This window comes from Mastigoproctus giganteus, chromosome 10, assembly GCF_048544385.1.
Source record: "Mastigoproctus giganteus isolate SK-2022 chromosome 10, ASM4854438v1, whole genome shotgun sequence".
In the NCBI taxonomy this organism is placed as follows: Eukaryota; Metazoa; Arthropoda; class Arachnida; order Uropygi; family Thelyphonidae; genus Mastigoproctus; species Mastigoproctus giganteus.
This window is the reverse complement of record NC_143584.1, coordinates 162559215-162847572: the sequence shown is the minus strand read 5'-3', so window position 1 is coordinate 162847572 and position 288358 is coordinate 162559215. Positions and strand designations below refer to the sequence as shown.

Sequence of the window (288358 nt, the reverse complement as noted above, 5' to 3'; positions counted from 1 at the left end):
AATGATTTTTGAACCTGATTATTTCCGTGTTGCCAAAATTGTTTGAGCAGTTCATTTTTTTTCTTTAGGATGTCGCTTACCTGCGTCTTCCCGATTTTGAATTTTGCAGCGAGATTGCGAACACTATTTTTTTGCCGATCATACGCATTAATGAGTTCGACTTTATCTTTTAAAGTTAAATGTTTACGAGAAGACATTGTGCACTTCACACGACACTGAACAAAACTGAAACTGAAAAGACGAAAGGCCGACCATATTCTCCCCCCCTGCACACACCGAATTCATCAGAAGTTTTACATGTGCCTTAAAATTCTTGAAAAAGGGTTTAGAACCGCGACGTAAACCTTGATAAAATTAATTGGAAATAGAAAATAAACACACGATTGAGGCAATACGTGGAAGAAACGTTCCTAGAAAAAGGGCCGTGAACTCGCCCGCTGTCCGTTATGGGGAGATCAAATTAAGTGCTGATCTAAACGAAACAGTGCAGATTGCCTGTCCGCGTCCGTTACAGAGAATGTCCGCTAGACAGAAGCTGAAAACACGTTAAAACCAATGGAGGTGAGTTGGGGAATTTGAAAATGTCCGTTGTAGAGAGATGTCCGTTAACGAGAGGTGTCCGTTAGGAGAAGTTTCACTGTATGAGGTGATTGCAGTCTTCGTTATCACCGCAAGGGCAGAGAGGGCATTTAGTGAAACCCAGGGCCTGCAGCTTGGCTCGGAACGATCCATGACCAGTAAGGACAAATGAGACATGAAGGTCTGGTGAGTACCACGGCGGAGGTTTAGGTGCAGTGATTATAACTTGTGGAAAAAATCTTTTCGCTGTCTCGCCTTTGGGTGTTTGCTCCCGAGCTCGTTGCCAAGGTTGGAAGAGCTTGGAAGAAATCAGTTTCATTCCTTTTTCTGGATCAGTAAAATCACGCATTATATCCAAAATGGTGACCGGAACTTCTCTCTTTATGCGGTATTAAACTATTACATTAGGGTCACCTGGAAAGTAACTTTCAACTATCCATTGCGTATGTGCTCTGGTAGATTTCCCTGCTTTTCTGGAAGAAAAACCCCAGTTTTTCCCGGGAAAATCCTTGCTATCGACTCCTGAGACCGAATAACTCAGCTACGGAGTGAAAAACGCCCATAAAAGTTCCTCGCGTCATCGACGGATGCGAACCCAGACCTTTTCCACCCGGAGGACTGTGACAATACCACTTTGCTACCCGCGCAGAGTCTTTTATGTGGTATGCAAGGCCGCCTCCAAGTCCAGAAGGAGAGTACCTACTAAGATACGGAGAAAACGATTACTGACTGTGCGGCATGCTCTGGTCACAGTGAGTAAGATATTGTGTTGAACTGTATGCTGCTTTGCTTTATTACGGAACAATGACAGCCCAAGGGAACCATATGCCTGCACCACAGCACACAGCTGGTGAAAAGATGGTTTTATATAGCAACATGAGGGTCCTTCTCTTCAATCCCCAGTCTCCCCTGCTTATTATGACGATCATGGCCGTGTAATTAGGTATTTTCTTGGAAATGTAGTACAGTGGATGTGAGGTATTTGGGCATTGACATAGAAGAGATATCTAATTATTTGTTGTAGGATTTTAGGAGCATCAGCGACTTAGCGCCTTGTATATTATATTTGTAAATTGCATGTATTCTCAGGTCGATCTTCTCATTTGCTGGACGAGAAACCCAAGTTCCCGAAGAAAAAAATCATGCTACCCTCGCATGAGGCAGCTTCATTCAGCCATGTAGTGAAAGAGCACAAAAAACTCCTCGCGTCAATGACACCATTCAAAGTCAAGGTCTTTTCCATTCGGTGTGGGGAAGACGGTGATAATATCGACTGGGCAATCGCATGATCATAATCGTTTGTTAAATTTATGTCATAAAGTCATATCCATGCATTCGCTCAGATCGGTGTGTCCTTGTAGGACACACTATGCTGGTGTGTTTGTGCGCTATGTGACTTTAATAGCGCATAAGCTGCAGTGGCAGTAGTACACCTCAACTATGCTAGTCAAAAGGCTTTAGAAGTCGCTTTTTTGATGTTTCCCATATTCTCCTCACACTACAAATTAATGCAGCCCGCTAATTTTAACGAATGTTCTTGAAACCAGCAATGTACGTATGATCACTACCATAGCAATACGATAGGAGGGAGTATATGATGAGAGTCTTGTCAATCAATTCGGCCCTGGAGAGGTTGTGCAGGGCTCGTGGGGAAGAATTTTTCTCAGCGTGGTCTGTGCTTGTTAATAGGAGAGAATGCTTCAACACGGGTGGGATACACTTAAATAAAAATGCGCAAGAATATTTGCTGATGCTATCGGAGCACTGTTAGGTAGGTCAGAAAACTGCTAGCTTGGGGGGATTCACAGACTAATAGGTTAACAGTAGCTGCAGGCAGAGGTGGAAATGATTCTTGCACTGCTTCTATTGGAATGAGCAGCAGCCTGGAAAGCAAGTTGCTGGGGATTTCGGGAACTTCTGGGAGTCACGAAACAAGTAAATACATGGGCTGTGTTAGAGTAACTAGGAGTAAGAACAGGAGCATGTATATCTGCATGTACACCAATGCAAAGAGTATAGTAAATAAATTTGATGAATTTGAAGTTCTGGTTAAGATATCCAACACGGATATTGTTGGAATATCAGAGACGTGGTGTCACACATATAAAGAATGCAGAAATGGAATTTGTGGAATACAATGTGTACAGGAAGGATAGGCAGGATAGGAAGGGAGGACGGATTATGTTGTTAATTAAGAAATACATAAAATCTAAAGAAGTGCATCCAGTTGGCATAGATGGACAGTGCAATGATGAGTCAATTTGGTGTGACGTAAGCACTGGGAAAGCAAAAATTAGAGTAGGAGTTTGTTATCAGCCTAATGACTTGAATGGAGGAAAAGAATTCAGGACGAAAATGCCGACCACATATAAACGTGGGAAGAAGGCGAAGATAAAGAAGAAAAAGACCCCTGCTTGCAAAATTCCTGTATATCATTGACAACCCCCCCCCTAAGCTGACCTGGAAGCCTGTCTTCATTGCTAGAGAACTTCATATCTAACTGCACAATTACCCCAAGTCTCTTTCATTTTCCTCTACCTTGAATATAGTACCACACAGTTCATAAGTTACTCTAGGATTACTGCTGCCCATATGCAGTACCTTGCATTTGTCAATGTTAAACTTCAACTACCATTTCTCAGTCCAACTGCCCAATTTTCCTATATCATGTTGGAGTAGCTCTCCCTAATTACTGTCGTTAACCAACCTGCCAACTTTTCTATCGTCTGCAAATTAGAAATTAAGTATGATGTGCTTTCATCAATATCATTGATAAATAAAGAATACAACAATGGACCCAATACTGAAACCTGCGGAACTCCACTAATAACATTGTCCATTGATTACCACTCTCTGTCTTCTCCCACTCAACCATCCCTTTATGCATGCATAGCAGAAACTTGCTCTTAATTCCACACTGCTCCAATTTGTACAGCTGTCTTTTATGTGCAACAATTTCGAAAGCTTTCCTGAAATCCAAGAATATGATATCAAAATTATTTTTTTCATCCAGTTCCTTTGTGACCACATTCTGGAATCCAAACAAATTGGTCAAGAAAGATTTCCTCTTAACAAAGTCATGCTGTGTCCGAAGTATAACTGCAGCCATATCTAGATGATTCTGCATTTCTTCTTTTACCAGTGACTCCATTATTTTCCCTGGAACAGAAATTAAAATAACAAGTCTGTAATTACTGGTGTCACCCTTTGATCCCCCTTTGCGAATTGGGGATACATTTACACATCTGCAGTCTGCGGGGACCTCCCCTGAATCCAAGAATGCTAACATAATTATAGCTAAGGGTTTGCGTACTTCTTTGCTCCCCACTTAATATAAATAGTTACATCCCATCCATCCGAGTTGCTTTTTTTTATGTTTAACTTCCACAATTTCTCTTTCACCACCTTCCTCTCAGTTATTACAAAATAATTTAGATCCCTGTTAGGGTTTAATAAACTTCTAGCATCCCATACCCTAAAGAATCCCTTATGTGTGACTGTTGATGCAAAATACTCATTCAGTTTGTCAGCAACTTGAGCTGGATCATCAACAATAGAAACACCAATAACGAGTGTACAAAATTGATTCATCCTCTTCCTTCCAGAGTTTACATAAGTAAAGAAGTCTTTGCTGTGATCATTGACTGTAAAGAAAAACATCACGTTCAGGCATCGTGGGTAGCATCGTTTGTAAAATTACCGTCTTTCCCAGAGCGGTGGAAAGACCTATAGAGTCTCCTCAATGACACCAGCATGTTACTTTTTACGGGCCTTTATATATATATATACTGTGTATACAGGGTGATTTAGGAGGAACAGTAATATTTTGAGAGGTTATAGTATCGATTATTCTGAGTAAAAATGTTCATATAAACATGTGTCCAATTCTCAATGGAACGGAGATATAGCTGTTTGAAACTGGCGCACACAAAGCCATTATGAGAGGTATTAAAGAACAATTAATGACTTATTTTTGTATTTATAAGCCGGTTACAAGCCAATGATACAAAACACAAATAATTGACAGATTTTTTACAGTTCACGATAAATTCAAAAATCCCACCGCCAACCTCAATGCACTTTGCAACTCTTGTAGTAATATGCCGTGTTTTTCTTCTCAGGTCGTGTTGGCGTTCCTTTATGAGGGCAGCAGTATCCAAAATAAGAGCGAGTAATTCGTCTCTTGTACTCACCTTTTCTTTGTATACTGCGCTTTTCATCCACCCCCACAAACAAAAATCTAACGAAGTGAGGTCTGGAGACCTTGGTGAGCGATGAACGGGACCACCGCGGCAGATCCATCGTTCAGGGAAAGTTCGATTTAGATATTGTATCACCAGACGGGTACAATGTGCAGGAGCTCCGTCATGCTGAAAGTACATACCAATCCTTGTAGCGAAGAGAACATCCTCCAATTGTAGTGGAAGTTCGTTTTGCAGAAAGTCTAGGTAAATCGGCCCTGTAAGACGATTTTATAACACAACAGGCCCAATCAACTGATTGTCGATGATACCGCACCACAGAGAAGCGACGTTGAAAATTTGTTTCTACAGTGGCATGTGGATTTTCGTCTGACCACCTATGGGAGTTACGGGTGTTGTTGATACCGTCACTGGTGAAAGTAGCTTCATCGATCAGAATAATCACTTTTCTTGCTCAGAATAATCACCTGAGAGGGCATAAATTCAGATTGAGGAAAGACTGATGTAGGATAGATATGCGGAAATTTGCCTTTAGCCAGCGGGTAGTTGGTTGGTGGAACAGACTTCCATCCCTTGTTGTGGAAGTTGATAGCCTAAATAAATTTAAGATTCAGCTGGACAGGTATTTCGAACGAACGGAGAGGTGAAATGGAAGGTGTTCATTTTTTTTTTTTTTGGCTGATGCTGCATAAGCTTGCTTTCTTGCATCATATGCCTTTACTAATGCTAATGTTAATGCTAATCGCTGAACAGAATTAATCGGCGATTAGCATATACCCACTGACAAAATTTCAATCGCTGGGCGTCGTCTCCTGGTTGAAGGTATTGCAACCGCTGTATGTGAAATAGATACAAGCCGTGCTCAAGTAATGCTCGCCATACTCTTGTCTGTGGAACACCGATAGAAATTCTTCGTGTGCTAATAGAAGGACTATGTTCTATCGACTGAAGAATGTGTTGAATTTCATCCACATTTTTTCATTTGCACGTTTAGCAGAAATTTGAGCTCTGGGAACTGTACCAGTCTCACGCAGTTTGATGTAAACGTTCTTGAATCCTGTATTCTGCGGTTAGAAAACCGTCGACGGTATTCTCTACAAGCAGCAGTACCACTTCCACCACAAAAACCCGTAGACAAACACCATATTGGCATATCGAGCATGTGTGAAGATGTTCTTAGCAACACTTCTAACACCAAACAGCGTCAGGTTATAACTGCTTCTTGGTCACATCTGATTCAGGGAGCTGTGCGCCCCAGTTTCAAACAGCTCTACCTCCATATCCATTGAGAATTGGACACATGTTTATATGAACTTTTTTACTCAGAATAATCGATACTATAACCCAAAATATTTACTGTTCCTCCTGAATCACCCTGTGTATATGTAAGCAAATATGTGCCTAAAGTATAGGAATTAGAAACTCGAATTAGAAACTCACTAATGAACATTCAGTGAAATACACACTATTTTGTTCGTAGGGAACTAGAAAGTAATTGAAATGGCATCAATTTAATTATATCTTCACTAATATAGAAGGCAATTGTTACTTATTGTCGGTGGATACCACCACCACCCAGACGGCACCGTTTCAAGGCCTGTTGGTCTATCATCGGTGGGCCGGTAAGTACCCTATCGATGCATTTCAACTACTTTCGAGTTCACTACGAACAAAATATTGTGTATCTACATTGAACATTCATTAGTTCATTTCTAATTCTAATCCTATGCTTTACCCACATATTTACTTAAGTATATACTTATGCACTCCATTAGGCATCTCTCATATTGTGGAAATACTTCGCAACTGGATTGTCATGATTGCAATACCCAGCCACCGATGATAGGTCAACAAGCCTTGAAACGGTGCTGTCTGGGTGGTGGTATCCACCGAGAATAAGTAACAACAGTCTTCTCTATTAGGGAAGCGTTATGCGGCCTAACCATTGTCTTTCTAAAATATTTAGAAAGAGTTAATTAACTGCCTAAATTGTGAATATTCATGTGTATTTAAGGAGTGTATGCGTAACTTTTTGAGACTAATATATATTATAATAATATGTTTTTTATTTATATTATGTTTCCTTTCAATTGTTTTGAAAGCATTTAACAAAAAAATTATGTTCTTGGCCAATTAATTAGATGCCAACATTTTAACATGGTTCTCTAAATGATTATCTGTGTCATGAATTCATTAAAACACGAAAAACTGTAACTAATGGATTTTTAATTATATTACGATCTTAATTATATCACATTTTCAAAAATTCCGGCTGCCAATACCTCCTTCTCTAAGTTACTAAAAATATTACAGACTTCTCTATCGATTAGTAAGATAGTTGTAACAAAGACTAAAATTTAGCTATAATGTTGGTCATATTCTTAGGATTAAAATTACAGTATATTAGTCTTGAAACTATATGACCTTGAACATTATAAAGATATCGTATACACGTGATATGTCTTTGTGTTATACTAAGTAATGAGTTTTTGAGAAATCTAATTCAGGATAACTTCAGTAAATGCTTTCCATCATGGTTATTGAATGTGTTCAGTGAATCTAATGATTGGTATCACTAATTAGGCTGCCAGAAGCGCGCTCTCTCGCTTCATTACTTCATCAATATATTTTGAAACGTTCTCCATAACAGAAGTCCACAAGCCAATTATCTAACCCGTTCTTTTAAAGCCTGACTGAACAACACTGTACAGTTCTAGGAATAATTACTTTATAAACTGTAAATCCCTTAGATGTTGCTTGAGAGGCATGGTATGTCGGTAACATAAAACTTGTGAAAAGAGGAATAAAATACTTCGATCAACGTTAGAATATCTGTTTATTATATGTTAGAATATCAGATGTTTCGTGGTATATTCTTACCAATTCATCAGTGATTGTTGTCGTTACTACTTTACCGTTGCATTTTACATTTATGTTTATTGTGATTAGTAGGTGCCAGCCAATATTTGATGTCCCGTTATTATCCATACAGATCAATTACTAAGGTAGCGCAAAGAACCATCACCTAAACATCACCTGATGATATTGCAAAGACAGCTGTTACTGAAAATACCACGAAACGTTTGCCTCCATTATGCACAAATTTCCAATTCGGAAATAAGCATAGACCAAAGGTTGGACTATAGCTATTTACTCCCTCCCACTAATAAGACATTTCCCAATACTGTTAGTATAAAGCTCTAGACCCCAACGTACACAATAAATCCATCCATACGTCGATTTTCTAGTTTAATGCGCCCACCGGGCTAGCCGGGTGGGTAAGGTGCCTGCCTGGCAACCCAAAGGTCGCGGGTTCAAATCCCACATCGGGCTTGGATCAGAGTGGAAAAGGCTAAAACTTTGGGAGGTGCATTATGGCCACAGAAGCCGATGCGCCAACAACTAACAAAAAAAATCTAGTTTAATGCATCAGTCAAACCATTGGCCCTTCTGATCTACGTAACAGTGAAGTAACAACTAGTGATACCTGATGATAGTACCTGAATTTTACTTTATATTTTTCAATGAGCTAAGTGACCAAATCGCAGACTCAGAAGGTGCCAATTGTTAAAATTTGAATCACTGACCAGAAAGTAGAAGATGGTTAGCAATAGTCGCGACTAGAGTCAATGCAAAAAACATGGTTACATATAAACACGATTTTGGGCTGCTGTTTACTATGAGACCACTCAGTTCCAGACGTTGCCCTCTAGAGCAGTTTCCTAACTTATCGACCGCAGATCACTCGTAATCGGCAAGAATTCTAGGTCCATGTTTTGATCAAAGATCAGTAAACTTCTCTTTGATTTATTAAAAAGAATCGAAGGCTAGTTTTATTTATTTTTATAGTAGACAATTTTCTTTGATCAATAACTTTCAAATTCATACTAAAACTGCTTATTATATGTATATTTATTCTTATTCGTAATAATAAATTGATGGTCCGCCTAAAATATGTTCAACTGAAAGTGGTTCGTAACATTAGACAGGTTATAAAAAGCACTGTCAAAATTTTCATACATTTTGTTCAGAAAAGAGAAATTTTATTTGAATACTTTTGGCACGGCTAGGAAGTATGGAAGTAGAAGTCATGTATGTGTAGGTATAAAGTATCACCATTGAATACGTAAGTCTAAAGTTTCTTTAACTAATGAAAGCTTTATTCCTTCCTCTCCCCCCCCCCCCTTTTTTTTTTTTACTTTTATACTTTTTTTAAGTTAGTAAAAGTACTTTTTTACTTTTTTGTATTTTTTAAAGTAGTGCAAACCCAAGTCGGGGAAATCAGGGATTTCAGCTTAACTGCCTTTCCGGGACAGAGAAATCTGATCTATTGCATCCCTGTTATGGTCTGAAAGTTATATGGGAATATGTGTGAAGTAGATATATAAGTATTCAGCGCTGTCCAGGAAGTCCAACAAACCATATCATATGTCAAGCTGGATGTTGGATGTACCGAGGCATGAAGCGTGCCAGCATAAATCAAGCAAAAATACCATGTAGAAGAGCTGACTTGAATTCATTTCTCTTTCGTTGGATGAAGAGAAAGTGCGTGAATGAAACGTGAAATAATTAGTTTAAATGTGCCCATTAAGAGTGCTGTAGCAGGCATGACAATCATTCATTGTGATAAATATCGAATAAATTTTTTTCCTTTTACTTCTTTTTGCGCTAAAGAAAACTCTGCCATATAGGTCATCCCGATATAGCCTTAAAAGAACAAAAACTTAGAACACAAATAAATGGAAATTTTAATAAATAAAATATAGGTAGTGCTGATGAAAATAAATAAAAATATATCACTGTAAAGCCTTTACTTAAAAACTATAAAAAGACAATACATTTATCCATCTATAGATGGATAAATGTATTGTTTTTTATACATTTCTAGGTGGCGCTGGTGTCCCACTCTAACGCCACTTGATCGTTGTTCTGAATACCACTTAAATACAGCTTCTTCAGCAACACTTCTTTTGGCTTTTTTAATGTCTGTCTATTTGATATACTGCAGTAGCGTAGCTACCCTTTTTCCGGCCCGGAGGCAAAGAACATGTTCGGGCCCCTACTTAATTAATGAAAATTGCAAAAACACAGCCAAAGACGCCGGTACCCTAAAGGGCCCGGAGGCAATTGCCTTGTCTGCCTACATGGTAACTACGCATCTGATACACTGCTTTTATCACTTTTCACATCGAATTTTAAAGCTAATGTCTTTATAGATTCTTTTTGTTTTTTAATATCTGACACAGTCTGTTGGCCAATACCAAATTCTTCAGCAATTTTTTTTCCAGGAACACAATTTTCAAGTTGTTCTGTCACTTCGAGCTTGTTAATGATAGTTAAAATAACGTGTTTTCTTTTTATTCCACTTTTCAATGCTTTAGGACCAATAATTATATAAAATATGTTAACTTATGTACTAAATGAAGTGATATAAGCAATAACATCCGTTCGACTCACAGTCAACGAGAGAATTTTCTTGAAAGAGTAGCAGATCATCACAGGAGAAGAGTAGTGGTTGAAAAGTGAGTGTCTAAAAAACATGTTTTTAAGTTAAAAAAGACCGTTATTTTAAGTTCTTTTTTAAAAATCATGTTTTTAAGTAAAAAAAAAAACCGTTATTTTAAGTTCTTTTTTAAAAATCATGTTTTTAAGTTAAAAAAAAGACCGTTATTTTAAGTTCTTTTTTAAAAATCATGTTTAAGTTTTTTTTTAAATCATTTAGTTTAGTCCATTTTCAAAATGGATTAAACTACATGGTACATTGTTTTCATAAAAGCTATATTGTACACTACCAACAAAAAAAAAAAAAAAAAAAAAAAAAGAAGAAGAAGAAAAGAAAAAAAAAAGAAGAAGAAAAGAAAAAAAAAAAAAAGAAGAAGAAAAGAAAAAAAAAAAAAAAGAAGAAGAAAAGAAAAAAAAAAAAAAGAAACAAAAACTATTTATAATGAAATTTCTCATAATTACCAGACGAAAACAGAAACGCAATTGCTCTCAACATACTTTTGGAGAAAAAAAATTGGCTTAGCCGAAGCGTATCAAACACATCCAAGTAAAAAGTGCATAAAATTAGCCGGAAACTACAGGGGAGTATGTTAATTTTCCATTTACACGCGACTGCATTACTTCAAGCAGTTCATTCAATTAGGAGGCCCCTTGTATGCCCATTAAGTTAGAATCTAAACAGCCGTCTTCATATTTGACCAGATAATATTAAATTATGGGCAGTGCAGGAAAAGAAAAAAAAAAAAAAAAAAAAAAAACGGTTAACCCACATTTCGATGAAACTACTAATCACGCGAATTACTCGTATAATCGAATTAATTACTCATAGACTTTCACGTATCCGCTTATCGATAGTGTTTAAAATTTAATTTGAATTAAAACGTACACGCACTCATATTCACATATTGTGATATCGAGCCCCAGTAGCATCAGGGCTCAGGAGATTCAAAAGGAAAAGTGAAATTGCATAAGGAATAAATTATGGATGCACCAGAGCCCAAACTCGTGATGATGTGCCACTTACTCTCCCACTATTTTATTAATGAATTGTTTGGAAGTCAAGAAGCATTATAGAACTTCACTTTTCTCTGTCAAATTATTCTGACGGATATTGATAAAAGGAGTTGGATAGATGTCGTTCACGCTGACCTATTTAGCGCAGCTCGTTGGTTAAGATCACCATCTTTCCACAGCATCTAGTAAAGTCCTGGATTCGAATACTGTCAAACCCGGAAGAAAAATTTCACACTGTGGTGAGTTAGTCAGTCTCAGGAGGTGGGTAGTATAGTCAGAAGCAGAACTATAAATTTTAACACCTATGGCCAAATATCAGAAATGCATTTTTGTTTTCATAAAAATAATTAATAATTCATCCAAGGTTCCACGAAACATGCCGGTGACAATGGTTCATCAAAAGCCATTATACTCTTTTTAGATGTTTTTTTCAGTGTAATAAGGCTGTGTTTGTAATCTGCACGATGAATGAAAAACTACAATTTCCAAACTAAGGGGGAAGGAAAAGCCACCCGTCCTTGCCTGAGACAACCCAGTCACAATGTAAAAAATCCCAAAAAATTACATCTAAACGGAATTCAACCACAGACTTTTCCAGCTGTTGACCTAAAGCTTTGAAGCGCGTGCTCCTCCTTTTCCATTCTTTGAAGCCTAATGTCGAGAATGGTAAAGCCTTTAGATAAATGTCAAAATTTAAGTTATAACAGCGAAATGAAGATTGATTCTAATTACTTCCACTATTTACACCACGATAAAATCTTTATTGTTCAGCAATATGTTGCCGCACCCTTACATTTTGATGGGAAAGTGATCGCAACTCTAGTAAATGTACTGTAACATATTGCTGAGTGATAAAAGGTTTTGTCGTGGTGTGAATATTACGAGTAATTAGAATTAAACTTGAGAAAAATGCAGATTGCGTATAAGAATAATCCAATATAACGTGTTGATGAATCTCCTTATTACACACCGCCCTTTAATACGTGCCTTTTTTGAAAATAAAATTATTCAGTAGTACCGCACATAGCATGTTATACAACTATACACAGGATATTGTGTAAGTTTAATTGTTTATAAAAAACAAACAAACAAACTAGGTATAATACAGTGTAAGATCATGTATGGGCCTGAATGTAGCTGGTTTTATTTGCACAGACTCATTAATAACAGCACGCACATAGTTTATTATCAGTAAAAAAATTTAAATACATCATTTATATACAAAATATAAAATTTAAAAAAACAATAATTTACAAAACAAAGAGTACAAATACATCATTTGCATAAAAAATACAAAATTTACATACATTACATACAGTGCATTTTGTCATGAGAGACAAGGAAGTGATTCCAGTTGTATAAGGTTGGTCTGCATTTTAAGTACTGCATAAAGCTCTGGAAGCTTCATTTTAAGAATGATGTGGTCTGTTAGAACGGGTGCAGAGATCAAAAAGATTAGTTAGTGGCACTAAAGATACTCTTACGAAGAAAGACTTTAGGTTTAAAAATTGCAGGGTCCGTAAACGCTGTAATTTGCAGAACTGAAGAAATGTTATTACAGATAATGAAGAAAAAAACAGATTATGTACATACAATTGCGACAATTACAATTCGACGATTGCTAATCCATGCGTAGAGGAAATTTTAGTCCATTTTTAAAAGTGGGTTTTCTTAGCGTTATTGTTCTAAACAAATACTCACCATACAAATATCAAATTCGTCCTGCTGGAAACCTCTCTTAAGCTCCTTGCAGAAGGCCAACTAGCCGTGCAAATGTGATACTCCTGGTATCACAAACTTCCATCTGTCGTTGTGGAAGTTGATAGCTTAAATTCAAGGAGGAACTGGACAAACTTTTAGAAGGAATGGATGGGTGAAATTGTTTTTTTTTTTTTTTGGCTGATGCTACATAAGCTCATACGCTTGCTTCCTTCATCCTTGCATCACATGACTCCGTTACTACTATTACCGTACATTAGGCAGCATAATTATTCAGCGGCATGTCATCCTGTGGTGCAAGTAGTGTGCGCTACATGAGGATCCAAAGGTTTACGTCGTTGTCGAGCCAGTGCTATTCACAAAACGTACACAGCCCACTGATAACCGAGACGCTAGTATATTTGTATGCTAAAAAAGTTTATGCTGTTGTTCTGGGTTTTAGGCGCATCAGAAACTTAGGTCTGCTGTATATAACACGTCTGTAAATCGTGTGTATTCTGTGGTTGATTTTCTGGACGAAAAACTCGAGTATGGTCAACATGGGGTTGTATCCGAGTATAAAAAGAAATTTATTTATTTATGAAAATTTATGAAAATCGTCAAAGCAATTTTAATAGTTTTTCAGGTCAAAGTTCAGTAAAACGATTTCGCTCACCATAAAAGCAAGCCTTATGACATAAATGACGTGTTTGGAGATGCTCCAAAAGAATTTCAGGTCTAATTATTGAGTGCTTTGGGGCATGTCATTTTGTTGATGTGAATTAGCAAGTATCATCACGCAAGAACAATGTTTCTTTCAAATGCACTCATGAGTTACACGAGAAGGAGGCCATGGAGTACATGAAAGGGGATCCTTTTAAAGTTCTTCTGCCAATCTTTTAGTATTTTCATATTTACGCTAATGAGACCGTGAACTTTCATGAACGGGAAATTTATATTTTCATATTATTGTACATAATAGTCCCTAACAACTAGATCGCGATACCATCTAGTTGTTCACTGTGTGCTGTTTCAGAAATAAGGCCAATCAGTGAATGACTTCCTTTAGATATATAAAAAGTTCCTCCTGTGCCCTAGTCATATTTTGAATTTTTACCATAAAATGTAGGTACAGTTCGTTAAAATGTTAAGTGGAAGAAAAACTTATAGCTCAAACGTTTATTTGTGCTTGAACAAAATAGACGTAACCGACTTTCCATAACTTTAACGATACGGATATTTATGTAGTCATATTACTACGAATTTCGGTGATTTGTTCCAGGTTTTTAAACATAATAATAAAAATGCACTATGAACCTACAGCTCTTGTCTTCGATCACTACAATTATCGATATCCCTCGGTCGTGAACATTATCTTACTAGGTCGTTACCCGACAATTCAAGATCCATTTGTACATTTTTATTTCGTGATCGTCCCCAATCGTTTTCTAGTTGATATGACATGAACGTCTGTTTCGTCTCCGTCTATTTTTTATACCCATTTTGTATGTTCATTCCATTGGTATTCAGTCTGTTGTTTCACAAGCTTGTTGTCCATAAGATTTGCTATATCATTCATTCATTCATTTGCTTTAATTTCATTTAGGCCTATTGCATTTGGTGAATAATAGTCATCATCACTATCAGTAATTCAATCTTGTGACTGGTCAGTTCCTCTGATGAGCTGTCGTCGTCTTTGTCTCTCTTGTGCCGTTTGTTTTAGTTCCTCAAACTTTCGAAGTCCTGCTTCATCCAGCAACGTCCCGATGGAGGTCTTTTTGGTTTACGCCTAGGCGTTTCCCTCCACAGTCCCCTCCATTGCAGCCAGTATCAATCCACCATGTCCAATTACGTGGCCCACCCATTTCAGTCTAGTTGATCTTATTCTACCTAAATTTTCCTTTGTTCTTAGACACGTCTTAATACTTCCACATTTGACACTTTTTCAGTCCATTTAATTTTTTCCATCCTGCGTCACACCACATCTCGAAGACCTCAAAACTCTTTTTGTCTCTCTTTGTCAGAATCCATGTCCCTGCTTCATATAGTGCCACTGACCAGATATATGTCTTTATTATCTTCTTCCTAATTTCTTGTGACATCTTCTTCTGCATAATCAAGGACAGTAGAATAATACAGTAACCGACATAAATTACGTCACTATAAATTTTTCGCAAAACAAACATTAGAAAATGTTAAAATTGCACCTGTAGCCTGGCTTTTCTCTATAAACCGACCAAAAATGACTAAATAGTGTATGATAGCTACATATCTCTCCATAGTGACCAATGTTATGATGTTAACTTAACTAAAAAAAAACAAACAAAAACTCATAAAAAAGATTTACAGACTTCATGTCACAAACAACAGTGGGGTTAGGGTTATTTATGACATAATGCAGTCGACTTTTTTTTTTTTTTTCTTTTTCTTTTACACTATTAATATTTTGTTAATCCATCTAGGGCTTGATTAAGACCTTGAAGAAGACCTTGATTAAGACCAATTAAGACCTTGCCCCTATCTGAAATGGAGTTTATGAGATTTTTGATGTAACCGTTGCCTAGTTAATGGCGGCAGACACGAATAATGTTTTTTTTTTTTTTCTTGTGGTTGTTATCTTGTTAGACGACTTCTTTGCAGTAATTTTCTCTCATAACGTGCCAATGGTTTCCTACGGGGTTTAAATGTTTGCTATTTCTTGGATGCAATAATTTAATATTTCTCGGATATTAGCATTAGAGTCAAAATTTTGTATTTGATGTATTTTGTTTGTGCTTTTTCGTGTGTTTAAGCAAAATAGACGTATCTAAGTTTCGAAAAAATCAATGATAGGGATCTTTATTCCTGATATAAGTTCTAACGTCAAAAAGTGCTCTTCCAATTCTCTCTCTCTTGAATTTTACCAAACTGTCCGCTTCGGCTACGCTTGTAGATAACTTATTCCAGTATTCCACGGCACACTTTCACAAGGTAAACTTTATAACATCAAGTCTACTGTTACTCCCGTATATGCTTCAATCAACTAGGCCTCCCCCACCCAAGGTGTCTAGTTGCGAAGCTCGGAAGATCACACCTCTAAGCCTATCCTACAGTGATAATGCTTAACTCTCTTTATCAATGTAGCCGCCTTTCTTTGCACCATCTCTAGAATTCTATATCATTCTCTAGATACGGCCTTCAGGCCTGAATACAATTACTGGATACATTACGCTTCAATCAAATCAGTTCTCTGCCCCCAGGGCTTCTAGTTGCTAAGCTCGAAAGATCACATCTTATAAGCTGGTTCTATAGGGATAATAGATAAATAAATTTTCTGTTTTTCCTCCGGGACGGTCACACGGTCAGAGGAGTTCACAAGATAGAGAGAGAGAATACAAGAAACAGCAGCGTATTTAGCAGTAACTGGCTTGAAATTCCCGGTCACTTAAGGCATGTGTACTTATGCACCCTCGCGCCTGATCACTCGGCTACAGATGCTTAGCGCTCTTTATCAATCTAGCCGCCTTTCTTTGAACTTCCTCTAGAATTTTATATCATTCTTTAGATACGACTTCCTGACCTGGATACAATATCCCTTTGACCACCTTCTCTCAAAGCAGCATATACTGATTCTTATCGTTAACCACCAACACAACCTTTAAATCATCAGCAAACTTTGACAGCTTCCTCGGTATCTCTCATCAGTCTTATCTTTAGGAAGATAATAAACAAGAGCGATCTGACAACTGATCACTGAAGGAACCTACTTTCAACTTCCAGTCTACTCTGAATAATATCTTATATGACCATCCCCTCTTGTCTTCCAACATTTAACCAATGATAGATCTTCCCTGCTATCCCAACCTGCTGTAATTTATACAATAACTTCTCATGAGGAACTGTATCAAACGACAATGTCAGCTTTACTAAAATCAAGTACAGTATATGCCAAAGTTTTTCTCGCTTCCAACTACTTTATAAAAATTGTAATAGTAATATACTGGATGTGCCAGGCAAGTTCTCCCCTTATGAAATCATGCTGAAGCCCGTTTAGGATACTATTCTAGTAGAGATTGTCCTGTATTGTGTCTTTAATCATAAATTCCATAATGTTACAACCCCAAAAGTCAAAATCATTGGTCCATATATCACAAAAGTCAAAATTACTGATCCATAATTGCCCATCACTTCTTTAGCTCCTTCCTTTTGAAGTGCGGAGACATTGACAGTTTTCCAGTCCAATCCCTGAATATAATAATGATCTCATTAACAATAGTAATGTTAAACGCACTGACTTTCCTTCCGCCATCATACCATCCGCCTCCTGGAACTTTTCCTTCTCTCGGCTTCACTATTCTCCTTTGTCACAAAGTGGCTTCAAAAGTAAAGAAACCACATTAGCGCCAAAGGGGAACAAAGTGGCTTCAAAAGTAAAGAAACCACATTAGCGCCAAAGGGGAACAAAGTGGCTTCAAAAGTAAAGAAACCACATTAGCGCCAAAGGGGAATAGTGAGGTTTCAATATTAAAGGTAGTTGCAAAATACTAGTTCAACTCAACCGCCATGTCGGCTGATTGAATTATACCATCGTGCTGATTTTGCTAGGAGGCTATCGAGTTTACTGTCTGCTTTTCTCTCTCTCTCTTTTTTTTTTTTTTTTTTTTTTTTGTATTCATATATGAATAGAATTCCTTTTCCTCGTAGGAATTATTTTTTATACTGCACTGCTTATAACTCTAATGCTATGGAAAAAGGAGAGCAAATTTAATTAGCTATTATTAAATGAGGCGCGAGCTATAGCAATAAGTATTGCTATTGCTTTTAGCTATTTTTTAGTACCTTGTAGCAATAACCAAGTTAATAGTGGGATTAAAAATGTTTCACTATCGATTCGCATAAGTCACTAAAATTTTAAGAACAGAAAAATACGATTCCAAAGGAAATTATCAATGAAAATATTCCAGTTAGGGCTTACCTTACTATCAGAAATAGGTTCCTTCTCCCCTTCTATATTGCACAATGTAAGTACGAGACAGAATTAGAATACTGGAACAAGACTGAGATGATGACTGACAATAATGCAATGCAATATGTTACTTTTGATTTGTTGCATAACGATTCTTTATTATTAACTAGTGCTGAGTGTTTCAAGTTTAAGAAAATAAAAGAAACCTAAACAAATTTAAACTTGATTGTTGCCATTAACCACTAGAAATCAGATTATTCTGAAATTTAAATACTTCTCTGTGGCCGAGGACCTCATTGAAGTGGTCCAGGGGCTGCTGGTTAAGAACTCCTGGTCTAGACTATTAACTCATAGATACCGTTTGTTTGACATTCTTGTCTTCAGTACTGGATTTAGGTTGTCTGGAGTCATGGCACACATTAATATTAAAAGTTAAAAACCTTTAATCCTTACAATAATTGAATGGGTTAAGAGGAGACTCCATCGCGACTTTGGAGCCCTAAAGCAACTGCTCCATTCGCCCGGATCAGTTCATCGTTACCAGTTTTAGATCCTACCTGATCACACAAAGTTAATATTAATTTTGGTTGAACTTTCATTTTATTATTTCCACTGAAGTCCCATATCTAATTCATAGTGAATACGCAGAAGTTTTGAAATTTTTTTCTCCCTTTGAAGCACTATTCTGAAAATATTACAGCAAACTGAAGGTGTAGGTTAAAAGAATAGGCACATGCAAGCCGTGCAAATGGAGGGTGCATTGGATGCCTCCCCCGGATTTGGGGCCCCAATCGATGGAACCATCAAATTCTCAACATAAATAAACGAGGCCTCTTAACTCCTTTTTGCATCCGAGTCCAAAAGTACCATTGCACGGCCCTTGGCACATGCCTGAAACTCAAGTTTACTGAACTCTGCCAAGGTCTAAATGTGCAATACACAAAATTCAACTTCCAATAAATATCTAGAAAATCTGTGTAGAAACACACAAAGGAAACTTCGATACACAATCCTTCGCAATTTCTTTGAACACTAGCAAGGTAACTAAATGTAAGATAATTTCAAGTCGAACATTGACTTCGGACAAATAACACAGCAATAAGATATGTGATATCTGACTTTTTTTTTCTTGTGTAATTGTTTGTTTTCGAAACTTTCACGATTTACAAGGCTTTAGTATAACCGCTAGTTGATTTCTTCTAAACTCAAACTGGAACTGTAATTTAAAACTTCAACAAATATGAGGCCATTTATCTTCTTATCACACCCTTTGCGTCCACTTAGCTCCAGTCTTCAAGTTTCCCGTGGCAAGTCACATCTAGTCACGATATAGCACGTGGATCCTTTTAAAGCGAACCTGAACCCTGCAGAGCATTTTATCTTGCTGCAGTTTCCTATATAATTTACATATTAACAAAATGAAATGCAAATTCACACATTCGAAAAAAACTCAGAAAGCAGAGTCGTACATAAATAGATATTCGAAGTGTTACTTAGAAGTTATGAGAATAATCATTTAGTTATTGTTTATCTTTTTTTAGTTCTTATTCTCAAGACACCCAGGCCCTAAACTAGCGAGAGAGTAGTTGAAATAATACACTGGAATTTATACAAAATTTGACAGTCTTAATGAAGCAGAACGAACAGTTCTTTCTTATATCGGTCAACTAACTATAATAAAACCAGATATCGTTCTACCGGCAGCAGATGTTTTTATACATGTGTTCTTAAAACCTTTACGTCCACTGGCAGTTTTAGGATTTGCTGAGGGGGGAAGAGGAAGGTTTGAAGCAATGTGCCATATTTGATATATATATATATTTTGTCCTTTTTTTACCTACATTTTCTCGCTTTTTCTTTTTTCTTTTTTTATTACCTACAACAGTCTGCGCTGGTAGCGCAGTGGTATCGTCACTGTCCTCCCCAGACCAGGTGGAAAAGGCCCGGGTTCGAAACCTTTTTTCACTTCGTGGCTGAGTTAGCCAGTCTCAGGCCTAGATAGTAAGGTTTTTCTTCCATAACCCGGGATTTTTCGTCCAGCAAAGCAGACAAATCGATCAGAGAATACATGCAATTTACAGACACAATATACACATGGGTAGATGAAATAATTTTCTGGGTGACTTTTTTTTTTTTTTTTTTTTTTACATTTTCTCCTTTCAAATTTGGACGAATCATAATGCAGCAGGGGGAAAAAAAATAAAATCTCCGGTATTTTTATCATGGGGGAGGTGCTTTAGCCCATTGAACTGCTATTTGAAACCACCACTGTTTACACCCAAGAGAGTTTAGCAATGTCAGAACGTTGGAACCAGTTGACACCCAGGGTCTTGAGCTGGATATCATCATTCTTCTCTTTCTTCGTGATTCCCTTCTCTCTCTCTCAGGGTAACTCGGAAATTTATTTTAGCTGGTGCAGCAATAAGCCTCAGGCTTCCTTGCACTATATGGCTAATAATAATAATAATAATAATAAATAATAAATAATTTTTATTAATAATGAAGGGGGACGCGATGGCCCAGTGGTTAAGACACTGGACTACTAGCCTGATGGACCATGGACCCGGGCTCGAATCCCGCCCTAGTGGAAGCGAACGCGGCTCTATTATACTGGGAGACCGATATAATAATAATAACATTAAAATGGTGATAAAAGAAAACATCGCGAAAGTTACCCCATTGGACTTACCTTCACCAAGGTCGGAGTGACGGCTGTGGCGCCATCTAGTGTCACTCGCGATAACGAAAAATAAATTAAATAAACCAGTGGACATAAGCCGAAGCTAAAAGTCCACCTCCATAGATGGATGATGTCGCAGAGATATAGTATTCATACTATATCTCTGCGATATAGTATGAATAGTATTCATACTGCATCGAGTGTGGCGCAGGATAAAGTCACTCACGTTCAGGCCTTAGGCAGAGGGGTCAGTTCGAAAAGTTGGAGACAATCTCCCGAGCAAGACAGTGGAGCAAGTGGCACTGTCCCCCATAAGGCTACCACAAGTGAAGGGCAAGACCTACCAACTAGAAGTGCTTCCTGCGCAACTGCACTAGTGACCACCCAGGAAGGAAGAAAACGGCAACGCATGAAGTGGAGCATTGAAATGAATACGTACATCATGCGAGCATACTATGAAATAACCAGGCTAGAGACCGATATGACAATGTACAGGTCGTGACTACATACCAAGTGGTTGGAACGATATCTGGATATTCAGGTCACCGAACAGCAATTAGCAGACCAAAGACGGACCATCGTCACGAAGAATCTAATAGCTCCTGCCATCTTGAAAAAAATCACGCAGGATGTCAGCGATCTGCTACAAAGCACAAAGAATATGGTCAATATGGAACCAGAGGAGGAACATCATACTATGGAACAAGAGGAGGAACAGCAAGAAGAAATACAACCCAGAGTAGCTGAAGTGGAAAGAGACGAAGTCATGATAGCCAGAATAGAAGACGAGTGGAAAAAGGCCCTAACAGAATTCGAAGGAATGTACCCCACAAGAACCCACGTGATACCTAAGCAGAGGCCAAATAAAATCCTGTGGAGAGAAGCCGACCACCTCAATCGGCAAATAATGCCACATTACCTTGACAACAATGGTGCAACGCTGGAGGTTATCCACACAGCCGTATACTGTGCTGCCATAGCAGTTACTAAGATTAATGGAAAAGAAACGAGAGACCAGCAGCAGAAGAACCGAAAACAGGTGGAACCGCCAGCTTGGGAAAGAAGACTTTAGCAGAAGATAGAAAAATTAAGAATCAAGATAGGTCAGTTGACCCAGTACTAACAGAGTAATAGAAGTAAGAAATTGATTGGAAAGGTGAAGAGCATCCTCAAGAGAAACAGCATCCACAGCAAACATGAGACCAGAAATCAGAGAATAGGAGAATACTTGGACACATTGCAGCAGAACCTCCTCGCACCCAGCAAGAGACTACAGATACAAAGAGAGCTCCCAGAGGAAAATAAACAACCGAATCTTCGATGAGAACCAAAGAGCCTTCTACAGGAAACTGGGTGAAGATGAGAAAGCAGGAAACAGACCACCCGAGAAGAAGACGATTGAGAAGTTTTGGTGTCTGGAGCAGTGAAGTAAGACATAACAGCAGAGCACCCTGGTTAGAAGTAGAACGGAAGAAAACCAAGGACATGCAAGAGATGAGAGAGTAGGAGATTCGAGAAGAAGTAAAACAGTCGATCAGGAACACACACACAACTGACGAACCCCAGGAATTGATAATATCCACAACTACTGGTACAAGAAGCTCACCTGCACACACAAGCAATTAGCAGAGCAGTTCACTCGAATGATAAGGCACCCGGAGTCAATTCCAAAGTTTCTCACCGAAAGGAGTCACATATCTGAAGCCTAAAGACGAAGATACAAGAAACCCAGCGAAATACAGGCCAATCACCTGCCTCACAACGATGTACAAGATCCTGACTAGCTGCATAACCAAGAAGATATCAGACCACTTAGAGAGTCAGAACATAATGGCCGAAGAGCAGAAAGGATGCAAGCGGAGAAGCAAAGGATGCAAGCGGAGAAGCAAAGGATGCAAGGAGCAATTAATCATTGATGCCGCAGTTATGGAGCAAGCCTTCAAGAAACACCGCAACCTATACACGGCCTACATCGATTACCGCAAGGCCTTCGACTCCGTACCTCATAGCAGGCTATGAGACCCTGAAGATCTACAAGGTCAATCTGATAGTGACAAACTTCCTAGGAGCAACAATGGAGAAATGGAGTACCACCATTAAGGTCGAGAACATCAGAACCAGGCCAATCCCCATTAGAAGAGGAATCTTTCAGGGAAATGCTCTGAGCACACTGTGGTTCTGTCTAGCACTCAACCCGCTATCAACCATGCTTGACGGCAGCAAGTATGGATATAATCTCAAAGAAGGAAGAAAGAAACTGTACACCCTCACCCACCTGATATACATGGATGACATCAAGCTCTATGCGGCAACCGAGAAGCAACTCCAGCAACTACTCCGGATCACTGAAGAATTCAGCAAGGACATCAGGATGGAATTTGGTCTAGACAAATGCAAGACCCACACACTGCACCAGGGAAAATTAGTTGGTCGAAACTACCAGCTGCTGACTGGTAAAGAGATCGAAGCTATGACAGAAGGAGAGACCTACAAATACCTAGGGATGATGCAGGCTCAGCAGTTAGAGCACAAGGAAATCAAGAGGTGCCTGATCGAAAAATATCATCAGAGACTCAGAAGCCTGCTGAAAGCAAAATTGAACGGAGGGAACACAGTTAAAGCCATAAACATCTATGCAGCTCCAGTACTAACATACACCTTCGGGGTCATAGATTGGACTAACACCGAGCTAGAAGGTTTCATGCGAAAGACAATGATGACCAAGAGCCGCCAACACCACCCGAAGTCAGCAGGGCAGAGACTAACAATAGCTCGGAAAGAGGAAGGAAGGGGCCTGATAGACCTGATAGAGCAACAGAAACCAGCGATAGTTAACCTGAAGGATTACTTCGAGAACAACACAGCACCACTCCACCAGGCCATAAGGTAGATAGATAAGTGGTATATCCCATTCAACCTAAGCGAGGAACCCCACCCACCCAGACGGCACAAGAAATGAAGTTAGAAAGATGGGCAAAGAAGACACTCCATGGCAGACACTACAATGACCTCCATCAAAATCATATCGATAACATTGCTTCCAATGCATTGCTCACAAGCGTGACGCTCTTCCCCGAGACTGAAGGATTCATGCTGGCCATCCAAGACCAGATAATCAACACTAGAAATTATAGAAAATACATCGCAAAGGAGCCCGGAATGTCAGAGGACACATGTCGACGATGCCACTTGGCCTCAGAAACGATCCAACACATCACCGCGGGTTGCAAGGTGATCACCCAGACTGAGTACACTCATGGACACGACCAGGTAGCCAGGATAATACGTCAGAAGCTATCGAGGAAATACCAGTTGACCAAAGAAAGTGTACCATACTACAAGTATGAACCCCAGGCGGTACTAGAGACACGAACCCACAAGCTGTACTGGAACCGCGCCATAATAACGGATAAGACTATCCCGCACAACAGGCCGGACATAACTCTTGTGGACAAGATGGAAAAGGCTACCTACCTGATTGACATAGCGGTGCCCAACACTAGCAATGTCCAGAAAACCCATGAGGAAAAAATTAGGAAGTACACGAACCTGAGACATGAAGTCAAGGAGATGTGGCATATGCAAGAAGTATCGACCATCCCGATAATCGTGTCGACCATCGGTATGGTGCCAAAGACCCTACATAGCAGCCTAGCAGCAATAGGTCTCCCAGAGAACACCTACAAGGAACTCTAGAAAGTCGCAATTCTGAACACCTGTAGGATATTCAGAGAGTTCCTCGACCAACAGTAACAACCAGATATAACAACAACCACCCTGTGTTCTTGCTAGCAGTACCCGTCACGGAGTGGAATCCCCCAATCAGGGAGTAATAATCATAATAATAATAATAATAATAATAATACAATTTATTTTCATCAAGAGAATTTGTTTACAATAAATAATAATAATAATAATGTGTTGCACCTGCAACAGCTTTTGAAGTTACTATCATAATTCTTCACATACACAAAACTATAAATTTCTCCCCAGAAACATGGCGACTTTATTATTATTAATTCGATCTAAAATGATAGTTATTTCGATGGTGTGCTTTCTTGTGTAATACAATGTCTTCGTGTAGCACCGACTGGAAAAGAGAGAGAGTTTTTATTGCAACAACATTTGATTGTAACTGATTACAAGGTTAAATAGTGTCGCACTTTTCCCTTCACAGCCAAAAAGCCAGGGGGTTTACAGATAAGAATACCCGTGTTTGAATCCTGTCAATGACGTCACGAAGTTTTTATGGACTTTTTTTCACTCCATGAATTAGTTAATCGGTCTCAAGCGAGGACAGCAAGGTTTCCCCCCAGAATGTGGAACATTTTGTGTGATGACAGAGATTGGATGCAATAACGCCATCCACATTTTCTAAGTTAAAATACATGTCGGGCACGCCAATTTATATAGTTGGTCTACCTGAGATAGAAAATAAATAAATTTTATCATTTTTTGGGGCTTAGGTTTTAGTATTCATCTGGGAACTTCAGATGAACACTTAAAAAAGCACTTCAAAAAACCTCAAGTTAGTCAGTAAATAAAAAAAGATGGTCGCTGTGATAAATTCAGCCAGAATAGAGCACTGTGACCATTTCCTTCGGGAAACTCATCGTGAAAAACGAGGAAGAAATTGAATTCTTAGTGTGGAACGAGAGTCACAGCTTGTTTAAAGAATTAAATGAATGCAGGAAGTTGAACATAGCATTACTACAAAATTCTTTAGTGAAATACGTGAAAGTGTATTTCAGTATTCATTTTCAGCACACCAAGCATAACTTTCGTGACTTTCCATAAGTGGTGTTATTATATCCCATAATGGATACAATAACGCCATTTAACACGTTTCGATATTTTATTTATTATTATTTTTTTATAATCAACAAAATAAAAGAAAAGTCTTTTTAATAAGTAAATAGCAGTTATTAGAGTTCAAGAATTAAAATATTATCAAGATTTTTAAAATTGTGTTCTTGTCTATTTGAAAATGAAACAAAGGACTAACAAGTAAATGTACAAAAGAGCAGACATTGAGAAATAAGTTTGATGATGAAAATTAAGAGGGGGAAAGGGGTATTAAATAAATAAATAATTTTTTTGTTTATACTCCGGGACGACCACATAAGGTCACAGGAGTACCCAAGATCCAGCGTACTTGTACCACGGTCAAACAAAGCGCGTGTACTTCTGCACTCTCGCGCTTGATCACACGGCCAATAAGGAAACGTATTTGTTCAAGAAAAGATGGAGAACCAATAATACAGTTCATGATGTTGCAGATAAAAAAGTCACCCATGGAAATGTCCTATAGAGAGAGAGAGAGAGAGAGAGAGAGAGAGAGAGAGAGAGAGAGAGAGAGAGAGAGAGAGAGAGAGAGAGGAACGCTTCTCTGTGGCAAAGTGTTTCATAGTTTTTTGGGTGAAAAATGAGGTGAATTCGAAAGCAAAAGTATTTGATGAATTTGATTTGAACTACCTCTACCCTTTGAAATAGATATTGTTGTTGTGGGGACAAGATGATATCATAATAGTCAAACACCGGAAATTGCATGTAAAGAAGGATTATAACTTTGCACTCTTGAAATCCATGGAAGAACGCATAATTAATCCGAGAAATTCTGTAGTCTAAGATTTATGAGATTGATGGAAGAGGAGGGATGAAGATCAGATCGAAATAAGACACCTAAGTCCTTGAATGTATCGGTAGATGCAATGAGAGAATTTCCAGCAGGGTAATCAGTGAATAATTACAGTCTTTTCACATCAGCTCCATACAGGCAATTCCACCAGAAGTGTATGAAAAACACTATTTTAATGTAGGGTTTTGGAGATAGCGGTCGACAACCTCTTGAAAGAATTTGCATTTTCAACTTTTTTGCCAAGAGATCATCACTCACTGCAGACTGTTCCAGAGTAAGATGGTGTCATTTTGAAATGAGTTGATTTAATAAAAAAAAAATAATTATTATTAGTTTGCACCCAGCGTTTATTAAACTTAGATATCAAACTCATTCCTAAAGTAGACTAATAAGATAAAATGATATGTTTATTTTTGAAGTATAAGTTAAATATATATATATTTTTTTAAAGACATGCTATAAACAAACACCCACATCGAAACTTATAATGCTATATTATATAACACGTAATCGACAATGATCATCTAAAAGTTTTAGCAATTTGGGAAATATAACACCCGAAACGCTTTTTGCTTTATTTTATTTTAATTAAAATAAATGAATTAATAAAAGTTTAAAAAATAGCATTATATTAAAATTACTCTGTGCGTAAGTCCTTTTTATTACAACTATTCCAAGTAATAAATAAATAAACCCCAAACCTCAATTCAAAAGAAAAAAAGATAGGTTTCTGTTATCCGAGATTTTCTTTATCTGAAAACCAAGTGAGACCACGATTATCTCGTTCACTTCGGTCTCACTGTAATGTTTTGCGAGATGAGATGCGTAGCAGAGTCAGGATTACACAACAGATTACCTTACAGATTACCACATTAATTACCCGCGTAGGTTGGTATAATTACCGCCCCCCATCGGGTGGAAAAAGACCCGAGTTCGAGTGCCATCAATGAAGTGAGGAATTTTTGTCTTTTTCGTGTAGTTGACTTAGTTGGTCTTAGGCGAGGGTGACATGGTTTTTCTCCCGGAAACTCGGGTTTTTTGTCCAGCAAATCGACCACAGAACGCACGTAATTTACAGACATACGGTGCAATGTGACTTAATTTGCTAATGCGCCTAAAACCCTACAACAACAACCAACCAACCAACTACCTTATTTGCTGTAGAACAAATAAGGCTGCACAGATTTGCTGTCGCGGTTACCCTAACCGAGGTGTTAGGGCGGGGTTCATATATTTGTGCTTAGTTCAATGATTTGCATCTCCTCTGCTAAAAAAATTTACATTTCACAGCGTAGAAAGTGGGCGAAGATATCTCACAGCTTCAATAATGCTTGAGGGCGTTCTAACCAGACTGGTAGGTCTGCTTCAAGTGTACAGGTATGTGCCAACTGGATTTGAAGTGGGAAAGCAGTGGTGAGTGTGACGAGCTAGCCATGTGAAGAGACACAAGAGAGAGTAGGTTGACCTCGAACACTCCATTGTTGTAGATTTAACGTGCCCATAGAAGGGATACTATTACTCGACATCCGCATGGAATGACACAAAATCGCGACAGTGTGAGCTAATATAGCTGGTCATTTTAGAATGCTTCGTAAAATGAAAGATTCAGGAAAACGCCTCGTTATTTTGAGCTATTCAGGGACTCGGATGACCACAGTGCTCGTTCGTTTTATAGCCTCAGGTAAGAATAGCAGTTGAATTTTTAATTACCATAATTATATTTTAGCTGTTTAGTGAACCTTGTATAATTTCACCTTTTACTGGTACAGTTTGTTGTGTCATAGCACCCAAATAGTGTGTTTTATTCTACAGATTTTTTCAAGTTAAAAACAGGTTGAAACTCCACGACTGCTTTGTTTTTTGTTATTATTATTTTTTTCTTTAACGACTAGTATTACATAAGAGAAATCTTGTTCGATATAGGTTGTCTCTTGTTCAAGGATAAATATGAAAGTTATAAATAGAGTAAAAATTATTTAATGTGACCAATTTTTATCATTTTCGCTACTGGCAAAAGATAATTAAGGATTTTTTTTTTTTTAATGACGAATATTACATAAAACGAAATAATGTTCGCGCAGGGTGTCTCAGGCCTCTTGTTTGAGGATAAATGTGAAAGTTAAACGTAGAGTTAAAAAAAGTATCGAAGCATTTAATGTACCTAATTTTGTCCTCTGCGCTCCTGGCAGTAGACGATTAAAGCAATTACGTCTTAAAATATTAGTGCGCCATGATATTGAGAACGAAAGATGAATAAACTGTTAATATTCGAACTTCGTTTTGCCTTCTGGTATCTAGTTAAAGTTTATATAAGCAGTAATTTTTACAGTGATGGGAATTTGATTTGAATTGCACTAGGCCTCTTCGCGGATGAAGAAGCTGCTGTCATGTGTGCAACCTGTGGCTCTAGTGGGAGATCAGCAATCTCCCACAACGACAGGAGGGCTTAGTAATTGGAAGTTTTAATAGAGAGAATCTGGAAACAATTATTTTAATTTTTAACTAAACGCATTATGTATATACAGTAGTTAAGGTTTCCTTCCAAATTTTTTGTTGTAGAATTTAAGCTAAGAACCTTTGATTTTGATTTCTTAGAATGAATAATTGAAGAGGTTTTACTTGGCGATTTTATTTATAGGAAATTCATTTCGCATCTATGCATTCCTGTAATATAGCTATTATAACTGCTTTCTGCTGTGTGAGCTTTGGAGATTCAAGAATTCAAATTTGATTGAATACGGAATATCAAAACTAGGAAAATTACTGATATTAGCGTAAACTGCGAGATCAAAATTAGAAGCAATCAACTGAAAAGTATACAATATGACAAGTGCATACAAAATGCTGTATTTCAGTAAATTTATTTCGAAGCTTTGGAAGTTAATGTCTTTGAGTTGTCATTTTGGTATTTTAAATCGTTAAGTGAAGTTCGCAAATCCTGAATATTTAATTGTAAGTCAATAGGAAAATTTGTTTTAAATTTGAAACAATCTTTTTTGGATATTGCATAATTTTAGTAGGCTCAGCCAAACAGGGTCAAAATAAATCAGATAGTTTACAGAAGGTCAGAAGGTATAGGAATAGTTTATAGAACCTGAGTTTATTAAGCAAAGAATTAAAAGGTTAGTTTTAACTTTAATTCTTAAACCTTTGTGCACATTTGTGTATCTTTGCAAGTTATGGTATTTTGACTTTTTTTGTTTAACTACATATTTCCAAAGTTCATCGATGAGAAATACTAGAACTATTTTCGTTTCGTGGCCGAGTTTGTCAGTGTTGGGGGAGAGGTTGCATGGTATTACTGCCCCCGGAAATGCGAGTTTTTCGACCAGCAACTGGCACAGTCATAGAATATACACAAAGTACAAATATAGGTTTCGAGGAGTTGCATAATGGGCCCAATTGTGATATGAATCTAGGGGGTTTCCCTCAGCATATCAAATTCCGATATTTAGCCTTTAGCCACTGATCATACCATAACTAATTGTATAATTCTTTTTTTACTGTAGCTTAATTATTGAAATGAAGATCATATTTCTAATACATTTTGTATAAAAACAGTCCTGAAGCTCTATGAAAGGAAGGGCTGTGTAAATTGAAACTAAATTTATACACAAACGTTCGCTGGCAATTCCTGTCTAAGTGGGCTTTTGCTGCAAAACGGATATCCTCGTGTTATGGAATTTGGATTTTTTAGAGAAATGGTCGCTAACAGGGCGCCAGCCTCATAAAAGTGGGTGTCGGCATTAAACCGAAGGTGTTTATTGTATTTTATTGTAGCCAGGCATCCACGGATGAGGTTTTAGACAAAGGCAGAATCGCTCTACTGCTGTCGGACTTCCGTTTTACTTTACAGTTATGGTGCTTGTATGGAGGAGAAATAATTCATCTTTATTGTAATCATAACACGTAAATTAGGCCCACCGTTTCTACAGATAGAGAGTCCCTTGTGGTAGTACACTGGATATAATTGCCATCATTCCACAATGGGTGGAAAAGGCCTAAGTTCGAATCCCGTCAATGACGGGAGGGATTTTTATAGGCTTCTTCAAAGCATGACTGAGTTAGTCACAGGGGCGGCTTGTATGGTTCTATTTTCCCCCGGAAATTCAGGTTTATCGTCCAGCTTAACAGCAAACTGACTGAAGATCAGTTTGTTGGACGAAAATTTTTAACATTTGAGCATTGTAATTGAGTATTTCTCACAGAACTGCGCGTGTTACTGGAGGATTAAGTTTCCGAAGTGTGATAAACCAAACTCACAAACTTACGAAAATTGTACTTAGCCAATTAGTTTAATGAAATTTAAAGACAAAATCTCCAACCTGAACTCACTGAAGCACAAAATAGTAATTTGTAGTAGGGCTTTAGTAGCATGAGCGACTAAGGCCATATTGCTCCGTGCATATTGTCTGTAAATTGCGTGTGTTCTGGGGTCGATTTTCTGTTTGCTGGACGAAAAACCAGAGTTTCCGGGAGAAAAAACCATGCTACACTTGCCTGAGACCGACTAACTCAGCCACGATGTGAAAAACGCCCCATAAAAATTCCTCCCATAATCGACGGGACTCGAACTCAGGTCTTTCCCATCCGGTGTGGGGGAGGACAGCGATTCTACCAGCTGTCACGAGGGCCACAAAATAGTAATATTTCAGAATCTGTTTAGTCTCCATTTTAAAGATAAATAGTTAAAAAGAGAAAGGATTGATAAAAATGTTACAATATAAAATGTCTACAGTGGGTTTAAAATAAAAGAGTTACACCAAGATTTTAAAAAGATGGAAATAACCAAAAAACTAAGCTAGTTAAAATTGTCTGCATGATAAAAATATTTGAGGTAAAAATGATTTATGTATTGGAGAAGGTTATATTATGAAAATGTCACTCTCTACTGTTGTATAATGGATATATAATTTGGGTATGTTTAATTTGAAGACACTTTCTATAGTAAATGTCTTCAAATAGCAGAATTACTTTACCAAAGTAGTAGTAGTAATGAAGACATGTGATGCAAGAAAGAAAGCGTATGAGCTTATGTAGCATCAGTCAAAAAAAAAAAAAAAAAACCTCAATTTCACACATCCATTCCCTCTAAAAGTTTTCCAATTCCTCCTTGAATTTATTTAAGCTATCAACTTCCAGTACACACTTGAAACAGAAGTTAATAAACAAATCAATTTCCTTAACCTCACAATATACAAAACAGGCACCAAACTGGGAACCAAGATTTCTAGGAAAAATACACACACAGGTAAATACCTACACTTTGAATCACACCACCCACTTAGTACAAAAAAAGCTGTTCTTTATAACCAAATTCACAACGCTATTAAATACAGCTCTTCACAAGATGACTTATCTGTTGAACTACAATATCTTACAAAAAAGTTCATATCTAGGCAATACCCGTTCCAATTAATCCAACACATAATTTCCATCGCCAAAAATAACACCAATAATTTATTTTTGGTGTCCAAACACAACACAAAAGGGAGCACGCGCATCATTCTCCTTTATCACAGTAGTCTCGCCAGACAATTCCGTCAAATGTTCGCAGGTACTGACATTACACTTATATTTTCCTCATATCACAAACTTGGGTCACTATTTAATACATACAAAGAAACATATAAATACCCAATAAATGACATGAATAATATTGTATATTTAATAAAATGTCAGCAAAATTGCAATGCCTGCTACATCGGAAGCACCACTACCAAGTACGGTTCCACAAAAACCTCTAACACACGGGCTTATTACCATTACAACAGTTTCAGAACAGGGCAATCCTGTACCGAGCTTACACTACAGTACATTCCCACAACCACACCCCTTTAGTTGATTCTGCCATTACCATGATAAAATTAAAATCTAGTTACAAAATTTTCAATACGAAGCCCTTATTATAGAATGGTTCCGCCATCACACCAAATTAAATGTCATAAATGCGAAACTACCCTCCAACCTTTCCCCGGTCTGGAATCACACGCACCTAAGATTCCCGCACAAAGAGCATCACGGGGAACATAGAAGTGCTTTAAAACACGCGTTCTCTTCTCACTTTAGTATTGGCAACTGAAGACGTTAAAAAACGAGTCAGTTGTTATGACTTTTGGCTTCACCGGTTTCATATATTTTAGAGTTTTTAATCAATTAATTCTTCAATGACAACCAGGGACGGAGTTATGCACTTCTACTTCCTTGAGCATATTTTAATTCCATTTTTAATTTTTAATTCCGTATCCTTACTAATTAACTCATTTAAACTCTAAATTATTCAAAACCTCTTAAATCCCAAAATTATTCATCCATCCTACCTCATGTAACAACTGCAGATTATCTAAGGTGAGTACCGTTTATTAAGCTTTGCTATTCGAACTTGAGCTATCAACTTCCACAACGACAGATGGAAGTTTGTAAAAGCAATTCACCACCCGCTGGCTAAAGGCAAATTTCCGCACATCTATTCTGCAACTGTCTTTCCTCAATTTAAATTTATGCCCCCTTAGGTTCGTAATCTGAGCAAGCGGAAGAATCCCATCAGAATTCAGCGTGCTCAACCCTTTCAAGGCCTTATACACCTCAATTAGAGAACCTCGCAGGTGCCTAGTCTCCATCCACTACAGTTTACAGAACTTAAGCCTTTCTTGGTAAGAGGATCCCTTCGCTCCCGTCATCAATCTTGTTGCCCTTCTCTGTACACGCTCAAGCAACTCAACATCCAAAGTATTTTGTTATACTATAGTAGTGCACTAGACATCCTTTATTATGAACAATCCATGTATAATTTTCATGTCACTATTCAGTATATATAAATGGACATAACAATGCTTATGCAGCCTTCGAAATAATAGACAGAAGCAGAATAATTATCACCTATGATTAGGAACTGTAGTCGAATCATATTAGCTTTGCTGGACATCCAGAAATCGAGGCAACAGAGCGGTTTTCTATTGGGAGATCTCAACTGCGGGATTCGTACCTACTGTTAGCAATTAACCCCATGTTGAGCAAAGTAGCCAGTGCATTTCAAAAGACCCTGTAGGACGATGCAGGCCTACAGAATTGTTAAAATTCACAGGCTAATAATTGTGTTTAATAATTACATTATTTGTCTTTATTGCTTTATATAATAAAGTTATTCATTTACATCGCCACAATGTCCATAATGGGTTGGTTCAAAATTTCACTTAGTTGAAGAAAGTGACGAGCAGAATGTATGTCATTCTCTTCTAATCAGTGAGATTAATTGAGAAAAAAAAAAAAAATAATAATAATAAATAAGGTCCATAGGATATCATTTCTTTAAATTAGAATATGTATTAGAATATACAGACCTATTAATAAGAGTATATCTAAATTTGTACTAACATTGAAATAAATAATAAAGCCCAGCTGTAATTCAGAAACATGCGAATTTATTAATTTATACTGCATATGAAGAATTCGTTGACGGTAATTGTCCAAGCATTCTGTACTCATCCAATTCAGATTAACTCGATTCACAAAGTCCTTTTCTTGAAACAAAACCAGCGATATCTTTTCAGCTTGATTTGGAAGAACAGCGATTATAACTACTATGATAATCACAAGGGCCAGAATGTCAAACAACGCTGTAGGAGATGGGGCTCAGAAAATTTAGATGACGTTCCAAAATTTTGTTTCCTGTGCTACCTTTGAAGGCTTTGGAAATATTGTGGTGCGTGTGAGGAATTCCATGGAGACCTCAAAATTTGGAGACGTGGAATGGTCTTCAGATTTCCTGCACGGGGAAGGGCCTGACTCTGGTGTTCCAATGAAGCTAGCAAACTCAGGTGTGTGGAGTTTTTGTTCTCTGTAAAACATGTCAATTTGCTACAGTATTGTCGAGCGTTGATCATCTCATCACGCAGAAGCGCTTTTGGCAACGGTATACAATGATCAGAGCAAAATGTCATTTTCATTTTGCCTGCAGTTGATGTGAAGCGAGCAGATCCGTGTTAAGATTGGTGCTTGGAAGCAACTACATCCTGGCGCTAGCTCTGAGGGTGCAGCAAAATGAATGGAACTGTTTCATGTAGTAGGTGGTGGAAAATGAATACGGTGTTACTGGTACCTTTTCGTATAGTGCAGAGGGGTAGAATTTTAAGATCCATGATGGCGAGGTGGGATGTTTCTATCTCATTCATTTTTTTCGAGGGTGTAACGATAACACAATAGTTCACCTTCTACAACTGTACAGTTATGAAATTGTGTATTAAACTAGAGTGTAGAGTGTGTTTAATGTCAAACGGCACCAGGGGTTCTTCCCCCCCCCCAGCTCCGCGTAGTATACATTGTGGGTGTGAAACAGAATATGGGTGTGTCAATGCCAGAGGTTTAAACGTGTATGGATTTTGTATATAGGTAATGTCGTGTACCGTTGTTCCTCTGGTCATTTAGCCGCTGGGCCCCTAATGGGATCTAACTGTTGATGTTGAGTGAGACGTTACGGACCTTGTTTCAGTGAAAGTTGTTTTTTGCTCCAGCTGGGTAACTAGCTGTTCTACATGGGGCAGTACTTCTCATAACTTCCCTCACATGACTGCAGGCATCAGGATGTTTGTTTCCTTTGTTCACCCAAAATTACTGAATCCAGAGAGGATTACGTAATTTTATTCGGATTAAGAATTTTCCATGTGAGCAGTTTAAATTGTATACAGCCGAGGCTTCCGCAATGGAGAAATTATCACTCGGTCCACATTGGAAATATTTCCCACTTTTTATTTCATCAATTCTTACTGTTGGGATTGTACGCAAAAAATGCAGTTGTTACTTCCCAAGCTTTAAATTCCACATCAAGCACGGATGTTAGTCATATTTAGAATGTGAGTAGTGAGTTCAGTCATAACAATACCCCATTATTACCATGTCGAACCAATTGTTGATGGTTAATAGGATAGATATTGAGACGTTTCATGAGAGTGCATGCAATTTCAGTTGATTTTTAAAATTGTTGACTTCGGTCCTTAGGTGGAGTTTATAAAAGTTCCAGAATGGTTGGGTCAATGGTTCGGGCCCTGGGGTAAACGCTGAGATTTACAATACAGTTCTCTTTGAACCAAGTGGAAAGTATGATGAATCGCTTTTTCATTAATGAATGATGTAAGAACCATACTCCGACAATGGTTCTTCATCAAAGTTAGCACTATGAAAATGATTCCCGTTACTATGCCACCAATCATGGATGGATGTGATTTCATCACATCCATGATCGTTGGCAGAACTCTTTAAAGTGTTCAATGTGGACCAGAGCTGTGCCGAGGGTGAGGCGAACGAGGCTCTTGCCTGAGATTAAAATCTTAAAGGGGCGCCAAAAGAAAGATTAAATAATTGCCAACGTTGCCATCATTAACAGTAGGGCGTAATTTTTCATTTTTGCCTCAGGTACTAAAATGGCTCGGCACGGTCCTGATCTCGCGTAGAGGGAATAGGTTTTTCTGTGAGTTATTGTAGTTTTTAAACCCCGCACAACATATCTGCACGTATACATTTGCTCAGACCCAATAAAAAGGCTACAGATAATATTAAAGTAGTCAATGGACCAAGAAAATTCCTTCCTTCCCCAAAAACAACAAGCAGCCACTTCGTTAATGGGTTCTATGTTTGGTATATGTAGGTTGATCTCGAAATGGGAAATATTGGCAGCTGGAACGCTAATATTTGGCAAGGTTAATATAAAAAATATAAATAAATTATCTGGTGTACGGAAAGCTATGATTACTTACTAATGTACTCGAATTTGTTATCGGTAATGAGTCTTAATATTTTGGAAGGCCTTTAGGAAACAACCGGAAGACTTTGAGCCTAATTTTAATAAAGTAAACTTATCAACTTGAACGGCATTCTGGTGCATCCTGGGCCAATTTTAGCACTGGGCATATACTATTCCTTTTCTACTCTTCTTAAAATTCTCTTTGGCTTGCCTCTTTTACTTTCCTTCATTTCTTAAAGGATTCTTCATGTTGTGAAAATTCTCGAAGTGACAAATTGTACGAACAATCATAAATTTCAAAGAAGTATACAAGTTTTGCATTATTTTTATATATGCCTGGTTGAGCATGCTTTTAGTTTTCTCCAGAACCGAGAACTGAAAGCATTCTCAGGTATCTGTTAACTGTGTGTGCTTTAAAGCCATTTCTGAAGGTTAAGCAAACTTAGTCTAAGTAAAAATGTACAAATTCCACCTCTATCTAATAGGTGAGACTAACTCAGTTCAACTTCAAACGACCACATAGCTCAGAGAAATTCACAGCTAACCATTTTGACAGGAATGCAGTCATTAACCGTATTTAGCAAACACTCGGTGAGGTCAGCTCAAACGCTTTATTTATTTTTATTAAAAATAAAGGCGGCACCCAGAACATAAGTTCAAATCCGCCTAACAACTCTCAACTGAGTATCTTACATCTTTCATAAAATAAATAAATAAATACAACATTGTAAAAACATAAAATATATAAATTAATTTTAAAAAAAACGCATAAAATTTACACTAGCAATTCATCCATATCTTAAACAATTGTGGCTGTCAAAAACTGTAACATCAAAAACAGACTTTTAACTCTAAGTATTGTCCGTTTCACCAATCTTATTGTCCAATTTTATCTTCAGACTTAATTGATTTGGGGTAGAACCGGGTTCGCCCCCAGAATAAGCCTCTTCCTTCGAGCAAAAACTTCTTTTGCAAAGGCCTGGAGTGTTGCAAGATAACTTGCTGTTTGAATTAGCTATTCCACTGCAGTTGAGGAGAATCCCAGGACATTATTCCTCAGCTTTTCTCTGGATTCATTATATAATGCACAGTCGAAGAGTATGTGGGACCAGTTCTCCTTTGCTCCACAGAAACAAAGCTCTGACTCTGAAAGTCTAAATTGAAAATTGACTAGATAGGAGGTTTCCATCGTGAGAGTAAACCATTTCGTAACAGATTTTGCCATTGCAAAGGTAACATCCGGTATGAAGTTTTTCGTGACTAGTCCCTTGTTGGTTGTGTCCCATCGCGTCTGCCATATATGAACTAGCTCATTATAGTAGCGCAGCTTCTCTCTTCGTCCGTGTCTAAGTTAAGCTGGATGCCTAGGATTGCGGCAGGAATCCTCCTCCGTATTCTGTAGCATAGTCCCCTGTAAACTACAAAGAGGTCCAGTGGAAGAACCCCTGCAATGACTTGTGTTTCCGCTGTGGAGACTGTTCTGCAGATCCGTTGGGTGGCCAGGAGACGTCCCCGTTGGACAGAGTTCAGCTTCTCTTTAATTTTGCACTTAATTGCCCTGTGAAACCACGCCCCTGCAGCGAACGTGACTATGGGGAGGAACACGGCCTTGTAGTAAAGGAGTATTGTGCGCTTGGAGAGCCCCCAGTCACTCCTGGAGATCCTGACTATTGAGGCTGAGAAGTTTCTTGCTTTTATGTTGAGATTCTGAAGGTGAGGGAGGAAAGTAAGTCTATGGTCAATGATGACCCCTAGAACTCGGGTTTGGATCACAAGAGTAACTGCGTGCCTTGGATTTTAACTTGGGGTGGCCTTCGAAGGTCGAGTTTGGCTCCAAAGATCATCATATTGGTTTTTGTTGAATTGATTCGGAGCTTATTGGTTTGAGTCCAGTCGGCAAGGTTGTCAAGAACGTGGTTTGCAGTGGTCTCAAGAGCTCGCCGAGAGCGACCCGAGAAGATGATGGTGAGATCGTCTGTGAATGCAATGATCTTGGTACTGTCGATGCTGTGGCGAAGCCAGTCCTGAAGAGCTTGTGAGAATGCACTTCCGTGTTTGACTATTCAGCAACGCAGGGCCGGCAGAACACAGCAAGCCTAGTAAGCAAGGCATAGACGGCGCCAACGTCTGGGGGGGGGCACCGAAATTCAAAATTTTTATTATAATAATATTTAATAAAAATAAATAAATAAATATTCATTTATTGCAACTAAAATATATCAGGGGCGCTAAATACATTTCTACCTAGGGGCGTCAAAAACCCTAGCGTCGCGCCTTCAGCTACGTAATCGGTGGGATTCGAACCAGGACCATTCCAAAACGATATAGCCACTATTCTGTCATGAAAGTTTTGATATATGCATTTCGCATAATCCTTTCGCTACAACAGATAAAAATGCTTAGGACCTTCAGACAAATACAATATCATTTTTTCTCCCCCAAATAATGTATCTGACTGGATTAAAAGTTCAGTGTAACAGTAATACAAACGAAAGACTTCAATGACTTTTTTCTTTCTTTCAAAGCAACAAACTTTCGATTGCTTCGATTTTCATCCCGTGCACACACATACAATAAAAAGAAATGATCACATCGCAATAACCCGCCCCTATCTCCTATTGAAAGTAACTACCATTATGATATTTATGCATATCTCTCATCAGCAAGGCAGATGATGAATCGGAGCTACTTAATCGGCCATGTTCGTACATAATGATCCCATAACAGCAATGTTGATGATCGGTAAATTCAAGTCAGTGTCCCCCCCCCCCGAAGTAGCTTCTGCATGAGTCAACAAAATATATATTACATGGGAAGATGTTTATTGTTATTGGGTTTTAGGAGTATCGGCGACTAAGGCCACGTTGCTCCGTGTATATTGCGTGTGTTCTGAGGTCGATTTTCTGTTTGCTGGACGAAAAATCCGAGTTTCCGGGAAGAAAAACCATACTACCCTTGCATGAGACCGACTAACTCAGCCACGTTGTGAAAAAGCCCATAAAAATTCCTCACGTTCATCGATGAAATTCGAACCCAGGTCTTTTCGACCCGGTGTGGAGAGGACGGCGATCCTACCAACTGTGCTACCGAAGAGGGTTATGAGGAGATGGATTTGTAGAATAGGCAGTGGTATATCAGCACTTCATTACCCCCAAATTTATTGTAATTGTTGAGCATTACGACAGGTATGATGGTGCATTGTCCTGAAGGTAAGTGATACCACGTTCCAACAGTTCAGGTTGATCCTGTTGTAATGCAAGTCACAACTGATCACATAACAATGCTGCATAATACGAGCTAATTAATGTACATGAGATTTGTAAAGAACATGATAAGCATTACTTTAGGGAAGTCTTGATTTCATGAAATATTTCCTGATGAGGTGGGTTATAAGTCCTAAGTCCTCTTTCAATAGGTGTGTTACTGGTGAGGAGTTCTTTCTTGACAGCACCTGGAACAATCACTATCTTAACATCCGTACATAGCAAACTCACTTTTACCCTTCGACGATTCATATCTGAGGACTGAATGAATAACGCTTTTCCTGTTCCGTATAACGCAATGGAAGAGTTCACTCGCATAAATCATTAACGCTGGGGCTACCACGCAGGTAACTTCTGAAATGTAGAAATGAACAGCTGTAGATAAATGAAAAGCAGTAGAGATAAATGAATTAGTTCCCGTTTTTAAAGAAAGTTTGGTTCAACAGAGAATTCAGGAAGTCTGTCACTGTAACGCCGTTCATGTTTTTGTATTATTACTCCTGAATGCAGTACTTCAGAGGTGATAACATTGTGGGCTTGGCTTGCTCGGGGACATTATTCAACTTCTGTAGACAGTCTATAAATCTTTGCACCCACTTACAGAGGTAACCTTCAGACAAGCACATAACAGGTAAGGATGGCCTTCTTTCTACCCAGGAGCGCTGAGGTGGGAGGGGGGGGGAAGAGCAGATGGGTCAGGTTGTCTCGAGCCCGAAACTGTGAAGGGGAAACCAGAATTTGGATCCGCCCCACCAAACGGCAAAGCAGACTAGTCTGGTGAGACGTTTTTCCCAGTGCTTGTGCTGGCCCTCAACGCTCCTGCTTCTGCAGTTAATGCTGGCTAGTCGGTTTTTTTCACCTTCGTCTACTAATACATCCACAAATACTAAATACTTTGTATTCCAACCTTGATTCACAACACAACACGACACGACCAGTTTAAAACTCTGAGTAATAAGTATGCTAATGCCACAAGCCCCATCTTCTTTGCTCTGCAGAAGGTCATCTTTTATTAGGCGCCTCCGTAGCCAGGTGGGAAGGAGCAGCAGTGCGTAGCACACGCTTCTTGATTAGACCGGGGTTCGAGCCCGTCACCACCAAATACGGAGGATGCGGAAAGGTCAGGGAATGACCACCGCATATTCCCGGAGCAATATGGCCTTAGTTGCTAATGCTCCTAAAAACCAAACAACAACAACAACATCTTTTATAAAAAAGATAAACAAATTCAAGTTTGAACGTGTGGTATAGCAAAATTTGTTTTCATCTGATAAACCCTAGTAATAATTCCATGTATTAGCAATAACTAGTTTTGCCAGTCTAAATGCACATTTACAAAAAAAAATCTACATCAGATAAAAGCCAGTTTTTGAATAGGAATCTTTCCAAAGGCGAATATAAAGTAATTTCTTTCCAGATGGATGAAAACACCTAGCACTTAGCTAAAAGTTTTGTCGAGGAAGGGATCGTGAGTTCCACGTTGGTAACTTTTACAAGCAACAACACATGACAGTACAATTAAATAATAAAAAAACAAAATGTTCTTGGGTACTCCTATGCTTAGTTCCATTATTGCAATGGTCAGGAGCACTTTGGGAAACGGGCAATTTTTCTCAGCAGACGGCGGTCTAAAAGTTACACGCACTTCCAGTTATAAATGATGTCAACTGTATAAGATATCTTAATAGAACCTTCAATGGCTCCCGCAGGTCTGGCCCTCCGTTCTGAAAAGCTTCTGCTGTTCTGACTTAGGATATTCAGTATTGTAATGTCATAAATATCCATTCTTTTCATCCACGCTCGTGCAGCGATAATAGCTAAATGACGTCACATTCCTGAGAACGCAATGGATCTAAAAATAAATATGATGTGTAGGAAGGTAACCTCTTACCGACCTTTAACCTACTTATCTCTCAGGTAATAACGGAGTCAGATAATCGCGGCTAACTTAAATCCCACTTTCCGTCGTAACACAGGTCATTTATACAGTTCTTCCTTATGCAAATGAGAAAGAAAGTCGTAGGTCGAACCCCTTAACAACTAAAAATAAACTTGTTTAAAGCAGCCATCATCTCATGACAATACGCTGCAGTCAGTCAGAATTCACAGAAACGAAATTAAGGATGGTCTAAATCATTATTTATTTTCCAGATAAAGTAAATGGCTAATAAAAGTATATAAAAATTATGTCTATAAAGAGATAAAATATAATAAACAAAAGTACAAGTGGTTTGTAAGCCTGGTGCTTACAAATCACTACAAAATCTTACTTCAAAACAGTAATCACAGCAGTGCGTACAAGGAGGTTGTATGACAGACCAGAAAAATTGATCGTGGGCTATCGGACGTCAAAGATTTTATCGATACACATCGTCCCAATCACTTCATCATCCATGACAGAGGTTTGCCTCTTCTCATTTGTATCGAGAGACTAAAGTTAAATTCTTTGTCGGAAGATTCTTAAAGGTTTCTTCGAAGGCTGTAAAACTTCTGATAATTTCAGATGGAGGGAGTAAGGTGCTCTTCTTCTGTGAATTATTCCATCTATTTCAACTGCATAACAGCAATGGGGCCAGTGAACACATATTTGTACAGACAGTACACGATAAGCCATATTTATGGTGCATCATAGAAAATTGAACTAACAAAAGGAGTGTACAATCTTGTCATTTCCGATTTATTTTAAACTCCACGTGGATAAAGTATTCTTTAAATGAATCAAAATGGCCAAGCAGTAAGATCCACATTCAAAAATCCCGATGAAATCGAGAGGGGAAAATTTACCTTGTTCGTAGTAATACTTTCAGTTTACCTCTTGGTAAACTGAAAACTTGGTAAACAGTAAACTTGGTAACTAGTCTTTGGTGCAGGAATTTTTTTTTTTTTCCTGCTTCTAGGAGCTGCGGATTTGATTTTCGCTTGTGTTAAATATATGCCGTATTTCTTGTTTCTAATCTACACTCACTGGCCAAAAAAAAATGAAACTTTTTGCAGTTGGCTTCAACAGATAGTTAAGCGTACAGTACGCAAACGTAATTTGTCACATAGTATGATCATAAGTCCCTTGGTATTAGATAAATATTACACGCTTTCTTGGGCTTCTTAAGGGATCCAGTCATGGGCAAGACAGGTGATCTTTTCGATTTTTAGAAAGATGTTATTGTTAGAGCACGTTTAGCAGGAGCCATAATTGAAAAAAACAAATGAAACCACTGGTGTGTCAAAAGCAATCATCTCAAAAAGTCTATAATTAGTAACAGATAGTAGACGAAAGGGGAGTACCGACTTTCTGGCTCTAAAGAGCTAGAAAGTCTGCACTGGAACAACGAGATCGCAGGAATTTAAAACGAACTGCGCTTCAGAAAAGAAGGGTCCAGTGTGCAGTAAAAATTTCAATTCAAGCAAGAAAAACCCATTTCCAACCGAACTATTTGGCTGGAGTTGAAGAATCATGGATTAGTAGTAGTGTGCCGATAAAATATCGAAAGATTCAACTGGAGCTAACGCCAAGACTGGACTGTAGAGCAGTGGAAAAAGTTCATATGGTGTGACGAGTCTTGATTTATACTTTTTTGTACCAAAAGTAGGATGAAAGCGTGGTATGAAGCCATGTATGCAGACGGTATCGTGTTCCCCACTCAAGTGGGTGGAGGTGGTATCATGGTATGGGGTATGTTCTATTGGTAGGGACTTGGTCCGTTCATACCGTTGGAATATCGTTTTACCTCAAATAAATATCTGTCGTATCTGACCAATTTCACTGTGTGATGCTTCATTTTTATCTGGATTGCGATGGATTCTTTCAAGACGACAAATCAATTATCGACCATCCAAAAATTGTACCTGCAGGAATATTTCCAAGATTTCCAACATCCACCCTGGTAAACATCCATATGTTTTTTAATATATGTTGTTTCCGATAATCGATTACTGATCATACTATTGGGCCCCTCAGTGGGTCGTACTGCTACCTGAAAAAATTCCCAAACTACCAACCAACGACTCAATCAAGAGAACGAAGAAAATAAAAGAACACATCGATATCCGCATAAGGACGGATATCGATATATTTTTTTAGTATATATAGGAACGTATTTTCATCTAGAAAAAGTCAAATTCCAATCAACTTGAAAAAAAATACTTAACGGAGGAGTTTCTCTGACTACATCTGACAATTTTGCAGAAGACGCTGTGCATTTTTGTTTATTTAATCGATACATAATTCATATAAAATGAGAAGCAAATTTTCTTTTCTCTGCTTTCTTTTGTTTTTTTATCTCTCACATATTTTTCTTTTCCATACCTTTCTATGATTGTATATTACATGTAACTAAGAGGTTACATTTACTTTACACGATAGATAGACTTTGGTTGATAACACGATTGTGTGTTCTTCTCAAGTTACTTCCTCGGGTTACATATTCATCTCCAGCAGAAATGATGCTTTAATGCACGTAAGTCGGCATGGGATGGGATGGGATCACCGCCAGAGTTTTCATTCGGCTTCAGCTTGCTCACGTGAAAGAGAATGTAATGTGAAAATATTATTGTATTAATGACACTGCACAACCAAATTATTTGCTCAAACTTAACATTCCTGCCATCAAAGGGTCTATTTATTACTGAAGAAATTTTGATAGAAAATTAACGACAGTATTGTCCATGTTTCAAATTACTAGGAATTACTTGCTGACAAGATAATTTAAATATAGTTACTCCTTCACTGTATTAACAACAAGCTTACATTAAAATTAGAACACTGCGTGCTCGGAATGCCCTAAGATATTCCTTCATAATCCCTTGAAGGAAGCTCCTTGTAATAATGATATTGTGGACCGAAGCACGGTGTCTCGTAGACCAGTGGTGCGCAAACTTAATTCGCTCGCGACCCCCTTTATTAAATATAAAATTGATGCGACTCCTCAATGTAAACCCCGAGGGAGGATGACAAGATTTTTAGAGAAGAAAAATGGCATTTTATAAATTATGTACTAGAAAATTTTATTTGAGTACTGAGAAAGGAATAAAAAAAAATTTTCCTTTTTAATTTACGCATTAAAATAATTATTTAATTTTTTTATTGAATACAGCAAAAACAACAAATCAAATTCTTATTCTTCAATTAAGATTACAAAACAATAAAAAATGAACAATTACAAAACAATTAATGAGAAGGATGAGCCTGGATAACCGATAATATTTGGATGCAATATTTGAAAATGCTAATCTCATGTCATCGTCTGTATCAGGTCTGGAACACTATTTTGTTTTTATAGCTGTTAATTTTGAGAACGAACGTCACATAAATATGTAGACCCGAAAGCTATCTTTGTATCACCATTTTTGATCATTTTGGATACTCATCTCGAAGAGAAAGACAAAATTTTTCACAAGTAGTCTTGAAACGAGCACGTCAGACGCTTTGTCAGATCTTTCATCAGACTACAGGTCGATGAGATCTTCCTTTTTGCTCAATGGTAATTTTGGGACATGAAGAAATTTCAAAAGCAAAGGGATCACGAATCTAATACAACTTTTTTTTTTTGGAGATATATTAAATCGTTTGGAAAAATTCGGGTGGCAATGACATCCCTAAATTGTAAAATGCCAATATTATTACTCATTAACAAAATCAGAAAAACATGGGAACATTTCAGTATTATTTCGCTCAAATTCAGTTTTCCAAAGGTTAAGTTTATTTTTGAAAGCTTATGAGTACTAATATATTTGTTCCCTGTCCTTGTTCAAGCTTAACTTAAACTCATTAAGTTTTTCAAATATATCAACAAGGTAGCTAAGATTTCCAAGCCATTTTTTAATTGTAAACAACTGAGCAAGATTCTGATCTGTATTTGATAAAAACAATAAAACTTCATGTTTGAGGTCAAAAAGACGTCGCAACTCTTTATCACTGGGCAACCACCTCACTCTCGTATATAAAAGAAGCGTTTCATAAGCGGATCCCATTTCATTACAAAGTATAGTGAAAAGTCTGCTATTTAAGCTTCTAAGCACATTATTTTTAGCTTTCAATAAAGTTGGTCACACGTACTGCATCTTTCAAAACTTCGTGCAAATCAGTTTGCATTTCCTTGGCTACTAATACTTCCCTAATACTTCTAATACTTCCTTGGCCCGTCGTTCTTCCTTCCAAAGCTTTGCAAAATAGAAAATTCTCCAAAATATCTCCCTCGTAGCAGTATCCAACATATACAATAAATTGAGCAAGGTTTGAAATATCTGTGGATTCATCTATTGTATTGCAAAAATTGGACTTTCTCTCAGTCGATTTAATAAATTGAATTTTATGTTGTCCGATGACTGTAAGACGCCTCGAAACTGTGTCTCTGGACAGAGGAATGGTTTTTAAATCATTGCTGTATTTTTCTCCATGCATTATTGAAATAATTTTTATTGCAGCAAGGAGAATGCACTGAATTACGAAGCAGAATAAAGCTTGCGTGCAACCAGAGTCGACGAAACACGGTAAGTAACATCTGGGGGCGCCGAAATTCAAAATTTTTATTATAATAATATTTAATAAAAGTATCTCAAGGGCACCAAATACATTTCTGTCTAGGGGAGCCAAAAACCTTAGCGCCGCGCCTGCGTGCGACACACTTGCTATGTATATTTACTGCTCCCGCACATTCGCACCTCTGATTTTAGGCAATACAGTACAGGCAATTTGAGAATTTTTCCTGTAGGAAGCACGAATTAACAGCTAAAGGGATTACCGTAAGGAATTAATTGAGTAGAAGTATCAATACATACTGAGAAGTCGCACTAGTCAGCTGCTTTTTGTGTGTCCATGGCCAGGGAACAAATTAAGGCGCGGTGGGCAGTAGGGTTCATTCGTATCTCAGACTTAGTTCGAATAGCAAGGTTCTACACCTACAGTATTGAAAAAGTAATTTTGGCAACAGGTTTTTAGCTTTTATGTACACAAAAACAAATTTATTTAAAAATTTCCGCGACTCCTCTGGGGGGTCGCGTCCCACAGTTTGCGCACCACTGTCGTAGACCATCTTTCGACCTTGAAGATCACAGAAGACTTTATGGACTATCAGAAGTGTGGCAGGAAATTCAAATCAGCTGATTTATCACAGTTGTGGATATTATTTTGAAAGAAGGCCGGGTGAAGAAATTTTTATTTTTTTACAGAAGTTGTGACTGGAATCCTTCAAAAAAATAAAAATGGTCATAGCTTCTTGACACCTTGCAGATAAACAGAAATGAATTTGAGAAATCATTGAGCAACAGTTAAGATACCATAATGAATTATCGAATGATGCATGGACAGAGGAATTTACAACTTCATTTTAACTATTTTAATTGCAGCAGTTGACAAATAGTTATGCATTTCTTTGACAATTCTCATTGTGTGTGTGTTAAGTGCCAAAGTGACTAAGACTATGAGGCGTGAGTGTGCCTGTAAATTGCGGGTATTCTGTGATCTATTTTACCTGTTTGCTAGACAAAATAATAATAATAACAATAAAATAAAATAAATAATAATAAACAAATAAATTGCAAACCTCGCCTAAGACCGGCTAACTCAATCACATGGTGAAAAAAGTTGTGGTGTTATTGACGTTTGCTGATGACATCGAACTCTACTTATCTATTTCTAATACCACCTCGCCATAATGAACTCTAGCAAGCTCTAAACAAACTCGTACATACAACAGGTTCTTGATAAACCCATCTAAAGTGCTAGTCTATCTCTTTCTCAACTTCCAGATCATGTAATAATTTGGAATATTCCTACTACATTGGATCAGAACGTAAGAGTCATCTTCTCAAGCAGCTGCCAATTTGACAACCATATCTTCCATGTCATGAGCAAAGTTTTAAAAATGATTGGATTCATCAAGAGGAATACTTTCCGCTTTAAAGATTACATATATATCGTCCTTATGTACAAAGTAACTGCTCTGCCATTCATCGATTATGCCGCTGCTTGGAATCCTTGTAGGAAGATTCATTAGAAGCTGTCCAGCAAAACTTCGTAAGCTTACCCCTCCTCTCACTATCAATATCAACATTTCTCTCTTATAGTGCTCTCGTTTATTCAGTTAACTTAGAGCGAACTGATCCTGCTCCTGCTCCTGAACTGCAACTGGTCGTAAGGCACTTGTTTGAGGCTTGACCAATATTATGTCACTTTGGAACAGCTGTGAATGAAGAGACAGATAAAGATAACACATATTTCGTCTAATTATCTCTTAAGAAGAATAGTTAATGTTTTTCCTCTAATGCTTAAGTATTTTTTTTTCTAAAGAACATTTATCGATATTCTCTCTGACTAGAGATGCATTTAAAACTGAAACAGTACACGACACCATTTGCTGTGACTTTGTTTATTGTTATTTGTTTTGCATTTTTAACTACTAGCACCACCTTTTGGTCATTATAAATGTTTACAGAATTAAATAAATTCAGTTGTTATTGCTTAATATATTAGCTTATTTAAAAAAAGAAGTATTCGAGTGATTTTTAGCAATTTAAAAGTATGTTTTTAATCATTAGTTTTCTTAAATATGTTTTTGTCATCTTCAATAATGATTTTTAATATCTTAATTTTGTATATTAGGCCTATTGAATATTTCGTATCAAAGCAAAGATAAACGTTCCTAATCCTGGTTCCTGTAAGTCCGAAAAAAATCCCAGTGAGGGCCATAAAACTGTTCGAATGTTTCATATACGATAAAATGCTCATCAGATTTGTTCATATGACCTCTCGACGCCAGGAAATAATTTGTTTTGAAAATCTTTGTTTTCCATGCAGAGATACTAATTAAAAAAAAAAAAAAGAAAAGAAAAGGCAAACTACTTCTTAAAGATTGAATAAAGGTCTAGTAATGAAGTTCCGACTCTGTAGGCGACGTTTCAGGCTCACTTCTGTGCTATTAACTTTTCCAGCTATTGCCACAGTTTTCGTTGTATTCAGCCTCCAACAACTACGGAATTCGGAAAACGATGATGTCGTAATGCTGCTTCGTAATGACAAGAAACAAAAAGAATACATTGATAAACGTGGAATCCACGTGATTGTAGGGCATTATATTGGCAACGATCTACCTTGGGATCCTAAACCCAATTTAACAAAAGGTAAGGTTGTATTTTATAAATAAGATTTGATTTTAAAGTAATGCATTTAAGAAAATAGTTTTTAAAATTTAAAATGTTATTAATTCTTTCTAATGTATGACGTGGCATGCATTTCAATCATGCCGCTTGTATTTTAGGACAAAACACATGAGCTTTCGTCCTCAAGTAGGGCCCTGGTCTCTAGATATTCTTACAGAGATTATTAACAGAAGTTTGTACATATCGAAGTGCCGATCTGGACTCTCATGGCATGCCTCTTCTGCTTTTATCCATTTCTTAAACTTCTGCTCAAGTGCGGAAAAAGAATAGATGGGCTCTGAAGCAAGAAGTTCTGCAAATTACAGCGTTTGGAGATTAGGCACCTGCGAGGTGATCTGATTGAGGTGTATAAGGCCTTGAATGGTTTGAGCAGGCTCAATGCTGATGGAATACTTCCGCTTGCTCAGATTAAGAACCTGAGGGGGCATAGATTCAAATTGAGGAAAGACAGTTGTAGAAGAGATGGGCGGAAGTTTGTCTTTAGCCAGCGGGTAGTTGATTGCTAGAACAGACTTCCATCTGTTGTTGTGGAAGTTGAGAGCTTACATAAATTGAACTAGACAAACTTTTGGAATGACAGGATGGGTGAAATGGGAAGGGTTTTTTTTTTTTGGCTGATACTGTATAAGCTTGCTTTCTTGCATCATATGCCTCAACTAATGCTAATGCCAAGAAAGGTTGCTCGTCAGTCCCAAGTATATTTTACAGTGATTTAATTGTTCCTGGCGATTTACGAAAAGTCAGAGTTTCGGACTTTGAACTATGCTTCAGTCATTCATGACCAACTCACACAGCAATGGAGGGAAAATATGCCGTAAAAGATTTTTCAATTTCTAATCAGAAATAGAAGTATCTCTCAACTTACTTTCGCCAGCGAAAAATCGACCGGAGGCAATTAGGGTTGATCGTAATCTTCGGGTTAGAACGCGAGGATACGTACAATGTGATCGAGACAGACAAAAAAAAGGAAAGAAAAAAAAAAAGAAAAAGCACAGTCAAAACAGCACAGTTAACTGTTGTGCTGGTATAATAATGTATTTGTAATAAAATTGTAGTAAAGGTATAATGAAATTGGCTGTGTGGCATATACTGTCCTTTGGACTACTTCTGAGCATAATCGAGAGATAATAATCGATTATGGATTTTTGATAATCAAAAAGAAAGGTATTATCGCGAATGTGGCTGCTGCGATGGGAACACACACACAAGGGGGCTTGTGTGTGTGTTCCCATCGCTTGTGTGTAAGACAATTCAGAACTTAAGTTTCGATAGTTTCACTGGAATTTTATTAACTTCGTAATCGATTACGGAAATCATTCAATTTTACCCATCACTACTCTGGACACGATGGCCAAAGTGAAAACATCCCGTAGCTGTTGACATCACAAGTGTGGCAAAATAACAAAAAATAAATTAATTAATTAAATAAAAAAATAATAAATAAAATAAAAGAAAAGAAAAATTAATAAATAATAATAGTAATTTCAGCACCATTGCTCTTTTTATTCCTCATTCCCACACTTCTGGTGTGCTTCGCGAGCTCCCCACCCCAATTTCTTGCTTATGAAGATCGGACTTCGAGGAACTCCCCTAATTTTCTCATCCTGGTTCTGTCACTGCTTCTGCTTGTCCGTTCACAACAATAGGCTGTAAATAATGTACTGCGCTTCTGGAAAGGAAGACCTGTGAAAAATTAACCACAGATCGCTATGAAAAATGCATGTCCCTTCTTGAACTGACAGCTGTTGAATGTTTTTGTTAACTTGTCGTTTAAAATTTTCTGAATACATGTATATATGTATCCCTGTTATTTTTTTTTAACGAAATTTATGTACCCTAAAAAGAAAAATTTCATGCGGCTAGAGTATCCAATACAGTACTTCGCTACCACTCCAAAACCACAAATATGATTTTGCAGTTCTCATTATGGATGGGATAACTGATCAGGTTACGAGAATTGGTATTTAGTACCATGGTTAAATGCTCCAACGAAACGGAGGTAGCACTATATACGTATGTAGATTGCTTGTGATTACAGGTTTACGTGTCATTTGGGCTGCAAAACTCGCAATAGCAAACCAGAAAAATTCTACTCCCTCCTCCTGAGATCGGCTAACTACAGCCCATTGAATCTTTAGAAATCCTTCGGTCAATACTGGGACTTTATTCGAAAATACCCAGGGCTTGTTCTTTCATTGTGAAAGAACAAGCAGAGACAGCGGCAGAACTAGGACGAGGAAATCGGGGCAGTACCCCAGGGCCCGCTCTTCATAGGGGGCTCGCGAAGCGGACAAGAAAAACGGATATAAGGAATAGAAAGAACCACGATGCTGAAACTGTTGATTGCAGTTAATTCCTAATAATTAACCATACAGATATGCACAGAGGCTGCTCGTCCATAGGCACTGCAGCACCCACTAGATTTATTTAAATCTAGATACACAGTGTATGGAGTTATATAAATTTTGTGAAGAACAAGGCAACACAATGAATATTTTTATTAACAGAACCAGCATATAGTATGCGCATCCTCTATTTCCAGTAATCATTTCAATAATAAACGAATAAAAACACGAAATCGTTTCCAACTTTGAAATTTAATTAACCGTACGTCTCACTGTGCACCAGGCAGTGACGTATTAGTAATGGCCGCATGGTGCAAGAAACCCTATGGCTTATGCTGCACCAGCCAAAAAAAAACAAAAAAAAAAAAAAAAAAAACGAATAAAACAATGATTAAAAAAAATAATAAATAAAATAAAATAATAATTAATAAAAGAAAAGGAAATTAAACCTATCATGCTATGCGCTTCCCTCACCCGAAGGTACTATCCAGATGAACTTTGAATTTCACCAAACTGTCAGCCTGTACCACACATGTAGGCAACTTATTCCAGTAATTTATAACTCGCTGGCTAAAATAAAACTTCCTGCAGTAAAATCTAAACATTTCCTCCTGTAACTTGAATTTATGTCCCCTAGTTCTAGCATCATTTATAATCTTGAAAATTTCGTCCTGATTCATTTTACAGATGCCTCCCAGAGCCTTAAACACCTCAATCAAATCTCCTCTAAGGTGTCTAGTTTCCAAACTCTGCAACCCACATATTCGAAGTCTTTCTTCATAAGGACACCCTTTTGCCGATCTCACCAGGCGAGTTACCCGTCTTCGCACCCTTTCAAGACGTTCGATGTCTTTCTTTAGGTGCGGTCTCCATACTTGAACACAGTATTCCAAGGGTGGTCTAACAAAAGCCTTATATAATGGGATTATCACGTCCCTATCTCTACTTGCAAAAGTTCGATAGATCATCGATAGGGCACAATGGGCCTTCCTTGCAACCTGTTTACAATGCTCAGAGAATTTCATGTCTGACCGTATCGTAACACCCAAGTCCCTTTCCTCCAGTACTGGGTTTAGTTTAACTCCACCAAGTGAATAAGTTATTTTAGGATTACTGTTTCCCATGTGTAATACCTTACACTTTGTTGGATTAAAGCATAGCTGCCATTTTTCTGATCATTCCTGAAGTCTATCTAGGTCTCTCTGAAGAAGCCCAGCTTGACAGTGATCATTAACTATTCTACCAATTTTAACATCTGCAAATGTAGGCATCACGCCCTCTATCCCTTCATCGATGTCGTTTATGAAAATTAAAAACAACAGTGGTCCTTGGGGAACCCAACTTCTTACATTAACCCAATCTGAGGAATAACCATTTATCACAACCCTCTGCCTCTTGCCCTGAAGCCATCCTGCTATCCATCTAAGGGTTTTCCCAGTGATTCCAACATGTTCCAGCTTATAAAGCAACCGCTCATGTTGGACTGAGTCAAACTCTTTGCTGAAATCTAAATAAACAATGTCGAAATTATTCCCTAAATCCAGCTCGTGAGTGACCCTTTCAAAATAGCGAACCAGATTTGTTAAACATGATTTTCCCTTTACAAAACCATGCTGAGTATCCTTGAGAATTTCAATTCTATCCAAATGATCCTGAATTCCACCCTTGATCATTGCCTCCATGATTTTCCCTACCACTGAAGTCAGACTGACAGGTCAATAATTTCCCAATTCACTCTTAGAGCCACCCTTATATATGGGAGATACATTGACACTTTTCCAATCCAACGGAATCTTCCCAGAGTCTAGTGATGCTCGCATAATTAGCCTCAATGGTTCAATGCACTCACTTGCTGCCTCCCTTAAGATTATAGGGTATATTCCATCAACTCCAGGAGCCTTACTGGCCTGTAGGCTCGAAAGTGTTTTCATTAAATAATCTTGCGAAATTTCAATATCATTAATTACATATTTTTCAACTTCGCTCCCACAATTTCCCATTGCCATAAAAGGTTTTTCATTTGTAAATATCGATGCAAAATAACTGTTGAGTTCATCTGCAGTGGCAGCTGGTGTATTTAATACTATCCCCTTTCCCTTACGTAAAGGTCCGATCTGGTTTGTCCTGCTCTTCTTGGCATTCATATATGTAAAGAATTCCTTACTCCCCTCTTTGCTTTGTTTGCTAGTGATTTCTCATAAACTGCCTTTGCCTGTCGAACTTTTTCTGTGGCTCTATTACAGATCATCTTGTAGCTGTTATAGGCTTCAGTACTTTTTATTGCTCTGCAACCTTTTTCTGCTCAAGTAATGTGGCAACTTCACTATTCATCCAACTTGGAGCCCTCCTCGTGGAGTAATTTTTTAATGGTATATGCGCATTCAAGGCATCTGTGATTAATGTTTTAAAAGCATACCACAGTTCAATTGTATTCATTCTCTGTGCGATATATACCCAGTTAATAGAGGCCATGTAGTACCTTATGGCATCATAATTTCCTTTTCTGATATTAAAACTCATTCCTTTGCCTTTTACTACTGCTACCTCTCTCATCATCATCCACTGCAGAACTCCCTGATCACTTCCTGCTACTGGTTCCTCTACTGTCAGCCCTGTTATGTCATCTGATTCATGGGTGATGATAAAGTCTAGGATATTCTTTTCTCTAGTACTTTCCCTGACATGTTGATACAAATGACAGTCATCTAGTTGATTTAAAAATTTTGTTCCCCATGTCGAGTTTCCTTCCCATTTACTCCAATCAATTAGAGGCAAATTGAAATCACCCATAATAAGACATTGACGCTTACTTGCCCGTTCCATTTGCATGTAGAGGTTTTCGTTATAATCTTCACAATATTTTGCATTCCAGTGAATATCTGGTAGTTGGTTGTCATTGGCAACTTGCCAATATACATTTTTTATAGGTGAAACGAATCAAAATCACTGTAAAGCGCGTAGTGCAAATTTCATCGTTGATCATGATGGGTGTGTAGCCACAATGTCGGTGTCTTTTTGTTATTCGCTCGAATTCCCATTAAGTAACTAAATAATATCAGCATTAAGTCAATACTCAACATTCAACAGTGTAATTATGTGATTATAGCCTAATTGCGAATTGAGCTTGAACTTGGTAAGTTGAAGTTATATTATGAGGTGATGTGTAAGTAAAACATTATTTCTATTACACACGATTTTGTGAAATTTGATCCGATCTTGGCCTCCAGGCTTCCCCATGAAGTAAATCGCGTGACAGTGAATAAACTTCAGCAACTTAGTTTTTCACAATTATCTCTCCAAGAAAAAAATGCGATTAAAAAAGAAGGCCACTCCACACCAAAGATTCAAATTTCTCAGCGGGAAATAAGTAATAATAAGAAATATATTCGCAGTTTTAAAAGTGAATGGTGCCAAAGGAAAAGTTGTCTTTGTGGTTGTGAAGTTAAAAATGCATTGTTTTGTTTTCCATGTTTACTCTTCGGAGGTGACTTAACGTGGACAAAAAGTGGCTTTACAAACATAAACAGAATGTAAGAAAAAACTGTAAAACATGAGCGTTCGAAGAAACATATTTTGATAATGTGATTTCACTATCGCTTTTAGGAAGCGTAAATACATGTATTAAAGAGCAGCTTAGTGAGGCCTACAGACTTTCGATCTGCAAACATAAGAGAAACGTAACCAAGAATCGTGAGGTATTATTTAAAATAATAGACTGCATTAAATTTTGTGGACAGTTTGAAATTCTTTTACGTGGACTTGACGAAAAAGAGATTCTAAAAATCCAGGGGTATACAGAGGATTAATAAATTTCACCTGTACATTAGATTCCAATTTAAAGAAACATTTAGAAAGTAATTCATCATTTAAAGGCATTTCAAAAACTATTCACAAAGATATTCTTGATTGTTTGCTGCAAATATGCCGGGATGAAATAAAAAGAGAAATTAAAGACGCTTCATTCGTAGCTGCCATGGCTGATGACACAACAGATGTTTCAGAACATATACAAATGGTAATTGTTCTGAGATATGAACTGAATGGAGACATTTCACTCCAGAAAACCAAACAGCAGACGAAATATCGAAGTGCATTCTAGATCAGTTAGACATAATCCTCGAAGGAAATACTCAAAACCTGGTGTGTGATGAAACGCAAAAAAGGGGGAATTCAGGCTAAAAGAAAAGAAGTGTACAAAAATGCACATTTTATTCATTGCTATGCAGCAAGTAGTACCCGAGATTCAAGAATATTCTTTTCGAACCTCATGTCGATACCAACATTTTTCTCGAGATCACCACAGCTTCTCTCTGTTCTCAGAAATCATATGAACAGCCGTGTTGCCCGACCTTCCTCAAGATGGAACTTCAATATACGCATCGTGAACAGTGTTTATAAAAATTTTGAATCCTTAAAAAAGTGCACGGAGAAACTACAAGCAACAGCAAACGAAGATAAGACTATTTCAGAAGTAACTGGAATTTTGCACATCTTGAATAATGAAAAATTCAAGTTCTGGTTAGAACTTTTCCATCAGATAATGCCTCGCGTGGAAGTTATTTTTAATCAAATGCAATCTCAAGAAATTGAGGCAGTTAAAATACACTGTGCTGCCACTTTGTTAGGTACATCTACCTAGTAGCATGTTGAGCCTCCTTTAGCCTTCAAAACAGCTTGAATTCTTCTAAACATGGATTGAACGAGGTGCTGAAAACGTTGTGCAGGAATAGAATACCATGCAGACATGAGTGTGCACTCAGTTCCTTGAGATTCGACGGAGGTGTAGGCCTGCAGTGACAGCCCTTTCCAGCTCATCCCAAAGATGTTCAATAGGATTGAGATCCAGGAGACTGAGCGGGCCACTGCAGCAAAGAAAAGTCATTGTCTTGTTCTTGGAACCATTCCATAGTGATTCGGGCTTTGTGCACCGGCGCATTATCCTGCTGGAAGTAACCATCTGATTGAGGATAAACTGTCAACATGAACTGATGCACTTGGTGAGCAACGATGTTTAGGTACGATGTGGCATTCAGACGTGAATCTATGGGTATCAATGGACCCAACGTGTGCCAAGAAAACATTCCCCACACCATAACACTGCCCCCACCACCTTGCACAGTAGTCGTCAGACATGACGGGTCCATGGGTTCATGTTGTTAGCGCCAAATTCTGAGCTTTCCATCAACATGATGCACCAGGAACTTCGGCTCGTCAGACCAAGCAACTGTTTTCTAACCCTCGATAGTCCAGTGCTGGTATTGCTGTGCCCACAGGCGCGCTCTCTTGTTCTCCATTGATAACAAAGGTGCGCGATGTGGTCGTTGGCTGTTGTAGCCCATTCGCGACAAAGTGCGACTAGTGGTCCGTTACGATATTTTGTTCTGTGCACCAAGGTTGTATTCTGACGTGATATGCGACATTGTGCCCCGTCTGTTTGCTTGCACAATTCTAGCCATTCTCTTCTGACCTCTCTCATCAACAAGCGATTTTCTTCCACAGGAGTGCCGTTGAGAGGATGTTTTTCTGCACCATTCTCGATACACCCTTGAAACTGTGGTGCGTGAAAAGTTCAGGAGAACTGCCGTTTCAGAGATGCTTTGTCCAGCACGTCTTGCACTTACTACCATGCCACGTTTGAAGTCCGTTAGATCACTCCTTTTCCACATTATTGCTACGGTTGTAAGCTTAACTGATACTAGAAAGGTTGTTCTGCTGCATTTATATCCACAACTGTGGTCATGTGACTTGCAACGTTGTGGAACAAACCATTTGTGTGCACAGCAGGGATGTACCTAATAAAATGGCAGCACAGTGTACATGAATATATAGGAAACTTCAAGAATGCCATTCTAAAAATCAGGAATTCAATGTACTGTGAAAATCCTTCAGAAACACTCATGATTGAAGTGAAGGAAGTATTCGACCATATAAGTGTTCACATAGGTGAGAGAAATTCTTTTACAAAGCAATTAATTGCTGCTAAATTATTTAACAGGAGAACTTTGTTATTTTTCTTACGAAAATGCCCATGGAAGAGGTACGGGAGACTACTGAGGCATATCCCATGATTGAAAGAGAACAACTTCTTATGGAATTACAAGTTTTCTATAGCAGACATGATCTACACAATTATTGCAAATTAACTGCCTTGCTGAAATTTATCTCAGAAAATAATCTAGCTGAAGTTCTTGGTGAACTTACAAAACTCATAAAAGTTCTTTTGACCATTCCGATGACTACTTCAGAGCCCGAAGGCTGCCATTCGACATTAAAAAGAATAAAAATATTTTTAAGGAACACTGTGAATCAGGAAAGGCTAAATGTTCAAGCAATGCTTTCAATAGAGAAAAGCTTGGTCAACAGTGCGCCAAACTTGAATGAAAAAGTTATTAATCTATTTTCAACAAATAAAAACCAAAGAATGGATTTTGTTGTTAAATAAAAGTTCAAGTCTGTTAATGGTAAATGTCTAGTTAATGTTTTGTAATATTTTTAACTGGCTTATTATTATTACTGTGTATGTCTACAAGTCTTATAACCAAGACAATTTAATGTAACTTTAAGACGCAGCACCCCCAAACATCAGAGTCACGAGCCGCCACTGGATATCCATATTGTGCAAGAAGGAACAAAAATGCTATACTGCAGTTATAACCAATGAACATTGAAAGATGAGACATGGAACCTCATGAATTTCATGTTAATTAAATATTTAGGTGTCCTGCAACAGGTACCTAATAAATTTTTTGACAACTTTATACAGATCCGTGCAAATGGTGGGAGGTGCATTGGACCCCCGATATAGAGGGCCCCAATCGAGGGTGCCATCAAAGTCTCAACATTAATAAACGAAGACCCTTAACCACTTTTGCATCCGGGTCCCCGAGTACTTTTGCTCGGCCCTGATTTCGTATTAAGAGCATCTTGTCGAAAGATCCTTCTGTTTACTGTACCATTGATAACAAACGTAGACCAGACATAGCCGAGTGTTCAAGCGGGGCACACTACAGTGGCGTAGCTATCATGTAGGCAGGCAAGGAAATTGCCTATGGGCCCGGGCCCTTTAGGGGCCCGGCGTCTTTGGTTGTCTCCTATTTTTGCAATTTTCATTAATTAAGTAGGGGCCCGAACATGTTCTTTGCCTCCGGGCCCGAAAAAGGGTAGCTACACTAGTGGCACATTAATACATGCATTTGAGATGAGTGTGGTTCGAACCTGTTTGTCTACATGCAGACTTAATAGTTTAAATCGTAAACGAGACCGTTTTTCCGAATTTTAATGTATGAGTACCTGATTTCTTAAGAATTTTTCAAAGTTATTGCAGAAAAGATCAAAAATGAGGAAAATCATCGACCATCTGCGATTTCTCTTCAAAAAAAACAGTAAGCAAAGAATGCAGAATATTTTTCTTTTTGTAATGCAAATTTCTCAGTGTCAGAGTCCTTCTAGGAGTGGAGCCCGGAACAGATTCTGCCTTATCTAAGATTCAAAGAGTTGATACAAATTTTTATTGAATATTAAAATTATTATTATTTCTTGTTTTTGCACAATGGGACAATGCACTTTATATAGAAAATCAGAGAACAGTGGTGGGGGGAGGTGTAGGAGATTACCTTCCCTCGTTCAGATTACATGTAAAGGGACTTGAATCATGTCACTGATGCGAGAAATTTCGATGGCCTTTCTTTATTCGCACCCTGGTCGAATTAGTCGGACTCAGAGATGAACTTCATGGCTTTTTGCTTCTAGAAACTTTGATTTTTCGTTCTTCAAATCAGTAAACCGAGAACGAGATGCAAGCACTTTACGTGAGGTGTGATAAAATGTTTGGGAACTAATTGTTGAGAAATGATGAACCATTACCAGCTACCTTACCAACTTCTCGACAAAATTAATTGAACAAAATATTTTTCATGAATATCATGAATATTTTACTGTGAACAGTGTCATCGAAGACGAATATTTGATATAATAGGCATCCTGGCATCCAAATTCCGAGTATCTAATAGAAATCGATCTACCACACCTCATTACAGAGCCGCACGATATGCAAATTATTCATACCTTTCAAAACATGGGATGCGACCACATCATCATCTGATTTCCGTTTTATGGCTTTCTTAGTGGGACAGCCACATCTCCAGTACTCAGGATGGCAAGTCATCATCGTTTAGATGATTCTTTGAGATGGCGGGTCACTGGATGACTTGAAGCCAGGCAGTTGCAGGTGGAAGTGGCACATTGGCTTAATGTGCCACACAATGTCGTCTCGGCACTATGGAAGTAGTTTCAGGAGACAGGAACTATTACAAGAAGAGCTTGCCAAGGTCGCCCGAGGTCTGTGTCAACCAGAACAGACCTCTATCTGGCTCTAATAACAAGAGAGAATGTCCTGTCATCAACTGTCTCTTGAGGTCGCTGCGGCTACAAGTGAAAACATGTGTAACTGGACTGTGTTAAGAAGGCTGAATTCAAATGCACTCTATGCATGGAAGTCAGTTTGTGTCCCATTAACCCCAAACTACCGCAGAGCTAATTGAAACTGATGCCATGAACATGGCACCAGTTTTAATTTGTCAGGATTTGGAGCCCTGACAAATGGGGCGCAGTTCTGTTCTCTGATGAGTCCCGTTTTAGCCTACAAACAGATTGTAGACGTTATAAAGTGACCGAGTTAATCGGTCTCAGGCGAGGGTAGCATGGTTTTTTTTTTTTCTCGGAAACTCGGAATTTTTGTCCAGCAAACAGAACATCGACCTTAGAACATACGCAATTTACAGACAATATACACGGAGCAACATACATGGCCTTAGTCGCCAATGCTCCTATAACAACAACTAGACTTAAGTCTGATCGAACATGTGTGGGATGCAAACAGTAACTCCTCGGTCACATGGTGAGAAAAGGTCTGCAATGGTGGAAGAATGGGATTTCTTGCCGCAGAATCATAAAGACACCCTTATATCGAGCATGGTTCACCGCTGTTTGGCCGTTGGAGGGAATTACAGGCAGTACTGATGTCATATCGAGTATTTTCGAGCATCTTGTAACGACTTCTCTAACGTGACCTTTTTTGATAATTCCATTATACTCTGTCCGACATTCCTTGCTGTCTCCTTATTTCATCGTTGTTCTATGGTACACCACTACCAAATTTTGTCCCGCTTCACCGCAAGCTGCACAAGTTACACCACATTTTCCCGCAAGCTGCACAAGTTACACCACATTTTCCCGCAAGCTGCACAAGTTACACCACATTTTCTACGTGTATTTGGATGTATCTCCTATGAAGTAGTCTTCTTAACACTGTGCCCTCGTGGGTAGCACAGTTGGTAGGATCACCGTCCTCCTCACCTCATCGACGGGACTCGATAAGGTGAGGAATTTTAGGGGCCTTTCCACATCGTGGCTGACTTAGTTGGTCTTAGGAGAGAGTGGCATAGTTTTTTCTCCCAAAACTCTGGTTTGCCATCCAGCAAACATCAAATCGACCACAGAACACACGAAATTTACGGACATATAAACAGTGCAGTATGACCTTAATCGTTGATGCTTCTACAACCCTACTAGAACAACTTGTTGCTGTATACACTGATTCCACCCTCTTCATCGTCTGGAAGCATTGCTTATCAGGAATGCTTCCAGAAGACGAAGAGGGTGAAATTATTCATAGAAGATGAAGAAGATGAAATTATTCTTAATTTGAAATTACTGGTAGTTCCCGTGTTGCTTTATGAACAATTTCCTCTGTTGTTGCTATTTGTGACCTTTTAAGGAAGCTTTCAGCTGGCGGGGGGGGGGGAATCACAGGGAGCTAAATTCATCGAGTGTGGTAGATTGGAGAATAGAGAGGTGGTTGTTATTTTTGTAGGGTTTTAGGCGCATCAGTGATTTAGACCATATCGCACCGTATGTATTATGTCCGTAAATCACATGTGTTCTGCGACTGATTTGCCTGTTTCCTGGACAAAAGACATGACGTACACTACTTGTAATCAGGGATTGAAATACTGGTAGAGAGGATTGAGTTATGCCGAGTATGCCATGCGCATGTCCAATTCCCATGGTAAAACAATAATAGCAGCAATAAAAATGTTGAGATTAAAGGAAGTTCATATGTCCACAGAACAGTAAGCAATTCCAAAATACCATTTCCATCACTGCGCAGAGTACTGCCACGAGCGATTGGAGTACGTAGAGTTTAACTCAATGATAGCCTCATCTGACATTTAGATGATCATCTAACTGAAGGCTGGTTCCATCTAACATGTAGATGATCAGACTTAAGAACTGTTAGTTCTCCACTGTTGTCATAACAATTGCGGCTCACTGGCGACAGAGAGAGAGAGAGAGAATTATGGCTGGCAAAATTTTGTAATTTTGTTTTGTGCAATATTTAGATGATGTTAAACAACGTAAGTGACAAAAGTCCATAAAGTTAGAGACAATGGATGTAATGTGAACAATTTTTTTTTAGAAAGTTCTGAAATATGCTGAAAAAGATCCATTCGTTTTAGAACTACAATTAAGGTTTAATTTTTATTAACTGATGGTTAAATCACATTTTATTTTTTTATAAATGTTTTTATGTATATTTTTAAAAGTTTAGTGCATTTATGTTAATGATTTTATATTAATAATATTTACTTAAAAAGATTAATTTTATGGACATTAATCAATGTGTGACACAGAAGAAACTTTGGATGTCTGGCTGTTAAACTAAAGTTAATTGTTTACTGTGCATTTGTAACTCAACTGGAAATATGAGAATTTCGATTAAATTCGCAACATAATATGAATATATTAACTAAATAAGTAATACATTAAATTTTGTTAGTTAATTTATTCATGAAATTTCAGCAAAGAACTATTTACTAGCAGACTAGAATTTTGTGTATTGTGTGCATTTCTGCCGAAATGTATTTGAAATAATATCTCCCATTTCAGCACTACTTTGTCAAGGCATTTTCCCCTCAAATGCATACCAATACCTTTATTGGTACGTATTTGTACTATAATCACTAAGTAAAAAGGCTACATTATGAATTTAGTTGAGTTTTAATTAAAAAAAAAATAATGTGTGTGTGTGTAGTGAAAGTCCACTATTATGGTTCTTATATGACACCTGTTGCAGTTTATTTTATTAACCAAAGAAATAAGGAAGCATTTCTAACCCCCCCCCCCCAACCTTGCACGATTTTTAAAACCCCTTTTATTACAAAAAGAATCAGTACATCAATGGTTTAGAGATATGGTCTCTCTTATCTTTTAGGTGTCTGAAAACCAGAAATAAAAAAAATTCATTTTGAAAATAGCTTAAGAAGTTTTTCTGATAATAGCTTTTAATTATAAAATTTAATAAAAATTAAAGAGAATTATCAAAAATTATTCAAAAAATCTTCACAAGGTAAACCATCTTATTTTGTTTTTTTGTAATTGTTGAATAAAGTGGAAGAGAACAATTGGTGCTGCCTTGCAAATAAGAGAAGTATAATGCTATTTATTTGTATTATGGTGCTGTCATCATCCTGATACATATTTTGATGGTTATTGCATAATGATCTGTTTTCTCTAAAATTTTTAGATCTTTGTTTAGTGAAGTTAGCCTGTTTTTAATTTCTTATAGATAGGTAATTGAAGTATTTTTCATTTACTTCAGATATTTTGAACACCAATAATTACTCTCCTGTTCCTGGAGTTGGAGAAATGGGCCAGGCATATTATACGCTACCTCATGAAAGAAATAAAATGAAGGCTTTATTTCACATCAATCGTTTTAATCTTTTAACCAGTGATAAGATTTCAGTGAACAGGACATTACCAGATGTTAGGAGAGAAAGGTAAATATAACCATAAAAGTGGAAACCAAGTGAAAGCTTATAGTATCTATACTATAGTTACATTTTTATGTCTATAGTTACATTTTTATGTCCTCTCATTTATGTAATTATATATGGCAATTGCTCTATATATCAATAAGAAAAATAAAATTTAAAGTTAAAAAAGTTAAAAATTAAAATTTAAGAGAATGAATCTATATATACTTATATCCATAACGTAAAAACAACCAAATAGTGCAAAACTTAGAATCCAATGGAAACCAATCCAATGGAATCCAATCCAATCCAATCCATAATGGCAAAGATACACAATTTAATATAACTAAATTAAAACTGAGACATTTATAAGCTGGGCATGGATTTTCAGAAGCTATTATTCATTAAGTACCAATGAGCAACATGTATAGGAAAATTTTGCCAATTTAGTCAACACAATTCAGGGAGATTGTAATAGAGTAGGTGGAATCTTCAAAGCACAGAAAGCCTATATTTTCCTTTTATAAATCGTATTCTCATTTATGTATTCACCAGTGGTGTAGCTACCATGTAGGCAGGCAAGGCAATTGCCTTTGGGCCCGGGCCCTTTAGTGGCCCGGTGTCTTTGGCTGTCTCCTGTTTTTGCAATTTTCATTAATTAAGTTGGGGACCGAACATGTTCTTTGCCTCCAGGCCCGAAAAAGGGTAGCTACACTAGTGGTATTCACCAGCAAATTGTTATGGTTCCAGTTGTTAATTATGGTTAAAAGAAAATTGTCTTATATTTAGTCTGCATTAATCTCTTTTTAATTTGTCAATTTGCCTTTTTTTTAATTTGTCAATTTGCCTTTTTTTTAATTTGTCAATTTGCCTTTTTTTTAATTTGTCAACCTTGAAAAAAAGAGAAAAGATATCACTAACAGCCCATGAATTCATTAAATCCTGCAGTTTTCAAACCTGTATACAGAAAAGAGTGTACATCAGGACATTGTTGCCCACTCTGTCATCATTCATGGAGAAAGGTTTTCGAAACTAAATCTTGCTCCTCATTGTCAGAGTCAAGCATTAGAACCTAATCCCTTCCTTTACCTGTAGCCATCTTACCTAATTAACTCCACAGACTGCAAAAGAATACGTGCATATATAATGTTTATTATACAACCAACTTTTTCTGTGTATTGTAAACTAATAATTGTTTGGTTTTATACTGTAACATGCATAAATAATGTTTAATTAATTAAATTTATTTATTTACAGAAAACAGAATATTTTGATGCACATACTGAGTAACATAAAAAAAAATTAAAACAACACCTATCAATAGTTATATAATTAGTTTAAACACATTTAAACAGTAAATCCATATTATAATAATATGTAAAATGTTATATCTATGTAATAACTAAAAATACATTTTAAAAACATACACTAATCCTCATGGACATTATTAGAGTGGTGTACCAGCATGTTGCAAGAAAACATCTGGGAACATTCTGCTCTCCATATTGGTGGCTAGATGTTCCATCATGACAATGCATGTCAATATTTTGCTGGTCGAAAAGTCCTTGGCTTCCATCAATGGGAAATGTGTATTACATCTTTATATATTCCAAATCTGGTAGTCTGTGACATTTATGTGTTCTCTGCATAAACATGTAGAGAAAACATAAATTTTTACAAGTGTTTTGGGAGAATTGCAACAACAATATTGGGATAGGTATATTACATCAAATAATATTTTGGAAAGGTATATCAGCATTTGGGGTTTTCTATTTTTATTTCCTAAATCCATTTGTATTTCTTATACAAAGGGCTTATTATAATTTAAATTTTATAAACAGTTCTGTTAATACATTTAAATGCTTACAGTTATTCAGTATTATGATAAAGTAAGGAAGCAAACTTTATTTTTTTATTCAGCTGCAAGAAAAAGGTATACCGTATTTCTGATCTTCCCGACACAAGCATCATTATTGTATTTCACAATGAGGCATGGTCTACTCTGCTGCGTACTGTACATAGTATCATTAATAGGTCACCGCGGAAGTTACTTAAGGAACTTATTTTAGTTGATGATGCAAGTGAAAGAGGTTAGTACTTTCAATAGTCTGATCTGATTATTACTTTTACACAAATATTATCCATATTTTCAGTGTCTTAAGTCTCAGTATTTTTTATGCAATTTTGTATTCACTGCCCCTCAAAAGTGTTGTTGAATCATTAACTCTGTGGAAGTAGTGCAGTGCTTTACCAGTAAGGTGATCAAATGTCTCACATTTTCAGTAAACATCCCTCTTTACAGAGTGTCCCAAATGAAGCTTAAGTGACTTAGAAACACAGATAAGAGATGGCAGCACTTACTGCATAATTTTTAATGCTAAATACATAGTTTCCATTCAGCAGTAGCTGTGCATTGCTGGAAAAGGGTCACCACAACTTTGTGCCTAGTGATGCCTGCATAATAGATTATGGCATTAAGATCTGCCACTGATTACAATCTGTTTACATCAGCACCACAAGAGCTACAATCTATAGAGATCACAGCATGAGTTTGCACCTTATATTCAAGCCTTCAGTACTGCATAATGTTAGCAGACCCTTCCCGTTTTCTTCCTCCTCCCTTCCCCTGCTTCTCTTCCTTACTTCCTAACCCATTTGTTCCTCATCTTCTTTCCATTATCCTTCATTTTTCTGTCCTTCCTCAACATGTGCAACATTTCTCTCTCCTCCTTCTCTTCTATTACTTGGGCCTGTTTTACATGTAAAACATACATATACATATGTACATATTAATGAATCAATATTGATCTTCAGAGATAACCAAAAGTAGAAATACTGTGAGCTGTACTAATTCTTAAAGATGTAACTACCATCAGGGGTAAAGGGAAGGGTTTTTGCTTTCATAAAGGTGACTATAGTGGTCTCAGACAGTTTTTAAATTCTATACAGTGGGAACCAACTGATATGTTACCAACAGCAAATTCTAAAACTTTTGTTATTATTATTTAGAAATGTCTCTCCTTAGTTTTTTAAGAATTTTACTGTATATTACAGCGAAAGCAAATTTTTTTCTATATCTATGTTTTATTGTTGTTTGTCTATTTTCTAATAATTTTGTCTATTTTTTTTAACTTTATAAATCTGAACACTTAAATTTAATAATGAGTACTAAGTGCTGGTCAAGACATCAAAGGCAGATATTATTGGGATATCAGAGATGTGGTGTCACACAGTTATAAGCAGTGCAGAATTGGAATTTGGGGAGTACAGTGTGTACAGAAAGGATAGACAGGGTAGGAAGGGAGGAGGGGGTTATGCTGTTAGTTAAGAAACACAAAATCTAAGAAGTGCATCTAGTTGACATTGGTGGACAGTGCAATGTTCAGTCAGTTTGGTGTGACATAAGCAATGGGAAAGGGAAAAAGAGAGTAGGAGTGTGTGTTATAAGCCTAATGACTCTGATGAGTACCCTGGTATTGCAAACATGACAACCCAAGAACTGTGTTGCCATGTTTATAATACCAGGGTACCTGCCCACCCACCAATGAAAAGCCAACTAGCTCTGAAATGGTGCCATCTGGGTGGTGACAATTGAGAATAAGTGACAATAGCCTTCTCTATTAGTGAAGTATTACTTATTCGAGGTAGAGCAATACATGGCAACTCGTGAAGGATAAGCACAATATGAGATATAGATGAAATGATGCCTTTCACACTACTACCATAGTTTTTCTTTAAGAGTTATCTATGGTGTAGTTACACCGATATTATATAGACAAATAAATAAGTAAAATGAGTTTTTTAAGCCATTCTTTTATTCAATCCAGAAAAATAATATTTTCTTACTTTTTCAGATTTCTGTGCATATTATATATTTGTATTTAAAAGTAACAAAATGCAGATAATACCTCACTCTAGTATTTGCCAATGATATTCTAATCTTTTCACCAGGAAGTGTAAACCCTCTGTGTGCTTCTCACTTAAACGATGCTTGTGATGCATAGCTATTGTTTATTTGACAGGGAATCTTTAAGTTGTCCATAATTATGGATTGTATAGTTAAAATTATATTAGTTAATAAATTAAAGTATTCAAAATTATTCTACAACTAAATGCATTGGACCAATTAAGAAGAGCATTGCTGCGTTATGCACTCTTAAAACTTTCACACGTTGATAAAAATACAATCGTACATTCAAATTAACAAAACAAAATTTTGTACTGCAGGTTGCATAAAACTCCCCCCTCCCCAATAAAAGCACACTCAACCTAAATGGGCATGCGATGCCACTGATATATATATTTTAGATACTAATAGTCACTTCCACTGAAGTTTATTTCAAATTTCCTGTGCTGTTATTTAGTGCACAAAATTTCAAAATTATGCATTTGAACATATTTCTGCTTATATTTATGTATTTAAACATAATAAATATTAAAACACACACACACATGATACACTGGTGTTCAAAGACAGTGTATCATCTCCCTTAAAATTGTAATTGTCATCCAAATAATGTAAGTACATGGCAATATTTCTTACAGATTGTATCAGATAAGATTAACACGCATAGGTGATGATGTAATATTGTATCAGCTGTTACTTTCAGCTATATAAGCACGCTCTACAAGAGTTGCTGTCATTCCTTGCTTGTGTCAGGATGGCGAGTTACGTGCATTTGATACCACGAAGAAAGAGTGCTATTGTTACTTTATGTGAGGAAGGATGTTCTTCCCGTCATATTGCTTATAGAGTGTCATAATCAGTCAACATTGAGTAGATTTCTTTCCAAACTAAAGAATACTGGGTCTGCTAATACGAAAAAAGGAACCAGATGCAAATGAGTCTCTACTCCAAAACAAGACCATGCTTTGAGGTGCTTATGCCTTAAAAAGTGAAAAGTTTCTTCGTCTGAGCTGAAAAGAGAATGGGAAGAACATACAGGAGTGGTAGCAAGTGCAGTAACAGTCAGAAGATACCTTTTCAAAAATAGACTTGTAGCCTGTCATCCTAAGAAGCCCCTTCTCACACAAAAAATGAAAAAGGCCCAATTAATTTGGTGTAAGGAGCATGTCAAATGGACCCCCGAGCAGTGGGAGTCGGTTATTTTCTCAGATGAGAAGAAATTCAACATGCATGGCTCTGATGGGAGACACGATTTGCCATAGACATGGTGAAGGATACCATCCAGACTGTATGGTGTCTACAGTGAAATTCCCTACCATCCAAATGAAATGGGGGTGCATTTCGTATCATCAAGTAGGTCACCTGCAGTTTATAAAAGGTTATGTAAATGCCAATGGATACCTGGCTATATTGGAAGGCAAATTGCTGCTAACCATTAGAGATCATTTCAACCTACCAAGTAACTGCATCTTTCAGGACGACTCTGCTCCTTGTCATCAGACAAAAAGTGTAAGTAGGCACTTCTCTAGTTACTTTGGCTTCATTTCTGCATTAGAGGTTCAACAGTAATGTGTTTACATTTGTTACAGGTGAAAAAATGGTTGGAAGAATGGTCTATTACAACTCTTAGCTGGCCAGGAAACAGCCTGGACCTGAAACCTATAGAGAACTGTTGGCCTCATGTGGAATCTGCAGTTGCTAGAAAGAAACCAAAGAGCCTTCGTGAACTTCAGGAAGTCATAATTCGTGTTTGGAACCATGAACTATCAGTTGATTATCTTCAGAAATTGATCTTGTCAAAAGCTTCAGAAATTGTCTTGTCTCAAAGGTGTGCTGCTGTCAACAGGGCCAGAGGCAGTTCGGCTAAATATTAGTTTGCACCTGGTGAACTTTTCATTTTATTTTCCATTTAAAATGATAAACTGAAGCAAACTGAGGGCTTCTGATAACATTTCAGTCATAATTGTCGTGCTTACCAAAACTGTTGTATAAATGTTGCAAATGCTGATTTTGGAATATCTTGAGAGCACCTGTCAAATATTACTTAGCTTTGTTTAAACTATTAATAAATATCTTTTGTTTATATTTCTATTTGTGATGCTAGTCATTAATGTAACATATCATCTTAAAAAAGGGTTAGAAATGTGAAATTCCTAGGTGATGCACGTTCTTTGAACAACAGTGTGTATATATATATATATATATATATATATATATATATATACACACACACACACACAGGTGACTCTTGTATAACACGGTAGTTGGGTTCCTATAAAATGTCGTGTTGTTCAAAACCATGTTATATGGGATTAAGAAAAAGTACAAAAAGGGGGTTTACATTTCAAATGCTAACAAAAATACACTATTTCGTTAACAAAATGTTAACAAAACTAACAAAAATACACTATTCTAGATTTCGTATATCTTTTGCTCTCTTTAAAAAATCAGTAATCTGGGTTTTTTTGCTTGATAAATCTTTGTGAATTTTATCGTATGGAACTAAGCATTTTTGAAGTTCCCTTTTGAACTTTGGGCTCCTTTCATTCAAGAATCTGCATTCAAAAAATAAGATCCTAATTGCTTGGCTAACTTTATGCTTTCCCATATGCTTTTCAGTGTAAAATTTGGAAGTTTAGAATTTTCATCTGCTCTATCATTCTCTGAATTGATTTGGTTTTACCTCCGATGCCATTTCTACCAAATCTGCTTTGTCAGCCTCTTTTTCTACCAGTAATTCTTGAACGACTTCACTAATCATATCTTTCTTTTATATTTTTAGGAGCATCAGCGACTAAGGCCATGTTACTCGGTGTATATTGTCTATAAATTGCATGTGTTCTGTAGTTGATTTTCTGTTTAGCTGGATGAAAAACCAGAGTTTCTGGGAGAAAAAACCATCTGCCCGAGCCTGACTAACTCAGCCACGTTGTGAAAAAGACCCATAAAAATTCCTCCTGTCATCAACTGGATTCGAACTCATGTCTTTTCCACCCAGTGTGGAGAGGAGGGTGAGTCTATCAACTGTGCTAACCACGAGGGCTTCAGTAGTCATATCATCAAAACCTTCCCCTTCCACTGACGTAGCAAGTTCTACTATCGCACCAATTCTGTTTTCTGCCTGTTCGACCATATTTCCTGTTGTTGTTATTTGGTTTTTAGGAGCAGTAGCAACCAAGGCCATATTGCTCCTGCTATATGCGGTGGTCATTCCCTGACCTTTCCGCATCCTCTGTATTTGGTGGTAACGGGCTCGAACCCCGGTCTAATCTAGAAGCGTGTGCTATGCACTGCTGCTCCTTCCCACCTGGCTATGGAGGCACCTCCATATTTCCTGAATGAACTGACTCTGGCCTTACATTTTTCCACACACATTTAACGTTGATGGTTTTACTCTTTCAGCAATAAAGCTATGATTCTGATACAGTCAATCATTGAGAAATGTTTCCATGCCTCCATTACTTCAATAGATTTGGAATCAGTTTTTTCCAAAATCCATTGTAATGATTTTCTGATGTAATGAGTTTTAAAGGTGGATATAATGCCTTGATCTAATGGCTGAATGAAAGAAGTTGTATTAATCCAGTACAACTATAATTGTGGTGGTAGGAATATAGCTTTAACATTTGGATGACCTAAATCTTTTGGATGGCCTGGTGTGCTATCCAAAACTTTGAAATCTAGATTTTTCCACAAGTTCAACAATCACGAGTTCAATATCACAGAATGTAACACGAGGATTTCCCAACAAAATAAAATACAGGGATTTCTCAATAATTTTTTTTTTTTTTTGACTAGCGAGTCAACAGCGGTTATTCAAAAAGAGTGGAAATGTTGAAAAATTACATCCAACATATAGCAGGGTTCCCCCACACACACACAAAAGATCAAAATTACCCCATTATGCGAGGTTTATCAAAATCCTCTAATCGTGTTAGAGTGAAACCATGTTATATAAGTACTGTGTTGTGGAAGGATTGCCACAATTTATCAATCGTAGAGTGAAGCCATGTTGTAGACATACCATGTTATATGGGGGGGGTTGCCCCTATATATATATTTATATATATATATATATATATATATATATATATATATATAAATATATATATATATATATCCATTATTTTAAATTAAATAAAACATAAGCCAGTAGTATGGCAAAAACTGTAGAGCGAAAATTAACATAAAAATAACCCAAATAAACAATCGAACGAAAAGAAAGAATAGATATAAATAGTAGCCCAGAAACCCTAATATAATTTCGATCTTTAAATCCAATTAACAAAAACTATACAAATTTTAGGTTAATGCCAATTAGTTATTAATTTAGCGGTACCACCCCCGAGAGGTACCAGTTCCAAAAGACGTGAAATATCACCCAAAGAGGGTTAAAGGAACTACCTCTTTGGGTGATATTTCACGTCTTTTGGAACTGGTACCTCTCGGGGGGGTACCGCTAAATTAATAACTAATTGGCATTATCCTAAAATTTGTATAGTTTTTGTTAATTGGATTTAAAGATCGAAATTATATTAGGGTTTCTGGGCTACTATTTATATCTATTCTTTCTTTTCGTTCGATTGTTTATTTGGGTTATTTTTATGTTAATTTTCGCTCTACAGTTTTTGCCATACTACTGGCTTATGTTTTATTTAATTTAAAATAATGGATGTATTTCAGCTTCATATGGAGGAATTGCATGTCGCTGCCTCTAACGAATGCTTAATTATTTATTCATTTTATTATAATTTAACTTTATTTAATATAATTCAATGATAGTGTATATATATATATATATATATATATATATATATTTTATATATTTATTATTTATTTTTTGGGGAACACCTGTGTGGTACGTTGTGAATGCTAAACAAAAATATTTGCAATAATGGTTGCATGGCACCTGACAAAATGCTTTCATACAGTTACTCTGCAAAAACTAAATTTCACTTCAAAAAATACTCTAGTAAGACTGTTTGTATAGTGAGGAATGTAGAGAAAGTTTCATTGATTAACTTTGAGTCAATAATTTTTGTGGTGATTCTTTTCACGAAGGACCCTGTCAGGTCTCCCTTCTGACCTCTGCTGGGTTAAATGCCAAATTAGATAAATGACTGTTTAAGTGACAAGTTTTTTAAGTATTATTTTATGTTATTTTCAGTAGTTTTAAGTAGATAAGTAAGAGTAGCTTCTAAAATTTGTTGTCATACATTGTTATCTACTAGATGGGACTTCAACTCAAAATTTAATTATGATTTGGTTGTTTTCTAGAATTTTTAAGAAAGCCTCTGGATATTTATGCTTCTCAGTTGCCGGTTCCAGTTCAGATTGTACGAGCATCCAACAGAAGTGGTTTGATTAGGGCTAGACTTCTAGGTGCAAGAGTTGCAAGGGGAAAAGTCCTGACATTCTTAGATGCCCACTGTGAATGTACAGCAGGATGGTTGGAACCATTATTGTCCAGAATTGCAGAAGATAGGTGAATGAACTCAAACTTTTTCAGTAAATGGATCATAAATGCATTCATTTTCAATATTAAACAAAGCATTAATATGAATGATAATTAAATGGTATAGTGTCGCTTTGCTTAATTAATTAGTTTTATTTTAATATTGGCAAGAAAATGTGAAGTTGTCATAGAACTTTCATGGTGAAACAGATTACTAATGTTGAAATGGAAGAATAGCCAGTTTCTTCCAAAAGAATAGAAGGATGAACTAGCTGATAGAAGAATTAAAATATAAATTAACAGTTAAAATGAAATTTCATGCTTAACACATTCATTGCCATCTAAATTTGAGTGAACCCATTCAGCATGCCGTAATTTTCAGAATGTTGAGAAAACGAACATTCCAATATCCCCAGCATTCCAAAAAGTTACAGATAATGGTTGAAAGTTTGGAATTCTTTACTAAAAGCAAACATTCTTTTGTGCCCAGCTGTAAATCAGAGCAAATCTTAATATTTTATTAAAAGTTTATTCATGTACATAAACTAACATTAACAACCAAAGAACAAATAAAACTATGTGCTAAGTCTATAAACAAAAGCCAAGAATTGCTACAAAGAATTCAGTCAGTGTTCCAATACTGTGTAGTTATTAATTTCAAGCCTTTAAATTTACAGCACTCTTTGTTTGACTGCTCATATGTGTTATGACACAGTGCTTGGGTGCCTTTTGAACTCAGATATGCACTGCAGCACATCATTTTAAAGCCTCGTCTAACAATACAGTAATAGGTATAACATATTTTTTAAAAATTTTATTTTATTTGTAAGATAAACTAAGAGAAAAGCAATATTAATGGAAATGAAAATATTATATAGTATATATTTTGATATATATACAATATTTTACTATCACAGTAAAAAGAATTAATCTTAATATAAAGGGAGACATACAAACGTATGCACATATACCCGGTGGTTATAAAATAAGTTTCCCTATTCATGAGACCCTTTCTTTAAATTAATCTAATTTAAAGAAAGAATCCAATGTTGTTTGCAAAGTTTTTGTCATATATGCATTTTTAACTACAGCACTGACATCATCAAATGCAATAATTGTTTCTTTATCAATGATACTGCAAGCCTACACATTCTCTATTATGCTCAATGCATTTTGGGCATCATTTTTAGATGGCAGTGTGCGTGCTTCTTCACTTTCGCTGTCACTGGTAACAAAAACATCATCGTTTCGTTTGGTACCCAGCAGCTCTTCTGGTATTGGTATTGCAGTGGTAGCAACTTCATCATCCACCTTCACAAACTCTTCAAATTTGCCAACAAAATCCATATGCTCCTTCAAATTATTCCCTGTTGCTATCACATTTGTCTGCTGGACCATGTTTTTCGATGATGTTCTCTCCAAAGCCACTCTTTCTGAGGCAGTTGATTATTACACTTGATGTAATACTTTCCCAAGCAATAACAAGATTATGGATAGCATCCAAGACAATCCAATTTGGCTGCAAATTTTCCCTCCTATGTTGTGGATCAAGTACTTTATCAGGCACGCTCTATATGTTCTCTTGAGGTTATAAATAAAGCCTTGATCCAGTGGTTGCATTAAACTGGTGGTATTGGGGGTAAAAGCAATAGCCGTATATTTGTCAACTTAAGTGTCTCAGCAGAATGTGCTGTACAACGGTCTAGAATCTTCAAAATGTTCCTTTTTTTTTTTGAAGCCATTCTTCTGTCCAATTTTGATAACCAAGACTGAAAAATTTTGACTGTAAGCCAAGCACTTCTTTTGGCCTCATAATCACAGGGAATTTGGTTAACTGGTTGGAAAACTTACCAATCACAAGTGGGCATAGTTTTGTACTGCCATCTGAATTGCAGCATAACAGAACAGTGAGTCTCTGTTTACTTAATTTTCCACCATGACAAGACTCCTCGAACAGCAAATGTTTTGTTTGGCAGCAAATTATAAAATAAACCTGTCTCGTCAAAATTAAAAGTATCCTTTGCCTCATATTTTTCAAGGATGGACCGTACAGAACACAACCAGTCTGTAGCCTTTTATTTGTCGACTAATCCAGACTCACTGCAAACATTTTGTGAAACTAAGTTATTCCTGTCTTTAAATCTTTGGGGTTAGCCACTGCTGCATTTGAAGTCGCTAATCCCATGTTGCTGAGCTAGATAATTTGCCTTTTCTTGCAAAATCGGACCTGGTATAGGCAAATTATATGCATGCATTTGTTGGTACCACTTGAAAAGTTTTGTTTCAAGCTCCTAGTGTTTTGCACCATGAATTCGTTTCCTGTTTTCATCGCCGCTCCAGTGCACTTCTTCAAGTCTTTTTTGGGTTTTCAGTATTGTAGGTAAAGGGATGTTGTATTCCTTTGCAATGTCCGTTTTGCTTCTTTCCATCCTATCAGCCTCTTGTATAATTTTTAGTTTAATTTCCAGGCTTAATTCTGTCTGTCTACATTTTGTCGCCATAACACTGCTAGATATGATTTAATATAAACAAATTTTAAATTAATTTAAAGACACAGGTTCCGAAAAAGACGTCAGCTCAGATAAAATGCACAAAAAATAGATTGCTGTATATGATAGCAAAAGGCTCTTTGAACTGGGGTAACAATTGCAATCAAACTTATTCCTGTGGAGAGCGAGGGAGTGCATGTAAACAACTTTTATTCTTTTATTCTTAAACCTTTTATTCTTTTGTTAATTTAACAACTCATCCTTCAGAAAGATGTTTTTCAGAGTGTGCTTGACATTGTAGCTACCATTAACTGCTTTTGTTTACACAAAACTAATTTCTAACAAGTCAGTGCCATCCTTCGGGGAGTAGGGAGCCAGATGGCCGGGGGCAATAATCGGATCACTCTGCCAAGATTTGTATTTTTATTATTTCTCATGGGGTGAAAAAGAACTTTGTAATACATATTAACCAAATTTTGTAATAAATGAATATATTTACATAGAAAGCCTATCTTTTTGCAGGAGAATGGTATGTGCTTCATATAAATGAGCACTTTGTATAAACTGAGTTTGTTTTGACAAGATTTTACTGTAGTAATGCTACTGCAGCACTACGTGAATGTTGGAAATTTAAAGGTTTGCATAAAGGATCTTTGATGTCAGTTGGGCTTCGAAAACTAAGGGGCTCACATCTTACCCTGGGGGCTCACATCTGGTGAGTATGGGCTTGGCAAACCCAGGGTCCTGAGCTGGATATCATCATTCTTCTCTTTCTTGGTGATGCCTTCTACTTCTCTCTCTCTCTCTCTCTCTCTCTCTCTCTCTCTCTCTCTCGCACACCCACCCACACCCACACCCACACCCACACAGGGAGTAACTCGGGAATTTTTTTTTTTTTTTTTTTTTTTGGCTGGTGCAGCATAAGCCTCAGGCTTCCTTGTACCATATGGCTAATAATAATAATAATAATAATAATTTCTAGTGCCATTTTAAAACTTATATGCATAAAGGCAGCAAATGTGTTAACTAAAGTTAAAATTTAAATAAATTAAGATAAAATTCCCTTATTAATTTTCTTAGATAGCATTTAATTGCTCTTTGATTAAAAAAAATGTTAAGTAATAATATTCATAAATTATAATTAGTTAAATTATAATATCAGTAAATGTCAGTAATGAACACTTTTTTTCAAGAAAAGGGTGAACAGAAAGTGGACATGGAAGAGTCCAAATGGATTAACAACTAATGAAATCGACTTCATCCTCACTAACAGAAGATATATTGTGAATGATGTTACCGTCCTGAATAAGGTAAATGTTGGAAGTGATCACAGAATGGTAAGATGTACACTTGATATAGATGTAGGAAAGGAAAGGAAAAAACTGACTCGAGTAAATAATACAAAGGTCTTTGAAATAACAGAGGAGGAGAAAAAGCAGTATGTACTGGAACTTAAGAACAAGTTTAAGCTTCTGCAGACTGCTCAGGACCAAGATATCGATGAGGAATATTACAACTTTCTGAAAGTGATAAAGCCCAAGAAACCTATAGGGAAACAGAAATCCAAAGAAGAAAAAATTAGTCAAGAAACACTTGTCATGATGAACCAAAGACGACAAATGAAGAGCAAGAAAAACACTGACAGGGAGAAAATTGAGTATACTGAGTTATGCAAAGCCATTAGAAAGAGACTCAGAGAGGACATAAGAAGATTTAACACAAGAAAAGTAGAACAAGCATTAAGGGAAAACAAAGGATTTAAATCAGCAGCCATGAGCAGTAATACAGAAAGACAAATGATACTGAAACTGAAGAATAGCGATGGTGTACTTATAAACAGCAGAGAAGGCATAATTCAAATAGCAGAAGACTACAGCCGACCGGGCTAGCCTAGTGGGTAAAGTACCTGCCCGGCAACCCAAAGGTCGCGGGTTCGATTCCCGCCTCGGGCTTGGATCAAAGTATCTGCAAAAACCTTGGGAGGTGCAATATGGCCACAGAAGCCGATGCGCCAACAACTACCAAATCAAAAAAAAAAAAAAAAAAAGCAGAAGACTACTATAGAGAATTATACAAGGAGCGAGGGAATGATACCAGCAGTGGGGAAGATGGATTGCAAAGTAGCAACACATACAACATACCTGATATTCTTCCTGATGAGGTAGAACATGCATTGAAGAAAATGAAGAATCAGAAAGCCCCAGGGGAAGATGAAGTTACTGTAGAGTTGTTAAAATTGGGAGGAAGAGACATAACACAAAAACTGGCAAGGCTCTTCACAAAGTGCATTAGAAAAGGTGTGATGCCTAAGCAGTGGAATAATGCAATCATAGTTTTGCTGCATAAGAAAGGAGATAAATCAGAAATTGGAAATTATAGACCAATTAGCTTGTTATCCCATATCTACAAGTTGTTCACAAGGGTCATTACTAACAGATTAGAAAGAATACTTGATGAGAATCAACCGAAAGAGCAAGCTGGCTTTAGGACAGGATTCTCAACTATGGATCACCTTCACGTAATATCACAGCTAATGGAGAAAGCAAATGAATATAAAACACCATTATGCCTGGCATTTGTGGATTATGAAAAGGCATTTGACTCCATACAGCATAAGGCAATGTTTCGGGCACTGGAAAGACAAGGCATAGATACTCCATATAGTATGATTTTGAAGAAAATATATGAGAGTGCTACATCCTTTATTAGACTAGACAAAGACAGTAGCAAATTTAAAATCGAGAAAGGAGTTCGACAAGGAGACACAATATCTCCGAAGCTGTTTACTGCTGCCCTTGAGGAAGCTTTCAGAAGATTAGACTGGTCGCAGAAAGGAGTCAATGTGAACGGAGAGTACCTAAACCATTTACGATTTGCAGATGACATTGTGGTCATAAGCCACGATCCCAAAGAATTAGAGGAAAATCTTAATCAGTTATGCACAGTTAGTAAGGATTTTGGACTAAAGATGAATATGGCTAAAACAAAAGTAATGATGAACAAGTATGCCACGGAAAGGGAAATAATGATTGAAGGAGCAGTAATTGAAAAGGTGGAGTCATATACTTATCTGGGACAAGTTATTAGCTGTAATAATGATAAATGGCTGGAAGTCAAGAGAAGAATAAATTTTGGATGGATAGCATTCAGGAAATATAGTCACATACTGAAGAGCAATATCCCAGTTTGTCTGAAACGTAAAATAATGAATCAGTGTATACTCCCCACCATGACTTATGGAAGTGAAACTTGGGCACTCACCAAAAGAATGGAAGAGAAGCTGAGAACTACACAGCGAAGAATGGAACGAATCATATTGGGAATCAGACTGTTAGATAAGAAGAGAAACACATGGATTAGGCAGCAAACTCAAGTAAAGGACATTCTTATCAAAACTAAAGAACTAAAATGGTCTTGGGCAGGACACATAGCTCGAAGACATGATGACAGATGGACTAAGAAAATAACAGAATGGTACCCAAGAGGAGCTAGAAGAAAACCTGGAAGACAAAGGCGGAGATGGATAGATGAAATTCATGAGTTTTCGAGTAGTAAATGGATGGCCAGTGCTCAAAACAGAAGGAACTGGAAAGTTGCTGGAGAGGCCTTCATCCTGCAGTGGATTGAAAATGGCTGATGATGATGATGATGATCAGTAAATGTAATAATAATGCAATTATGCAGTACCTACACTGTAGCAGCACTATGGAAAGGTCTTATAAGTATCAGCCCAATGATGCTGAATTTCCTAAAGTAAGTGTTATACAGGATTGGATTGTAGACAATGATGGAAAAAAGTTGGACTGGCCAGTTTAGAGCTTAGCTCTCAACCCAGTTGAACCCTGTGGGATTATTTGAAGCACTGAATTAGGCTTAAACCGAAATAGCCTTCTTCCAAACTGACTTTGGCAGCTACATCGCAAGAGGAATGGATGGGAATTTTTGGCTGGCATCTACTGTAAGTAGAGAGAAAGTATGTTTGAGACAGGGGTTGAGACTGTCACATGGGCCAGAATTTGCCCTGTTATGTATGTTATACTTTTGAATTAAAAGCCAGTTTTGAAACTACATATATATATGTGTGGGCCCAAAAAGTTTTGTCTATATAGATTAGACTGTATTTTATACTCTGTCTTTATTTTTTAGACTCAACTTTCTATATATATGAACTGTACATTTTATTAAGTAGCCATTCACTTGCTTGTCTTTCCATATACCTAGTTTATTTGTCCTACACTTGTTATTTTGATATCTCAGTACTTTCTCAATACTGTTATATACAACACACACACACACACACACACACACACACACACACACACACACACACACACACACACACACACACACACACACACACAGGCGACTTCGTGGGCAGGAAAAGCAGTGCATAGCACATGCTTCTTGATTAGACCAGGGTTCGAGCCTGTGACCACCAAATACAGAGGATGCGGAAAGGTCAGGAAATGACCACCGCATATCCCTGGAGCAAAATGGCCTTAGTTGCTAATGCTCCTAAAAACCAAATAACAAACACGCACACACACACAGGGATTGATAAAAAATACATAGTATTTTTTTTATTAATCATTGCTGACTCAGCTAATAACTATTGCTCATTATTTATAATTCTCTTTTTTAAGTACAAACCTCCTTATGTAAACCTATCTTATAAAATGCAATTTTTTCCTTCTAGAACAGCAGTGGTATGTCCTGTTATAGACATTATTCATGAAGATACTTTCGCTTATGTTAGAAGTTTTGAATTACACTGGGGTGCTTTCAACTGGGAGCTACATTTTCGTTGGTATCCTATCAGTAAAAGGGAGCTACTGCGTAGAAAAAATGACTCTACTCTGCCTATTCGGTAATTTTCAGTTTTTAAGTCTTGTGATAATTAAAAGATATTTATTATAACTGCTTAACAACAGTGTTTGCTGTAATTCAACTTTTTTATCTTTTTTTTTTTTTTTTTTTTTATTAATGCTGATGTTATTGAGCAAGTACTTAATATGATTAACATGCTGACAGGCAAGTGAAAAGTCATAGGTCTGCATGTGTGTGTGGGGGGTCACTTGGACAACTTTCCCACACACACACACACTTTTGCTAGCAGGTTGAGATGAAAAAAGATCTGCATGGTTATCTAATATGATGTTATGGAATCACTAAAATTTGTGAGTAGATTTGACTTATATGGTTTATAGTCAATTGATGATTTTTAGTGATGTAATAACTTCAAGTGAGCTAAAACTGCTTGTTGATAATTAAAAAAATATATTACATCCAAGTGTACTATGAACCAATAGCCAATTAAACTTAAAAAAAAAAAGCTAATACAAATCCAGTTTGCATTACAAACATACAAACACAAAAAAGAAAATCTAAGAAGTTATTAAAACATTTTTTAGTGACTGTGATCAACAACTAAGACTATGATCATTGACTTTTGGTTATACTGTATAATTACATATTTTAAGTTATTTAAAAATTGTAATTAGGTTATATTTTATAAATGTGAAAAAATATATTTCTGCCTGATTTCAGGACTCCTGTAATGGCTGGAGGGTTATTTGCTATTGAAAAGTCCTATTTTGAAGAAATTGGCAGATATGATGACAAGATGGATATATGGGGAGGAGAGAACATTGAAATATCTTTCAGGGTATCTCTTTTAATGTCCTTTCTTTTTAATGTTACATGAAGTGTTTAACAATTTGCTATTATTATTATTATTTTTTAGATATAAGAGAAAAAGGCCACATACTCAACATCACACACTATTTACTTTCCATGTTATATTAGAATAAAATTTGCTCTATAGGATGCAGTAGAAGTGTAATCTGTTTATTTTTTCCTCTATCCCATTTATTTATTTCAAATGCGTTTCTAGTCAGGATCCTTGGATTTGGCTTGCTAATAGCACCCAGGCCTTGAGACTAACTTAAGATACTCGAACCCCACACACTCCACTTAGTACAGCCTTGTGCTCTTGCTAACATGGCTACCAGGGGGGTGATCCCATCCCATCCCATCCCATGACATGTACTGGTACCAGGTGCTTGGGGTGATTGTTATATCTGGTTGAGGAACTCTGACTGTACTACAGGTGTTCAGGATCACAGCTTTATGAAGTTTCATTTAAGTGTTCTAAAGGAGACCTGTTGCTGCTTGGTTCTTATGGAGGCTCTTTGGCACCATGTCAGTGGTTGACATGGTGATTGGGTTTGCCATTACTTGTTCTGTATGCTATATTTCTTTACTTCCTGTCTTAGGTCTGTGTACTTCCTGAGCTTCTCCTTGTAGGTTTTCTGGAGGTTGCTGGTGTTGGGCACTGCTATGTCAATTAGGCAGGTAGCCATTTCCCTCTTGTTGATGAGGGTTATGTCAAGTCTGTTGTGCGGGACCATCTTGTCTGTTATTACAGCACAGTCCCAGTATAGTTTGTGAGTAGGGGTCTCTACCATAGCCTGGGATTTGTACTTGTAATATGGTATACTTACTTCTATCAACTGGTATATTTGCACTGACTTCTGATGTATTATTCTGGTGTTCTAGTCATGTCTATGAGTGTAATCACTCCATCTGGGTGATTACCCTGCATCCTGTGCTGATGTTCTGGATTGTTTTTGGGACAGATGGCATCATCAACATGTGTCATCTGTTACTCTGGGGGTCCTTGGTGATGTTTTTCCTGTAGTACCTGGTGTTGATTACCTGGTCTTGGATGTTGAGCATGAATCTTTTGGTATTGGGGAAGAGACGCCCGCTCATGAGTCATGTGTTTGAAGCCATCTTATCTATATAGTCTTGATGGAGGTCATTGTAGTGTCTGTCATGGAGTGTCTTCTTCACCCATCTTTCTGTCTTTGTTTCTTCTGTCTGTATGAGTGGGTTCTCCTTGTTGAGGTTGAGTGGTTTGTGCTGTTTGTCTATCTTCCTTATGGCTTAAATGTTGAAAATTTAGATTGGTGCATTTGGTAGATTGGTGCTGCGTTTTCTTGGAAGTAATCCCTCAGTTTCTTAATTGCCTTCCTCTCTTGTTCAATGAGGTCAGTCAATCCCCTTCCTCCTCCTTCTTTGCAGGCTATGTTCAATCTCTTGATGGCTGACTTCAGGTGGTGTTGGCAGCTCTTAGTCATCATTATCCTGGTTGATCTCATAATATTCTCCAGCTCAGTGTTGGTCCAATCTATGATTTTGAAAGAGTATGTTAATACTGGGGCTGCATAGGTGTTTATGGCTCTGACCGTGTTTCCATCATTCAGCTTTGATATCAGAAGGCTTCTCGGTATCTGATAATATTTCTCAGTGAGGTGGGCCTTGATCCTTGGTTTTCTTCCATTCTAGGTCTATCCAGGGGGCACAGTTGTTATGGCAAACTTCATTGCTCCACAAGTTGCCTCAGAACTCCCTGAGTGCTTTCTGATTGGGGGGATCTATTGCCTTCCTTCTCCTCTTTTCCTGTAGAAGGCTCTCTGGTTTTCATCACATATTGGGTTGTCTGTTTTCCTCTGGGCACTCTCCCTCTATTGGCAAAATGAGTGCCAGGAGCTTCTGCTTGAGGTTGTTGAGGTATTCTTCAATCCTCTGAATATAGGGTTTGTGTTTGCTGTGGATGTTATCTTTCTTGAGGATGGTCGTCACTTTTCTGCTCAGTTTCTTACTTCTGTTATCCTGTTGGTACTTAGTCAGTTGGCTTATCTTCACTCTTAGCTCTCCCATCTTCTGCTGTAGCTTTTTTCCTAGGCTAGTGGTTTCATGTCTTTGTGTTTTGATTTCTGTTGATCCCTGGTTTCTCTTCTGTTCATTGTGGTGGCTGTTACAGTGGCACAGTAAATGACTGTGCAGATGATATCTCGTGTTACTTCGTTGCCGACCGGGCTAGCCGAGTGGGTAAAGTACCTGCCCGGCAACCCAAAGGTCGCAGGTTCGATTCCCGCCTCGGGCTTGGATCAAAGTACAGCAAAAACCTTGGGAGGTGCAATATGGCCACAGAAGCCGATGCGCCAACAACTACCAAATCAAAAAAAAAAAAAAAAAAAAAAAAAAAGTTACTTCGTTGTTGAAGTAATCCAGTATTATTCTCCAATTGAGGTGGCCTGTGACTTGCCACAGGATTCTGTTGGGTTTCTGCCTTGGTATGGTGTGGGTCTTTGTGGGGTTGGTTTGGCTTAAATTTTAATGGCACATTAGCAGCAGTGGCTGTTATGCATCAAGAAAAAAGGTAAAAATAGATTCTGGCTTTATGGGGACAGTGCCACTTGCTCCACTGTCGTTCTTGGGAGACTGTCTCCAACTTAAAAATGACCCATCTGCCTAAGGCACTGCACTCAATGCAGTATGTTCAGTATTACTTCTCATCTTAATAATTATAATAATATTATTATTATAAATTAGATTTTAACACTTTTAATTCCATGTTTTAAAAGCGACAATTTATTTATCAATTATGTAACATTGAGAAATTAATACACTTGCTAATAAACCAGTATACTAAACTAATTGCTTATTTACATTTCTGAATCCACTTTGGATTCTGTTTTCAAGTTTGAGCAAAAATGAATACGACTGTCTTCAGGCAAAGATGAAAAGAAACTGAGGCAGTGTTCCTTCTTGCCTTTTCTAACACTCAGAAAGCCCAGTTTCCTCTCATTTCTATTGAAAACAGTCCCATTCACTTTTGTTTTTACTTGATACAGAATTCCAAGTGGATTCAGCAACGTCTTTAAGTAAACAGTTAATTTAGTATATATATTGAATGTTCTTGACATAGGATTTCTCAACATTACAGTCAATAAGCAAATTGTTCCTTTTAAAACTTGGGGTTATAATTTTTTTAAATCTTAAATTTAAATCCAATTTTAATTGTTAATTATACTGTCACTCAACATGTTATTATTTTGTGCTTGTTATTATTAATAATTTTTTTTAGCAATGTGAATTTCTATATGTGGACAAACAAAGAAGTGATATTGATGCATGCACAACATTTTTTTTCATTCTTTCTCTTGATCAGACTTTACATCTGAGGGGGGCATAAATTCAAATTGAGGAAGGATGGTTGCAGGATGGATGTGTGGAAGTTTGCCTTTAACCAGCAGGAAGTTATTGCTGGAACAAACTTCCATCTGTCATTGTGGAAGTGGGTAGTTTGAATAAATTCAAGGAAGAACTAGGCAAATTGTTAGAGGGGTTGAACAGGTGATGTGGGTTTTTTTTTTTGGCTGATGCTGTATAAAAAGCTGCCTTTCTTGCAACATTTGCCATTATTAATACTAATGCTAATAAAATACTAATACCAAAGAAATGCTTACCTATGACACTGGGTTTTGGTGCCAAAAATCACTTCAAGGAACAGCTATTAATTTAAACAAGTGTATCTTCTGAAGTACTTGGTTATTAGCAGATATAAACCTAGCTATGCGATTAGCAAGGTAAAAACCATACCTTGCTAATCACATATTTAAATAAAATTTAAAATGCAAAGAAATGAGAAAAATACAAAAATTCAACAAAAACTCACTAGTTTATCTGCAGCTGAAATACAGCTGATTTCAGTTTCTGTGGAGCACAGAAACTTCAGGGATAGTCAGCATCTACATCTTTTTTTTCTACATCTTTTGGAAAAGAAAAGAAAAAAAACCAAGGATGGGGAATATTCATTCCCCATCCTTGATTTAGTCTAAAACTATTATTTGCCCATTTCTGAAATGAATGTAAACTGATTTTATCATTGAAGAGCAAATGTCACATAGGTTGCATATGATGTTTGCTCTTTACTCTTGCATTTAGCTGTGTAGAACAACTAGCTATAGTGGCAGTTGTGTCACATTTCTTCATGCTTATAAAACTGTTGTTTTTCCCCCCTTCAAATGAAATTGGTTTACATTAATTTCAGAAGTACACCTCAGATGATAAACGGCCTCCGTAGCCGAGTGGGCAGGAGCGGGAGTGCAGTAGCACACGCTCTTTGAGAAGACCGGGGTTCAAGCCCCTGACTGCTAAATACGGTCGATCTGCCAACCCGCACTGGACCAGCGTGGCAGATTATGGTCCATTTCCCTCAGCATGAATTGTTGAAGAGGCTTCCATCCTGCAGTGGGTTGATAATGGCTGCACTTTACTTTTTTTTTTTTTTTTACCTCAGATGATGTTTTTTAGATTAAACCAAGGACAGGGAACAACTTCCCCATTGAGAAAAAAAGCAGTTATTAGATAAAATTAATATTTAGAAATTTTGCAATTTCTAAATATTATGGTAATGTTTAGTACAGTTTTAACATCAAATTAAAACAATTTCAGCCACATGAAAGGTCCAGATGACAAATAGTCTAAACTAGAAATAAATGAGAAAAACCTTGGTGGCTTTTAATTGAAATACTTTGTATATAAAACATGATGTCTTCATCTTCAAAATCGCCTGTAAATAATGAATACAGCATATAACACAATTTCTGTTTTTACAGGTATGGCAATGTGGTGGTTCAGTTGAAATAGCTCCTTGTTCTCATGTTGGCCATGTCTTTCGTAGATCTTCCCCGTACACATTTCCAAGACCAGGAGGTGTAGGGGCTGTACTGTATGCTAATTTGGCACGAGCTGCCAAAGCTTGGATGGATGACTGGCAAGACTTCTATTTCAAAATAAATCCAGGTAAAAACCTTGGTTTTGTAAACTTCATAGGTAGGATTTTTATGTTAAAAATTCGATTTATTCGAATAATGCGATTGAAAAAAAAATGATGACATTAAACTTTACAGTAGAGACTGTAAAGTTATAAGATAAGTTGACTTCACTAACAAAAATAAATACATTGCTTGTTAATATTAGGAGATGAGTGCAATATTTTATTGTAATCTGCCATCTGATGTACAGATTTTTGGTTACTACACATATGAATGATTATTGGAATATACAATACAGAAAATACATGTTACTGCTGGGTTTAAATTTTTGTCGATTGTAATTTTCAGGAAATACATAAGAAGGTAGGTTGTTTTAAAGAATGGAAGGGATAAATGAGGAGGAGACATAAGATAAGTAACAACAGACATAAGATATATATATGTATGTATGATTAGGACCTAGCAGTGGCATATTATCCCTGGTGCAATACATTTATTTTTTATGTAACTTTCTCATTTGGTGGGTTTAGCAAATTAGTTCAGTACAGTGTATGTGTTTAGTGTGAAATAAGCCCTCCTTTTAGGCTTCAGTGAACTAGTTAATTTTAATTTCTAAATAGGAGCATAGTGTTATTTTTATAGTTACTCAGTATATCCCACTTTTATTTTTTTGTTTGTTAGTGAAACAGAGATTTCATAGAATGGAGTTAAATAGTTTGTAATTTGCTGAGCATTTTTGAAATATTAACCACCAGAAATCTACTCCAGAAATGCCATTGTTATTGACTGTACACAGATTTTTGGACAGAAAAGTTTGCATGTTCATTGTGTGGAACAAAGCATTAATCATGATCAGGGATATCACATTTATCGCATGCTAGATTTTTTTAATTCAAAGACAAGTTAATCAATCAGGTTTCTGTAATTTCCTCACAGGCATATGTGGAAGGATACAGTGTCACAGAATGTTACATAATTATCTGCTGCACATGATTATCTGCTGTCTCATGTTTGCTGTTATGTATGTGTATGTATACATATAAACAATATATTATATAAAAGGAAAAAGAAAGAGTGAAAATGAAAAAGGAAGGAAGGTTTATAGAAAAGGGCCACTGACAGACAGAAAGTACCCAGTGACCATAATGAATATAAGTAATAGAGAAAAGAAATATAGAAAGAAGAGTAAAGACATAAGTAATAGAGCAATATAGAAATATTGGAAAAGAGTAAGGAGTAACAAGAGTAATAAATTGTGGTACATAAAAAAAAACCATATAAAAATAAAAATTGATAAGTATATTATTATATATCGCACAACCTTGGTGGAATTATCAAGTTCACCCACTAGAATTGCATGAAAAGAAGACAATAGCATCTCTGTTTCTAATGTAAAGCACATGCCAGAGTGAAGCACAATTAGAAAAATCTTGAATTTAGAAAGAATTTAATAAAATTAATGAATTTGAAATGTACGAGGTTAAGGCCAAAAGGTAATAAATATGGAGGATAACATATAATGCAGGCATGTGGTTCACAATTGAAAGAACAGAGGAACAAAAGGAAAATGTACAAACAAAATAGAAAAAGAATTCACCTAACAGACTAAGTGAAAAATGAAAACAAAACCAAAAAGGAGATGGTTTCATTTTGGCTTAGTTGGTTATGAATTATGTTCTCTCCCATATTTATCACCTTTTGGCCTTAACCTCATAAATTTCAAATTTATTAATTTTATTAAATTCTTTCTAAATTCACCATTTTTTAATTGTGCTTCAATTTGGCATGTGCTTTACATTAGAAACAGAGACTGTTGTCTTCTTTCTTACAATTCTAGTGGTTGACACTTGATAACAACACCAAGGTTGTGCAATATGACAATATACTTATCTATTTTTATTTGTACATTTATCTATATTTTATATTTTTTTATATACCATAATTTATTTTGTTTCTTATATTTTTTTGCTCTATTACTTATATCACTTATATATACATACACATACATAACAGCAGACATAAGATATGTATGTATGATAAGACCCAGCAGTGGCATTTTATCCAGAGCTTGGGACCCTGGTGGAATGCAAGTTATTTTTTATGTAACTTTCTCATTTTTCTCTTTCCTTCTGGGTCTACAGGAATAAATTGCCTCCATGGGTGGTCAAAGCTGACAACTTGGGAAAATTCAGAGGTCAGCTAGGCAGGTAACATGAGGGTGTTGAAACAGGATGATGATATTGAAAACATGAGGGTGATGTATTCTTTCCAGGAAGGTGACTTACAATATTCTGAAGAAGTAGTTGCAGTGTCCTTAAAAAAATAACTAAATATGGACATTTGCTTTGTCTTTCATTGCATTTGGGTTTATGACTCCCTAGTCTATAGCCTGAAATTTAAAAGAGGATTGGTGCTCTTTTATGCTGACTCACATAGAGGAATTGCTTTTTATCTGGTCAAGATTATTGCAAATGTGCTACTGGCAATATGACTTAAATATTGTTATGAGACTGTAATTTATTGATCAGATCAGAGGCTTATCTACACCTCTGCAGAACAACTACGAGACAAGTGCTTATATATGCTGAAAATTTAACATTAGCCTATTTTACATAGGCTTGCAGAGAAACTACCCATGAATTTAAGCCACAAATATCAAGAGTTTATTGTAATTGAGAATATAAATTATGAAAGTGATGTCTAATGTATTGTCATTAAACAAGAAATTCTGCATCACTGTAAATTGATATTATTCTACATCTTGAAAGTTTTCAAAAGTTGACATTTTTCTTATTTTTATATATTCCATATATATGGTAAATTCCCATATTGTAACACTCCCACTTATAGTGCTATCCTGCTTTTAATACTCTTTTCTTCAGGTCCCATGGTCAATCCTACGAAGTGCCATGCATTTTTTAATGGTTAGAGATAGCTCCTGTTTAAACACATTTCCACTTATATCACTTCTTTTTAAAGTCCTGAATACAACCATCCTTCTTGATTTTTAGCTTTGGGAAAGGGATGGAGACTAAATTCTAGAAATCATTAATTATGTAGTTTGTTTACTTTATAGAAATCATTCCCAGTGCAATTTGGTGATATTTATTTCATATATAAGTGCAACCTTTGAAGGCAGATAGGCCACTCTTTACAGTTCACTGTCTAGCTGTTCATCTTTGTATTTGCAGGTTCTCCTTGTATTTTTATTTTTTAAATTCAGTACAACATTATTCATCCACTTTACTTGCTGACACATTAATTAATGTCTTTTATGTGTGCATATGTTTAACACGGCATCAATAAATTTCATTAATGATACATTATTATTATGTTAATATACTACATTTATCATGTTTATATAGTAATACTGAAAATATGTTTTGTTTAATTTAATAAAATCTTTTAAAAATTTTTTATTCTTTTTAAGCAACAAAAGGTTGAAGATGCCAAAAAATCAAGCATCACTTGTTTGATTAGACAATTTTTAAATTATATTAACACCTGCAAATTCTAATTGGGAAGCATTCAGATCAGAAAAGTGATTGTACAATCTACCAAGCTTTTCATGCCAGCTAACAGGTACTCTTCAAGGTTTTGACTTAAATTGATGACAGATGAACCAATGAGACTTGTGACAGAGAATCAAAATTCATGAGATGACTATTAATTATCAGGGGACAGAGAAGCATACAGTAAGTACAAACTAGTCTGCCATCAAGTTACAAAGGCAATTAGGCAGGCTAAGGCAGATTATGATAAGTGTTTGGCTGGAAGTGTGAAGAAAAGCTTTTGTTAATACTAGAAGGAAAGGAATGAACCACATTGGTTCACTATATATGATTGGCATAACTATTGATGATCCTGTTTTTGTCGCTAACAAACTGAATAAACTACATCTACATTTACATATGAAGTGTTTATGGATCAGCATGTTAGAAGTATATCAACTTACAACTGGGAGCTGAATGATTTTGTGATAACTGAGAGAAAAGTGGAAGAGAAATTGTTGAGAAATTGCTGATTGGAATCTGTCCAGTTGTATTAAAAGAAGCAGCAAAAGAGATAAGTATACCTTTAGCCATATTTATGAGAGCATTCTTAGATTCAGGGGAGGTTTTTATGGATTGGAATGAACAAGTGCTGCCCATGTTCACAAAGGGGATCAAAGGGAGAAGTAAATAATTATAGATCTGTAAGCTTGACTTCTATTCCAGGGAAAATAATAGAGTCAGTGACCAATCTGATTGGCTACTGTAACATAGTAACAAAGGAAATGAATACAAAAAAGAATTTTGACATTGTATACTTAGATTTCATTAAAATGAGACTGCTGCACAAATTGGAGCACTTTGGCACAAGAGGCAAGTTACTGCTTTGGTTCAAGGGATATTTGAGTGGCAAAGAAATGTTATTAACAGGTACTACTCTTCTTGGATTAATGTTATTAGTTGAGTCCCTTGTTGGTTGAGTGCTGCACCCTTTTTGTTTTTGATATTTATTAATGATATTGATCAAGTTTAATGTCCAAGTTTGCAGGTGATACTAAAGTTGGCGGTGTATGTTAATGACAGAAATCAGGATGTGATACTGCAAGACAGAAGGGCTGAGAATTGGCAATTGAACATTGACAAATGGAAGGTACTGCATATGGGCAGCAGTAATTCTGGATTAACATATCAATTAGGTGGTACCACATTGAAGGTAGAGGAAACAGAAAAAGACCTTGGGGATAATTGTAGTCTGACATGAAGTTCTCTGAGCAATGCAGATAGGTTGCTAGAACAGCTTATGGGTTTTGTCAGTGATATACAGGAATTTTGCCAGCAAGGAAGGAGGTGATTGCCCCATTGTATAAGGTTAATGGTTAGGCAGCATCTTGAGTATTGCATACAGGTCTGGAAGCCTTGTTTTAGAAAGGATGTAGATCTGTTGGAATAGGTACAGAGAGAAGAGCAACAAGATTATTCAAAGACACAAAAAAAGGGTGCTCTTTTACCATAAAAGATTTAAGTTGTGCAAATTGTAGTTTCTGGAAACTAGGCACTAGTGGGGGGGGGGGGAACCTGATTGGAGTGTTTAAGACCTTTAAATGGATTGAGTAAATTAAATGCAGATCGCATCCTAACTCTTGCTGACACAACACATATAAAGGGACATAAATTTAAATTGCAAAAGGATAGTTATAGGATAGATGTGAGAAAATTTGTTTTCAGCCAGAGAGTAATTGATTGTTGAAGCAAACTTCCATCTGACATTGTGGAGGCATTTGAATAAATTTAACGAATAAGATAAATTATTAGAAGGAATGGACAAATGAGGCAGGTAGTGTTTTTATTTCCCCTTTGGCTGATAAGGAGTTTGTTTATGTAAGGAAAAAATTCTTTCAAGAAACGAAGTTCAAAAAAGTGTCATTTAATTTTGATTAATAAATAAAACACAAATTGTTCGTAAAGAATTTGTGTGGCCGCTGATAAAAAATGTAAGTAGTTTTTTTATAAAATAATATTTATAACTTCAAACTTTACTTATTTAGTAAAATATTAAATTTAGATTCTGTAGTGTTGAGTAATGTACAAGTGTGTACATTACAACGCTCAACAAGGAAAAGGAAAAGCTGGTTTTGTGAGTTTGGAGTTGGATATTGAAAGGTAGATTTCTACATGGATCCCAACATGCATATTGGGGGGTTGAACCATTATGAGAAAAAAAGTTTTGTTTTTTTAATGTTCATTAGCATTAGTAGAGGCATATGATGCAAGAAAGCAAGCTTATATAGTATCAGCCAAAAAAAAAAACACACCTTCCCATTTCACCCATCCACTCACTCCAAATGCTTGTCTAATTCTGCCTTGAACTTCTTTAAGTTTTCGACCTCCACTACAACGGATAGAAGTTTGTTCCAACTATCCTTTGGGAAATGAGCTTATTATTTCCGGAATTTTGAAAATCCATTTTCTATGTATAGTATATAGAATTTTTTGAGGAGGAGTTGGGAGTGGGATCAATCCTGTGAACTTTCCTTTAATAATATTAAATTTTAAAGAAATTAATTTTTCTTATTGATAGTACTTGAAGTGATTAAAATTTCACATTGTTTATTGAAAGCCCTTTTTGATAAAGAATTTTGTTCGGTTTATGATTTATCAAAGATTGAATTCTTAAAAACAATTTCAGGAGCAGGCAAAATTCAAAGTAAAACAGATGTAACAGAGAGACTTGTTCTTAGAGAAAAGTTGAAGTGTCAGAGTTTTAAGTGGTATCTGGAAAATGTCTGGCCTGAACATTTCTTACCAACTAAACAACGGTTCTTTGGAAAGGTAATAAAAAAGTTATTTATTAACACACACACATTTTGCAAAAACGAGTTTAGCTATATACTGATTTAATAATTATACATCAGTGGAGTGGAATTTTTCTGCACAAATTAATTTTCATCCTAATTTGTTGAAACATATCAAAAAGCATAAGATAATGTTATGTCAGTTTCTCATATTCTTACACATATGAAGTGATTTATATAATATAAATTTTATATACACGAAATTAGCTTTTAATAAGATTTTTGATTTATCTTTCCATACCTGACTAGCTCACCTTTTAAAATATTTTTCATAATACTGATACGTTAATTAAAAACAGCATAGTGAGAATTTCATTCACAATCTGAATAATATTATATATGTTAATATAAATTGCATGTATTCTATTGATCAGTTTACCTGTTTTTCTGGATGGAAAAATCAAAGTTTCTGGGTGAGGGAGCAACTGTGCAACCTTTTCCAGTATCAACTAACTCATTCAGAATGTGATGAAAAAAAGTTCGTAAAAATTCCTCATCTTGATGGAATTTGAACCAAAGTCTTTTTTCCATACAGTGTGAAAGAAATAATCACTGTGCTACTTGTGAGGATTGAGAGCATAATCGTTGTAACAGGGCAATCATCTTAACTTCAGGTAGTTTTAATTTGTAATACAGTGAATGTATATGATTAAATGTAGGTATTATTAAAATTCAGCCAAGCTTATACAACCATTCTGATTTTATTAATACATAATTTATCAATAAGCTGAATTTAAGCTATGAACAATGCAGTATACTTAAAACAATTCCAAAACAGTGACTCAACATTATACAAAAGGTTGATAAAGGTGGCAAAATAGTAATATTAAAGTCATGAACCTAACTCAGTTGTGCAAGCCTATCTTTCACAAAACTGAGTTAGGTACATGACTTTAATACATATATAATTTCTGACAGTTTCTTTATTACCAGCATAAAGTTGACCTTTTGCAACCTATGCAAAATTGATCTTCATATTACAAAATATGTAGCAACATCATGCCACATCTGTTTGGATTAAAACACACAAACAATTATTTCCTGCAAAACTTCATCCTTTGTGGGTATATTATCCTTTTTAGATGGAATTGTCCATTACATATCCATATAATTTATTTGCACAAGATAACCACACTTAACCTGGCAGTAGTGGCACCCCAAAGTGTAGCAAAAATGGTGGCAGGTCACCTGATAGGTGCCCAACTTTCTTAATCTCTGAAAAATGTTTTGGGTTTTTTCAAATTCTGTTTGAACTTTATCAGCATCATATCATCTGTCAAAGTTCCGGTGTTCCATGGATCAATGTAAGAAGCCTCGCCAACATGCCCTGTCCATGTATTTCACTCCAGTTTCCTCCTCTCTTAATGATGTTGCTCTTTATCAAATGCTTTACATTTAGCCTAAACAGATTTTTGGTTTACTAATCTGCCTGGATGTGTCTTTCTGAGTAAGTAGAAATTTGTTCTTGCTCATTTCCATTTTATCAAACATTGCTTGTTTATTCACTATGGTGGATGATATGTGCAATAATTTATAATATTGCTCTATTATACTTTTAAAATTTAATTTCATCCTTACAGAAATATACTGTAGAACTAGAACTAGAACAAGATAACTGCTTTAATTTTTTGAATTTAAATCAGGGTAGGCAATATGTCAATATCATGTCCATATTGATTTATTAATATTACATTTAAAATTAAGACATTTTAAATGAATTGTTCAGAGAATAATATAATTGTTATAAATTCATCCATATATAATGGTTTTTAGTAGTTCTAATTGTTTTTTAAAAAAAGTTTTCTTGTTCACCATAGCTTTATGGCATTGCATAATAGCATTACAACTTGCAATGTGATATATTTGTATTCTAATAACACACGACGTGGCAATTTTCCTTTCACAAAGCGCATTATAGCCTCAGTTGCTAATGCACCAATAAAACCCAACCAACCTTTCACAAATGATGCTTAAAACCTTTTGTTAGCTCTCTATTTTCTCATTTTCAATTAAAGTTTTTAATTACCAGTCTTTTTTAGAAAAGTAATTCTATTTATTAATTGGCATTTTGTAATTTTTTATAAAAAAAGTAATCTGTAAAATCAGCATTTTACTAGTTACAAGAATGAAAATGTTCAATTATCATTTAATTTCAAAGTGATTTTGCTACTTATCATTCATTAGGGGGGGGGGGGAGAGAGAGGTTCAAATCCTGTTGGAGGTCAGCAAATTCTTAAAGGGCTCCTCATTTGGGGCTGTAATTAGCCCATCTGAGGCAGAGGCAGTAGAGTTTTTCCTTGAGTTATTCTGGATTTTTGAGCTGCACAATGTACAGGGGTGGCTTGTGAACACACACACAGTGCAATGTCCTTAGATGATAATGTGATATATAAATTTATATATCACATTATCATCTATATCCATACCACAGCATTACTAAAAAATATGAAGATATTCAAACTTAAAACAAATACACAGTTCATATATATAAGAGATGTTTGAAGATTTTTGAAATATTTAAATAATTAAAATTGTAATGTGGCCTCCTTACTTCTGCTCCTTTCAACTTAGCTCCGAGGACATCATGAGTCACTAACAGGAGGAAGAATAAGAATAGTAAAGACAAGAGATACTATTGGATATCAGTGAACACTTAGTTGACTAGAAATTTATTTCACATTGCTTTTGTCCTTTTTTTTTTTGTAATACCTTTATTAGAAACCATACTGTAGCATATACTTAGTGACGTAGCAGAAGACCCTGAATTGTGGAGGGGGATGCATATCTGGGAGGGCTTAATAGTTTCATGCATATCATGGAAAGTAAAGCACCTTTAAAAAAAAGACATGCAGTTGTACTGAAATATATAAGTTCAACTAAATGTTAAGAATATACATTTTTTAAAATTCTTTTCCTGGGAGAGAAGCAATCAGTTTTGCAAGGGAATCTGATCAATTTTGTGCCCCCCTCCTCTTGATTTTTGGCTACCAAGTCCTGCTAAGAGTATAACATTACAGATCTCTCACACACAGGTTGTATATGATTGTTAGAATTTTACAGAATAAAAATTAATTTTAAATATAATTTTAAATAATATCGATGCAATATCATATTCAATTTTAATTAAAAATTTTCTGAGGTGAAGTTGCTTTTGATTACAGCTATGAAAGCAGTATTATTCATAAATGTAGATTCGGAACAGGAAGAATGGCAAGTGTTTTCAGAAACCTGGTGTCAAGGGTAGTCAGCAGCCTGTTGGCAAAGTTAAATTGAGTGGTTGCGTATTTGAAGCTTATCCTCAACAGGTAAATATGTATATTTTCTGGTAGATACACTATTATGATAGTAATAACTCTATGCTCTAGTTGTTTTTCCTCTGCTTTAATATGTAGGAGGGGGGGTTAAATCGCATTTTGATCATAGTGTTAATCCCCTCCATATGTTTGTTTATTTGGTTTTTAGGAGCATTAGCAACTAAGGCCATATTGCTCCAGGGATATGCGGTGGTCATTCCCTGACCTTTCCGCATCCTCCGTATTTGGTGGTCACAGGCTCGAACCCTGGCTTAATCAAGAAGGGTGTGCTATTCACTGCTGCTCCTGCCCACCTGGCTATGGAGGTGCCCCTCCATATGTACACACGAGGGTACCTATCCCCTAATAATATTGTGGTTTCACCACTTATTACCATTTAGAGATGTCTGGGTTTGAAACTCATTGGAAACTGGAGGAATTCTTAAAAGCCTCTTCAATTGGGATTGTAGTTAGCTGATATCAGATGAAGTGATTATGGATGTTTTTCTCCTGTAAGCAATTCTGGATTTTTCAGTGTGCACACAACAATGTTGCCACAATATGACCCAAGATGCTAATTCACTGTAAAGTCAATATTAAATACAAATTATTTAGACAGATTTATAATATAGTACCCTTAAAATTTTTTGAGGTGTGCTTCAAATATTGATTTGTCATTAACCAGAACAAGATGATGTGGATATACCAGATGATGTGGATATACCAGTGACACCTTAAAGTTATCATTTAAAACTGCTGCATATGGGCTTTGAGGTTTTTGTTGCAGCAGTAGTTCTTGAACTCTTTTTTTAAGTATGCATATTCCATGCATGTCTTGAAAATAGAATAAGAAAAAGTAGTTGTGAATGAAAATGCACTCCCCCCACCTCCAAATTATTACAGAGCAGTTCATCTGCTTCCCAAGATCTTTTACTCTTCCTGACAATTGTGCTAACTAGAAAATAAGTTGATCCACCTATGAAAATCAATTTGTTACCATCTTTCTCTTTCCAAATATAAGCTGGTTTGCACATAACAGTGGATCATTTATTATTACAGATTCTATAATAATAAATACACCACCAAACTGAATACTTTTACAACTATTGTAGAAGTGGTTTGAATGCATCATTCTGTAAATAGTTATAACAGCAACCACAGTGAGTTACCTCATCCTTCTTCAAATAAATGGCACTTTCCCACACAGAGAAGTATACCACTGTTTATTTGAGTGCCATTACCCAGTTGGATTGTTTCAGGGATTACTATTGCTTCAGCAATACAAGATCTGACAACCTTGTTGTGATAAGTTTCCCCAGTGCCAACAGCTGTAGAATGATTTATATCCATACAAGTTTTCAACTAAAAAGTTTCAAACTCTGGAAGATATAACACTATTATATAAGCAGTTCAAATGCATCATTCTGTAATGGCAAACCAAAGCATCATACATTTTATATTTCTGCAGCTTGGAGGTTTTTAAATTTAAATGTATATGAAAGCCATAATAACATAGGATTATTAATGTATTTTCGTATTAAATTATTGGGCATCATTTTATCTTACAAAATTGTTGATAGATATCCCAGTTTTATATTAATTATTGCAATATGTGTAGTTATTTGAAGATAATGAGGCACTCAAATCTTTGTTGGTATAATTAAACTGGTCAACGTGTTAAGTGTTATGCTACTAAACACAAAAATCACATTAAAACCTGTCGATTGGCTCTTGTTTTTGAATTACAATTGAGGTCTCATATTAGCAAGTTAGTGTATATTATCAACTGGAGTTGGCTTTCTGGTCCATAAGGATATAAAAAACAACATTTTGGAATTCAAAAGTACATTACCAAGGTTCAAAAGTACATTACAAAGTACATTACCAAGACTAATACTCAGGATTTCTAAGAGGTACAAGCTAAAGGTTATAATGATTTATGCACCAACATCGAGCCATGATGATGAAGAGGTTGAAGAAATGTACACCAAAATTGAGTCTTCTAGATGAGCAGAAAACCCACTACACTATCATTATGGGGGACTTCAATGCTAAGGTTGGAAAAAGACAAAACAGCGCAGAAAGGGGAACTATAGGAAATTTTGGAATTGGTGAAAGACTTGTGGAATTTGCAGAATCTCAAGGATTGTCAGTAATGAACACTTTTTTTCAAGAAAAGGGTGAACAGAAAGTGGACATGGAAGAGTCCAAATGATTAACAACTAATGAAATCGACTTCATCCTCACTAACAGAAGATATATCGTGATGTTACCATCCTGAATAAGGTAAATGTTGGAAGAGATCACAGAATGGTAAGATGCCCACTTCATATAGATGTAGGAAAAGAAAGGAATAAACTGACTCAAGTAAATAATACGAAGGTCTTTGAGATAATAGAAGAGAAAAAGCATGTACTGGAACTTAAGAACAAGTTTGAGCTTGTGCAGACTGCTCCAGACCAAGATATCGACAAGGAATATTACAACTTTCTGAAAGTGATAAAGCCCAAGAAACCTATAAGGAAAAAGAAATCCAAAGAGGAGAAAATTAGTCAAGAAACACTTTTTATGATGAACCAAAGGTGACAAATGAAGAGCAAGATAAACACTGTCAAGGAGAAAATTGAGTATACTGAGTTATGCAAAGCCATTAGAGAGAGACTCAGAGAGGACATAAGAAGATTTAACACAAGAAAAGTAGAACAAGCATTAAGGGAAAACAAAGGACTTTGAAGTTACTGTAGAGTTGTTAAAATTGGGAGGAAGAGCACATAACACAAACTGGCAAGACTCTTCACAAAATGCATTAGAAAAGGTGTGAAGCCTAAAGAGTGGAATAATGCAATCATAGTTTTGCTGCATAAGAAAGGATATAAATCAGAAATTGGAAATTATAGACCAATTAGCTTGTTATCCCACATCTACAAGTTGTTCACAAGGGTCATTACTTGATGAGAATCAACCGAAAGAGCAAGCTGGCTTTAGGACAGGATTCTCAGCTATGGATCACCTTCACGTAATGTCACAGCTAATGGAGAAAGCAAATGAATATAAACACCATTATGCCTGGCATTTGTGGATTATGAAAAGGCATTTGACTCCATACAGCATAAGGCATTGTTTCGGGCACTAGAAAGACAAGGAATAGATACCCCATATATTATGATTTTGAAGAAAATATATGAGAATGCTACCTCCTTTATTAGACTAGACAAAGACAGTAGCAAATTTAAAATTGAGAAAAGAGTTCGACAAGGAGACAATATCTCCGAAGTTGTTTACTGTTGCCCTTTAGGAAGCTTTCAGAAGATTAGACTGGTCGCAGAAAGGAGTCAATGTGAATGGAGAGTACTTAAACCATTTACGATTTGCAGATGACATTGTGGTCATAAGCCACGATCCCAATGAATTAGAGGAAAATCTTAATCAGTTATGCACAGTTAGTAAGGATTTTGGACTAAAGATGAATATGGCTAAAAAAAAAAGTAATGATGAACAAGTATGCCACAGAAAGGGACATAATGATCGAAGGAGCAGTAATTGAAAAGTTGGAGTCATATACTTATCTGGGACAAGTTATTAGCTGTAATAATGATAAATGGCTGGAAGTCAAGAGAAGAATAAATTTTGGATGGATAGCATTCAGGAAATATAGTCACATACTGAGTAGCAATATCCCAGTTTGTCTGAAATGTAAAATAATGAACCAATGTATACTCCCCACCATGACTTATGGAAGTGAAACTTGGGCACTCACCAAAAGAATGGAAGAGAAGCTGAGAACTACACAGTGAAGAATGGAACGAGTTATATTGGGAATCAGACTGTTAGATAAGAAGAGAAACACATGGATTAAGCAGCAAACTCAAATAAAGGACATTCTTATCAAAACTAAAGAACTAAAATGGTCTTGGGCAGGACACGTAGCTCGAAGACATGACAGATGGACTAAGAAAATAACAGAATGGTATCCAAGAGGAACTAAGAGAAACCCTGGAAGACAACAGTGCCGATGGACAGATGAAATTCATGAGTTTGTGGGTATTAAATAGTAAATGGAAGGCCATTACACAAAAGAGAAGGAACTGGAAAGTTGCTGGAGAGGCCTTCATCCCGCAGTGGATTGAAAATGGCTGATGATGATCAACTACAGCTCTCTGCAAAACGCATAGCAACGCTGAAATTTCAGTACCACCATGCTCTTATCATGTGATTGGTAAGTGTCGCCTTGTCCTGCATTACATGATAAGTTGTTGCAAATGCATCTTGCACTAATCCTCGAGTACGTATTCGAGGATTGCAAATACTGTGCACAGTCGTTTTCTTTGAGATTCCTACTTTTTGCATAGTATTTGTGTTGGACAAGATTAATATATCCCATAATTGTGTGTATAGTCTGGGTGACTTCTGTTGTTCACCTTAGCCGCAAGAAAGGCCTACTTCTTGTATTTGTGTGTAAAGTAGGCAACCAGGACAAGAACTGGGCTCTACATATATGCTGCACCACCTGTTCATCAAAACTCAACACGTAGGTGAATTGAAAGGGACATTTTATGCCTTTCGCAGTGCCCATGATGTGGAGGGAGGCACAAATCATGTCACAGACTTACTTCTGTATTAGCATTAGTAGAGGCATATGATGCAAGAAAGCAACGTTATACAGTGTCAGCCAAAAAAAAAGGAAAAAGCCTTCCCATTTCACCCATCCATTTGCACCAACACTTTGTCTAGTTCTTCCTTGAATTTATTTAAGCTATCAACTTCCTAACTTTTTTAGATCCTGTTGCAGTAGCAACAGGATCTAAAAAAACAACTCTGCAAACTTGGACATTAAGCCTGATATACTTTCATCAGCATATACAAAACAACAATAGGTCCAACACTGAACCCTGAGGGACTCCACTGATGACATCAGTCCATGAAGAGCAGTATCCATTGATTACCACTCTGTCTTCTCCCATTCAACCATCCTTTTATCCATTGTAGCAATTTGCCCTTAATGCTATACTGCTCCAATTTGTACAGTAGTCTTCCACGTGCGACAGTATTGAAAGCTTTCCTGAAATCCAAGTATATGATATCAAAATAATTTTTTGCATCCAGTTCTTTTGTGACATCACACCAATCAAATTGGTCAGACCCTTAAACTCATGCTGTGTCTGAATTATTATTACTGCAGTCTGTTGGTGACATCATCAGTTGGTTCCCACTGTATAGAATTTAAGAATTGTCTGAGACCACTGTATTCACCTTTACGAAAGCAAAAACACTTCCTTTTACCACTGATGGTAGTGACATCTTTAAGTAAATCCCACATCCGTACACTGTGATCACTGCCACCTAGTGGTTCCTTTATCTGCAGATTCTTAATTCACGAATAATTACTGCTTATAATCAGATCAAGTGTATTACTCAGTCTGGTTGCCTCTTGAACATACTACCATTGAAAAGAATCATCCAATAAATCCACAAAAGTCTTTCTAGTATGCAAGTGACCAAATCACAAGTTCCAGTAAATATGTGGGAAGTTAAAATTCCCCATTATAAGACATTCTGATTTACTTGCTCACTCTACTTCTCTGTACAATTGTTAGGTGTATTAATTAGTCATTAGGTATATAACACAATCCTACCCTCATTTTTTGCTTTTCCAAGTGCTTATCTCACACCAAACTGACTCAACATTATACTGTCCATCTATATCAACTGGATGCACTTAGATTTTAAGTATTTCTTAATTAACAGCATAACTACTCCTCCCTTCCCATCCTGTTTATCTTTTCTGTACTTCTCAAATTCCAATTCTGCATTGCTTATATCTGCGTGACACCACATCTGATATCACAACAATATCAGTATAAATTCTATCAAATAGAAGGTGAACTCACTGTTTGTAAGGATGTTGATGGTCTAATGGCAGCAATGAACATGAGGCATATTCCCGAAGAATGGCGAATATATATAGATGCTTCTAAGGCTGTGTTATTACACAATGGAAATATGCTGCCTTCAATACTTCTTGCATAAGCCATCCACAAAAAAGAAACATATGCAAACATGGAGAACATGTTAACATCCTTTTAAATGTCCACTGTCAGAAGTATAAATGGCAGATATGTGGTGGGTTAAAGGTAACTACTGTTTTATTAGGTCTACAAATGGGTTACACTAAGTATTGTTGCTTTCTCTGTGAGTGGGATAGTCGTACCAAGGATACGCACTACGAGAAGAGGAGTTGGTCTCAATGAAAATCATTAATACCTGGAATGAAGAACATAGCATTTGAACTTCTGGTAGAGCCAAATAAAGTTTTGCTTCCACCACTCAACATGAAACTGGGCTCGTGAAAAATTTTGTGAAAGCTTTGGAAGTCAATGGTCCTACATTCATATACTTGCAAGAGAAATTCCCAAGACTTAGTACAGAAAAATATTAAGGCAGGTGATTTCATTGGTCCACAAATAAGGCAATTTTTCAAAGACAGTTTGAATGTGTGTATAATGATAGTGAGAAATCAGTGTGGAAAGCCTTTCAAAATGTTTTGACTGGTTTTCTAAGAAATGTTAAAGCTGTCAACTACAGGCAGCTGGTGGACGATCTCATCACTTCTTATGAAAAACTGGGGTGAACATGTCATTGAAAATGCATTTCTTGCACTCACACCTCAATTTCTTTCCACCAAACTGTGGCGTCATCAGCGACTAACATGATGAGCACTTTCATCAAGACATCATAGTGATGATACAAAAGCAGATGGAATGTCACCATGTTAGCAGATTATTGTTGGATGGTGAAAAGGGATACTCCCTAAGCTGAATACAAGCAAAAGGGTCCTGTGTTTGATACAGGTATGTTCGTAACTACATCTTACTGCCATATAAATAAAATTATCTTGTATAAATATAAAAAACTACTTTTTTTTGAAAACAAGAGCCAATCTGCCATTTTAAGCATTATTTCCATGTTTAGCGCCCCAAAATCTATAAAGTAAACTTACTTTCATGCCCGTAATGACACAAAATTTGTTATTCAGTGTTATGATTATTTCTGAATTGGAAATATGTATATGATGGCATCAAATACATAGAATTCTTTAGAATTCTATACAATAGCATAAAAACAGCCCTGTTACTGTACATAATTACAGTATATTTATTGTTTAGGAAGATATTTTCTTACCATTCTGCAAAGACAGCAACTAAGGGTTATTATTATGGAAATTTTTAGTAGAATTAAAAGTTTTAGTAAATTTGAATTAAATCTAAGGATTTAGTTTTAAGGTTAATTTTTATAATAAATAACAAGCAAACACTTAGCAGCTGTCTTTGCAATATCACTGTCACAGAAGATCACTTAAATCACAAGAACTTGATGTTTTTGGGCGAAAATGAGTAAGGGATTATCTTTTATAGTCTTGATCCCAGGGCTTACTTGTGCCCTGAGGGTATCATTACTCAGGTACTGGCTGGATGGGGGAAGTCAATACACATTTAAGGATATGTGATAAAAATTAAATATAAATAAAATTGTTTAAATTAAAATAGACTAGAATAAGATAAAATTAAATAAATGGACTAAATTATATATTGGAATTGATTTACTTCTTATTTGGGAGGTAGTTATTTGGTTGGAGGGTCGGTTGCAGTTAAAAAATTTAAACTTATTTTTAATTTGGATTAGGACTCTATTCTTAAAGATGTGTGTGTGGCTGTTTTCAATCTGAATTCCTTTCTTGCATGGTTAATGTTATCTGTGGCTTTTATTAAAAAAGGTTTCTTTGCAGAGACTACAGTTATAGTATGTGGTCTGTGGCAAGTACTGATGTTTTGGAAGATGCCCATTTGTGGTCTTCTGTCCATGTATGGAAAGCTGGGTCTAAATTTGTTACTTTGATCTTTTCAATGTCCTTGAGTTCTTTTGCTCTGTCTATGATATGAGTTTTCTCTTGCTTTCTCCTCTGTAGGCTTTAGGGAAATCTACATTGTAGCCAGTATATAGGGTTTTAGTGGTGAGGGTCTTGGAGGGGGAGAGAAGTGAATCAAGATGAGGTTTTTGTCTTTTATTGTTGTGGTATACCTGATTTAAAAAAATTGTTTTGTTTAGCTATTTCTGTGTAGTTATTTTAGACATAAAGGAGAAAACATTTTCAGAAAGAATAACAAATTTTTTTTTCTCTTTAGAATTCTATACAATAGCATAAAAACAGCCCTGTTACTGTACATAATTACAGTATATTTATTGTTTAGGAAGATAATTCACAAACATAAGCTGTACATTGTATCAATTAAACAAACAAAAATTGTGCCCTCCCAGTGGGTTTGAATGTCTTTTGCTCATAGATGGCCTCTTTCATTGACTTCCAGTATTTTATATACACGAAGAAAGGACAAATCATGACTGACGAGTCTGTTTGCCTGGATTCTGTTGAAGGTGCTGCTGATACTAGCCTGGTAATGCTAGCCTGTAATGAATATGAAAGACAAAAATGGAAATATGATTTACAGGTAAGTTTTCCCTTTTTTCATAAACTCAAGTTATTGAATAATTTTAACATAAGATCTTAAAAAGCTTCAAGCATAGACATGTATGTCAAACAAAGTAATTTTTCTTTATTTATACATTTCTAGTATGCAAAAATAAAGCCCAATAAGCAATCAAACAAAAGCTTCTATCGTGACCTATAAAACACAGCATAAAATTACGAGTAAGATATGATTTGCTGACAGGATATGCCTGTGATAACTATATAGGTTGTAAAGGAAACTGAAAAGTTAGATGGAAAAGTTTTTACCGTCTAACTTGAACAGCTTTTTCTAGGAGAAAGCTGTTACAAAACTGCCTAATGCTACTATACATTTAAACTGATTTTTCATGCCAGAAAATCACAGTTCCCATATTGTGCTGTAGAAACAGCTCAAGAAAATAGAAAACGTGCCAAAATAGAGAAAAGAGGTAATGTAGATGCCAAAGATTTAATCCTTTTAAGTAACTGCTACTGTACACTAAACAACCAAAATAAAATACAGTTTGAAAAGTAAAATATTTTTTCTATAAATTATATCATTTTGTAACAAATCTATGGAGACCCAATCAACTTTGCACATCAGATTAGTTTTTATGACATTGGCAGAAAATCTGGAAAAGGGTATTCTAAAGGTAATCCCTTTAGCTGAGCAACTGATAGAATCTGGGATTGATTTTGACTTGATTATTTTGTAAATTTTCATAATGTACATGTTTTTGTTTATTTCAATAATATAGTAATTTCCTGTTTTCAAAACAACAGGCATATCCTGTCTCCAATTAGAAACTTAGGAAAATGCAAATGTCATTTGTTCAAATTTCAAAACCACAGTTTCACATTTTTAGTTGAGTTGAAATGGTTAAATTTCAATCACCAAAAATATTCTTTAATTGAACAGGTTTGGTGGTGGATAATCTAAATTGCAATTCTATCTTTCTTTAGCATCTACATAGCTTTTTTTCCCCCTCTCCTTGAAAGTCTTCTGAACAACCCCAGTTGAAAAGAGAATCAGGGCAAGGGTTACAAATTCACTTCCTGCTACGCACCTTTTCTACATATCCCATGAGTATTCTTTTTAACTAGAATCTATAATTACATTTTCTTTTAAACAAGTTGGAACACTTGAAATGAGCAGACACTTTTCTTTATTCATTTTCTCTATTTCTAAAACTTGCATATAAATTATTACATCTGTTAACTGCAAAAGTAAACAGTTTAAATGGACATCTCCTCTATCAGCACAATCTTCAACTGATCAGTGTACTAAATATTTGGAATCCTAATAAATTGACAAATTATTAGAAGTTCAAAATATGGTTTTAGTTTCCTACAAACCACAAATCTGTTTACATGCAATAGATGTAAGAAGTAGATTCTGATTATTGAAATCAAGGAACTTACATTATATTTGTAAACCTGTAGAAGTTATATGTAATGATTAGTAGAGATATTCATTTACATAGAAAATGATAAATTTCTTTATTACATTTTGCAGCAACAGACTGTAACGCACGTCAAATCTAACCTATGTCTTGATCTTCCAAGCAAGAGAAATCCTGACAGTGTTACACTTCAGACATGTACTGGAGCATCAAGCCAACAGTGGTTATTTGAAGTTATTGATTGGAAGTTTAGCTGATATGAAATTAGAGACAGTTAAAATTAATAATTTTTTCACATGTAAAGCCAAAGATGCACACTGTTTGTTGATAACAGACATATTTCATCCTTAAATTTATTTTTATGGTAATGAGTCATTTCTTAAATCATGAATTAAAATTTTCATCTAAATAAATATCAAAAATGAACAGCTTTTATCTGTGCACTTGGAGCTAGATATTTTAATATCTTTTAACTGATATGCAATTATATATTTATTTTTTTTACTAAGGAACTTTATTTTTTTACTAATTAGCATATACTTTATTTTACAGTCTAAAGGTACCTTACAGTGGTAACATAAAGACTTGTTACATAACAAAGTTAAATCTAAATTTATATAGGTGTGGGCAGAAATAATTAGTAAAAGTAAGTCAATATGATGCTAAACCAATGTGAAACCAGAATGGCACGAATCCAAAAGACTGGAACTGTTTTTCAAATTTGACCTTAACACTGAGTGCAGACAGACTGTGAGTACAGAGCCTTATGATACTGCAATGTTTACCACAGTTCCCTGTAATGTAAAAGTTTCTTGAATTCAGATCTCAAAGTATTTGAATGACTGAAATTGCAGCCAATTGTGACTCATCTTCACTTAACCCTTTCATGAGTGAGTTTCCTGAATGCAAGTGAGCACCCTATAGTCAGTTTTTTCCACCAAAAATAATTTACTAACTTATTTTTACTTAACCGCCCAGCATAAAAATGGCTTTAAAAATAAACCCACTGTTATCTTTTTTTTTTTTTTTTTTTTGAAGAAATAATATCCTTTATATCCATTTATGTCAATATTCACTTTCATTGATTTCTGAATTTCAGAAAATTTCTTCAGCTTCAGATTTGGTAAGTCAAAATTGGATAACACTGGCCACCTCAGATTTTTAAAGCAAATTTTATGCTATTATGTATTAAAACTATATATTATTAGTTAGAAACACAAATAAAAGGTGGTAACACATATTGGAAATGTACTTAATGTCCTTGAAAATGTAGGTTTATGTAAATACTCCCGTGAGCCCACATGTGTGAAAAGGTTAATCACTGCTGCAAAACCTCATTCAGGGCGCTCTTCAAACATCCCCCCACCAAGAAGGTAGTAGTCACACTGAGACAAGTCCAGACTAGAGGGAGTGTGTGGCAGTAGCCCCTCCCCAGCTCATCTATTGTGACACAGCTGCCATATGAATGTTATATAAGTTTATATATTCAGTGGGCTACTATATGTTCTTTATATATGAATATACCAGACAGGTGTCAGCTATCCTTTTAATATAAATTTATGTTAGCCTTTATTATTTAACAAGCTAATTACCAATGCTATGTTAGCTTTGTCCTGTACAATAAAACTAAATAAGTTAATATTAAAAGTTTCAAAACTAAGTGTTGTTAGATAATTTTAAAGTGGATATACAGTTATTACTAGTGGTTAAAAATTACTACAGCAAAATATCAGTAAAAGGCTTATTTAGAAAAATGAGTCATAGTAAAGAATTACATTAATAAAAATTTCTTCTGCATGATAAAAGGACCACTGTATATGTGCTGACACTATATAAATATACCATTGTGAGATTGAGTATTCATGTTAAAATAATAAATAAAATCATCACCTTTTTTATTTTCCACATACTGATTTTAATGCCTCACACAATTTCATGATATTCTTATTTTCAACAGATTCATTATTGAAAAAAAAAAAAAGTGCTTAACCAATTTTCATACATTCAGTTCAGGAAATATATTATCCAAGAGAATTTCAATCTGTTGCTTCTAAGTACCAGTTTGCTATTAGATAGCTTGAATGTGTTCCTCCTTAGTGCTTAAGTTAAGAGTATTAATATATATTTATATATATATATATTTTTTTTTTTTAAATACACGCAAGTCATGTGTTTGTCTCTAAGAGTTAAAAGGCAAGCTTCCTACCAAAATCTCACTTGAAAACTTGTTTGTCTCACCTGCCCAGAAATAAGCACATACAGCAAGTTCTTAGATTTTTTTTTTTTTTTACATTGTTTTTTTCTCTCAAGTGTCAAAATATATTTGTAATACAGTAGACTTTTTTTTTCTCCTATTAATAATTATCTCTGAAAAAATACATGCATGCTTTCTTAATATTCTGTTTAGTGCACTGAAAGAAGTTGGGGATCCCCCTTATCTAATGTGTAAAATTATAGCACTTTAAAAAAGAAACAAACTAATACCAAGAATAATGAAAATTCACTTATGCATCCACAGAATAAAACTAATTGATATAACTGGGAAAAAAAAACCTAATTGACAAGAAGGCATTCAAATCTGGAATGCTATGGAGTAGGCTAAAAAGAAAAAAAAATGTTCTAAAAATTCTACATGTTTTCCTTTGTGGTTTTATATTTTTATTGGTAGAAAGTAAAAAACATCAAGAAGAATACAATGCCAGTGCTTCAACATTATCAAGATAAATGTTGCCCTTCTAAAAGCCACAGAAGTTCAAATCAGAGAACAACTCAGTGAATAGTAATCCTTTACTATAGCTGAAATATACATGAAGCAGTGATGCAACATGAGTTATAATATGTAGGTACCATCTTGCATAAAAATATGTCATCTTAAAACAACCACACTGGAAAGCTGGAGTAATGGGATTAGCCAAAACTGAATGATAGTCATCAGCATTACAAAACTTTTGTTAATTATTGTGAATTCATCACTGGACCCTCTTCTATTTCCCGTGTTAATTGATATTACTAACATGTCTCTGTCCACATCGTGCCTAGAGAGCCCATTTCTTTACACTTCACAAAACTCTTAATATCACTGGTGTATTGTTATTCTGACAAGGAAGTTTCATCAGTAATGTACAGTCTTTTAGCAGATGATCTCTGAGGCCAACTGCAGAAAGTTGCCAGTGTCACTTTACATATCATATTCAGAAGTCGGTAATTGAAATAATTTGTATATTCTTTTGCCTATGGTAAGACTGTCTTTATTTATAGCTATTTAATTATTTATTATAATTAAATATAAAAATAAATTTTGATATGTAAACACAGCAAAACTTTATTTTAACAACTCTGTTTAGTCCATTAAATATAAATTCAATGATGTTATTTCCTGGATTTAAGAACAAAAATAACTGAATCCCAGATTCTTAGAATGGATACAAAAACTTTGAAGAACACAATGCAAGAAATGTCATAAAACTGAATATATGGCACAATTGGAAAGGAACAGCACTTATGAATTACTGGGTACCAACAACTTATCATGGTAAATAAATTGTGTAAGATATCTGTTTAGAGAACAGAGTTCATCTACCTGAAGCAAATGAACCACCAGACAGCAGTTAAATCATAACAATGTTCTGTTTTTGTGGAAACCACCCCTCCTTACTGAGGAAAAATTACAACATCACCACAAATACTGGTAGTAATTTACTATTACACGTATCACTGCCAATAAGTTATTGTGGATATTTCATAAAGGATCATCAGAAGTGGCTAGGGGCATTACACATAAAATGTGCCAAAAAATAACATTACTAATTAAGATAACAGCATATATTTACGTCCAGTTTTGAAGCGTAGTTGTCCTACAAGGAGATGGTGTTCATAAAATTCTATATGTAATTGCCACAGCTGTTTACCTTCTCCCACTTCATAGTGGAATCAATCAACAGTTACATCACTTCAACATGTGTGATATTTATATGCTGAAGGTGGTAGTTCACAGTTACAATGCACAGAATTTGACTGAGGAAGGGGACTTCATTCTTATAGTAGTAGTAAAACTGTGACAAAATCAAAGGTTTTATAAACCTTTGATTTTGTATTTTATTTCTGATGCTTTTACTCTTGCCTACTTTATATATATATATTTTTTTTTTAATTATTTACAGTATAGTTTATCTGATATTACTGAAATTAGATATTCCTAATGTGTACAGTTTAATGTTTTATTGGATGGTGCAAAACTAGAGAACTTCAGAGAGCAAATAAATGTAACATTGTATCTTTTTGTTTGAAGGGAATGTGTAAAGTTGGGTCATTTAATCCAGTGTCACAAAAAAAAAAAATAAAATAATTGTATCCTTTGATTAAGATATCGATAGCATTTATCACAGCCAGTAATTTCCATTTGTCAGTTTTATTTGCTTTTTAGTCATTTTTTGTACATATCCATGGAAAGAATAAAGTTAGCTTTTTTTTTAAATTCTTTTTTAATGTTTGGTGCATTTTCTTTTTGAATAAAGAAAATAAACATTTTAGAGTAAACCTAACTACAGATACCACTGAAGAGACTTTTGTGCAAGTTACTGCAAATCACGGATTATAACATTAAGGAAAATCATTCCAAACAGAGTGAACGCTCAAGAAAGTTCCCAGATGTGTGGTGTATAGTGGAAAATTTTCTGAACACATGGGCTATGGGTAGTGAGTTTCTTTGTGGAATTCTTTAAAATAAAATACTTTGTACATAAATGCTTTTAAATATTTGTTATTATTTTGACTTGACCACCAGTAGAGCAAAACTGTTAAAAAGAAAACTGTGACAAAAATAATGAAAAAATAAAAAGCTAATTGTCACTTTTTTTTGATGCAGTAATATCCTCTGCATCTATTAGTATCACCTGATTCAACTTTGTATTTCATAATCAGAAAATCTGGCTTTTCTTCTAATTTTCAAAGCTATTTTCTGACCCCAATAAACCATCTACACAATTACTTGAATATTTTTAGACAACTCACATATGAATGGATATATTATTTGAAATTACCTTCAAAGCATTCATACCACAGAGAACCATACACATGAAAATCATATACAAGGTACAGCAGACTGTCGATTAACCGGGACACTTCAAGACTCCAAATTAAAAAAAAAAAAAAAAAAAAAAAAAAAAAAAAAAATCAACCAGAAATAAAAAAAATTCAAGTAATAACTAGAATAGGTATAAACAGGTATTTTGCAAGTCGTAAATAAGCGACAGTATAAGTCCTTGCAATCCCCACTGTCTTCACACCTGCCACTAAAAGGAGGAAAGAAAAAAAAAAAAGAGGAGACCAAACGTTTAGTTTATTTTAGTGCGTCACATTGATTGTTGTGTTCCATTGCAGCGCAAAAGGACAAATTTTGTTTCGTTATTTATGTCAGGGATGTTGGAATTTTTTTTTGTTTAGAAATCGCGAAAATGATGGATAAACGCAAAAGAGTTGCGTTTTCAGTTAAACAAAAACTTGAAATTATTCAAAAGTTTGAAAACGGTGCATCTGTTAACTCTCTAAGGAATCATTATAATAACAATGTATCAAAATGGCCAAAACATTAACAAGTATCACGCGGAATTCAGATTTGTCAATAATAATATAGTAGGAATATGTTATTAGTCATTCCCGAGTTACGTAGTAAGAAGTCCTAGAACGTATCTTTTACGTATGTCGGTGACTTGTATTTTTGGATTAACCGGGAAATCGATTATCCGGGATGTGTTTTTTACCATCTATCCCAGAAAATCAAGAATCTACTGTATTTTAATTAAAGGCCATCAGGTCTATCTTGCTTATTTTTAGGTGTAAGATATTTATTGTCTGGACCTTTTTTTGTCATATTTGGGCTGAAATTTTTGCATATGATGTTAAAATTGACTAAGTATTACCAACTAAATTTTACAATTTCTAAATTTAAAATTTGCCTAATCAGTTATTTTTTTCTCAGTTGGAGGGTTGAGTACTAAAATGAATGTAAACCAATTTTATTAGTAGGGAAAAAATAAAATAACACAATAGTTGTATGTGACATTCATTCTTCGGTGCACTAGTTTAGCTCTAAGAGGGCAGTTAGTTTCATGTCTGCTTTACAATTGTTTTTTTTCCCCTCCTTTCTTCCTTTTTTAAAATAAAATCTGTTTACATTAATTTCAGTACATTGATGACATTTTTAGACTAAACCAAGATGTGGAACAACTTTCCCACTGAGAAAAAAAAAGAAAGAAACTGATTGGTCAAATTTTAAATTTAGAAATCATAAAATGTAAATGGTAATACTTAGTCCAATTTTAATATCAAATTCAGAAATTTCGCTCCAAATATGTTAAAAAAGGTTCAAGACAACAAATAGTCAAAACCTAAAAATAAGCAAGGCAGTCCCCAGTGCTTTTTAATTTAAACATCCTGTATGTCTGTGTTTCTTTTACTTAAAGATACACAATGTAGTATGCTTGGCGGCTGCCTGTTACTTTCCTTCTCTTTCTTTTACTCTGAAATAACATCCTAGTAAACATCTGTTCTTTTGCAACAATACTGCATTTGCCTTCAACTAAATTCTTTCTTTGACTGTTCACAAAATTTCACTTCATTTCTTTGTTTTCTGAGGAATTATGTGGTAAGAACAAAAATTATAGTAAAAAAATACTTCAAACTTTAGAAAACTGTAGCAGTTTTTTTGCCATAAATAAAAATATTTCTATTTTACAATGTTTAATATACAATAGTCATCAGATTTTTTCCCAGGCAGTAACTGAAACAAATACTGTCATTTATACCTAAAACAATTTTTCCCTATTTCAAAAGATACAACAAAACTGGGGAATAAAAGTTCTAAATCAAGGTTCAACAACGAAAGAAACTGTACAGCAATAACAGCTTTTACTTTAGGAGAAACTTTTGAATTTGGATAAATGCCATGAAAATAAAAATTATTAAAATATTAAAAAAAAAAAAAAAAAATTGGGGGCATACCATACATTGTGAGCTGGCTTCCAACTTTTCATCAGTCACTAAAGTTATAGCTTTAGGACTGAAGTTCATCACACAGCAGTTACCCAAATTCAAACATTAAATTTAACTATTAGCTCTTCTAACAAGTTACTGGTTATACATTTGTTCTTCAATTAAACCCTTACCAATCACAAAATACAGTATTTTATGTATTGGTTCTCCTGAATTGTAATATGCCTTTCAACAACCATGTCAGAAAGTTTATTAGGACAAAAAAACAGAAGATGGTAAGCAAAGGATTTATAATCATATATGATCATATATTGTTGTTCATAATCAGCTGTGGTATATAAATTAAGGCATTACAAATGTTACAGAATTTTTCTTTTTTTAACCTGTATGAATATAAGAAACAAATTACTAAAACAACTGTTAATAACAGTTGTTTTAGTACACAATCTTAAAAGAAAACCTAGCAGAAGTACAAAGTCTTACCCTTTAAGCCTTTTTAATTACTTTATAAAGCTAAGTAAATAACACATGGAAAAACATTTTCACTGGACAAAAGAATGTTTTAGGTATGCTTAATATATTTTTCATGTTAAGTAATTTAAACATTTTCATTTAAAAATAAAATTTTTAATTATAAAACTGTTATTTGGCATTAAAGTAGAATAATTACATATAGAAGATTTATTAATGAAATCAAATATGGAAAAGAAATGTTCTGGGTAAGATAGTTCTAGCTGCTTCTGAGTTATAACTTACCTCACTCCAATGCTACATTCAAAGAACTGTTTTGGTTGTTTCAATAGCATGGCATGTTTGCTACTTGTTACTCACTCAGATTTTCATCTGGGTTCAAATTGCACTGGACTGGAGAAATTCTTAAAAGGTCCCTTCAATGAGAGCTGTAGTTAGCTGATCTCAGACAGAGGGTGTACAATTTCCCTGCAAGTTACTCTGGATATTTCAGCCTGCACAACATGCAAGTTGCTCTGTGAACGAATGTGCGCACACGTGCACACACGCACAATTCATAATCTGCTTCAATTCATCACAAGAGAACAGATGACTCAAACTTCTATGCTGTGATTTTCATAAATAGTAATCAGAGAGTGCAAGATTACTATACAGTAATACCCCGAAGTTACGCGATAGGTGGGTCCGACGAAAATCGCGTAAGTCGAATTCGCGTAAGTCGGGGTACAACTTTGCATATAAATACATATAAATTTTGCTTAATTGGGACCAAGGACTAACAAAAACACTAGTTTAGAAGAAAAATATTAATACAATTGCAGTTCTTTATACATATTAATACAAAATATGTATTAAAAAAACAAATGACTTACGTAAAAAAGTTATTTCGATGTCGATGGCTTCATAAAATCTAACAAATTCGGCTGACGACACAGCGCGTTCTTTTTTTCACGCAGAATTTCTTCTTAGAAAGCTAATAATTTTTTTTATTCCTTGCTTTGTAGCTATAACGCGTTCTTCGTTCCATGTGCTTTTCGCCGTTGCTTCATTTAGGCCTGTAGCACGTGCAATATCACATGGTCTTTCATTTCGCTCAAAGCGTTTCACAATTTCATATTTTTTCTCTATCGACAGAGGCGGACTGGCCATAAGCCTTATCGGGGAAACCCCGGTGGGCCAGTGTGATTTTGGCCATAAACCATAGTATGAGGCCACTATAAATTTTCCTGGGTAAGAATTTTTGACCCAGTCCGCCTCTGTTTATCGATAATTGCTTTTCTTTTTCTCTCTGAATCTGCAGTGTCTTCACCAGGACGCTTCCTTTTCACACCTTTTAATTAAGTATTTTACTCATTTTTAGGGAATAAAGCACAATTACAAAACGAGGAGGCACGCTTGATACGCATAAACAAAGCTGCGCTCATGTAGCAACTGAATAAACAACACCATAAAGGCAGAGATACGCTATTAACACCTCACATTTCTAGGGGTTACTACCATAAAACAATAAAAATCCAGTTGCGTTTCTGCTAGTGAAATCTGTTATAAACTGGTAGTAAACTCGATCTAATTGCATTTGCGATTATACCGATAGCTGGAATTGTGTTGGTTTTTACGTTATTATGGTGAAATGTGTTTCCCCTTCACTGATATAAAAAACATATAAAAGCAGCAAAGTTGAATTTTGTTCATCTTTCGCTCTCATTCTCCGCCGTCGCACCGTATATCGATAACATATGAAAAACGACCTTGAAGATAGTGGGCGGCAGCGTTGCCAAACGAAAAAATCAAGAACCGCGTAAGTCGGGGTAGCGTAAGTCGGGGTATTACTGTACTGTGTATGGACGAGTAAGCATCCATAAGTCTAGATAATCAAAAGCTTTTTTAATCATGCCATATCTACATATGCATAAAGCAGATTCACTTTGGAAGACTGGCAGTCTAGAAGTACCACCATAGTAACCTTTACACACTGTTATAACTTGTGTGTGGTCAATAATGGGGAGTATGAAATCAGAATGGAGAATAGACTTAAAATCTTCCCAGGGAAAGTGCAAAATGGAGATTTCACATAGAAAATTATATGCAGATTTGTGTGTGCGTGGTGGGTGCAGAATCAGAACTGATTCTAAAACCTTCACAGGGAATAACAGAGCATATGCTAAAAATTTGTTGGCCCAATTTTTCTTTATCAAGTAATGTCTAATCCTCTGAAACATATAAGGCGTTTCAAAAATGATGGTAAATAATTTAAAGGTGAAAAGTACAAACTAAAATAAGCAAAAAAGTCCCAGTGAACATTGGGCCGCAAATGAACTGTTTTCGAGATAATGCACATTTTCTGTTAAGATCTGCCACTGACTATGGGAGTACTAGTTTAGCAAAAAGCTGTGAATCCTTTGCTAAGGGTAATTTTATTAAACATAAGATAATACATTTTTAATTTTTGGTTTCAACACCACAGGATTTTACAGATATTACAGGATGTTCTTTCTAACACCCTTTTCTCAACATCAGGTGTTATGCTTCTGGGCCTACCTGCTAGTACTCCATGTGCAAAGCGACCGCGGTGTTGATGTACCCTGATGAATGTGCACTGTCGGGCTGCCTTTGGCAGGTAAATGCTTCTTGGTACAAACGTGCAGTCTCGAGTGCACTGCCGTTGGCTTTACCATACATGAAGTGCATGTCCACATACTCTTCGTTGCTGTTACCGCTTTCCATGTTGACTATCCTTTGACAAGTACTAGTATGCCTGCTATGTCTCAGAGCATTGAGAGAGGGGAAACGGAGAGAATGAGCATAACCTACACAAACAAGTCAGTAGTGGATCCCAACTATAAATGTGCAATAATCTCGAAAACGATTCACTTAAGGACCCATGTTTGCTAGGCTTTTTTTGCATACTGTAGTCTGTACAGTTCACCTTTAAATTATTGAGCTTCACTTTTGAAACACCCTGTATATAGAAAACTCAATTTTATGGGAGAAAAAAAAAAGATTGCTATTTGAATTAAATTTTAGATGGCCTGACAAATCTTTTTAAAAGACCTAAATATAAAATTTGATGAAAATTCAGGCACTGGGAGTCAAGTCATTACATGTAGATGTGTGGATAGATGAGCATATTGAAGACAAAAAGGCATATAAGTATTTGTGAACATGCCTAAAAAATTATATCTGAGATTGGTCAGTTACTGTTAAAGAACAAAACACAATAAAAAAAAGTCCAATGGTGTAGCATTTGAGTGGGCCAGCCCTTTTCTGTAAACCAACGGTGTTTAAATATGCCAGTATTTTATAATTTACAGGTTCGAAGAAATATTAGTAACTAAACAAAAGGAAAAATAAAATTGAATAAGAAATGAAGTAGTTTATATAGTTTTTATTTTTATTTTATTTTCTTTGAATGCTGATGTGCAAAATGGAGATTTCACCTCAGGGCAATAAAAATTTTTTCCTATGCTCCAACTTTGAAGTGAATTGGAATTTCACTAACATAAAGTCATTTTAGAATTAAGGCACAGGGAAGTTTGTTAGAACACCTCAGGACTGTCTGTTGCTATTTGTGAGAAAAATTAGTGATGAGACGCTCAGAAGAGTTTCTCAGCCTGATTCTTATATAAAGCATTAGGCTGACACACAATGCATTTCAATTGCAGTGAACTCCCAATTTATGAATACACAATTTACAGACAAAAATTTTTCACACTACACATTTAATTACACACTCCTTATCTACTGTATTTAACATATTTCAACAATTTAACACGAACTTTACATGCACTTTACATATTTTACAGCATTTTACCTATAACACTGCTATTTAAAGCGTGTAAAGTTCATGTTAAATTGTTGAAAAATATTAAATACAGTAGATAAGGAGTGTGTAATTGAATGTGTGGTGTGAAAAATTTCAGCTTTTCACATAATGAAAGTGCTGTTTGTTGTTATTTGGTATTTTTTTAGGAGCATTAGCAACTAAGGTCATATTGCTCCGGGGATATGCGGTGGTCATTCCCTGACCTTTCCGCATTCTCCGTATTTGGTGGTCACGGGCTTGAACCCCGGTCTAATCAAGATGCACGTGCTATGCTCTGCTGCTCCTACCCACCTGGCTACGGAGGTGCCTAATGAAAGTGCAAATTACAAACAGTACCTCTTGTTAGATAAGTAACCTCTGTTTAGAAAACCAACCTTAATGCAGGTAAAGGTTGTATTTTAATCTTTCACCTGTTTCATCTCTCACAGGAACATGCATGTTTATATGAGAGATGAGAACTGTACCCATTGCTTTTGTACTGCCTCTGCACTGGCTCCAAATAAGACTTGAAAATGAAGTCCACAGTCAAAATTCAAATGAGTTTTATAACCCTCTGAATCTATTAAATAAGATTAACATTTCATGCCATGCTGTTTGATGTAACTGTCAGATTCTTAGGTCATATTGCAATATCTATACTATGAAATGTTTTCAATCTTTTTTGTTTTGAATATGAAAATTCTGGGCACATATCTTGTACAAATTTGCAAATCTTTAATTATTTGTGGATTATTGTTAAAAGCTCCCAAGGAATAAAATTTCAAGATTTATTTAATTTTTATTCTTCTACTTTCCAATATTGTGACTTCAATGAAAACAAATTTCAGCTGCTTCCACAATTTATGATTCAGAAGGTTATAAAGACAAAGTTCTCTTCAGCCGATTATCTCCTGATGTGTTCAACAAACCATCTTGCCTTGTAGGATAACTCAGCTTTCAACAATACACTTTGCCGGAGATTGAAGACAGACATCAGCCTTTTGGTTTTCATTACATAAAAATTTAACAACTGAAAAAGCTGATTTTTTTTTAGATAATCATTTTCATTTCATTGATAAATACAAAAAATTATGTATGCAAGAATATCTATTACTTCTTAGTTTAAAGAGGCCTTATACTTTAATATCACAATTTTAACTTTAATGAGTGCATTTTAATACTATTCTCAAAATTCTTGATCTCTAATGACTTCACACTTTTATTACTTTAAATTTCTTATTCCTTGCTGAAATTTGTATTGCAAACATCCCACCAAATTAAATATTATTTTTACATGGCTTCTTATTAATTTTGCTACTAACAGAAAAGTTAGATATGGTACATCTCTTTTCTTAGTTTTTCCTAGTTACCTAGCCAGGTTATAAAATTTTATTTCTTTAAATAAACAAAGTTTCTTATACCACACAGTTTATACGATTCATTTTCTTCATATCCACAGCCTCATTCTTTCATGAATGAGTCAATATCAACAATGGATATAATCTTAAGATAATTCATTTAATCTTTTGACAGTTACGATCTTTTCAAGCCAATTAAATTAGTTGAATCTGAGTGAAAACTCCTAAAGTAATGTAATACTAACTTGTTAGTCCTCCTCGTCTTTTCCAACTTGATTGGGCTTTTCGATTATGGTTAGCACGGGCATCTTTATGCCGTTCCTTGAAATTACGATTTTTTAGAGTCTCATTACTTTGTCCTTGCCCACGGGGTTTACCTACCAAAAAATAAATAAAAATCTTTTTTAAAAAAGTAAGATATAAAGATCCCAAAGAGAATAAAATCTCTTTAATTTTGAAGCTCAGAACCAAAAAAAATTGTCAGTTTTAAAATAACTAGATTAAAATTATTTGAATTAAAAAATACATATACTGTATATTTTTATGGGAATATACAGAATTACAAACTCAGGGAAGAACTGACCTTAGAAAATAATGTTAGTGCACTTTTCATAGACTGCACTTTGCTATCCAATTTTATGAAACCAAAGGCTGAAAGTGTTGACCCCAATCTTTTGGTATATTAGGGCCATTTTCCAATGGGGAACTTTGCAGTTGCACCTTACTACAAACTATGGAATGCATGCACATCAAGTATGCCTCTCATTTAATCTGTTGATCATAATATTTTCAAGCCAAATAAATTAGTTAAATCTCCGAGCAAAAGCCCTTAAGGTAATGTAATACTAACTTATAAATCCTCCCTCATCTTTTCCAACTTGAATGAGTTTTTCAATTATGGTTATCATTACTTTTGTTATCCAATCTTATGAAATTTTTATGAAACTAATGGTTGAAGCGTTGACTTACTGATGTGTATGTATATCAAACCTTGTCATAAAGCCTTCTAAAGCTCTCAGCATAAGAAAATGTTTCACCAAAAATTTGATATCCAGTTACTCAAGGTATTTCAGGTATTTGAAATAACTGATATAATTGGTACAATTGTAAAGGACAATAATTCTTCTAAGTAGACAATGAGTGAATGTTGGAATCTTTCTAGTACTTATCTTGTCATCAGCCATTTGGGACTGAAATGAATTCTTACTGCTATAAATAAATCTTGCATTAAAAATAAAAATTCCAATCCTGCCATAACATTCAGTACCTTTCAGGAGCATTCTGAAGGCTGGATTGGAGATAATAAAATTAATGTAAGTTCAGCAACCCATAAACAAAGTTGTGGTCAAAAAGACTTTAGGATAACCTGATGCACCACACTGCTATACACAGAATTTTCTGTGAATGGGCTTTTCTCCATATCCTTAGTATTTACTAACAGCCACCAAAAAGAGCACACACTAGTCCCATTAATAAAATGTACCTTGCTCTGAAAGGTTGCATTTTATTATGAAAGTAACAGAATTTTTCATGTCTTTTGGACTAATGAAAAAAAATTATTGAACCTTTTCACATTTCAGAAAACAACATGGAAATAACATGAATAGATTAAAAAAAACTGCAAAAGAATGTTTCTTAAGTGTTTTTTAAAAACATAACTACTGACACTATGAATATGACAATTTATTTTCAAACTAGTCATACTATCAACAACAAAAATTTCAAAAACAGAAATATTGATTTGAGGACAAATAAGCTTCTCAAGGGTGTAATGTGAAAACCAGCAAGTGTGACCACTTAAGTAAGGAAATTAAAAAACAAAAACTACTGTCATTATGAATATAATATTTTAGTTTCCAGAACATAGAGAAAAAAATAATAATAATAGCTAAACCTTCCAATAGGGTTAAACTACCAAAATAGTTTGCAGTTTTTACTAGTTAGGAACAGTACGCAAAGATTTTTCTATTCCCATGTTAAACTAAACTGATAACTACCTAAATAAAATGCACTATTCACAAGGCACTATTCCATATCAGTGGCTACATTAATTTCTGAATGTGGGTCTGATTTGTCAGACCCACATTCAGACAGTCTTAGAGAGAGATTGTACTTGTGGGGTAAACTTTTTCTTGGCATAGCCTGCACTTGTTACAGAATGGGCTGTTTTTCCAAATACAAGATCCAAATGAATAGAAGAGGTACAAAAACACTTACTGAGGCAGAGTTAGGTGTTTTGCAAAACTTGACCTTGAGACTAAAGAAGCCACCAAAGCACTGAATATCCAACTTTAAAATTCCTGGAAAAAACTTTAAAATTCCTGCTGTTAAGTAACTACACGGGATGTGTTAAAGTTGCAACAAACAAACAAAATACAGATTCCATGCTTGCATTCTAATGCCAGAAGTGTAATTAATAAATCTGAACTGTGTGCGGAATTTATATATGGTAAATATATAATTCGAAGCTTTTTAATGACCTCTAAAAGCAAAGAATTTTGAGCTCTTGGAAACGGATAAGCTTTTTTTGGAAAATTTTGCTTTTTTTGAGTTAACATATTAAATTTGTTCAATAAATACAGTGCAACTTCAATATACTGAACTTCTTCATACTGTGGTTTCAGATATACCATGGGTATGATCGTGTCTCCCAAAACAAATTATAAAAAAAAAAAAAGAAAAAAAAAGTAGTGTTCAAAGAATATAAAGAATACTTGTGTTGACTGTATATCCTGCTAATGTATTTCCAAGAGAGGAAATTAGTTGTTATTTGATTTTTTTTTTTTTTAGGAGCATTAGCAACTAAGGCCATATTGCTCCGGGGATGTGCGGTGGTCATTCCCTGACCTTTCCGCATCCTCCGTATTTGGTGGCTCACGGGCTCAAACCCCGGTCCAATCAAGAAACGTGTGCTACGCACTGCTGCTCCTGCCCACCTGGCTACGGAGGAGACAATTACTGCAGACACCCAGTATCGGCCAGAGGTGCACAATAAAAGAGTATGTCAGTGAAACATTAATTACAAACAGCTACCTCTGGAGGGGAATGCAACTACTGTTCGTCAAGTTCATTACATTAGTTACAAAGTAAATTTTTGTAAACAACAGCACGACATCCTTTCTTCTTCTGCCAGTATCTTCAAGATAACTTCACAGAAAAAGTGATTCCACATACATAATGCAAGAATAGAACTTAAGTATGCTAGTCCAAGAGTGACCACTTTTCTTAGGTGTTAAGTTTAGGTTAGTTTAGCAATGAACATTCCAAGACAAATAAAAATATTTTGTTTATTGACTTATTTGTATAAATTTAAGTTGCTACTTTTAATATTTTGAATTTTATTTCAATGTGAAAAGCTATTTCCATTAATTGCCATTAAACAATTTTATGTCTACATAATCTGGTGAATCGTCAGTGAAGACAGGACATTAGAGCTGGAAAAGGAATTAGAAAATGTGAATTGGAATATCATCGGTTTGGCTGAAACAAGAAGAAGAAGAAATGAATCACTTATAAGTTTATCAAGTGGAACTTTGCTGTACACCAATGGAAACAGTGAAAGGAGTGAAGGTGGAGTTGGCTTTCTGATCCATAAAGATATAAAAAACAACATTTTGGAATTCAAAAGTACATCATCAAGGGTGTCACTACTACTCAGGATTTCTAAGATGTATAAGCTAAAGGTTATAATGATTTATGCACCAAAATCAAGCCATGATGATGAAGAGGTTGAAGAAATGTACACCGAAATTGAGTCTTCTAGATGAACAAAAAACTCACTTCACTATCATTATGGGGGACTTCAATGCTAAAGTTGGAAAGAGACAAAACAGTGCAGAAAGGGGAACTATAGGAAAAATTTGGAATTGGTGAAAGACATGAAATTTGCAGAATCTCGAGAAATGTCAGTAATGAACACATCTTTCAAGAAAAGGATGAACAGAAAGTGGACATGGAAGAGCCCAAATGGATTAACAACTAATGAAATTGACTTCATCCTCACTAACATAAGATATATCGTGAATGATGTTACTGTCCTGAACAAGGTAAATGTTGGAAGTGATCACAGAATGGTAAGATGCACATTTGATATAGATGTAAGAAAATAAAGGGAAAAACTGACTCGAGTAAATAATACAAAGGTATTTGAGATAACAGAAGAGGAGGAAAAAGCAGTATGTACTGGAACTTAAGAACAAGTCTGAGCTTCTGCAGACTGCTCAGGACCAAGGTATCGACGAGGAATATTACAACTTTCTGAAAGTGATAAAGCCCAAGAAAACTATAGGTAAAAAGTAATCCAAAGAAGAAAAAATTAGTCAAGAAACACTTGTTGTTATTTTTGGTTTTTTTAGGAGCATTAGCAACTAAGGCCATATTGCTCCGGGATATGCGGTGGTCATTCCCTGACCTTTCCGCATCCTCCATATTTGGTGGTGACGGGCTCGAACCCCGGTCTAATCAAGAAGCGTGTGCTACACACTGCTGCTCCTTCCCACCTGGCTACGGAGGCGCCCAAGAAACACTTGTCATGATGAACCGAAGACGACAAATAAAGAGCAAGAAAAACACCGACAAGGAGATAATTGATTATACTGAGTTATGCAAAGCCATTAGATACAGACTCAGAGAGGACATAAGAAGATTTAACACAAGAAAAGTAGAACACAGAGAATTTAAATCAGCAGCCATGAGCAGTATTACAGAAAGACAAATGATACAGAAACTGAAGAATAGTGATGGTGTACTTATAAATAGCAGAAGACTACTATAAAGAGTTATACAAGGAGCGAGAGAATTATGCCAACAGTGGAAAGATGGATTGCAAATTAGTAACACATACAACATACCTGATATCCTTCCTGATGAGGTAGAACATGCATTGAAGAAAATGAATCAGAAAACCCCGGGAAGAAGATGAAGTTACTGTAGAGTTGTTAAAATTGGGAGGAACAGACATGACACAAAAACCGGTAAGACTTCAAAAAATGCATTAGAAAAGGTGTGATGCCTAAGGAGTGGAATAATGCAATCATAGTTTTGCTGCATAAGAAAGGAGATAAATCAGTAATTGGAAATTATAGACCAATTAGCTTGTTATCCCACATCTACAAGTTGTTCACAAGGGTCATTACTAACAAGATTAGAAAGAATACTTGATGAGAATCAACCGAAAGAGCAAGCTGGCTTTAGGACAGGATTCTCAGCTATGGATCACCTTCACGTAATGTCACAGCTAATGGAGAAAGCAAATGAATATAAAACACCATTATGTCTGGCATTTGTGGATTATGATAATGCATTTGACTCCATACAGCATAAGGCAATGTTTTGGGCACTGGGAAGACAAGGAATAGATACCCCCATATATTATGATTTTGAAGAAAATATATGAGAATGCTACCTCCTTTATTAGACTAGACAAAGACAGTAGTAAATTTAAAATTGAGAAAGGAGTTCGACAAGGAGACAATATCACCGAAGTTGTTTACTGCTGCCCTTGAGGAAGCTTTCAGAAGATTAGACTGGTCACAGAAAAGAGTCAATATGAATGGAGAGTACGTAAACCATTTATGATTTGCAGATGACATTGTGGTCGTAAGCCATGATCCCAAAGAATTAGAGGAAAATCTTAATCAGTTATGCAGAGTCAGTAAGGATTTTGGACTAAAGATGAATATGACTAAAACAAAAGTAATAATGAACAGGTATGCCACAGAAAGGGATATAATGATTGAAGGAGCAGTAACTGAAAAGTTGGAGTCATATACTTATCTGGGACAAGTCATTAGCTGTAATAATGATAAATGGCTGGAAGTCAAGAGAAGAATAAATTTTGGATGGATAGCATTCAGGAAATATAGTCACATACTAAGGAGCAATATCCCAGTTTGTCTGAAATGTAAAATAATGAACCAATGTACAAAGGGTACTAGGAAAGTTTTGCAATATGACGCAACAATGAATCACAGGAAGCTGCTTGTTGCTGCATGTTGAGACATGTTCATACGTGCATAGTAGCCGCGGCGCCAAGTCGACGGGCTCAGTTATTCATTAGTAGTGATTTTTTTTTTTTTTTTTTTTTTTTTGATTTGGTAGTTGTTGGCGCATCGGCTTCTGTGGCCATATTGCACCTCCCAAGTTTTTTTTTTGCAGTACTTTGATACAAGCCCGAGGCGGGAATCGAACCTGCGACCTTTGGGTTGCCGGGCAGGTACTTTACCACTCGGCTAGCCCGGTCGGCCCATTAGTAGTGAGAGTGTAAAGTGCTTGCGATGGCATCGTGGTCACGAAATGAGATAAGGACAGTTTTGCGGTATAATTTCGTGCGTGCTTTAACCATAGACCAGTGCTTAGAAGAAATGACTCTTGCACTAGATGATGATTGTCCACATCGTACAATGGTATTCAGGTGGTATAGAGAATTCCAAAGGGGAAATTTCACTCTGGAGGATTCTGAGAGGCCGGGAAGGCCACGAACGTCAGTTACGGAGGAAAACGTTACTGCTGTGAGGAAAATGATTGACGAAAACAAGCGAGTGACCTACCAACAGATAGAGGATACTTTGGGCCTAAATGCACCAGCAATTTGTTCGATTCTGCAAGATCATTTGCACGTGAAGAAACTTTGTTCTCTCTGGGTGCCGCATCAACTGACTGAAGAGCAGATGACACGACGTGTGACTTGGTGCCGGGAGATGTTAAAAAAGTTTGATAAGGGACAATCTCGGTATGTGAACAACATCGTGACAGGTGACGAGACTTGGCTGTACTATTACGATCTGCCGACCAAGGCTCAAAACAAAGTTTGGGTCTTTGATGATGACGACACACCCATAATTGTCAGAAAATCTCGATCTGTAAAGAAGAAAATGATAGCTGTATTTTTCAAATCGAGTGGAATTGTAGAATGTGTCGTTTTGGACACGCAGAAGACAGTCACAGCTAAGTGGTATACTGAACAATGCCTGCCTAAAGTCATTGGATCTATGAAGAACCTGCGGCCAAAGTCAAGAATGGACACCTGGTACCTCCATCACGATAATGCTGCAGCTCACCGCGCCAAAGCCTGCACCGAATATTTGACCACGACAGGACTGAAACTTCTCGAGCACCCTCCCTACAGTCCAGACCTTGCTCCCTGCGACTTTGCACTGTTCCCGCATGTGAAAATGAAGTTAAAAGGGAGGCGGTTTTCCAGTGATGAGGACCTTCTACGGGCTTGGGACAACGAGTGTGCTTTACTCCCTAGTGAAACTTGGCAGAACTGGTTTAAAGATTGGTTTCGGAGGATGGAGAGGTGTATTGAATGTAGAGGAAATTACTTTGAAAAAATTAAATAAACAAAGGTGTATTGCAAAACTTTCCTAGTACCCTTTGTATACTCCCCACCATGACTTATGGAAGTGAAACTTGGGCGCTCACCAAAAGAATGAAAGAAAAGCTGAGAACTACACAGCAAAGAATGGAACGAGTTATATTGGGAATCAGACTGTTAGATAAGAAGAGAAACACATGGATTAAGCAGCACACTCAAATAAAGGACATTCTTATCAAAACTAAAGAACTAAAATGGTCTTGGGCAGGATACATAGCTCAAAGACATGATGACAGATGGACTAAGAAAAAAAAAAGAATGGTACCCAAGAGGAGCTAAGAGAAACCCTGGAAGACAACAATGCCGATGGACAGATGAAATTCATGAGTCTGTGGGTAGCAAATCGATGGTCATTGCACAAAAGAGAAGGAACTGGAAAGTTGCTGGAGAGGCCTTCATCCTGCAGTGGATTGAAAATGGCTGATGATGATGAATCTGGCTTTCTTCACACAATTGGTAACACCCTAACCAATCTAAACTTTTTCAAATTTAAACATCTAGTTTTCCATTTTCAGAAAATAGTTAAATGAATAACTCCATGGGGATACACATTATCAAGCTTTAAGAAAGTAACAACAATGTAAGATGGTTAACACCCCCCCCCCAAGTTTCGTTAGACAAATTTTGATGGCATGGTCAAGGCAAATATTCAGTACATTATTACTCAGAATACTCAGATTTAGGAATATGAATATAGATATTAAAAAAGGAAGAGAAAACAATTCTGAAATCTGAATATACTTGGTACCTGTTGAATTCTAATACAATGGTCATGTACAATACCTATTTCATCAGTACGTATGAAATAGCATGGATATTTCATAGATACTGAATAGTTCAAAAAACTGTCATGCTCCAGACAGCTTTTTACATTAAATGGGGTTTAATTTACATTAACCTCTACCTTCAAAAAGTTGTAGCTTCAGCCAACATATAAGTTGTGATGCAGTTTCTTTAAATGAAGGAAAAATTTAAGGAGGCATAACTATGAAACAAATGTCATGTGAACAAGATGCCACTTAATTTTTTAACATTTTGTGGGCAAAATATAGTTGCTTAATGCGTTTTGATTTTCAATTCTAATCAGTTACTTCTGTTCATCATAATAAAGGTTAAAAATATACTTGGTTACGTATTTCCTTATCAGCACTGATAGTTTCTGAAACTCTGGTACTGAATATGAAAGAGCATTAAATTGGTTGTTTGTAAAATGAAGGCGAGTGTGTATGAAAAAGAAAAGAAGGGTAGCCACAAATGTGTGATGAAGCAACATGGCTATTTTGTTTCAGATGTAACAGAAATTGTAATCAATTTCCCAACAAAGTAATTTTATTTCTAATCTGGCTGTAGTACTATTATTAGTACAAATTGATTTCATATTTAACCTTTTATGTTTTAAAAATCTCAAATACATTTCCTTCTGAAATATATCAAATGGGTATTGTATTTGTTCACAAAGCTTAGTATATTTTCAAATTTACCTGTGTGAAGTTTAAATAATTCACAGAAAAATATCTAAATCTCAGGTCCAAAAGAGATTCCAACAATATCTTTTTTCATAAGTTGGTTAAAGTTTGTCAAAAGTGTAAAGCATTACTTGTTTCTATTACATTGGTATATCTACACAATCTGGTTTTCCTCACACAGTTGGTAACACACTAATTATAGCTTATGCCTAGATACTTGTCTAAACTTTGTTAAATATTTCATTATATTTCACATTTAGTTACTTATTTATATATACTAGCTCTTTTACTTGTTTAAAATATCACATGGCATTCTACACACATTACTGAAGTAAAAGAGCAACAAAAGTGGAGCAAATCATATCACTGAAGATTAATTTAAGAATTATATCAGTAACTGGTATTTATTTCCAAAAACAACAATTATCAACAATTATCTAATAAAAACCTTACCTCTCAAATTTTGTGGACGTGACCTTCCTTGAGCCTGCCTTCTCTGCTCTGCCCTTTCCCTTAGTACTGCAGGATTAGGAATAAACTCATCCTTGTTAATTTTTTCTTCTTTATCCTGCAAATTTTACTTTGTATTAGAGTTCTTTATCATCACAATAGTTCAATCAAACAAATCTTATGTTAATGGGAGAGTAGAGAGAAAACGGGATACAAAATAAGTTGTGTTATGAAGAGATCCACTACTGATTTCTGCTACCCAGCTATGAGTAGCTGCACATTAAAGTAAGGTTCTTTAAGCCAGGTTTACATGGGTTAGAACTATGATCATGGTTCACAAATTCCTGAAATAGTTTGCCTGAAATGAATTATGTAAGTGTTTACATGCCAGTAGTACAGAACAGGAGAAGTGAAAGGAGGTTGTCACTATGCTATATATTACATTTTTTCGTATAAATTCTGCATCCACCAAATGAATAACAAGGAGGAAAGGCTTAAGGAACAATTTAACAAGATTATAATATATGTGAAGAAAAGTATATTAAAGGTTTTACATTCACTGTGGATAAAACTCTGTGTTTAGTTATTATGACCATTGCAATATTAATAATTTCTCATTTGGTAGTATGAACTTCTTAAATTTAAGTTTAATTTTGATGCATTTTGGTCCTAAACCTTCAATATTTAATGCTGTTGCAATCATAATAATCACTCATTTTTAAATTACAACTGTTTTTGTTAGTGGCACTGACACTCACTGCAATTGAATATTTAAAGTACACTCACTCCTAGTAAGATACTGTATGACTGAAAATATTATTCCTTGATATAGCCCAAACCAGTTGTGAGAGTTTAGTTATTCATAATTATATTTCAAGAATTGCCTGTTTATGTGAGTGGTGAGGTACAATTTCACAAGTCATGATCATAGTTTATGTTCCATGTAACTCAGCTTTACATTGAACATGAATCACGTAAAGCACATGAACCATATTCTTTCTGTAAAAGTAAGAGCCATAAAAATAAAGGTACCTATCTTTCCCATAGCAAATGGGAAAAGATCAAACTTTTCAGAACAGGTAACATTTTTCCTTCCATCTAAAGGAATATAGCTTTTGGCTGATGTATCACCTTACAAAAATGTAAATACAGATTTCTCTTTATCACCAAATCTAAATAATACACTTATAATCAATAATGCTCTCCACTGTTCATGGGTGAGATCTACATTACAGAATTTGTTTTTATATGAGAATGTTTTGCAATTTCTTTAGTCAATTGGTCTTATTACCATACTGACCAACAGTAATTATATGACATAGAAAATATAACAGACAATAAATTGCATCACATACAATGAAAGCCCCACAACTCACATGCTAAGAAATTTCTTTTGCTTACTTAATGACAGAATTAAAAAAAAAAAAAAAAAAAAAAGTCTAACCTTTTCTTCCTCACTTTCCTGTTCACTATGATCATTAACTCGGAAATTCATATTTTGTTGTAAAACATTTGGTGTTGTAAATGGCCTAAAAAAGAAAGAAAGATTGCTAAAAAAAATCTGAAAATAATTGGAATATTACTTTTTTAATTATAAGTTTTAACTTTTCACCAAAATAATCTAAATGGTTAATTGGTAACAACCATAATACAGATCAGTAGTCAGCAATATTTTTAGTGGTGGCATATCAGATTCCCTCTGGTTTGGGATCTCTGGTGCTAGTGCTAAATTTCTGAAATTTCCAGTCTGTGCATGGAAACTACCTGCTGTTATTTTGTGAAAATAGATGCACAAGTTTAGTAGAAATTTTTTAAATGTAGCGAGAGCCTTATTAGAGGATCTATTCTGTAATTGTAGTATTAGCCTAATTTTACCATAAATCTCTACTAATTATGCTATATACCAGTGACCACAAAGTTTTGCCAAAATAAAAATTCTGTGTATCTCAAAAACTGAAATTCTGAACCAACTATTAGAAATTCTAGGATATTCAAGATAAAAATAAAACTCCAAATGATTTTCCAATAGGCGCTTTTGATTTGGCGCTATTCCTTTTTAAAGGCAGTAATCAGTAGAACAATTACTTAACTCGTAAAAAAACTTAAAATTCACTTTTAAAAGAAAACTAGGATATTTTCTGAAATATCTGATTGGAATAAATATGGTAACTGGCAGCAAACCCTCCAACAATGGTTCACCACCTTCCACTCATCTAGAGAGGTCCATTCAGGTCCTATTTCTGTCAGAGACTACAGGAATTCTTAAAGACCTCTTCAATCAAGGCTGTAGATGGAGGTAGCATGATTTTGTGTGTCACCATGTCTCTGATATCTCAACAATATCCGCCTTGGATGTCTTAACCAGCACTTCAAATTCATCAAATTTATTTACTATACTCCTAGTATACATGCACCTGTTCTTACTCTTAGTTACTCTAACACAGCCCATGTATTTACTTGTTTCATAACTCTCAGCAGTTCCTGAAATCCCTAGCAACTAGCTTTCTGGGCTGCTGCTCATTCCAATAGAAGCAGTGCAAGAATCATTTCTGCCTCTGCCTGCAGCTACTGTGAATCCCCCCAAGCTAGCAGTTTTCTGACCCACCTAACATTGACTCGATAGCATCAGCAAATATTCTTGCACTCCTTCTATTTAAGTGTATCCCATCCCTGTAGAAGCAGTCTCTCCTGTTAACAAGCACAGACCGTGCTGGGAAAAATTCTACTTCATGAGCTCTGCACAATCTCTCCGGGGCCGAATTTGATTGAAAAGGCTCTCATCATATACTCCCTCCTATCGTATCTGGGCAGGACTGCAGAACCTTCAAATTTAACCCTAACTCAGCGACTTTTTTTCAGCATTGACCTGTACTTGCTTAGTAAATCTGCAGATTTCCTACACTTAATGTCATTAGTGCCAATGTGTACAACGATATCACCTTTTGTGTCCTTAAAAGATGATATCTACTCTAAAACATCATCAACTTTTGCCCCTGGCAGACATACCCTGGTCCTATTCCACCTATCCTTTTTTGCATAATATATTTCCTGTTTCCCTGACAATTGAGTCACCAACAATCAATAACTAGCTCCTGTGGGACCAGCACATTCTGCTCTAAAGGTTGCCGCTGTGTTGCCTGGTGTATAAGAGTGTGCTCTGGCGTTGAGTTGGGCAGCTGACATCTTGATGGGACCCCCATTTTAATTCCTTCGAGGGCATCCACCTGACTCTTCAAGCTCTCATAGACATCAGAATACTGAGTTGGTGCCTAATTTCTTCACATTCTCCACACCGAGCACACACAAAGACATCCTCCATGGCTAGATCATGTCCTGTTCGAGAGAGATCCGCAAACATGTCGCATTTTGCGCATTTTTTTAGACTGTGATGCATTGGAGAATCGCCCTCTATGGTTGTCCAGCGAACTACAGCACTTTCACTACTTTGCTGCTCTAGTCTGGGGCATGATTTCCATTTAAATACAATTTAGTAAACAATAAAAATTAAAAGGATTTATAAATAAATTTAATTGATTAATTGTCAATACTGTGTTTTTTGATTATTTAATTACTTGATTAATTGCCAATATAATACGTGTTATGTCATATAAACTGAATACCATATAAATAAACTGGTGCACTATGATCAAAGTAGTCAATGTGCCAAAAACTTCTAAAAACAAGAAGTGACAGTGATTGTGGGGATGAAAATGCATTAAAATTGTTAATTTTATGTAATAAAATTTCACTTACATTGAAATTTATCCAAAAAAATTAATTCTCTCATATTGCTAGCACAATTTTTTTTTCTCAATTACTTTGTTGCTTAATACAAAAAAAAAAAAAAAAAAAAAAAGCACAAATGATATAGTCACATGAAATAGTTGCTGTTGGGTTTTAGGCACATCAGCAACTTAAATGTTAGACTATATTGCACCACTGTGTATTATGCCTGCAGAAGTGTGTTCATGGGCTGATTTCTAAACAGAATCCAAATAATACTGATCAGAGTATTTGAATTCATCAGTAAGCTAAAACTCAATATATTAAATTCAAACACTACAATACTGTGCTGTACTTAAAGGCTGTAGCAATATACTGCAAATAAGTTTTTGTTTTAGTATTAGCAAAATGATGCAAGGAAGCAAAGCTTATACATCAGCAGTTAAAAAAAAAAGAAAAAAAAAAAGAAACAAAACTTTTTACCCACTTCAATTTTCCCATTCTTTCTAATTAATAATTTGTTCAATCCTTCTTTAAATTTATTCACATTACCCATTTCCACACCACTAGGAAGTTTATTCCATTGATAAATTACTTTTTTTTTGGCTATACATGAATTTCCTAATCTATTCTTTGCCATCCTTTTTTCAATTTAAATTTATCTCCTTATGGGTCATTGAAAAAAAGAGTACAGATGATATTGGCATTTAGTTTACTTAACCTTTCTTAAAGCCTTATACACTTCAATTAGGTCAATTAGTTCATGCTCTGGGGCAGTTATGTAGTGGCAAAGGAGTTTACACCATTATTTTTGTGGTAGTTGTATGAGAGTCTAGTTAATAATGGGGCACAATTTTTATGGTGGCATGTTTGGGAAGGTTTTTATAATGCTACTTGTGTGTGGCACCATGTCACACACAAGTAGCATTTAAATTTATCTCCTTAAGTCTCATTAAGAAGTACTACTTATCTGTAAGTGTAACACAAGTAATTAGTAGTGATAAATGCAATGAAAGGTCATTCCACTTGAGAAAAGGCTTTTGTCTTTATGGCACAACATGAAATAGGGACAAGTCCTGTACTTGAAATACTTGTTAATGCACACATTAGCCCAGAACCACATCCTCTTAACAGATATTCTTGGTTCTCTTGAATATGTTGACAATCAATGAAAAAGTAATCAGCATCTTTAAGTATGTTTAGTAAAGACACTTTACCACAAAGTATGTAATTAGTTTACTGGAACGAGAGGACAATTATTACAAAAGACCTTACACAGTCCCAACAAAAAAACAAAAAATAAATAAATAAAAGACCAAATTGTGCTGCAGGAGATACCAAGCTATGCCACCAGAGAGACCCTGTTGTATCACATAAACCTACCACTATCAACTACTGTGCTGATCATTTCAAAAATTCTGATGATCATGCAGCCCAAATCGAAGATGAGCATCATATGCTTCAAGATCTCTGTTCCTATCTTCAACAATCAGGCCTCATTACTGTATTATATTTGTAAGTTGTTGGCGCATCGGCTTCTGTGGCCATAATGCACCTCCCAAAGTTTTTGCATTTTCTTATTCTGATCCAAGTTCAAGGCAGGATTCGAACCTGCGACCTTTGGGTTGCCAGACAGGCCACTTTACCCACCCGGCTAGCCCGGTCGGCGCCTCATTAATGAATTCAGAAGTGCTTATTAATTTTTTTCTAAATAACACTGTATTTAATATTAGGACTGCTAACATGAAGGTATATGTAGAAAATCTGCATATGCAATGTAACTGCTGATTCAGTTGTAATTTTACAACACATTTAGTATCCCTGCTGCCTAGCTAAACAAAATAGTTCATTCATTAATCCATCCTTCTGACCTTTTATAGGTCAGAAGGACTATAAATGCTACTTAGTAAATTCTTTGGTACAATTTTTTTTTTTTTTTGCAATAAAGGGACAGAATAATGTGGAGTTTCAGGTAAAATCCTTGTATTTAGCTCAAATCTCTCATATAACACTAATAAAAAGAATAGAAAAAAAAAACTGTTATACCTTAAAGATGTCATGGAAAAAAAATTATATATATATATATATATATATATTTATATATATATATATATATATTTATACCTTCTACTTGTTAATTCATCTTCAATTTCTGGTTCTTCAGCTCCCACCATATATGAGTCATAAGTATCATCATACTCATCTTCATACAGAACAGCATTTTCTGTATACAGTAATGAATCAGGCATGACTTCATATTTCTTACAGAGTTCCTTAAGTACCTTAGTATGTTCCTTATCTTCAGCGAGCCCTTTATAATCTTCTGGTGTTGTGTTCCTTTGAAAAAGAAAAAATTATTATTTTTTTAAAATCTAGGTTTTAAAACTAGCACTATTTCATTATTATTAACCCAGTTTAAGCACTTTACAGCACTCAGCCATTTTTGACTACCCCATCACCCCCAGGAATGACACTGCAAGTTGACTCAAAAATGGAAATAAACTAAATTTTAAAAAAACAAAGGTGAAAAGTATTTTTTTTGTTTTGCACAAAAATAATGGGCTGATTTTTACAATTTCTAAAACATGAATGCATTAGCTAAATTGATGAAAGATAATAAATTGCTTTATCTGCTTCTATTCCCTATCTACAATAATTCGATTTTAGATTGTGTATGTATATATTCTGAAGTACATGCTGAGACCAAGTAACTTAGTTATTCAGGCCAAAAGATTCTGAAAAAATTAGCATGAAAATAGAAAAAAAAAAAAAAATCCTGATTTCTTTCCTGTTCAGCAAGCATATAGTTACGTTCTGCCTAAACTAACAAGGTTTTCTAGAGGAAAATTAATAACCTATTTTTCAAATTTAAAAAAATTATCTTTGCACCAATGGGTAGGGGTAGATGATAGAAGTCATAAAATTCCATAGCTGATCCTAAATGTTTATAGAAGGAAAAAATTTGAAATGAAAAGAAAGGAAAGTAGTAAAAAAATATGTACTCTGAGGACTTGCAATAATACAAAGAAAGAACAGTTTGTTTGTTTGTGTGTGTGTGTGTGTGTGTGTGTGTGTGTGTGTGTGTGTGTGTGAGAGAGAGAGAGAGAGAGAGAGAGAGAGAGAGAGAGAGAGAAGACATAAAAGATCTCCATAAAGGCATGTTCTGCTATTTAATTTTTTTTAAACTGGAAAATGGCTTCATTATTTTTGTGGTAAAGGCTTTTTTTTTTTTTTTTTTTTCCAAATGCATCCTCAGTTGGAAGGAGCAAGGAAAACTATGAGAGAAACAAAGGTAAGCATTATCCTATGTGTGTAAACTGAAGAACATTTAAGATCTGCTATTTCTTTTTTAAAACTGGGGGGGGGGATGCAAAACAATCTGATTAGCAGAGTTGGGTGTCAGAAACATGACTGTGCCACACAGCAGCAACCCCAACTGATAGAGTCAATTTGGGTTGGCATTTGTTTAAAATCATAAATTTTTATGCCATGGTTTTGGATATACTTAAAAAATGTAGTTTATGAAAAATGCTAATTTGACAATAAACACTGGCAAAGTGTGGGATATATCTGTCCCCAAGTGAAGGAGGTGAGAATGAATGTTTGTTAAATTCAATTATTCAAAGTCAAGAAGGATGCAATGGAAACATTGCTATTAAATTGTTTGGAAACCACTGAGCTACTGCATTCCTTTCTGCAGTACAGTCTGTCCTCGTATAGCACGATAGTTGCGTTCCTAGAAACCCTCGTGCAATGCAAAATCGTGCAATATAAACAACAGGCCCTATAGGAAAAGTAGGGTTAGGTGCCGACCACCCAAGATTGAACACACATTTGGAACCAAAACATTAACAAACACAATAAATAATCGGGTCATTTTAATCGTTATAAAATACTAACGTATTTTATAACGATTAAAATACGTAATAAAAATAATATTTTATTATAATAAAGTATTTTTAGTATTTTTAATACTAAAAAAGTATTTTTTACGGATAAAATACGTATTTTATTTGTAAAAAATGTATTATATTAAATAAAATAGTCGTAATAAAATACTTACGTATTTTATAATACGCAAGTATAAATTATAATACGTAAGTCGTAATAAAATATTGCTAATGCTTTTGCTTCTATCGTAAGCAAACTTGCTTTTTGTTTGATTTTCTATCCAAAGAGATGACAGCCGTTCCATCTCTTCCAATTCTTTGTGTCTTAATCTAACGGATTTTAATTGCACTTTGAGTTGTTCCCGCTATGAAAGTTGTTTTTATTTTCTCTGCATTCTTTGTAATTCTCCGCGTTGCCTCATTTAGGTCTGTAGCACGTGCAATATCACATGGTCTTTCATTTCGCTCAAAGCGTTTCACAATTTCATATTTTTTTCTCTATCGACAGAGGCGGACTGGCCATAAGCCTTACGGGGGAAACCACGGTGGGCCGGAGGCCGGTGTGATTTTGGCCATAAACCGTATTATGAGGCCACTACAAATTTTCCCGGGTAAGAATTTTTGACCCAGTCCGCCTCTGTTTATCGATATTGCTTCTTTTTTTTTCTCTCTGAATCTGCAGTGTCTTAGCCAGGACGCTTCCTTTTCACACCTTTTAAGTATTTTACTAATTTTTAGGGAATAAAGCACAATTACAAACGAGGTGGCACGCTTGATACACAGAAACAAAGCTGCGCGCGTGTAGCAACTGAATAAACAACACCGTAAAGGCCGAGATACACTATTAACACCTCACATTTTACTAAAGCACATTTCTGGGGGTTACTACCATAAAACAATTTCCAGTTGCGTTTCTGCTAGTAGAATCTGTTATAAACTGGTAGTAAACTCCATCTAATTGCATTTGCGATTATACCGATAGCTGGAATTGTGTTGGTTTTTACGTTATTATGGTGAAATGTGTTTCTCCTTCACTGATATAAAACATATAAATACATTTTCAGAATCTTCTTCGTTCCTATTGTGTTGCGTTCAGTTGGGGTGATTCCGTATTCGACTGCCATTTCTTGTAAACACAAAGACGAATCGTGTATAAGCGAATTCGGTTCGTGTTATATAAGATAACGTTCCCCTATTTATAAATCGTGTATGATCGAATTCGTGTAATGCAAACACGTGTTATACGAGGACCGACTGTATATTCAATTAGTTTTTTCATAAACCACATTTTTTTTAGGTATTTCTGAAACCTGCATAAAAATTTCTTCCCATCTCATCCCAATCAGAGATGCCATAAAAATTTATCAATGACATAGCAATTGCATAAGGAGAAACTTGTAAAAGTAAACCATTTTTCTCAAACAGGGACCAACTAGGGTATTTTGATCACAGAGGAATAAATTATATTTAAAAACAGCAATATATAGTTAAGCTTGATTATAACTATGTCATTGCTAGAATGAGGAAATGCTCTCCAAGTGAAGTTTACAACTATTTATGTATAAAACTTTCACACATATATAATGAGTATGCTTCATGGATATAATGAACTCTGTGTGCTCATTTACAAAGTATGGACCAGTGGGCAATTTCTCCCTTATTTTTCCCATTCAGAGACCCAGTAAAAGGTACATCAATGAAACATAAATTGCATGCAGGAAACTTGCAAAAAAGTAAACATTTATTTCTGAACGAGGAACCAGTTACTATATTTATTAGCTACAATTCAATTATAAATTTTTGTAAATAGCAGATAACCTCCTTTTCAACAGTATTGGAAATGGTGAAAGCCACTGGATCCAATGAGTGGGAATTGAACTTGCCATAGCACTGCAGCATCATATACAGTACTGTATTCCAATTTTACCAAAAAAATCAGCGAGGTTAGTGAAAAAAAAAAAGTGGAAATTTTGGATCACCAAAGGCCCATTTTAAAATTACAGGCAGAAAAATTTGCAAAGCAATTATGGCATAAAATTTTTAAATGATCACGTCGACAACAGATGGTTTAATTGTTTTAAAAATTGGCATAACATTGTTTATGTGACAATCAGGGGAAAGCTATTAGCAGATAACATGGTAAGTGAATGAGTGAAAAAATGTTTGGGTAGAATAAAATGGGTATTTTCTAAGAAAGGTTTTGTCAAGCATCATGTTATAAAACATGACACTCAACATAACTTTTAAATTTAAATGTGAAAATGCGTTCATAACAAGAGACATAGGAAACATGAAATTTTAATGTACGTGGACGACTGAAACTCACAAGGAAAGACTGTTATTAATATCGAATTACTGTTGCACAGAGCGAAAAGGATACAGAATAAATTATGACAAGTTTAATAATGGGAAAAATATACATATATTACATTAGATACATACAAAAAGCTTTCGGCTGTTTTGTCAACCTTCCTCAGTTAAACTGACAGTTAAGAATGGAACACGAGGGTGTGTACTGCCAATCATGTACGTGAAGTGCGTGATTAATTGTTGGATGTTGAAGCCTGTGGCTGTGATGCATGCGGACGTTGCCAGCGTTTGTCAATAGTCAGAATTGTTGTTTCGATGATAGGGTGGACCCGACATATTGGAGCATGTGATGTTCAACGACTCAACTGGGAGTGTTAAAGGGAAATTAAAGTTTAGTTCAGTTTCCATGCTATTTCGTAAACTTTCAATAAAGTTGTGACATACAGAAAATTAAAAGAAACAATGTGGAGTTTAGGGAGGGAGATCAAAAAACACAAAAACAAAAAACAATGGATATATCATATATGGATAACGAAATTTACTAGAGTGAACTATTTTTAGTTCACGATTTATGAAAATACTCGAGCAATCTATTATGAATTTTACCTTTTTCCTTGATGAATTCGTGACATGTCTAGATCAGTTCTTGAAAACACATCAAATTCATCATTGTCAAAGACATTCTTCCTTTCATTTAGTATAGATTTTATTTCATTTGATTTCTGTTGCCTATAAAAAAAATAATCAAATTAAAGTACATTTTTAATCAAAGTATTATACTAATTGCAAACACTCAGTATTATAGCCAAATAGGCTACTTTGTAATTTAATATAAAAATTAAATTAATAAATAAATATATTTATTTTTGTAAAATAAAATAAATTTTAATTTATATTCAGTATGGTCATTGGTTCACAGTGTTGCCATAATATATATTTATTCATTTATTTATTATTATTTTTTTTGTGGCGAGTATATTACCACAAGAGTTAATAATAAGGTCTGTATTTTCTGTAGCAATGTGCATACCTATGTCCATGCATATTAACCTCTATATCTAGTCCATAAGTTACAAATTTGCTATATCAACACATATATCTTCAAAAAGGCCTACGAGGTTGGGAAAGTTCATATTCATAATAACTACACTCAACACCAGCCATGCAATTAAACAATATTTAATTTAAAATATAAAATATGGACATGTAAAATAAATAAAAATAAATAAAAACTGGTCTATTTACAATAATATAATAAAAGCGCTAAAAATTATTAAAAGCTGTAACTAAAATCCTTCAAATACTAAAATACTGGTGACCGTAGCTTTCGGAAGCGACTGCCTCCTTTCTCAACAGTCTATTACTATTGTACAGCACATCCTTAAGTAGCAGGCCCACAGCACTCACACATGTGGTTCCACAGGAACATGATCGGTATTCCCCACCTGCATACTGTGATCGGAAATGGCTCGGGAGCCTGTTATACAGAACTGATCGTCCCGTTGGAGGACAACGGCCTCAAAAGGGGGATGCAAACGCACACCCCTATCTCTATTAATGATGTTATTAGAAGAACTGATTCGCAAGCTCTCGAGCCACTTGCATTCCCAGAACCCATGCGCACGGTCCACAATGACCGCACCCCTTCTGGGGATATCTGGTGTTGCTTCTCCCAAAAATGCTCCGCCACAGCAGACTTCCCATAATTCGCGGTCTTTATAGCATTCATGTGCTCCCCCAGACAATCCTTGAACCGCCGCCCCGTCTCACCAACATTGGCATAACATTGTTTATGTGATAATCAGGGGAAAGCATTATTAGCAGATAACATGGTAAGTGAATGAGTGAAAAAATGTTTGGGTAGAATAAAATGGGTATTTTCTAAGAAAAGTTTTGTCAAGCATCATGTTATAAAACATGACACTCAACACAACTTTTAAATTTAAAGGTGAAAATGCATTTACAACAAGAGACATAGGAATCCGGATACTTAATCTCATATACTACCCCACTACTAGCCTCTTTTGTTATGGGGTCTTTGACTTGGGACACCACCGTGTGCAACCTCCGTCCCGGAAGCTGTTTGTTGTTTGTTATTTGGTTTTAGGAGCATTGGCAACTAAGGCCATATTGCTCCGGGAATATGCTTGTTTGTTATTTGTTATTTTGGTTTTAGGAGCATTAGCAACTAAGGCCATATTGCTCCGGGATATGCGGTGGTCATTCCCTGACCTTTCCGCATCCTCCGTATTTGGTGGTGACGGGCTCGAACCCAGGTCTAATCGAGAAGCGTGTGCTACGCACTGCTGCTCCTTCCCACCTGGCTATGGAGGCGCGGAAGCAATTAAGCACATTAAGTACTTCATCTTCCTTCCCCTTCTGTATAATGGTAAATGTGCCATCCACATACCTTTTCCATTTACGAATGGGGAATTCCAATCCATCAAAAATCCTATTTTCCAGTTCCTCCATGGCTAGATTAGCTACAATGGTGCTAAAGGGGGAAACCCATGGCTGTGCCATGGACCTTGTAGAAATAAGGTCACCCAGAGAAATCCATTAGTTGGTCTAGAATGGCAGATTAATAGTATTATACAGCATTGGCAGAAGACAGGAAAGATAACCAAGGAGGTCTTCTGGTCTTTGCATGCAGCAGGATGCCAGCCTCCCGAAGACACAAAGTCGATGTGCCACTTAGACCAACTGTGTTGTGTCTTTTGTAGGTACCCCCACCCATGCCCTGTCGAGATTCTTAGCCAAGCTGATTGTCCCTATAGTGGGATGTTCTAGTTTTGTTATTAAGGACAGCAAGGATTTTGTGGGCTTTGTGAAGGATCAGATTATAGGGGAAGGGGAAATTATGATTTCATTTGATGTAGTTTCCCTATTTACACGTATCCCCATTAAGCATGGGGTCCAATGTGTAAGAATGTCTTTGGAGAAGGATGATACTTTAAATGCAAGGTCACTTTTAAATATTGATGACATTTGTAAGGGTGTAGAGTTTTGCCTTTCTGGTACTACTATGGTTTTTCAAGATATTATGTATAAGCAGATCCATGGCACAGCCATGGGTTCCCCCATTAGCGTCGTTGTAGCTAATCTAGCCATGGAGGAACTGGAAAATAGGATTTTTGATGGGTTGGAATTCCCCATTCGTAAATTAGCATTAGCATTAGTAGAGGCATTTGATGCAAGAAAGCAAGCTTATGCAGCATCAGCCCAAAAAAAAATAAAAAAAAAAAAAAAAACCCACTTCCACTTCACCCCTCTATTCGTTCAAAATACCTGTCCAGCTGAGCCTTAAACCTATTTAGGCTATCAACCTCCACCACAAGGGATGGAAGTCTGTTCCACCAACCAACCACCCGCTGGCTAAAGGCAAATTTCCGCACGTCTATCCTACATCTGTCTTTCCTCAATTTGAATTTATGCCCTCTCAGGTGATTTTCCTGAGCTAGAGGAAGAATCCCATCAGCATTGAGCATGCTTAAACCATTCAAGGCTTTATACACCTCTATCAGATCACCTCGCTGGTGCCTAGTCTCCAGACACTGTAATTTGCAAAACTTAAGCCTTTCTTCGTAAGAGCACCCCTTTGTTCCATTCACTAATCTTGTTGCCCTTCTCTGTACTTGTTCCAGCAGCTCTACATCCTTCTTGAAATGAGGCCTCCAGACCTGTATACAGTACTCTAGGTGTGGCCTGACCATCGCCTTATACAATGGAATAATCACCTCCTTATCCCTGCTGGAAAAATTCCTGTATATCATTGACAATACTCCATGAGCTACTCTTGCAGCCTGTCTGCACTGCTCAGAGAACTTCATATCTGCTTGCACAACCACCTCCAAGTCCCTTTCATTCTCTACCACTGTCAGTGTAGTACCACAGAGTTGATACGTTGCTCTGGGGTTGCTGTTTCCCATGTGTAGTACTTTACATTTGTCAATGTTAAACTTCATTTGCCACCTCTCAGCCCATCTGCTCAACCTTTCCAGATCCTGTTGCAGCAGCATAATGTCAGTAGTGTCCTTGACAACCCTGCCAACCTTTGTATCGTCTGCAAACTTGGACATTAAGCCCGATATACCATCATCAATATCATTTATAAATACAGAAAACAATAATGGACCCAACACTGAGCCCTGAGGGACTCCACTAATAACATCAGTCCACGATGAGCAGTGTCCATTGATTACCACTCTCTGCCTTCTCCCCCTCAACCACCCCTTTATCCATAGCAGCAATTTGCCTCCAGTGTCACACTGCTCCAATTTGTGTAGCAGTCTTCAATGTGCAACAGTATCAAAAGCCTTTCTAAGATCCAAGTATATAATATCAAAGTTATTCCCTGCATCCAGTTCTTTTGTGACTGCATCATATTATCCAATCAAGTTGGTCAGGCAAGACTTCCCCTTAACAAAACCGTGCTGTGTCTGAGCTATAACTGAAGTCTTGTCTAAATGATCCTGCAGTGCTTCTTTAACCAGTGCCTCCATTAATTTTCCTGGAACAGAAGTTAAGCTCACAGGTCTATAATTACTTGTGTCAGCCTTTGATCCTCCTTTGTGAATTGGGGTCACATTTGCACATTTCCAGTCTATGGGTACCTCCCCTGAGTCCAAGGAAGCTCTCATAATTATGGCTAAGGGTTTGCTTACTTCCTTTGCTGCCTCCTTTAATATAACTGGATAGATCCCATCCATCCCGGGTGCCTTTCTTGTGGTTATCTTCAACAGTTTCTCCTCCACTTTACTCCCAGTTATTTCAAGATTCTGTAGCTTACTGCTAGAGTTGAATACACGTCTGGCATTCCCCTTGCTGAATAACTCCTCATGTGTGAATGTCGAGCAAAAGCTGAGCTATCTAACATAGCTCAGCTTTTGCTATAAATAGAAACAGGGAAGACTAAAATATTGTTGCTGTTCATTATTATTTCATCAACTAGTCACTACTTTTTGCCTCCATCTTCCAGTTCTGTTCTCCAATAAAAGAAGAATTCTCTAAAAAAAATTATAACTTTCTATCTTGGGTAGGAGAATATATGCTGAACAAAAAAATCCAATGTATGTAAAAATAATAACATAATTGATAACTACCTTTGCATTCCTCTATCCAACTTATCTAAGCATGGTGGCAGATTGGAATCTAATAAGGCATGAATTGTTCTTTCTGCATCATAGTTGTAGTATTCTAAGCATTCCTATAAGAAATAGAAAAATAATATATATTAATATCATTCTTAGTGCACAGATATATTGCTGTTGTTGTTATTTGGTTTTTAGAAGCATTAGCAACTAAGGCCATATTGCTCCGGGATATGCGGTGGTCATTCCCTGACCTTTCCGCATCCTCCGTATTTGGTGGTGACGGGCTCGAACCCCGGTTTAATCAAGAAGCGCGTGCGACGCACTGCTGCTCCTTCCCACCTGGCTACGGAGGCACCTCAGATATATTGCAATTTAAATTTAGTATAAAGAACATATCATTTAAGAACTGCTAATACTGTAATTTATAGTGTAATAAATCACAGGATGGCCTTGCTTGATTTATTCCTGAAAAAAAAATTATATATTTTGTTCATCTTTTTTTGACATTCAAGGAATGGTTTAATTTCATGTTGTGCCATGTCATATGACTTTTATGGAACACTTTGCAGGATCAGATCAGCAGGGTTGTTAATGACAGCAATGGCAGTGTGCTACTGCAACAGGATCTAGATAATTTGGGCAGATGGGCTAAGAAGTGGTAACTGAAGTTTAACCTTGACAAATGCAAAGTACTGCATATGGGTAGAAGTAACCCCCAAAGAAACGTACCACACAGTTGGTACGTTTCTCTGGGGTAATTGTGCAGTCAGATATGAAGTTTTCTGAGCAATGCAGACAGGCTGCCAGGGCAGGTCATGGGGTTTTGTCAATGATACATAGGAATTTTGCTAGCAGGGAAAAAGGAGGTGATTGTCCCTCTGTATAAGGCAATGGTCAGGCCACGCCTTGAGTACTACGTACAGGTCTGGAGGCCTCATTTTAGGAAGGATGTAGATTTGCTTGAGCGTGTACAGAGAAGGGCAACAAGATTGATGAGGGGGAAATATGAAGGGATCCTCTTACCAAGAGAGGCTTAAGTTCTGCAAATTGCAGTGGCTGGAGACTAGGCACCTGCGCAGCGATCTGATTGAGCTGTATAAGGCCTTGAATGGGTTGAGCACGCTGAATTCTGATGGGATCCTTCCACTTGTTCAGATTACGAACCTAAGGGGGCATAAATTCAAATTAAGAAAGGACAGATGTAGAATAGATGTGCGGATTGCCTTTAGCCAGCGGGTGGTTAATTGCTGGAACAAATTTCCATCTGTCGTTGTGGAAGTTGATAGGTTGAATAAATTTAAGGAGGAACTGGACAGGCATTTGGAGGGAATGGTGTGTTTTTTTTTTTTTTTTGGCTGATGCCGCATAAGCTCATACACTTGCTTTCTTGCATCACATGCCACTAATACTACTACATTCATTGTAAACAATCACAACTGCACACAGATGGGTGGGTGCTGCATCATGACAATGTAAGACCTCACATTGCTCATCGAGTACTTAGCCAGCATTAATGTCAAATGTGTTCCTCATCCACCCTACGGCCCTAACCTTGAACCCTGCGATTTTTTTTTTTAAATTTCTAAAGTTAAAGAAGGAGCTGCAAGGAAAATGTATCCAGTTATCAGAAGAAATTGTAAAGACATCACAGGCAATTCTCAAACACATGTCAAAAAGGGATCTATACAGTGTTTTTGAAGAATGGCAGAAGCATTGGAATAAGTGCATTTCATCAGTGCAGACTATTTTGAAAAGTACAATCAAAATAAGGATGATTAATAAAGGTGTGTTGTGAAAAAAAAAAAAAAAAGTTATGATCATTCTTTATTGAATAGCCCTTGTATATCTGAAAAATGTTTGCAATATTTAAACTAGAACTATATAATATTGGTGTGAACCCACCACAGATCACTCTTAAAGGCAAAAAACTATGTTAGTAGTGTAAAAGGGCATCATTTTATCTGTATCTCATATTGTGCTTCTCCTTCACAATGACTTGCCATATATTGCACTACCTCGAATAAGTAATGCTTCACTAAAAGAGAAGACTATTGTTACTTATTCTCGGTGGACACCACCACCCAGATGGCACCGTTTCAAGGCTAGTAGGTCTTTCATTGGTGGGTGGGCAGGTACCCTGGTATTGCAGACATGACAATCCAGTTGTGAAGATAATGACACAATATGAGAGATGCTAAAAGGTGTACATGATAATGTATAAGTTAAAGTCAATGCAACTGGATTGTCATGTCTGCAATACCAGGGTACCTGCCCACCCACCCACTGATGAAAGGCCTACTAGCCTTGAAACGGTGATGCCCACTGAGAATAAGTAACAATAGTCTTCTCTTTTAGTGAAGCGTTACTTATTCGAGGTAGTGCAATACATGGCAACTCGTTGTGAAGGAGGAGCACAATATGAGATACAGATAAAATGATGCCCTTTTACACTACTAACGTAGTTTTTTGCCTTTAAGAGTGATCTATGGTGGGTTCACACCAATATTATATAGATTATTTGTACTCTTAAACCTATGATGCCTTATTGTTTGACTTTAATTTATACATTAAACCAGAACTGTATTCTTGGACAACTGATCAGAAACATTTTTCAGATATACAAGGGCTGTTCAATAAAGAATGATAACAACTTTTTTTTTTTTCACAACACACCTTTATTAATCATCCTTATTTTGATGGTACTTTTCAAAGTAGTCTGCACTGATGAAATGCACTTATTCCAATGTTTCTGCCATGCATTTGAGAATTTCCTCTGATGTCTTTACAATTTATTCTGATAACTGGATACATTTTCCTTGCAGTTCCTTTAACTTTAGAAATAAAAAAAAAAATAAAAATAAATAAATAAAAAAAAATTAAAATTAAAAAAAAAATCGCCAGGTGCAAGGTTAGGGCCGTAGGGTGGACGAGGAACACATTTGACATTGATGCTGGCTAAGTACTTGATGAGCAATGTGAGGTCTTACATTGTCATGACACAGCACCCACCCATCTGTGTGCAGCTGATTGTTTGCGATGAATGATGAATGTGATCTGATCCTGCAAAGCGTTCCATAAGAGTCATATGACATGGCACAACATGAAGTTAAACCATTCCTTGAATGTCAAAAAAAGATGACCATAACCCTTCCTACAGAAGCCACAACTTTTACTTTTTTTTAGTGTTAGTGATGACATAGACTTCCAAACAGAGCTTATTTGCTTGCTCTCTCGGTCAAAACGATGAAGCCATGTCTCAACTGCCATTATCACCTTATGCAGAAGCTCACCATCTTCAGTAACCATCCACTGAAGGTCCTGACAAACCTGCATGTGAACTTGCTGTTGCTCAGGTGTTTGTGCACATGTGCACAAACAAGGATGTCCAGGACTGCTAATTTTTATGACTCAATCATGTCCATCTTTAAACATTCTTAAATCACCTGTGAGCCATGCTATATGGAAATGTAGATGCACCATAAGCCTCTTTTAACATTTCATACCTTTTAGCTGATTCTTTCTTCAGAAGGAAATGATATTTGAGAGCAGCATACAGTTCCTCACATGTCATGTTGAACATGTGAGGAACTGAACTAAAGAGGTATAAACTTGGCCGATCACCAAGGTCACACTGTGCGCACGAGTCAACTCAAAGTTGCTATGTGGTGCAGCTTGATTTGGTTCTTAAATTCCACAGCTCAGCTAGAAATAGCAACCAGTACAATTGTTATTGAAAAATTATGATCATTCTTTACTGAACAGCCCTCATATAAACTCAAAGGATACCTAAAAAAAAGACAATTAAGTAAACATTGAAAATAGAGGTGAAGAACCATTTGCATGTTGTGAGGATAAACTGTAATGTATTACATTAAACAACAATTACATGTGATATTTATATAATTCTAGTAATGATTAATTTCATGGTGTGAAAAATAAACTCAGGTGTAAGCACTGTATATTAGTTTCATTAATTAGAGCAGTTATATTTTATTGACCAATACTTACAATCAGAAAAGTTTAGAGTTCAACAGCTTCAAGTCTACACTAGTTATAAGCTCATTAAGTATCAGTTATACTTTTAAGTACTTTTATAGACAACAGTAAACAATTTGCTGCTGAAAAAGAGGCATGTCTTTTGCACATCACTTAATTCTTTTAAATGTCAGTTTTCAGAACACCTGAACAATCCGTCTTGTTAAAGCAGCATATCCTAATTAATAGGCATGCTAAAAATATATGCATATAGCATCTACTGTCTTATAAAATTTTGAAATTTTATATTTAGCTCTTTTAGAAAGATTTGTAGAGCCATCCCACATTTTAGTAAAATTGGACCAATAGAAATCTGACAATTATTATTATTATTTTCATACATATCATATAGGCTGGCAGAGAAGTCCCTGACTGCAGTTTGGGATAGTAACTTGCTGTGTCCTAACTGGTTGTGGCTTGAGGTTGATGCTGTAATGGTTGGGTTTAGTCCCCTTAAATTTGTGCTCTTGTGGAGAGCTGGAAACAGGCCTTACTGTGTTGCATTGTCCTTTATATCTGGACATCAGAGCGGGGCCGGAGTGAGGAACACTTGTTCACTCAGAATCCACATTGTTGGAATTATTCTTAACTAGAGAGACCTTTGGCATGCTTGCTGAATTTATATATAAGGTGTTTTACAGAAAGGTATACAGCTAGATAGCAGTGACCTCCTTGTGGTAGGGATGGTAACTAATGGTATGGGTGTGATGGCCCGTTCCCACCACAGGGCTAAATGGTCACTGTTTAATAATAATCTCTTTAATCATATGTTATCTGAGTGGACCAATGGGTCTTTGAGTTTTGTTATTTTATTATATGTAACCTACTAGAGTGGTTCTGTTGCATGACACAAATGAGAACTAGCCACGCATGGGCAAAACCCCGGGTGGTGACTAGATGGAAGCTTATTAAAATGACAATGACAAAATATCATAAAGCCTATCTGTTGAATCTGAAGCACTTTATATTATGTCTGTTGCTGTGCATTGATTGGAGGAAAGAATGGGAAATATGGTGGAAGCGCAGAAATGACATGTTCTTGATTTGTGTGTAAAAGAAGTTGCTTTTTTGCTCATTTTTTTTTTTTTTTAATCAGTTTATTACACTTATTTCAGAGCCTGAAATAAGTATTGCATTTCACACTCTGTTGATTATAAAGTATTACAAAATGTGAAGTGAATATTACATTGGGAAGTATGTATGAAGGGAGGGAGGGGAGGGGGGAGAGAGAGAGAGAGAAAGAGAAAGAGAGAGAAACTGATAAGATTAGTGATATACAGTGAACTCTTTAAAATCTGGCAGTCTTGGGGAATGAGAGGTCTCAGATTTTAAAATTTTCTGGATTTTAGAGAGGTATACCTATCAGTTGAGCAGTGTTAAAGGAGCCCATTTAATTGACGTTAAGCACACGCAACTGAACTTAATTACATCTGTAAACATTTATGACTATCTTGTATTTTAATCTGTTATTGTGGGCAGTAGGATTTAAACTGCATGGATAATGTAATGTCCTTAATTCTTAGAGCAGAACAAACTTGTTTTTGTAACAAGATGCCCTTGTATTGCACTATTTTCCCCATAAACTTTTAGCTTTATTACAACTTTACAAATGTTTTGTCTGTTTCTCATTCTTTGAGACAGTCTATTATTTCATGAGGGACTGTTTAGTCCTAAAACAGACTCCAGAGCAATCTTATCTTTTAAACAAATGGCCAATTAACCTTTTGGAGAGGTCATCTGTTTGAAAATGATGCAATACTGTGGCAACTTACTGCAAAAGCAAGTTTGTTCTGCTCTGAGAATTAAGACTATTCTATTATCTATGCATTTTAAATCCTGCTGTCTGCAAAAATGAATTTAAGAATATGACAGTCCTGCAAGAATCTCTTCTTATCACACTTAGCATTTTTTAGGGTTGATCTGCCAACCCACACTGGACCAACATGGCAGGTTATGGTCGATTTCCCCCAGCATGAATTGTTGAGGAGGCTTCCATCCTGCAGTGGGTTGATAATGGCTGCAGTTTTTTAGCATTTTTTAATCACTTTAATCTCTTTTTAATTTAATTTTTTGTAATCACTCTTAGCAGGATTCTTAAAGACAAAGTGATTGCTGATATGAGTACTGGATTATGTTCTTAATATTTCCAGATTTTAAAATGTTATTAAGCTATTAAGGCTGAAAAAGACAGACTCCTGGTGCAGATGGGTGCATCCAATTATATTAAAGAATGGACAGAGAGAGAGAGTGTGTCTCATATATTAGGATGCAGCTAAGATGCAGCCTTTGGACTGAAGAAATGCAAATGTCTTATCCATTCATAAGGGAGGGCTTCGGTTGGAAATGAGCAACTACAGACCAGTGAGTTTGACTTTTGTAGCGGGTAAGATTATGGAATTGGTGATTAAGGGTGGAATACAGAAACATCTTGATAAGAATGAATTCCAGAAAGGATCAGCGCATGGCTTGGTGAAGGAAAAGACTTGCCTGGCAAACCTGGTTAATTACTAAGCTGCACATCTAAATTTTAGTAAAGCTTTTCATTTGCTTTCTCCCATGAGAGATTAAAGGTTACTGTTTAAAATGGAACAGGCATTGGAAAAATTGATCCATTCATCACATTAGTCCGTTCTGAAGAATGGACTAATGTGATGAATGGGGTGCCTCAGGGATCAAATGCTGAGGCCACTTTTGCTTCTGATTTTCCTCAATGATAATAATGAGGGTATACAGGGAAAGCTAACAAAGTTTGCTGATGAATTACATATATGGTTTGAAAGATGACACATGAAGTTTAATCCTGTTAAATTTAAGGTTTTGCATTTGGGGAAAAGAAATGTAGGAGTTATGATACAAGCAGATATAGTTTAATTGTAGTGTAAGTAGCCACCTACTTACACTACAATGAAAGGCTGAGGATGTTATAATTCCTCTTTATAAAACAAACAATAGTGAAGCCTCATTTGGAATATTGCATTCTGGTCTGGAGGCCTTACCTAAAAAGGATATGGAACTTCTCAAGAGGGTCAAAAGAAGGGAAACTAGATTGGTTTGGTGCACAACAGATTTTCCCTATGAGAAACATCTTAGAAGATGTAGATCCAAAGCCTGGAAACTAGCCATCTTGGTGATGAACTGTTAGGTGTTTAATGCATTTTCACAATGGTAAGTGAAACAAGGAGACAAATATAAAAATAAAATTTTGAGAAGAAATGAAAGATTAGCTCTTACAGAGTTTACTTTTGTGAGTGTATCAGCAAAAAAAAAAAAAAAAAAACCTTCCTACATTACCTATCCATATAGGCAATGTAGGAATAATGTATAATTTGTGTAATTTTTCCTTAAATTTATTCAAACTACCAGATGGAAACAGCACCAGATGGAAATTTGTTTAACAATCAACTGCCCTCAGGCTGAAGACAAATTTCTACACATCTAATCTGCAACCATTCCTCCTAAATTTAAATTTATGTCCCTTTATGTATGTCGTCTGAGCAAAAGGAAGGATGCCATCAATCCATTATTGTTCATCACTGGAATAAGCTGCTTCCCAGCTTCCCAAGGTAGTTGAGGTAGAGAGCCTGAAAGTTCAAGGCAGAACTGAATTGTTACATTTTTAGAAATGGACAATTTGTGAATAAATCAAGTTTTCTTTTTTTTGGATGATGCAGAATAAGTTTACTTCCTTGCATCATTTGGTGTGATTAATACTTGAAACAGTAAGGAATCCTTTTACCAATATCAGGTGTCAACACATATTTTTGGGTATCTGTTATTTAGTTCACAGTAAAAAATAAGAAACAACATATACAAGTTTGTTTTTATACAATTCAATTGGTGAGAAATTTTAATCAAGATTTTAATTTAACTAGACTCAAATGGCATTTTGTTTCCCTTTCAGAAATTTTTTACAATACTACACAATAGGATCAAAACTTCTAGGACTGAATTTATTAAAGATATCTGCATATCAAATAAGAATAACTATTTTATTTTGTTTAACTTAGAATGTTTAGAAATTTTTACAGAAAGTAACAATGACTGTTTTGGTTGCATATGCACAAAGATTTATTTTTATTTGCTGTTAATGGTAAAGTAATTTCATGCTGTCACTTTTTTTGGAATATCACTTTCGAACAAAGATATATAAAATTTTTGCATTTTATTGAAGTAATCAGCTTAGAGACTGTGGAAATGATAGTTGAAGTACATACAGTGAAAACACTATCTGTGGTGGGATATCTGGAACTGTGCTGTGCATATTCACAGGCCTGTGAGTTATTCCAGAAAAATCTGGAATAACTCACAGGAGGAAGCCTGCTTCCTCCACCTGACATTAGCTAACTATAGCCCCAACTGAAAAGGCTCAAAGAATTCTTCCAGTTGCAGATGGAAATTGAAAACATCTCTCTCCAAAAGAGTGGTAGGAATACAGGTATCATTCCAACTAAGATGACATGGAGGGCCTGTAATTATTATTATTATTATTATTTTTTAAATAATAAATTCACAGTCCAGGAATTTTTTTATTCAACCTTGTATTTCAGATTTATTTAAAATTTTATTAAATTTAAATTCTATATAAAGTTTATAAACCTATTTGGGGGCTTTTCTGTGATCTGTTAGACCAATTTATTCAAAGTTAAACCATTAACACTAAGACATATTCATGAAACCCATTGTTTCAGCAAATTAAAAATATTTTCCTTGAACAATTCCATCAGCTGGACTGAAAAAGTCAACTTCAGACAGATTTCTACATTTCAGTGCTCAACTGAAACTGGAATCCTTTCAGAGTCATTTTAATGGTTTCAAGATATAGTAATCACAGGGGCAAAAATCCAAACTGCATGGGGGATGCTCTATCACTTTCTATTACAACACTATGTATTTTATACATGATGTTATAGACAGACTTGATTTTATTTACTACATATAGAAGAATGACTATTTTAGAAATGCAGAATTTGCTATTTACTGCCTGTATTCTGAAAAAAAAAAAAAAAAAAACCACCCAACTCTACTGGCAGGTAGCCCTCTGCTAATAAAAACTGTATAATACCATGTTTTCCCTCTTTGTACAGTTGTGAAAATGTGATATACTGTAATTTAAAGTTTGCAACTGGTTATGCCACTGATCTGCTCTCAACATATCATGTAGAATTAACTGAAAACTGGTATAAACTGTTAATGGATATATGGTTTAAGAGAATACAATATTTTCAAATTTGATGTCCCAAATAGGTTTCAACTGAAACTGTCTGAAATTTTAAATCAATATATGAACATTAAAAAATATATCACTCAAATTTTCCTGGAGTAAAATAATTTAATTCACAGTGATGCAACTTTATAATATTTAATACTAAATTGAGAATTTATTGCATTTACATGATATTGCATTGTTTTTACATGACAATAATTTATTGTATTTACATGACATTATATTTCCCTGGATGTCAAGGAATGTCTTTGGGTGTGCACGATGTAAGGAAATCAGGTGCCACCTCAACATTGTTATGGGCCTATATGAGAGCTTGAAGGAGAGGGTAGATGCCCTCGAAGGATTTAAATTGAGGGCCTATCAAGCTCTCAGCTGCCCACATCAATGCAAGAGCTTCACTTGAACATCACGCAACACAGCAGCAAACCCCAAGGCAGAATGAGCTGGTCCCACAGGAACTGTGTGGTATGGTTGTTTAATGGTGCATTAGCAGCTATGGCTAAAGTGTGTCTAACACACAGGAACTAGTGGTTGTCAGTGACTCTATTCTCAGGGAAACAGGGAATATATTGTGCAAAAAGGATAGGTGGAACAGGACCAGGGGCAAAGGTTGATGACGTAGTAGAGCAGATATCATCTTTTAAGGGCAAAAAAAGGTGATATTGTTGTACACGTTGGCACTAATGATAGCAAGAGTAGGAGACTAGTGGAATTACTTAACAAGTACAGGTCAATGGTGAAAAAAAGCAGTGAGTAAGGGTTGAATTTGAAAGTGTCTGCAATTCTGCCCACACACGATAGAAGGGAGTATATGATGAGAGTCTTGTCAATCAATTCGGTCCTGGAGAGATTGTGCAAGGCTCAGGGGGTAGAATTTTTCTCAGCCTGGTCTGTGCTTGTTAACAGGAGAGCCTGCTTCTACAGAGATGGGATACACTTAAAAAGAAAGGGTGCAAGAATATCTGCTGATGCCATCAAGGCAGTGTTAGGTGGGTTGGAAAACTGTTAGCTTGGGGGAATACACAGACCAATAGATTAACAGTAGCCGCTGGCAGAGGTGTTAGGTGGGTTGAAAAACTGTTGGTTTGCAGGGATACACGGACTAATAGATTAACAGTAGCTGCTGGCAGGGGTGAAAGTGATTCTTGCATTGCTTTTATTGGAATGAGAAGCAGCTTGGAAAACAAGGTGTAGGGGATTTCAGAGACTGCTGGGAGTCATTGTGGAACAAGTAAATACATGGGCTGTGTTAGGGTAGCTAAGAATAGGAACAGGTGCATGTATACTTGCATGTACACCAATGCTAGGAGTTTGGTAAATAAATTTGATGAATTTGAGGTGTTGGTCAAAACATCAAAGGCAGATATTGTTGGGATATCAGACAAATGGTGTCACATATATAAGGCATACAGAAATGGAATTTGGGGAGTACAATGTGTACAGGAAGGATAGACATGATAGGAAGGGAGAAGGAGTTACGCTATTAGTTAAGAAACACTGAAAATCCAAGGAAGTACAGCCAGTCGACATGGGTGGACAGAGCAATGTAGAGTCAGTTTGGTATGACATAACCACTGGGAAAGCAAAACTGAGAGTAGGAGTGTGTTATAGGCCTAATGACTCTGATGAGTACAATAAACAACTGTACAGAGAAATAGTGAGCCAATAAATCAGTGTCTTATAATGTGGGATTTAAATTTCCAAGATATTGATTGGAATTGGTGGGTTGGTCACACACACTAGGTGGCAACTAGAGGGAGTAATACTCTTGATCTGATTATCAGTAGTGATCCTTCATGCATTAAGAATCTGAAGATAAAGGACCCACTAGGTGGCAGTGATCACATTGTAAAGTGGGATTCACTCAAAGAGGTAACTACCATTAGGGGTAAAGAAAAAAGGATTATGCTTTCGTAAAGGTAACTATGGTGGTCTGAGACAGTATTTAAATTCTATACAATGGAATCAACTGATGATGTTACCAACAACAAATTCAAAATAGGAAGCATTCAAAGAATTAATCTTGGCAGCTACTAGGCTTTTCACACCAACTAAGAAATACTGTTCAAGGTTTATGCCTAAATGGATGCCAGATAAACTAATCAGACATATGGCAGAGAACAAAAATGCATGGTATACATATAAATTAACAGGGGACATGGAAGCCTATGATAGGTATAAGATGGTCTGTAACCAAGTCACAAAGGAGGTTAGGCAGGCAAAGGCAGATTACGAGAAATCTTTGGCAAAGGATGCAAAGAAAAACAGCAAAGAGTTCTTTACTTATGTAAACTCTAGAAGGAAGAGGATAAATCAGATTGGTCCACTTGACATCGATGGTTCAACTGTTGATGACCCTACTCAGGTAGCTAACAAATTAAATGAGTATTCTGCATCTAAATTCATACATGAGGTGTGTGACCTCAGGGAGGGGAATGCCAGAGGAGGATTAAACTCTGGCAGTGAGCTAGATGATTTTGTAATAACTGAGAGCAAAGTGGAGAAGAAATTGTTGAAGATAAACATAAGGCACCTGGAGTTGATGGGATGTATCCAGTTATACTGAAGGAGATGGCGAGGGAAGTAAGGAAACCCTTAGTCATAATTATGAGAGCATCCTTAGATTCACTTAGATTCAAGGGTGGTCCCCATGGATTGGAGATGTGCAAATGTGACCCCAATTCACAAAGGAGGATCAAAGGGTGACAAGTAATTACAGACCTGTTATTTTAACTTCTGTTCCATGGAAATTAATGGAGTCACTGGTTAAAGATGCATTGCAGGATCATCTAGACAAGACTGCAGTAATAATTCAGACAGCATGGGTTTGTTAAGGGAAAGTCTTGTCTGACAAATTTGACTGGATACTATGATGTGGTCACAAAGGAACTAGATGCAAAGAATAATTTTGATATCATATATTTGGTCTTAGAAAGGCTTTTGATACCGTTGCACAAATTGGAGCAGTGTGGCATTGGTGGCAAATTGCTGCTTTGGATTAAAGGATGGTTGAGTGGGAGAAGACAGAAAGTGGTAATTAATGGACATGGATCTTCATTGACTAATGTTATTAGTGGAGTCCCCCAGGGTTCAGTGTTGGCTCCATTGTTGTTTTCTGTATTTATTAATGATATTGATGACGGTATATCAGGCTTAATGTCTAAGTTTGCAGATGATACAAAGGTCGGCAGGGTCATTAATGACATTAATGACAGTGCGCACTGCTGTAACAGGATCTCTTCAACTTTTCTAGATCCTGTTACAGTGCACGCTGCTGTAACAGGATCTAGAAAAGTTGAAGAGATGGGCTGAGAGGTGGCAACTGAAGTTTAACATTGACAAATGTAAAGTACAGTCGGTCCTCGTATAACATGTGTTTACATTACACGAATTCGATCATACACGATTTATAAATAGGGGAACGTTATCTTATATAACACGAACCGAATTCGCTTATACACGATTCGCCTTTGTGTTTACAAGAAATGGCAGTCGAACGCGGATTCACCCCAACTGAACGCAACACGATAGGAATGAAGAAGATTCTGAAAATGTATTTATGTGTTTTATATCAGTGAAGGGAAAACACATTTCACCATAATAACGTATAAACCAACACAATTCCAGCTATCGATATAATAGCAAATGCAATTAGATGGAGTTTACTACCAGTTTATAACAGATTCCATTAGCAGAAACGCAACTGGAAATTGTTTTTATTGTTTTATGGTAGTAACCCCCAGAAATGGGCTTTAGTAAAATGTGAGGTGTTATTAGTGTATCTCGGCCTTTACGGTATTGTTTATTCAGTTGCTACACGCGCGCAGCTTTGTTTATGTGTATCAATCGTGCCCCCTCGTTTTGTAATTGTGCTTTATTCCCTAAAAATAAGTAAAATACTTAAAAGGTATGAAAAGGAAGCGATCTGGCTAAGATACTGCAGATTCAGAGAAAAAAAAAAGCAATATTGATAAACAGAGGCGGACTGGATCAAAAATTCTTAACCGGGAAAATTTATAGTGGCCTCATACTACGGTTTATGGCCAAAATCACACCGGCCTCCGGCCCACCGTGGTTTCCCCCGTAAGGCTTCTGTCCGCCTCTGTCGATAGAGAAAAAATATGAAAAAAGACCTAAATCAGGCAACGCCGAGAATTACAAAGAATGCAGAGAAAATAAAAACAACTTTCATATAGCAGGAACAACTCAGTGTAATTAAAATCCATTAGATTAAGACACAAGAATTGGAAGAGATGGAACGACTGTCATCTGTTTGGATAGAAAATCAAACAAAAAACAAGTTTGCTTACGATAGAAGCAAAAGCATTAGCAATATTTTATTACGAATAAAATACGTATTTTATTCGTAAAAAATACTTTTTTAGTATTAAAAAATACTAAAAATACTTTATTATAATATTTTTATTACGTATTTTAATCGTTATAAAATACTTACATTTTATAACGATTAAAATTACCCGATTATTTATTGTTTGGTAATGTTTTGGTTCCAAATGTGTGTTCAATCTTGGGTGGTCGGCACCTAACCCTACTTTTCCCATAGGGCCTGTTGTTTATATTGCACGATTTCGCATTGCACGAGGGTTTCTAGGAAAGCAACTATCGTACTATACGAGGACAGACTGTACTGCATATGGGAAGCAATAACCCCAGAGTAACGTATCAACTGTGTGGTACTAAATTGACAAGGTATAAGGTAAGGTATAAGGTATGTTCGTGTCAGACGGCACCTGGGATTTCTCCAATCTCCGCGTGTGTTTCGCTGTATCGAGGACAGTAGACTGTCAAGCCAGAGACTTGAAAGTGTGTGGGCCGTGGGCCGTGTCTGTGCAGTGTGACATGTTGTGCCCATTGTTTATCCGGCTTATTGGCCGCCAGGCCCCTAGTGGGGCCTGACGTTGCCCATACCTGTCACGTGGAGGCTAGCCGGGTGTATCCAGTATCACAACAGATTGCTCTGGCAAGTCCTGCCACCTAGTTTCCTGGGATTTCAGTGGCTAGGACCTATTAAAAAAAAAAAAAAAAATTGCGTTTGACATTAATGCTTAATGGGATTGCTGTTAGGAAATCGCTGGTTGGGGCTGAACACTAAAGAGATGTGTTAAAGGCCAAATAGGTCGGGCAAAATTTTGATGTTATTAAATTTAGACATGTGAGGCTATACGCTAGCTAATAGTGTTAGTTGTCTTAGAGATTTACAAGAAACCGGTAGAATTTAGACATTGATTAGAATTCGGCGGCATTGTTAAGGGTGTACTCAGTTGATTTAGTGAGAGAGGGAGGGAGACTGAAGACTGGGGGAAACCAGACAGAAGAATAGGGACGATAGAGTAGGCATCCCCAAAGAGGTCAGTGGAGACGTGCCCCACCAGGCAAAGTATGGGGGGTAGGCAGGGAGGAGAGGAGAGGAGACAGAGATCTGTCTCTTACCTCCCCTGCCTGGGGATGGGGTTTTAAAGGGAACCAGGTTAGAGTACCCAGTTCAGATCGCCGTTGGCAGCAAAGCTGTAGAATGTCTTCGTCGGTGTCATGTCCAAGGAGTGTCGAATCCGGTATGAAGGTTAAGCTGCCCATCCCGCTCCGGGGGTGGGATATGTTAGCTGGCAGTGGGGAACCCACCAGGCAAGGGGGTGGGAGAGACACACATTTACTTCATTCATAATCTGCATTCTCACTCTACTTGCATTCTTTTTTTATTTATTTATTTATTTATTTTTATTTTTTTTAAATACTTTTTTCTTATTTTATAATTTTTTTCCAAGTTTTTTTTATATATATATATTTTTTTTCACTCAACTCATTCATCTTTTTCTCACACACCAGGAGGGGATGCAATGATGTGTAGTGTAAATTTAAATACTAATTAAAACTAGGGTTAGTGTGCACTTAACTGTAGCATTTATGGTTTGTGTTCTTTTTCTTACACGCTTACACTTTTATTCATTCTTCTAGCTCTCATCTCATTTATTCGACTCTTACTTTCTGCACTGCACTCTCTCTGCACCTCAACTTACTGTTATTCTTCAGCTGTGGTGCAGGCCTAGCCACAAGTTTTTTTTTTTTTTTGCAGGCCAGGGGAGAATGCAGTGATAGTGTTTATGCGGTTAGTAAATGTTTGTTAGTACAGTATATATAAGTTATTGTTAGTACAGTATATATAAGTTATTGTTAGTACAGTATATATAAGTTATTGTTAGTACAGTATATATAAGTTATTGTTAGTACAGTATATATAAGTTATTGTTAGTACAGTATATATAGTGATGTAAGTTATTTTTAACTTTGTATTCTTTCGGCCAATTACATTTGCTCTTCCACTCATTCCCATTCACTCTCTCTTTCCCTCATGCTAGGTCACTCTTTCTTTCACTAAAACTGCCATTTATTCCCTTTTACCATAATTCCTAGTTCACTCAGTTCCCAGCCTATTCATTGCCTTTCATTCTCATTCTTTCATTCTACATTGCATCCCTTTGCTACTAGCCTACTGATATTTTTCAGCTAATCTGTTCCCTGTACATCTCCCTCCCCTACGTGGTTACTTATTTGGCATGGGGCCCCATGTTCCTACACATGGCAGGGTAGTCCTGGGGAGGTTTGTCATGTCAGGTTTCTGTCAGGGTGCAGAATACTGCTATCCTGACAGTTTTTAAGTCATCGTCTGGGCATGGTGGGAAACTTGGGCAATTTTACTATTGATTATTGTTAATTGCTGGGGGGCTGAATTGCCATTCTTTGCATTGCTCTGCGCATTTCGAATACTTTCTGTGTGAAAGATGTAAAAGCTTTATAATTTTGCTCTTCTATGATGAACAGATGTTCTTCTCCCCTGGGAAGGGGACCAATCTGTGCTATTAGCTCTGTTCTGGGGATGTCATATATTATACATTCATATAGAATGTGTGCCCAGTCTTCACTTTCGCCACAGGTGCAGTTTGGGTCATCAGTCAGGCCTAAGGAGGTTAGTTTCGCCTTTAGGGAGCCGTGACCTGTCAATATAAATGTTGTAAAAAGTCCAGGGGCATACCACTTAGGTGGCTTTGGGCTAACCAGACCTCTGGTTTCCTGCTCCCACTTTGTTTGCCATAGCTCGTGGAGGTTTGTGGCTATTCTTTTTCTTTCATCATTGAAGGTGTTGGCTGTGTCAAGGGCTATCCCCAGAAATTCTGTGGGTATGCACTTTTTAAATCTATAATATAAGCCTCTTTTGGCTACTTCCAGGTAAAGTGGGAGAGTTCCGGCCAGCAACTGTAGTGCAGGTGTGCTTACTGTGTGACATGCTCTGGTAATAGTGAGTAGTATTGTCCTTTGTATCGATTCTAATTTATTCCTATTTCTTACTATGGCCAAGCGGATGAACCACGCACCGGTTCCATAGGTGATAACAGGTAGGAACATTGCACGGTATATGATTGCCAGGGTCTTTCTTTTGAGTCCCCAGTCTGCTCGACTGATCCTGGCAATCATACCTGCATAATTTCTCACTTTCTTCGCCAAGTAGATCAAATGGGGGTAAAAAAGTTAATTTTGAATCAAAGACTACGTAGTTGTGTTAATTTTGATTTGTGGACATCTTCTTATGTCCAAATTGCCTTTTAGAAGTATTTGTTTGGTTTTTTCAGGTGATATTTTGAGCATGTGCATTTGTGCCCACTCCTGCAGCTGCAAGAGGGCGGCATTTGATCTTTGCTCTACAACCACTCGTGAGTTACCTTTTACAAGGAAAATCATGTCATCTGCAAAGGCCAGGCTTTCCATGGGGGGCCCAGATCCAAGGCCAGAAATTCGTCCAGAACAATGTTCCCAAAGAAAGGGCCAAGGATTGAAACCTGCGGGCAGCCTTTATTCACAGGGCATGTCAATTCCTGGAACCTTGTCCGTACTGAGACACTTCTGTCTGTAAGGTAGCTGTTTATTACCTTATAGAGGTTTTGTGGGGCATTTGCCTGGCGAAGTCTCTTAAGGACACTAGGCCATCAGAGTGAGTCAAATGCCCCAACAAAGTCAATGGAGATTGCCAGCATATATTTCTCCTGTGTTTTTAACTATTGTCAGTAGGTGGTGCATGGCATCCTCCGTAGAATTGCCCTGCTTAAAACCGTACTGATTGTTGGAATGCAAACCTGCTTCTGTGTAATATTGAGCTAATCTGCTATATATTAGTCTTTCATATATTTTCCCTAGTACAGGGAGTAGGGCTATTCGTCTATATGATTTGGGATCAGTAGGGAGTTTTTGAGGATTAATCTTAGCACGCTTGTTTCCATATTTTTGGGAATATACCTTCTGTCATACAGTTATTATATAGTGCTATTAATTTATGTGGTGCTATTTCCGCTAATTTTTTGATAATCTCAACCTCTAAGAGGTCAAAACCTGGGCATTTATTGTTTTTGGTTTTAGATAGTGCTATTTCTAAGTCTTGTATAGTGAACAGAGGTTCAATATTAGCATTGTCATATTCAGTGTTTTCTTTTATAATGTCTAGCTGGGTGGGGGAATGATTTCCAGTTTCAGTCTGAATGATACTGTCTAGGATGTTATTTACAGAATCCACCCAACACAGGGTTGGGGTTCCATCTGGTTTGACAGTAGTTTCTAAGACATCTCCTCTTGGCAGCCTGCAGACAACTCCCCAAGGGTTATTGTTTCCAGTGGTTCCCACCAAGTGCCTCCAGCATTCTTTTTTTTTGTCTCTTATGAGGGCTGTATACTGATTCCTGAGAGTTCTATAAGAATCTGTCAGTGCATCCACCTCATTTTGTGGCCAAGATGTTCTGAAAATGTCTCCTCGCTTGGTGTACCCTACTTCTGAGTATAGTCAGTTCGGGGCACCACCAGGGAACTGTTTGCTTCCTCGGTTTTTTCCGTGGGATAGACAGGGTTGCTGTTTTTGTGTACTAAACTGACAGTGGTAGAGAATGAAAAGGACCTGGGGGTTATTGTACAGTCAGATATGAAGTTTTCTGAGAAGTGTAGATGGCCTGCAAGAGCAGCTCATGGTGTCTTGTCAATGATATACAGGAATTTTAATAGCAGAGATAAGGAGGTGATTATCTTCTTGTGTAAAGCAATGGTAAGGCCACACCTTGAGTACTGTATACAGGTCTGGAGGACTCATTTTAAGAAGGATGTAGAGCTGCTGAAATGAGTACAGAGAAGGACAACAAGATTAGTGAATGGAATAAAGGGTTGCTCTTACGAAGAAAGGCTTAAGTTTTGCAAATTACAGTGTCAGGAGACTAGGCACCTGTGAGGTGATCTGATTGAGGTGTATAAGTCCTTGAATGGTTTGAGCATGCTCAATGCTGATGGGATTCCTCCTCTTGCTCAGAATAATTGCCTGAGAGGACATAAATTCAAATTGAGGAAAGTCAGTTGTAGGATAGAGGTGTGCGGAAGTTTGCCTTTAGCCAGTGGGTGGTTGATTGCTGGAACAAACTTCCATCTGTTGTTGTAGAAGTTGATAGCTTAAATAGATTGAAGGCAGAACTAGAAATGAGAAGTTTTTTTTTTTTTTTGGCTGATGCTATATAAGCTTGCTTTCTTGAATCATATGCCTTTACTAATGCTAAGATTCCTTCAGCTGGACTGAAAAAATCAACTTCAGACAGATTTCTAGATTTCAGTGCTCAACCGAAACTGAAATCTTTTCAGTGTCATTTTTAGTGGTTTGAAGATATAGTAATCACAGAGGCAGAAATCCAAACTGCATGCACTCTACCACTTTCTATCACAACACCATGTATTTCATAAATACTGTTATATATAGACTTGATTTCATTTGCTATTTAATGCCTGTATTAAAAAAAAACAACTCTACTGGCAGGTAGCCCTCTGATAATAAAAACTGTATAATACCATGTTTCCCCCTCTTTGGACAGTTGTGGAAATGTAATATACTGTAATTTAAAGTTTGCAACTGGTCATGCCACTGATCTGCTCTCAACATATGCAGAATTAACTGAAAACTGGTATAAACTGTTAATGGATATACAGGCAATTCTTGCTTTACGAGTTTTTTCCCCCCCCAAGTATCAACAAAATCGAAAATATGAACATTAATTGCAAAAAATGAATGTTAAACATTCACAAATACTGTATTCCAAACCACGTGCATAGCTATATAATACAGTGTACCCAGCTTTACAATATTAATCAGTTCCAAAGACACCATCGTATTGTTAAAATATCGTAATGTGAACCCAATAACACATTGTTTTTTGGTAATTAGTTTCAAGATCTCGGAAGTTGAAATTTTCGCTGTATAACTAAGCTATTTATCTCTCTAAAATGTCATTTTTAAGGTCACGAGTGAGACCTTAAGGCCATATAAAAAGTCATGAGTGTGGTTTGTAAATTGTATTAGTTACCAATTCAAATTATTCAAATCATTAAAAGGTCATGAGCGTGGTTTGCAAATTGTATTAGTTACCAATTCAAATCATTAAAATGTGCTACACTTTCATCGTTATGTTCCGTTATAAGAATCAATTTTAAACGCCTTTGTGATATTTTTCTAAAGCACATTTCTGGAGGTCACGACAATAAAACAATAAAAACAATTTGCACTTTATGGTTTATTGCGCTTTTCTGTTATAAATGGCAATTTATAAACCATTTAAAAATTGCATTTATAAATGGTTTACTACCCATTTATAAATGCAAGCAATTATAAATGGGTAGTAAACTCGATCTCCTTGCATTTGCAAAAATACCGATAGCTGGAATTGTGTGGTTTTTTACGTTATTATGGTGAAATGTGTTTCCCTTTTATTGAAATCTTCAATCGTATAAAAAACATAAATAAATTTTCAGAATCTCCTCTTCATTCCTTTTTTTAAGTTTTGTAAACTTGTTACTCCACGCGAATCGTGTTAGTTGCAATTTGTGTGTGCCTTTAAAAAATGCTTATGCATGCAATCGTGAAATTTATAATTAAAAGAGAAGATTATCTTGGAAACAAACGCCTCTTGAAACATTTCTGAAGAAGACAACTCCTTGTGCAACAAACTGAGTGCCGAGCCAATAATGAGTGATCAACGAGTGTGCATTTAGTCGATGATGATTATGAAGAATAAGCATTCTTTAACATATAAGTCATAAATAATTTCTCTATTATTATAATTTGCTTGATTTTACAGGCTACGTTTTCATTTCTTTCGATAAATCAATCATTGTTTAAACAAACTAATTAGCTAATCAATTTCATTGTTGAGAACATAACCCCTATTTTTAACCTTATTTCTATGGGAAATAAATTTCCGCTTTACGAGCGCGCACTAGGAACGAATTAACTCATAAAGTCGAGAACTACTACCTGTATAGAAAATTTGATGAAATTAGAAAATTAAATTTGATGTCCCAAATAAGTTTCAACGGAAGCTGTCTTATATATAATCAATAATTTTAAATCACTATATAAACATTAAAAAATATATCACCCATTAAAATTTCCTGGAGTATAATAATTTAATTCACAGTGATGTAACTTTATAATATTTAATACTAAATTGAGAATTTATTGCATTTACAAATTTGTTCAGTTACCTCTACAAAACCTGTTCCTAAATCAGGTAGCAAATCTAAAACTCTACTAATTAAACAATCTAATTCCACTCCTTCTAGTCTTGGAGCTGCACATGCACCATCCAATGCTGAAAAGTCAATGTCTCCATTTTCAGTGGGAAGGCTACCATTTACAAGACCATCTTCAACAACATCCTATAATATTAAAAATTTTATATTATTTAATATCATATAAAATTATATTTAAAATTATAATGGTATTTTATAATTATAAATTATAAAATATAATATTTAAAATTATAAATACACATAATGGTATTTTATCTTAACTCCATAACCATATGTAACACAATCATACTTTTCCCTCTCAACACTAGATGTACAGATATAATTGTAATTACAATAAGCTGCACTAAAAGTTCCAGTCCGTAACAATATCCTTTCTTAAAGGAATTGCCTAAATTGATCACCATTAACTATCTTTGACTATTCTTTTCTACATATGAAAAAATAACCCACATATCATTTATAGCATATTTATTTTCTTTAATTATTGTACAAAGGCAATCTGTAATGACTACTGATTTAATTTAGTTTCCCCTCCACCAAAAATTATTGAAAAAATCTATTTACACATATTTGCTGTCAGCAAAATACCGAAGTTTGTTGTCCACATGATGTCCAAGAAAGGAAAGTTATGTGAACAAAAATGAAAGAAATTATATGATGTAAAATGAAAAAAAATTGTCATTTTACATGATTTTAGTTTTCTCAAAAGTAGTTAATTTTCAATTGTTGATGAGTTGCTACCTATTAAGCTGCTTTCAAATACACAGTATCCTCCCAGAAAAAGAGCACAGTATTATTTATTTAAAACAGCTCTCACATTACCCTTCCGACCACTGTTGCCTTTTTTTTTTTCTTTTTTTTTTGTAGTTGTTGGCACATCAGCTTCTGTGGCCATAATGCACCTCCCAAGGTTTTTGCAGTACTCTGATCCAAGCCCGAGGCGGGATTCAAACCCGCGACCTTTAGGTTGCCAGGCAGGCACTTTACCAACCCGGCTACCACTGTTGCAGCAATACTTCTACTCTCATTAAAGAGTGGGCACATGTTGTTACTTAAACACCAGCAAACAGCTAATAAATAACTTTATACAAGATATGTGTATATTGCTCAAAATTTGTTCATGAAAATATAAAGCAAGCTGAACTACAAAAAAAGAAATTAATATATGATGAACAGAGAAATTGTTTGATTCCTTTTTACCACTAAGTCCCTGTGAAATGTCATAGTGAGTTATTTTAAAACCAAAAATTTCCTTCTAAGCAAGTTGGTTGAAACTATACAGGGCTATGTCTGATGAGAATAGTGGGAGGGGTCAACAACTCATAGCCAGCCTAATGAACTGCAGCCAAAGGAACAACCGATGCACAAACAGTTGCATTGTTCTGGAGAAGCAGAACACCTTTAGACACTATGCTTTTATTTTAAATTGCAGTTTTGACTCTGGTCAGTAGTGATTAAGCCATGTGTCATCTATAGTTACACACTAGGCATCTGGCCAGAAAAGGTGAGGGTCCCAAAATCTTAAAAATGTACAATTGTTGGAAAACGAGATTTTGTAACTTCTACCAGTATTGGATTTTAAGCCAAATGGTGAATAGGTTACTTTTTTTGAGAGAGTTTAAGTTGGCCTTTTTTATTACTGATTTTTGTTTAAAATTAATTGTGTTTATCTGATAAAGTTGGTTAATTGTTCTTTACTTGGTTTTTGAAATTGCTTAAAAAATTAAAGTTTTAGTCTGCGCCATTGTTACTGTATTGATATAAGTTACAGTACTGTTATAAGAATGATATAAACACAATTTAGTAGTTGTCTGTGTAATTCCATAGGAGTATAGTTAATATTAGGAATGTTTTAATGAGTCTATAAACTATATTTTTATAGCAATATAAATATGATTTCATAATGTAACTATATCACATAGTACATAATGTAACTTAAAATAGTGCAGTTAGTACTGCTGCTGAATAATTCAGATAGTCTAGTGTTATTACACTCATATCTCTTATTTTCATGTGTGATTCTTAAATTAAATTTAGACTAGAATCATGAATTCCCCAGACTAGCGAAGCAAAGCAAAATATTCAAAGCAGTGGGAATGCTTTGGCCCAGGAGAGAACTGCTGATGGCAGTTCAGATTTTATAATGTGCTTTCTTGTTGCCTCTTTGCAAATCTACTTTTAGCAGGACATGATACAGCCAAAGGAATGACTGTGTGTTTGTTATAAAGAACACAATGCAGTTAAGCACAAATTTAGCATTCTGATGGGCTTATATGAGAGCTTGAAGAATAGAGCTGATGCCTTTGAAGGAATAAAAGAGAGGAACCCTTATAGCACTGAGCTGCTCAGCTCAATGCTAGGTCCCACACTAGAGCAACAGACAACACGACATCCTCAATGGCAGAGAACTCTGGTCGGACAGGAGGTAGCAATTGTTGGAGACTATATTGTCAGGGAAACAGGAAATATAGTGTAAAAAAGATGGTGGAATAGAAACAGGATATGTCTTCCAAGGGCAAAATTGATGATATAGAGCAACTATCATCTTTTAAGGGCACAAAAGGTGATGATACTCTTGTACATGTTGCTACTAATGATATTAAGAGCAGGAGATCTCAGGATTTACTAAACAAGTGCAGAGTAATATTCAGCAAAAGTTGGGAGTTAGAATTAAATTTAAAAGTGTCTACAATTCTGCACAGACACAACAGGAAGAAATACATGATGAGAACAATGTCAATCAATTTAGACCCGGAGAGACTGTGCAAGGCTAATAAGATAGAATTTTTTTCAGTGTAGTCTGGGCTTGTTAACAGGAGAAATTATTTTTACAGGAATGGAATACACTTAAATAGGAGTGCAATAATATTTGCTGATGCTATCAAGGCAGTGTTAGATGGGTCAGAAAACTACTAGGCAGCAGGAGATACACAGACTAATGGGAAGTACACAAAAGATACACAGACTAATTGATGATATGCACTTACTCAGTTTCTGTCATTCTTCAAAAACAAGGTGTAAGCCATTTTTTTTTTTTTACATGCATTTGAGAATTGCCTCCAATGTCTTTACGACTTCTTCTGATGACTGGAAATGTTTTCCTCACAGAACCTTCTTTAACTTTGGAAATTAAAAAAAAAAAAAAAAAAACTCAGGGTGCAAGGTCAGGATTGTAGGAGATGAGGAACACATCTGACTAAGTACTTGATGACAGTATGAACAATGTGAGGTCTTGCATTGCTGTAATGAAGCATCCACCCACCTTTGTGCAGTTGTGATTGTTTTCAATGAACATTATCCTGCAAAGTGTGCAGTACAGTACTGTATTAAGGCTCCGTAACGGTCGTATGACATGGAAGAACATGCAGTTAAACGATTTCTTGAATGTCAAAAAAAGAGATGACCATAACTTTTCCTGCCAAAGTCACAACTTTTTCTTTCTTTGGTGTTGGCAATGATGTAGCCTTCCAAAGAGAGCCTTGTTGCTTACTACTCTCTGGGCCAAAATGAAACCGTCTCATTTGCTGTTATCACCTTGTGTTGAACCTCACCATCTTCAGTAACCATCTGCTGCAGTTCCTAACAAACCTCCATGCAAATCTGCTATTGCTCAGGTGTGAGTAGTCTTGGAACTAATCGTGTACAAACATGTGTCATGTGTAAATGGTCACGGAGAATACCTACTGATATTCTCAACCGCTACAGTTGCTTTACTGTTATACAACGATCTTCTCTCACAATTACCGAAGCAGTGTTTATGGTTTCTGGAGTGACAGCAGTGGTTGGTGCTCCAGGACTGCCAATTTTTGTGATTGAATCACATCCAAAGCACACTGAGCGTAATAATCAACTGTGCAGTTGCTATGTGGAACAGCTTGATTTGGTCTTAAATTAGGCTGCTCAGCTAGAAACAGAAAGCAGTCAGTTGTCCATGAAAAATTATGATCATTCTTTATTGAACAGCCTTCATATATATCTGACTCCCTAGATTTTTCAACAATTAGTGAAAGTCAATAATAAAAAACTTGAAGCCAGAATATATATGTAAAAAACTTGAGCTAAACATGCATTTATTAGTGACCACAGATGTGCGGGAATCTGAGTGAGGCTGATTTTTGGAATGGGAAAGACAACTTTTAAGTTATGATCTGAAATCATTGGAAAATCCTGGTAAGGTTATTTGTTAGGATTTTTGAAGATTAAATATATATATTTTAATTTCTAATGGGAAAATTAACAATTTGTGTTAGATACAGAGTGCTGAAGAGATTATAAACTTGTTTAGGCATGAAATCCATCAAACTGAGGTGAAGGGAAGATTAAAATCCCCAAAAATGATACTGAATTTTCAAGTTAGATTTTTCAATTGGTTTAGTTTGGGATTTTGGCACATCAGCAACAAAAGTTATAATGTGCCAAAACAGGTTAGATAAAATATAACAGTTAAGAATTCAGTGACCTAACGAATTAAGTCACTATGTCCAAACATATAACAATAAGCATATGTAAAAAGAACTTTTTTCAGGAAATACGTATGAAGGAAGGTTGTTCCAGAAAACGGCAGTTGAATGAATAAACGAGGAAGATAAAAAGTTGGTTCTGTGAGTTTGAAGTTGGACAGCAAATGGATGTTGGCTGGTGGCGGCACATGTTCGGACTGTTTTGAAAGAGAGAGTGGGAATTATAGAAGCCAATTCAGAAGAACAGTGCCCGTGGAAGTATCTGTAGAAAAGGCATGCAGCAGAAACAGTACATCTATGAGACAGCGAGTGAAGAGACTCTGTTAGAGGTGAATCATTAATTAACCTAACTGCCCTCTTTTTCTGAATGGAATCAAGAAGCCTGAGAGAGGTTTTGGGGGCACCGCCCAAGATGTGGGAACAATATTCCATGGCAGGGTAGATTTAAGATTTATACAGAGTGAGCAGCTGTTTGGAAGAAAAGTAACACCGAGAGCGAAAGAGAAACCCAAGTTTTTTAGATGCAGAGGAAGCAATATTTGTAATGTGCTTCTGCCAAGAGAGATTAGAAGTCAGAGTAATCCCCAAAAGAGATATATCATTATGCCTAGACATCGGAGTCTCACTAAAGATAAGCACAGCAGCAGAAGAATCCTTTTTGCGAGATATAAGACAAGACTGAGTTTTAGAAGGGTTGAAATCAACTAAGTTGTCTTTGCCCCACTGTAGAATTACCTGGAGATCGGCATTTAAGGAATTGGTAGCAGATTTTCGAGAAGTTGAAGCTGATTGAGCAGGACAAGGTTTCTCAAAATGGAAAGTGGAATACAATGTGCTATCATCGGCAAAACTATGGATAGGATTTCCAGTCAATGAAAGAAGGTCATTAATATACAAGAGGAAAAGAGTGGGGGAAAGAACTGAACCTTGGGGGACACCGGCATTAGTGGAGAGGTTAGAAGACAGAGAGCCATCTACCATCACCCTCAGTGAGTGATCAGAGAGAAAACTGGATAACCAATTACTAAAAACAGTTGGCAAACCATAAGATGGTAGCTTGTTTAGAAAACCTTTATGCCAAACACAATCGAAAGCCTTTGAGATGTCAAGAGCAACTACTTGTGTTTCACCGAACCTTTCCATTGAATTAGTCCATAAATGTGTAACATAAGCTAGAATATCACCAGTGGATCGACACTGACGGAATCCATACTGGCGATTGTTGATCAGACGGAAGGTTTCTAGGTAGTTTAAGAGTTGGCAGTTAATTGATTTCTCCATTACTTTAGAAAGAGTAGAAGTAATTGCAATGGGACGATAATTGGATGGGAAGGATTTGTCACCCTTTTTAGGAACTGGCTGAAGAGATGGGCAGAACTTGTGGCCAATAGCTTTGGCAAGAGACCAGAATGCTCGGCTAATATTAGGGCAAGAAACAAGTTTTCTACTCTTAGCCTGTTCAAACTCTAGTTTGGACTGATTAATAACTGCTTTACAATTGTTGCGAGCTTTGGTGTAGGCAGAAAATGAGACTGAAAAATTAGAAACAAGCCAATTACAATATGCAACATTCTCCTCTTGAACAGCCTTAGCACATTTATTGGAAAACCAAGGTTTAGATAAAGGACGAGATTTTAAAGTGGAGTGTGGGATAAAGGATTCCATTCCTGCAAGAATAATTTCATTGACACGATCTGCGCAAACGTTGACATCAGAAGTTTTGAAACAGTAATCCGACCAAGGAAAAGAAGAAAATAAATCTCGCAGGTCATCCCATTTTGCATGGGATGACAACACAAGGTTGGGTACAGCCATGAGATAAAGGCTCAATTGGAGAAGAGACAATCACCAAGTTGTGATCTGAAAAGTGCCTAAAGGACCTCTCACTTCGAACATGTACTTAGAAGGGTTGTTTATGAGAAAAAGATCAAGCGCGTTGGTTGTATGATTAGCATTGTCCGGTATTCTTGTTGACAAATGAACAATCTGTGCAAGGTCATTAGTAATTGCAAAAGCCTCAGCATCTCGACCAGTTGGGTCAGTGTGACTAGAAAATGGAATCCAGATGGAGTTGTGAACATTAAAAATCACCAAGGAAAATTACCTCACTGATAGGAAAATTGGACTGGAGTAAGTCAAGTTGCAAAGAGAGGAAGTCAAAGAGCTCCAAGTGATTAGTGGAGTTGGGAGAACGGTAGAGACAACAGATGAATTTGACACAATGAGGTAGAGAGATTTTAAGCCAGAGAAGATCAAAGAGAGAAGATTCTAAATTGCCAAGTCTCTGACAGGGAATATCAGAACGGACATATGCACAAGTACCACCTTTGAGGCGAAAGGAATCGTACAGCGAATAATTTGGGCATCTGAGATGAGCAGTAGTTGAATCAACCGATAACTGGGATTCTGTGAGAAAAAATACATGGGGTTTGGCAGACTGCAAGTGGAAATGGACATCGTTGAGATTAGAATTGAGACCACGCATATTAGTGAAATCAATTAGGAAGTGCTTGTGAGGTTCAGATCTTTTCGCAGATAAGCTTTCTCTATTAGTTTGACAATTCATGGTGTATTCAATAGTAAGAAAAAGTGGGTGGGATATGCTGCATTAAGTAATGAAATTTTTGGATAGGGCGTACACATGGTAAGAATATACCCAGATCCTCGACATTACGTGGCCTCGACAATGCTCCCCGCATACACACTACTCGGACTCCCTCCAGTCACTATCTGGCAGAGTAGAGGTAGCAAGATTATACACCAGCTGATCCGGAAGCCTCCTAGAGTGTTACCAATAGGCTCAGTTTGGTGTACTAACTAGCGGCCGGCCTGCGAACAGTTTTAGAGCTGTACCCTCGAAATATAAGGAATATTGAATCTCGCCACAATGTTCATCATAACCTCAAAAGTCATCAATCATACTGCATGATGGAAGAGATAGGGAAGGGTTGACCAGAACTTAGCTCTAGAGACTAAACATGAGTTCCACCACTTCAAGCCTCCAATAAGCAAAGTGGTGGTATTGCATCGGTTGATGAGAGTCATCTACCTCCTAGTACTGCCTGGTAACATAGAGGGGTGGCATTCCTCCATGTGGTGTGGGCACCACACCTTGACCCCTGCTTACGTTGGTTCACACCTGGGTGGTCACCCACCATGTACTTGTGCATGGAGGTTATACCCAGGATTACTAACAGTCCCACCATCGTTAAGGTGCAAGCAGAGGATTTGGCTGTCACAGACCGTCCGGACTCCGCTAAAATTGGGTCCACTTGACTTGAGTGTCACCCAAATATCAGTTCCATCAGCGTTTTAGACTCCCTGGTAGCAAGTACAGCTTGTTTGGCATATCTGAGAGAATGTATGTGACAACCTCTAGGACCAAACTTCGATAAAACATGTTGAATAATTAAAAAGGTGTCACAATTCTTGCACATGGGGGGGGTCATCTGTCCTCAGCAGGAATGAATGAGTAGGATGATTGTGTCATGTGCAGAAGCGAGCTAGAACAACTCCTCTCTGTGTTTCATGTGCAGACAAGACTACCAGTGTTGGATTACAGGCTTCATCTGATATAGCTTTATTTTTATTTTATTTTATTTTTTTACCTGCCCATGCCAAGATTGCTGCCACTGGGAGAGTAATCTGTTGCATATTATTTGACTGTAGTCTGTATAGGGACTAACAAGTTATGGTTATTCTGGGCTTGTGGTAACCTGGCTGCATCGGAAAACTGCTAGATTGGGGGGAGACAAAGACCAATAGATTGACAGTAGCCACTGGCAGATGTGAAAGAGATTCTTGCACTGCTTCTATTAGAATGAGCAGAAGCCTGAAAAACAAGATGCATGGTATTTCAGAGACTGCTGGGAGCCATTGCGGTACAAGTAAACACATGGGTTGTGTTAGGGTAGCTAAGAATAGAAACAGGTGCAGGTATACTTGCGTGTACACCAATGCTAGGAGTTTAGTAAATAAATTTGATGAATTTGAGGTATTGCTCAAAACATTAAAGGCAGATATTGTTGGGATATCAGAGACGTGGTGTCACACAGATATAAGGGATGCAGAACTGCAATTTGGGGAGTACAACGTCTACAGAAAGGATAGACAGGATAGGAAGGGGGGAGGGGTTATGCTATTAGTTAAGAAACACATAAAAACCAAGGAAGTCAAGCCAGTCGACATCGCCGGACAGTGCAGTGTTGAGTCAGTTTGGTGTGACATAAGCATTGGGAGATCAAAATTGAGAGTAGGAGTGTGCTATAGGCCTAATGACTCTGATGAGTATAATAAGGAACTGTACAGGGAAATGGAGTGGGCCAGTAAATCAGAGAGTCTTATAATGGGAGATTTTAATTTCCCAGATATTGACTGGAATGTGGGGGCTGGTTACTCACACACTAGCAGGGCTTTTGTGGATTTATTGGATGATTGTTTTCTACATCAGCATGTTCGGGAGGCAACTAGAGGGAGTAATACTCTTGATTTGATTATCAGCAGTGATTCTTCATGCATTAAGAATCTGCAGATAAATGAACCACTAGGTGGCAGTGATCACAGTGTGCTGAAGTGGGATTTACTCAAAGAGGTAACTACCATTAGGGGTAAAGGGAAGGGTTATTGCTTCCGTAAAGGCGACTACGATGGACTGAGACAGTATTTAAATTCTATACAGTGGGACCAACTGATGATGTTACCAACAGCAAATTCAAAATGGGAAGCATTCAAAGAACTTATCTTGGAAGCTACTAGGCTTTACATACCAACTAAGAAATATTGTTCAAGGTTTAGGCCAAAATGGATGTCAGATGAACTAATGAGGCATATGGCAGAGAAGAAAAATGCATGGGATACTTACAAATTGACACATGACACAGAAGCCTATGATAGATACAAGTTGATATGCAACCAAGTTACAAAGGAGGTTAGGCAGGCGAAGGCAGATTACGAGAAATCCTTGGCAAGGGATGCAAAGAAAAACAGCAAAGATTTCTTTACTTATGTAAACTCTAGAAGGAAGGGGATGAATCAGATTGGTCCACTTGATATTGATGGGTCAACTGTTGATGATCCTGCTCAGGTAGCTAACAAACTAAATGAATATTTTGCATTGACATTCACACATGAGGAGTTATTCAGCAAGGGGAATGCCAGAGGTGTATTCAACTCTAGCAGTAAGCTACAGAATCTTGAAATAACTGGGAGTAAAGTGGAGGAGAAACTGTTGAAGATAAACACAAGAAAGGCACCCGGGGTGGATGGGATCTATCCAGTTATATTAAAGGAGGCAGCAAAGGAAGTAAGCAAACCCTTAGCCATAATTATGAGAGCTTCCTTGGACTCAGGGGAGGTACCCATAGACTGGAAATGTGCAAATGTGACCCCAATTCACAAAGGAGGATCAAAGGCTGACACAAGTAATTATAGACCTGTGAGCTTAACTTCTGTTCCAGGAAAATTAATGGAGGCACTGGTTAAAGAAGCACTGCAGGATCATTTAGACAAGACTTCAGTTATAGCTCAGACACAGCATGGTTTTGTTAAGGGGAAGTCTTGCCTGACCAACTTGATTGGATAATATGATGCAGTCACAAAAGAACTGGATGCAGGGAATAACTTTGATATTATATACTTGGGTCTTAGAAAGGCTTTTGATACTGTTGCACATTGAAGACTGCTACACAAATTGGAGCAGTGTGACACTGGAGGCAAATTGCTGCTATGAATAAAGGGGTGGTTGAGGGGAGAAGACAGAGAGTGGTAATCAATGGACACTGCTCATCGTGGACTAATGTTATTAGTGGAGTCCCTCAGGGCTCAGTGTTGGGTCCATTATTGTTTTCTGTATTTATAAATGATATTGATGATGGTATATCAAGCTTAATGTCCAAGTTTGCAGATGATACAAAGGTTGGCAGGGTTGTCAAGGACACTACTGACACTATGCTGCTGCAACAGGATCTGGAAAGGTTGAGCAGACGGGCTGAGAGGTGGCAAATGAAGTTTAACATTGACAAATGTAAAGTACTACACATGGGAAACAGCAACCCCAGAGCAACGTATCAACTCTGTGGTACTACACTGACAGTGGTAGAGAATGAAAGGGACTTGGGGGTGATTGTGCAGGCAGATATGAAGTTCTCTGAGCAGTGCAGACGGGCTGCAAGAGTAGCTCATGGAGTATTGTCAATGATATACAGGAATTTTTCCAGCAAGGATAAGGAGGTGATTATTCCTTTGTATAAGGCAATGGTCAGGCCACACCTAGAGTACTGTATACAGGTGTGGAGGCCTCATTTCAAGAAGGATGTAGAGCTGCTGGAACGAGTACAGAGAAGGGCAACAAGATTAGTGAATGGAACAAAGGGGTGCTCTTACGAAGAAAGGCTTAAGTTTTGCAAATTACAGTGTCTGGAGACTAGGCACCAGCGAGGTGATCTGATAGAGGTGTATAAAGCCTTGAATGGTTTAAGCATGCTCAATGCTGATGGGATTCTTCCTCTAGCTCAGAAAAATCACCTGAGAGGGCATAAATTCAAATTGAGGAAAGACAGATGTAGGATAGACGTGCGGAAATTTGCCTTTAGCCAGCGGGTGGTTGGTTGGTGGAACAGACTTCCATCCCTTGTGGTGGAGGTTGATAGCCTAAATACCTGTCCATTTTGGATAGCCTAAATGGACAGGTATTTTGAACGAACAGAGGTGTGAAGTGGAAGTGGGTTTTTTTTTTTTTGGCTGATGCTGCATAAGCTTGCTTTCTTGCATCAAATGCCTCTACTAATGCTAATGCTAATGCATCATCAATCAGTTCATTACCCTTGATCCAAACGTAGCTTAGGATCCAGCAGAACAGATGTTGAAAAGGCTCTCAGAAAGGGAGTGAAGCAGCTGCTGGACCTAGATAAAGTATGGATGAGGATTATATCTAAACCCCAATAAAGCCTGTACTATACTTAATGAATCTGTATATACCATACACCTTTGGTAATTGTGGCCTAAAGCTAATTCTATAGCATAGAACTCTGCGGAATATATGCTGCATTCGTAGGGAATCTTCTCAGATATAACAATATTAGGGAAAATTGCAGCAGGCCTGATAGATGATTCTGACCTCAAGCCATCAGTGAAGACAGGCAGGAAGTCAGAGTATTCAGCTCTGTGGGCAGCGTAGAGTTACTATTAGTAATGGCTGCATCGTGCAAGAAAGCCTATGGCTTATGCTGCACCAGCCAAAAAAAAACCCGAATAAAAGTCTGGCAAGAGCCAAAGAATTGTTGCTAAAATTTAATACATATGATGCACCATGCATCAGAAAATCAATTTCCAACATATGTAAAGCCGAAATTCAAATAACTGACATTGTAGAGCAGATATCATCTTTTATGGGCACAAATGGTGATATTGTTGTACCTGGTCCTTGAGGTTGTCACAGACATTCTCTCAGATATGCCAGACAAGCTGTTCTTGCTACCTGGGAGTCTAAAACGCTGATGGAACTGATATTTGGGTGACACTTAAGTGGACCCAATTTCGGCGAAGTCCGGACGGTCTATGACAGCCAAATCCTCTGCTTGCATCTTCACGATGGTGGGACTGTTAGTAATCCTGGGTATAACCTCCATGCACAAGTACATGGTGGGTGACCACCCAGGTGTGAACCAACATAAGCAGGGGTCGAGGTGTGGCGCCCACACCACATGGAGGAACGCTGCCCCTCTATGTTACCAGGCAGTACTAGGTGGTAGATGACTCTCATCAACCGGTGAAATACCACCACTTTGCTTATTGGAGGCTTGAAGTGGTAGAACCCATGTTTAGTCTCTAGAGCTAAGTTCCGGCCAACCCTTCCCTATCTCTTCCATCATGCAGTATGATTGATGATTTTTGAGGTTATGATGACTGTCGTGGCGAGATCCAATATTCCTTACATTTTGAGGGTACAGCTCTAAAACGGTGTTCGCAGGCCGGCCGCTAGATAGTACACCGGACCAAACCTATTGGTAACTCTCTAGGAGGCTTCCGGATCAGCTAGTGTATAATCTTGCTACCTCTACTCTGCCAGATAGTGACTGGAGGGAGTACGAGTAGTGTGTATGCGGGGAGCATTGTCGAGGCCACGTAATGTCGAGGATCTGGGTATATTCTTACCACATATACGCCATATCCAAAAATTTCATTACTTCATACAGCATGTCCCACCCACTTTTTCTTACTATTGAATACACCATGAATTGTCAAAATAATAGAGCAAGCTTATCTGCGAAAAGATCTAAACCTCCCAAGCACTTCCTAATTCATTTCACAAATATACGTGGTCTTAATTCCAATCTCAACGATGTCCATTTCAACTTGCAGTCTTCCAAACCCCATGTACTTTTTCTGACTGAATCTCAGTTATCAGTTGATTCAACTACTTCTCATCTCAGATGTCCAAATTATTTGCTGTATGATTCCTTTCGCCTCAAAGGTGGTACTTGTGCATATGTCCGTTCTGATATTCCCTGTCAGAGACTTGGCAATTTGGAATCTCCTCTCTTTGATCTTCTCTGGCTTAAAATCTCTCTACCTCATTGTGTCAAATTCATCTGTTGTCTCTACCGTTCTCCCAACTCCACTAATCACTTGGAGCTCTTTGACTTCCTCTCTTTGCAACTTGACTTTCCTAACAGTGAGGTAATTTTCCTTGGTGATTTTAACGTTCACAACTCCAGCTGGCTTCCATTTTCTAGTCACACCGACACAGCAGGTCGAGATGCTGAGGCTTTTGCAATTACTAATGACCTAGCACAGATTGTTCATTTACCTACAAGAATACCGGACAATCCTAATCATACAGCCAATACGATTGATCTTTTTCTCACAAACAACCCTTCTAAGTACAAGGTCGAAGTGAGAGGTCCTTTAGGCACTTCAGATTACAACTTGGTGATTGTCTCTTCTCCAATGGCACCTCTATCTCATGGCTATTCCCAACCTCGTATTGTTTGGCATTACAAGAATGCAAAATGGGATGACCTGCAAGACTTCTTTTCTTCTTTTCCTTGGTCGGATTACTGTTTCAAAACTTCTGATGTCAACGTTTGCTCAGATCGTGTCAGTGAAATTATTCTTGCAGGAATGGAATCCTTTATCCCACACTCCACTTTAAAATCTCGTCCTTTATCTAAACCTTGGTTTTCCAATAAATGTGCTAAGGCTGTCCAAGAGAAGAATGTTCCATATCGTAATTGGCTTGTTTCTAATTCTTCAGTTTTATTTTCTGCCTACACCAAAGCTCGCAACAATTGTAAAGCAGTTATTAATCAGTCCAAACTAGAGTTTGAACAGGCTAAGAGTAGAAAACTTGCTTCTTGCCCTAATGGTAGCCGAGCATTCTGGTCTCTTGCCAAAACTATTGGCCGCAACTTTTGCCCATCTCTGCTCCCACCTCTGTCCAAACCAGATGGTTCTGTTGTCACTTCAGCCAAGGATAAAGCTGACCTGCTAGCATCCCATTTTTCTTCCAGCTCATGTATTAATGATCTTGGTAAAACACCTCCCACCATTCCTAACACGTTCCATTCAATGCCTCCTGTGGTTTTCCGTCAAAAGGATATCAGAAGGATTTTGATGAATCTTGATGCTAAGAAAGCTCCAGGTCCTGATGGTATTTCTCCACTTGTTCTCAAAACTTGTGCTCCTGAACTTACTCCTATTCTTTACCGCCTTTTTTCACTTTCTTATTCCAAAGGTGTTTTTCCTTCTGCTTGGAAATTTGCTCATATCCAGCCAGTTCCTAAAAAGGGTGACAAATCCCTCTCATCCAATTATCGTCCCACTGCAATTACTTCTACTCTTTCTAAAGTAATGGAGAAATCAATTAACCGCCAACTCTTAAACTACCTAGAAACCTTCCGTCTGATCAACGATCGCCAGTATGGATTCCGTCAGTGTCGATCCACTGGTGATATTCTAGCTTATGTTACCCATTTATGGACTAATTCAATGGAAAGGTTCGGTGAAACACAAGTAGTTGCTCTTGACATCTCAAAGGCTTTTTATCGTGTTTGGCATAAAGGTCTTCTAAACAAGCTTCCATCTTATGGTTTGCCAACTGTTTTTAGTAATTGGTTATCCAGTTTTCTCTCTGATCGCTCACTGAGGGTGATGGTAGATGGCTCTCTGTCTTCTAACTTCTCCACTAATGCCGGTGCCCCCCAAGGTTCAGTTCTTTCCCCCACTCTTTTCCTCTTGTATATCAATGACCTTCTTCCATTGACTGGAAATCCTATCCATAGTTTTGCCGATGATAGCACATTGCATTCAACTTTCCATTTTGAGAAACATTGTCCTGCTCAATCAGCTTCAAGTTCTCGAAAATCTGCTGCCAATTCCTTAAATGTCGATCTTCAGGTAATTCTCCAGTGGGGCAAAGACAACTTAGTTAATTTCAACCCTTCTAAAACTCAGTCTTGTCTTATATCTCGCAAAAAGGATTCTTCTGCTCCTATGCTTATCTTTAGTGACACTCCGATTTCTAGGCAAAATGATATATCTCTTTTGGGGATTACCCTGACTTCTAATCTCTCTTGGCACAAGCACATTACAAATATTGCTTCCTCTGCATCTAAAAAACTTGGTTTCTCTTTCGCTCTCGGCGTTACTTTTCTTCCAAACAGCTGCTCACTCTGTATAAATCGCAAATCCGCCCTGCCATGGAATATTGTTCCCACATCTGGGGTGGTGCCCCCAAACCTCTCTCAGGCTTCTTGATTCCATTCAGAAGAGGGCAGTTAGGTTAATTAATGATTCATCTCTAACAGAGTCTCTCCACTCGCTTTCTCATAGACGTACTGTTTCTGCTGCATGCCTGTTCTACAGATACTTCCATGGGCATTGTTCTTCTGAATTGGCTTCTATAATTCCCGCTCTCTCTTTCAAAACAGTCTGAACACGTGCCGCCACGAGCCAACATCCATTTACTGTCCAACGTCAAACCCACAGAACCAACTTTTCATCTTCCTCATTTATTCATTCAACTGCCGTTTTCTGGAACAACCTTCCTTCATACGTATTTCCTGAAAATTACAATCTACAGAAGTTCAAGTCCAATGTCAACAAATATCTTCTTTCGTCTTCTCAACCTCGAACCCAAGCACGGTACTAAGTACTATAGGTTCTAATACCTCTCGTGTTTGGGGTTCTCATAAAAAAAAAAAAAAAAAAAAACATTGGCACTAATGATATTAAGAGTAAGAGGCTGACAGAATTACTTAACAAGTACAGGTCACTGTTGAAAAAAAGCAGTGAATTAGGGTTGAATTTGAAAGTGTCTGCAATTCTGCCCAGACATGATAGGAGGGAGTATATGATGGGAGCCTTGTCGATCGATTGGTCCCTGTAGAGATTGCACAAGGCTCAAGAGGTAGAATTTTTCTCAGCCTGGTTTGTGCTCATTAACAGGAGAGTGCTTCTACAGGGATGGCATATCCTTAAATAAAAAGGATACAAGAACATTTGCGGATGCTATCGAGGCAGTGTTAGGTGGGTTGGAAAACTGCTAGCTTGCGGGGATACATGGACTAATAGATTAACAGCAAGCCACAGGCAGAAATGAAAGTGATTCTTGCACTGCTTCTATTGGAATGAGAAGCAGCCTGGAAAACAAGATGCAGGGGATTTCAGAGACTGCTGGGAGTCATTGCGGTACAAGTAAACACACGGGCTGTGTTAGAGGAGCTAAGAATAGGAACAGGTGCATGTATACTTGCGTGTACATGCACCTGTACCAATTCTAGGATTTTGGTAAATAAATTTGATGAATTTGAGGTGTTGGTCAAAACATCAAAAGCAGATATTGTTGGGATATCAGAGACGTGGTGCCACACAGATATAAGGAATGCAAAAATAGAATTTGAGGAATACAATGTGTACAGGAAGGATAGACAGGATAGGAAGGGAGGGGAGGGGAGGGTTATGCTATTAGTTAAGAAACACAAAATCAAAGGAAGTACAGCCAGGCAACATGGCTGGACAGTGCAGTGACAAGACAGTTTGGTGTGACATAAGCACTGGGAAATCAAAATTGAGAGTAGGAGTGTGTTACAGGCCTAATGACTCTGATGAGTAATTATGCAGAGAAATAGAGTGGCCTAATAAATCAGAGTGTCTTATAATGGGGGATTTTAATTTCCCAGAGATTGAGTGGAATTTGTGGGTTGGTCACTCGCACACCATCAAGGCTTTTGTGGATTTATTGGATGATTGTTTTCTACAGCAGAATGTTCGGGAGACAACTAGAGGGAGTAATATTCTTGATCTGATTATCAGTAGTGATTCTTCATGCATTAAGAATCTGCAGAAAGGAACCACTAGGTGGCAGTGATCATAGTGTGCTGAAATGGGATTTACTGAAAGAGGTAACTGCCATCAGGGGTAAAGGGTAGGGTTTTTGCTTTTGAAAAGGCGACTATGGAGGTTTGAGACAGTATTTAAATTCTATACAGTGGAACCAACTGATGATGTTACCAACAGCAAATTCAAAACTGGAAGCATTCAAAGAATTAACCTTGGAAGCTACTAGGCTTTTCATACCAACTAAGAAATATTTTTCAAGGTTTAGGTCTAAATGGATGTCAGATGAACTAATGAGACATGTGGCAGAGAATAAAAATGCATGGGATACATATAAATTAATGGGTGACACAGAAACCTATGACAGATATAAGTTGGTCTGTAACCAAGTCACAAAGGAGGTTAGGCAGATTACAAGAAATCTTTGGCAAAGAAGGCAAAGAGTTCTTTACTTATGTAAACTCTAGAAGGAAGGGGATGAATCAGATTGGTCCATGGATATCGATGGTTCAACTGTTGATGATCTTGTTCATGTAACTAACAAACTAAATGAGTATTTTGCATCTACATTCACATATGAGGAGTTATTCAGGGAGAGGAATACCAGCGGCGAATTAAATTCCGTCAGTGAGCTAGATGATTTTGTAATAACTGAGAGCAAAGTGGAGGAGAAATTGTTGAAGATAAAGATAAGAAAGGCCCCTGGGGTGGATGAGATCTATGCAGTTATATTAAAGGAGGCAGCAAAGGAAGTAAGCGAACCCTTAGCCATAATTATGAGCTTCCTTGGACTCAGGGAAGGTACCCATGGATTGGAGATGTGCAAATGTGACCCCAATTCACAAAGGAGGATCAGAGGGTAACACTAGTAATTACAGACCTATCAGTTTAACTTCTGTTCCAGGTAAATTAATGGAAGTACTGGTTAAAGAAACACTGTTGTTGTTATGGGGTTTTGATGCCACATAAACTACTTTGGCTATAATGCTAAAGAAGCACTGCAGGATCATCTAGACAAGACTTCAGTTATAGCTCGGACACAGCATGGTTTTGTTAAGAGGAAGTCTTGTCTGACCAATTTGATTGGATACTATGATGTGGTCACAAAGGAACTGGATGCAGGGAATAACTTTGATATCATATATTTGGACCTTAGAAAGGCTTTTGCACATGGAAGACTGCTGCACAAATTGGAGCAGTGTGCCATTGGAGGCAAATTGCTGCTATGGATAAAGGGATGGTTGAGTGGGAGAAGACAGAGTGGTAATCAATGGACACTGCTTTTTATGGACTAATGTTATTAGTGGAGTCCCCCAGAGTTCAATGTTGGGTCCATTGTTGTTTTTTGTATTTATTAATGATATTGATGATGGTATATCAGGCTTAATGTCCAAGTTTGCAGATGATACGAAGGCTGGCAGGGCTGTTAATGACAATACACTGCTGCAACAGTACCTAGAAAAGTTGAGCAGATGGGTTGAGAGGTGGCAACTGACAAATGAAAAGTACTGCATATGGGAAGCAGGTTTTTTTTTTTTGTTGTTGTTAGTTGTTGGCACATCGGTTTCTGTGGCCATAATGCACATCCCAAAGTTTTTGCATTTTACTCTGATCCAAGCACGAGGCCGGATTCAAACCCGCGACCTTTGGGTACCAGGAAGGTACTTTACCCACCTGGCCAGTCCATTCGGCATGGGAAGTGTAATCCCAGAGTAACACATCAACTGTGTGGTACTACACCAACAGTGGTAGAGAATGAAAAGACCTGGGGGTTATTGTGCAGGCAGATATGAAGTTTTCTGAGCAGTGCAGACGGCCTGCAAGAGTAGCTCATGGTGTCTTGTCAATGATATACAAGAACTTTTCTAGCAGGGATAAGGAGGTGATTATCCCCTTGCATAAGACAATGGTCAGGCCACACCTTGAGTACTGCATACAGGTCTGGAAGCCTCATTTTAGGAAGGATTGTTATTTGGTTTTTAGGAGCATTAGCAACTAAGGCCATATTGCTGTGGGGAAATGTGGTGGTCATTCCCTGACCTTTCCGCATCCTCTGTATTTGGTGGATCACGGGCTCGAACCCCGGTCTGATCAAGAAGCATGTGCTACACACTGCTGCTCCTGCCCACCTGGCTACATTTTAGGAAGGATATAGAGCTGCTGGAGCGAGTGCAGAGAAGGGCAACAAGATTAGTGAATGGAACAAAGGGTTGCTCTTACGAAGAAAGGCTTAAGTTTTGCAAATTACAGTGTCTGGAGTCTAGGCACCTGGGAGGTGATCTGATTGAGGTGTACAAGTCCTTGAAAGGTTTGAGCATGCTCAATGCTGATGGGATTCTTCCTGTTGCTCAGAATAATCACCTCAGAGGGCATAAATTCAATTTGAGGAAAGACAGTTGTAGGATAGATGTGCGGAAGTTTGCTTTAGCCAGTGTGTGGTTGATTGCTGGAAAAAACTTCCATCTGTTGTTGTAGAAGTTGATAGCTTAAATAGATTCAAGGCAGAATTAGACAAACATTTGGAGCGAGTGGATTATTCTTGCTCAGAATAATCACCTGAGAGGGCATAAATTCAAATTGAGGAAAGACAGTTGTAGGATAGATGTGTGGAAGTTTGCTTTTAGCCAGCGTGTGGTTGATTGCTAGAACAAACTTCCAGCAGTCGTAGAAGTTGATAGCTTAAATAGATTCAATGCAGAACTAGACAAACATTTGGAGTGAGTGGATGGGTGAAATTAGAAGGTTTTTTTTTTTTTTTTTTTTTTGGCTGATGCTATATAAGCTTGCTTTCTTGCATCATGTGCCTTTACTGATGCTAATGCTAACATTATCGTGTCACCACTTCTGGTGGAGTGACTGTTACTAAAGTAGGTTAATATTAGGAAGTTAATTAGTTTCCTAATGTAACTAATTAACTACATTAGGAAACAATAAGATTATTAGTTTCGTGAGAAGGCCAAGTTTCTAATAAGCAGAATACATCAAATTTGTTAACAAAGAGAGAGTTTCAAGTCCAGAATGTTTCACATGTCCCTAACATTTTGCCCTTAAACTTGAAGTATTATATTCAGTAAAAATATCAGAACAGGAGTTGTTGGACATTAGTTCAACACAGCCAGCCTCTACAAACAGGAGACCATGATTCAATGACAAAGAGAAATAAGAAAATTCTGACAGTGTTATCAGAAAATCTGTACCTGAACATTCTCATGTAAATATTTTGACTTTCTGCTACCACTTTCTGCTACCACTTCCCTTCCATGATAATCTGTCTCTGATTATGATGATTTACAGTCATTCCAGTGTCATGACTGGAATAACTATGGTTCAAAGCATCAAGCAGTAATAGTGACCAGAAGAAGTAACCTTCTGTGCACAAAGTAGCACTCAATCAGATAGTATGTTTAGTATGTTTGCATAGTATGAGCTAAGTAAAAGAAAATACCGAAAAAAAGCATATTTAACTATGCTAAAAATGTTGAAATAATGCAAATTTCAAACACTGGACATAAATATTCCGATATTTAACATATATTTAATACTCATAAGGATGCAACATTGAGGAGGTTCAATCTTTGTTTTATTTTTGCATCCAGAAATTTATAAAAGATCTTTTATACACACTATATATGAGATGTGGCAATAAAGTTCCCAGACTTGTGCAATAAAAAGAACATAAAGTGAAGGTGCTCAAAAATGGTTTATTTTTATTTAAAGCAATCACCAACTGACTGAATGCTATGCCATTCTAAAAGTTTCTGAAAAGAGTCAGGTGAAAGCATTCAAAAAGATGATGTTCAGTTCGGCAGTTATATTTTTCTTTATGTCCTCAAAATCCTGAAATTTTTCCTTTGAGGGCAGTTTTCACCTTAGGTAAGAGGAAGCAATACACTGGTGTTATATTGGGATGGATGTGGGTGTATGGCAGAAGATCTGCATAATGACATGCTTTGTCAGAAATATCTTCAAAACAATAAACAACAGAATGGGTGGATGGATTGTCGTGCAACAAGAACCAGCTGTCTTTCTCTCAAAACTGTGGCCTCACCCAAGAAATGCACTTCATGTATGTGCTTCACATGTTATATTTTTCCACTTTAAAGGAAAATTTTATATTAATTTGTTGTTCCATTGCACAATCATGACATGGAATATTAATACTAACCTGTTATTTGCAGCCTACTGGACAATCATTGTACCACCATATGTTGGAGGAAGTTTGAACTACAACATACTACTTTTGTTTATTTTCAAACCCACCAAACATGACTGCAACAGCATCAATCTGGAAACTTTATTGCCACACCTTGTATAACAACAAAAATTATATTTAGCTAAAATAATGCATGACAATATTAAGATAATGACTAAGGTTTATACACTGCAAAACTGAGTTTCCAATATAACTCAATGCCATTATCAATATAAATTTATGCAGCTACAAATACAAAACAAACTGGAAAGAATATGACGAACCTGTAAATGTGGAAATAAATCCTTTTGTTGTTCACGTTGTTTAGCAGAATTAGAAATAATAGAACCTGTAGCTGATGGTGCTGGGTAACATGGAGGTATACGATTAACAAGTTCAAAAGATGAATAGATGCTATTCAAAATGTAGTCTGTTCTGGTAGGATCACTGATCATGTTAAGGGCAAAAGATGGACCAATTATAATTTTACATATTTCATATTTATGCATTACCTTACTTCCCAAATAAAGTAAGTATTGACCAAACATCTAATTATTCTAATTTCAACATTTAAATCATTCCAAAATTTAACATTTTATTTATAGAAGGGTGGATTGAAAAGGAATGCCTCTTAGTTCAAGTTCAGCACTGGATGCAAAAGAAAGTTCTGGGAATTAAAAAAACTAATAGTTTTTTAGTTAGTAAGTGTATAGCAACATTTCTTTGATGGTTGTTCATTTACAAGTTACACTGTTTTAAATGGAAACACCTTTGAGCATGCAGTTATTGAGTTTCTGGATGTTACTGACACTGAATATTTGGGAAAAGAGAATAATCATTTAAATTTAATAAATAGAGGAGGGGGACCATAATCAATTCAGTATGTTAATGCTGAAATACTGGATGGTCTCAAAAAAGAATCAAATGAGTAATGCTCACAATACAGCAATGTTGCATCAATACAAGTGTGATCTCACTGCAGCTATGCAACAGAGGTTCTGCATCCTCCCTTAGCCTAGATTTTACCCAAAGCAACTTTTTTCCCCTCTTCCCAAAGCTTAAAGAACATATCTGAGGCAATAGATATGATTCCAGTGAAGAAGCGAAAGCTGTGAAGAGGTCACTTAGCTGAAAGAATTTTTTTGAATGGCTTGTTGTTGTTGTTATTTGGTTTTTAGGAGCATTAGCAACTAAGGCCATATTGCTCCAGGGATATGCGGTGGTCATTCCAAGAAATTTCCGCATCCTCCGTATCTGGTGGTCACGGGCTCGAACCCCGGTCTAATCAAGAAGCATGTGCTACGCACTGCTGCTCCTGCCCACCTGGCTACGGAGGCGTCCTTTTGAATGGCATACAAAAATGTACTAGAAATTTATCAAATTGATGAGGCAATTATATAAAAATTATATATCAAATTAAACTTAATCTACACGTTTTGTTTTTTCTTTTAATCTATCACTGTTCCTTTAAAAGTTATGTAATAAGAGGCATTAATTTTCAGCACACATCTCATGGTAATGAAATTTTATGTAAAAGAATTAACTGTAGTATGCAAAATCAATTTTTATATTCAGATGAGTGAAACCATCTGAAGGTAAAAATTATGTTATGTAAATTCGACAAATTTACATTAATGTGTAAAATTATCAAGCTAAAATATGATTGTGTAAAAACTTTGACGCCAGGTTTATTTTACTGCAATAATGCTTAATTATTTTTCAAATATAGTAATGTAATCACTCTTACAACATACTGAACCATGTTTTTTCTTTCATAAAGATTTCTTTTTCATTTTTATAGCACATATTACCTAAACATGACAATTTTCACTGTTCCAGTTTTAGGCTTTAAGAGTAATTTTTGTCTAAGTTGTGACCAATAACATCTAGTCACACTAGGCTTAAAATGTATAACAAAGAGTAAGACTGTTCTGAATATCTCTAACATCTTGTCCTTAAACTTAAGAGTATTATAGTTACTAAAAATATTAGAACAGGAGTTGTATATTGTTTTTCTACACAGCCAGTTTCTGCAATATTCCAAATACTATGATCTGCAATACTTGTAGATCATAATACTCAAAACACAGAATATCTAACATTGGCTGCTACCCTCAAAATTTTTGAATCTTTAACGAAAAAAAGAAAAAATTGCTGACTCAGCACTCAACTCTACTTCTTTCAGTTTTTGGGTAAACCACTCATAAGTAGCTTCTTTCATGTTTTTATTCTCAAAAAACAATTTGCGAACTTGATTTTACATATTAGCTATTACATATAATTGCAAAAGCCATTCATTTTTTCCGCTAAACCAACAAACACAGCACGTCTACAAACATTAAGCTTTTAAAACTCAATAAAATTAACAAGATCAATGCATTAGAAAATTGTTCATGAAATAGATAGGTTAAAAAAATTCAAGCTTTGATAATTGTAAAAAATTAACTGCACTCACATTCATAGTCAGTTTTAACTGTGCAGTTCAAATTGTAGTTTTAATTTGCGTGATTTTCAGTTTCAAAATCAGCCTGTTCAATTTCCAGTTTCCTTTTTCGCATGCTCAGCTTGAACTGAGCAGTTAAAACTGAGCTAGAAACTATGCACATAAACCTTCATCAAAATTTGGTGAAAAGTGAAAGGATACAGTATGAATGATGTTTGTGACAGCATCTCTAAATCTTCTTCAAAAGGAAAAAGCTGCTGGTAGTCACACATAAAACTGAAAAATAATTTAATCCTCAGTTCCATTTTAGAAAAAAAAAAAAAATCAAAACATTATACTTTATATTTCTGGGGAGAAAAAATTCTCAAATTAACTTTACTATTGCTAGAGAAGAAACAAATCTGATACTATCTGAAATCTGAAACAAATCTGACTTGATCGCGTGTCAACGTACTGACATATGGTCAAGTGAAAATTTTATGCTGTTACTGTACACAATTAAGTGAGCTTCATTATTTACTTTTAAGTAATCTGAGTAGTTACTTTCATGCTTGAAAAACCATAAATGCAATTTTATTACATATAAAACTGTGCAGCAAATGATGCATGTACTATGGGACTATGCACACAATCTGAATTAGTGCACACAAGTACTTTCTAAACATGAAGAACAATGAATTATAACTGGCTTTTCTCTGAATGTAAATAAGAATCAACATGTGTCACATGATGCAATGGAAAAATGATCAATGTCACTAAGAAACACAATACACTATGCTTTAAAATTATATTCTTTGCTTATATGTTTCAGAAGTACTTTAATTTATGCTGGCCTGACTCAGCTATTTTCCTATAATGGTGGAGATGCTACTCCTTAACCCACATGTTGGTTCCCACTTGGGTAGGCACTTCCTGTACATTAGACATTTTAGTATCTTGAATCCTTTCATGGAGGATATCCTGGACCTCTAATAGTCCTACAAGTGTGAAGGTTTGGAGTAGAGAATTTGGTTGCACTGTAAAAACAGTTCACATGTGTCACCTGAATAGCACCTACCTTGGTGATTCAGGATTTCCATGTGGCAATCTAATCTGGCATTAGGAAATACTCAGGCTTCCCATGCAATCACCACTGAGAGAACACTGTCATATAAACCTCAGAAACCACAGTGCCTATTTAATTTTTCCTTTATGTGTATCAGTAACCTTCCATTGACAGTTTTGAATGTGTGTCCACTACATGATGGTTCTCAAACTTTTATTCATAAAGCATCCTTAGAATTAAAGATGATATATTTGTAGCAGATGGAAATGAGAGTGAAATCAACAACCAAGAGAAATACATGGACAGGAAATGGTAGCGAGGCTTCTTACGCTGATCCGTGAAACAGCAGAACGATGACAGATGATCATATTTGCAGCACACAGAGTAATTACCATCAATCTGAGTAGAGATTTTACTTATCCTGTGGCACCTCAATTCAGAATTGTTGCACTACACAGATGCACTACTAACTTGCACACTTTCTTGAATATCCATCAGTCATGATGGATATTCATCAGTCATGATTTAAATGGGAGGTTCAATCTTTAAATCTCTAAACCAAATTGCTGTTTTTCTTCCCCTGAAAATTAAAACTCTGTCCATTTGGAATAACCTTAATTTCTAATCTTTCTTAAAATTAATCTATCATAACAGCTTCCCTTTTATTCAAATCCATTTGTTTTCTTCCTTTGTTTCAGATTACTTTTCCAGCAGGTATTTATAAAATATGACTTAACATGTTGGCACTAATTGGCACTAATAATATTAAGAGTAGGAGACTGGCAGAATTACTTAACAAGTACAGGTCACTGTTGAACAAAAGCCGAGAATTAGGGTTGAATTTGAAAGTGTCTGCAATTCTGCCCAGACACGATAGGAGGGAGTATATGATGAGAGCCTTGTCGATCAATTCGGCCCTGGAAAGATTGTGCAAGGCTCAAGGGGTAGAATTTTTTTCAGCCTGGACTGTACTTGTTAACAGGAGAGATTGCTTCTACAGGGATGGGATACACTTAAATAGAAAGGTTGCAAGAATATCTGCTGATGCTATCGAGGCAGTGTTAGGTGGATCGGAAAACTGCTAGCTTGGGGGGAGACAAAGACCAATAGATTGACAGTAGCCACTGGCAGAGGTGAAAGAGATTCTTGCACTGTTTCTATTAGAATGAGCAGAAGCCTGAAAAACAAGATGCATGGTATTTCAGAGACTGCTGGGAGCCATTGTGGTACAAGTAAACACATGGGTTGTGTTAGGGTAGCTAAGAATAGAAACAGGTATACTTGCGTGTACACCAATGCTAGGAGTTTAGTAAATAAATTTGATGAATTTGAGGTATTGCTCAAAACATCGAAGGCAGATATTGTTGGGATATCAGAGACGTGGTGTCACACAGATATAAGGGATGCGGAACTGCAATTTGGGGAGTACAACGTCTACAGAAAGGATAGACAGGATAGGAAGGGGGGAGGTGTTATGCTATTAGTTAAGAAACACATAAAAACCAAGGAAGTGAAGCCAGTCGATATCGCTGGACAGTGCAGTGTGGAGTCAGTTTGGTGTGACATAAACATTGGGAGATCAAAATTGAGAGTAGGAGTGTGTTATAGGCCTAATGACTCTGATGAGTATAATAAGGAACTGTACAGGGAAATAGAGTGGGCCAGTAAATCAGAGTGTCTTATAATGGGAGATTTTAATTTCCCAGATATTGACTGCAATTTGGGGGCTGGATACTCACACACTAGCAGGGCTTTTGTGGATTTATCGGATGATTGTTTTCTACATCAGCATGTTCGGGAGGCAACTAGAGGGAGTAATACTCTTGATTTGATTATCAGCAGTGATTCTTCATGCATTAAGAATCTGCAGATAAATGAACCACTAGGTGGCAGTGATCACAGTGTGCTGAAGTGGGATTTACTCAAAGAGGTAACTACCATTAGGGGTAAAGGGAAGGGTTATTGCTTCCGTAAAGGCGACTACGATGGACTGAGACAGTATTTAAATTCTATACAGTGGGACCAACTGATGATGTTACCAACAGCAAATTCAAAATGGGAAGCATTCAAAGAACTTATCTTGGAAGCTACTAGGCTTTACATACCAACTAAGAAATATTGTTCAAGGTTTAGGCCAAAATGGATGTCAGATGAACTAATGAGGCATATGGCAGAGAAGAAAAATGCATGGGATACTTAACAAATTAACACATGACACAGAAGCCTATGATAGATACAAGTTGATATGCAACCAAGTTACAAAGGAGGTTAGGCAGGCGAAGGCAGATTACGAGAAATCCTTGGCAAGGGATGCAAAGAAAAACAGCAAAGAGTTCTTTAGTTATGTAAACTCTAGAAGGAAAGGGATGAATCAGATTGGTCCACTTGATATTGATGGGTCAAGTGTTGATGATCCTGCTCAGGTGGCTAACAAACTAAATGAATATTTTGCATCGACATTCACACATGAGGAGTTATTCAGCGAGGGGAATGCCAGAGGTGTATTCAACTCTAGCAGTAAGTTACAGAATCTTGAAATAACTGGGAGTAAAGTGGAGGAGAAACTGTTGAAGATAAACACAAGAAAGGCACCCGGGGTGGATGGGATCTATCCAGTTATATTAAAGGAGGCAGCAAAGGAAGTAAGCAAACCCTTAGCCATAATTATGAGAGCTTCCTTGGACTCAGGGGAGGTACCCATAGACTGGAAATGTGCAAATGTGACCCCAATTCACAAAGGAGGATCAAAGGCTGACACAAGTAATTATAGACCTGTGAGCTTAACTTCTGTTCCAGGAAAATTAATGGAGGCACTGGTTAAAGATGCACTGCAGGATCATTTAGACAAGACTTCAGTTATAGCTCAGACACAGCATGGTTTTGTTAAGGGGAAGTCTTGCCTGACCAACTTGATTGGATACTATGATGCAGTCACAAAAGAACTGGATGCAGGGAATAACTTTGATATTATATACTTGGATCTTAGAAAGGCTTTTGATACTGTTGCACATGGAAGACTGCTACACAAATTGGAGCAGTGTGACATTGGAGGCAAATTGCTGCTATGGATAAAGGGGTGGTTGAGGGGGAGAAGACAGAGAGTGGTAATCAATGGACACTGCTCATCGTGGACTGATGTTATTAGTGGAGTCCCTCAGGGCTCAGTGTTGGGTCCATTATTGTTTTCTGTATTTATAAATGATATTGATGATGGTATATCGGGATTAATGTCCAAGTTTGCAGACGATACAAAGGTTGGCAGGGTTGTCAAGGACACTACTGACACTATGCTGCTGCAACAGGATCTGGAAAGGTTGAGCAGATGGGCTGAGAGGTGGCAAATGAAGTTTAACATTGACAAATGTAAAGTACTACACATGGGAAACAGCAACCCCAGAGCAACGTATCAACTCTGTGGTACAACACTGACAGTGGTAGAGAATGAAAGGGACTTGGGGGTGGTTGTGCAGGCAGATATGAAGTTCTCTGAGCAGTGCAGATGGGCTGCAAGAGTAGCTCATGGAGTATTGTCAATGATATACAGGAATTTTTCCAGCAGGGATAAGGAGGTGATTATTCCATTGTATAAGGTGATGGTCAGGCCACACCTAGAGTACTGTATACAGGTCTGGAGGCCTCATTTCAAGAAGGATGTAGAGCTGCTGGAACGAGTACAGAGAAGGGCAACAAGATTAGTGAATGGAACAAAGGGGTGCTCTTACGAAGAAAGGCTTAAGTTTTGCAAATTACAGTGTCTGGAGACTAGGCACCAGCGAGGTGATCTGATAGAGGTGTATAAAGCCTTGAATGGTTTAAGCATGCTCAATGCTGATGGGATTCTTCCTCTAGCTCAGAATAATCACCTGAGAGGGCATAAATTCAAATTGAGGAAAGACAGATGTAGGATAGACGTGCGGAAATTTGTCTTTAGCCAGCGGGTGGTTGGTTGGTGGAACAGACTTCCATCCCTTGTGGTGGAGGTTGATAGCCTAAATAAGTTTAAGGCTCAGCTGGACAGGTATTTTGAACGAACAGAGGGGTGAAGTGGAAGTGGTTTTTTTTTTTTTTTTTTTTGGCTGATGCCGCATAAGCTTGCTTTCTTGCATCAAATGCCTCTACTAATGCTAATGCTTATGTTATGGATAAAAATAATAAATAACAATTAAATCTTTTTTTGGGCATGACACCTCTGTGTATGATGCTCAAAGCCCAACATGGTTTCATTTAAATAAAATTTGAAATAAAAGTCAAAAGAAATCTCACTGAAGAAGCATTAAAATGAGACAAAACATACATAAACTGAGCTGTGAGGACTTACTTTTTTTCTATAACAACATCTGTCATAGTGTGAAGGAAATCTTCAAATGCAGGCACTTCTTCAGTGTGATCCTTTTCAGAACTGCAGTATTCAAAAAAGGACATCATATATGTAAACATAAAAACAACACAGGGCTGAACAAACTGATCACAAGATTTTAGGTAACAAGCATATAATGGTCACAAAATTCATATAAAAATAACAGCTAAGTTATTACTTTATTAGATATATCAAGGAGAGATGACAACAACAAAAAAAAAAAAAACTGTATATTTATTTTACTGTATTTTTTCAATAAAATGTCCTTTTTGATTTCCACTTACTATTTTATTTTATTGTTTTACTAACTGTTTAATCACTAGAGGAAATCACAAAATTTTGTCTAGTAATTAATCAGGAAAAAATAAACATTTTTAAGTAACAAATATCTGTTGCTGTTTATTGGAAATCAAACATTATTATGATCAAACTCTATGTACATAGGTACAACTTGTGTTATAGGATATTAAATAACTTGCAACATACGACTTAACTCAATTTTTCAGCAAAAAAAAAAAAAAAAGTATCAAAATCAATGGTCAAGACTCAATTAATTCCAATATAGTCCCACTTTATTAGTAAAATTTGTTCTAACGTTTACCAGGGATATATTTTTTAAACATTTCTTAGGACATATATATATATACATATATGCATTGTTAGCACCTATTCTCTTTGCCAAGTCTGTCTGCATATAACATCTCCCAATGGACGAATTTCATAAAATTTTATATTCAGTTCTTTTAGAATGATTTGTCAAGCCATCACAAATTTCATTAAAGTCACACAATTATTATTATTTTTTTTTCCAGTTTGTATGGAAAAAAGAAATTCACAGATTAAATGGGTTTTAATACAGTATTGACCATCCATACATGCGTTGTATACAGGCAACTCTGGGTTTACGAACATCACAATTCATTCAAAATTCTTAAAGTCGCCAATAGATAGTTCCTTATAAAAACGAAATGCCAAATGTATAGTGAACATAACTTTAACATTTAAATAAATAAACTTTTAAAAATGTATTTATTACAATAATTATCAGAAAATTATTATATGATAATTATACTGAACTATTCTTGATTAATAAACTAATCTAGCCAGTAAGAAAAATGTTGAATTCTGATGAAGATATTGAAGAGTAAAAGGTGAATACATATGTATGTACAGTACATATATACATACATTATAATACAACATATTGTACAGACCATTCGATGTTTAGTACATGATTTTAATGCTTTAAAATGGCTGCTAACGTATACAATACGTATCATAGAATCTCAGGAATGCAAGATACACATTAGCATTAATAGAGGCATATGATCAAGAAAACAAGCTTATGCAGCATCAGCTAAAAAAAAAACAAACAAACAAAAAAAAAAAGCTCCGATTTCAACCCTCCGTTTGTTCCAAATACCTGTCCAGCTCAGCCTTAAATTTATTTAGGCTATCAACTTCCACAACAAAGGATGGAAGTCTGTTCCACCAACCAACTATCCGCAGCTAAAGGCAAACTTCCACACATCTATCCTACATCTGTCTTTCCTAAATTTGAATTTATGCCCTCTCAGGTGATTATTCTGAGCAAGAGGAAGAATCCGATCAGCATTGAGCATGCTCAAACCATTCAAGGCTTTATACACCTCAATCAGATCACCTCGCAGGTGCCTAGTCTCCAGACACTGTAATTTGCAAAACTTAAGCCTTTCTTCGTAAGGGCAACCCTTGGTTCCATTCACTAATCTTGTTGCCCTTCTCCATACTTGTTCCAACAGCTCTAGATCCTTCTTAAAATGAGGCCTCCAGACATGTATACAGTACTCAAGGTGTGGCCTGACCATTGCCTTATACAAGGGGATAATCACATCCTTATCTCTGCTAGAAAAATTCCTGTATATATCATTGACAAGGCACCATGAGCTACTCTTGCAGGCCGTCTGCACTGCTCAGAAAACTTCATATCTGCTTGCACAATTACCTTCAGGGCCTTTTCAATCTCTACGACTGTCAGCGTAGTACCACAGAGTTGATACATTACTCTGGGGTTACTGCTTCCCATATGTAGTACTTTATATGTATCAATGTTAAACTTCATTTGCCACCTCTCAGCCTATCTGCTCAACGTTTCTAGATCCTGTTGCAGCAGCATAATGTCAGTAGTGTCCTTAACAACCCTGCCAACCTTCATATCATCTGCAAACTTGGACATTAAGCTTGATATACCATCATCAATATCATTTATAAATACAGAAAACAACAATGGACTCAGCACTGAACCCTGAGGGACTCCACTAATAACATTAGTCCATAAAAAGCAGTGTCCATTGATTACCACTCTGTCTTCTCCCACTCAACCATCCCTTTATCCATAGCAGCAATTTGCCTCCAATGCCACACTGTTCCAATTTTGCAGCAGTTTTCCATATGCAACTGTATCAAAAGCCTTTCTAAGGTCCAAATATATGATATCAAAGTTATTCCCTGCATCCAGTTCCTTTGTGACCACATCATAGTAACCAATCAAATCGGTCAGACAAGACTTCCTCTTAACAAAACCATGCTGTGTTCGAGCTATAACTGAAGTCTTGGCTAGATGATCCTGCAGTGCTTCTTTAACCAGTGCCTCCATTAATTTTCCTGGAACAGAAGTTAAACTAACAGGTCTATAATTACTTGTGTTGCCCTTTGATCCTCCTTTGTGAATTGGTGTCACATTTGCACATCTCCAGTCCATGGGTACCACCCCTGGGTCCAAAGAAGCTTCTCATAATTATGGCTAAGGGTTTTCTTACTTCTTTTGCTGCCTCCTTTAGTATAACTGGATAGATCCCACCCACCCCAGATGCCGCTTTTATGTTTATCTTCAACAATTTCTCCTCCACATTCCTCTCAGTTATTACAAAATCATCTAACTCACTGCTAGAGTTCAATTCACCTCTGGCATTCCCCTCGCTGAATAACTCCTCATGTGTGAATGTAGATGGAAAATACTCATTTAGTTTGTTAGCCACCTGAGCTGGATCATCAACAGTTGAACCATTAATATCCAGTGGACCAATCTGATTCAACCCTTTCCTTCTAGAGTTTACATAGATAAAGAACTCTTTGCTGTTTTTCTTTGCATCCTTTGCCAAAGATTTCTCATTATCTGCCTTTGCCTGCCTAATCTCCTTTGTGACTTGGTTACAGACCAGCTTGTTTTGTTTGTTTGTTTGTTATTTGGTTTTTAGGAGCATTAGCAACTAAGGCCATAATGCTCCGGGGATATGCAGTGGTCATTCCCTGACCTTTCCGTATTTGGTGGTCACGGGCTCGAACCCCGGTCTAATCAAGAAGCGTGTGCTATGCACTGCAGCTCCTGCCCACCTGGCTACAGAGGCGGCACACAGACCAGCTTATATCTATTATAGGCTTCCATGTCACCCATTAATTTATATGTATGCCGTGCATTTTTCTTCTCTGCCATGTCTCATTAGTTCATCTGACATTCATTTAGGCCTAAACCTTAAACAATATTTCTTAGTTGGTATGTAAAGCCTAGTAGCTTCCAAGATAAATTCTTTGAATGCTTCCCATTTTGAATTTGCTGTTGGTAATCTCAGTCGGTCCAACTGTATAGAATTTAAATAGTCTCAGACCACCGTAGTCGCCTTTACGAAAGCAAAAATCCTTCCCTTTATCCCTGATGGTAGTTACCTCTTTGAGTAAATCCCACTTCAGCACACTGTGATCACTGCCACCTAGTGGTTCCTTTATCTGCAGATTCTTAATGCATGAAGAATCACTACTGATAATCAGATCAAGAGTATTACTCCCTCTAGTTGACTCCCGAACATGCTGATGTAGAAAACAATCATCCAATAAATCTACAAAAGCCTTGCTTTTGTGGATTTATTGGACATAATAAACAAAACATATAACGAACAATGTCTTGAACGGAATTCATTCATAAACTGAGAGTTGCCTGTATATTGTTATGTAAAACTCATGAATGTGGTTGCTTGTGGACTCACAGAGTGAAAACTGAATTATGACCACATACCTAATACTGTGTTGGGCTGCCATTCATACAGATAACATCTGCTATTCACCTACTCATTAACTCCACTAGATGTCTGAAGAAGTTTATAGGGATTTGCAGCCATGCTGCCTGAAAGGCTTACCAGAATAGATGATGGTTGTGTGTCCATATACCTCACTTCCCGTTTGAAAACATCTCACAGGTGTTCAATTGGATTGAGGTCAATCAAGATGGGTGATGTCTTGACTGCATTTCTCAAACCAGTTGTGCACAGTGTGAGTCTGATGACATGGCACATTATCGTCTTGGAAGCTCCCGTTTGTCTGGGAAAAAATGCAACAATGCAGGGTGCACAAGATCTCCTAAGAGCTGTCCATGGACCTCACCAGTGAAACATTGGTCTATATGCACAAGGGATCCTAGTTCTTGTCAGCAAAACATGCCCCATATTAAGCAACCACTGCCACCTGCCTGGATAGTGGGCACCATACACGATGGATACATGGACTCGTGTTGCTTGCGCCACACATGAAGGTATCTATTGGTATGTTGCACCAGGTATTTGGATTTATCTAACCAGCACACTTATTTCCAGTCCTCCAGTGTCCAATCAACATGTTGTTGACACTACAGCATTTGTCATTGATGATAAACAATCAGTGGCGAGGAGAGGGTGTTTCTTGAGTCATCTGCTGTGGAACTCCATGCATCTGCGTGTACGGCACATTATTTGGGATACTGTTATGGGATACTGCATTCCCCACATTATATTGCGATGTAAACTGTTGCACAGTGACTTGCCATTGAGCATGTACAATGCACTGCACCCTTCCCTTATCACGAACATCCACCTTGCATAATCCTTTACAGTTCTGTTGGTGGGAAGTGGTTTGGCTCATTTGACACAATTCTTTGTACAACTTAACCACAGTGGGCCATAAACAACTGACAAGACATACTGTTTCCAATATGGAAGCACTTGATGCAAGAGCTCCCACAATCACACCCCTTTGAACCTCCATGATATCTTTACTAAGTCCGACAACTGCTACTTTATCACTTTTACTTGCACAACCAGATGGAAATTACCAATGTGTAGGAAGCTGTTCAGCTTTATATGCTGTGAGCTATGCAGTAGTTCATTATGGATGGTGTGGTCATAATAAATAATATACAATTGTAATTAAACTTAATGACCTAAGTTTAGAGAAAATAAACCTACCAAATTTTATTGAGTGTCCTATAAAGTTATAATCTTAATAATTAAAAAATAGTACCTTGTCTTGTGGTTTATACACAAATTTTTCACCTTAGGCTGGGTAATTTTGTAAGAAAACAATACTGAATTTTTACTAATGACACTAAAACTGAATACCTAAATTTAATGAATTAGCATTAGTAGAGGCATATGATGCAAGAAAGGAGCTTATAAAGCATCAGCCAAAAAAAAAAAAAAAACCTTCCCATTTCACCTATCCATTCATTCTAAAAGTTTGTCCAGTTCCTCCTTGAATCTATTTAAGCTATTAACTTCCACAACAACAGTGGAAGTTTGTTCCAGCAATCAACCATTTGCTAGCTAAAGACAAACTGCTGCACATCTATTCATTGAATAAATGTGCAGCAGTTTGCCTTTCTAGTCTATTCAACATGTTATGTTCATCACAGAACTACAACAAAAAGTTAATTATTTTTATTTAATAAAAATATTTTTCAGATTTAACCAAAAATAAAAAAACTGACAAAATAAAAGTGAGAAAACAACGAGCACTTTTATATTATGCAAAAAAATTCGCAAGGGATATGGAATATCTCACCACACTGACATCTGTTCAGATGCACTGATACTGTCAACATTTTAAATTTCTTGCTGATGTGGTCATTGAAAGGTATGATGACATATGCTATAATAATTATAAACAAAGACAATTCTCTGCATACATACCGTCACTGGAAAGAAATTTAAGGAGAGCTAACTAATATTAATAATACCTATATAATAATAACTATACAATCTGTTCCTACCTTGGAACCTTCTTCACTGGTGTTAATATCATATACATATTTATTCTTTGATTGAGGTAGTTTAGGATGATTTGAATTAGCACCACGACAACTCAGTCCTAAACGAAAGATCTCAATATATTCCTTTCAAAACACTGTGCTTAAAGCAAATACTTCAAATTTCATAATGAATAACCCAATGAAGGAAATATACGGCTCACATAAATTGAGCCTCAGTACAAGACCCACAAGGGTTAAAGTGTGTGTGAAGTGGGTTTTATTTGAGAAGAATTAAAATAAAAGATACAAATTAAAATTGATAGCCTTTTTGCAAAAAAAACGTGAATTCTGCATTAAGTCTGCAAAAGGAGATAATCAACTTTAAATGTTTATTTTCATTTTAATTCTTTATGTACATTAAATCATATGGTATAATAGGATAGTCTCAAAATAAGCCTTTTCCATTTCATTCATTTTCTCACTTCATTAATAGTATTTTAATTTAGGAATTTTTAAACAGTTAATAAGTAACAGCTCTTTTCCTGCCAAAAAAATCTTTACTGTTTCTAAGACTAGGTTTAGTAGTAATCAATGCCTTACACAAACAGTAAATTTTAAATTTTAGTATTTAAATACTAGGGCCCCTGAAATCAAAGGTTTCTATGAAGTCATGAAAGGCAATTAAATACTATTACGCATTGAACACGTAACTGATAACCACCTATTCAGCAAATAATGGAAATAAGATCAACAATCACTACAGGAAGACCCTGTTAAATTGAAGTTCAAGGGACAAAAATACACCCATTTTGATTTATGAGTTTAAAGTACCAGTACAATATGTTAGTATTAAAAATTTTTTCACACACACTCTTATTAACACTATATTGAATTTTTACAATTCAATGTTAAGAATCTTTTAGTTTTGTTGTGACAGAAATTTGTGAATAGATGCGTTAATTTAGTCAATATGATAAAGATAATTAAACACAAAGAATCTGAATAACTTTTTTTGTATGCAATATCATTTTGCTAAGTTTCATTTTTACAGCCTTTACTAATCATACAGCCTGGTGTATATAAATTGTATGGTAAATTAAGTATTTTTTTTATTATGTATAATTGTACATACCTGTTAAAGAGGAAAATATCCATATTTTAGGATATTATTTTTTTGCATAATCCATGCAAAAAGGTGACTTTTTTTTTTCTTTAAATGCTTATTATCTTCATGTCCATCAGTCTGAGTGGAATAACTCCTGGTGGATGGATTTTTTATGAAAATTTATATTTGGCACTTATAAGGAAGACTTTTTTAAGTCATCCCAAATTTCATTATAATCTGACCAACTAGCAATCTGGCAATTATTATTAATTTGTCCATTTGTTTGCATGTGATAACTTGATTCCTAGTGGACAGATTTTCATGAAATTTTATATTTGCTCTTTTAGAATGATTTGTTGAGCTATCTCAAATTTCATTAAAATCAGACCAATAGAAATCCAGCAAAAATTAATAATATTTATTTTTTTCATACATGTCACAGGCTATCCATGCACTATAGCTGAAAGTACTGATTATTATGTTTGCTGCAGTGAAGTGAAATCACTTTTATATATTATTAGTTAATCAATTAGTAATTAATTGATAACAAGATAATTAGTTGTTTACTATTCACTTGTATTAATCACAAAAAAGTTCAATTAATTTAAGAAATAAAAATCTAATGCACCTAAAATGTGATGCACTTCATACATTAACTTGTTTTATTGGTATTGTCACTTATTCAGTGAACTTTAACTTAGGGCAGACTGCCCTTGCATATTACAGCTATATAAGCTGGTAGCCAAATCTGACATCACTTTAGAACATTTCAAAAATGTATGTTTGATTACAGCTGTGAAATTTTGCCTTCATTGTGTGGAATTTACTTGAAAGGAAAAGATTACACAGAACTATATGCTAAACACAACTAAAAAGAATAAAAAAAAAACCCACTGATTTTCAGTGCATTAGAGTTTTAAAATTCACATATGATAAAATTTTTATATATTTTGTCTTGGCTTAGCAAAGTATTTTGAAAACAAGATTAAAGACAAGAAAACAAGACTATTCTATAAATGGCAACCATTTACATGCATAAAAAAAAAAAATATTAATTACATATAACCAAGGTAAAATTTCAAAATTGTAATCAAACATTTTTCCAGCTGTATCCACACAATGAGCATTTATAAATTCATTCCCAGGCATTTATACAAAGTCACACTGGTCTTCACCAGTTCAAGCAAGTGCCATATGGCTAGCTTATGCAGCTGTAATTTGAAAGGGTAGCCTGCACACAATTATGAAGTTTACTGAGTAAGTGACAATGCTAAAAGAGGGGAATGCCAGTTTTATGCATGGATTAAGCTGCAAATAAAATCCAAAAATATGGATACTCTGCCTTTCACACAGACTTTGGTTATTGGAGGCTTGAAGTGGTGAAACCCATGTTTCGTCTCTAGAGCAAAGTTTCCGGCATCCCCCTGCCATACTTCTCCTTCAACCCATGCACAGTACTAAGTACTATAGGTTTTGATACCTTTCGTGTTTGGGGTTTTCATAAAAAAAAAAAATAAAAAAAAAAAAAGGTAAGTACAATAATGCACAATAAACAATACAGCTCTTGTTTTAACATGTTCCCACTGGGGCATTCATTTAACAATGAAGCCTAACAGACAGATAAGACTGATGACTTTTATTTCCCAAACAATGTTTTTTTCATAATTTGGTTCATTTAAGTGACAAATAACACAGTATGTGCAAGAAAAATGGGTTATCATTTGTTTTTTGTGAAAATTTGATAGCGACCCACTGGTGGTTCACCCCGCCCTGTAGCACTAATTATTGTCAATGAATGGGGATAGAAGTCAGTCAGTCGCCAATGCGCACGCTCGAATTACTTCCTGGTACCGCAATGAGCATTGTTTTCCAATTTGTTCGTACTCTGAGACTGAAAATAGTTATTGCCTCCACATTGACTTCATTTCAAATGTGCACATGTGGAGAACATTTCATTTATCACCATAATCTAGAGATTGAGGTAAACTCTTTAAATATTTCGAATTTTCATTTATAGTATTTATAGATACCTATTTCTAAAATGTTTCGAAATGAATCCCTCCTCTTTTTACGGAAAACGAGCTAAAGACAAAGAATGTTTGATGAATATAAGTGATAGTGATGATTCAGATGTACCTCTTTTGAAAGAAAAAGGTGCCCAAAAACATGATGAAAATTGTCCAGGGACATTGAGAACAGAGTTGGACTTGTGGACAAAAGAGAAGCCACAATACATGCATAGCATGACTTATAGATATATGAATTTCGTGGATTCGACATGCTGTTTTTGGGGAGGTGGATAGAAATGTAAAATTTAAAGGCAATGTATACAGTAGCAAATTTTTGCTATAGTTCCATTCCATTTCATTTTAGATTGAACATCAGTTTTGGCAGACTTTTCAAATTAGAAAAGCTATTCACGAGTTGCAGGGCACAAATAGGATTTGAATTTCATCGTAAACATACTTCAAATTATCAGTATAAAATGCCTATAGAACTCTGTTAGTAGGAGAATGGTAGTGAAATATGCTCCATTTTGAATAATCTGATATCAAATTAATAAGGTTATACAGCCTGCTAGTTATCTGGTTTGCTGCTAATACATTTCTTACACAACAATAATGCATTACAACAATACACAAAGAAACACAGACAGATATGCCTTCTGCCTTAAGACTACATATTATTTTTTATTACTTATTTGATATAAAAATATGCAATGTTCTTACCTGGCTTCAATAATAGGATGTATGCAGCTGGAAACAATAATATCCCTAAATGACTTTAGGAGACAAGACTTGGCTAACGACACTTTCCTTTTGCAGTTTTCTATTTTTCTAAACAAATCAGGATGCAAGCTTAAATTTCATAAATGTTCACAAAAATAAATATGAATAGCAAAACAGTTAAAAATAAAAAAATAAAAATAATAAACTGAAAATGAAATTTCCAAGTTGTTAATGTGAAATGATACTTAAGTGAATACATACAAATCCTGTTTAGCTCTGTTTTCAATTTCCTTTTGTAGAGGTGGAAAAACCACTTCATAAAAAGTTGCAATCCTGAAATTAAGACACATTCTCTTGATTTCTGACCATTTGTATTAACAAATCAAAAATACTTTTCAAAGTTATATAAAAAACTTAAGTTTCACACAAAGTTATTATAGTACGGGAGAGGTTTCATTGACACTTGTTATCTATTTGTTACTGATTATAATGAGGTTTAAGAATGTTAGTTTAACTGTAACTTCTAGAATAGACTAGAAGACCTTACATTAAAGTGAATTTCTTTTAATGATAATTCCGACATGAAAGGCTGATCAACCCATGGTGTTTTTGTATTGTAGATACAGTAAACCCTCGATTTAATGGAACCTGATATAACAGATTTCAGATTTAATGGACTGGACAAATAATAATACAGTAATGTACATATTAATCCCAACCATATTATTTTTTTTTAGGTTATACAAAACTTCAGTGTTGTTATTAATTAATAATTACCTACTTTTATTCTTATAATCAAATTCAGGAAATTGTAGCCAGGAAGTTGTTTTTTATTCTTTCTGAAAATGTGTTCAAATAGCTGTTTTCCCAGATTACAGATAAGAGCAGGCAGCAACTTGCGAGCTGAACGTGACTCGGGATACTAAATTGTAGGTCTACCGACTCGCTTTGTTTCGGTCTCAGTCTGACTCGAGCTATCATGAGGTCAGGTTGCATACAGTGTTTCTGTGATTTCTGAATTGTGACTTTATTTATTAAATAATTTTGCAATCCTTACAATTTAAAATGGCATCAAGTGATAGAGGAGTTAAAAGAAAGCGTGTGAATTTAAATGTGGCACAGAAATTAGAGCTAATTGAGAAATTAGAACAAGGCGTCTCAGTAGCACGTGTTTGTGAAATTTATGGTGTAAAAAAACAAACAAACTGTTTCTGATATCCATAAATCAAAGGCCAAATTGCAACATAATTTTATATTATACAGTACTGTATATTGTATTAAAGCTTTTTTTTTTACATTAAGAACAATAAAAAATGCCAACCCAGGTTACCTTCGATTTAATGGACTTTCGGCATTAACGGGCACCCCTTCTCCCCTATTAGTCCATTAAATCGATGTTTACTGTATGTTAATTAAGTATAACATAGATAAGTGAAATTTTAGTTAATTTTTAATTTCAAGTTATCATATTTAGTCTGAAGTGGGATGCACAAAATTTAGTTGTGCTGAAGTTTGAAAAATCCACACTGTAAGAAACATGCAAAACATCTTTACACTTGAAAGAAGGCATTGGCTCTATGACAATTAAAATAATTTTAATTCTGAACAACAGAATTGTAATTCAGAATAAAAATTAGAGCATATTCTGCAATTTGGATCTATCAGTTTATCTACAGCTCTTCATCTGGCATGAGAAAAGTATAGATGCAAAAAAAAGTTACACTAATGCAAAATACTGAAAATGAGCATTCAATGTCTGTATGGTAAAATCATAGGAGAGCATAGCAATGGAACAGTATCTCTGCAGTGAGTTGAGGTTACGTGGTTCCAGCAAACCTGGCTTAAGTTTATATGGTTACATGATATGGGTGATACTTACACCAAATGAGCGTAAAGCAAATACAGAATATCTTTGTTAATTCAATATCAGATTATTTGAAATATAAAGTATTTCAAAGTCACTACCATTTTCCAAAAAATGATACAATATAGGGTTTTATATGCATTTTTTGTTCAAAATACATCTCAAATTCAAAATCTGAATTGGGGCCTGCGACTTATGAATAGCTTGCTACTTTTTAAAAACTGCTGAAACCCTACAGGCAAACATCATTATGATGAAAATTTGAGCGTATATTGCACATACTATCACTATACAGTATGTGACATCTTTACGTTTCTATTAATTTCCCAAAGAACTACATAGAGAATTCATGTAACTAACTCACATTATAGGTACACGTGTAATCCATTTTGTATACAGCTGCAGGAGTGGGGGGGGAAGAAACCATTGATCATTAATTAATGATACAAAATGCATGATTTTCCAATGCAGGTGCTGTGCATCTTCAAGTGTCAGTATGTACATGCTCAGTTTAAGAGAAAGAATGATAACAAATGTACTTTACAGAAAAAATTCCTTTCATTATAAGGAATTCACAAGGTATATCAAATCATCTTCCTTGCAAGTAATAACAAAGAGTGACATTTTTTCCCTCTGGCATTGCTGCTCACTCAGTTACATCTACATAAGCTGATTAATTGAGCACCTGATACAGAGAGAGAGAGAGAGAGAGAGAGAGAGAGAGAGAGAGAGAGAATGCCAGGCATGTGGATTGAGTTCTCAAAATATACATTTGATTAACTTGTGAAATTTTAGCTTGTTTGTGTGTACTGGTCAAATGGTGTATGCAAAAAAAGTGAATGAGCAAAGAATTCAATTGTTGTCTAAAGACTATAGTAAGGTGGCATCTGCTTAATCTATAGATTATATTCTTAAAAACCTATATGTTAAGTGGATGGCAAATGTTTACAGAAATCCATGTTACAAAGAAAGAAATGTACCCCTACTAGTCCAAAATTTTTTTCGCTTGAAATTATTGATGATGTATCTATAAATCAATAAAAATGTAATTTTATTTGCATAAACAATGCAGTATATAAATTACACAAAAATACAGTAGTATCAGTTTTTAATGATACACATACTAAATTAATGACAAAAATATTAAATTTTTGTTATTAATCATTAATGTTGCTAAAAGCAAAATTCATTTATTACTTAAATGTCAATTACAAAAAATTTAAATATCAGTTATGAGATTTATATCATTAAAAACAGGTTATACATGTGAAAACTGCTGAATGTTAAATCTCACTTTTAATAAGCCAACCTTTGCCACTACTGTGCTAATTGCAATAGGTCAAACTTTCTTTAAAGTCTTATCTTCTAATTGGCAAAAATTAAACAACTTTTTTTGTCATCCATTATGATTAAAAACTGCATGTAGTATTATTGTATAAACTGTTGAATTCTTAATGGTTTAACTAAAGCTGAAAGCACATTGTTAAAGACTGAAAGCACATTGTTAAAAGAACACTGAACAAGGAAACAAATAACATTATAGGTGCTAATATTATGTATAGTGGTGAGAACAATACTGACTAGTCACCAAATCATGCTTATAGCAAAACAATTTTCATTGTTTTGCTATATAGCAAAACAATGCTTGTTTTGCTATATAACAAAACTTTGCTATATAGCAAAACAATTTTCATTGTTTTGCTATAAGCACATATCATAAAATAGTATGTACATGCAGATGTATGCAGTAAGATGTGGCATATGTACCAGGAGATATGTATTTACCAAACATACATTAAACACATCTGTATACAAAACTATTTTCCAAAAAGTGACACTGAGAATGTTATCAGTTAAGAAGTAAGTGACTAAGACCACTTTGACTGCTGAAAGAGGAAATGGATTATTTCTAGTAATTTCTTGAGTTAAAAACAAGGATGACAGTTTTATAATATTCAATACACAAATGATTCTCTCAGCATCCACCTTAATGTTTACAGTTTATTTTCGTGTCAATTTATTTTTTACCTATCTCCAAAATCTTCTCAGTGACAAAGCAGGTGGAAAATTTTTTTATCACAAATACATAGGAATTTATTCAATATTTAGTGACATTTAATAAGATGCCTAAATAAATATAGGCATCTCAATTTAATGTTTCCCAGTTGCACTGCTGCAGTTCTCTAAGGTGAATCTATACTCTTCTCCTCTCAAGGCCAGAATCTTATTTTTACAGCAGTTTGTACATTGTCCCTATACACCTGTCAAATAATCACCATTTGGATATTTTTAATAGTACAAAAAAAAAAAAAAAAAAAAAATGTAAATTTAAATTTATTCAATATTCCTAAGGCTATGATACAGTTCAGGAGTGCATCTGTAAGGCAATAGATTTATTTTAAAGTGACAAAAATTCTTAACTTACTTTTGTGTTGTTTTCTCTTCTTGGAAGGAAATACAAGCAGGTGGATAAACATCCAGAAAGGCACTGAGAGTTGCACTGGTATCAACTATATAATGAATTACATCTTCTAGCTTTTCCCAAGGAATTGTGCTTATTATAGGAAGAGGGACAATTTCCCCTATCTTCTTTATTTCACTATGTTCTAAATCACAATCATTGTGTAAACCAAGTATTCCTATGATTCTGTCAAATATCTAAAGTGATTAATAACAGATGTAATAAATGGAGAGAATATTTTGCACAACTGATAATATTTTATATGAAAATTTTACTTATTACATATATTATAATTAAAGGGGTTTTTCTGGGAAGGGGTGTGGGGATAATTTCTGTTCAACTTTAAGTTGAACAGAAAAGTTAAGTTCATTCACCTGTAAAATACTATCCAATATTTTTGGTAGGAAACAACACCCTGACTTTACACTCAACCTATACTCCATTTCATACGGCTAAATGAATTTTTTCTATATAAAGTATGTTCACAAGCCAATTTGTGTGTTATGTTATCTCAACCTTAAACTGAAATTGGGAAGCAGATGTGTTTTGCAAGACTTTCAATATTTTCAAGAATATTGAAAATCTTCGCATTTTAAATGCAATGCAGATTTTCTGATAAAGCTCATTATTCTCATTTAAACAGTTATACAAAAAGTCTCATGGTTGAGCTTTAGCAATCATTGTGTCATTACTGAAAATCCCTTACATTTTCAATGAGTTATTGTTTAGTGTGCCCCGCCAAGTATTGGCATCCTCAAAACTGTGTTCACTGAAGGTACAATCATTTCTGATTTCAACATGTTTTTCAGAACGACTTTACTCCTTTTCTCACAGGTCAAAATTGACAATTTTTTGTATTGGAATTTTTTTGAAAGAAAAATTGAAACAATGCTCTCTCAAACTGATTTCCTGATATTTATAGTGGAGGTCTCAGTCAGTTGCCTTTATTATCCAATTTAAACCCTATGTGACTATTTCCTATGGAGATATTTCAAAGATAGTGTTCAAAACTAATTCCAACACAGCTAATGATTTAAAAGAAAATAAGCAAGAAGTGTTTCCAATCTAAAAAAACTTTGCACACTACCATGACTACAACATCTTGATGAAAACATTTGTGTTCATCACTAACATGTCCAGGTTATGTGGGAAAAAAGTAAGTGAGAATGGAAGAAGTGTATTTTCAGAGACTTATTGCAACCAAGATTTTGGTAGGTTTGTAATAAATTCTCAACCGAGATTTCATAGTTGTCTGTTGTTGCCCCAAAAAATGCTCAAAAACTTTCTCAAAGGATTTCAAGCTTCCATTTTCAAAGGATTTAACACTTTTTCAAAATATTCATCTTTCAGAACTCTCTAATCTGTGCACTGATGAATAAACCTTCTTTAATTTTGGTATCACTAATGCATGGAAATTTTAGTTTTAAATATCAAAAACCATCTCCATTCCTATCCATAGCTTTTACAAAATTCTTCATTAGACCTATTTTTATGTAAAGTGATGGTAAAAATGTTTGTTCCCTCAGCTACTGGTTTACAGATAACATTTTTCTTTCCTGTTACAAGATTCATGCAGGAGGACCAAACTTAGTTTCGTAATGAATGGATTTTGCTTGACTGTCTCATATTTGTGCAAAAAGCAACAATATTTTAACAGCTAGACTGTAGACCTAAAAGAATCCCGATAACTGAAATTTCCACAGACATTGCCACTTATATTGTACTGTACTTTAAGAGAATATACAGGATTCTCTTAAGGTTCTCATAGGATTCTTTTATGCAGATGATTGTTTGGTATAGATGGATAATATGATTCCATTTGGAGTGGCACAGCTTTCAAACTTAATTTCAAAGTGTTGATGAAAACTTCCATTCTTGTTCCTTATATTCTCTTTCAAGGGTTTCAAGCAGTTCATCATCATTACAGTAACAAAGTGAATATTCCGTAGCAGAATATTAAAAATGCTCTTTTTGTTGTTTATGAAATACAGTGAAGTTTTATCTTTTAGTACAGTAAATTCCATTCCTTCAGCTGAAAATCTTAAAAACAGATTAAAATCACGTGCAAAATAATTTAATGCCTTATAAGATGAGGTTTGCTTGGGTCTGGGCATTCATATTCTGATCCAGAGCTCACATGACTGTTTCAGTTGGTTCATCCATGTTTTCCTCTTCTAATAATCAGGTTTCTGGTAGAACAGGTTGTTCATCAATGTGAACAACTGGTCTAATGGCTGATGGGATATTTGGATACTCAAATACCCCATCTTTTCCCCCGTTCTTCTCTTTCCATCCTTGAATTTTAGTTATACAAAAATACCAGTCTGACATGATTGGCTGGATCCTGCCACACAATGTGAACAGTGAATGGCACAAATATTTTACACTTATTTTTTAAACCAGCATTCAAGATACAAAAGCATAATTAGTATAGCATATATGAGAGCCCAATTCTTGTTTTGATCACCTAATTTGCAGCTAAAATAAAGTTCATATGCTTTCCTTAAGTTATACAGAGATTTAGTTTTGTAATCACCACACACAAAAGCCATCTAGGGAATTAACGAATGGAAATGACATTTTTAAAACACATTCAACTCCTAGGTTCTTCAAAAAAATCTTTTAATTCCCATTAATTTTATCTTCAAAGCAAGCAAGCAAGACCTTGCTTTGAAGAAAAATTTCTGTTTGGATTCCAAAATTCAATATACAACATTATCAGGTAAGCCAAAACACCAATCACTGATACCTAAGTACAACTGGAAGTTATGGGAAATGATCCCTGAGGATTAATTAACATTTCATCTAACTACAACTAACTACATCCTTTTTTTTTTTTTTTTTTACTTAACATTTCAAAAATCCATATACCTTGTTAATTTATGCCCAATAATGAAATTTTTTGATAGAAATATGGTGTACTTAGTTTTTTTTTAAATGTAGATTTTAGATGTGCAACCTGCTTTCTCCAGATACCCTTAGTTTCCAAGGTATTTCACATTTCTAGTTTTCACACATTTAAATTTTTCTGTATCATTTCATATTAGTTGGACTAGTGATTGAAAAGTTCTGGAGTCAGAAGTTTCTAAATCTTGCTGCAGTGGTCAGTTTATAAAAAGAAAGTGCAGAGATAAAAATGTTGCATTATGCAAAAGCAAAAAAATAAAAAAAATAAAAATAAAATAAACCATCCCAATCACTGATATTACATACTGCTTGAAAATAAAATTTCATGGGGACCAGTTAACTACCAGTGAGAATATAGCTCCCTTACTTGCAAAGGCAAATCCCTGTTAGAACACCATGCATCTTCTTGGTTGCCAGAGTACACTGAATGGAAAACTTCATTTCTGTTTGTATTATAACCCTTTCCACCCAAATCTTTCTCATCCAGAAACACATTTAAACTCTTTTCCATCTGTAATCCTTGAGTTTGTTACCCACATACAAGAACATTAAACCCTAGTTGCTATTTTTCAAAACATACCTGTAACCAGTCCAAGTTAATTCTGAAGCAACATAAATTGGTTCTGGTTGTTAATCACCCACATAAACTTCAAATCATCAGCAAACTGATAGCTTCCTTTGCATTTCCACGTCATTAAAGAAAATTAGAAACAACAGAAGAATCAGTGCTAGTCTGCTCTGAAGAATACTTGTGATCACCTTTTGTTTCCTGTCCTTTAGCCAATCACCAAATCTACCTAAGAATCTTTCCTACAATTCCAGCTTGCTCCAGTTTATACAGCAATATCTCATGGAAAAATGTATCAAAAACCCTATTAAAATCTAGATATATAATATTAAAGCTGTTTGCATAAAACTGCTTTATGACCTTGTCATTGTAATTGACTGGGCGGGTAAAGCAAGACTTCCTTTAGGATTCCATTCTTATTAGAGGTGGCCTATGACTACATAACTCTTGATCCTGCCTTCTACAGAAGTCAGTCACTGGTCTATATTGACCATCAATGCTTTAATACTTCCTTTATTGATTAGGAAAACATCAGCACTTCCCCAATCTGATGGGATTACCAAGGATAATAATCATCTTAATATCAATTCCTAACTGTCTGATGCAATCACATGCCACTATCTTTTATTATAACTGTATGAACATCATCCATCCAACCCTGTTGTTTTTACTGTACTTCATCATCATTAGTTTTCCTAGCAACCATTTATCCAAGATAATCATATTGCTTATTCTACAGCAATCAGACTTATCTTCACTGTTTACCCCCAATTTGAACATGCTTTCCATTGTCCAGATTATTGCAAACTATCTGTTCATATAATTTTTGGCAGTAATTTCTCATACATAAGTTATGTTACATACATACAGGGTGGTTATAATTAAACTGCATCACTTTGGCTGCCTACTGACAGAAAATCATGAATTAGCCAGATCAAATTTGCAACAGGTTGTATTGAGAGAAACCAAAAGCACAAAAAATTCCAAAAAGTGACACCAGGGTTTGATATTACAAGCAATTAGCATGCAAAATACATTTTGCAACATGACTAGTGAAATACATACATCTAAGATGTCATATGGTCATAGTAGCATGAAAGTCAAAGTTGTACAGCAAATGAAAGATATTTTGTTAATTTTTTTTTCTAAAGTTCTTTTACTAAAACAATAGTGATGCCTAGCCTCTGATTTAAGAGTATTACTCTCATTTAAAAATCTTAAGATGAGGACCTCTTTCCAGAACTGACTGTGTAAAATGGGGCACCATTTTACACAAGCAATTCAAAGAAACGGGTGTCTTGTAGCCCCTGGTCAAGGACAATTCCTAATCCATGACAGCTGTTGTTGATAAACTACTATGACCATTACTGTGTTTGCTGTGGCTGATGGTGCCACAGCAAAACCTGTCTGCTAGTGTATTGTAACAGTCCTAAAAGTACTTTTCTGCAATGATCCCTAACAAGATCCACATACTCCACCAGTTAGCATGGTGAAGCATGTGGCTCTAACTTTGTGCTGAGTTTTTGTCCCGGTAGAGATGGACGGCTTTGTTGCCTTGGAACATCTTGTGAACCAATGTGGTTCAATTCTGGTGGTGTGAATAACTATAATTAGTATAGGCAATAAGATGCAAGGAAGCTAGACATATGCTGCATAAAAAAATAAATAAATAAATAAAACTATCTGTGTAATCCTTGTATCATAATTATCATACTCTTCCCACTGCCAGAAGGCACTTATCTAATTTCTCATTAAACCTTACCAGATTATCCACCTCAACCATCCAGGAAGGCAGCTTATTACAGTGGTCAACAACATGCTCCACCAAACAAACTTCCTGAAGTCCAGTTATAGTAGTAGTAATCAAGGCATGTGATGCAAGAAAGCAAGCTAATGTAGCATCAGCCCAAAAAAAAAAAAAAAAGAAAAACAAACCCCATTTCACACATCCATTCCCTCTAAATGTTTGTCCCGTTCCTCCTTGAATTATTTAAGCTATCAACTTCCACAACGACAGATAGAAGTTTGTTATAATTGGAGTTATGGGGAACCCTACCTCTACATGTTATCAATGATGTTCCTTTCCAATTTCCATGTTACTACCTATTGCGAGTTCACAACAAACTTTATAACTGGACCATTCTTTGAGGAAGCTCCAACACACAGTCCTGACACATTTACTGCTTAGATGAACCCCACTGCGATATTACACAATACTATCTGATTTTTGAGTGTGAGAGAGAGAGAGAGAGAAAAATGGTACAAACAATCTATTATTTTTAACCAATTTCTGAATGCATATAAATACTCAACACTGGAATCATTGTTAATCACTGAAGTCCAGACATTGACTGACAGATTTTTAAATAGGGGTTACCCTCTTTCCGTCATCAACCAAATTAAAACACAGGCTAATGTTTTTATGCAGGATGAAGCTCCCTTATACAGGGTTGTTAAAATTAAAGTATCCCTATGTAGAGGGCTATGGCCTCCGTAGCCGAATGGTCAGGAGTGGGAGTGCAGTAACACATGCTCCTTGAGTAGACCGGGGTTCAAGCCCCTGACTGCTAAATACGGTCGATCTGCCAACCCGCACTGGACCAGCTGGGCAGATTATGGTCCATTTCTCTCAACATGAATTGTTGAGAAGGCTTCCATCCTGCAGTGGGTTGATAATGGTTGCCGTTTACCCCCCCCCCCCTTTTTTATGTAGAGGGCTCTGGAGCGAGTTCTAAGGCTCGTACTAAAGAGAAATTTGGATAATAGGTACAATAAAGAATGCACTCGTCATTTATTGAAAAAAAAATTAGTTACAAAATCTGTCACTATATAGTGCTGTGGCAATACAAATCACTTGAACAGTGTTACAATTGTTCAGTGTGTCCTCCATTTTGGTCAACAACAGTTTCCATTTGAAGAACAGCATTTTCTACAGCAGAACGTAACATGTCAACTGGAATAGCCAGCACATGACGTCTAATGCTGTCCTTCAGATCTGTCAGAGTTTGACATCCTTCCCGATACACCTGGTTCTTCAAAAATCCCCACAACCAGAAGTCACATGGGGTGATGTCCGGTGATGGGGGTGGTCAAGATGTCTGGAAACAACGGCTGATGACCCTTAATCTGTAAAGTGCTGCCTTAGCGATCTTTGGACACAACGGTGGATATGGAGTGGTGCACCATCTTGCATGAATATGGTATCCTGAAGGCACCCATGTCGTTGCAGCTCTGGTATTGCAAAATTTGGCAACATTTCATAATATTGCTGTCCAGTAACAGAGGTGCGGGGTCCAGTCGGCGTTACCTGTTCAAACAAATATGGCCCAATCATGAATGTGGCCGTAAATCCACACCACACTGTCACTTTTGGAGAATGCAACGGGACCTCTTGGATAACGCGAGGGTTTTCTGTTGCATAAGTGGGCTTCATCACTCCAAAGGATGTTCCATGGTCAAGTGATATCCACTGTCATTTGTGCCAGAAACTGAAGTGCATATGTGAAACGAATATCCGCATCACCATGCTTTAGCTGCTGTAGCATGTGCATCTTGTAAGGATAGTACGGCAACATCTGATGCATTACTAGCCTTACAGTGGAATACGGCATGTCTACTTCCACGAGAAACAGCTGTTGTTGTTGTTATTTGGTTTTTAGGAGCATTAGCAACTAAGGCCATATTGCTCCGGGGATATGTGGTGGTCATTTCCTGACCTTTCTGCATCCTCCGTATTTGGTGGGCATGGGCTCGAACCCCGGTCTAATCAAGAAGCGTGTGCTATGCACTGCTGCTCCTGCCCACCTGGCTACGGAGGTGCCACGAGAAACAGCTGACACACTTGCACTACCACATGGAGATTGACTTGATAAACCCACAACAGCCATAGCCACATCTTCAGCATGAGAGGAGTCCACTTGTTTTCGACCTCTACCTGGTTGAACACCAAGATGTCCTGTCGCTTCAAATTTTGCAATCATTTTGCGGACAGCACAAACAGTCATAGGTCCACACCTTATGCGCTTCTGACACCGGAATTCTCTGATAGCTGCAGCTGCATTGTTGCTGTTCTGATAGTACAGCTTCACTAATAGCACCTTTTCCTGCAACATTGTTGGCATTGCTGCTGTAGTGCAGGCAAACATCTACTGTATGATTTTGAAGAGACTGCTTTGCTTTTATACAGTACACCTGAGTAGTGGCGCTGTGGCAATAACTTACGATTATGCAAATAACGTAAGTTATTTGAATAATCGTAACTAAGATAGTTATGTGCCAGCCGTACAGTGACAAATTTTGTAAAAATTTTTTTTCCTTAATAAATGGCAAGCGCATTCTTTATTGTAGCTGTTGTCCAAATTTCTCTTCAGTACGAGCCTTAGAACTCGCTCCAGAGCCCTCTACATAGGGATACTTTAATTTTAACAACCCTGTACATTGCTCAGTCACTAAACAAGCAATATTTGATGATGACCACATCATTTCTAGAATTTTTGGCAATGTGTGGCCACCTCACACACTCTGGACCTTAACACTTTCACTACTGAGTGTATTATTTATTAAAATATTATTCTGAGTATCCTGTACCTACAGTAGTACCTACAGTTCTGAGTGTATTCTGTATCTACAACTGATACATCTGAGGAACACATATCAGCATTACAGACAATTGCAACTGTAATGCTATATAATGCATTGGCATCTTGATACATTTTTTCAGTTTGTATTTTAAATACAATTATGCATAACAAAGATACCGATATTAAAAATAAACATTTTATTACAAGAAATACATACCTATCAAATATATGGCACAGATATGAACATCTAGAATAAAACAGTATTATATAAATAAACTATAGAATTTTTATTTGTATCAGTATATTAGAGATAACTTTAGGGACAAAAATTTCTCACAATCATTGCCAGGAAACATTGCCAGGTAGTAATCACACAGTTGTTAGTTGGAAGATGAAGAAAGATGTTGCAGTAGTTAAAGGTAAAGGCATGAGGATAAGAAAGCACTAGTTAAGAGAGCAAAGAATGGGAACAAGAAGTTTTTTGTGTATTTGAATACAAAGAAAATGAACCAGATCAGACCCTTGTGTAATGGGCATATAAAAGCCTTAGATAACTCAGCTGATAAATAGGTACTTCACATCCATCTTTACCGAAAAAGACCCTTCATGGTGAGGAGAGGCTGTGCGAGCAAGGCTGAGACATGAAATTAGTGAATTTGAAATTACAGATCACTGTTTATCAGAAATAACTTTTCAAGCCTAAAGGAAAGTATGGCTCATGGAGCTAATGGCATATACCCAGTAATTTTGAGGGAGGCAGCCAGAGATTTCTTAATAAATTTTAAAAATGTTTATAAGCTCTTTCTTTCTAATGTGTTTTGCAAATGTCTGCATTTATTATATTTAAATTCATCCATTTCATTCCTAACCCAACTCAATGATTCTCCAAATGATGTTTATAAGCAATTTTTGGCCTGTATATTCTTCTATTAAACTTTATTAAATTAAATCAATCTTTATTCCTATCACTGCAAGCTGTCAGGGGCTTACAAAGTAAATGGATGCTACAAAGAAAAAATGTTATATGTGGAAAAACAGTATATATAAGCAAAACAAAGAAAAACAGAAACAGACATGATAAAAAAATCCTGTAATGACAGAAAGGTACAATATAATGAATTTGCCCAGGGGAAGACTTCACAGTCCTATGGAGGTGAGAAATGTAGGTAATCCAGCTCGAGATTATGACAGTTGTCCATCCACTGCCTAGAGGTTCTAAAGCCAGATGCATAGCGGCAAGTGTTGAATGGGTCAGTCTAAACAGTTATGATGATGTCAGCTGGGAGCTTGCAGTAGAAGCACACAGCATCTATTAGCTGCATTTCTAGCAAATTGACAGAGGTCAGCATAGAGTCTTTAGATTCTGTCAAGCATCTGATTTGGTAGGCAAAACCCAATAAGTCAAGTCTGTTGGAACACACAGCTAAAGTTGGCATTGATCTTAGATGTGCAGGGAGGACATGCCATGAACATGTCCCATATACTGGGTTCTGATATAATGCTGGTGACCAGTCTGCCGTGAAAACAAGTCTTCTGTCATCAGCTAGGTTTGGTAGCCTCCTTAGCCCCAGTTCTTGTGTCACTGCTGTTGTCCACTGGAGATGGGAAATTTAACTTGATTTAACTTGGGGGAGATAAACTTGTCTAAATATACCATATTCCATAATATGACATCATACATATCTGGTGTTCAACCACACTAGAACTAGTGAATAACTATAGCATCTGTTTATGTGAATGAATGAATGTTTGTGGTCATAGCCTAATGCTGAACAAGATGTCTTGTTAACTGATGACACCAACAACAGAATTTCTACGAAAGCTAACTCGATAAATTGTATAGGCCTAATCAGAAATTAAAATAAAAATTTAAAGTAAAGCAATAATCAATAAAGCAGTTTTGATTTTAAAAATAGCATTTTTATTTTTTTTTAACAGCAAAAAAAAAAAAAATTCTTACTTGAAGTATAATAGGAATAGCCTCCTTTAAGTCATCATTATAAGCTGGTTGGTTGATAAATATGTTGCTAATCATTTTGTGGAGTATGGCTTGATTGCCACGAAGGTAAAGTACACAAAGATCCATTATTTTTGGAATGTCAAACAAATAATATTCATAAATAAGTTCACTAAATACTTCTGGTGTAATGTGGCCAGACTAAAGAGAAAAGTGGGAAAAATCAAGTTTTAAAGACAAAGACAAATTAATTCAAATTAAATGAGATTTAGATTTTTGCAATTATTCAAATTTATATGAAATAAAGTAGAGAAGAAAAAATTAATACATTCCATAAAGAATTTTACAAGCATAATACATAGATACTGTGTAATTTAACAAGATTCACTAAATTCATATTCATAAGTAAGGCTTAGCCTCAGTTTGTGCACAGCACTGGGCAAACTAAATTTGCTAAGTGCATCGATCTGATAACCTGCAGGTATTTCGCAAGTTACTTAGTATTGCACTACATACTTTAAATAAAAAGCACTTTTGCAATGCAGAAGTATATTGTTATTTATTTATAATCTATGCCATTCCCTGCAACATAGTCCAATCCTTTTTGGAGTCTAATTGGTGGGGAAGTAGGCATCGCCAATGAACAATCAGCAATGAGAAATATCCATGGAATGCTTGATAGTGTAGAAGTTTTCAAAGTTCAACAAAATTAGGGCAAGAAAAAATACCTTGCCTTTACAATATATTATAGCCCCACTGCATTATTTTCAATGGATCGAATTTCAACATTGTGGCAGTGCACATGCTCACATTATTTTGTGGCTTAATAATGCTCCTAAAGAACCTATGGGAAACGGTATGAACACAATGATAGCTATGATAAATCAGCTCATGTCCATTTCTCCTGCAAAAGCCTGTGGTAATATCAAACTCCAAACTCAAAAACACAGTTTTACTTGTTTATGAGTTTAGAATTTTGAAGCTCCATTTGTGTCATCATGATCTACAATGATTTTAATTCTCATGCCAAAAGCAGACACTTTATGAGTCAAATATAATGCTGAATACAAGAAATTGTGGAAGAATCTAGAGGACAATGAATATAATAGCATCGATCACTTCTTTAAAGAAAATTTCAATCATTCTGAATCATATTATATTGACTTACTTCGAGCTGGCATTACTCGACCAAAAGTCTTTCTGAATTGAGAACTTCGTCAAAATATTTTTGTGTTTAGCGTTTTAATCCTTTTGTGTTTAGCGTTCAATCCTTTTGTGCTTAGCATTTTAATGTCAAACCATGGACATTCGATTCATCGCAGAAGAATATTCTTGTGCAGCTTATGTCGTCGAATACGTAAGTAAGACCAATTGCTAGATTAACAATTTATAATGCAAAATTATCGAAATTATGAATGGGTATCCTGAGTTTGACATCATTGAAATTACAAGAAAATTAAGCATTGACATGATCAACTCATTGACGTTGATCATGTCAATGCTTACTAGTGAAGATCATGTTGATCTTTACTAGTAATCGAAATTACTAGTGAAGAGGCTACTTGGTATTTGCTTCGTCAACTGATGTCCGAGAGTTCAGTTGTTGTAACTTATATACCAACCATGTGACCTATCAAGCGACAGCATAATAGAAAATCTAACAAAAAATGGAACGATAAAACATGGGTGATGATTCTACCGACATTTGGAAAGAGAATTGGTTTAACAAGTACAAGAAAAGGATAATGAGGAACAAGTTCAAACAGGACGGAATTGGTAACGACATCTTTGACCTCCCACTGTAGCGGGCTCACACCCTCTACCAAATCAACGCTAGTGACCGCATTGATGTCATTTAGAAAGTGGCATAATTTACGTCATTTTCATCAAAGATGTTTTCACATAAAATATCTTTCATGCATACAGGGTACACACAGACCTTTTTTTTTCTCCCTAATTTCCTTGACCTATAATAGATTATAATTTTGTTAATTTTTTTCCTTTATTAAAAGTTTGATGGATATTTTAAGGAAACACTTTTTCATCTGCTATGCTACTTGTAATCCAAAAAATCTACTATACTTGTTTCAAATGCATAATTTAAGAGTAATAACATTAATGAAATTAAAATGCTGTATTTTACTAACCTCATTTCATGATGAATAATTAATCAACATAGAAATGCTATATGTTTTAAGATTTTCCCTTTGTTCCATGCAAATAATGATCTAAAGAATTAAAATGCAATTAAAAACTAGAAGTTGATAATCCTCTTTGACAAAAGTGAAAACTTTACAAATCAGTTCATTAATGTGAACAAATTAAAACACTGAAAGAATTAAAACCATAGACCAAATGGGTGGCTTTTGAATCTCATGTGCAGCTGGCCTAAGAGCCTATTTCCTACATTTCAAACTGGCTTTTGGACCAACTGAAGACAATATCCAAAAACCAACAATTTGGAATTTTGGTTTTAATTATTTCAGTATTTTAATTTCATGAGTTTTGAAAAACCACTGTGAAAAGTGTGCAGTTTTCTCAAAGGGGATCTTATCAACTTCTAATATTCATTATATTTTAATTCTTCTTCAAGACCACAGGGATCATGAAGAAAGTTTGAAACCATAATAAGCTTTGTTATTCTGTTTAACATTTTAACATTAGTGATATTTGGGAATAAACAAATTTTACATCATAATGGTTACTGTTTGCATCAACAGATGCAAACAGTAACCTTTTACACTGCGAAAACTTTAATGAATTTTTCCCAGATTAAATGTATATGCCATATTTATGTACTCAATGAATGTAAGATCAACAAAAAAGATTGGTAAAAGCAGTATAGACTGAATTCAGCATGCAAAAGCTTTTAGTAAAAACATCTGTGCACACATGAAACCATATGAAAACAAAGTGTGTATACCCAAACTCTTCAGTGCACACCAACTTGTACAAACTGGAATTCATACCACTTTTAAAATCAGATCTGATTTTCTACTCAAATGGCATCCCATAATAAAAACAGTGGAATCCCTCTATAATGGAAACTCCTAAGTTTAAAAAATTTCCTTATGTATGAAGGTGGATGCACAGAAGCATCAATAATACTGTTACCATATCAACTGGGCCAACATTTTCCTTTTATTGCCAACATAAGCAAAGAATTCCTTGTTACTGTTTCTGGGTAAGGTAACCAATCCTTCTTTGTATGCTTGCTAAGGACTTTTCACAATCTGTATTAGTATAGTATGTTCAACACCAATGGGTAAATTTATAAGACTGTATTTACTGTGGGATTCCTAGTCCTATTATAATTTATAATTATCCTATACATCTTTCTTCTCTTTCACTAAGGTCATCAATTCTTTAAGCATTCATTTAGGTCTATACTTTGAACAACATCTTTTTACTAGTATAAAAAGCATGGTAGCTTCCAGCATAACTTTCTTGAACACTTCTCATTTAGAAATTTTGTTTGTTAAAATTGCCATTTGGTCCCACTGAAAAGTTAGATGTCTATCCACCATTACAATCTTCCTTATGAAAACAAAATTCCTTTACCAGCAGTTCAAAATCCAGACAGTAGTTAATTCTATAAATGGACCCAAATTAATACACTGTTCAATGCATGCCAGTGGTTCCTTTATTACAAAGATGCTTAATATTTGATGAATCCTTGATGAAAACCATATTGAGAACATTTCTTTCCCATGTGTTTATGTTTCCCATAAAACTTTTCTTTTTATATCAGCATGTTAGAGATGCCTCTAACATGCTGATATAAAAAGCAATCATTTGGCAAATCCAAAAATGTGCTGCTCCCAGCTGGGTGATTCAACAGTTTGAATCAACACCACTTTGCTTATTGGAGGCTTGAAGTGGTGAAACCCATGTTTAGTCTCTAGAGTAAAGTTTCCGGCATCCCCCCCCCCATACTTCTCCTTCAACCCATGCACGGTACTAAGTACTATAGGTTTTGATACCTTTCGTGTTTGGGGTTTTCATAAAAAAAAAAAAAAAAAAACCTCTGGAAAATTATTCCCCCCACCCCATAAGACATTCTGATTTGCTGAACTGCTTTAGCTGCCTGCAAAGATGTTCATTATATCCATCTCAGTCATCTGATCTATAACACACTTGTACTCTCATTTGTTTTCCTAATGCTTCTGACACACTAGACTGACTCAATATAGTTATCTATTGGTCATGCACATCTTCAGCCTATATGCTTGGTTATTGAAAGCATAAACCCTCCTCTCCTTTGTATATATTGCATTTATAATATTCAACAGGCTGTCTTTTATGTTTATGTGACCCTAATGCATCCTGTGTAGTTGCTTATGGTAGGGCTTTCACCAGGAATTTCCAGTTGGTTATTAGGTTAGTTTCAGCACTTTCTGCATAACTGTTCAGTAATTCACCATCATTTTCATGCAATCCTATGGCCTTACAACTAGTCACAGTCTTTCTATATCAGAGTTAAAAGAATTCCCAGAAAGCTCTGTACTTTTCTCACTAATTTCCAAGTTAGCAATGTCACGACAGGCAAAGTAGCACAAGAATCTAATCTTCCTCTTTTAACTGCCATTAATGTATTCCCTCAAACTAAGAGTTTTCCAAAAAATCTATTTCTGCCTCTACAGCATCTAATGATGTTTTCTCAATATTGATGTATAACTTTGAGTTTCAGATATTATCCTATATTTGGATTAGTCAGACAGAATCAAAGTTTAATATCGTTAGTACCTACATGAATAACTATCTCCTTTCGTTACCTTAAGAGATAACATTTCTATTAAATTAATCTTAGCCCCCGGCAGACATACACTGGTTCTATTCCACCTATCATTATTACACAACATATTTCCTGTTTCTCTGACAATTGATACAACCAGAATTACAACTTTTTGTGGGATCGACAACTGCCCCTAGTGTTCCCTACATACATCCAAATGCACAAGACCCGAGTGTCTGATTAGTCTCCTGATTTAATTCCTTCCAAGGTATTGTTTGCTTTCTTCAGGCATGTGACACTATTGTAACCTTCTATAGATAGTTCTGAATATGTCACAATCAATACAACAATTTCATGATCATTATTTGATCAAGCTACCTTGAGTTACAGGATTCATGATCAAGCTACCTTGAGTTACAATATTCGTGATCGAGCTACCTTGAGTTATGGTATTTTCAATAAAATTTTAGTCAAATATTTATTTGAAAATTACAAGAAATCACAGTATACCACACTATGATGTGATATACTCTATAATATGAAGTATTTCTTAAAATATTCTTCTTTACAATTTTATTTAGAACAGCAATACTGTTCAACATAAAATTGAAAAGAAACTCATGTTAATTATCATAATTGAATGCTTACTACCCTGATTTAATAGGTCAAAATTGCCAATGTATAAAATAATTAAAATATTTAGAGCATTATTTGTATTTGGTATTACCACAAAAAATAAAAGCTTACCTGCAATGATACTAGTAACAAGTATCATTATGACTGATATTAGTAACAAGTGTTTATAAACCCAAGTGGAACTTCTGAAATACTTTCTTGATTTAAAAACTGAACACAACTTTGCGATCAGCATGATAAAAACTATACTATAATATAAAATTTAGGGGTCCCACAATTTACCAAAAACTCGCTAGCTTATTCAGATCTAAAAATAAGTGCACCCAAATCCAATCTCATTCAGTTTTGCTGTTCTTAATATGGCAAGGACTATATAGTCCAATGTTTTCTTATTGCACCACTCCTTTATGCAATGTACAAACATTGAAACCAGCAATAAGTTTAGCAATTTGTTCTTAATTTGGCAAGGATTCTAGTCACTTTACTCATTGGAGTAGGTGGGTATGATATTTATAATAAAATCCATGTAGCACCACACCTTTATGCAATGTGGAAACATTTGAAACCAGCAATAAGTTTAGCTGAGTAACAGATTGTGAAAAAGCTATCTGCAACCTACTTTCCCACTACAGTCTGAATCATCATGTCCATCAATCAAGTTTAATGTGTGATTTCATGGTCGGTTATGCTTACCTGTTAATCAGTATCATTTGTTAATACCATCTGGCAATTACACAAATGAATGCATAATTTTAATTGCAGTTACAATTATGTGACATCAGATTTATGCTGTAGACTTAATTAAATTCATTCTATAAATGAATGAATGAATCATTACTGGTGAATGTGTAAATTACTGAAGAAAAGTGAATTTTTCCCATTAGAGCTTTTCTTCATTTTATATAAATCTGTAGTAATATACTATATGGACAAACAGTAATAGTTGTTTAATTACATCACCTACTGGCAAGTCTTTTAAAAGTTGCACACTGCTGTCATTAGCAGCAGGAACTGTATTTACTTCATATAAAATTCAGAAATTGTGGTCACTAATTTTTACCACCAGTCCATAGGAAATATTAAACAAAATGCTTTGTGGAATGGTTTTAATTATATTGGTAGATGTGTGAAAATCTCCTGGGCTATTGTCAAAACTCTGAAGGCTCTGTAATGGAAAGAGAATGTCCACACAAATGTGAAATGTGCCTCAAAAAGGGAACAGTTTTCTGTTGTACTGACCCACAAAAAATTACATTATTTTAAACACTATACACACACATTGTGATATGATTTTAAACATCATAATATGTACATTTTTCTGATATGTATGTATATGGAAAACGGGTATTTGAAGAGTTTGTAGCCTGAGTATGAAGGGTTTATTTGAGAAGTCTGGTAATAAGAAGTCTGGAAATCACAAAAATCAGCAGAGCAAGCTGGCTTTAGGACAGGATTCTCAACATAGTCTCCTTTAGAGGCAATACACTGTTGCCACCAATTCTGCAAAGCATTGCTTTCCATTCCTGGGGCTCCAGGAATGCATCCACTGCAACAATGATGTCACTGTCAGTGGGAAAATGGATGCCAGCCAGATATTTCTTCAAATTAGGAAGTAGGTGAAAGTCCAATGGTACTAGATTGGTGAATATGGAGAATGGTCAAAGATTTCAAAACTGCACTCATGCAGTGCAGCCATGGCAATAGCAGATTGGATTGGATTGGTTTTGATTTTATTGGCGCATTAGCTACTAAGGCTATAATGCGCCAAGGCCACGGCAATAACAGACTTGTAAGCAGGTGTGCTGTCCTAGTGGAACAAGACTCTTTTTCTGAATTTTCCTTGGCATTTGTCTTTGATGTTTTCAGGCAAACACTTCAAGCTCTGCATAAATGATCCTGACTGTCTTGCCTCTCTGAAGAAAATCCACAAGCAACACTCCAACAGCATCCCAAAAAACTGATGCCATCACCTTGCCAGCAGAAGGAATTGACTTGGCTTTCTTTGGAGGAAGGGGAAGAGCTGTTTCCACTGTCTGGACTGCTCCTCTGTTTCTGGCTGAAAGTGATGGACCCATGTCTCATCCACGGCTACAAACCTTGCAAGGAAATTTTCTGGATCTGCTTGAAAACTGCAAATGTTCACTTGAATCGACAATTCTTATGCATTTTTTATCTGCTGTCAACAACTTTGGGACCCATCATGCTAATACTGTTTTTATAGAAGGATATGATATTAATGTGGTACACACACTCAGATGAGATGCTCAAGATGCTGGCAACATACCAAATTGTCACTCGTCGATCGCTCATCGCCAGATCATGCACACTGTCAACAACTTCTGGAATGATGGATAATGCAGGTCTTCCACAGCATGAGTCATTTTCCAGGTTCTCCCTTCCTTGTTTAAATTCTGCTGCCCTCTTCTCAATCATGGAGGAAGAGGCACCCTTCCCAAACATTCTAACCATATCCCCATAAACTGCCTTTGGTGTAAATCTTTTTCCCAATATTAGATGACTGCATGATGACTGATTTTCTCCATCTTTCCTCACTCACCCAACTTTGTTGACTTCAGGACCTGAAATTAAAAAAAGACATTATTTAAACTACATGAAAATTGTTGGGTTACTATTTGAAGGTGTTATATATGGAGCATAGAAACTGTTAATACTGTACCACTACCCAGTCATACTCAGGCCTCAAATTTTTCAAATGCTCCTTGTACACAGGCTATTCAATAAAGAATAATCATATTTTTTCATAAACAACCATAGTGCTTGCTATTTCTAGCTGAGATGCAGAATTTAAGACCAAGCCAAGCTACATCACATAGCAACTGCGCAGCTGACTCATGTGCATGGTGTGACCTTGGCAGTCGGTCAAAATTATGGCTGTTCAGTTTAGCCTATGCAACAATGGACACAACATGCAAGGAACAGTATGCTGCTCTCAAATTTTGTTTCCATCTCAATAAAACATTAGCTAAAGCATATGAAATATTAAAGTGGCTTATGGTGAATCTACACTTCCATATAGCACAGCTCACAAGTGGTTTAGAATGTTTAAAGATGGGGCAATTCAATCACAAAAATCAGCAGAGCAAGCTGGCTTTAGGACAGGATTCTCAACTATGGATCACCTTCATGTAATATCACAGCTAATGGAGAAAGCAAATGAATATAAAATGCCATTATGCCTGGCATTTGACTCCATAAAGCATAAGGCAATATTTCAAGCAAAGGAAAGACAAGGCATAGACATCCCATTCATTAGGATTTTAAAGAAAATATATGAAAACACTACCTCCTTTATTAGATAGACAAAGACAGTAAAAGACAAATTTAAAATTGAGAAAGGAGTTCGACAAAGAGACACAATATCTTCAAAGTTTACTGCTGCCCTTGAAGAAGCGTTCAGAAGATTGAACTGGTCATAGAAAGGAGTCAATGTGAATGGAGAGTACCTAAACTATTTACAATTTGCAGATGAAATTGTGATCACAAGCAGTGATCCCGGAGAATTAAGAGGAAAATCTTAAATCGGTTATGCAGAGTTAGTAAGGATTTTAGACTAAAAATATATATGATTAAAACAAAAGTAATGATGAACAAGTATACCACAGGAAGGGATATAATCATTGAAGGAGCAAAAATTGAAAAGGTGGATTCATATACTTATCTTGGAAAAGTCATTAGCTGTAATAATGATAATGGCTGGAAGTCAAGAGAAGAATAAATTTTGGTGGTTAGCATTCAGGAAATATAGTCTCATACTGAGGAGCAATATTCTGATTTGTCTGAAACATAAAATAATGAACCAAAGTATACTCCCCAAAAGAATGGAAGAGAAGATGGAAACTACACAGAAGAAAAAAACTACACATTGTTCTCTAAACAGAGAACAATGGCAAATTATATTAGGAATCAGACTGTTGGATAAGAAGAGAAACACATGGATCAGGCAGCAAACTCAAGGACATTTTTATCAAAATTAGAGAAATGAAATAGACTTGGGCAGGACACATAGCTCAAAGACATGATGACAGATAGACTAAGAAAATAACAGAATGGTACCCCCAAGAGGAGCTAAAAGAAAACCAGGAAGATAACAACAGAGATGGACAGATGAAATTCAAGAGTTTGTGGGCAGTAAATGGATGGCCATTGCACAAAACAGAAGGAACTGGAAAGTTGGTTGCTGGAGAGGCTTTCATCGTGCAGTGGACTGAAAATGGCTGATGATGATGATGCAGCAGGTTTGCAATAATTTCTGAAAACTAGCATCAAATTCCAATAAGGATAACACACTCACAAGGGAAATAATGAATGAACAGCAAGCTAAGGTAAAATTCTGTGTCCTCGTGAACAAAATTACAACAGCAGAAACAGAAGATTTGAAAAAGTCTAAGGAGAATCTGCTGAGACCTAGATCAACTACTTTAAGGAGAATCTGCTGCTTATGCCATCTAAATCTACTGTATATGGATGGTATAAGTAATACAAAAATGGAAGAACTAACAAAGAACATGACCCTATCCCAGGATGTCCATCAACAACTACGGTGACTACTGAAACAGCATCTGCTATCATCCTTGACAACAGGAAAATTATAGCCAGAAAACTTGTACAGGCCCTGGGTATTATGCATGAGAATGCACAAAGCATTTTGAAGGAACATTCTGTTGGTTCACGTTGGATCCCTCAAATCTTTATTCCCAAACAAAAGCAGATTAAAGTTGACACTGTTTTCACCTCAAAAACAACTGCCAACATCAGAAAAACGACTTTTTAAGCAGAATTTTTAATAAAAAAATATACAAAATATACTGTACACGGGGATGATCAAAAACATTGAGACTAATTTTACTAATCACTGAAGATGATTCCTGGACCCCACCACTACAACTGTGCAGGCATAACACATCTCTGCTAAAGAAAAGGATAAATGTGCATGATGTTTTGACACAGTATGAGTGCAAATAATGCATTTCCTATCTTTTGATAGGAAAGGCATTATTTACTCTCATACTGCAGAAAAATATACTGTATTTGGACAATATTACTGTAAACTTCTAAAATGAAATCAGAAAGTGGACCAGAAATATCCTGATTTGAAAATGTCCGAACAGCTAGTGGATCATGGCAATGCAAGGGTGAACACAGCCTCAACTTTTGAGGAAACACTATGATGAAAACAGTTTCCCATCCCCTATAGGCCAGACCTTGACTTGTGACCCTTTTCTATTCCTATGCAGAAGGATGAATTAAGAGGTTCCATTTTCCATCACACACCGAGCCAATAAATGTTACTTAAGGTATCTTAAATGTTATCCCATATAATTGCTTCTCTGAAATATTCAGAAAATGGAAGATGAGCCAAGTGTATTGAATTCCATTGGAGTACACTGAAAAGGAATCACCAGCAGAATTTCAATAAAAAATATATATTTTTAAAATTTAATTTGTTTCAACCATTTTTGATTCGACCTTCCCATATATGTAACACTGATTTTTCTTAACAAAATGCTTCTCTTATAGGTTCATAAATTCAACAATTCATAAATAAAAATTTCTCTACAGTGAAATATATGGTAATTCAGTCATTTGGGGGGGGGGGATTCAACTAGTTATTAATCATATGGAAACACAAATGGAAAATCATGTATGTCATTATGAAATGCATTAAAATGCATTTTAAATTTATTTGCTTTGTTTTTATGTTTTAAAAGTATTTAAATTTTTTTTGTTTGATTATACAGTACTTGCTAATAAAAAAATTTCTGCACTCTTAACATCTTTGCTCCAAAAAGCTCTGTATTTATTTAATATTTATTAATACATGTAAAAGGCCAAAATGATTATAAATGTTACTTACAAAGACATACTGACAAAAAAAAAAAAAAAAAAAAAAGAGATAAATCTTAATTAAAAGGAACCCAACATAATCAAGTATGTACACCTGTCAAAACATACAAAATTTGAAATGTGTTTCTTTTCATTTGAAAAGAAACACACTTTCCATGATGTGGAAAACCCAAAGAAGTAGCAGTAGTGCCACTCATATCTAAAAGCTGATAGATATGCATTGTCTGGTTGTTTAATAATCAAATAAAAAGAAAATAATTACAAAACACATTAATCCAAATAAAAGGTCACCTTAAATGAGACTTACTTTGGATTCTTTATATGTGGCCATTCTGAGAAAAACTAAAAAGACAAGCTTATGAACTTTCTGCAAGGAATGTTTCATTTCTGCTGTCATTTCTAACTCAGAAATATCGTAATACCTATGAAAATAAAAGACAGATAAATAACACACATATATAGAAGCGCAATAACAAATTAATATCAAAATGATTTTGCACAGGAGGTAGATAGAATAATGAACAATCTTCAAAAACAGAAAAGTCAGTCAGCATAGTATTGGGCTACCAATGTATGGTTCTAATTAGGTTTCTGTGATACTATTAGGTTGTGTCACAGAATCCACAAAGCTCTGGAACAAGGGATTTTTTACTTTTAGCAATCAAATTGCTAAAAGTAAAAATGCTGACAAGGTAAAAAAAAACACCACCTCAAAACAATGAATTATTTAATTAGCACTTTAAAATGCTAATTGATCAGTCCACAGCAATCTTTCAGCTCAAGTCTCAGCTATGAATAACCCTCTTACATAAATCCAGAGAAAGTGAAGCAAACTTAGATGGTATGGGCATATAGAAACAATGGGAAAAAGAGATATTTGAAAAGAGAGAGATTTTAACACAGAGTAAGATCAAAGGAAAGTACCAGCACTCCTCAACTTACGTACTTAATTTTTTTTTTTTTTTTTTCAGTACGTAAGTCTGTTTAGAATGCAAGTCCAACTTTGGTCTTGTAGACACTAAACACATGTACAGTACAGTACAGTACAACTAACTGAGATTATAACCCCCAACAAACTTCACCAGGCTGTATGCACAGTATTGTTTACAAAATTTTACAATTTGTAACGGAGTTAAATGAGGCCGAAAAAACACACAATGAATAATAATGTAGAGTACAGTATTTATTCAAAAATAATTTATTCTAATATCTGGAAACAGTACTGTATAGCATATAAACAAGGTACAATATACAAGAACAAAAATAAACAAGAGTTTAATTTGCTCACATTATTGTCGGTGTCATGCAGATGGAGGATCATAAATTTTCAATGACAATGATTCTGGTTATCTGGGAGTAGACTGACTGGTTGTGGTACCACCTGTGGATGCCATATGTTCACTTCCAGTTTCGTGAAAAACTGATGGATTTTAAACTGCAGTTTTCTTCTTCTCTTCATAGATTAGTTTGTAGCAGGAATGGTACTGTTTACACCTGCTGACACTTTGGTTAACCTCTCAATGTTAGGATCTTGAACCTCGAAAGATGATAGTGCTTTATCTATTAAAGAAAAAGCTTCAGCTAGCTGCTTGCAGGTGAAATTTTTTTCAACAACTTCTTCCTCTTAAGTGGCCTCCTGCGGTGTCTATTTTTCAAGTTTGATGAGATCCTTGTTGGTCAGCTCCTGAGAGTGGCTTTCCAACATTGGTAAGCACACTTACATACTTCATCTCGAGATCCAACTGTTTTCCGAACTCCACTCTACCTCTTCAAATGTACGAAAGTCATGAGCAAATTGTGGGATGAGTTTCTAATAGATTCCATTCATATCTGATAATATTATCTCATGCCAGGCAGCATCTATATTCTTGATTGGGTTGTAGATGTCATATTTCATTCCACTTAAGGCTTCCTTAAAAGTTCTTCTTGTGTAATAAGCCTTAAATGTAGCAACAACCCTCTGATCCATTGGCTGTAAGAGGGAGATGGTATTAGGAGGCAGGTACACCATTTTACCATAGAATGAAAATCTATGGTAAAATCATCCAGGTGAGGTGGATGGCCAGAAGCAATGTCCAGTACTAACAGGATCTTGAATGGAAGGTTGTTTTCAGCAAGTACTTTTCTACTTGCAGTATGACATGTTTGTAGAACCATTCCTTGAAGATTTCTAGAGTAACCCAGGCCTTAAAGTTAGACATCCAAATGACTAGAAGTGAAGCTTTGATAATGCCTTTGCATGCAAACGCCCTTGGATTTATTGCATGGTACACTAACAGTAGTTTCAGTTTGAAGTCACCAGCAGCATTTCTCCCCAGCAGCAGGGTTAGCCGGTCCTTTGTTGCCTTGTACCCGGGCATTTTCTTTTCCTCCTTCATAATATACGTGCGATCAGGTATTTTTTCCCAAAACAAGCCAAGGTCATCTACATTAAAGATCTGTTCTGGCTTGTAATCCTCATTAACAATAATGTTCCACAAGGACTCTGGATATTGTTTGGCAGCTTCCTCATCACTGCCGCACTACTCACTTTAATGTGCATCAGATTTGTTTGTGCCTTGAAGTGTTTGAACCATCTATGACTTGCATTAAAGGTCTCTTCAGCAGCACTCTCACTATGTTTACTCATGTCTTCAAATAAACTTCTTGAATGAGCTGTACGCTACAAGGGATTCGTTTTTGTTGCTTATCTTTCATACTTAAAAGTTTCTCCATTTCTTCAATTACTGGACTTCTTTTCTTACTTATTGTCAGCTGCATTGGCATAGAATGCTTTACATGTTCAAGAATTTGCTTTTTGTCCTGGAAAATTGTGTTCGTGGTAGAGCTGTTAAAGGCTCTACTGTTAACACAACTCAAGTCAAATACACGTGCTACATCAGCCTGCTTTTCACCCTTTTCCACTCATTTTATAATGTCTAGTTTCATTTCCACTGTAATAGACTGCTGCTTACCACTGCTCTCACTTCCTTTTCACTTTGGGGCCATGTTAGGGAAATAACATATTTTGTAACAGAAAAAATGCTGCTCCTACTCTGAACAAAGAACAAAAAACTGAGGGATCAGGAACAGACAAGCAGTGGGTGACGCGGCAACTGACGCAGTGGACCCCCACTTTACGATTGGTTCACTGTATGATCAAATCACTTTACGGTGGACTTTCCATAATAAAATACCATTCACTATACAATATGCAGTAAGTGCCAGTCATTGTGATCATGTTTGTGAATTGAATTTTAATTCTATTAAACAGAGATTATAATAAGTGAAAATAGGAGGAATATTAACCACAGACTATAAAAGTAAAGACAAAGTAAAAATTTACACATTATTACCTTACCAATTAACAAAATTAAATGATATGTGAAAATTGGAAGAATGTTTCCCACAGGTTAGCAAAATAAAAATAAAGTTACGCTTATGTACATAGCTTAATTAATACCGTAATATGTACATAACAACTAATTGATATTTCTGTTCACCGACATTTTTTTTGGGTTGTAAAATTTAAATCAATAAAAGAGATAAGCAATCAATAACAAAGAACATGGCATGCACAAACTGCAACTAACACAATATGTGCAAGTGAGATACAGAGTAACAAGTTAGAAAGTTTAAAAAATAGAAATGAAGAGAAGATTCTGAAAATTTATTTATGTTTTTTATACGATTGAAGATTTCAGTGAAAGGGAAACACATTTCACTATAATAATGTAAAAACACCCACAGAATTCCAGTTATTGGTATTAACGCAAATGCAATAAGATCGAGTTTACTATCTGTTTATAATAGACTGCACTAACAGAAAAAACCCAATAAACCAGAAACTGCAAATTGTTTTATTATTTTATGGTAGTGACCTCCAGAAATGGGAAATGTGCTTTAGAAAATATCACGAATGCATTCAAAACTGATTCTTATAACCAAACATGGCAATAAACGATGAAAGTGTAGTGCATTTTAATGGTTTGGATTGGTTTTTTGAAATTTGATTCTATAAAGTGGCTGATTCTAGTGATCATGTTAACTGGCACCTACTTATTTCACTTTACGACGGGCTTACAATTGTCTCCAACTGGACAGCATAGCCTTCCTCTCAGCCAGCAGCAGCATTTGTAAACGTGTTGAGCACAAGTTTTGTTTTTGCGTCCTTTAGTTAAAAGTATTTTTGTGTTCTGCTTATTTGACATAAATTTACATAAAACTAATACAATTTCCATTATAAAAATGACCTTTTAGAGAGATAAATAGCTTAGAGAGATAAATAGTGAAAATTTCAACTTCCGAAGTGTTTGGAATGAATTACCAAAAAACAATGTGTTATTGGGTTCACATTACAATATTTTCACAATTTGATGGTGTCTCTGGAATGGACTGATATTGTAAAGCAGGGATCCACTGTACACAGCAGCTGATTTTAGTACTTTGTGCTTGTGGTTCAAAATTGCCAATATATTTTTGATATACAGTATTTTTTATTAATTTTGAGAAGCTTTGTATGTAAGTCGTTTGTATGTAAGTAGAGGAGTGCCTGTAGATTGATGTCAAGAAAGCATTAGAAATATGGCTTACTCTGACCAGAGTTACAGTTCTTACAGGAGAGCATGGAGAAAAACAGTGAACGGGAAGCTGATAGTAGTCCACATGGATTGATTTGTACTATCATAGTAACCTGTATGCCCACCGAATATAATATATTTGAATGATGCTTAATGCTTTTGTGAGTGAGTTTCCCAGATATGTATGGAAGGTAGACAGTAAATTTCTGTCTGACAGTGGCGGACTGCATAGAGCGAGTTTTTCATAGAAATTAAGTTCCATAAAAATAAAAACTTTGTACATAAATGTCTTTAAATATTAATATATTCTTATATTTGACTTTATTTGCCCAAAATTAGAGTGAAATTGTCAAAAATAAAAAGCCAAAATTATCAAAACAACTCATAAATTATTTGAAGCGACCTTCAAAACAGACCTAATGAATGTGTGAAAGGGTTAATTGTAATGCAATACAAATTTCAGTTTATTTATAGTAGTGGTTTTAATTTTAAACATCATGCACTCTTGAAATAATTTCATACGTGAAATTTGTACACTTATATAGCGGTGCCTCTGTAGCCAGGTGGGCAGGAGCAGCAGTGCATAGCACATGCTTCTTGATTAGACCGGGGTTCAAGCCTGTGCCCACCAAATACGGCGGATGCGGAAAGGTCAGGGAATGACTACCGCATATCCCCGGAGCAATATGGCCTTAGTTGCTAATGCTCCTAAAAACCAAATAACAAACAAACAAAAACACTTATATAGCTCACACGAGCAGCAATGGTTATTATTGGTAAGACTGTATAGCAATACATATCTGTTATCTTAGCAATGTGCACAGCCTCACAGAAATCTCACTTAAGAAAATAAATAAAAAATATTTTCATGCGAATACTTGCTAATAAAATTAATTCAAGAGAAATCTGGTTTATGACAGAAGGATCTAATGTACAGCTTCCAACTCTTGACTTAAAAAAAGCTGGAGGTCAGTTAATTGTAAGTAAGGAGAAAAACAGATTTTTTGGGCCAAAACATTAAAGATTTTTCAGAAAAAGCAGGAAGAGTTTTTTTAAAGTCCATATGTACTAGAAATTAAATTTCACCGACAATATAAATATACATTTTATATTAAAATACAAATACAGGATGTGTTTATTAGTATAGTATGCTTTCAAACATTAGCTTACCGAAGGTTTCTCTGTCTGTGGATTTTGGTTTTGGATTTTCTGTTAGACAAGTGATTTTGAATGCTTTAAGAAAGATACTGTTGAGACTTTGTCCTGTTCAGAAATGTTGAATCAAAGTTTCATTCATAATAGTGGCCCTGACTTGTCTATCAAGAGCATTTCCAAAGCTTCACCAGAAAGAAAAGAACAATTCAGTTTCTGTTTTTCTCACCTGAGCGAATATTATCACACTTGGTATTATTATAAAGAATTATTAAAATGCCAAGCATGGCAGAGTAATTTGTTATATTTCAAAAATTTCCTGAAACAAAAATTTGCACTATTGAAAATTGACAGAATTTTTTTTTTTAAATTCCAATTTTAATGCAGTTTTACTAATTTTTTTTTGTAAAAAAGAATACAGAGAAACTCTTTGTAACTATATTATGATGGTGAGAAGGACAAGGTCACAAACTGAGTAAAAAAGATGGATTCTCCATCAAAATGCTGGAGAGTTGGCACCTATGCTATTGCAAAAATGAAGACTTTAAAATACATCTACAAACAAAACACAAACAAAATTTTAATGCAAAAGCAATGAATGTTAACAACAATAATGCAGTTACAAACCACGGGAAGGAATGAGGCTGATGAAAACAATTATAAATGTCTCTGCTGAAAACTGAGCAAATAACTAATTCAGACATGGATGACAGGATGTGATGACACTGGCAACTTGTAAAATCTTCCTGACAGGTTGCATCATACGGCAACACTAAAACTGATGATACTGTAGACTGATTAACCTACACAAGCACTGATGTGAACTTCATTCTTGAAGTCAATAAGCTACATTATTCTCTACAATATGTATTTGAATTGAAGAAAATTAACTCCTTATTAAGAGCTGGACATTCATTTCAACAAACTTTAACAATTTTTTAAACAGAATTCTATCCATTATACATATCAACATCCCTTGAAACAAGACCCTTTGAAAGGGTAAAAATTTGTATTAGGAGGATTTTGTTTTTTAACCTCTTAGAAATGGAAACAAAGGTTCTAAGAGGAAGTTTTGCTTCTCGGTTTTCCGGATTTTATTTACTTTCATATGACAGCTCTGGACACTCTGCAAACTGGTCTGTGAAATCATGGCACCAAATTGGATTAATTGTTGGTGCATTACTATTTGTAATGCACCAACAATTATAATCCAATCTAGAACTTTCTCCCTTTCATTTGGGAATATCATGTACCTATTCTTTTCAAGAATTAGAGATTTCTAATGCTTTGGCCTCTATTTATACACCATGGCTTTTGACCAGCATTTATATGCCACAGACAAATTAAACTGAATCTATTTCAAGAGAGAGAGAGAGAGAGAGAGAGAACTGTGAAATTCCTACTTTGAATAAGGTGATTCATTTTGTGCAGAAAATATTTATGCAAACTTTTCTAACACATTTCTTAAACAACTTCGACAGTTAATCATAACTGTCCAAGTTGTTTAAGAATTGTTATTCTTTGTTTTTTAATAGCATTGGAAGTCATCTATGTATAAAATACAGCTATTGTATTATATTAATGGCATCTATAATCATTGATCCTTTATATATATATATATTTTTTTACCTTCTCTTAAATTTTAATGCAAATTAAAATTTACACTTGATATATCTTCTGAAAACCAGTACTACTTGGAGTGGTTAAAATTGTATTTCTAGTATTGCTAGCAGAAATTAAGAATTTTCTACTGTTCACTGAAATCTCCAGGATTATGAGACAAGTTGATTTGATTATCAGTAGTGATTCTTCATGCATTAAGAATCTGCAGGTAAATGAACCACTAGGTGGCAGTGATCACAGTGTGCTGAAGTGGGATTTACTCAAAGAGGTAACTACCATTAGGGGTAAAGGGAAGGGTTATTGCTTTTGTAAAGGCGACTACGATGGACTGAGACAGTATTTAAATTCTATACAGTGGGACCAACTGATGATGTTACCAACAGCAAATTCAAAATGGGAAGCATTCAAAGAACTTATCTTGGAAGCTACTAGGCTTTACATACCAATTAAGAAATATTGTTCAAGGTTTAGGCCTAAGTGGATGTCAGATGAACTAATGAGACATATGGCAGAGAAGAAAAATGCATGGGATACATACAAATTAACACGTGACACAGAAGCCCTATGATAGATACGAGTTGATCTGTAACCAAGTTACAAAGGAGGTTAGGCAGGCGAAGGCAGATTACGAGAAATCTTTGGCAAGGGATGCAAAGAAAAACAGCAAACAGTTCTTTAATTATGTAAACTCTAGAAGGAAGGGGATGAATCAGATTGGTCCACTTGATATTGATGGGTCAACTGTTGATGATCCTGCTCAGGTAGCTAACAAACTGAATGAATATTTTGCATCGACATTCACACATGACGAGTTATTCAGGGAGGGGAATGCCAGAGGTGTATTCAACTCTGGCAGTAAGCTAGATAATCTTGTAATAACTGAGAGTAAAGTGGAGGAGAAATTGTTGAAGATAAATACAAGAAAGGCACCTGGGGTGGATGGGATCTATCCAGTTATATTAAAGGAAGCAGCAAAGGAAGTAAGCAAACCCTTAGCCATAATTATGAGAGCTTCCTTGGACTCAGGGGAAGTACCCATGGACTGGACATGTACAAATGTGACCCCAATTCACAAAGGAGGATCAAAGGGCGACACAAGTAATTATAGACCTGTGAGTTTAACTTCTGTTCCTGGAAAATTAATGGAGGCACTGGTCAAGGAAGCACTGCAGGATCATCTAGACAAGACTTCAGTTATAGCTCAGACACAGCATGGTTTTGTTAAGGGAAAGTCTTGCCTGACCAATTTGATTGGATACTATGATGCAGTCACAAAAGAACTGGATGCAGGGAATAACTTTGATATTATATACTTGGATCTTAGAAAGGCTTTTGATACTGTTGCACATGGAAGACTGCTGCACAAATTGGAGCAGTGTGGCATTGGAGGCAAATTGCTGCTATGGATAAAGGGGTGGTTGAGGGGGAGAAGACAGAGTGGTAATCAATGGACATTGCTCATCGTGGACTAATGTTATTAGTGGAGTCCCTCAGGGTTCAGTATTGGGTCCATTATTGTTTTCTGTATTTATAAATGATATTGATGATGATATATCAAGCTTAACGTCCAAGTTTGCAGACGATACAAAGGTTGGCAGGGTTGTCAAGGACACTGCTGACACTATGCTACTGCAACAGGATCTAGAAAGGTTGAGCAGATGGGCTGAGAGGTGGCAACTGAAGTTTAACATTGACAAATGTAAAGTACTACATATGGGAAACAGCAACCCCAGAGCAACATATCAACTCTGTGGTACTACAATGACAGTAGTAGAGAATGAAAGGGACCTGGGGGTGGTTGTGCAGGCAGATATGAAGTATTCTGAGCAGTGCAGACGGGCTGCAAGAGTAGCTCATGGTGTATTGTCGATGATATATTGGAATTTTTCTAGCAGGGATAAGGAGATGATTATTCCCTTGTATAAGGCAATGGTCAGACAGCACCTAGAGTACTGTATACAGGTCTGGAGGCCTAATTTCAAGAAGGATGTAGAGATGCTGGAACGAGTACAGAGAAGGGCAACAAGATTAGTGAATGGAACAAAGGGGTGCTCTTACGAAGAAAGGCTTACGTTTTGCAAATTACAGTGTCTGGAGACTAGGCACCGGCAAGGTGATCTGATAGAGGTGTATAAAGCGTTGAATGGTTTGAGCATGCTCAATGCTGATGGGATTCTTCCTCTTGCTCAGAATAATCACCTGAGAGGGCATAAATTCAAATTGAGGAAAGACAGATGTAGGATAGATGTGAGGAAATTTGCCTTTAGCCAGCGGGTGGTTGGTTGCTGGAATAGACTTCCATCCCTTGTCGTGAAAGTTGATAGCCTAAATAAGTTTAAGGCTCAGCTGGACAGGTATTTCGAACAAACAGAGGGGTGAAGTGGAAGTGGTTATTTTTTATTTATTTATTTATTTATTTTTTTTTTTTTTGGCTGATGCTGCATAAGCTTGCTTTCTTGCATCAAATGCCTCTACTAATGCTAATGCTAAAGTATTTATTTTTTAAATTCTTAGAATTATAAATAGTACCAGAGCTTATTTTAAAGTGTTCTTTTATAGTTTTTAAAATTTGTAATAGTTTTGGTATTATTATTATTATTGATTTAATATAATAATGAATATGAAATATTAAGAGCCAGGAAGGATAGCATGGCTCAAGCAGTAAGAACAGCATTACTCAGAGAAAAACGGCCACTGGCAGCCTGCTTGTGAGCTTAAATTGTCTCAAAAATATTTTAATAGGGAGATGAAGCCCAGAAGAGTATTATAAATACAAGAATGGTGAATTGAAATTTATATGAAATGAACTTTAAAAAAGTGTAAAAATCTACAAATTTATAACTATATAAAATTATAACTTACCTTGGAGCATCTGAAAGGTATGATTCTAAACATTTATGGACTTCTTCATAGTAAACTACCTGGGACCAGAACCTATATATTATGATTGAAATAAAGCATTCAGGAGTGGAAACGTTTATGAAACTTTTATATAAATAATATAATATTGCAATCCTTATTCTATTTTGACTCTTATGAAAAGATTAACTATATAATATCGGTGTAAATACACCATAGTTAACCCATAGATTTGAGCTACGATTGTAGCGTAGAAGGCATCGTTTTAATTGTATCTCATAATGTGGTTGCCTTCACAACAAGATAGCTACTATTGAATTACTTCAAATAAATAATGCTTCTCTAGTAGAGAAGACTACTGTTATTTATTTACAGCGTACCACCACCCAGACGATCGTTTCGAAGCTTATTGGCTTCGTCATCAGTGGGCGGGTAGGTAATACAACAAGCCATCTCAGTTGCGAAGTTATATCCACATTATGAGAGATGCCAGAAGGGTGTGGTGGTAATGTATTTGGAAAATTAAATGCACTAGGCATAATCCTTATGGGTTTTGATAATTAACTATATAATATCGGTGTAAATACACCATAGTTAACCCATAGATTTGAGCTACGATTGTAGCGTAGAAGGCATCGTTTTAATTGTATCTCATAATGTGGTTGCCTTCACAACAAGATAGCTACTATTGAATTACTTCAAATAAATAACGCTTCTCTAGTAGAGAAGACTACTGTTATTTATTTTCAGCGTACCACCACCCGGACGATCGTTTCGAAGCTTATTGGCTTCGTCGTCAGTGGGCGGGTAGGTAATACAACAAGCCATCTCAGTTGCGAAGTTATATCCACATTATGAGAGATGCCAGAAGGGCCTTCTACGATGCCTTCTACGCTACAATCGTAGCTCAAATCTATGGGTTAACTATGGTGTATTTACACCGATATTATATAGTTAATTATCAAAACCCATAAGGATTATGCCTAGTGCATTTAATTTTCCAAATACATTACCACCACACCCTTCTGGCATCTCTCATAATGTGGATATAACTTCGCAACTGAGATGGCTTGTTGTATTACCAACCCGCCCACTGATGACGAAGCCAATAAGCTTCGAAACAATCGTCTGGGTGGTGGTACGCTGTAAATAAATAACAGTAGTCTTCTCTACTAGAGAAGCATTATTTATTTGAAGTAATTCAATAGTAGCTATCTTGTTGTGAAGGCAACCACATTATGAGATACAATTAAAACGATGCCTTCTACGCTACAATCGTAGCTCAAATCTATGGGTTAACTATGGTGTATTTACACCGATATTATATAGTTAATTATCAAAACCCATAAGGATTATGCCTAATGCATTTAATTTTCCGAAAAGATTAACAGAACACTTAACAGAATGCAAAAAATGCAATCACAGATTAAATTATTTTTCATCTTGCTTCAATATCATGTGCCTTAACCCTCACTGGGTGACTCACAGGATTTTCTCAAGGGAAAAATTTTAATATAATAATTATATTGAATTTTGTATAATAATTAAAATAATAAATTTAAGCAATAATAAAGGGATGAGTTATTCTAATACTTGAGTTTCAAATACAGGTAAGAAAAATAGTGAAAATGCTAATAAACACAGTATGATACAGAATTGCATTATTTATTAACCCTATGGAGGTTTGATCAATATTTCAATAAATGAATTGCATAAATAAACATTGAAATACACATGGTTTTTAATAAATTACTGAAATCTCTTCCTTTAGTTTTTATATATTTTTTTATCCATAAAATGTAGAACTCTATAGTGCAACACAGATAATATCACCATCAATCAAGATACCATATGTTCTGGCATTTGTCTGCCTACTTCTATTTTTCCTTTCAAGTTTGTGCTTAATCATGTATTCACCACCCCCCACAGCCATTTTTTCCATCTCAAGTAGTGGTGTATTACAGTAAAATTTGCATTAGAACCTATCTACAAGGAGTGGCACAAAAGTAATGCCTCCTATTTTTCAACTCAGAAAATTTAATTCCTACAACTATGCCTTTTACACCAATTAATCCTCAATCATTAAAAAACACACTTATTTTTCTACAAAGTCACCATCATTTTCTATGTACTTCTGCCATCTCTGAGTCAGAAGCTGTATTCCAATTCTGTAAAAGTCCTTACTCTTGCTCCAGTGGGCTTTGCGAACACTATGCTTGAATTGGTTGTTTTCCACAAAATGGGTTCCACAGAGTGCATCCTTCAGCGGGCCAAAGAGGTGATAGTCAGAAGGTGCAAGATCCGGGCTATGAGAGGAGTAAGGAAGAACAGTGCACCCAAGTTTTGCAATGGCTTCTTTGTAGTCATGTGTCACCATTTTTGGGACCACAATTTTTGGTGGTCCAAAAAATGGTTGTACCCTAGTTCCTTTATGATGGTTATCACAGCAGGTTTCTCTATATACCTACTGCATCACACAATTCGAGAGTTGTGATCTGGCAGTCCTCTTTGATCAGCATGTTGATCTGGCTCTTGTTGTCTGCTGTCACTGACGTTACTGGCTGGCCGCTTCGGGGCTTGTCAACAATGCCACCTTCCCCATTCTTTAAAGTGTCTTACCCAATGTCTAACTGTACTCATATATACAGTATTGTCACCATAAACATTTTTTAGATGAGTATGGATTTCGATAGACATTACTTCTTCCTTGGTAAGAAATTCAATCACCACTCTTTGTTTGATACGTATATTTGTACCAGCCACCATTTTGAACTATCCGTGTACTGCACTTATAAGACTGATTACAGCTCTGCTCAGTATGGTGGAACTAGAGACCTCTAGCGACCACTCAGTGACACGCAAAATGATCGACGGTGTCACATTTGAAATCAAAAAATTAGGAGGCAATTACTTTCATATTGATCCTCATACTTTGTAATTCAAGTATTTCACTTCACATCGTAACATATTATCATACTGTACTATAAAGAAAGTGATAAGCATACACAGTACTACTTATGTAGACGGTCACAAAACCACAACTTACAGGCATAGATGACATGATATTGTTCTAACTGATGTTATATGTGTACATGGGAGGCTTTTATTATGTAACCATTCCTTGTTGCTTGTTTATCAATGCAATGCAAATTTGTTCCTTTATTAACAATGTCTCAATGTGGAAGTGTATTTACCATAAAAATTGGCAAATCTGTAAGTTTTCTTTTCAAAAACTCAAAATGTAAATATGCACGATTTGCCAATTTTGACCAAACAGTACACAAAAACCATAAGAAAAACTGCACTGCATGATTAAGACAGTGAGAAATTGATCTTATTACTTTCCCATCATATGTAGGTCATTATCAGGTGACCTCAAATTCTACTAACCAGAAAACCATCCTATGATTGGTAATACAGAAAACAGCAAATCAACTTAAATAAGAATTAAATGAGGAAACACAAAGGAAGAGATGAAATTAGGTAATCTTCCCTTGTATGTGTGCAAGTACAGCAGACTCTCGATTTACCGGGATCAGATTAACCGGGACACTTCACGATTCCAAATTAAAAAAAATAAAAAAATAAAAAATAAACCAGAAATCATAAAATTCAAGTAATAAATAGAATAGGTATAAACAATGTTTTGCAAGTCATAAGTAAATAAATGACAAGAAGCGGCATTATAAGTTGTCATTGGGAGATTAGTGTACCTATTATCTTGCAACCCCCACTGTCTTCACACCCACCGCTCAAAAAAAGAAAGAGAAAAAAAGAGACCAAATGTTTAGTTTGTTTTAGTGCATCGCGTCGATTGTTGTGCTCTGTCGCACCACAAAAGGACAAATTTTGTTTCGTTATGTATGTCAGAAAGGTTGAAATTTTTTTTTTTTATACTACTTAAAAAAAAAAAATTTTTTTTTTTTTCGTTTAGAAATCGCGAAAATGGGCAAACGCAAGAGCTGTGCTTTCAATTAAAGAAAAACTTGAAATTATTCCAAAGTTTGAAAATGGTGCATCTGTTAAATCTCTAAAGAACCACTGTAATGTTGGTGACCAAACCATATACGACATTGTAAAAAATAAAGGGAAGCATCGTATTGGACATGCGGGTAGTGCGTGGTAAGTTTTTTTTCATTTTTTCTATCTATTGCCATACTTTTTACGTAGTTTGCTGAACATTTTTCAATACAGTGTCCCCAATTTATGTAGCTTCGGACTTATGTTACGTTATTTATATATTTTTTTGTATGACCAAAGATTTCAGTGAAGGGGACACACATTTCACTATAATAACGTAAAAAACCCACAGAATTCCAGCTATCAGTATTATCACTAATTCAATAAGATCGAGTTTACTACCTGTTTATAATGAATTGCACTAACAGAAAAGCCCAATAAACCAGAAAGTGCAAATTGTTTTTATTGTTTTATGGCACTGACCTCCAGAAATGTGCTTTAGTAAAATGTGAGCTTGCGTGGAGTGATAATAATGAGTTTTTGCCTTAACCCTGTAAAGTTAGTTCTTTACATAAAATTTTCATTTTGACCGTTATCACGGTGCTGACTAAGAGAATAAGTGACAGCAGTACTAGTAAATCTATAAAGAAAAGGAAAGCAATTGAGTTGGATCAGAAAATTAAAATAATAAGGATGTATGAAAATGGCCAAACATTAATAACATGTATCACACAGAATTCAGATTTGTCAGTGGCAACGATAAACACAATAAAGGAGAAAGACAATACGAGAAGCGGTCAGCACCAATGAAAATCAACTATAATAATAACCAAGGCTACGAAATACATATCAGTTTTTACAGTTCAATAACATGCATTTTTTCTTCCTTTTATGTTTTCTTTTCTTATGTGCCACTCCAGTTACTTCACCACTGTCCTCAGATAAGTTTTTAATTGAACTAATTAAAAATATATAACTATTTTTCTTCATTCTTCTGAGGATATTATGTGGTTTTTGTAATTTTGGCAGATCGGGGATATAGTAGCAATATTTTATTAGTCATTCCCGAGTTATGTGAAACTCAACTTATGTAAGAAGTACTGGAATGTATCTCTTACGTATGTCAGGAACTTATTGTATTTTTGGATTAACCGGGAAATCGATTATCCGAGAATATTTTTTTACCATCTATTTCAGAAAATCGAGAGTCTACTGTATATGAAAAGAAAAAAATTTCAATAAATATTCTATCATAAGTGCATTATAAATTTTAGTATTATAGCAGAATTTCATTGATACAAAAGTTCAGAGGGCCAAAATTTTCAGCTTTTGTAATAATAAGGTTTTTAAAATTTGGCCATTTTTAAATGGTACATATCTATTAATATTAATGTATTCTTTTTCTAACAATAATAAGAATATTTTGTTTACATTTTATAAGAGAAGCCACAAGAAAAGAAAAAATAATTGAAATGAAAATATATGGCTAAAGTAAAAAACGCCAACACGAGAACCATGGGAAACTTTTACCGGTCAAAAGCATTTCCCTGTAGCACAGCTTCTCCCTGCATTCTCGGTAAACATATGGTGCATGTTATTGGTAGTGGCAGTAGAAGTCGATAATGATATATTGATTAGTTTTTTCTTATTATTAAAAGCAGATTACCAGAGTTCATGAGTGGGCTGAAATTTACTTATAGGTACACCCTCCAGACTGCCTCAGTCTTAGGGTGTTTATCCCCTCTTCCCACTGTTTTAAACTGATACGAAAATGAATTCTACAGACGGTGTGTGTTATCGGGTAGTTGCAGTAGAAGTCATTTTCCTATCAGTAAGTGGGAAAGGGGAATAAAATCTTAAGACTGAGGCAATCTGGAGGGTGTACCCATAAGTAAATTTCAGATGTGAAGGCATTCCACTCATGAACTCCGATAATCTGCTTTTAATAATGAGAAAAAACTAATCAATACATCGTTATTGACTTCTACTGCCATTACCGATAACACACACCATCTGTTTACTGAGAATGCAGGGAGATGCTGCTGTACTAGGAAAAGTGTTTGACTGCTAAAAGTTTCCCGAAGTTTCCGGTGGTTCTCGTGTTAGCTTTCTTTACCTTCGCCAAATATATAATTAGTATTACATAAACTACTGTGATTAGTATTAATAATAAAATAAACATGAAACCAATTAACTCTTTAATAAATTGATTTAATGAAAGGATTCAATTTCATTTGCACAATTTGCCTTACCTGTATTCTTAATTCTTAAGTAGAGCACAGTTCATTTTGCATGGTGATCAGCAGCTCTTCTGACATCGGCATTGGTGTTCCCATCCCATCACATTCATTTTCTGGACAATGTTATTCAATATTCTTAACAAAGCCATTCTTTGTAAAGCAGTTGATGTAAAGTTTTTAAAGCAATACCGTCCCAGAAAATAACATATATCAAAGATGTTCCACTCTGGCTACAGATTGTTCCCTCCTCCTATGTTGAGGACCAAGTACTTTATCAGACAGTCTTTATATGCTCTCTTGAGGTTATAATAATATTTTGATCCAGTTGCTGCAGTGCAGTAACTGAATCAAAACTGTACCTAATTGTGATTGAAAAAATTTCCAATCACAAATGGGTGCAATTTTACACTGCCATCTATATTGCAGCATAACAGAACAGTAATACTTTTTTTCACTTAATTTTCCATCATTGCAAGATTACTTTGAACAGAAAATGTTTCTTTTGGGGGATGGGGGTGTTTAATTAAGATTGTATCAAACTTTGTATAACATCAAATTAGCAATTTATTTCTTGTGGGAAAACTGACTTTGTAATATATATTTACCAAATTTTTAATAACTGAATGTGTAATATAAAGCCTATCCTTTAGAAAGAGCATGTGCTTGTATAAACAAGTTTGTATTAATGTGCTTCTACAGTAATATAAGGTGCATTCAATAAATTATCTACCTACCTATGAAGGAAATGAGATAGAGGCAAAAATCTGGTTTTAGTTTTCAATGTAATTCCCCCCCCCCACCAAACTTCAATACACTTGTTCCATTTTGTTGGCAATGAGGAAATACCAGATAAATAAAATTCTTTGTCCTGTCCATTAAAGAAAGCAGAAACAGCAGACTTCAGTTCATTATCAACAGCAAAGTGATGTCAAAACAGGAAATAGTCAATGGGGGCCAGATCCAAACTGTAAGGTGGATGGGTAAGTTCTGTAAAGTCACAATCCCTCAAAGCAGCAGCAACAGCATGTGACCTGTGCACTGGTGTGTTGCAATGAAGCAGCACAGCCCTGGAAAGTTTTCCATGGCATTTTTCCTTTATGACATCCCTTGGGTTATACAGTAGGGATGCATATGACTTCCCAGTGACTGCTTGTGTTCCAGGTAGTGAATGTACAAAATTCCTTCAGTATCCCAAAAAATGGTGCCCATAATCTTGCCAGCTGAAGGCTGTGTCCGAAATTTTTTGGGTGGGGGAGAATCCTCGTGCTTCTATTGCATCAGCAACCCCACATTTCATCACCCATAACAATCCTGTAGATGAAAGTTTCAGAATCCCTTCCATAAACCTCTAAATTCTTCTCACACCGTAAATCTGGGGACCCATCTTGCATTGATCTTAGTCATCTCCAAATGTTCATGGAGGATAGTTATAACTGTTCCCTCAGACATGTCACATTCCCTAGAGATTTGGGACACCTTTAAACATGTCATTCAGCACAAAGGTTTCCACAGCTTGGTACACTTCTGGAGTGGTCGCTGTCACAGGCCTTCCTGGACATGGATCATCTTTGATGGGCTTTCTAGCCGACTTGAATTGTTTTGACCAGAATTTCGCCTGGTACTCTAAAGGTGAACTGTTGCCATACACAGCCACCATTTCATGAATGGCCTTTAGCCTATTTCCTTCTTTGGTTGTTGATGTTGATATTTGTTTGTTTGGAGCATTAGCAACTAAGGCCATATTGCTCCGGGGATATGTGGTGGTCATTCCTTGACCTTTCCGCATTCTCCGTATTTGGTGGTCACGGGCTCGAAACCCGGTCTAATCAAGAAGCGTGTGCTACGCACTGCTGCTCCTTCCCACCTGGCTACGGAGACGTCTCCTTCTTTGGTGAGAAACTTGATGACTGAATGATGCTCTGATTTCAGCAAATCCATAATTTGATATAGGCATCTTCCTTCTTTCTGTTACAACAGCACAACCTAAAAACATAGTGGAATCAAAATTAGTATGATTCAAGTTGAGATATGTAGGAACATGATAAATCATGAATGATTGAAATATAACTATGTGAAGTACCTTAGGTAGAAAATTTATTGAATGCCCACTCACATTAATATTGGCAATGTTTAAGTAAGACTAAATGCAACTAGGCATAATATTTTTAAGATATTATATATTATATAGATGATATTGGCAATGGATGAAAGCTTATACAGCATCAGACAAAAAATAAATAATAATAATAAAAATAAAAAAAAAAACTTCCTACATCACCTGTCCATCCCCTCTAATAATCTGTCTAATTTCTCAAATTTATTCAACTCCATAACATCAAAAGGCAGTTTGTTCCAACAATCAACTACCCTCTGGCTGAAAGCAAATTTCTACACATCTATCCAGCAACCATTCTTCCTCAACTTCAATTTATGCCACTTATGTGTAAGCATGAGTAAGGACATTTACCTTATCAACATTTAACTTACTTAATCCATTCAAAACCTTAAGTACTTCAATCAGATCTCATTGCAGGTGCTTATTTCCAGATGCTAATAGCACCCTTTTGTTTCCCTGACTAATCTAGTTTCCCTGTTTCTCCACCTGTTTCATCAGATCCACATCTTTCCCAAAATGGGGCTTCTATATCTGTATGCAGTACTGGGATGGAGCCTAAACATTGCTTTATACAATGACCTTATCTTGATCACCTCCTTATCCCTGCTGGCAAAATTCCTACATATTACTGACCAAACCCTATGAGCTGTCTTAGCAGCCTGTCTGCAATGCTCAGAGAACTTCATATCTGACTGCACAAATACCCACAACACTTTTTTGTTCTCTATTACCATAAGTGTGGTACCACACAGTTGGTATGTTACTGGGAATACTGCTACCCATATGCAGTACCATGCATTTGTCAATGTTAAGCTTCAACTGGTACTTCTTAGCACATCTAATTTCTTTAGATCATGTTGCAGTAGCACATTGCATACTGCATTAATCATTCTGCCAACCTTTGTATCTTCTGCAAACCTGGGCATGAAGCCTGATGTGCCTTCATCAACATCATTAATAAATATAGAAAGCAGCAATGGACCCAGCACCGAACCTTGTGGAATAACAAACAAGAGCTTGTTGTTATTTTGGTTTTTAGGAGCATTAGCAACTAAGGCCATATTGCTCCGGGATATGCGGTGGTCATTCCCTGACCTTTCCGCATCCTCCGTATTTGGTGGTGGTGGGCTCGAACCCCGATCTAATCAAGAAGCGTGTGCTACGCACTGCTGCTCCTTTCCACTTGGCTACGGAGGCGCCTCCAAGAAGAGCAGTGTCTATTAATAACCACTCTCTGGTCTCCCACTCAACCCCCCCCCCCCTTACCCATAGCAGTAGCTTACTCCCTGATAGCAATCTGAACAGCAATCATAAAACATAAAATACTATCAAAAGTTTTCTGAAGTATAATAATGTCAAAATAATTTTTTGCTCTAGTTCATTTTTAATGCGTCAGTAATCCAATCAGATTAGCCACACAAGAATCCCACTTAACAAATCCATGTTGTGATTGTCATTGTCATATAATTGCATTTCTATCTAGAGGGCCCTGCATTACTTCTTTAACCAGTGACTCCATTAATTTCAGTCAAATAGCAGTCAAGCTATTAGGTCTGTAGTTACTCACTTCGCCTGATCTCTTTTGTATGGGAAAACATTTGCATGTCTGAAAAACATAGGGACCTCTCCTGAATCTAAGGATGTTGTCTTAATCTTATGGTCACAGGTTGGCTCATTTCTTTTGATGCTTCTTTTAACTTAACTGGACAGATTTCCCATCAGCCTCAGGTGTCTTATTTACGTTCAGCTTCAACAATTTCTCTGCCATTTCCTTTTCAGTTATCACGAAATCATTTGGCTTAAAGTTACAACTTGATGTATTTCTGGTAGTCCCATCCCTAAAAACTTCTTCGCAAGTAAATGTAGATGCAAATATTTATTTAGCTTGTCAGCAACCTGAACAGGATCATCAACAGTCATGCCATTCATATCTAGCAGGCCAATGTAATCCTTTCCTTCTAGTGTTAACATAAGCAAAGAAATTCTTTGCTACTTTTCTTTGCATTTTAAGTCATTTAAATTCTTCTCATAATCTGCCTTAGCTTGCTTAACCCATTTAGTAAAATGCCACAGTGACTTGATTGCAGGTTAGTTTGAACTTACTATAGGTTTGTACCCCATTCTAATTTATACTCATCCCATGCATTTTTCTTCTCTTACATTAGTCTCACCTGACACCCATTTGGGTCTAAACCTTGAACAATATCTCTTAGTTAGTAGCGTAGTATATTCTATGATTAATTCTCTGAATGGTTCCCATTTTCAGTTGGACCCACTGAAAAGGATTTAAAAATTGTTAGATCACTGTAGTTCCCTTTACAAAAGCAAAATCCCTTTCCTTCACTCTTGACAATAGTTATATCTTTAAGAAGATCCCATCAATATATTATAATCACTGCAACCCAGTGGTTCCTTTATCTGGATATTCTTGCAAAAACAGTCACTGCTGATAATCAGATCAAGAGTATTGCTTTCTCTCACTGCCTCTCCAACTTGCTAATGTAGAAAACAGTCATCCAATAAACCACAAAAGTCTTACTACCGGGTGAGTGACCAATCCACAAGTTTCAGTCAGTATCTGTAAAGTTAAAATCATCCATCATATGGCATTCTAATTTACTGGCCCACTATTTGTCTGTATAGTCATTCATTATATTCATCACAGGTTTTTGGCTTATAATCACTCCTACTCTTATTTTTGTTTTCCCAATACTTATGCCACACCAAATTGATCTTGACACAGCCCATGTATTTGTTAGTCCCATGAGAATGCTGAGCAGACCTCGCAATCTCTGACACCTTGCTTTTTAGGCATGTCCCAACAGAAGCAGTGCAAGAATTGCTTTCATCTCTGCCTGCACTTACTATTTATCTATTATTTTGTGTACTAATAAAATTTTCAAAAATTAAAGTGTGAAAAAAAATCGATGTGTTACCAATAAAGGCTACAAAGTAATTAAAAAATACACTACAAAGTATTTAAAAAAAAAATACATAACACAATATTTCAGGGTGTTGCTGCATGTAGTATTTTAAGCAATATAAAAAATTATGGAGAACCATTCGTATGCAACATGACGAGACTAAACTTGGAGTATTTCATATACAGTCTATCCTCGTATAACACGATAGTTGTGTTCCTAGAAACCCTCGTGCAATGCAAAATCGTGCAATAAAAACAACAGGCCCTATGGGAAAAGTGGGGTTAGGTGCCGACCACCCAAGATTGAACACACATTTGGAACCAAAACATTACCAAACACAATAAATAATCAGGTAATTTTAATTAATCGTTATAAAATAATTACGTATTTTATAACGATTAAAATACGTAATAAAAAATATTATAATATATTTTTTATTATAATATAATAAAAATTGTGTTGGTTTTTACGTAATAAAATACTTACGTATTTTATTATGACTATTACGTAATAAAATATTGCTAATGCTTTTGCTTCTATCGTAAGCAAACTTGTTTTTTGTTTGATTTTCTATCTAAACAGATGACAGCCGTTCCATCTCTTCCAATTCTTTGTGTCTTAATCTAATTACACTTTGTGTTCCTGCTATGAAAGTTGTTTTTATTTTCTCTGCATTCTTTGTAATTCTCGGCGTTGCCTCATTTAGGTCTGTAGCACGTGCAATATCACATGGTCTTTCATTTCGCTCAAAGCGTTTCACAATTTCATATTTTTTCTCTATCGACAGAGGCGGACTGGCCATAAGCCTTACCCAGGAAATCCCGGTGGGCCGGAGGCCGGTGTGATTTTGGCCATAAACCGTAGTATGAGGCCACTATAAATTTTCCCGGGTAAGAATTTTTGAACCAGTCCGCCTCTGTTTATCGATATTGCTTTTCTTTTTTTCTCTCTCTGAATCTGCAGTCTTCACCAGGACGCTTCCTTTTCACACCTTTTAAGTATTTCACTCATTTTTAGGGAATAAAGCACAATTACAAAACGAGGAGGCACGCTTGATACACATAAACAAAGCTGCGCGCGTGTAGCAAATGAATAAACAACACCGTAAAGGCAGAGTACACTATTAACACCTCATATTTTACTAAAGCATATTTCTGGTGGTTACTACCATAAAACAATTTCCAGTTGCGTTTCTGCTAGTGGAATCTGTTATAAACTGGTAGTAAACTCCATCTAATTGCATTTGCGATTATATCGATAGCTGGAATTGTGTTGGTTTTTACGTTATCATGGTGAAATGTGTTTCCCCTTCACTGATATAAAACACATAAATACATTTTCAGAATCTTCTCTTCATTCCTATCGTCTTGCGTTCGGTTGGGGTGATTCTGCGTCCGACTGTCATTTCTTGTAAACACAAAGGCGAATCGTGCATAAGCGAATTCGGTTCATGTTATATAAGATATCGTTCCCCTATTTATAAATCATGTATGATCGAATTCGTGTAATGTAAACACGTGTTATACGAGGACCGACTGTACTCTCCTATTGATCATTGATGACATAAAAATCTATTGCCTCACTTAGTGTTAATTATGAACTAGCGCAAACCTTAACTGTACTCATAGTAGATAATCATGAGATTTTAATGTTTCAATTTATGGCAAAATGAAATTGTTTCAATTACATAATTAATATCAATAACAAAACAAGTACAAACTTACCTATGATGCTGTAATTTTAGTAACCAATTCAAGTCTTCTTCCAAAAATCCCATCCTTTCAAACCATTCTGCTGATAATGCTAAAGATTCTTCAGTTTCTCTTTGATATTCAGTAATAACAGGTGGAGGTTTATAAGTTACAAACTTTCTTTCTTCCACAAATCCAATATGCTAAAATGATAAAAAAAACATTTTCTATATATGTGTGTATGTATACTAGCATTTATATTCAGAGGTCCTTAAACATATTCAAAATCATATAAGCTTCTAACAAGTTCAGAGACTAATGATCTCACACAGACTGTTCATTTACCTACTAGAATACCGGACAATCCTAACCATACAGTCAACACGCTTGCTCTTTTTCTCACAAACAACCCTTCTAAGTACACGGTTGAAGTGAGTAGTCCTTTAGGCACCTCAGATCATAACTTGGTGATTGTCTCTTCTCCAATGGAGCCTTTATCTCATGGCTATTCCCAACCTCATGTTGTTTGACATTACAAGAATGCAAAATGGGATAACCTGCGAGATTTCTTTTCCATGGTCAGATTATTGTTGTAGGAATGGAATCCTTTATTCAACATGCTACTTTAAAATCTCGTCCTTTATCTAAACCTTGGTTTTCCAATAAATGTGCTAAGGCTTTCAAGAGAAGAATATTGCATGTCGAACTTGGCTTGTTTCCAATTCTTCAGTTTCATTTTCTGCCTACGCCAAAGCCCACAACAATTGTAAAGCAGTTATTAATCAGTCCAAACTAGATTTTGAACAGGCTAAGAGTAGAAAACTTGCTTCTTGCCTTAATGGTAGTCAAGCATTCTGGTCTCTTGCCAAAGCTATTGGCTGCAACTTTTGCCCATCTCTGTCAAAACCAGATGGTTCTATTATCACTTCAGCCAAGGATAAAATTGACCTGCTAGCATCCCATTTTTCTTCCAACTCATGTATTAAGGGTCTTGGTAAAACACCTCCCACCATTCCCAACATGCTCCATTCAATGCATCCTGTGGTCTTCTGTCAAAAGGATGTCAGAAGGATTTTGACGAATCTTGATGCTAAGAAAGCTCTAGGTCCCGATGGTATTTCTTCACTTGTTCTCAAAACCTGTGCTCCTGAACTTACTCCTATTCTTTGCCGCCATTTTTCACTTTCTTATTCCAAAGGTGTTTTTTCCTTCTGCTTGGAAATTTGCTCATATCCAGCCAGTTCCTAAAAAGGGTGACAAATCCCTCCCATCCAATTATCATCCCATTGCAATTACTTCTACTCTTTCTAAAGTAATGGAGAAATCAATTAATTGCCAACTATTAAACTACCTAGAAACCTTCCTTCTGATCAACGATCACCAGTATGGATTCCGTCAGTGTCGATCCACTGGTGACATTCTGGCTTACGTTACCCATTTAGGGACAAATTCAATGGAAAAGTTCGGTGAAACACAAGCAGTTGCTCTTGATATCTCCAAGGTTTTTGATCGTGTTTGGCACAAAGGTCTTCTAAACAAGCTTCCATCTTATGGTTTGTCAACTGTTTTTTGTGATTGCTTATCCAGTTATCTCTCTCACCACTCACTGAGGGTGATGGTAGATGGCTCTCTGTCTTCTCCACTAATGCTGGTGTCCCCCAAGGTTCAGTTCTTTCTCCCACTCTTTTCCTCTAGTATATTAATGACCTTCTTCCATTGACTGGAAATCCTTTTTACCGATTAATAGTTTTGCCGATGATAGCACATTGCATTCCTCTTCCCAGTTTGAGAACCTCGACCTGCGCAAACAGCGTCAACTTCTCGAATATCTACTACCATTTCCTTAAATGCTGATCTCCAGTGGGGGTAAAGATAACTTAATTTAAATTCTTCTAAAACTCAGTCCTGTTTTATACCATGCAAAAAAGGATTCTTCTGCTCCTATGCTTTGGTGACACTCCAATTTCTAGGCAAGATGATATATCTCTTTTGTGGATTACCCTGACTTCTAATCTCTCCTGGCACAAGCACATTACAAATATTGCTTCCTCTGCATCTAAAAAACTTGGTTTTCTCTTTCGCTCTTGGCATTATTTCTCTTCCAAACAACTGTTCACTCTGTACAAATCGCGAATCTGCCCTACTATGAAATATTGTTCTCACATCTGGGGCAATGCCCCCAAAACCTCTCCCAGGCTTCTAGATTCAGAAGAGGGCAGTTAGGTTAATTATTGACTCGTCTCTAACAGAGTCTCTCCACTCTGTCTCACAGACATACTCTTTCTACTGCATGCCTTTTCTACAGATACTTCCATGGGCATTGTTCTTTTAAATTGTTTTCTATAATTCCCATTCTCTCTCTCTCTTTCAAAACAATCCAAACATGTGCTGCCACCAGCCAACATCCATTTACTGTCCAACTTCAATCTCACAGAATCAACTTTTCATCTTCCTCGTTTATTCATTCAACTGCCGTTTTCTGGAACAACCTTCCTTCGTAGTATTTCCTGAAAATTGCAGTCTACAGAAGTTCAAGTCTAATGTCAACAAATATCTTCTTTTGTCTTCTCAACCTCCAACCCAAGCACGGTACTAAGTACTATAGGTTCTAATACCTTTTGTGTTCAGGGTTTTCATAAAAAAAAAAAAAATTAAAAAAAAAAAAAAGTTTTAATGATTAAAAATAAAGTATTTACTTTTGCCAAAATAAAGAATTAGAAGTGTATCTATCTAAGATTGTTCTAAAAAAAGTAGTCATAAAAATTTTAAATAAAACTAAATGGTAACTGTTTTTTTATTATTATTAATAATAGTAGTAGTGGTAGCAGCAGCAGTGGCAAATGATGCAAAGAAACAAGCTTATAATAGCATCAGCAAAAAAAAAAAAAAAAACACCTCATCTGTCTATTCCCTCTTTTGGCTTTTCCCTGTTTGGTAGTAACATCAAATTGTAACCTATCTAGTGGCTCATTTTGTAAGTCCTTAAATTTATCCAAACTACTCACACAATATTACCAGATGGTAGCATGTTCAACCAGATGGTAGTTTGTTTCAAATTCAAACACTCACTTCCAAAGTATGATATTTCAAACTGATACACACACAAAGTGTGAATGAGTTTGAAATGAAACTTAAAAAGAATATTTTGTACAGATCCTACGGGCCTGCTTATATCAACAAAAATCACGTTAATTATTCAAATATTTGCAACTGATAAAATTTCATATTCTGAAGAACTTAAAATAATGTGAAATGGCATAATGTAAAAAAGAATTATAGAAAATTGCTCATCAAATTAGTGATCAAAAATTAATTTAATTACAATATTAATAATAATGTAATTAGTAAAAATATAATTATGTTATGAAAGGCATTTTTCAAAATTGTGATTCTATAACATTTTTGCACTTTACAGAAGCTTTATTTTACAATATTCAACTAGTTACTTTACTATTTCATTAAACATTGACATTGAAAAAAAAAAAGAAAAAAAGATTATAAAAAAAAATAATTAAAAATAATATACTAACCTGTTCCATAACTAATCACTACTATACTTCTGTTAACATTAAAACTTACCAAGCCTGAAACTCTTTTGGCTTTTCCCTGTTTGGTAGTAACATCAAATTGTAACCTATCTAGTGGCTCATTTTGTAATTCCTAAAAAAAAATAATAATAATAATAACACCCAGCATATAAAAAAAACCCCTCACAAATAATAATAAAATAAAATAAAAATAAATAAATTTGTGTTTATATATATATAAATATTGTCAGTCATTGATCAGGTACTTTTTTTTGTTTTCTATGCTTTATTCCATTAAGGTTTACTGGCTGTATTTATTGCTGGATTTCATATTGTAACATTTCACAATCTGGATTTCAGCTGGTTTCTTCAGTAGCCAGCTAAATTTATTTAGTTTTTGCATATAAGATATTGGCTATTAAATAACAATACTGTTACAATAAAATAAACAATGAAATATTTCATACCTTACAGGTTATTCTCTTAAAAATAATTGCCTTTGGTTTGTACACACTGTTACATACATTTCTTCCAAACACAGAAACATTTCTGTCATCTTCTGTAAGCCCTTTTAACACTTAGGTAATTTTTTTCTGAATGTCTTCAATGAGTTGAAAATGGGTTCCCTCAAGTACATTTATTCAGTTTAAGGAAGTAAAAAAGCCAAAAGGCCAAGTCTGGTGAATATGCACCCTACTCACCAGAGGAGATTGTTTTTTTTTGGGCAGAAACTGGAGAAAAATGAGTGCATTGTGTGCGGGAGCATCGAGCACTGGAGCATCCTTCCACAATTCAGGTCTCTTCCTTCAAATTTTTTCAAGCAGCCTTGTCAGAACGTCAACATAGCATGTTTGATTGACAGTCTAATTTGGTAACGTATTCAGCCATAATAATTCCTTTAACAATGAAGAAAATAAGAAGCATGGTTTCCACTTTTGATTTTTACACATTCTTGCTTCTTTTTTTTTTGGTCTGAGGGATTATTTTGTCTTCCATTGCATTGACTGTCTTTTAGTTTCTGGGATATACTGGAACAGCCAACTTTCATCACAAATCTAGATCTTCAATTTTTTTTCAAAAGATCTTCAAAACTTCGAATATTCTCATTCCTTGATTGTCATTCAAAATTTCTGCCATTATCTTTGCATGCACTTTTCTCATGCCTACATTTTCAGTTAAAATTTGTCTAACTGTTTCTTTGTCCATATCAAAGAAATGTTTCTTTGTCCATATCATATTGGGTTCTAAAGCATCAATTCTAATGCTTAAAAGACAATCACTTCTAAACAATATCCTTACCCAGTCCATATTTTTTTTATCAGTTTTCATGGCTACCGGAGGGCCTAGTAATTCAGTCTTTCACATTCTCTCTCTTCCTTCTGAAAATATTTTATGCCATTCAAAAATATGAGCCCTTAACATAATATCTTCACCATAAATTTGATGTAACAAACTCTTTCAGTAAGCATTTTCTTTATTTTTGTTAAAAATTTGAGATGATTTGCTGTTCGATTCATTTGTCTCTCATATATCCAGCAAACTACAAAAACATAGGGTAATGAAAACCTGGAGGCGCTTCCGTAGCCAGGTGGGCAGGAGTGGCAGTGTTTCTTGACACGCTTCTTGATTAGACCAGGATTCGAGCCCGTGATCACCAAATACGGAGGATGCAGAAAGGTCAGGGAACGACCACCGCATATCCCCGGAGCAATACGGCCTTAGTTGCTAATGCTCCTAAAAACCAAATAACAACAACAATGAAAACCTGTCTCACTGCAAAGTGAACTGGCATATTTGAAAATGACTTGGCAGACAACTAGAGAAAGGCTCAAGGTAAACTGCTGTGCCTTTCTTTCACAGGCGGAACTTGGTGTGCAGTCTTGTTATTTAATAGCCACACCTTGTATTTATCTCAGGCTACATTGTGCTTATTTAATTAAAACTATCATTTTTAAAATTTCATTATACAGTACATATGGTTTTCTTGTTTTGTGGCCACTGCTTCTTTATTTTCAAACCCCCTCCCCCAATCTTTGCCATATCCTACCCTGCTGCTGTGAATTTATGTGCATTTTTATGCAGTCTGATTTACCGTTAAACCTTGTGATATTTCACTCTTGTAGATTTATAGCTAGTCTCTTCGGTGGCATCTAAATTTATTTTTTTTTAGGTTTTATAATAATATGGCAGATTCATACCCATCACAGTTTATTAAGTTGTTCTGTTTTTTATATTTCCACTTTCTATTAATCCTTGCGTATCATATTTCACTAGTTTACATTCTAGTCACATTTGTCTTTACTGCTTTTTGCAAATTTGCATCAGTTATGTATTTCATACTTTATTTATCTATTATACCTTATCCAAAGATTTCTATTCAATTAATTTTAGTTATACAACACAAACACACATGCTTATTTAATCTTGAAAGCAGAAATAAACTTTTTAGGCAAAAAAAAAAATCAGCCAGATATATGTACCTTGAATCATTTTGACTCAAGGTACATTTTTTTTCTTTTTTTTTAGTTTTTACTTCAAATTTTTATATACCTGCTTATCCTATGTGTTTTTTAAAATATAAACTCATAATAATTCTACAACTAGCATATTTTTATTTAAAATAGATACACACATGTAAAATATTATAATGGGTTGATATTGTGACCTTTCTCATTTTTAAAGTAAAACATACATTATGGATAGGTAGCTGGGTGCTGGTTTAATATGAAAATCAGTTCATTTTCCATAAGCAAAATCCATCAGCAAGCTAAAATGGCATGGAAAAATATTTTTAAGTAACAACAAAGAATACTGGGGTTGCCAAAAGCAATAAAGTACAAAACTCATTGTCTATAACTCCAGGGGTAGGTAAATAAATTAAACGAATATGAGCCTTTTGATCAAGTTAACTAATGCTGATGTAGTGCAGTTTACTGGAACATGGTGCTCCTTCAAGATAAGAGATAAGGAATTTCATTTTAGTGAATAATATGAATTCAGGGAACAGGAAAGGTAGGCAGAGTGATGCTTCAATCAAAAAGTGCCTGAAGGAGGCATGAATGTTCCTCGAGTCAGATTAAGGTAATGTGGATGTTAAATCAGTGTGGTGTGAAATGAATTGCAGATAAGGGAAGATGACAACGGGCCACAGCTTTTCCTTTTGGAATTAAATTATGTGACCAACATAAAGGGTATTAAAGGAAAAATTGCCCTGAGTAGTATGCCAAAAATCGCTATAGGCAGAATGGATGAACTAGTAAGAATGACCGTCTTATTACGGCAACTTGACTTCTTAGACAGAGTATGGGGGATACCAATATTCTAAATCTAGTGCTCATTAAGGTGCCTAACTGTATCAAAAACTTGACAGTGGAGAAACCAACAGCAGGCAGCGACCACAATACTATAAAATGGGTTGTATCTAAAGAAACCTATATATCAAAGGTAAAGGCAAGGACTTCAATTTCAACAGAGTGGGTTATAATGGAATGAGATATGTCTTGGGTTCAATTAACTGGAGAGACTACTGCATGCCACTACATATAAATATGCTATTGGAAATATCCAAGGGATTTATCCTTAAAGTTAGCATTAGCAAAGGCACATGATGCAAGAAAGCAAGCTTATATAGCATCAGCCAAAAAAAAAACCCCTTATTTCAACCATCCACTCACTCCAAATGTTTGTCAAGATCTACTTAAGCTATCAACTTCTGCAACGACAGATGGAAGTTCCAGCAATCAGCCACCTGCTGGCTAAAGGCAAACTTCCACACATCTATCCTACAACCGTCTTTCCTCAATTTGAATTTATGCCCTCTCAGGTGATTATTCTGAGCAAGAGGAAGAATCCCATTAGCACTGAGCATGCTCAAACCATTCAAGGCTTTATACACCTCAATCAGATCACCTCGCAGGTGCCTAGTCTCCAGACACTGTAATTTGCAAAACTTAAGCCTTTCTTCATTAAAATGAGGCCTCCAGACCTGTATACAGTACTCCAGGTGTGGCCTGACCATTGCCTTATACAAGGGGATAATCACCTCCTTATCCCTGCTAGAAAAATTCCTGTATATCATTGACAAGACACCATGAGCTACTCTTGCAGACAGTCTGCACTGCTCAGAAAACTTCATATCTGGCTGCACAATTACCCCCAGGCCCTTTTCATTCTCTACCACTGTCAGTGTGGTACCACAGAGTTGATATGTTACTCTGGGATTACTGCTTCCCATATGTAGTACTTTACATTTGTCAATGTTAAACTTCATTTGCCACCTCTCAGCCCATCTGCTCAACTTTTCTAGATCCTGTTGCAGCAGTGTACTGTCATTGGTGCCATTAACAACCCTGCTAACCTTCGTATCGTCTGCAAACTTGAACATTAAGCCTGATTTACCATCACCAATATCATTTATAAATACAGAAAACAACAATGGACCAAATGCTCAACCCTGAGGGACTCCACTAATAACATTAGTTTACGAAGAGCAGTGTCCATTGATTACCACTCTCTGTCTTCTCTCACTCAACCATCCCTTTATCCATAGCAGCAATTTTCCTCCAATGCCACACTGCTCCAATTTGTGCAGCAGTCTTCCATGTGCAACAGTATCAAAGGATTTTCTAAGGTCCAAATATATGATATCAAAGTTATTCTTTGCATCCAGTTCCTTTGTAACTACATCATAGTATCCAATCAAATTAGCCAGACAAGACTTCCTCTTAACAAACCCATGCTGAGTCCGAGCTATAACTGAAGTCTTGTCTAGATGATCCTGCAATGTTTCTTTAACCAGTGCCTCCATTAATTTCCCTGGAACAGAAGTTACACTAACAGATCTGTAATTACCTGTGTCTCCCTTTGATCCTCCTTTGTGGATTGGCATAACATTTGCACATCTCCAGTCCATGGGTACCTCCCCTGAGTCCAGGGAAGCTCTCATAATTATGGCTAGGGGTCCTTTGCAGCCTCCTTTTATATAACTCGATAGATTCCATCCACCTCAGGTGCCTTTCTTGTGTTTATCTTCAACAATTTCTCCTCCACTTTACTCTCAGTTATTACAAGATTATCTAGCTTACTGCCAGAGTTGAATACACCTCTGGCATTCCCCTCCCTGAATAACTCGTCATGTGTGAATGTCGATGCAAAATATTCATTTAGTTTGTTAGCTACCTGAGCAGGATCATCAACAGTTGAACCATCAATATCAAGTGGACCAATCTGATTCATCCCCTTCCTTCTAGAGTTTACATAAGTAAAGAACTCTTTGCTGGTTTTTTTTCTATCCTTTGCCAAAGATTTCTCGTAATCTGCCTTCACATGCCTAACCTCCTTTGTAACTTGGTTACAGACCAGCTTATATCTATCATAGGCTTTTCTTTCACATGTTAATTTATATGTATCCCATGCATTTTTCTTCTCTGTCACATGTCTAATTAGTTCATCTGACATCCATTTAGGCCTAAATCTTGAACAATATTTCTTTGTTGGTATGAAAAGCCTAGTAGCTTCTAAGATTAATTCTTTGAATGCTTCCCATTTTGAATTTTCTGTTGGTAACATCATAATTTATTTACACCGTATAGAATTTAAATACTGTCTCAGACCACCGTAGTCACCTTTACAAAAGCAAAAACCATTCCCTTTACCCTTGGTGGTAGTTACCTCTTTGAGTAAATCCCACTTCAGCACACTGTGATCACTGCCACCTAGTGGTTCCTTTATCTGCAGATTCTTGATGCATGAAGAATCACTTTTGATATATTTAAAAAGGCAGCATACCAAAATATTGGAATGTTACTGGGAGTGCATTAGACTCTGGGAAGATTCCTTCAACTGGAGAAATGCAATGTCTCCGCATTCCACAAAGGTGATAGAAAGAGGAGATAGAAAACCACAAACCAATGAGTTTGACTTCTGTAGTTCATGGAGTTTATGATTCAGGATGCAATTCAGTACCATCTTGACAAGAATGGTATCTTGTCTGACCAGTCTGGTAATACTAGGATGTATTCATTACACAGCTGGATGCAGTTAAGCAGTTATTTAACATACCGGCAATAAAAAGTTTTTTATTTTTTTTTATGAAGATCCCAAACACAAAAGGTATTAGGACCTACACTACTTAGTACTGTGTATGGGTTTGATGTATGATGTAGTCCTTAAAAGTTAGAGACAAATGGGATGCCACAAATGGCCGATCTCTTCAGGCTGTGAAAAGTAGTTCCTCAGAACTAGGGTTGCCATATGTCCCGTATATATAGGAATGTCACTGCATTGAGGTCTTGTGTCCCGTATGCCATCAAATTGTTCCACATTCATTAAAAAGGCGATCAAATGTAAGATAATTAGTGTAAAAGTAATCAAACACATAACACTCATTCACGTGGCCCAATTCATGCGAATAAGCCTAATAAAGGAATTTCCACTGAGTTCACTAACTAGCCTAACTTAGCAATAGTGCAGCGGCAGCATCTTCCCTTGTGACAGTTGTTTGACACAGACAATGGTAAGGACATAACGTTCACTCCCGCTGCCTATTTATCTGCATCGTTATAAGTTTATTTTTGTTTGTGTATAGGATAGAGTGAAATAAAATGCCAAAAAGAAAGTGCCATTTTTTTGAAGAATATTCCAAAAAATGGTCGTATATAAAGAAAGGACGGTCAAATGAGAAAGCATATTGTTGTATTTGTAGTACCTATATTTCAATTTCTCATGGTGGCAAATCGGATATACAGCAACACTTATCAACAAGGATTCATAATTCAAACATCAAATCGGCTTCAACTTTTATGATCAAAAAGGACTTAGAAGAAGACCTCTTGATTGCTGCTGCTCAATTGACCACAGCGTATAATGTCATAAAACATCACCAGTCTTTTTTTATTTTTTTTTTTTTATTTGGTAGTTGTTGGCGCATCGGCTTCTGTGGCCATAATGCACCTCCCAAGGTTTTTGCAGTACTTTGCTCCAAGCCCGAGGCGGGATTCGAACCCGCAACCTTTGGGTTGCTAGGCAGGCACTTTACCCACCCGGCTGGCCCAGTCGGCCATCACCAGTCATTTGTTTCTTTAGATTGTACTACAAAACTCAATGCCTTGAAATATCTAGATTCAAAAGTAGCTAATAAACAATCAACAGCAAGAACTAATGCTTCAGCAATTGTAAAAAACATTCTTGCACCTTTCTCAGTAAGACAATGCATTGCAGAGCTGAAAGAAATACAATTTTATGGTATTGCTACGGATGCCAGCAACCATAATGCAAAGAAAATATTTCCACTTTTGGTACAGTATTTTATGGAAACAGAAGGTCAGCAACAAAATTTAATTAAGCTAATAAATTAATTAATTAAGCCTAATGAGACGTCAGAAACTATCACAGAATTTTGTTTAACTTCTCTGAAAAATCTTGGAATTAATGTTGAAAAACTTGTTGCTTTCTGTGGTGATAACACAAACTTTGGCAGGTTAGAAAGAAAAGGCCAAAATAATGTTTTCCGGAGATTGAACTCAGAATTAGGGAGAGAGGTCGAAGGAGTAGGATGTCCAGCACACATTTTACACATTACAATTTCAACCACAGCTGAAGAATTGTTGTTTGATGTTGAAATGATTGTGGTTAAAATATTCTATTATTTTTCTATCTATGCTGTAAGAACAGAGAGATTGAAAGACTTTTGTCAATATAAATAAATAAATAAATTTTCTGTTTATAATCTGGAAAGACCAAACGGTCAAAGGAGTTCACAAGATAGACAGAATACAAGAAATAGCACCGTATTTAGCAGTCACGGGCTTGAACCCCGGTTACTCAAGGCACGTGTACTTATGCACCTGTGCGCCTGACCACAAAATAATAAAATACCTTCACTTAAGTAAATAACACTGGTCTGCACTGATTCTGATATTTTCAAAATTCATGGTGTTTTTGGGTACACTTTGTGCTAATTTTAAATATCCAAACCATTTTTGCCTACCATGTACAGCTTTTCTACAAACAGAAAGAATTGCTTCCTTTGATACATATTCTATGTCTACCTGATACTTCCTTTGTGACTGACAGGTAGAGATATATCCAGATGTGCAAGTCAGGTAGCTATATAAACCCAAAAAGTGCTTTTTTCAACATTCAGTATTTTCTGGTGCAGTAGTGCCAACTGGTACTGCTTCTCACATGATTTTCATATTCTGTATCTGAAACTGACAATTTGTGGTTGGATGAAAAATCCAAATTATTTTGTTACATTTACAGTCACTATGCTGTTGCAAAACAAAGGGAAGATATAACATCATTTGTGAAAATGTATATGACACAGCTTTTCCTTTTGGAATTAAATTATGTGACCAACATAAAAGTGAGGCCCTCCATAAAGTGTGCATATATGTGTGGAGCCTCCATTTTGGAATGGAAATGTTGTGGTGTTAGAATGTGTCAAAACATTTTAATGACTACTACTTTTGTTCTCTAAAGTTAGCAGGTTATAACATGAAGAAGAAACAGAGCATTGTGCACCTAAACATTACTTCAGCTGCAAGGCCAGCCCCATGGGTCTGAACAACTGGTACCACCTCCATTAGTTGTTCTTGAACATATGACATCAGACCGAATCTGACATGTATGAACTAGAGCGGTGGTTCCCCACCAGTGTCCCAGCACATCAGTGTGCCACAAAATTAAGTAAACCTCAATTAGGTAAACTTCAATGGCAATCACTATTTAGGTGTGCTGTGAACATGCATCTTTTAACTAAGTCAAGTGGACTTAAGTGACAAAAGATTGTGAACCACTGATCTAGTGGATGATGCGTGCTGTTGTGGTGAAGAAATTCATAACTCTGGACCAAAACTGTTTACACAAAGTGAACTCAACAATCTCAGAGATTTGAGATTGTTGAGAATTGTGATTTAAATCTCTCAGATCTCATCAATCTGAGAGATTTAAATCTACCAAAAAGAGTCTGCCAGAGCTTTTATATTCAAGACTGAAATCCAAGAATCCTTTGGCCCCAGGAACAGTCTTTTCATGATATAGATATTGTGAAAAAAGAATTAGTTCTCCACTTTTCAAAAGAAAGATCAATGATATATTGCAACATATTCCTACAGTAATCAATTTTTCTGGAATGTTCTACCAACAAATGGATTGGAAGCTATTTACTGACTCATTGAAGAAAAGCCTCAAAGGAGTTTTCCTTCATAATGGAAACAGGTATGCATCTATTCGTGTAGCCCATTCAGCACACTTAAAAACTACAATGTTAAGCTTCTTTTGGAAAAAATTCAGCACAGAGATCATGGTTGGGTAGGGTGTTGAGATTTAAAAGTTATTAGTCTGTTACTCACCAACAACTTGATTACACAAAAATTCCTTGCTTTCTATGCAGGTGGAATAATCAAGAAAGAAGTGAACACTGGGAAAGGAAAGGATAGTGTGGCCACTAAGACAGTTTCTGACACCAGGTTCCAAGAACAATAAAGACAAGGCAAGAGTAGACCAAGACAAAATACTGTTACCTCTTCTGAATATAAAGCAAGGATTAATGAAACAATTCATTCAAACCCTGAATAAAGAAGGAAATTGTTTATTTCGAACATGTTTACACAAAATTCCCATTGTTTACTACAAAAAAAATCAAAACAGGAATTTTTGTTGGACCACAAATTCAGAAGCTGCCGCTACAAGTTGTTTGGATTATTTATTTATTTATTTTTTTGGCATAAAAGCAACTTTAGCCATATTGTGCCTATCTATTAGAATTATGAGACAATGATGTTGCTTAATTATAATTTATATTTGTCTGAAATTCCTATTAGTTTTAAATAAGTAAATATGTTTTCAAAGTTAGGGAATCCTGAATATTTACGGGGAGGTGGAAGACTGTTTGTATATGGTACTGTGGACATTTTAGAAGGAAATGTTTCACAGTGAGTTGACAAGAGCAGTGGAGACATTCTGCAGGATTTGCTTTTGTGAGTAAGTACAAGTGTGTGAGATGAGTATGTCCAATGCGCAATCTTATTGGAATGACTTCTTCGTGCTGATTCTCATGGAGACTTCAATTCCACAGCTGAAGAAGTTCATGTTTTATTTGCAGAAGTTTATTGTTTAGTTGATTTTGCCAGACTTGTGACCACTTATTTGTGAATCTGTTTGATGATAAGTCTGTAAATGGAATGTGGAACTTTTATAAAGCACTTGGTTTGTATTTATAGGATTCTTTGCTACTCGATCAGTATTCCCATTTCCGCCAATATCTGCATGTCCTGGGATCCAACAGTAATTTACTTTCCTTCTTTTCTTTTTGAGCTTCACAAGATGAGCTTTTATTTGGTGAAGGATGGGATGAGATGGTGTTGGCTTTTTTTGGAGAGCATGTAATTACACTTAACGAATCTGTGTATGTGAGATGTTCCAGAAGAGGAGAGGTTTTAATGTATTTCAAGGCTATTGCATTTGCTTGGGAGTGACTGCGAGATGATACTGTGTGGAAGGACCACTGCAGCACCCAATTGGGTATCTGTTTTAGAGCCATCTGTATATATTTGAAGATATTCAGAGAACTGTGATAAGTAGGCTGCACGCATCCGTTTTATGTTAACATTTATCAGAGTGCATTTTCCCAAACTGTTGAAATAAGTATCACAGTTAGGAGTGAAAGTGTGCCATGGTGGATTCGTTATGATATTATTCTCATATATGTTGTCAAAGCTTAGGCCCCATTCTAAAACTGGTTCTTGTAGTCTTATTCCAGCTGGTTTATTTACTGTGAGTTTGTTTCTGTAGAAGTTCCCCCACTGTGAATTGAAAAGATGCTGCCAAGTAGGATGATGAGGAAGACAGGATTTTAATGGCACAGTTTAACAATAGCATTTGCCTTCAGAGATATAGCGAAGGTTCATGGGGCTCTTCATATAAGCTTTGTACAGGCAATGTTCTGTATATACCTGTTTGTTTGTTATTTGGTTTTTAGGATTAGCAACTGCGGCCTTAGTTGCTAATGCAACTAAGGCCGCATTGCTCCGGGGATATGCGGTGGTCATTCCCTGACCTTTCCGCACCCTTCGTATTTGGTGGTCACGGGCTCAAATCCCGGGCTAATCAAGAAGCATGTGCTACGCACTGCTGCTCCTGCCCACCTGGCTATGGAGGCACCCGTATACGCCTAAGGAAATTCGTAAGGCACTGTGATGCCTTAGTCCATAGTCTAATCTTGATCTGTTTAAAGAATGGTATAAGCAAAGAAGTGTGTATTGGTCAGCTCTCCCCATCATTACAAAAAGAACTCTTTAGAATATTTATTTTATTTAGGCAGGTTGTTCTTATGCATTTGATATGTTCCAAGAAGTTAAGCTTTTTATCAAGAATCAGGCCAAGGAAACGTATGTTATTTGCTAGAGGTATCAGCTGATCTTCTAGTCCTATTTCTGGATCTGGGTGCATTTTTCGCTTTATACAGAAATTTATAGTCATTGTTTTTTTGTCCACAATTCTATTTTTTTAACCGCACTTTGTAATTGCCTTTCAATCATGGTCATGTTTTTTGAATAGCATGAAATGGTAATGTTATCTCCATGAAGGAATATTTCAACCGTGTTTGGTAAGTCATCTGTAATGCAATTCACTTTGATTGCAAATAAAGTAGCACTGAGCCCTGAGGAGCTCCTTCTGGAGTATATGTTTGTAACAGATTGTTTTGGTATTTCATTTGGAAGGTTTTGAACTTCAGAAAATTTTGTATTAAGATTGATAGGTATCCTTGCAAACCAAGTTATGGAGGTCATTCAGAATGCCATATTGCCAGGTAGTGTCAAAGGCCTTTTCTATATCGAGATTGATCATAATTAAATGCTCATTCCTCAGAAAAGCATTCAAAATATTTGCCTCTGCTTTTATCGAGTCCAACAATGATTATTTTTATGAAAGCCATATTGATTTATGTCAAGAACCAGGTTAGTTGATTGTTTACCATTTTCTCCGGGGTTTTCCTGAGGCAACTTGTTAGAGTTACTGGTCGAATATTTGTGGGAAACGTATGATCTTGGCCAGATTTGGGGAAAGCAATTCTGCTAAGGTTTCCGTTATTAAAATTTGCAATTTCCTTCAAGCAAATTATAATTGTTTTACACTCCTGTCATTAAGAATATTTATATAATAATAGCTCTTGTTACAAAAGTACTCGTATACAGAGAAAGAAAGGAAAGCCACCTTTCTTTATTTCTCAGTTTTATTACTAAAACCTACTACTTTTCGCTTGGTCACACCAGGCACTACTGCTCCTGCCTCTCCGTGGCAGAGTCAGAAACCTTGGCAGAAAAGTTAATCTGCCAAGGGCTGAAAGGAGCAAATATAGACTATACAACAGGAATGTAAAACAATTATAATTTGCTTGTAGGAAATCGCAATGAAAGCACAGAGAAATTGCTGTCACAATTGCTTGGCATCTGGGGCTAGACATTGTATTTAAAGATCCATGAACCAAACTGAAAGAGATGCCTACACTGGCTTTAAGATTATGAAATGATCAAGGGTGACAAGCTGGAGAAGTTTAGAAAACTAGGTTGTAATATGAGCATTAAGGTACATACAGTAAGGTCTTGCACTTTCCTCTCAACCATTTCCCAGAAAATTTAGTTAGGTTTAGTGATGAGCACAGGGAAAGTTTCCATCAGGATATAAAAGAAATGGAAAAAAGATAAGGGGGACGGAATGTTAATATAATGGCTGACTACTGTTGGATGCTAAAAAGAGGAATGGCCACTGAAATTAGCTGGCTGAGAAAGTCAAAAAGGTATAAGTTTAACCCAGTCTAGTGTACTGTATAAGAAATCCAGTTTGTGGCTATGTTTGTCAGGAGGATGTAGCCTTTACTATTTCTGACTTTACATATTTTTATTGGCAATTTTTTATTATATAAAAAAAATAACCTATTTGTAAAATATTTGAAAATACAAATAAACCAGAAGCACATCCAACAATATTTTCCTCTTTTTTTATTTAAAAAAAAAATTCTGACACAATAGAACAATTTTCAACAAACTTGAAATTTCCATTAAAAATGTAGTTCATATTTCTTAACAGCAGTAAAACATCAGAGAATTTTTCTTAAAATGCAGACTGGTGTAATAAGTCAGCAATATCTCAGATCAGAGGTGTATTTTGAAAATGCTTCTTATCTGAGATACTTTTTCCAATGTAAGCATTAGTTTCAAAATGTAAAAACTGGAATAGATTAACAATAATTAATTCTTTTGCAGTTACAATACTCTACCCACTGTGTACTATTTGGCTACTATTTCTGTATATCATTGACAAAACCCCTGGCAGCGCATCTGCACTGCTCAGAGAATTTCATATCCAACTGCACTATTACCCTCAAGTCTTTTTCATTTTCTATTACCCTGAGTGTAGTTCCACGCAGTTGATAAGTTATTCTGAGATTACTGCTATCCATATGCAGTACTTTGCATTTGTAAATGTTAAACTCTAACTGCCATTTCTCAGCCTACCAACCTAATTTTTCTAAATCTTGTTGCAGTACCATACCACCATTACTGTCATTAACCACCCTTCCAACCTTTGTATCATCTGCAAACTTTGACATTAAGCCTGATATACCTTCAATATCATTAATAAATATTGAAAAATGGGCCCAGCACTGAACCCTGGGGAACTCCACTGATTACATTACTCCATGAAGAGCAGTGCTCATTGATAACCACTCTCTAATCTTCTTCCATTAAACCATCCCTTTATCCACAGCAGTAACCTGCCCTTAACGGTGCCACATTGCTCCAGTTTATACAGTAGTCTTTTATGTACAACAGTATCAAAAGCTTACCTGAAATCCAAGTGTATGATATCAAAATTATTTTTTTGCATCCAGTTCCTTGGTCACTACATCAAAGTAATCTATCAGATTAGTTAGATAAGACTGCTCCTTAACAAATCCATGCTGTGACTGCAGTATAACTGCATTCCTGTCCAGATTGTCCTGCATTACCTCTTTAACCAGTAACTCCATTATTTACCCTGAAACAGATGTTAAGCCGAAAGGTTTGTAATTACCTGTGTCATCTTTTGATTCCCTTTTATGAACTGGGGATACATTCACACATCTCCAGTCCATAGGGACCTCCCCTGAATCTCATAATAATGGTTAAGGGTATGCTTACCTCCTTTGCTGCTTCCCTTAATATGACTGGATGCAGGTGCGTTTTTTACTTTCAGCTTCAATAATTTCTCTTCAACTTTCCTTTCAGTTATCACAGTCATTTAGCTCCATGTTGGAGTTTGATTAACTTCCGACATTCCCTCCCATAAAGAATTCCTCATGTGTGAATGTAGATGTAAAATGTCCATTCAATTTGCCTATTCAACCTGAGCAGGGTCATCAACAGTTAACTCATTCACACCAAGTGGCCCAATGTGATTCAACAACCTTCCTTCTACTGTTAATATAAGCATAGAAATCTTTGCTGCTTTTCATGGCATTCTTTGCTGGAGACTTCTTATAATCTGCCTTAGCTTGCCTAACTTCATTCCTGACTTGATTAATGACTAAAATCTATTCTATAAAAAAAAAATTTATACTAAAATCTAATATATTCTTAACTGTTTAAGCATTATGCACTACAGTTATCTACTGAGACCTTTTAACTTTACTTGTAGTGATTTTGTTTACTAGTCAACAATAATACTTGATATATTCATTATGGCATGATGTATAATCATTAATAATACAGCAGCTGTAAGGCAATTTTCACGCTTAGAGGTTGACCTTAGAGGTTGCACCAAGACTGCAAAGTTCAGTTTTTTTTTTTTTTTCCCCGTTGGCTAGTAATACTACAACCATCATAAAACTAAAGTATTATAATCATAATGACATAATTTTTCACAAAAACTTAAACACATGCCATTACATGGGACATTGATCAGAATTTAAAAATATATTATTAACATGCCGAATATAAATATTTCATAACTATATATTTTTAAATTTTTCTTTTCTCCTGTTAAATTATACTAAAGTAATGTGAAAATAAGTTATATCAGCAACAATCAGCTTTCTTGACAAAAAATTAAAAAAAAAAAAAAAAACACCTACTTCATTTGCACACCCCTTATAATAATTTGCTCAAATCCTCCTTTATATTTATTTAAACTACTTTCCACAACACCAGATGAAAGTTTGTTCCATCAATTATTCTTTGGCTAAAACCAAATTTTCATATATCTGTTCTGCAACCTACCGTTTCTGATTTACATGTATATCCTTGTGTGTGCATGCATGTGGATAATCCATGATGTCAAAATTATTATTTGCATCCAGTTTCTTTGTTGCTACATCACAATAGCTAATCAGATTGGTCAGAGAGGATTCATGCTGTGATTTTGATATAATTCCATTCCTACTAAGATGATACTGCAATACTTCTTTAACCAGTGACTATTATTTTCCCCTGGAACAGAAGGCAAACTTAGATGTCTGTAATTGCTCACACATTGCCCTATGATTACCCTTTGCGAATAGGAGATGTATGCGCACACCTCCAATCCGTGGGCACCTCCCCCGAATCCAAGGATGCTCTCATAATTAAGGCTTGTCAACCTCTCCTGCTGTTCTTTTAATATAAATGGTTAGATCACATCAGCCCAAGGTGCCTTATTTACTTTTAGCTTCAGCAATTTCTCATCTGCTTTCATTTCAGTTATAACAAAATCATTTAACTCTCAGTTACAACTTGGTATACTTCAGGTGTTACCATCCCTAAAAACTTCTTTCAAGAATGTGGTTGCAAAATAGTAGTAGCATGTGATGCAAGAAAGCAAGTGTATGAGCTTATGCAGCATCAGCCAAAAAAAAAAAAAAAAAAAATCACACCATCCCCTCCAAATGCCTGTCCAGTTCCTCCTTAAATTTATTCAACCTATCAACTTCCACAACGATAATAAATAAACAAGTATTTATTTATTTACTTCGCCAGCAACCTGAATAGGACAATCAACAGTAATGCCATTCATACCTAATGAGCCAATGTTGTTCATCCCTTTCTTTCTAGTTTAACATGAGTAAAGAGTTCTTTGCTACTTTTCTTTGCATTCTTAGCCAGGGACTTGTCACAATTTGCCTTAGCTTGCCTAACTCCTTTATGGACAGAACTGCAGACTAGCTTGCACTGCTGCAGGATTCCTTGTTCCCTTATAATTTATACTCATCGCATGCATTTTCCTTCTCTGCCACTAGTCTCATCCATCAATTTAGGTCTAAACCTTGAACTATACAATAATTTAATAATAATTTAAAATTAATATTAAACTGTATAATTCTTAAACACTACGAAAATAAGCAGAGGTGGGGAGGAGGGATAAACAATCTCACAATTTGTTTGGAAAAAAAAAACTTTTTCATACCCCTCAATCAAATTTCGCTGTACGGCCCTGCAGAACGCCACGTAACATGTAATCTGACATTTGCCGGTAGTACCACAGGAACCAGCTGTCATGCATTTTATGGACTAATGCGCTAATAATAAATCGCAAAATCCTTATTACAAAATCAATGATTATGCGAATAACATTTAAATATAAAAGCTCTAATAAATATAATTAGAATGGCGTTGCTCTGTCTATCCTTAACCGAAACTAAAACTCCAAAACAATACATTTAAATTTTAAATTCCAATAACACATATTCACAGTAACATAAAATCCATTCATCTCAGTTGATTATGAATTCCATCTCTTACATGACTTTTTTATAATCTTCAAAAACAAACACCAAAAGAGAATAAACCAAAATACCTCGTTTCTATGGTTAACGTGATATCGTTCTCCCCCAGTAGTGGCAGCAGCCATCTTGTATATACCAATTAGGCCACCTAGAATTTTAAAAGTTTTACTGTGCTTTAGATTTCTATTTAATAGCGACTGTTGCATGAAAGTGGTCATATCATACGTTTCAGGTTTTGCCACTCTTTTCTAATTTATCCGATTAAGAAAACTACACTTCTTCGCTACTGTACGCATAAATTAAAACGCTGCATACTTCATAATCTTCCAAACGTTGATTTTTTCTCAATATGCTGCACCAAGAGCTATGTGATTCACCAACTCAGAATCAATCAGAGAATTGCCAAAGGATGCAAAGAGTTCTTTACTTATGTAAACTCTAGAAGACAAGGGATGAATCAGATTGGTTCACTTAGCACACATGGTTTGGCTATTGATGGTAATGCTTAGTTAATGACAGGGTTAATGTCTAAGTTGGCAGACGATACGAAGGTTGGCAGGGTTGTTAATGAGAGTAATGATAGTACGGTGTTGGTCCCATTGTTATTTTCGGTATTTATCAATGATATTGATGAAGGTATATCAGGGTTAATGTCTAAGTTGGCAGACGATAGGAAGGTTGGCAGGGTTGTTAATGAGAGTAATGGTAGTACGCTACTGCAAAAGGATCTGTAAAAGTTGAGCAGATGGGCTGAGAGGTGGCAAATGAAGTTTAACATTGACCAAAGTAAAGTATTGCACATGGTAGCAGTAACCCCAGAGTGACGTACCAACTGGGTGGTACTATACCCAGGGTAGTGGAGAAAGTTTAGGAAGTTTTTCCTTCTCTCCTTCAACGCTGTTGGGTTAGTCGGGTTAAGCCGGGTTGGGTTAAGTTTTTCATGCTCTCCTTCAACTCTGTTGAGTTAGTCGGTCTCAGGCCGTGGATGTAAGGGAATCCTCTCAAAGACAGACAAACCGAGAGGGCACTCTGGTCGCTGAAGGGAACAGTCGGTAGATTTTTGGCTGCTGTAAAGGGATAAGTATTTTTAATTTTTACCGTATTCTTCGTTAATTAACATACTACATTGTGTTTTACAGAGATATTAAATAGGTTCAGTAGCGTTCGTTCGCTTCTTATTTTGAATTTAACTAGCGATTTTTGGAAGTTACGACTCCCGGTGTTGGCGCCATACTGTTGAACTAGCCGCCATATTGTAGTCGATAAGAAATAGCGTAACGTATACAGGGTGTCTCAAAAATATTGGTACAAACGTTTAGGGGAGGTAGGTAACATCTAAAGGAATGTGAATCGCATAGGAAGCCATAACCGGAAACGTCACGGAAAAGTAGTAGCAGAAGCACAAGAAACAGAAATGACACAAGACAGTAATAGTGGCAAACATTTATTTGACATAATATTAACAATGGAGTACGAGATGGATGCATTTAATGATGGTACAACAGATTCTCGAAGGTTCCAACATGAGACGCGATGCATGCGTGACACCGACGCAGAATGGATTGGCGGACACTGTCGAACACACCTGGAGTTTCTTTGACAGTAGCAGCAGCGCAGACGAGTCTCGCCACGATATCCATTTCCGTCTCCACAGGCGATTCATACACGATAGATTTGAGGGCCTCCCCCACAGAAAGAAATCAAGGCTCGATAAATCAGGTGAGCGTGGGGGCCAGGCAACGGGTCCACCATGGCCAATCCATCGACGCCCAAAGCACCTGTTCAAATGGTCACGAACACACACCTTCCATAATGGGCAGGCGTCCCGTCATGTTGAAACCAAATGTTGCGTCTCACATTTGCTGGAACATCGTAAAGTAACCCTGGTAAAACATGTTCAAGAAAGATCCGATATTTAGCGGAGTTCGTGAGGGATGGTAACAGGTATGGGCCGACTAAGCAGTCACCGACCATACCTGCCCACACATTTATTGCGAAGCGATGTAGTGCCGCATGGGGGTACACACCGTGTGGGTTGTCGTGAGCCCACACATGAGCATTGTGCTGATTGAATAAGCCTTCCCGAGTGAAATAAGCCTCATCCGTGACCAAAACATAGGCTGGAAAATTCAAGTCTTGAACACTTTCTTGAAGAAACCACTGCGCAAAAGCCTCAAGTGCAGGATGATCTTGGGGGGAGTAGTAACTGAACCCTTTGGAGATGAAAGGGGTATAAGGAATCGTGGTGCCAGACACGCTGTACACTGCAACGAGACACTCCTAAGGCAGAGGCAACGGCACGTGTGCTGGTAGTAGGATTATTCTGGACGGCATTCAACACACTTTCTTCCATGGCGGGAGTTCGTGTCGAACGTGGTCTGCCTGCACTACTCCTCCTGTTACCTCTAAATGACCCATAATCGCACAAATTTTGATGCACATGTGCAAACAAATGGTGGTCCGGTACATGTCTGTCTGGGAAGCGTTCTCCATAAATTCGTTGAGCGGCTCGTCCATTGCCCTCTGCTAATACATACACTAGGTGCATGTCTGCCAGCTCACAGTTCGTATATCGATGCACGCTATCGTGCGGCGACTACTGCTTGAATGAGTAAACCAGAAATTTTCTCTCTCACGAACTGATGAACAGCGCCGTGTACCGACTTACGGTGACGTTTCCGGTTATGGGTTTCTATGTGATTCACATTCCTTTAGATGTTACCTACCTCCCCTAAACGTTTGTACCAATATTTTTGAGACACCCTGTAGAGTAGATCTGCGGAAATCCGGCTTTAGCCAGCGGGTTTTGATAGTAGGAACAAACTTTCATCTGTTGTAGTGGAGGTCAGCAACTTATATAAGTTCAAGGCAGAACTAGACAAACATTTGGAGTGAATGGATGAGTGAAATGGGAAGATTTTTTTTGTTTTTTTGGTTGATGCTATATAAGCTTGTTTTCTTGCATCATGTGCCTCTACTAATGCCAATCCTAATGCGAAATCCATCACTTGTAACATACCCTCACTGGTAATATGTGGATGACGTTCCTGTTTTATCAAATCACGTGGAAATAGTTTGTGTCTGAATTCAGTTAGTCTGTCCTCGGTTGACATAACCACTCCGGGCAGCAATAAAATTAATTTTTTTAGGGTCTAAACAGTGGGTCTTGGCAAACGATTGTATGGTTTTTCTACTGAAATAAAAATCTTCGTGGATAGCACAGTTAATGGTAGAAATGACAAAGTTCAAATCCCTTTGACGAAGTTAGGAATTTTTATGAGCCTTTTTCACAACGTGGCTGAGTTACTCGGTCTCAGGCGAGGGTAGTATGGTTTTTTTCTCTCGGAAACTAGGGCTTTTGTCCAGAAAACAAAAAATCGACAACAGAACACATACCCAATTTACGAACGTATTATATATAGCGCAGAGTAGCTTAAGTTTCTGACGCATTGGTCAGAAATACCCTATACTCTACCTACAACAACCAAACTATTATATTTAAGCCACCGGAATAATTAAATTCATCTGCTTTGCTGTGTCTTATGTCTGTTAATTGCGTATGTTCTATGGTCGATTTGTCTGTTTGCTGGAAGAAAAACCCAAATTTTTTGGGGGGGGGGAACCTTGCTATGTACGCCTGAGGCCGACTAACTCAGCCACGGAGTGAAAAAAGCCCATTAAAATTCCTCGCGTCATCGATGGGATTCGAACCTGGGCCTTTTCCACTCGGTGTGGGGAGGACGGTGACGATACCACTGTGCTACTCGCGCAGACAACACCCTACCTACAACAATAAACCGAGAAAACGTATTTTTCGTTGCCCAATCACAAGTCTGTAGCCGAGTGATTAGGAGCGGGATTGCAGTGGCACATGCTCTTTGAGTAGACAGGGGTTTAAGCCGCGGACTGGTAAATATGGTCGATCTGCCAACCTGCACACCACCAGCATGGCAGCTTATGGTCCATTTTCTTCAATGTGAATTGTTGAGGAGTCTTCCATCCTGCAGTGGATAGATAAGGGCTGCAGTTTACCTTCTTTTTGTACCTTTAACCTGCCTCTACTTGAATTTTTTGAATTTTCTGAGTTAAATAACTCCATTAGCGTCGATGTAGTTTGTCTGTAAATGGGCAACACATTCATGTACTGTTGTACTTCAGACTACTCCTTTTAGTTATATAATAGCTTGAATAGTAATAAGCATGCGGTCCCAGGATTTTCGGGAGCAGCTAACAGTTCTCTGGGGTTTCACTGAGGTTTAAATATCATGTATCAACAAAAAATATCCACATAATTTTTAGCATAAGAGGAATATTTATCATAGTCTCAGTTTAACCTTTTTGTAGTCCTAATAAAATGGCGATTACCTTTAAATCACCACATATCTGCCACTAATCCTTCTGATAATGTACACCTAAGAGGATGTTCTTCATGTTTGCACAGTGCCGGATTAAGGTACAGGCTGCCGACCGGGCTAGCCAGGTGGGTAAAGTGCCTGCCTGGCAACCTAAAGGTGTAAGGTATATTGTTGTCATGCGGCCCCAGGGGTTTCCCCCATCTCCGCGTTGCTTTCTTTGTGGGTGTACCAGTTTCCTGGGAATGCCAGAGGTTTAAAAGTGTGTGGGTATTGTACCAGTGTAATGTCGTGTACCGTTGTTCATCTGGTCATTTAGCCGCTGGACCCCTGCTGGAGCCCAGCGTTGCCCCACCTTCGCCCCGTGGAGGCAGACCAGGAAACACCAGTAGACTAAGATTTACTCTGGCAGGTCCTGCCGCTTAATTTCCTGAGATTTCGGCAGCTAGGACCTAAAAAAAAAAAAAAAAACTTATGTACACATATATGCACATATACACAACAGTGATACGATACATAATATATACGCATCCATGCAATCGTAATTACTTTGGATGTTTGCATACAGCACGTGTGCATGCATTCATATGGCAGGAGTAGGGCATTGCGTAGGATAATTAGGCTGAGACTGGGCGAAGATTATTTTTTTGCTAGATTAAATTTAGTGTGTAGGGCGCTCGCGTTGTGTATAGATAGAGTGGGGGAGGGGAGGAAGAAGGTTGGGGGGAAAAGGCAGAAGTATGGGGGACACAGAAGAGATTCCCCCAGGTGGTCAGTGAGGCATGCCCATGCCTCACCAGAAGGAAAGGTGGGGTAGCACGGGGCGAGGCGACTGGTCATCTCGTCCTCCTGCCAGGAAGGGATATTAAAGGAGAGCCAGGCTAGTGCTTGGCTCAGGCCGCCAGAACAGCTGCTATTCGTCCTTCATTCAGATTTTTTGTCTATCTTCTGGATGGTTGATTTCTTGTCTATCTTCATGGTAGTCCATCTTTGGTGTTATACACATTTTGGCTTCTAGCCATTATGTGGCTAATGTGCATTCAGGTCCCGTCTTCTTCTGTACAGGGCTTCAGCGAACTTTGAGAAGGCAATATATTCCTGTCTCCCATCCAGGAGGTGTTGTTCTCTATCTCTGGGCAAAAAAGTGATCCGAGTGATGAGTTGGCAGCGGAGGTCATCATAAAGCTGGCATTCATGCATGAGGTGGTGCCAGCTCTCCAGCTCTCCACAGCAGCAAGTAGGGTCATCTGTAATGCCCAGGGTTGTAAGTTTAGCCTTAAAGGCACCATGTCCTGTTAGCAGGAAGGTCGCGTGGAGTCCCGGCGTGAACCATGCTGGAGCCATTGGATAGAGTTTTCCAACGTTGAGGAAGAATCGTTTGGTGACTTCTCCCTTTGGGGAATTCTCCCATCTGGTTTGCCAGGTTTGCATGAGATGATTTGCAAGTCTCTTTTTCTCAGTCAAACGATTTGTGGTAGGATCTGCGTCGAAGCCGGCGAAGGTGCAGGCTCTTCCCTTGGAGAGTTCATATAATACTCCACATTTAGATACTTCGAGGTCTAAAGGTAGGGTTCCCGCCAGCACCTGCAGCGCGTGTGTGCTAACTGTTCTGCAGGCCCGGGTTATAGCGAGCAGCATGGCTCTATGGATAGAGTCGAGGATTCTGCGATTTACAGCCATGGTGACTTTGGGGTACCAAGCTCCGGAAGCATAGGTAGCTATCGGCAGGAAGGCGGCTTTGTAAAACAGCTTGAGGGTCTTCTTTTTCAATCCCCAATCCCTTTTTGCGACTCTGGTAACAAGGGCTGTATAGCCCCGTATCTTCTTACGGATGTATTTCAAGTGTGCCTGGAAGCAGAGAGTGGGGTCAAGTATTACTCCCAGGTATCTAAGTTCCTTGGACAGTCGTAATGTGATACCATCAATCTTAATCTGTGGGGGTCTCCTGTAATCTAGGGCACCCTTGAGGAGAATGGAGTCCGTTTTGGTTGCTGAGATCCTAAGGAAGTGGATATTGGTCCATTCTTGTAGGATTTTAAGGGCATGATTTGCCTTTCTTTCCAGCTGGATTCTGCTGTTTCCCTCTATCATCAGGATGAGGTCGTCTGCAAAGGCTTGTGAAGACGCCTCTCCAATATCGGTATTTAGGAATTCATCCAAAACGATGTTCCATAACGTAGGTCCTAAAACGGAGCCTTGTGGACAGCCTCTGTTGATTTTTCTGGTGAGTATTTTATATGGAGCATTCACCATGATGAGTCTACTGGAGAGGTAGCTTTGGATTACTCGATAGAGGTTGCCTGGCATCCCACTCCCCCGGAGCCGGGCCAGGATGCTCGGCCACCAAAGGGTGTCAAACGCCCCAGCAAAGTCGATAGAGATAGCCAGGAAATATTTGTTTTCTGTGGCAGCTGCACGTGCAAGGACGTTCTTCAGGGCATCTACAGTCGACGTTCCCGGTCTAAAGCCGTACTGGTTTGGGGACATTAGGTTTGCCTGTAGGTAGTGAGCCTGTATTCTGGTTAACAGGAGTCGTTCCAAGAGTTTACTGCAGACTGTTAGTAGGGCTATTGGTCTGTAGGAAGTTGGTTGGTCTGGTGGTTTGTCGGGTTTTTAATTATGAGTTTAATATTTGCTTTTTTCCAGTCCTTCGGATAGGTTCCAGTTTGGAGACATAGATTGAAGAGGTTCAGTAGCATGTCAGGGGCTATCTCCACCACCTTCCTGATGATTTCGGGCTCCAAGAGGTCCGGACCCGGACATTTCTTACTTTTAATAAGGTGCGCAGCCGCTTGTAGTTCCTCTATTGTGAAATCCGGTTCCCTGTCTTCTGTTCGGTAGTCGTCATTCTCTGTGCACATCTTGACTTGTTGGGGTGTCTGTGGGTCTACATGAGGGTGGAAGGTTGCATCCAAAATATTGTTAACAGATGCCTCCCAAGAATTGGTAGCATCTCCCTGTGGTGTTATGGTGGTTGAAATTACCTCTCCCCTGGGAAGTTTATTAGTGGTTACTTTGTAGACCACCCCCCAGGGGTCAATGTTGCCAGTGGTTGCGACCAGATTTTCCCACGAGAGTTGTTTACTTCTGCGTCTCGGGCTTGGATCAAAGTACTGCAAAAACCTTGGGAGGTGCATTATGGCCACAGAAGCTGATGCGCCAACAACTACCAAAAAAAAAAAAAAAAAAAAGGTACAGGCTAGCAGGGCTCCTGCCCTGCCTGGGGCGCCATTCTTTAAGGGGCGCCAAAAAACAGAAGAATAATGAAGCAGAAAATATATATCCTCAGTAAAAAGCGTCGAGAAATCATTCTGCCCGGGGCGCGGAAATACCTTGGTCTGTCACTGTGTTTGCCTGTTTCTTTTTTGTGGGAGGCATACGCAAGAGGTATTGAAGGCAGTATACAGTATTTCCATTGTATAATAACACAGCCTACTTTTACAGAATGATCTAGAAGATTCCACTGTTGTAGCCTCGAGGCCAAAAACTCTGCCTTATGCTTCGGCAATTTGAGATGATTAAGCTCATTTTTAGTGATCTTATGTGTTTCAGAAGGATAAAGGTTTGGATAAAATGTTGGATCCCTTGACATAGATGGCTTCTGTACTTCTTCATATCAATCAAGTTGATGTTCATCCGTATCTTCAACTTCACCAGAGTGTACAGAAAAATGGTCGAATGGTTCAGGAACAGGTAGTGCTTCACCGTGAGGTACAGGAAAAATTTCACATCTTATATTTAGCTACGTCACTCCAATCTTTCTTCACTGTCATCCCTTTTCTAACAGGAGGCGTCACGGAAGTAACAGTCTGTGATGCGATTTGTTGGCTCTCTCCATATCATGGACAGTGCGAAAGGCACAAACCATCCCTTTCGATTCATCCATGTGTTCAGTTTTGATGAACAGGTAGTGCAACATATGTGTGGAGCCCAGTTCTTGTTCTGGTCGCCCACTTTTCGCCCAAAGTACAAGAAGTAGGCCTTTTTTATGGCTCGAGTTAACGCTTTCTTGAAGTTATCGTTACTTCGCCACATACGTAACAGAAGTCATCCGGATTGTTCACACAATTACGGGGCATACTAATCATGCACGACACAAAAACTGCGCAAAAAATAGGAATCTCACAGAGAACAACCATCAACTGGGAACAAATCGCCCAGTGCCTGGCCGTATTCGAGGATTGCTGGAACAGGGTTGAAGACGCATTTGAGGCGACAGAATCTTATCAGGTGATGCAAATCGAGGTGACAGTTGCCGAACATGTGATAAGAGCTAGGTAGTACTGAAACTGCGGTGTTGCCATGCGTTTTGCCGAGAGCCGCAGTTCATAATGTAAAGCAACTCATTAATACAATGTGCTGCCACTTTGTTAGGTACACCTACCCAGTAGTGTGTTGAACCTCCTTTAGCCTTCAAAGCAGCCTCAATTCGTCTAGGCATGGATCGAACAAGATGCTGGAAACGTTGTGCAGGAATGGAGTAAATAAATCTTTATTTGTCCTACCAAATTTAAAATATATGAGTACATTGGTAAGCGACAAATTCCCTTCACGGCAGACAATGCCAGGGGATGACCATGAACACCTGAGTGTGTCACGCAATTCCTTGAGATTCGACGGAAGTGTAGGCCTGCAGCGAACAGCCCTTTCCAGCTGATCCCAAAGATGTTCAATAGGATTGAGATCCGCGGACTGAGCAAGCTACTGCAGTAAAGAAAAATCATTGTCATGTTCCTGGAACCATTCCATAGTGATTCGGGCTTTGTGCACCGGTGCATTATCCTGCTGGAAGTAACCATCTGACTGTGGATAAAGTGTCAATATGAACGGATGCACTTGGTGAGCAACAATGTTTAGGTACGATGTGGCATTCAGACGTGAATCTATGGGTATCAATGGACCCAACGTGTGCCAAAAAAAAAAAACATTCCCCACACCATAACACTGCCTCCACCACCTTGCACAGTAGTCGTCAGACATGATATGTCCATAGATTCATGTTATTTTCGCCAAATTCTGAGCCTTCCATCAACATGATGTACCGGGAACTTCGATTCGTCAGACCAAGCAACTGTTTTCCGATCCTCGATTGTCCAGTGCTGGTGTTGCTCACAGGAGACGTGCTCTCTTGCTCTTCATTGATAACAAAGGTACGCGATGTGGCCGTCGGCTGTTGTAACCCATTCGCGACAAAGTGCGTTTTGTGGTCTGTTGCGATATTTTGTTCTGTGCACCACGGTTGTATTCTGACGTGATGTGCGACGTTGTGGCCCGTCTGTTTGCTTGCACAATTCTAGCCATCCTCCTCTGACCTCTTTCATCAACAAGCGATTTTCTCCACAGGAGTGCCGTTGAAAGGATGTTTTCTGTTCGTTGCACCATTCTCGATATACCCTTGAAACCGTGGTGCGTGAAAAGTTCAGGAGAACTGCCATTTCAGAGATGCTTTATTCAGCACGTCTTGCACCTACTACCATGCCACGTTCGAAGTCCGATAGATCACTCCTTTTCCCTATTCTTGCAACGGTTTGTACGCTTAACTGATACTAGAAAGGTTGTTCTGCTGCATTTATTATTATTATTATTATTATTATTATTATTATTATTAGCTATATGGTGCAAGGAAGCCTGAGGCTTATGCTGCACCAGCCAAAAAAAAAAAAAAAAAAAAAATTCCAAGTTACCCTGAGAGAGAGAGAGAAGTAGAAGGGAATCACCAAGAAAGAGAAGAATGATGATATCCAGCTCAGGACCCTGGGTGTGCCAAAGCTCATACTCACCAGATGTGAGCCCCTGTTGTTTATATCCACAACTACGATCATGTGACCTGCAACATTGTGGGACAAACCATTTGTGTGCCCAGCAGGGTTGTACCTAATAAAGTGGCAGCACAGTGTATGAGACCCCAACTGTAATTCGAAAACAAGGGCCAATCAACAAATTTTAATGTGATTTTCGTGTTCAGCAGCATAAAATTAGTCGTGATTGGGTATTTTCGTTTTTGTAACATTTTACGTGTTAATCAGTGTTGTACAAATTTAGTGAATGCTGGAACTGATTATAAGATAATAGAATCACTGAAAACAGTGGGAAATTACTGAAGGGTTGTTTCTGAAAAATTCTAGAATTTTGGCAAATTGTATAATTAAAATCAAATTTTTCCACTAAATTTTCTGAATTTCCATTTGGAAAATTATTTGTAAAAGTACAGCCATAAGGAGGCATTTAAGTGTAATGTCTAATGTAGCTGATGTTACCAAGGCAAGTCGAGGGGTAAATAACACCATTCACGGTATTATGCAACATTAAGAAGATCTAAAGTTTTCTATTTTTCTGCTTAATCGTCGAGGACATTTAAGCATTTTTCGTACCCACGGACAAAATTTGTTCCCCCCGGATCATAAAAGTCTAGTGCCTGATCTTTTACCCCAAATTGGAACTTCACTTTAATTTCGTCTTCATCGAGCTTTTCTCTGAACATGTGCCTTTTGTTGTTATAGTTGTTCCTCGCGGTATAAATTCAACCAATAAAACATCTTTCCTCTGCCAGAAAACAGTAACCGTGATTTTCGTTTTAATTTTTTCGTTCGAGCTGGGATTCCACAGTAGTTATAGCGTTTAATGTATCTTTAAAACTAGGAAATCATTCACCTAGTATCCTTCAATTCAGAAGGACCAGAGGTGACTAATTTCTGATCTGTAACAGTTTCTCGATATCTCAAGGCCATTGTTTCAGAAAACTGTGAAATAACATCTGAACCATCTCAAACTATATACCATGCGGCTATCGAAAACGTTAACCGATGCTCACAAAGCGCAACGAGTGTGAAGTGTATTAACAGCGTTCTCAACTCTGGGAATGCTGTTAATGCACTTCACACTAATAGCGTTAATACACTTCACACTAATAGCGTTAATACACTTCACACTAATAGCGTTAATACACTTCACACTAATAGCGTTAATGCACTTCACACTCGTTCCACTTTGTCAGCAACGATTAACGTTTTCGATACTTACATGGTATATAGTTTTTGGTAGTTCAGATGTTATTTTACAGTTTCATGAAACAATCAATGGTCTTGAGATATCGGAAAACTGTTATGGAGATTAGAATTATTTACCTTTTGTCGTCCTGAATTCCTTTATTAACGCTCTGACTAATGGGTGGTTTTCCACTCGTTTTCATTGTTGACACCAGTCATCCCTTCATTGAATGCACAACACCACCTGCCCTCGCAAGTAGCACAGTTGGTAGAATCGCCGTTATCCCAAATCGGGTGGAAGACTTGAGTTGGAGTCCCGTCTATGACGAGAGGAATTTTTATCGGCCTTTTTCACAACATGGTTGAGTTCGTCAGTCTCAGGCGAGAGTAGCATGGTTTTTCCTCCAGGAAACTCGGTTTTTTCATCCAGCAAACAGAAAATCAACCACAGAACAAATGCAATTTACAGATAATATATATATATATATATATATATATATATATATATATATATATATATATATATATATATATACAGAGCATGATGGCCTTAGTCACTGAAGCTCCTAAAACCCTACAACAACAAGAACAACAACAATCTTGCATTCAGCTACCCGCGGGTCGGATAGCTGAATGCAAGGTTGAATCGAGAGAGTTCCAGTTTTTATAAATAATTCACTGCCATATGACATCGAAACATGGGAATTAAAAGGTTAAATAGAAACAAAAAAGGAGGAAGAAAGACGATTTTTTTGATATTTAAGTTCAAGTTTTAAAAGTATTGCACCTCCACTTTACGAAAACCAAAATTACATCTCAATGAAATTTCCAATACAAATTTCTGACGACGAGAAAGATTTTCAGACGTTGAAGTGGTGGAAAACAGAAATCTGGAAAATTAGTTTCGTTGAGAATATATTTTCATTATATTTTATCTATTTAATTTTTTTATTTTTGTGTATTATATACTTAAAAAGTATTAGTTTTAGTACAGTTTTAGGAGCATCAGTGGCTAAGACCATATTGCTTCATGTATATTGTCTGTAAATTGCCTGTTCTCTGTGGTCGATTTTCTGTTTGCTGGACGAAAAACCAGAGTTTCCCGGAGTAAAAACCATGCTACTCTCTCCTGAAACTGACGAACTAAACCACTTTGTGAAAAAAGGTCCATAAAAATTCCTCTCGTCATTGACGGAACTCCAACTCAAGTCTTTTCCACCCGGTATGGGAGGACGGCGAGTCTATCAACTGTGCTACCTACGAGGGCAGGTGGTGTTGTGCCTTTAATGAAGGAATGACTGGTGTCCACAATGAAAATGAGTGGATGTTGTTGTTATTTTGATTTTTAGGAGCATTAGCAACTAAGGCCATATTTCTCCGGGGAGATGCGGTGGTCATTCCCTGACCTTTCCGCATCCTCCGTATTTGGTGGTCACGGGCTCGAGCCCCGGTCTGATCAAAATGCGTGTGCTACGCACTGCTGCTCCTGCGCACCTGGCTACGGAGGCGCATCCACAATGAAAATGAGTGGAAAACCACCCATTATTGATGGGTATTTGAGTCAGAGTGTTAATAAAGGAATTCAGGACGACAAAAGGTAAATAATTTTGATATCCATAACAGTTTTCCAATATCTAATGAGTCGCCTCCGTAGCCAGGTGGGAAGGAGCAGCAGTGCGTAGCACACGCTTCTTGATTAGACCGGGGTTCGAGCCCGTCACCACCAAATACGGAGGATGCGGAAAGGTCAGGGAATGACCACCGCATATCCCGGAGCAATATGGCCTTAGTTGCTAATGCTCCTAAAAACCAAATAACAACAACATATCTAATGACCATTGATTGTTTCTTGAAACTGTAAAATAACATCTGAACTACCTCAAACTATATACCATGTGAGTATCGAAAACGTTAATCGTTGCTGACAAAGCGGAACGAGTGTGAAATGCAATAACAGCATTCCCAGAGTTGGGAACGCTGTTAATGCATTTCACACTCATTGCGCTTTGTGAGCATCGGTTAACGTTTTCGAGCTTCTAGAGAGCTAAAACATGCTACCTTCGCGTGAGATCGACTAAACAATTTGGCAATATTGTTTACCTCCACCTCACGAAACCAAAATTACATCTCAATGGCCTTAGTCGCTGATGTTCCTAAAAACCTTACCAACAACAACAACAACAACATCAACAACAGGTTGATTGGTTGTTATAGGATTTTAGGCGGATCAGCAACTTTAGGCTATATTGCGCCGTATATATATGTCTGTAAATTGCATGTGTTCTGTGGTCGATTTGCTGTTTGCTGGACGAAAACCCAGAATTTCTGGGAGAAAAACCATGATGCCCTTGCGTGAGACCGACTAGCTCATCTACGTTGTGAAAAATCCCCATTAAAAATTCTTGCGTCATTGACAGGATTCGAACGAAGGTCCACCTGGTGGGGGGAGGACGGCAATTATACCAACTGATGTTACTGTCCAGTAGGCAATGCCTACTTTGCTTCCCGCTTTTGAAGAAGTCTTCTCATATCATCCTAGATACGCGCATGATTATTGATTTTTATATTCTGTGCTTATGGAATTATTTCTTCCCCTCTTCCTGTCCATCCATGAATATCTTAATACGCAGCATCATTATGTAGAATCTTAAGGAAGAAGTTTTAAAATTACACTATGTACGAAGAATAAATAACGATACCGATAGATGGCAGCACATACATTATCATGATATCTGTATTTTCAGCTGTTTAACACTCTTATAATGGTCGCACACTCAGGATGAATTATTCGTATTGAATGTTTTTGAATGAATTACGTCGTAACAGTTTAGACTGCTGACTTGGACTTTGAGAATTTTAACGAAAATAGACGTGTGATGAAGAAACAAACAAAAAAAAAAAAAATACGTTTCAAACACACTGAATGTGTCTTTTTTGGTTTAGGTGCTTATGAATCATTGAAGAAATACTGCACAGTAGAAAAGATTGGCATTTGTAATTAGTATTGACAGAATCTATCAGAATTAAACAGGGAGATGGACGACTGAAGCTACAAATGCTAATCTGTGGTGAAGTGGATAGAAAATATTATGTTTGAAAATTGAAACGAAATGAATTGAAAAGTGACCCATTTTTGATTTTTCGTTTAATTTCTGAGTTTTCTAGATCTTTTCAATTAAATTTTTTTTTCTAAAATTTATCTGATTAAAAGTGTAAAGAGATACTTAATATAAAATATTTATATTAAGTATTAAAATCCATTGCAAATAATCAGAAGTATTTTTAAAGCAATATCTAGAAAAGCCATTAAATTAAATTCTACATATAAAAAAATGTAGAATTTAATTCATTTTTTAAGTCAATTTTAGAGTCTAATCTCGACTGTACGACCCAGGGCCAGTGCTGCAGTGACGCCTTACGGCTTGACCTGCCTTGGCACAAATTCTAAAAGATCCAGCTCAGTAACTGCTACCATAACCATCTCATCGTTTAACAATGTTGAATAAACTGATAATAATAATAATAATAATAATAATAATAAACGCTGAGATGACTAGCAGTTGCTTTAAAACAAAATGAAATTACAAAATGGTAATGAAAATGAAATAGATATATAAAAAATTATATTGAGTGAAATTATTACTAAGTTCCAGCTATTTATAGCTCAAACTTGGAAGTTTCGTTTCCTTACCTTATGGTATGTTTCATCTTGTGAGTTAATCATCACTGAGTTGTTAGACGTTGCAGTGATGAGTTACCTGGCCCAGCACCAATAATATCCTCTCAAGTAACACAATGTTTGCGATTGCAGTATGATTTTGAAAAAGTTCGAATTCGAATCTCGTCAAAACGAGAAGAATTTTGTTAGGGACTTTTTCCACACCTTGGCTGTCTTTGGGCGAAGATTGCAAGGTTTTTCCTCGTAAACTCGGGTTTTTTACCGAGAAAGATTGGCAAACCGACCATAAAATTCAAGCAATTTACGGACACCATTACGCTTCATAGCTTTAGATTCTTTGGTGCAAAATCAAAAACTAACCAAAAGCTGTGCTCAACAAAGCACTGAAACAGTTGTCTGCTGTTGGGGTCAGGGTGGAATCAAATCGCAAATAAGTAAGAGCGTATATCTCTTTTAGAGAAATGTTATATATTCATAGTGTAATACATCAATAACTTATGGTAGTAGTCTTATTTGAGAGACTTATTTGATTATATTTAGGCGTAAATTACACAAAATGCCAAAACTAATAGGAGAAGAATAGCAGAAGTTAAAGATATTGAAGGCGGAAGCAAGAGAGAAAGAATGTGAATATCCTATATGATGAATTAAATATAATGAATTAAATAAAATTATAGGCTGAATTAGATAGCTAATTTGAGAGAAAGTGACTTTAAAGCAAAAATGATTGGTTTAATATATGAAGTAATAGCAAGTATCAGATAAGGGTGAGATAATTTAGTCATAGGTCCAAAAAGGGGAAGGAGGAAATAACGAAATTAAAATCTGATGCTAGCTAAAAATAAATATTGATACTTAATCAGGTATTTCATCATGGGACTGCACCTAATCATGTATCAAAATTTCTATATTTATCCATATCTGTGGAAAAAAATGAAATTTAAAAATAAGTGAGAGCAAATAGGAGGGCAAAGCAGCAGAACTTCCACAAAAATATGGGCAAGGTAGTCCCAGTGCAGTGTATTTTGTGAAATATACGAAATTAAAGTAAAATAAGAAGTAATAATTCGAATCTCGTCTTTACTTCTTATATTACTTCTTATTTTACTTTAAACTTTAAAGCATTTTTGCTTTACGGTTTCCTTCTCTCTAATTGGCTATCCAATTCAGCTTATAATTTTATTTAATTCATTATATCATATAAGATTATTCACATTCTTTCTCTCTTTCTGCCGCCTTCAATGTTTCCAACTTCTGCTACCCTTCTCCTATTAGTTTTGGCATTTTGTGCAATTTATGCCTCCATCTTCGCACTTTTCAATAGATTTATTACTTCTACCTCACATATATAAACTTTTGTATCGTGTGCTGCTGCTTTGGTACAACTCAGATACAACTTTCATAGAATTTTTATCTCTCAACTATAAGAGAAAGATGGTTAATTTTATTTCACTTTAATCAGCAATTGCAGCTAATATAGTGGTTATGATCGCTGTTTTTTCCTCATAATATTGGTTCCCAATATTATGAAGAAACTTAGTAACTATTTGGGAACTTAGTAACCATAATATTGGTTAATAAGTTCCCAAACGTTCACAAGCTGACTTTTGGGTAATATTTATGTGTGGAATAAGATATTTTATCAACCCAAAGTAAGCCATTTTTTGATTTTTCTTCTTTTGTTACAACTTTTATTTCGGAAGCATTAAGAATAATAACACTTAAAGTTCGTAATTTTTCTCAGTCATTCCTGGAAGCGTACTGCTTAAAGCGATAACGGGAATTGCAGAGCGATTTTTCCAGCCTCGGGTGTAATAAGGAAGATTCTGAGGAAGGTGACGACTTCAATGTAGAAGATGACTTCGTGATACCCTTAGTCTAATGCTTTATAAAATAATAACACAATAAATCATTCTTTACAAATAATACAGTATTTCACATTCTGGGTTTTCTAAATTTAAAAACGAAATTTAAATTTGGGAACCTACGCTTTCATAGGTATTTTTTGTTGAAGTAGAGGGAAAATATTCTGAATACAGGATTGCTGATAGTGATTACCTCGAGGCATTCCTGTAGATATTATGCTAGTTATGGTGGTAGACTGATTACTGAGAATGAGGTTTTGTTATAGGTTAATTGAAAGATAAAGGTCAGAATGTCTCGTGAAATTGTGTTTGGAAAGCAACTATAAAAGTTTGGAGGGTCAAACTGTATTGAAAGCTGTAGACCGAGGTATGTAATATCAAGTTACAATCCTTGAATAAACCTCCAAGCAGCAATAAACGAAGCCTGTGGTGTAATGAACCCAGGAAATCCATTCCTTGTCTATTCCGAGCGCATGCGATGGTTGAAAACTTTTACGCCTATAGATGATGTCTGTAATATAGTTTGGTCGAATGAGTTCGGTAATATTGGGATGTACAATTATTTTCTCCAATTAATGAAAGACGAGTTTAATTGCAATAGACTGCTAACCTTTTTTAAGAAGGTTAATCTGGAAAACATTTTCGTTGCATACTGCTGTTAAAAATACCAGTGATTGTGCATCAAGCACGTAGCGGCTAAATTAACTTAAGGATACTTGTTAAAATCATATTGGGTACACCACCTGTTGGAAAACCAATTGACTGTAGATTTATTTAATTAAAAGTTGTTAAAGAGCGGTAAATTTGACACTACGCTCGTTTGTGAACATAGTACCTTCGTTTGTGAAGGTATAGTCTTCAACAAGAAAACAAAACAATTCCTCTTGTTATTAAGAGATTCAAACACAAGCTTCAACATAGTATGGAAAGTTAGTGATCGTAACCAATGCACCAGCGATGGAGGGGAGTAGTGTTTAAAAAAAAAAAAAAACAGAGTTGCCTTCCTTACCCTTGTCGAATCCATAAACCTAAGCCACTCAGAGTCAGGAAAGTTATTTTTACGAAAGGTCGTCGACGGCAAAACCTTCCTGGTGTCTGAATTCTTCCTTCTAGAAACGAGATATGTTTTGGTTTTTCATCGCTGCATTATACATTATCGTGTCTAAGGAAGAAAAAGATCTTTATTCTTTTTTACCTGAACAGTTTCTTTTATTTCAAAGTTTGCAGAAAGTTCGGCATCTCACCAAAACTTGCAGTGGGAAGAAATTTTGAATATTTGGCTGGCTGAAGGGGACGATAATGGAGCTAAGCGATATCGTGAGAAGTTCCGCAGAAATTATTTAATTGGTCATATTTTATGTCTTAATGCTTGTTGACGCGCATTTCGGTATTTAGAAGGTGTACGCGCTTCG

At 36.4% G+C, this 288358-nt stretch overlaps 2 protein-coding genes across 2 annotated transcripts; one reads left to right on the top strand and one right to left on the bottom strand.

The window, feature by feature from the left end:
* Positions 1-48121: 48121 nt before the first annotated feature.
* Positions 48122-102579, top strand: LOC150079439 (polypeptide N-acetylgalactosaminyltransferase 13-like). Its single transcript, XM_090383070.1, has 10 exons — positions 48122-48371; positions 62415-62595; positions 64492-64661; positions 71756-71963; positions 79119-79289; positions 79970-80087; positions 84892-85078; positions 91120-91370; positions 94585-94698; positions 102367-102579. The coding sequence occupies exons 1-10, from the start codon at positions 48122-48124 to the stop codon at positions 102577-102579; spliced, it is 1863 nt and encodes a 620-aa protein (XP_090239196.1).
* A 380-nt stretch (positions 102580-102959) lies between these two features.
* Positions 102960-270189, bottom strand: LOC150079438 (activating signal cointegrator 1 complex subunit 2). The gene is made up of 20 exons (XM_090383069.1): positions 270136-270189; positions 253376-253456; positions 249830-249999; positions 236869-236940; positions 226980-227094; positions 215440-215637; positions 205389-205621; positions 201361-201432; positions 201100-201207; positions 191196-191276; positions 186034-186108; positions 183674-183836; positions 162354-162527; positions 141533-141636; positions 137037-137159; positions 132355-132567; positions 127952-128036; positions 126511-126625; positions 117459-117590; positions 102960-103147 (listed from the first exon to the last, which is right to left on the bottom strand). The coding sequence occupies exons 1-20, from the start codon at positions 270187-270189 to the stop codon at positions 103143-103145; spliced, it is 2373 nt and encodes a 790-aa protein (XP_090239195.1). The 3' UTR covers positions 102960-103142.
* Between the last annotated feature and the right edge of the window lie 18169 nt (positions 270190-288358).

Coding starts and splice junctions, on each gene's coding strand:
- LOC150079439 (XM_090383070.1), top strand. CDS start 48,122: ATGAAGTTCCGACTCTGTAGGCGACGTTTCAGGCTCACTTCTGTGCTA. Junction 79,290..79,969: donor GACTCTACTCTGCCTATTCG/GTAATTTTCAGT, acceptor GCCTGATTTCAG/GACTCCTGTAATGGCTGGAG. Junction 85,079..91,119: donor CTATTTCAAAATAAATCCAG/GTAAAAACCTTG, acceptor TCTTATTGATAG/TACTTGAAGTGATTAAAATT.
- LOC150079438 (XM_090383069.1), bottom strand. CDS start 270,189: ATGGCTGCTGCCACTACTGGGGGAGAACGATATCACGTTAACCATAGA. Junction 250,000..253,375: donor CCAAAAGAGTTTCAGGCTTG/GTAAGTTTTAAT, acceptor TTATCATTTTAG/CATATTGGATTTGTGGAAGA. Junction 201,433..205,388: donor GAAGAGAAAACAACACAAAA/GTAAGTTAAGAA, acceptor TCTTAATTTCAG/GATTGCAACTTTTTATGAAG.